The 251,468-nt window shown below is 42.2% G+C and overlaps 2 protein-coding genes and 1 long non-coding RNA gene across 3 annotated transcripts; 1 reads left to right on the plus strand and 2 right to left on the minus strand.

Moving 5' to 3' along the window:
* The first annotated feature begins 25,561 nt into the window (after nucleotides 1–25,561).
* On the plus strand, nucleotides 25,562–27,267 carry LOC110534944. The gene is made up of 3 exons (XR_002475196.2): nucleotides 25,562–25,680; nucleotides 25,842–25,907; nucleotides 26,027–27,267. It is a non-coding gene; the product is annotated as an uncharacterized LOC110534944 (long non-coding RNA).
* A 27,719-nt stretch (nucleotides 27,268–54,986) lies between these two features.
* On the minus strand, nucleotides 54,987–57,818 carry LOC118943877. The gene is made up of 4 exons (XM_036960401.1): nucleotides 57,377–57,818; nucleotides 55,968–56,194; nucleotides 55,679–55,838; nucleotides 54,987–55,526 (listed from the first exon to the last, which is right to left on the minus strand). The coding sequence occupies exons 1-4, from the start codon at nucleotides 57,669–57,671 to the stop codon at nucleotides 55,333–55,335; spliced, it is 876 nt and encodes a 291-aa protein (XP_036816296.1). The 5' UTR covers nucleotides 57,672–57,818; the 3' UTR covers nucleotides 54,987–55,332.
* Nucleotides 57,819–72,728: 14,910 nt separating this feature from the next.
* LOC110502452 (sodium/potassium/calcium exchanger 3) lies at nucleotides 72,729–216,840 on the minus strand. The gene is made up of 17 exons (XM_021580477.2): nucleotides 216,291–216,840; nucleotides 158,232–158,360; nucleotides 93,875–93,951; nucleotides 93,440–93,514; nucleotides 93,241–93,325; nucleotides 82,946–83,049; nucleotides 82,734–82,808; nucleotides 82,510–82,535; nucleotides 82,344–82,397; nucleotides 82,086–82,213; nucleotides 81,822–81,982; nucleotides 81,413–81,680; nucleotides 81,052–81,218; nucleotides 80,426–80,540; nucleotides 78,966–79,078; nucleotides 76,284–76,349; nucleotides 72,729–76,144 (listed from the first exon to the last, which is right to left on the minus strand). Exons 1-17 carry the CDS (start codon nucleotides 216,481–216,483, stop codon nucleotides 75,995–75,997), a joined length of 1,986 nt encoding a protein of 661 aa, XP_021436152.1. The 5' UTR covers nucleotides 216,484–216,840; the 3' UTR covers nucleotides 72,729–75,994.
* Between the last annotated feature and the right edge of the window lie 34,628 nt (nucleotides 216,841–251,468).

Below are 251,468 nucleotides of genomic sequence, written 5' to 3' on the forward strand. Positions count from 1 at the left end.
CAATAAAGGAGTGGTTTTGCAGGTGGGGACCACAGACCACTTCTCAGTTTCTATGCTTCCTGGCTGATGTTTTGGTCACTTTTGAATGCTGGCGGTGCTTTCACTCTAGTGGTAGCATGAGACGGAGTCTACAACCCACACAAGTGGCTCAGGTAGTGCAGCTCATCCAGGATGGCAAATCAATGCGAACTGTGGCAAGAAGGTTTGCTATGTCTGTCAGCGTAGTGTCTAGAGCATGGAGGCGCTACCAAGAGACAGGCCAGTACATCAGGAGACGTAGAGGAGGCCGTAGAAGGGCAACAACCCAGCAGCAGGACTGCTACCTCCGCCTTTGTGCAAGGAGGAGCAGGAGGAGCACTGCCAGAGCCCTGCAAAATGACCTCCAGCAGGCCACAAATGTGCATGTGTCAGAAACAGACTCCATGAGGGTGGTATGAGGGCCCGACGTCCACAGGTGGGGGTTGTGCTTACAGCCCAACACCGTGCAGGATGTTTTTCATTTGCCAGAGAACACCAAGATTGGCAAATTCGCCACTGGCGCCCTGTGCTCTTCACAGATGAAAGCAGGTTCACACTGAGCACATGTGACAGACGTGACAGTCTGGAGACGCTGTGGAGAATGTTCTGCTGCCTGCAACATCCTCCAGCATGACCAGTTTGGCGGTGGGTCAGTCATGGTGTGGGGTGGCATTTCTTTGGGGGGCCGCATAGCCCTCCATGTGCTCGCCAGAGGTAACCTGACTGCCATTAGGTACCGAGATGAGATCCTCAGACCCCTTGTGAGACCATATACTGGTGTGGTTGGCCCTGGGTTCCTCCTAATGCAAGACAATGCTAGACCTCATGTGGCTGGAGTGTGTCAGCAGTTCCTGCAAGAGGAAGGCATTGATGCTATGGACTGGCCCGCCCGTTCCCCAGACCTGAATCCAATTGAGCACTTCTGGGACATCATGTCTCGCTCCATCCACCAACGCCACGTTGCACCACAGACTGTCCAGGAGTTGGCGGATGCTTTAGTCCAGGTCTGGGAGGAGATCCCTCAGGAGACCATCCGCCCCCTCATCAGGAGCATGCCCAGGCGTTGTAGGGAGGTCATACAGGCACGTGGAGGCCACACACACTACTGAGCCTCATTTAGACTTGTTTTAAGGACATTACATCAAAGTTGGATCAGCCTGTAGTGTGGTTTTCCACTTTAATTGTGAGTGTGACTCCAAATCCAGACCTCCATGGGTTGATAAATTTGATTTCCATTGATAATTTGTGTGATTTTGTTGTCAGCACATTCAACTATGGAAAGAAAAAAGTATTTAATAAGAATATTTCATTCATTCAGATCTAGGATGTGTTATTTTAGTGTTCCCTTTATTTTTTGAGCAGTGTATATCTCCTCCCAGGACCAAATCCCCATCATTGACATGAAGAGGAGACACGATACAGGGGACACAGATCCGGGTGCTTGGTGAGAATTTGTCGGCGAGTGGATAATCCACCTTTACCATCTGTCCTACTGGGAAACGTGCAATTATTGGATGAGCTCCATCGGAGTCTATCCTACCAATGGGACATTAAACTGTAATATCTTACGTTTCACTGAGTCGTGGCTGAACGAGGAAATGGATAATACACAGTTTGCTGGTTTTTGCATGCATTGGAAAGATAGAACAGCAACCTCCGGTAAGACGAGGGGTGGTGGTCTGTGTCTATTTGTCAACAACAGCTGGTGCGCAATCTAATATTAAGGAAGTCTTGAGGTTTTGCATGCCTGAGGTAGAGTACCTCATGAAAAGCTGTAGACCACACAATTTACCTGGAGTTTATCTATATTTTTCATAGCTGCCCATTTACCACCACATATCGATGCAGGCTCTCAGACCGCCATAAGCAAACAAGACTGTTTTTCTAGCACCGAATGGAATACGTTCTGGGATTCATCCGATGAATTTGAGGAGTATACCACATCAGTCACCAGCTTCATCAGTAAGTGCATTGACGACACGGTCCCCACAGTGACCGTACGTACATATCCCAACCAGAAGCCTTGGATTACAGGCAACATCTGCACTGAGCTAAAGCGTAGAGCTGCCACTTTCAAGGAGCGGACACTCATCCGGACGCTTATAAGAAATCCCATTATGCCCTCAAAAAAACCATCAAACAGGCAAAGTGTCAATAGAGGACTAAGACTGAATCCTACTACACCGACTCTGACGCTCGTCGGATGTGGCAGGTTTGGAAACTATAACGGATTACAAAGGGAAACCCAGCCGCAAGCTACACACTGACTTGAGCCTACCAGACGAGCTAACTGCCTTCTCCACTCACGTCGAGGCAAGCAAACTTTAACCATGCATGAGAGCACCAGCTGTTCCGGATGAGTGTGTGATCACACTCTCCGTAGCCAATGTGAGTAAGACCTTTAAACACGTCAACATTGAGATGGATGTGATGCATTACCAGGATGTGTACTCCGAGCATGCACTGACCAACTGGCAAGTGTCTTCACTAACATTTTCAACCTCTCCCTGACCAAGTCTAATACCTACATGTTTCAAGCAGACCACCATAGTCCCTGTGCCCAAGAACACCAAAGTAACCTGCTTTCAATATACTTTGTATCCCTCATTTACTCAAGTGTTTCCATTATTTTGGCAGTTACCTGTATATGATGTCCTCTACAAATAAAACTTGAAATAAAGCAACAATAGGTGAATTCCGGATAACTATTGTGTGTTGGAGTGTCAATGCTTGGGGCCAAATGTGGCTCCCTCAAAAAGACACATTCAACCTGTTTCCACTTGGATTAGGTGTGTGTCCCTGCTTGCATAGGAGGTCACAGCCACTAAGACTCACATGAATCACACATACACACAGATTGACAAGAGGGAGTTATCCTAAAACAGTGGTTGCCCGTTCTAAATTTCTAAAGACAGTACCAGCTATCAAAGCATCCCACGTAACACCCTACAATCGCAACTCCACATCCAACTCCCTGCACTTCTCTCAACACTGCAAACTGCTGAGCTCTGCATCTCCAGCTGTATTTCAGTAGGGTTGGATAAAATAACGCAGTGAAGGGCATCTAAAAGCAGGCTTTAACGCAAAAGCTGCTCATCTGTCCCCACCAAATTATGAACTGACTTGTTTTCTTGCTCTGACAGTAACATATTTCCTACACTGCATCTACAGTAGTAGTTAGTTGGGGCTAGCAGACAGATGGGTGAGGTGAATGGCTATAGGTTTATTGGCTGTACTGTTGTCATGGCTTGTTATGATAGGCTTTATGCCAAACTCTATACGACAGCATTTATGGCTACTATTCTCAGAGGTCGAAGTGTTCTCCCTCTCAATCAGAGCCGAATCCTAACTTTATATTCGAGTGTGAAACTCCAACTTCTGACCAAGTCTACCATAAAGAGCTTTTTTTTGCAGTAGTATATCTCCTAGGCTTTCTGTGGTTAGAGTCTGAAGTGATGACAAACATTTCCCTATTGGTGATCTGCACGCAACCACAGCAGACTTCTGGGGGAAGAAACGGACAGGTAAAAGAAAACTACAGTCAATTACAATATGGTAATGGAGAGAAATCCTGCCTTGGACAGTAATTTTCAGCAGAGTGTGCATGGAAGCTTTGAACACAGGGAACCTGCTCGTCTGTAAAGGAGAGAAGGGGAAAACAAACTATTGGCTAAGTAATGAACTGCCAGTCTTGGCACAGTTCTTCAAATTCTAACCTGTGACTGAAGTTCTACGAAACACCAATCTGCTTTTTCCCCAAAGCTAATCTTAAACATATTTCAGAGCATACTAGAAAACTGGCACCTTAGTATGTATATGTAATTAAGAAAAAAGGTAACTTTTGCTGGAAAAGTTTGAAATGATTGTGGTAACATAACGAAAACAGGTTTTGAATGTAGTTTGGAAATCTACAGGGTGACAGCTACCAACTCAATACAATTTTAAAATCAGAAACTGAAATGGTTGAACACTAGAACAGAAGAAATGCAGAAATTGAACCGCTTGTTAGATCAAACACTCAACTGAAGGCTTATCAGTGAGTTCCTCTTATGACTCAACCTGCTGAACAGAAAGCAAACCTCCCAGTACTGAGTCACAATGAGCTTGCACCTGTATAACTCCTTGTATTCTCCATGCTTACTCTGAGTTCACTTTGTGAAATAAAACACAGATAATCACTTGGAGGCGATTTAGAGGGTAAATTGTGATAAGTACACACTATCTATATTCTATTTCTATAATAAGTAAAAGTTGGTTAGAGCTTTCTTAGGACTATGTCTTCATACATCTTATCATAAAAGGCCCACTACAGTAGGCCTACTTCAATATTCCAATGTACAGTAGGCTATAGACAATCCAGCCATGGTTCATAGCAACATACAGAGTCCCCACTCCCTAGAGTGAATTGCACAGAATACAAGTGAGCACATGGAGTAGGCTACTGTTTCAACTTACGTTTACAATATCACCATATATCACCATCCCTGACCGAAGAGTCTCGTCGCACACTACATTGTATTTCTCAAATCGAAGGTGAGACACCGGGCAACAGGTGTTGAATAAGCTATAGCCAGGGTTGGCTTGGTTAGGCCTACTCTCTAAATGTAATACAGTTGCTAGTTATCTGTCCAAAATTGTAAATCAGTGATGTCACTTTTCAACCTGTTCTCAGAGCATTTTGTATTATTCTGTATGTAAATCTGAGATGCTCCATTTAGTATGACGTTACATTTCGTATGGTATGCTGTCAGTGAATCAGCATTCAGGGCTAACCCTAACCCTAACCCAAACCACCCAGTTATCATTTGGAATATATCATAAGTTTAGCAAATTCATAACATATAATACCAATTGTAATCCATAACACATACGAATTGGGTGACGGACATCCACAAATGAATGCTGTGGTATATCAGACCATATAACACGGGTATGACAAAACATGTATTTTTACACTGGTAACCAGTTTATAATAGCAATAAGGAACCTCGGTGTGTGGTATATGGCCAATATACCACGACTAAGAGCTGTATCCAGGCACTCCATGTTGCGTTGCACATAAGCATAGCCCTTAGCCATGGAATATAGGCCATATACCTTACCCCCTCATGGCTTATTGCTCAATTATAGCTAGGTGGCAAGCATTAGCTAGCTGGATAATGTTAGCTTTAGGGGTTAGGTAAAAGGGTTAAGGTTAGGGGAAGGGTGAGCTAACATGCTAAGTAGTTGCAAAGTAGCAGGTAGTTGAAAAGTTGCTAATTAGCTCAAATTGTCCATGATAAAATTCAAACTCGCAACCTTTGTGTTGCTAGACGTTCCCATTACACACCCAACTTTAGTTGCCTTTAAGTAACCATACCAAACATTACATATCATACTAACTTGACTGTTCCAGATTTGCTTTACTATGTTACATTAAATCTGAGACCAGGCTGCAGTTTAGGATTACCCAAACTAAGTAAATATCTGACTACTTTTGGATGACTTTCCCCTTAGAGGCATTAGAAGAAGACATAAATTATCGATCAAACGCATTTGGTGTCCTCATAGGTCTGTAACTTGTGGTCATTCTCGATTAGGTGAACACATTTAAATGTGCTACTTTTTCAGATGTTTTTATTATTGCTGCCAACTGTTTACTTGCTGTTTCTTTGTAACGTTAATTAGATTACATGTAACTGAAAGCGAGACAATGTTTGAGATTTTTAACTGAATGCGAGACAATGTTTGAGATTTTTAGTTTCCATCCAAACAGGAGGATAAGTATTTTCGGGGACAATAGTTCTTTAGACTAAAATAACAGGCGACATGAATACATAGGGCCTATTATCATACTTTCTAAATATGCCGTTTATGATTTACGGACAAGCTTACTGGAATGGAAATTGAGAAATAAATTGAGAAAAGTTCTATAAACGGGTGGGTATAATTTGTGGAACGTTCCAACAGGAATCCGTTCCAAAAACTTCGTAAATAACAAGGTTGCCAACAAGCAACGCATACAGAGTCGTATAACAGTAGAATGAGATACCGGGTAGGGAGTGAGCTATGTAACTACGTTTTTCACTCACCACGTTTATTCGGAAAAAATGTCTCTTCGTTCTAGTAGCCTCCACCATTTCTCATTCGTTGGTTTAGTTATTATTTCCGGTGTTCCTGCATTTGCGGGTGAACTCTGATGCGCCTCAATTGGGGAATCGCTGTGGTTGAAATGTAACTAATGACCGCAAGCCCCAGTATTTTATTAGCTAGGTGGCTTGTACACAATTGTTACCGATGATACTGTATATACCTACTCGTACTACAGAAGCATGCATTGTATTTTGCCAAGTTCTCTGTGTTAAATCCTTTTCCCCAAATATAGCAGGTAACTTGTGTCTATGTCGATGTTGTTGAGTTCATCTTGCCTAGTTAAATAAAGATTAAATAAATTAGAACATGTCAAATATATACTTTGACCTATTTCAGGTAACCCCACGATGCTTGATTCACCTGCTTTTGAATAACTTTCCAGTTGTTTGTGTTTTACATTCCGACTTTTGAACGTCTGTTTATTGGACATATATGTTAGTGTCTAATAAACAAAAGAGCAATGTATGTAAAGCATCCCATCTGTGTTAAGGTTATTGTGTGTGTGTGTGTGTGTGTGTGTGTGTGTGTATGGTGTTGTTTCTCTTGATGTCCACTAGGTGTCAGCACAGTTTCAATAATGTCACACCTGGTTCACAACATGTTTTCATGTGTAACAAATCAAATAGTATTTGTCACATGCGCATAATACTACATATGTAGACCTTACAGTGGAATTCAGACTTACAAGTCCTAAACCAACTATTTAGTTGTAAGAAAAATGTGTCAAGTAAAACAAATATATATTTTTAAAATGAACAAATAAATAAAGAGCAGCAGTAAAAAAAATAAAATTGCGAGGCAATATACATGGGATACCTGTGTTCCTTTCAAGTCCAGCGGTGTATATTACTTAACAAAAAATGTATTTAAAGTACTCCACTACATTATGTTTATATCTGGGGGGGGGTTGTATCTGTACTTTTACTCTTTCTGTTTCTTTACAACTTTTAATTTTACTTCACTAAATTTCTAAAGAAACAGTTTCCCTGGCATCAAAAAGTGCTTGTTTCATTTCGAATGCTTATCCGAACAGGAAAATGGTCCAAATCACACACTTATCAAGAGAACATCCCTGGTCATCCCTACTGCATCTGATCTAGCAGACTTACTAAACATGCTTCATTTGTAAATCATGTAAATCATGTCTGAGTGCTCCCATGGCTATTTCTTAAATAAAAAAACAAGAAAGTTGTGCTGTCTGGGAAGGTCAAATCATTTATAGATTTACTACTGATACGTTTTCACAACTCTATTAAAGAACATTCTACACAAGGTGTCAATTCATTTCTTGATATTTGATGGGAACAATCCCCTACCCCTCTACACACCTCAAGTTAGCTCTTTCAAGCCCACAAAAGGCAACATCAAAAATGGCTTTCTAAGAAACTCACTTTTCGAATTTGAACTCTCAAACTCTGGTTTGGTATGCTGTCACCATAACCACTACTCTACCAGACAGACAGAGAAAGAATGTTAAGGGGTACATCAAAATGCACACATCAAGGACAACATTTCAGAGGTTAGAGAATGGTTTGGGGGCTTGTACTTCTTGGGTCCCCCAACCGTTCCTCAATCTTCTTTTGATGACTACAAACATAGATTTGGAATCTTCAAAACCTACACTATAGAATGGATGTGTTTAGGAACGGGGGACGAAATTCGAAAGAGGCGTGTTTCCAATTACTAACAAATAGACCCTAGAAATGTTATTACAAAATCTTAATATTGGAACTTTGTCCCTTCATTTGCCTACTACTGTCTATAAGCTATCATAACATGTGGGTTTTTTCTTGGGGACAAGGTACCTTCCTGTTTGGCCCTGTCCGGGGGTGTCCTCGGAGTGGGCCACAGTGTCTCCTGACCCCTCCTGTCTCAGCCTCCAGTATTTATGCTGCAGTAGTTTATGTGTCGGGGGGCTAGGGTCAGTTTGTTATATCTGGAGTACTTCTCCTGTCCTATTCGGTGTCCTGTGTGAATCTAAGTGTGCGTTCTCTAATTCTCTCCTTCTCTCTTTCTCTCTCTCGGAGGACCTGAGCCCTAGGACCATGCCCCAGGACTACCTGACATGATGACTCCTTGCTGTCCCCAGTCCACCTGGCTGTGCTGCTGCTCCAGTTTCAACTGTTCTGCCTTATTATTATTCGACCATGCTGATCATTTATGAACATTTGAACATCTTGGCCATGTTCTGTTATAATCTCCACCCGGCACAGCCAGAAGAGGACTGGCCATCCCACATATGCTCTCTCTAATTCTCTCTTTCTTTCTCTCTCTCGGAGGACCTGAGCCCTAGGACCATGCCCCAGGAATACCTGACATGATGACTCCTTGCTGTCCCCAGTCCACCTGACTGTGCTGCTGCTCCAGTTTCAACTATTCTGCCTTATTATTATTCGACCATGCTGGTCATTTATGAACATTTGAACATCTTGACCATGTTTTGTTATAATCTCCACCCGGCACAGCCAGAAGAGGACTGGCCACCCCACATAGCCTGGTTCCTCTCTAGGTTTCTTCCTAGGTTTTGGCCTTTCTAGGGAGTTTTTCCTAGCCACCGTGCTTCTTCACCTGCATTGCTTGCTGTTTGGGGTTTTAGGCTGGGTTTCTGTACAGCACTTTGAGATATCAGCTGATGTACGAAGGGCTATATAAAATAAATTTGATTGATTGATTGATTGATCGGAACGCTTTTGAATGGTCTACAAAGCATGCCCCCAGGTCAAAGTTGCCTTTTGCAGACAAGGATAATATATTGTTACTCCACGACATAGTACGTTACCACAACTCTATTAAAAGGACATTCTATACAAGGTGTCACTTCAGTCCTTCTAATTGATGGGAACTACCCCCATCCCCCCAACAAACCTCAAGTTAGTTCTTTCATGCCAACAAAAGGCAACATCAAAAATGTCTCTCTAAAAAATCCTCTCTCCAGATTTGAACTCTCAAACTCTGGTTTGGGATGCTGTCACCATAACCACTACTCTACCAGACAGACAGAGACAAGATGTTAAGGGGGACTTAACAATGCACACATCAAGGACAACATTTCAGAGGTTAGAGAATGGTGTGGGGGCTTGTACTTCTTGGGTCCACCAACCGTTCCTCAATCTTCTTTTGATGACTACAAACATAGATTATGAATCTTCAAAACCTACACTATAGGATGGATGTGTTTAGGAACGGGGGACGAAATTCGAAAGAGGCGTGTTTCCAATTACTAACAAATAGACCCTAGAAATGTTATTCCAAAATCTTAATATTGGAACTTTGGCCCTTCATTTGCCTACTACTGTCTATAAGCTATCATAACACGTGGGTTTTTTCTTGGGGACAAGGTATCGGAACGCTTTTGAATGGTCTACAAAGCATGCCCCCAGGTCAAAGTTGCCTTTTGCAGACAAGGATAATATATTGTTACTCCACGAGATAGTACGTTACCACAACTCTATTAAAAGGACATTCTATACAAGGTGTCACTTCAGTCCTTGTAATTGATGGGAACTACCCCCATCCCCCCAACAAACCTCAAGTTAGTTCTTTCATGCCAACAAAAGGCAACATCGAAAATGGCTCTCTAAAAAATCCTCTCTCCAGATTTGAACTCTCAAATTCTGGTTTGGGATGCTGTCACCATAAACACTACTCTACCTGACAGACAGAGACAAGATGTCAAGGGGGACTTAACAATGCACACATCAAGGACAACATTTCAGAGGTTAGAGAATGGTGTGGGGGCTTGTACTTCTTGGGTCCACCAACCGTTCCTCAATCTTCTTTTGATGACTACAAACAGAGATTATGAATCTTCAAAACCTACACTATAGGATGGATGTGTTTAGGAACGGGGGACGAAATTCGAAAGAGGCGTGTTTCCAATTACTAACAAATAGACCCTAGAAATGTTATTCCAAAATCTTAATATTGGAACTTTGGCCCTTCATTTGCCTACTACTGTCTATAAGCTATCATAACACGTGGGTTTTTTCTTGGGGACAAGGTATCGGAACGCTTTTGAATGGTCTACAAAGCATGCCCCCAGGTCAAAGTTGCCTTTTGCAGACAAGGATAATATATTGTTACTCCACGACATAGTACGTTACCACAACTCTATTAAAGAACATTCTACACAAGGTGTCAATTCATTTCTTGATATTTGATGGGAACAATCCCCTACTCTTCTACACTCCTCAAGTTAGCTCTTTCAAGCCCACAAAAGGCAACATCAAAAATGTCTCTCTAAAAAATCCTCTCTTCAGATTTGAACTCTCAAACTCTGGTTTGGGATGCTGTCACCATAACCACTACTCTACCAGACAGACAGAGACAAGATGTTAAGGGGGACTTAACAATGCACACATCAAGGACAACATTTCAGAGGTTAGAGAATGGTGTGGGGGCTTGTACTTCTTGGGTCCACCAACCGTTCCTCAATCTTCTTTTGATGACTACAAACATAGATTAGGAATCTTCAAAACCTACACTATAGAATGGATGTGTTTAGGAACGGGGGACGAAATTCGAAAGAGGCGTGTTTCCAATTACTAACAAATAGACCCTAGAAATGTTATTCCAAAATCTTAATATTGGAACTTTGGCCCTTCATTTGCCTACTACTGTCTATAAGCTATCATAACACGTGGGTTTTTTCTTGGGGACAAGGTATCGGAACGCTTTTGAATGGTCTACAAAGCATGCCCCCAGGTCAAAGTTGCCTTTTGCAGACAAGGATAATATATTGTTACTCCACGACATAGTACGTTACCACAACTCTATTAAAAGGACATTCTATACAAGGTGTCACTTCAGTCCTTCTAATTGATGGGAACTACCCCCATCCCCCCAACAAACCTCAAGTTAGTTATTTCATGCCAACAAAAGGCAACATGAAAAATGGCTCTCTAAAAAATCCTCTCTCCAGATTTGAACTCTCAAACTCTGGTTTGGGATGTGTCACCATAACCACTACTCTACCAGACAGACAGAGACAAGATGTCAAGGGGGACTTAACAATGCACACATCAAGGACAACATTTCAGAGGTTAGAGAATGGTGTGGGGGCTTGTACTTCTTGGGTCCACCAACCGTTCCTCAATCTTCTTTTGATGACTACAAACATAGATTTGGAATCTTCAAAACCTACACTATAGAATGGATGTGTTTAGGAACGGGGGACGAAATTCGAAAGAGGCGTGTTTCCAATTACTAACAAATAGACCCTAGAAATGTTATTCCAAAATCTTAATATTGGAACTTTGGCCCTTCATTTGCCTACTACTGTCTATAAGCTATCATAACACGTGGGTTTTTTCTTGGGGACAAGGTATCGGAACGCTTTTGAATGGTCTACAAAGCATGCCCCCAGGTCAAAGTTGCCTTTTGCAGACAAGGATAATATATTGTTACTCCACGACATAGTACGTTACCACAACTCTATTAAAGAACATTCTACACAAGGTGTCAATTCATTTCTTGATATTTGATGGGAACAATCCCCTACTCTTCTACACTCCTCAAGTTAGCTCTTTCAAGCCCACAAAAGGCAACATCAAAAATGTCTCTCTAAAAAATCCTCTCTTCAGATTTGAACTCTCAAACTCTGGTTTGGGATGCTGTCACCATAACCACTACTCTACCAGACAGACAGAGACAAGATGTTAAGGGGGACTTAACAATGCACACATCAAGGACAACATTTCAGAGGTTAGAGAATGGTGTGGGGGCTTGTACTTCTTGGGTCCACCAACCGTTCCTCAATCTTCTTTTGATGACTACAAACATAGATTAGGAATCTTCAAAACCTACACTATAGGATGGATGTGTTTAGGAACAGGGGACGAAATTCGAAAGAGGCGTGTTTCCAATTACTAACAAATAGACCCTAGAAATGTTATTCCAAAATCTTAATATTGGAACTTTGGCCCTTCATTTGCCTACTACTGTCTATAAGCTATCATAACACGTGGGTTTTTTCTTGGGGACAAGGTATCAGAACGCTTTTGAATGGTCTACAAAGCATGCCCCCAGGTCAAAGTTGCCTTTTGCAGACAAGGATAATATATTGTTACTCCACGACATAGTACGTTACCACAACTCTATTAAAAGGACATTCTATACAAGGTGTCACTTCAGTCCTTCTAATTGATGGGAACTACCCCCATCCCCCCAACAAACCTCAAGTTAGTTCTTTCATGCCAACAAAAGGCAACATCAAAAATGGCTCTCTAAAAAATCCTCTCTACAGATTTGAACTCTCAAACTCTGGTTTGGGATGCTGTCACCATAACCACTACTCTACCAGACAGACAGAGACAAGATGTTAAGGGGGACTTAACAATGCACACATCAAGGACAACATTTCAGAGGTTAGAGAATGGTGTGGGGGCTTGTACTTCTTGGGTTCACCAACCGTTCCTCAATCTTCTTTTGATGACTACAAACATAGATTAGGAATCTTCAAAACCTACACTATAGGATGGATGTGTTTAGGAACAGGGGACGAAATTCGAAAGAGGCGTGTTTCCAATTACTAACAAATAGACCCTAGAAATGTTATTCCAAAATCTTAATATTGGAACTTTGGCCCTTCATTTGCCTACTACTGTCTATAAGCTATCATAACACGTGGGTTTTTTCTTGGGGACAAGGTATCGGAACGCTTTTGAATGGTCTACAAAGCATGCCCCCAGGTCAAAGTTGGCTTTTGCAGACAAGGATAATATATTGTTACTCCACGACATAGTACGTTACCACAACTCTATTAAAAGGACATTCTATACAAGGTGTCACTTCAGTCCTTCTAATTGATGGGAACTACCCCCATCCCCCCAACAAACCTCAAGTTAGTTCTTTCATGCCAACAAAAGGCAACATCAAAAATGGCTCTCTAAAAAATCCTCTCTCCAGATTTCAACTCTCAAACTCTGGTTTGGGATGCTGTCACCATAACCACTACTCTACCAGACAGACAGAGACAAGATGTCAAGGGGGACTTAACAATGCACACATCAAGGACAACATTTCAGAGGTTAGAGAATGGTGTGGGGGCTTGTACTTCTTGGGTCCACCAACCGTTCCTCGTTCTTTGCTTCACGGAAACGTGGCTTACTGGAGAGACGCAATCCGAAGCGGTGCAGCCAACAGGTTTCTCCACGCATCGCGCAGACAGGAAAAAACATCTTTCTGGTAAAAAGAGGGGCGGGGGCGTATGCCTTATGACTAACGTGACATGGTGCGATGAAAGAAACATACAGGAACTCAAATCCTTCTGTTCACCTGATTTAGAATTCCTCACAATCAAATGTAGACCGCATTATCTACCAAGAGAATTCTCTTCGATTATAATCACAGCCGTATATATCCCCCCCCAAGCAGACACATCGATGGCTCTGAACGAACTTTATTTAACTCTCTGCAAACTGGAAACAATTTATCCGGAGGCTGCATTCATTGTAGCTGGGGATTTTAACAAGGCTAATCTGAAAACAAGACTCCCCAAATTTTATCAGCATATCGATTGCGCAACCAGGGGAGGAAAGACCTTGGACCATTGTTACTCTAACTTCCGCGACGCATATAAGGCCCTGCCCCGCCCCCCTTTCGGAAAAGCTGACCACGACTCCATTTTGTTGATCCCTGCCTACAGACAGAAACTAAAACAAGAGGCTCCCACGCTGAGGTCTGTCCAACGCTGGTCCGACCAAGCTGACTCCACACTCCAAGACTGCTTCCATCACGTGGACTGGGAGATGTTTCGTATTGCGTCAGATAACAACATTGACGAATACGCTGATTCGGTGTGCGAGTTCATTAGAACGTGCGTTGAAGATGTCGTTCCCATAGCAACGATTAAAACATTCCCTAACCAGAAACCGTGGATTGATGGCAGCATTCGTGTGAAACTGAAAGCGCGAACCACTGCTTTTAATCAGGGCAAGGTGTCTGGTAACATGACCGAATACAAACAGTGCAGCTATTCCCTCCGCAAGGCTATCAAACAAGCTAAGCGCCAGTACAGAGACAAAGTAGAATCTCAATTCAACGGCTCAGACACAAGAGGCATGTGGCAGGGTCTACAGTCAATCACGGACTACAGGAAGAAACCCAGCCCAGTCACGGACCAGGACGTCTTGCTCCCAGGCAGACTAAATAACTTTTTTGCCCGCTTTGAGGACAATACAGTGCCACTGACACGGCCTGCAACGAAAACATGCGGTCTCTCCTTCACTGCAGCCGAGGTGAGTAAGACATTTAAACGTGTTAACCCTCGCAAGGCTGCAGGCCCAGATGGCATCCCCAGCCGCGCCCTCAGAGCATGCGCAGACCAGCTGGCCGGTGTGTTTACGGACATATTCAATCAATCCCTATACCAGTCTGCTGTTCCCACATGCTTCAAGAGGGCCACCATTGTTCCTGTTCCCAAGAAAGCTAAGGTAACTGAGCTAAATGACTACCGCCCCGTAGCACTCACATCCGTCATCATGAAGTGCTTTGAGAGACTAGTCAAGGACCATATCACCTCCACCCTACCTGACACCCTAGACCCACTCCAATTTGCTTACCGCCCAAATAGGTCCACAGACGATGCAATCTCAACCACACTGCACACTGCCCTAACCCATCTGGACAAGAGGAATACCTATGTGAGAATGCTGTTCATCGACTACAGCTCGGCATTCAACACCATAGTACCCTCCAAGCTCGTCATCAAGCTCGAGACCCTGGGTCTCGACCCCGCCCTGTGCAACTGGGTACTGGACTTCCTGACGGGCCGCCCCCAGGTGGTGAGGGTAGGCAACAACATCTCCTCCCCGCTGATCCTCAACACTGGGGCCCCACAAGGTTGCGTTCTGAGCCCTCTCCTGTACTCCCTGTTCACCCACGACTGCGTGGCCACGCACGCCTCCAACTCAATCATCAAGTTTGCGGACGACACAACAGTGGTAGGCTTGATTACCAACAACGATGAGACGGCCTACAGGGAGGAGGTGAGGGCCCTCGGAGTGTGGTGTCAGGAAAACAACCTCACACTCAACGTCAACAAAACTAAGGAGATGATTGTGGACTTCAGGAAACAGCAGAGGGAACACCCCCCTATCCACATCGATGGAACAGTAGTGGAGAGGGTAGCAAGTTTTAAGTTCCTCGGCATACACATCACAGACAAACTGAATTGGTCCACTCACACAGACAGCATCGTGAAGAAGGCGCAGCAGCGCCTCTTCAACCTCAGGAGGCTGAAGAAATTTGGCTTGTCACCAAAAGCACTCACAAACTTCTACAGATGCACAATCGAGAGCATCCTGGCGGGCTGTATCACCGCCTGGTATGGCAACTGCACCGCCCTCAACCGTAAGGCTCTCCAGAGGGTAGTGAGGTCTGCACAACGCATCACCGGGGGCAAACTACCTGCCCTCCAGGACACCTACACCACCCGATGTCACAGGAAGGCCATAAAGATCATCAAGGACATCAACCACCCGAGCCACTGCCTGTTCACCCCGCTATCATCCAGAAGGCGAGGTCAGTACAGGTGCATCAAAGCTGGGACCGAGAGACTGAAAAACAGCTTCTATCTCAAGGCCATCAGACTGTTAAACAGCCACCACTAACACTGAGTGGCTGCTGCCAACACACTGACACTGACTCAACTCCAGCCACTTTAATAATGGGAATTGATGGGAAATGATGTAAATATATCACTAGCCACTTTAAACAATGCTACCTTATATAAATGTTACTTACCCTACATTATTCATCTCATACGCATACGTATATACTGTACTCTATATCATCGACGGTATCCTTATGTAATACATGTATCACTAGCCACTTTATACTATACTATGCCACTTTGTTTACATACTCATCTCATTGTACATACTGTACCCGATACCATCTACTGTATCTTGCCTATGCTGCTCTGTACCATCACTCATTCATATATCCTTATGTACATATTCTTTATCCCCTTACACTGTGTACAAGACAGTAGTTTTGGAATTGTTAGTTAGATTACTTGTTATTACTGCATTGTCGGAACTAGAAGCACAAGCATTTCGCTACACTCGCATTAACATCTGCTAACCATGTGTATGTGACAAATAAAATTTGATTTGATTTGATTTGATTTGAATCTTCTTTTGATGACTACAAACATAGATTTGGAATCTTCAAAACCTACACTATAGAATGGATGTGTTTAGGAACGGGGGACGAAATTCGAAAGAGGCGTGTTTCCAATTACTAACAAATAGACCCTAGAAATGTTATTCCAAAATCTTAATATTGGAACTTTGGCCCTTCATTTGCCTACTACTGTCTATAAGCTATCATAACACGTGGGTTTTTTCTTGGGGACAAGGTATCGGAACGCTTTTGAATGGTCTACAAAGCATGCCCCCAGGTCAAAGTTGCCTTTTGCAGACAAGGATAATATATTGTTACTCCACGACATAGTACGTTACCACAACTCTATTAAAGAACATTCTACACAAGGTGTCAATTCATTTCTTGATATTTGATGGGAACAATCCCCTACTCTTCTACACTCCTCAAGTTAGCTCTTTCAAGCCCACAAAAGGCAACATCAAAAATGTCTCTCTAAAAAATCCTCTCTTCAGATTTGAACTCTCAAACTCTGGTTTGGGATGCTGTCACCATAACCACTACTCTACCAGACAGACAGAGACAAGATGTTAAGGGGGACTTAACAATGCACACATCAAGGACAACATTTCAGAGGTTAGAGAATGGTGTGGGGGCTTGTACTTCTTGGGTCCACCAACCGTTCCTCAATCTTCTTTTGATGACTACAAACATAGATTAGGAATCTTCAAAACCTACACTATAGAATGGATGTGTTTAGGAACGGGGGACGAAATTCGAAAGAGGCGTGTTTCCAATTACTAACAAATAGACCCTAGAAATGTTATTCCAAAATCTTAATATTGGAACTTTGGCCCTTCATTTGCCTACTACTGTCTATAAGCTATCATAACACGTGGGTTTTTTCTTGGGGACAAGGTATCGGAACGCTTTTGAATGGTCTACAAAGCATGCCCCCAGGTCAAAGTTGCCTTTTGCAGACAAGGATAATATATTGTTACTCCACGACATAGTACGTTACCACAACTCTATTAAAGAACATTCTACACAAGGTGTCAATTCATTTCTTGATATTTGATGGGAACAATCCCCTACTCTTCTACACTCCTCAAGTTAGCTCTTTCAAGCCCACAAAAGGCAACATCAAAAATGTCTCTCTAAAAAATCCTCTCTTCAGATTTGAACTCTCAAACTCTGGTTTGGGATGCTGTCACCATAACCACTACTCTACCAGACAGACAGAGACAAGATGTTAAGGGGGACTTAACAATGCACACATCAAGGACAACATTTCAGAGGTTAGAGAATGGTGTGGGGGCTTGTACTTCTTGGGTTCACCAACCGTTCCTCAATCTTCTTTTGATGACTACAAACATAGATTAGGAATCTTCAAAACCTACACTATAGGATGGATGTGTTTAGGAACAGGGGACGAAATTCGAAAGAGGCGTGTTTCCAATTACTAACAAATAGACCCTAGAAATGTTATTCCAAAATCTTAATATTGGAACTTTGGCCCTTCATTTGCCTACTACTGTCTATAAGCTATCATAACACGTGGGTTTTTTCTTGGGGACAAGGTATCGGAACGCTTTTGAATGGTCTACAAAGCATGCCCCCAGGTCAAAGTTGCCTTTTGCAGACAAGGATAATATATTGTTACTCCACGACATAGTACGTTACCACAACTCTATTAAAAGGACATTCTATACAAGGTGTCACTTCAGTCCTTCTAATTGATGGGAACTACCCCCATCCCCCCAACAAACCTCAAGTTAGTTCTTTCATGCCAACAAAAGGCAACATCAAAAATGGCTCTCTAAAAAATCCTCTCTCCAGATTTCAACTCTCAAACTCTGGTTTGGGATGCTGTCACCATAACCACTACTCTACCAGACAGACAGAGACAAGATGTCAAGGGGGACTTAACAATGCACACATCAAGGACAACATTTCAGAGGTTAGAGAATGGTGTGGGGGCTTGTACTTCTTGGGTCCACCAACCGTTCCTCAATCTTCTTTTGATGACTACAAACATAGATTTGGAATCTTCAAAACCTACACTATAGAATGGATGTGTTTAGGAACGGGGGACGAAATTCGAAAGAGGCGTGTTTCCAATTACTAGCAAATAGACCCTAGAAATGTTATTCCAAAATCTTAATATTGGAACTTTGGCCCTTCATTTGCCTACTACTGTCTATAAGCTATCATAACACGTGGGTTTTTTCTTGGGGACAAGGTATCGGAACGCTTTTGAATGGTCTACAAAGCATGCCCCCAGGTCAAAGTTGCCTTTTGCAGACAAGGATAATATATTGTTACTCCACGACATAGTACGTTACCACAACTCTATTAAAGAACATTCTACACAAGGTGTCAATTCATTTCTTGATATTTGATGGGAACAATCCCCTACTCTTCTACACTCCTCAAGTTAGCTCTTTCAAGCCCACAAAAGGCAACATCAAAAATGTCTCTCTAAAAAATCCTCTCTTCAGATTTGAACTCTCAAACTCTGGTTTGGGATGCTGTCACCATAACCACTACTCTACCAGACAGACAGAGACAAGATGTTAAGGGGGACTTAACAATGCACACATCAAGGACAACATTTCAGAGGTTAGAGAATGGTGTGGGGGCTTGTACTTCTTGGGTCCACCAACCGTTCCTCAATCTTCTTTTGATGACTACAAACATAGATTAGGAATCTTCAAAACCTACACTATAGAATGGATGTGTTTAGGAACGGGGGACGAAATTCGAAAGAGGCGTGTTTCCAATTACTAACAAATAGACCCTAGAAATGTTATTCCAAAATCTTAATATTGGAACTTTGGCCCTTCATTTGCCTACTACTGTCTATAAGCTATCATAACACGTGGGTTTTTTCTTGGGGACAAGGTATCGGAACGCTTTTGAATGGTCTACAAAGCATGCCCCCAGGTCAAAGTTGCCTTTTGCAGACAAGGATAATATATTGTTACTCCACGACATAGTACGTTACCACAACTCTATTAAAGAACATTCTACACAAGGTGTCAATTCATTTCTTGATATTTGATGGGAACAATCCCCTACTCTTCTACACTCCTCAAGTTAGCTCTTTCAAGCCCACAAAAGGCAACATCAAAAATGTCTCTCTAAAAAATCCTCTCTTCAGATTTGAACTCTCAAACTCTGGTTTGGGATGCTGTCACCATAACCACTACTCTACCAGACAGACAGAGACAAGATGTTAAGGGGGACTTAACAATGCACACATCAAGGACAACATTTCAGAGGTTAGAGAATGGTGTGGGGGCTTGTACTTCTTGGGTCCACCAACCGTTCCTCAATCTTCTTTTGATGACTACAAACATAGATTAGGAATCTTCAAAACCTACACTATAGGATGGATGTGTTTAGGAACGGGGGACGAAATTCGAAAGAGGTGTGTTTCCAATTACTAACAAATAGACCCTAGAAATGTTATTCCAAAATCTTAATATTGGAACTTTGGCCCTTCATTTGCCTACTACTGTCTATAAGCTATCATAACACGTGGGTTTTTTCTTGGGGACAAGGTATCGGAACGCTTTTGAATGGTCTACAAAGCATGCCCCCAGGTCAAAGTTGGCTTTTGCAGACAAGGGTTATATTGTTACTCCACGACATAGTACGTTACCACAACTCTGTTAAAGAACATTCTACACAAGGTTTATACACCTTGCAGGTGAGGACAATGGTTAAAAAAATGGGAGAAATGTATAGAAGACTTCCTCATTGTACTGTATATCAGAATATATCACAACTTATTCCAAAAAGCTCAAGACTGTTATTGTTCCCTTCAATAAAAATATTTTTAAACTACTTTCTGCACATTTCTGCTACCGTCTTAGGCTATACAAGTGCTATCTCTTGAAAAACAACATGTTGATACCTTTGCAATACCTTTAGCAGTAATAATAATAATAAACCTCTGCTTTAGTAAAGAAAACAATAATGACAGGTGTGTTGTAATAAAAACGAGTGGTGTCCACTGATTAAATTCAGTATTTCTGGAAAACCCAGACATTCACAAAGTTTGTGATGAATGACAGGTTGTTTATTCATTCAAAATAGATTTGGCCTTTAAAATTCAATTAAGCTGCTTATTTTCAGGGTTCAGTGAAAGCGGGTCATTTTTGACCCTTGGGACAAGGGGGGTAAACAGAATGTTAAGACTACACAAGGATTAAGTAAAGTATTTACAAGGTTTCTAGTCATTTCTTGTCATTAATGTCTAATTGACCACACATTAGTGCAAGTAGAAGTGCAGTCAATGCTACACAGGTGTCTGTCATCTAGGTGCTGATTATAAGTGCTTGAAATCATAGACTGACTCCTTTGCTGAGTTCTAGAGCATCAAGACTGTGATCGATCAAGGGTGAATTGTGACTGAATTACTGAGCTTCAAATAATATTAAGTAGTTTTTTATAAATGAAAAGTCATCTGCAAGCTGGAACGTGACTCCAACAATTCATTGACACAGTTGTGACTGGTAAGGTTTATTTGTTATAGCACCACATTTTACACATGACATGGCAAAATTCATATAAATATATTATTAACATACAGATACCATGTAATTGAAGTGATGTGACCCTACAATCTAAAATGTAAGACTTCACATTTCAAAAGTAGTGTATTGAAAACATTTCACCAAATTATTTTTCAGTTTGTCATTTCCCTTAAATTTCCATGCTATATATCCATGCTATATGAAATAGGGTGATGAACACTGTATGGGTGGAGGTCATCCGGAATTTAGAAGGATCAATGGGTCAACGGTCCAATATCTTATCTTTAGGGCCAGAATGGCACTAGTAACACATGCAGGTGAAATACCCTTTAATTTACCAAAATGACTGAATGCATTATCAGACAAACATGCATGCATTACCCTAATAATCTTTAGCCTTTACAGTTATGGAAATATACTGAAATGTTTAAATTGGGTTTTCTGTTACTTTGGTGGTCTGCAGCACCACTAAGGACCATTCTCCTATGCTGTAGGATACCCTATCAGAAAACGTTTAGTAACTTTTTGCTTTTATACAAAAAACTAGCCTTTAGTGGCCCATTAGCTAACCACAAGTTTCCTGTACAAAGACTTTAATGAACTACTAAAACTATCTGACAATTTGGGGTAGAAAAAATCAATATAATGCGTGAAAAATGAACCGGGTCTCTTCTGTGCCGGTCTTTAAGCATAACTGTATACAAATATACTAATTATGCATCCAGTCTCTGATTATTGATGATATTTCCCATTCTGCCCAATTGTGACCTTTGACCCCTTGCATACGCCCTTTAATTTCCACATTCTGGATGACATCCTGCCAAACTTTGGTATGTCACTGTTTGATCTAGCATGTGGCTGTTTTTTCACCAGCACTTGTCCAATGTTGGCTGGCCTACTGTGCAGTTAAATGGAAAGGTTCTACACGATGTAGACATTACACGTGTATTGGGATGAGGGGAAATGCCAATCAATGACAACTGAAATAACAAATATCTGTATATCAGTACTTGTTCTTGTAGACATACTTTGAATCTGTTTAATATGTGGGTGAAGCATTTAATTTGTAGTCTTTATTAATTTCTCGTTTTGAGTGGCCTGTAAATATTTTTACATAATCTGGTCTGATGCCTGTGTAACAAATAACTAATGATCATGATTTCAATTCAGTTTAATGATATCAAACACTCACTTCTCCTGAAGGGCGCACATAATATTATTCGCCATATGTGTAAAAGCATTTAGATTTGCACATGCATGGTCTAAAATGGCTTTGCACCATATTTCCTCTACATACTGAGACTTGAATGGGTGCACTTTGGGAGAACTGAGATGTTTGGTACTAATTACTTGCAAACTCCTTCCTCCCTCAATTAAGTTATCACTGCTTAGACAGGATTGGGCAGGTCAAACCAAGTGCTCCACTACATGGGTTTAACCCTTCTAGTTATTTATAATCAGTGATTACTTTTAGGGAGGAACAAAGGAGGGATATATGTAAAGATTGAGCAAGCCACTATTGTCAGCTCGACATCCCAATCGTGTTATTTGCATATAATAGACTTTTTACCTCTGACCTGTATACTGTCTGTACCATTCCAGATATCTCGTACAGTGGAAACACTTGAGCGTCTGCGTCATCCGCATCAGCAATAACTCATCACTCCTACTCCAGGTAAATTCATTAGCATTAAGTTTGATACCCAAATAACCCCACTCAACCCCAGGGACCAAGTGTCAACATTCAATCTAACCTGGGGTCTTGCGTATCAAGTGTCTCAGAGTAGAAGTGTTCCTCTCGGATCAGTTTTGCAGTTTACAACAAGAATAAGATTAGACACATCCTAGATCAGCACTGACTCTGAGATGATTTGTGGATTAAGTCCCAGGTCCCCCTCTGTCCATGTTCTGATGTTCATTTGGATCTTAACATGCCTTTTTGGGGCCCTAACTGAGATTTTGTTGGGGTGCCCCCCACGCCCCAACAAAATCCAAATTGGGCCATTATTACTAGAAGTTTAACTGGTGCGACTAACTTACCAATCTAAATGTTTGTAGCTGACATGTGACTTACACAACTTGTTCTGATATTTATTACATACTTTAAAAAAAGTGTTTTCTATTGTTAGGTATTGCTGCATTGTGGGAGCTTCAAACAAACTTTTTGTTAGGTATTACTGTGTATGTTACCATTTGATAACGAACTGCTGATTCATAACCAAATCTCAATTTCGCCTTGTGTATTTTACTATTCTAATACAATAGTAAGTGACTGAATTCTTTAAAAAATAAATCCTAATAATGGTAGGTGGCCCCCTAGCTACTGCTTATGTCCCTTATACCTGCAGCCCACTGGTAATGAATGATAGCGTAATTCCATCCTGCCTGGAAGTAATCATTGCTTAGACATGATTTGGCAAGTCATGTATTTAGAAATTATTACAGGGGGGATATGGTTAATTTTTATCAAAGGTTAGAATTCACTTTAAATCCTTTACCTTTAATGTCAAATTCTGCATGCTGATTTGAAATCAAAATTATTTAATTTATGTAGAATGTAAGTGGTCTCAATTTCTTTCTGAATGTACCCCAGTCTGGCTTAGTAAACGATTTGAAGCACTAGAGAGATTTTTCCATATAACATTCCATATAGTTAGTTAACTGTCTTAATATCAATACTTATACCAATGTAATTTTCCTTGTCAGAATGCCAAAGAGAAAGAGGGCCCCAACTTTTGATGACATTGCCTCAGTTGTTGAAAGGCTAGGCCTCTCACCAGAGGAAGTTACAGCAGCTAGCTACCATCAGGAAAATGGATTATTTTCTTTGATAGTCATTGAACTGGAAAGGTCTAATACCTTCAGCTATCGCCGTCAACTCTATGATGTATGGAGTAAGGGAAGGATGGCCAATGCACAACCCCACTCCGTCTCCCAGATTGCCCCATCACCACCCCAGGTCCTCCAATCACTACCACAACAAGTATACACCACACGCCTGCTGCCTTTAACACCAGCACAAGCAGCTGAAATGATTGAAACGGTTGATCCCACTAAGGTATCCCACCTTCCACCACTCCACCCCAAGCCTGGAGACATTTTTCTGTTTGCAGGTAGTTCCTTGTCATGTGAGGACTGGAAAGCGGACCAAAAAAGATGGATTCAGAAGGGATCCCACAGCCTTCCTCGCCGTTCACCAAAACTAAGGGTGCGGTACTATGCAGGAAAGGAAGAACCAGGGTTCCAAAAAAGGGAGTATGAGTTGCTTCACCAGCCTGATACTCCTGTGCTAATTCACTACTTTGGTGAGGAGGCACACTCCAATGTCCCCCACCCCCACGGCAACAGCCAACAGCAGCAAGCAAGGGATTTCATCCGATCGGCTACCTCAATCATAGATGAAATGTCCCGGCGAAAGGCTGAAACACCTGGCAAAGTATACTCAGACATGACCAATAACCCACCACCACCCCCAAATGCATCATTCATGCCAGTTTACCAACCTCGCAACTTGGCACAAGTAAAGAACACTATTCGTCGAGCAAGGGACGTCACTGTTTTGGACCGGGACGAGTTGGTGGCAACACATATGATGGGTGACATTCTCCCCGGATTTGTCACCCATATGGAGACTCGACCCGCAACCCTTCTGGTAGTGGCAGCACCAGAAATGGTTGAAGAGGCCAAGGCAGTTATTAAAAGCAAACACCAAGGTGCGCACATTTTTCACTATGACACTACGTTTGACCTCGGCAATTTTTATGTTTCACCCCTTGTTTTCCGTCATGTTGCATTTCAAGAGGCACCTGTCCTTCCCGTGGCATTCCTCATTCACACCACCAGGCACATGGAAAATCACAAACAGTTCTTTCGCACCATCCTTTCATTCCTTCCCCAACTATCAACAGCAATCTTCTGCATAGACCGTGAGGCGGCTATTGAGGGAGCAATCCAGTCTGTGCTGCCACAAGCCAGGATTGTCAATTGCTGGAACCACATCTCCAACAATGTGAAGCACAAAATGGGGTCAGAGGGTGCCGAAGCTGTGGCCGATTACCAGCAGGCCATCAAAGAGCTCTTGGCAACGAAATCAAGGAGTGACTACGAATGCACCCTGGCGAGGGTGTGTCTTCACTGGAGCCCTGATTTCAAGGCTTATTTCCATCAGTCGCTCTCTGATGCCATGGACAAGAGTGCACAATACGTGCTCAACAGCTTGGGCATCCAGTCAGATGGAATAACCAACAACTGCTCAGAGAGCTTCAATGCTGTCCTCAAGGCATTAGTTGGATGGAAGAAGGTCAGAGTAGATAAATTGGTTTATCTACTCTACCAACTCCAAACCAATGCCTTGAGGGAGGTGCTGCGGGGCTACTGTAATCTAGGGAATTTCCACCTGACCCCTGAGTGCCATGAGCAATTTTCCAGGCGAATGCCCACCACCAGTTTCCCCTACCACATGTCAGAGGAAGACATGGTGTCTTTTGCTGAAGGCATTCAGTCCTGTGTGGCACAAGAAGAGGTTGTCATGGCAGAAACTGGAGCGGAGGCCTTAGCCAGGATGATTGTGGCAAAAGGACGGATTCTCCTGGTGCCAAGCACCAAATCGTTCCTCTACCAGGGCTTCTCAGACAAGCAGCATGTGGTTACTCTGTTGCCAACGGAGACGTGTTCCTGCTCTGCATCTGACAGTGCCCAGAGGTGTGTCCACCGACTGGCAGCTGTACTGGCCATTGGCGGAAGTGTGGACAGTCCTATGCCAATAAAGCTGGGGACAAGGCATCTGGCCGCAAAACGCTCTGGCCATAAGTGTGCCACCAAGGAGCATGTCCAGACGGGCACCAAACAACAGGAAGAGCAATCGACCGTTCATCAACAGGTCGGTCTTATGTGTTGCTATTTAGTTACATTTCTTATTTGGGTATGTTAAAATGGTAAGCATTTTTACGAAGCCATGTGATCCTCATGGGTTTAATGTATATACGTGAAGACAAAATGCAGAATGCTGTCCCAAACTGAACTGTAACCATTATTCAATAGGGTGACCAATTCCAACAGTCTCTGTCTGAGAAACACCCCAGCAGGGATGATGAATTGGAGAATAGAGTAAGTGGAATGTGTCTGTTTTTGTTATATTCTGCATGTTTTCCTACTGCATGTTGATCGCATCTGTACACTCAGGCAGTTTGGACCCCATTTTTGATGGCCAAAATTTGTTTGTGTAGGTGAAGCAACTGTGGGCAATGTCTTCGGATGGAGTGGACAGGGCAACCGCACGATTTTTGTTGGAGGGATCCGTTGCCATCCTGCACCTCCATGACTTCCTTACATTGAAGCCCAATGAGTGGCTTAGTGGGGAGGTATGTTAAGCTCCCCCACATGTTATGGTTGAATTGTATGAAATTTCCATGCGTGCAGTTGGTATAAAGTACAATTAGAGTTGTTGACTGAGGTGACTATTGCCTGAGCATCATGTGAACTTTGACCAACCATATGCCATTCTGCTTTAGGTAATTGACTTCTACCTCCAACTGAAGAGGGTTGACATTCAAGTGGAGAAGGATGTTTTTATTGTGGATCACTTTGTGGCAGGGATTATCCTGCATGGGGATAAGGTGGCGATGCGCAAGAACACCTTGTCAAAGGTAAAGGCATGTCCGCAGAGTTATTTTTGTGTCATGTTTCTAAATAAGAGGCTAGACGGGTCAATGTAGGGAGAGCTGCCACCTGCCTGACAAAAGATTGCCTGGCACACCGTATAGATGCATCTTCACTCCTATTCCTGTAGACCAATCTGGAGCAGCACAGTTGCTTGATTGGCGTTTGCAACGTGGGAAACTACCACTGGATACTCTTGGTAAGCTCTACAAGATTTACCATTTTAGTGAGAGATTAGACAGTATTATTCTTGAATATGTTATGTTTGAGGCCATTTTGATATACTGACTTGGAATTACCACTTGTGTTTGTTTAGTATGTCAATCGCAGGACCCACTCTGCCATTGTTCTGGACCCTACTGGTTCCCCTAACACAGAGAGCCATATGAGCGAGAACCTGGTTAAGCACATCAGGTATGGTCAATCCAGGGGTGTAAAAATAGTTTTTAGGGGTATCTGTACCTTACATTGGTATATACATTTTTTTTACCACTATTACTTTACTACATTCCTAAAGATATGTCGTTTTTACTCCATATACATTTTCCCTGACACCAAAACCGTTACATTTTGAATGCTGAGCAGGACAGAAATTGTCCCATTCAAACTACTGCCTCTGATCTGGCGGACTCACTACACACGTTTTGTTTGTAAATTATGTCTGAGTGTTGGCGTGTGCTTCTTGCACTGTAAATTCTAAAAAAACTAGAATCTTGCCTTCTGGTTTGCTGACATAAGTTATACATAAGTTATACTTAAACTATACTACCGTTCCAAAGTTTGGGATCACTATAAAATGTCATTGTTTTTGAAAGAAAATATTTTGACATAAAATAACATCAAATTTATCAAACACATTGTTAATGTTGGAAATAACTTTTGTTGCTGGAGACAGCAGATTTTGTATGGAATATCTACACAGGCGTACAGAGGCTCTTTATCAGCAACCTTCACTACTGTGTTCCAATGTCAAGTCGTGTTAGCTCATCCAAGTTTATCATTTTAAAAGGCTAATTGATAATTAGAAAACCCTTTTGGAATTATGTTAGCACAACTGAAAACTGTTCTGATTAAAGAAGCAATAAAACTGTCCTCCTTTAGACTAGTTGAGTATCTGGAGCATCAGCCTTTGTGGGTTCGATTACAGGTACAAAAAGGCCAGAAAAAAAGCACTTTCTATTAAAAGTCATCAGTCTATTCTTGTTCTGAGAAATGAAGGCTATTCCATCGAACAAATTGACAAACTTAAGATCTCGTCCAACGCTGTGTACTACTCCCTTCACAAAACAGCGCAAACGGTCTCTAACCAGAATAGAAGAGGAGTGGGAGGCCCCGGTGCACAACTGAGTAAGAGGACAAGTACATTGTTTGTCAAACTAGACGCCTCAAGTCCTCAACTGGCAACTACATTAAATAATAGCCGCAAAACACCAGTCTCAAGGTCAACAGTGAAGAGGCGACTCCGGGATGCTGGCCTTCTAGGCAGAGTTGCAAAGAAAAAGACATATCTCAGACTGGCCAATAAAAATAAAATATTAAGATGGGGAAAAGAACAGACACTGGACAGAGATGGCTTTTTTTTTAACTCTGCCTAGAAGGTCAGCATCCTGGAGACAAGTGATTGGTTTCCCATGACTTAGGCCATCCCTTTACATGGTTAGCAAATTATTATTATTATTTTTTTCACCTTTTATTAACCGGGTATGCTAGCTGAGAAGTTCTCATTTGCAACTGCGACCTGACCAAGAAATCAAAGCAGTTCCACACATACAACAACAGAGTTACACATGGAATAAACAAACATACAGTAGAAAAAGTCCAAAGTATATATACAGTGTGTGCAAATGAGATAAGATAAGGGAGGTAAGGCAATAAATAGGCCATGGTGGCGAAGTAATTACAATATAGCAATTAAACACTGGAATGGTAGATGTGCAGAAGATGAATGTGCAAGTAGAGATACTGGTGCTTAAAGTTAGAGGGATAGAGGGAGATATGAGTCTCCAGCTTCAGTGATTTATTTTTTGCAGTTCGTTCCAGTCATTGGCAGCAGATAACTGGAAGGAAATGCGGCCAAAGGAATAATTGGCTTTGGGAGTCACTAGTAAGATTTACCTGCTGGAGTGCGTGCTGTGGGTGCTGCTATGGTTACCAGTGAGCTGAGATGAGGCGGGGCTTTACCTAGCAGAGACTTTTAGATGACCTGGAGCCAGTGGGTTTGGCAACGAGTATGAAGCGAGGGCCAGCCAACAAGGGTATACAGGTCACAGTGGTGGGTAGTATATGGGGCTTTGGTGACAAAACAGATGGCACAGTGATAGACTGCATCCAATTTGTGGAGTAGAGGGATGGAGACTATTTTGTAAATGACATCGCTGAAGTCGAGGATCGGTAGGATGGTCAGTTTTACGAGGGTATGTTGGCAGCATGAGGGAAGGATGCAATGTTCACATATGGAAGCAATGTTTCCTTACCTCCTTTTTGCCATATTCCTTGCTGATATTCTGCATTGCAACGGGGACATGTGAAAGACAAGCCTGACTTCTCCCCTCTCTGGGCCAAAGGTGACTGAGGAGCTGCAGTGCAGCTGCCAACACCAGATTCGGAAAGGAGATATTCTAATGATGAGTTCAACAGTTCAATTATATAAGCATGTTCTGCAGATAAGGCATCTTAATGATCTATGTTACTTAGCTAATTCTGATTTCTCCACCCCAGTACTATTCCACAATCAAAAAACAAACAAACAAACAAACAAACAAACAAACAAACAAACAAACAAACAAACAAACAAACAACTGAGTACTTCTATTGTATGGTCAGGCAAAAATTGTTGGACCATTTATCCAATATCCGGCATACAAGTTAAGTTGAGTTGTCAATGTTGAGGCTACTTTTACATTTATGGTCCGGTTGCATATTGACTTAATTAGCCTATGTGTTCATGTTATGAATGTTGTATGCTATGAAGAGAATTATAAAGCATTATTGATTTCAGTTAAGCCATCCCATTTTCATTCATGAGCAGCCATGCAGGTGTATGAATGTTTTCCTCCCCAAACAGATACTGGTTTGATGAACGAACCCGCAGAACTGGGACAGAATCTGTTTTCAGCAATGTTCCCTGGCAGGCGTCGACAATACCGCACACCAAGCAAAGCGACAGCTACAATTGTGGAGTTTATGTGTTGCTGGTGAGTTCATATGCTAAATAGGTCCGAGGATAAATCAGTAGGGAAATTTGTTATGTTAGAAATCTGTGCGCAACCCTTAATGGTAGGCCACCCAAAAGTGAGTCAAAAGCAAATGCACCCACATTAAGAGATCTTTGAGGGTTTAGCCAAAGTCATTCCATTGAAAGGATTAGATTAGCATAACAAATTAGTATACATTGCACACCTGTCATGTGCACGCCTAAGAAAATGGTCTGAAATGGGAAGGGACCCATGTGCATGTGTTCAAGGAGAAACAATTTTCTTCTGTTGCTAACCGATGTGCTATGGTGTCCACTAATGAATATGACCCAGGTCAATAGAGAACTTGGTTGCTATGTGACAAACTCTAAATTAAATGTTGGTGTAATATCATCAAATCAGTGGAGCTTCAACATCACCAGTGTGCTGCCTTGTTTTCATGATTGCAGCCAAGCAACAAAGGTTTTCCAAAGTAAGATTATCACAATGAATAAGATGATTATTGTTAGGATGACAAGGCAGTTGGAGACCTGCTTTCACACGATCTTATATTTCTCAATGGCCCTATAGATGGTAGACATATTTATCCCATTGTCTGTCCTTTATGTACTACCTAGATGGCCAGAGAGTTAATGCAGAGGGAGAAGGCACTAAGTGACCCAACTGTCCCAATGCATGTTAACATCGGTGGTGCCAGAATGGAGGTGGCCAAAGAGATCCTGGACAAAGGTGAGATTGTCTATCACTTTTTTTCAATCTGACAATGTAACGCTGAAGACTTGTAGCCTCGTCTACATCATACACTACTCTTTGTGTCATTACCGTGTGAAATAAGGTGATACAGGCCAGCAGCCCAAGCCCAAGTCAATGCTGCATTATCTCATTTACTGTTGCTACATTGTCCTGGCCCCACTTTAAGAGACTATTAATAATGTTCGATAGCACTATTGTTTTACCTTACATGTTTGAACTTGGCAACATTTAGTTGTAGTTTCAGCCTACATGGATGTCAAAGTAGCTGACCGAGCACATTATAATTCCTCAGTAGCCTATAACCTAACAACCTCCCCATGTTTGATTGTAGGGAGGTTGTTATTTTCTTCTAATTAATTTGGTTGTTGGTAAACAAAGACCCCACTGCTGAAAGACGCAAAGCCCGACAACTTCTCAAATCCACCTAAACATTTTTGTATTTTGTAGAAGAAATTACAAATTTATTTAAGAAAATTGTGAAGGTGACCATATATTTGCCAATAACTGTATATAGTTTTTCATCCTAAGGCATTATGTGATATAGCTGACATGCTTCCTTTATTCTTTCAGAACTTAACAGGAAACTCTACTGCAGTTTCTGTGCAACAGATGAGGGGGGAGACTGGGTGAGTTTGCATTGCAACTCCTCACACAGTTGACATGACAATTCTCTAAGAACTTTTACCTTTCAATGTTTGAAGGGCCCAAAACATTTCCATTGCACTATGAACAATGGCCATAGGCAATTGCTGTGCTTTCTATTACTGTGGTCTAAGGGGGTGTTGAGTTTGGTAGTTAATATATGTTCATAACCTTAAAGGGATGGATAAGTCATTTTAATCATTTAAATGTTTTCTTACATTTAAAGCAGGTAGTGACTTCAATCTTCAGTTTTTTTTAACAAGCCACTGCCAACAAAGGCTAATTGTAATTTCCCCTCTTCGCCACATTCATGGCTGCATCATCTCTTGAATGGATTGTGGGTCAATAATTTAATCTAAAATGAAATGGCAGTGGCTAGTTAAACAAACCAAATTGTGGATTGCTGAGCTATCCTTTCAGCTGTGACATCATATAATGGAATCAATGGCCTGATTGACATGTACTTTCACAGATGGAGTGCTCCACATGCTCCAGTTGGTACCACACCACCTGTGCTGGGGTATCCATCAGCATTTACCATCAACACATGGAGAATCCTGCCTTACAATGGATGTGCCCACCCTGCCACAATTGAAAATCTGCACACCAAGGCTACTATTGGGTTGATACTGTGTCAAATCTATAATGTCCAGAGGTGTAAAAGATTTACAACTACAGCAGATTTTAGGGATGTCCCCGACGGGAAATAAAATCTGGGTTGACTTAGTCTTCCTGCTCTTTCCACCAATCGATTGGTCTAAATGTTAAAATGTATTTTTCCATATATAGACAGACACGCCAGACACGCTTTATAGATGTATAAAGCCAGGTCGAGCAGTTGCCATACAGGGCAGTGATGCAACCCGTCAGGATGCTGACGATGGTAAGGCTGTAAATCCTTTTGAGGATCTGAGTACCCATGCTAAATCTTTTCAGTCTCCTGAGTGGGAATATGTTTTGTCGCACTCTCCACGACTGTCTTGGTGTGTTTGGACCATTCTAGTTTGTTGGTGATGTGGACACCAAAGAACTTGAAGCTCTCAACCTGCTCCACTACAGCCCCATCGATGAGAATGGGTGCATGCTCGGTCATCCTTTTCCTGTAGACAACAATCATGTCCTTTGTCTTGCTCATGTTGAGGGAGACGTTGTCTTCGCCCCACACGGTCAGGTCTCTGACCTCTTCCCTATAGGCTGTCTCATCATTGTCGGTGATCAGGCCTACCACTGTTGTCATCAGCAAACTTGATGGTGTTGGAGTCGTGCCTGGCTGTGCAGTCATGAGTGAACAGAGTACAGGGGACTGAACATGCACCCTTGAGGGGACCCAGTGTTAAAGATCAGTGTGGCGGATGTGTTGTTGCCTACCGTCACCACCTGGGGGCTGCCCGTCAGGAAGTCCAGGATCCAGTTACAGAGGGAGGTTTAGTCCCAGGATCCCTAGCTTAGTGATGAGCTTTGAGGGCACTATGGTGTTGAATGCTGAGCTGTAGTCAATGAGTAGCATTCTCACATGGGTGACCCTTTTGTCCAGGTGGGAAAGGGCAGTGTGGAGTGCAATAGAGATTGCATCATCTGTGGATCTGTTGGGGCGGTATGTAAATTGGAGTGGGTGTAGGGTTTCTGGGATAATGGTGTTAATAATGTGAGCCATGACAAGCCTTTCAAAGCATTCCATGGCTACAGACGTGAGCGCTACGGGTGGGTAGTCATTTAGGCAGGTTACCTTAGTGTTTTTGGGCACAGGGACTATGGTTGTCTGCTTGAAACATGTTGATATTATAGACAGGAAGAGGTTGACAGGAAGAGGTTGTAAATGTCAGTGAAGACACTTGCCATTTGGTAAGCGCATGCTCAGAGTAAACGTCCTGGTAATCCGTCTGGACCTGCGGACTTGTGAATGTTGACCTGTTTAAAGGTCTTACTAACATCAGCTGCAGAGAGCGTGATCACACAGTCGTCCGGAACAGCTGATCCCCTCATGAATGTTTCAGTGTTACTTGCTTCGATGCGAGCACAAGTTATTTAGCTTGTCTGGTAGGCTTGTGTCACTGGGCAGCTCTCGGGGGTGCTTCCTTTTTGTAGTCTAATAGTTTGCAAGCCCTGCCACATCCGAAGAGCGTCAGAACTGGTGTAGTATGACTCAAAAAAAATTATAGACGAGTCACTGGTGCTTCATTTTTGCTTGTAAATAGAAAAAAAGGTTGATAGTAGTATCATCACACCCTGATCTATTTCACCTGTCTTTGTGATTTGTCTCCACACCCCTCCAGGTGTCACCCATCTTCCCCATTAGCCCCTGTGTATTTATACCTGTGTTCTCTGTTTCTGCCAGTTTGTCTTGTTTGTCAGGTTAATCAGCGTTTTGTGTCTCAGCCCCAGGCTTTTTCAAAGTCTCTTTTTCTCGACCCACTGGTGTTGACCCTTAGCATGCCCACCTGACCACTCTGCCCACCTGACCACTCTGCCTACCTGACCACTCTGCCTGACCCTGTGCCTGACCACTCTGCCTGACCCTGTGCCTGCCTACCTGAACACTCTGTCTGACCCTTTGCCTGACCACTCTGCCTACCTGACCACTCTGCCTGACCCTGTGCCTGACCACTCTGCCTGACCCTGTGCCTGCCTACCTGAACACTCTGTCTGACCCTTTGCCTGACCACTCTGCCTGACCCTGTGCCTGACCACTCTGCCTGCCTCTGTGCCTGACCACTCTGCCTGCCTATGTGCCTGAACACTCTGCCTGCCTCTGTGCCTGACCACTCTGCCTGACCCTGTGCCTGACCACTCTGCCTACCTGAACACTCTGCCTGACCCTGTGCCTGAACACTCTGCCTGACCCTGTGCCTGAACACTCTGCCTGACCCTGTGCCTGACCACTCTGCCTGACCCTGCGCCTGACCACTCTGCATACCTGAACACTGCCTGACCCTGTGCCTGAACACTGCCTGACCCTGTGCCTGAACACTGCCTGACCCTGTGCCTGAACACTCTGCCTGACCCTGTGCCTGACCACTCTGCCTGACCCTGTGCCTGCCTACCTGAACACTCTGTCTGACCCTTTGCCTGACCACTCTGCCTGACCCTGTGCCTGACCACTCTGCCTGCCTCTGTGCCTGACCACTCTGCCTGCCTATGTGCCTGAACACTCTGCCTGCCTCTGTGCCTGACCACTCTGCCTGACCCTGTGCCTGACCACTCTGCCTACCTGAACACTCTGCCTGACCCTGTGCCTGAACACTCTGCCTGACCCTGTGCCTGACCACTCTGCCTGACCCTGCGCCTGACCACTCTGCATACCTGAACACTGCCTGACCCTGTGCCTGAACACTGCCTGACCCTGTGCCTGAACACTGCCTGACCCTGTGCCTGAACACTCTGCCTGACCCTGTGCCTGACCACTCTGCCTGACCCTGTGCCTGCCTACCTGACCACTCTGCCTGCCTCTGTGCCTGAACACTCTGCCTGCCTCTGTGCCTGACCACTCTGCCTACCTGAACACTCTGCCTGCCTCTGTGCCTGACCACTCTGCCTACCTGACCACTCTGCCTGACCCTGTGCCTGAACACTCTGCCTGACCCTGTGCCTGAACACTCTGCCTGACCCTGTGCCTGACCACTCTGCCTGACCCTGCGCCTGACCACTCTGCATACCTGAACACTGCCTGACCCTGTGCCTGAACACTCTGCCTGACCCTGTGCCTGACCCTGTGCCTGCCTACCTGACCACTCTGCCTGCCTCTGTGCCTGAACACTCTGCCTACCTGAACACTCTGCCTGCCTCTGTGCCTGACCACTCTGCCTACCTGACCACTCTGCCTGACCCTGTGCCTGAACACTCTGCCTGACCCTGTGCCTGAACACTCTGCCTACCTGAACACTCTGCCTGCCTCTTGCTACCATTTTGATTTCTGATCTCTGCCTACCCTTACCCTGAACCTGCCTGCCATCTGGTACCGTTGACCCACCTATGGTTGCTGACCAGCCATACCCGGGTGTTGGACATGCTGCTAGAGCAAATCTGCGGGTTCTCTGGAGGGCAGCCTGCCACGGGGGTAACCCCACCGCTCCTCAGTAACTCGACGTTTAGCAGCACCGGCCACTCTACCTTCCTGGGAACCCCAGGTTACCTACTCCAGAACGCTTTAATGGAGAGCCGAGCACCTGTCGGACATTTTTAGCCTAGTGTGCCCTCATTTTCGAGCTTCAGCCCTCCTTCCCCCCGGCTCGCTCCAAAATAGCCTACCTCATTACGTTGATGTCTGGAAGGGCTCTCACCTGGGCTACCGCTGTATGGGAACAGCAGCCAGCCATATGCGTGAGCCTGGAGTGGTTTGTGGGAGAGGTGAGGAAGGTTTTTGATGCCCCGTTCTCCAGGAGAGAAGCTGCCTGTAAGCTAATTCAGCTCCGGTAGAATGCCCACAGGGTGGCTGAATATGCAGTGGATTTCTGCATGTTGGCAGCGAAGAGTGCATGGAACCCAGAAGCACTGTTTGACATGTTCCTGCATGGCGTCTCGGAGGAGGTAAAGGACGAGCTTGCTGCTGGGGAGTTACCCACTTGACACTTGATCTTGACTCTCTCTCATCACTTTGACAATGCGCATCGATGGGGGATTGCGGAACGTCAGATGGAGAGGAAGTTTGATTTCATTCACACATTCAGGGATTCGACCTCGCCTCCGAGTCATCCTGGAAGTCCCTGAATATCCCGTGGCCAGCACCCGAGAGTTCCCGAACTTCCTCGAGAGTCATCGAGGGCAAAAACCCTGTTTCCCGAGTCCATACAACTAGGCAGGGCTGGGCTGTTGCCAGTGAAACGTCAACACAGGATCCGCACAAAGAGTTGTCTATATAGAGGGCCTTTTGGTAATTTTGTGTCCTCGTATCCGGTAAAAGACCAGGCTCAGACCAGGAGCGAGTACTCTGGTTGGCCATATGAAGACCTTTTCTGCTCACCTTCCTCGCATCATTTCACTCTGCTGTGGGGAAACCAGTCCAAATTTTTTGGGGTCTGTTAAGTGGAGCGACACAGGGGAACCCAAGAGCAGACTCAGATGGGGAAACGGGGATGAATAAACCAAAATATTTATTGTTACACAGAAGGATATGGAGTGCAGATTCGGGGAAGCTCGGATGAGTTGCAGAAAAAAATAGATGTGGAGACTGAGGTTGAAGTTGGCTGAGAAAAACAGGGTAACCGGTCCTGAGGGGAATCAAAGGTAGTAGTGGTGAGTAAAATCCAGAACAAGGTAGTTGGGTGGTGAGATGGAAAAGGAGACAGGAGGCAGAGTGCAATGAGAGGATAAACGGTGTCAGGCAGGGAAACAAGCACAGCAGGGTATCTTGAGTAATCATAAATGGCTAGAATCATGCACTGACTGAGCAGAGATCTCGATCTGGCAGAGTGGAAGTGGCAGGACTGAGTATTTGTAGAGGTCTTGATTATGAAACAAGTTGTCGCTGGTAGGGATCTGACTCAGCACACCTCTCTCCAACCACACAATCATACACAGAGAGAGAGAGCGAATGGGAGAGTAACTGCAGTTCAAGAAGAAACCAGATGAACACCAGAGGGCATAGCAGGAGCAGATGTGACAGGGTCCTCATTGTCTCTGGGGTCGATGAGAGCTTTTTGAAGCCCACACTAGCTTCCGAGTTGAACATCCCTACTCAGCCACTATTTATTCCCATTGATGTTTGACCGTTGAACAGGTGCTCTGTAGGTTGGGTCATGATAACACCACTCATCAACCTACGGGTGTCAGGGAATCACAGCGATACCATTCAGTTCCTGCTTTGGGATTCTCCTGGGCCAAACGGCACAATCCACTCATCAACTGGTCTACCGGTGCTATCATGGCCTGGAGTCCGTTCTGCCATGACCATTGTCTGAATTCTGCACAACTTCCCACGGGAAGGCTTCCTGGGTCCTTGTAGGTGGTTACGGACCTCTCCGCCATTCACGCGGAGTACCAGGATCTCTGGGAGCTTTTGAACAAGTCCCGGCCCACTTCCCTTCCGCAGCACTGCTCCTATGACTACGGGATTGACCTTCTTCCTAGCACCGCACCGGGAACGTCTGTACTCATTGTCGGGACCATAGACGAAGGCTATGAACTACATTAGGGACTCTCTAGCTACAGGATTTATCCATCCCTCTCCCACTGGCGCAGGCTTGTTCTTCGTGGAGAAGAAGGACAAGACCCTGCCCCCGTGCATTGACTACAGGGGACTCAATGACATTACTGTTAAGAACCGATATCTGCCACCACTCATTTCCTCGGACTTCGAGCCTTTCCAGGTGGCAACTGTAAGCTGGATCTACGAAACGCCTACCACCTGGTGGGGATACGAGAGGGGGACGAGAGGGGGACAAGTGGAAGACTGCTTTCAACACGGCCAGCGCCCACTAACAATATCTGTTCATGCACTTTAGCATCACCAACTCCCCTGCTGTGGTCCACATTCTGGTGAATGATGTTATCCGTGACATGCTGAATCGGTTTGTCTTCGTCTACCTTGATAACATCCTTGTCTTCTCCCGCTCCCTCCAAGAACACATGCTCCATGTCCAGCAGGATCTCCAGCGCATTCTGGAGCGATTTCCATCGCTCCACCAACACCTCCTGGGGTTAGCCAACTTTTATCGCCACTTTATCTGGGATTACAGCACCCTTGCCTTCCCCTGTCTGCCCTCACCTCTACCAAGGCTCAGTTCACGTGGTCCACGGCAGCTGACCGGCTATTCCGGGACCTGAAATATCGCTTCACCACAGTTCTGATGTTGGTTGATCCGGACCCTTCCTGTTAGTTTGTGGTGAAGGAAGATGTTTCTGATGTTGGAGTGGGGACTGTTCTGTCGCAATGTTCTGCCCTGGATTGGAAGTTGCATCCCTGCGCCGCCTTCTCCCACCACCTCAACGCCACAGAGGAATTATGATGTGGGGAATCTGGAGCTTCTAGCAGAGAAGATGGCAATGGAGGCACTGGCTTAAAGAGGAGGAGCATCTGTTCATTGTGTGTACAGACAACAAAAAAATCTGTAGTAGCTCCGCTCCGCTAATCGCTTGACCTCCAGGCAAGCGAAATGGGGGCTGTTTACCCAGTTCAACTTTTCCCCCTCCTACCGGCCGGGGTCCAAGAACATCAAGCCGGATGTTTTGTCTCTCCGCTATAACCCCAAGGCTACCACCCCAGAGCCCGAGACAATCCTTCCTTCCTCTTGCCTGGTGACGGCACTCAGCTGGGGTATAGGGGAACAGGTCCGGGAGGCGCAGCAGTCCTAGCCGAAACCTGGGAGGGGGTGTCAAGAACCAGATGTTTGTGTCTAACGCTGTCCAATCCGCGGTCCTGGAGTGGGCCAAATCCTCCAGTTTAGCCTGTCACCCTCACAACCCCTGGTCCAACATATCCCTGGATTTTGTCACGGGTCTCTGACCCCCCCACCCTCCCGTCTGAGGGAAACACTGATCGACCGGTTTTCCAAAGCCGCACACTTCATTCCTCTCCCCAAACTCCCCTTGGCCAAGGAGACGGCCCAGCCCATGGTGTAGCATGTCTTCCGGATTCATGGACTGCCGCTGGACCTGGTCTCCAACCGGAGGCCTCAGTTGTCATCCCAGGTCTGGAAGGCATTCTGCGCCCTCATTGTGTCGTTGGCCAGCCTGTCCTCTGGGTTCCACCCCCAGTCCAATGGCAAGTCGGAGCGAGCAAACCAGGATCAGGAGAGCCCGATTGGCCCTTACAGTAAAATGCTTACTTACGTCCCCTAACCAACTGTGCAGTTAAAACAAATACAGATAAGAATAATAGATACAAGTAATTAAAGAGCAGCATTAAAAAAATTACAATATATATACAGGGGGGTGCTGGTACAGAGTGAATGTGCGGGGTCACCAATTGAGGTAGTATGTTCATGTAGGTAGAGTTAACTAAAGTTACTATTGCTTGCCCCTGTTTGAGTATTAAACTATTGTTTATTCGACGTGGTCTGCATCTGGGTCTTACCTTCATACCTGATAATCATGGTAAGATTTGCCAAGTGTAGGGCTTTGTACGCGTCTGTGTGTGGAGTAAAGGTGGTCTCGAATTTGTTTAACTCTGGTTGTGCATTTAACATGCTGATAGAAATTAGGTTAAAAAAAATGCCCACACAGATGTGCCTTTGTTGCAACCAATTAAATTACTTCCTACAGCACATTTGCTACTTCTCCCTTATATTCAAAGAAAAGGTAATGTGTAAAAACATTAAGGTAACAGAAAATTTTACAAAATATCAAAGGCATATTGGATTTTTCAAACAATTTTTACTCAGTACTTTGTCAATTATATACTTTTACTTGTAGGGTATTTTTTTTATATAGTCAAATCTAATTAAAGTAACAGTACCCCGATAATTTCATACTATTGCAATACTGAACTGTGTAGTATGATCTAGAAATAAAGACGCGCGACCACGAGGTTCTAGCTCCAGCCTGTTTATTGCATGTCCTACATAGGTACGGATGCCCCCAAGGGACATCCTACTACAGCTGTATGGATGGGTTATGGTTAAGCTGGCATAAGCGAATGATAGTGGATTTCAGGTCACTTTTTTTTTTTTTTTTTTTTTTTTTCCAGTTTTGACTGAAATGTACCTCCTAGGTTCTTAGAGAAATGCACATGCTCGTTTAATTTTTAATTTAAAAAACAACCTATTGTGTGTTTTTTTTTTGTGTGTGTGAAAATTGGTAGCCTGCAGGAAGCCTACATAGCTACAGTACGTATTTTCCTTTCTGCAACTTCTACAAAGAACGTTAACCATTATCTTGATGAAAAGGAATTTGGACACAGTTGGTGTTTACCATCAGTGGCAGTAAAAAGCCTTCACTACCATAATGGTATACAGGCATTGACTCTTGATTAATGTATTGGAAGACTGTACTAAATATCTTGGGTATGATGGGATAAGTTACACTATCCTGACTGTATTAGTCTCAACCTACCATTTCTGATTTTAACTATATGGTTAAAAAGTATATGGTTACTGTGCTTCGGAAAGTATTCAGACCCCTTGACTTGTTTGACATTTTGTTACGTTACAGCCTTCTACAATTGATTACATTGGTTTTCTCTTATCAATCTACACACAATAGCGGACAATGTCAAAGCAAAAGCAGGTTAAGTATAAGAGCAGAAGGTGAGACCCAGATGAAGACATGGGAGGCAGATGGTTTGAGTCTTGATATTTATTCAACAATCCAAAAGGGCAAGAAAATGGTCGTGGACAGGCAAAATGTCAACCAGTTCAGAGTCCAGGAGGTACAGAGTGGCAGCCAGGCTCGAGGTCAGGGCAGGCAGAATGGTCAGGCAGGTGGGTACAGAGTCCAGAAAACAGGCAAGGCAAAAAAAAAGTGAGGACTAGCAAAAGAGAATAGAAGCAGGAGCAAGAGAAAATGCTGGTTGCCTTGAAAAGCATACAAGACAAACTGGCACAGAGACAGGGATATATACACTAGGGATAATAAGTGACACCTGGATGGGGTGGAGACAATCACGAGAAAGGTGAAACCGATCAGGGTGTGACATTTAGAAAGAAACTCCAATTTATTAAATCAAAATGTGATTTCATTTACATAACTATTCAGACCCTTTACTCAATACTTTGCTGAAACAGCTTTGGCAGCTATTACAGCCTTGGGTCTGAGGCTACAAGCTTGCCACAGCTGTATTTGGGGAGTTTCTCCCATTCTTCTCTGTAGATCCTCTCAAGATCTGTGAAGTTCGATGGAGAGTTTTGCTGCACACCTATTTACAGGTCTCTCCAGAAATGTTAGATTGGATTCAAGTCAGGGTTCTGGCTGGCCCACTCAAGGAAATTCAGAGACTTGTCCTGAAGCGTTAATACAGGACTAAGATTGAATCCTACTACACCTGCTCTGATGCTTGTTGGATGTGGAAGGGCTTGGAAAATATTCATGACTACAAAGGGACACCCAGCCACAAGCTGCTCAGTGACGAAAGCCTACTAGAATTGCTAAAAAAATGCTAAAAGCATTTTATGCTCGCTTCGAGCAAAGCAACACTGAAGCATGCACAAGAGCACCAGCTGTTCCAGAAGAATGTGTGATCAGGCTCTCCATAGGCGATGTGCGCAAGACCTTTAAACAGAAACATTCCTAAAGCCGCGGGGCCAGACTGATTATCAGGCAAGTGTCTTCACTGACATTTTCAACCTCTCCCTGACCGAGATTGTAATACCTACATATTTCAAACAGACCAACATATTCCCTGTGCCGAAGAAAGCAAAGGTAACCTGCCTAAATGATTAGCGCCCCGTAGCACTCACATTGATAGCCATGAAGTCCTTTGAAAGGCTGGTAATGGCTCACATCAAGCAATCATGCCGGAAACCCTAGACCCACTCCAATTGGCATACTGCCCCAACAGATCCACAAATGATGCAATCTCTATTGCACTCCACACTACCTATTCACACCTGGAGAAAAGGATAACCTCTGTGAGAATGCTGTTTTTAAAATATATATATATATATATGCTTATTTTACCCCTTTTTCTCCCCAATTTCGTAGTAGCTACTGTCTTGTCTCATCGCAACTCCCGTACGGGCTCGGGAGAGAAAAGGTTGAAAGTCATGCGTCCTCCGATACACAACCCAACCTAGCCCGCACTGCTTCTTAACACAGCGCGCAGCAACCCGGAAGCCAGCCGCACCAATGTGTCAGAGGAAACACAGTGCACCTGGCAACCTTGGTCAGTGCGCACTGCGCCCAGCCCGCCACAGGAGTCGCTGGTGTGCGATGAGACAAGGACATCCCTACCAACCAAGCCCTCCCTAACCCAGACGATTATGCGTCGCCCAACAGACGTCCCGGTCGAGGCCAGTTACGACAAAGCCTGGGCACAAACCCAGGGTCTCTGATGGCACAGCTGGCGCTGCAGTACAGCACCCTTAACCACTGCGCCACCTGGGAGGCCCAGAATGCTGTTAATTGACTATAGCGTTCAACACCATAGTGCCAACAATGCTGATCACTAAGCAAAGGATCCTGGTACTAAACACCTGTCTCTGCAACTGGATCCTGGACTTCCTGACGGGCAGCCCCCAGTTGGTAAGGGTAGCCAACAACACATCTGCCACGCTGATGCTTAACACTAAGGCCAATCAGAGGTGGGTGCTTAGTCCCCTCCTGTACTCCCTGTTCACCCATGACTGCATGGCAAAGCACAACTCCAACACCATTACGGTTGCTGATGACAACAGTGTTAGGCATGATCACCGACAACGATGAGACGGCCTATAGGGAGGAGGTAAGAGACCTGGCAGTGTGGTGCAAAGAGAACCTTGCCCTCAACGTGAGCAAGACAAAAGGAGCTGATTGTTGACTATAGGAGAAGGAGGGCAGAATAGAACCCCATTAACATGGACAGGTCTGAAGTGGAGAAGTTGAAAGTTTCAAGTTCCTTGATATCCATATCCCCAACGAACTATCATAGTCAAACACACCAACAGAGTTGTGAAAGAGGGCATGATAACACCTTTTACCCCTCAGGAAACTGAAAACATGGGTCCCCAGATCCTCAGTTATACCGCTGCACCATCAAGAGCATCCTGACCGGTTGCATCCCCTCCTGGTATGGAAACTGCTCGACATCTGACCGTAAGGCGCTACTAAGGGTGTATCGTCGGACGGGGCCACAGTATTTAGGTTGCAATAGTTTGTGTAGGGGGGTTAGGGTCAGTCAGTTAAACCTGGAGTATTTATCCTGTCTTATCTGGTGTCCCGTGTGAATTTAAGTATGCTCCCTGTAATTCACTCTCTCCCTCTCCCTTCTATCCCGGAGGACCTGAGCCCTGGGACCATGCCTCAGGACTATCTGGCATGATCACTCTTTGCTGGCCCCAGTCCACCTGATCGTGCTGCTGCTCCAGTTTGAACTGTTCTGCCTGCAGCTATGGAACCATGACGTATTCACCGGACGTGCTACCTTGTCCCGGACCTGACATTTACTCTTGAGGTGCTGACCTGTTGCACTCTACAACCACTGTGATTATTATTTGAGCCTGCTGGTGATATGAACGTTTGGCCACGTACTGTTATCTCCAACCGGCACAGCCAGAAGAGGACTGGCCACGCCTCATAGCCTGGTTCCTCTCTAGGTTTCTTCCTAGGTTCCTGCCTTTCTAGGGAGTTTTTCCTAGCCACTGCATCTGCATTGCTTGCTGTTTTGGGGTTTTAGGCTGGGTTTCAACATCGGCTGATGTTGTAAGGGATTTATGAATAAAATTTGATTGCTGACGGGCGAGTACATCACTGGGTAGAAGCTTCCTACCGTCGAGGACCTACTGTATATACTAGGCAGTGTCAGAGGAAGGGCCAAAAAATAGTCCAACACTCCAGTCACATTGTAAAGAAAGTAATTTCAATAGTATTGTGATATTATGTCATGGAGTAACAAACTTTAATTTGGAGAAATTACTAACCTTGTGTGCAGATGGCAACTTTGACCTGGGGGCATGCTTTGTAGACCATTCAAAAGCGTTCCGATACCTTGTCCCCAAGAAAAAACCCACGTGTTATGATAGCTTATAGGCAGTAGTAGGCAAATGAAGGGCCAAAGTTCCAATATTAAGATTTTGGAATAACATTTCTAGGGTCTATTTGTTGGTAATTGGAAATACGCCTCTTTCGAATTTCGTCCCCTGTTCCTAAACACATCCATCCTATAGTGTAGGTTTTGAAGATTCATAATCTCTGTTTGTAGTCATCAAAAGAAGATTGAGGAACGGTTGGGGGACCCAAGAAGTACAAGCCCCCACACCATTCTCTAACCTCTGAAATGTTGTCTTTGATGTGTGCATTTCAAAGTACCCCTTAACATCTATTCCCTGTCTCTCTGGTAGAGTAGTGGTGATGGTATTCGCTCCCCAAACCAGAGTTTGAGAGTTCAAATCTGAGGAGAGCATTTTTTAGAGAGCCATTTTTGATTCTGCCTTTTGTTGGCATGAAAGAACTAACTTGAGGTTTGTTGGGGGGTAGGGGTAGTTCCCATCAAATAGAAAGACTGAAGTGACACCTTGTACAGAATGTCCTTTTAATAGAGTTGTGATAACATACTATGTCGTGGAGTAACAATATATTATCCTTGTCTGCAAAAGCCAACTTTGACCTGGGGGCATGCTTTGTAGACCATTCAAAAGCGTTCCGATACCTTGTCCCCAAGAAAAAACCCACGTGTTATGATAGCTTATAGGCAGTAGTAGGCAAATGAAGGGCCAAAGTTCCAATATTAAGATTTTGGAATAACATTTCTAGGGTCTATTTGTTGGTAATTGGAAATACGCCTCTTTCGAATTTCGTCCCCTGTTCCTAAACACATCCATCCTATAGTGTAGGTTTTGAAGATTCATAATCTCTGTTTGTAGTCATCAAAAGAAGATTGAGGAACGGTTGGGGGACCCAAGAAGTACAAGCCCCCACACCATTCTCTAACCTCTGAAATGTTGTCTTTGATGTGTGCATTTCAAAGTACCCCTTAACATCTATTCCCTGTCTCTCTGGTAGAGTAGTGGTGATGGTATTCGCTCCCCAAACCAGAGTTTGAGAGTTCAAATCTGAGGAGAGCATTTTTTAGAGAGCCATTTTTGATTCTGCCTTTTGTTGGCATGAAAGAACTAACTTGAGGTTTGTTGGGGGGTAGGGGTAGTTCCCATCAAATAGAAAGACTGAAGTGACACCTTGTACAGAATGTCCTTTTAATAGAGTTGTGATAACATACTATGTCGTGGAGTAACAATATATTATCCTTGTCTGCAAAAGCCAACTTTGACCTGGGGGCATGCTTTGTAGACCATTCAAAAGCGTTCCGATACCTTGTCCCCAAGAAAAAACCCACGTGTTATGATAGCTTATAGGCAGTAGTAGGCAAATGAAGGGCCAAAGTTCCAATATTAAGATTTTGGAATAACATTTCTAGGGTCTATTTGTTGGTAATTGGAAATACGCCTCTTTCGAATTTCGTCCCCTGTTCCTAAACACATCCATCCTATAGTGTAGGTTTTGAAGATTCATAATCTCTGTTTGTAGTCATCAAAAGAAGATTGAGGAACGGTTGGGGGACCCAAGAAGTACAAGCCCCCACACCATTCTCTAACCTCTGAAATGTTGTCTTTGATGTGTGCATTTCAAAGTACCCCTTAACATCTATTCCCTGTCTCTCTGGTAGAGTAGTGGTGATGGTATTCGCTCCCCAAACCAGAGTTTGAGAGTTCAAATCTGAGGAGAGCATTTTTTAGAGAGCCATTTTTGATTCTGCCTTTTGTTGGCATGAAAGAACTAACTTGAGGTTTGTTGGGGGGTAGGGGTAGTTCCCATCAAATAGAAAGACTGAAGTGACACCTTGTACAGAATGTCCTTTTAATAGAGTTGTGATAACATACTATGTCGTGGAGTAACAATATATTATCCTTGTCTGCAAAAGCCAACTTTGACCTGGGGGCATGCTTTGTAGACCATTCAAAAGCGTTCCGATACCTTGTCCCCAAGAAAAAACCCACGTGTTATGATAGCTTATAGGCAGTAGTAGGCAAATGAAGGGCCAAAGTTCCAATATTAAGATTTTGGAATAACATTTCTAGGGTCTATTTGTTGGTAATTGGAAATACGCCTCTTTCGAATTTCGTCCCCTGTTCCTAAACACATCCATCCTATAGTGTAGGTTTTGAAGATTCATAATCTCTGTTTGTAGTCATCAAAAGAAGATTGAGGAACGGTTGGGGGACCCAAGAAGTACAAGCCCCCACACCATTCTCTAACCTCTGAAATGTTGTCTTTGATGTGTGCATTTTGAAGTACCCCTTAACATCGAGTGTCTGTCTCTCTGGTAGAGTAGTGGTTATGGCGTTTGCTTCCCAAACCAGACTTTGAGAGTTCAAATCTGAGGAGAGCATTTTTTAGAGAGCCATTTTTGATGTTGCCTTTTGTTGTCATGAAAGAGCTAACTTGAGGTATGTACCCCCTAGTTCAAATCCCAGAGAAACAGTTAATGTAGCAACTTCTTTCTTGTTGCCTTTGTGGGTCTGAAAGAGCAAACCAGAGGTATGTAGGGGAAAAGGGGCTAGGTTCCCATCAAAAAGCAAGAATGAAGTGACACCTTGTTTCAAATGTCATTTCAGTAGAGTTGTGATAACATACTATGCTGTGGAGTAACAATACAAACATACTCTGTAAAAGCCAACTTTTACCTGGGGCCATTCTTTGTAGACCATTCAAAAGTGTTCCTAGTCTTGGTCCGCCTGAAGAAAGCCACATGTTAAGATAGTTTAAAAATAGTTGTAGATATGGTGGTGAATTCCCAAAGGAGAGGTTGTGAGTTAAATTCATTTCAAGAGCATGCCAACTTGCTTTTGTTGCCTTGACAGAACAATGTTGAGGTGGGTTTCCGGAAGGACATAGACATTAAGGGAAATTGGATAATAAAATGTTAGGGTACAGCAACTGGTGTTGAGAAGGAGTGCTGATCTACAAACAAACCCACCGCTGTCCATATAAAGTTATTCCAGAGACAACTGATTCAGAATGATCTAGGCAAAGCTGATCGTAGAAAAGTGCTCCTCTGTACGCATTTATGAAATGTCTCAGGCTAAGAATGCTGAACTGGAATCAGTACCCCCCACACCCCCGTCAAAGTAATGTTATTCATTCTACTCACAAATGCTAAACAGATCCTAGTTCAGCACTCCTACTTCAAGCCACCAAGTGAATGTTGGGTATTGGGTGCTAAACTTCTTGAACAGTGGTTGAAAAAGTACCCAATTGTCATTCTTGAGTAAAAGTAAAGATATGTTAATAGAAAATGTCTCAAGTAAAAGTGAACCAGTAAAATACTAAGGAAACCTCATTGCTAAAAGATACTTAAGTGTCAGTGGTAAAAGTATAAATTATTTGACCTTCCATATATTAAGCAAACCAGACAGCACAATTCTCTTGTATTTTTAATTATGAAATAGCCATGGGAACACTCAGACATAATTTACAAACGAAGCATGTGTTTAGTGAGTCCGCTAGATCAGAGGCAGTAGGGATGTTCTCTTGATAAGTGTGTGAATTGGACCATTTTCCTGTCCGGTTTAGCATTCAAATGCATAAAGTACTTTTGGGTGCCAGGGAAACTGTATGGAGTAAAAAATATATGAATTTGTTTAAAAATGTGGCAAAGTAAAATTGAATGTTGTAAAGAAACAGAGTGTAAAAGTACAGATACAAAAAAAACAGATATTAACAAAATGTAGTGGAGTAGTTTAAATACATTTTTGTTAAGTAATTTACACCACTGGACTTGAAAGGAACACCGGTACCCCATGTATATAGCCTTGCTATTTTTTATTTTACTGCTGATCTTTAATTATTTGTTACTTTTATTTCTTATTTAACACATTTTTATTACAACTACATTGTTGGTTAAGGGCTTCATTTCAGCATTTCACTGTAAGGTAGTCAGTCACATGTAGTATTCGGCGCATGTGACAAATACAATTTGATTTGTTACACATGAAAAACATGTTGTGAACCAGGTGTGACATTATTGAAGCTGTGCTGACACCTAGTGGACATCAAGAAGACCTACACTACACACACACATATATATATATATATATATATATATATATATATATATATATATATATATATATATATATATATATATATATATATACACTTTAACCTTAACACAGATGGGATGCTTTACATAAGTTGCTATTTTTTATTAGACACTAATATATATGTCCAATAAACAGACGTTCAAAAGTCGGAATGTAAAGCAAAAACGACTGGAAAGTTATTCAAAAGCAAGTGTAGTGAATCAAGCATCTTGGGATTACCTGAAATAGGTCAAAGTATATATTTGACATGTTCTAATTTATTTTATCTATATTTAACTAGGCAAGATGAACTCAAAAACATCGACATAGACACAAGTTACCTGCTATATTTGGGGGAAAGGATTAACACAGAACTTGGCAAAATACAATGCATGCTTCTGTAGTACGAGTAGGTATATACAGTATCATCGGTAACAATTGTGTACAAGCCACCTAGCTAATAAAATACTGGGGCTTGCGGTCATTAGTTACATTTCAACCACAGCGATTCCCCAATTGAGGCGCATCAGAGTTCACCCGCAAATGCAGGAACACCGGAAATAATAACTAAACCAACGAATGAGAAATGGTGGAGGCTACTAGAACGAAGAGACATTTTTTCCGAATAAACGTGGTGAGTGAAAAACGTAGTTACATAGCTCACTCCCTACCCGGTATCTCATTCTACTGTTATACGACTCTGTATGCGTTGCTTGTTGGCAACCTTGTTATTTACGAAGTTTTTGGAACGGATTCCTGTTGGAACGTTCCACAAATTATACCCACCCAGCTCCTAAACCGACAACTCTGATGTATGTTTATAATTGCCTCCAGTTGTGAAGTAATAAGTCACGTTTGTGTCATTCAAATGATGGAGTTTTCATAGTTCGTCGTAGAAAGTTGGGCTCCGGTCCTTTAACGAGTCGGCTGGGTCTATGATTTACTCTAGTTCCTCTCTTTCCTTCCTCCACAGTTCAATGCGTGCATTCGACATCCCTAGCAACAGCTGGAGAACTAAAGTAAAATCAGTGCTTTCACGTCACGTGTCTTTGCAAGGGATGACCTTGGCATGGGTACACCCCGCTTTATTGGTGTGGATGTTCTGTTTTCCTGCAAAAATTACAACTTTTTTTCTCTCTTTTTGTATGTGTGCGCAGGCGCGTAACTTGCGGGGAATCGGGTGGTATTGACCCCCTCCAATATTAGAGACAGGACAATTTGACCCCCTCAATAATATACCAAGATAAACATATCCCACTTTAAAGCGCCTGGCAGCTACTGGGTTTCTGTGTCTTCTTACACCACACAGTTCTACTAAATTCATAATTGTATGACTGGATCCGCCCCCTGCCAATTATTCTTTTGGTTTGTGAAGGGAAAAAGTTAAGCAGGGCTATGGAGAAACTCACAATATCTCCTCTCTTTCTCTCTTCTTAACAAACCCTCTAATCTGTGAGCAAACATGGAACAAATAAAATAGTAGTCAAAATGAACATAGAATATGTATAGGCACGAATAAGAATGATAGAGAAAATTTTAAAAAATTCAAATGGAGAAAGTTTCTATTGCAAAGTGAAGAAATGTGCATCTCGTGAGTGAACGCTATTTCTCAAAATACAACTTTGGTAGTATTATGAACCCTAAAATATATTATTTCTAGTAGGCTACAGAATTAGAGAAGGGTTGTTTCTATTAAGGTCAGGCAGTCCGCTCAAGCAAGCCTGTTTCTCTCCCCAGTCAGAAGCAGTGGCTGTCTCCCCAACCTGGACTTGGGGGTAGACGTAACATAGTAAAAGTAAATCCAGGGAACTCCAATTTGTAAGATATGTTATATTTTGTATGGTATTCATTTGTGGATGTCCATCATCCTTTTCTGATGAAAAGTTACAAATTATAATTCGTACAATATGTTATCAATTTGTAAAACGCATAATTTGTTACGAATTCCAATTTGTTGTAACACAAGTTAGCTAGCTATGTGGCTAATGCTAATGTTAGCGAGGTAACAAACGTTAGCTAGGCTAGGGGTTAGGGTCAAGGTTATGATTTAGGTTAAAGGTTTTAAGGTTAGGGCTAAGTAGTTGCAAAGTAGCTGAAAAGTAATAAGTAGTTGCAAAGTTACTAAATATACAAACAAAAATATAAATGCAGCATGTAAAGTGTTGTTCCTATCTTTCATGAGCTGAAATAAAAGATTCCAGAAATGTTCCATAAGCACTTGAAGTGTTTTCCTCATTTTATCGATGGGAATTTGAATGCAAAGAGAAACCGTGACGAGATCCTGAGGCCCATTGTCGTGCCATTCATCCGCCACCATCACCTCATGTTTCAGCATGATAATGCAAAGCCCCATGTTGCAAGGATCTGTACACAATTCCTGGAAGCTGAAAATGTCTCAGTTCTTCCATGGCCTGCATATTCACCATACATGTCACCCATTGAGCATGTTTGGGATGCTCTGGATCGACGTGAACGACAGCGTGTCGTAAAAAAGTACATCCTAAGCATAGTGAAGGATACACAAATAGGAATAATGGGTTATAACATGTAAATTGAGTTAAAACAGTGGTTTGGTTGTGACTTTCTGAACTTAAAGCGTTAGACCGATCTTTTAAAGTAATACAGAACTTATTTGTATTTCAGTTGTGGTTGGGATATACACTACCTGTCAAAAGTTTTAGAACACCTACTCATTCAAGGGTTTTTCTTTATGTTTACTATTTTCTACATTGTAGAATCATAGTGAAGACATCACAACTATAAAATAACAAATATGGAGTCATGTAGTAACCAAAAAAAGTGTTAAACAAATCAGAATATATTTAATATTTGAGATTCTTCAAAGTAGCCTTGATGACAGCGTTGAACACTCTCAAACAGCTTCATGAGGTGGTCACCTGGAATACATTTAAATTAACAGGTGTGCCTTAAAAGTTAATTTGTGGAATTTATTTCCTTCTTAATGCGTTTGAGCCAATCATTTATGTTGTGACAATGTGGGGGGTATGCAGAAGATGGTCTATTACCAAACACGGCTAAGTCTATATTATGGCAAGAACAGCTCAAATAAGCAAACATAAATGACAGTCCATCATTACTTTAAGACATGGTCAGTCATTACAGAACATTTTAAGAACGTAAGTGTAGTCGCAAAAACTATCAAGTGCTATGATGAAACTGGCTCTCATGAGGACCACCACAGGAATGGAAGACCCAGAGATATCTCTGCTGCAGTGGATAAGTTCATTAGAGTTAACAGCCCCAGAAATTGCAGCCTAAACAAATGCTTCCCAGAGTTCAAGTAACAGACACATCTCAACATCAACTGTTCAGAGGAGAACGTGTGAATCAGGCCTTCATGGTCGAAATTCTGAAAGGAAACTACTACTAAAGGACACCAATAATAATAAGAGGCTTGCTTGGGCAAAGAAACACAAGCAATGGACATTAGACAGGTGGAAATTTGTCCTTTGGTCTGGAGTCCAAATGTGAGATTTTTGGTTCCAACCGCCGTGTCTTTGTGAGACGCAGTGTGGGTGAACAGATGATCTCTGCATGTGTGGTTCCCACCGTGAAGCATGGAGGAGGAGGTGTTATGGTGCTTTGGTGACACAGATTTATTTAGAATTCAAGGCACCCTTAACCAGCATGGCTACCACAGCATTCTGCAGCAATACGCTATCGCATATGGTTTGGGCTTAGTGGGACTTTCATTTGTTTTTCAACAGGGCAATGACTCAACACACCTCCAGGCTGTGTAAGGGCTACTTGACCAAAAAGGAGAGTGATAGAGTGCTGCATCAGATTACCACAATCACCCGACCTCAACCAAATTGAGATGGTTTGGGATGAGTCGGATCGCAGAGTGAAGGAAAAGCAGCCAACAAGTGCTCAGCATACAGTTGAAATCGGAAGTTTACATACACCTTAGCCAAATACATTTAAACTCAGTTTTTCACAATTCCTGACATTTAATCAGAGTAAAAATTCCCTTTTTTTTAGGTCAGTTAGGATCACCACTTTATTTTAAGCATGTGAAATTCCAGAATAATAGTAGAGAGAATGTTTTATTTCAGCCTTTATTTCTTTCATCACAATCCCAGTGGGTCAGAAGTTTACATATACTTAATGAGTGTTTGGTAGCATTGCCTTTAAATTGTTTAACTTGGGTCAAACGTTGCAGGTAGCCTTCAACAAGCCACCCACAATAAGGTGGGTGAATTTTGGCCCATTCCTCCTGACAAAGCTGGTGCAACTGAGTCAGGTTTGTAGGCCTCCTGCAGGTCCGTGATGTTGTCATGGAGGAGTGGAAGAGGACTCCAGTGGCAACCTGTGAAGCTCTGGTGAACTCCATGCCCAAGAGGGTTAAGGCAGTGCTTGAAAATGATGGTGGCCACACAAAATATGGACACTTTGGGCCCAATTTGGACATTTTCACTTAGTGGTGTACTCACTTTTGTTGCCAGCGGTTTAGACATTAATGGCTGTGTGTTGTCTTATTGAGGGGACAGAAAATGTACACTGTTACACAAGCTGTACACTCACTACTTTACATTTTAGCAAATTGTCATTTCTTCAGTGTTGTCACATGAAAAGATATACTCATATTTACAAAAATGTGAGGGGTGTACTCACTTTTGTGATATACTGTAGATACTTTTGTACCCGTTTCCTCCAGCATCTTCACAAGGTCCTTTGCTGTTGTTCTGGGATTGATTTGCACTTTTCGCACCAAAGTACGTTCATCTCTAGGAAACTGAATGCGTCTCCTTCCTGAGCGGTATGATGGCTGCATGGTCCCATGGTGTTTATAGTTGCGTACTATTGTTTGTTCAGATTAGCGTGGTAACTTCAGGCGTTTGGAAATTGCTCCCAAGGATGATCCAGATTTGTGGAGATCTACAACAAAAAGATAATCTGTGGTCTTGGCTGATTTCTTTTGATTTTCCCAGGATGTCAAGCAAAGAAGCACTGAGTTTGAAGGTAGGCCTTGAAATACATCCAGAGGTACACCTCCAATTGACTCAAATGATGTCAAATGATGTCAATTAGCCTATCAGAAGTTCTAAAGCCAAGACATCCTTTTCTGGAATTTTCCAAGCTGTTTAAAGGCAGTCAACTTGGTGTATGTGAACTTCTGACCCACTGAAATTGTGATACAGTGAATAAGTGAAATAATCTGTCTGTAAACAAGTGTTGGAAAAATTATTTGTGTCATGCACAAAGTAGATGTCCTAACCGACTTGCCAAAACCATAGTTTGTTAACAAGAAATTTGTGGAGTGTTTGAAAAACGAGTTTTAATGACTCCAACCTAAGTGTATGTAAACTTCCGACTTCAACTGTATGTTGGAACTCCTTAAAGACTGTTGGAATAGCCTTCCAGGTGAAGCTAGTTGAGAGAATGCCAAGAGTGTCATCAAGGCAAAGGGTGGCTATTTGAAGAATCTCAAATATAAAATAGATTTTGATTTGTTTAACACTTTTTTGGTTGCTACATGATTACAAATGTATTATTTCATAGTTTTATGTCTTCACTATTATTATACAATGTAGAAAATAGTACAAATAAAGAAAAACCTTTGCTTGGGTACTGTAGGTGTTCTAAAACTTTTGAACGATAGTGTATTGACCAAATTATCAGGCATGTTTTGGATGTATTCTCCCTTCAAAATTCACCAGAAACACAGCTATTTCTTTAAAAATGCCTTTGTGTGTGTTTCTCAGTGCCCAGCACAAACCATACCTGAATCAACGTCAGTGAGCTATAACAGTTTGGGCTGGTACTCCAATTACACATTTTTTCATTACAAAACAAGGAAACAGAAATTAATGAGAAATATGTATTTACAAATATCAATTTATGGATATTTACAATGTATGTTGGTTGTTACAAGAAATAAGCTTATATGGACATTACTTTTTAACATATAGTAAATTGCTTTCGTGTCTCTAACATTCACTCACTCACAGTTATATAGAAAAAATAATGTGCAGAAAGAGGTCATCTTGACCCGGAAGCCTGCGTCTTCGTAAGGATGAAAACGTCATAGACCTACTACAAACTGCAATGTTCATGGCCTATATTAACAGCCAAATTGATCAGAAATACAGTGTAGACATAGTTAATGTTGTAAATTACTATTCTAGCTGGAAACTGCAGATTTTTAATAGAATATCTACTTTTTCTTTACAACTCTGTCTAGAAGGCCAGCGTCCTGGAGTTGCCTCTTCACTGTTGACGTTGAGACGGGGGTTTTGTGGGTCCTATTTAATGAAGCTGCCAGTTGAGGACTTGTGAGGCATCCGTTTCTCAAACTAGACACTAATGTACTTGTCCTCTTGCTCAGTTGTGCACCGGGGCCTCCCACTCCTCTTCTGGTTAGAGCCAGTTTGCGCTGTTCTGTGAAGGGAGTTGTACACAGCGTTGTACGAGATCTTCAGTTTCTTGCCAATTTCTCACATGGAATAGCCTTCATTTCTCAGAACATGAATAGACTGATGAGTTTCAGAAGAAAATAATTTGTTTCTGGCCATTTCGAGCCTGTAAGCGAACCCACAAATGCGGATGCTCCAGATACTCAACTAGTCTAAAGAAGGCCAGTTTTATTGCTTCTTTAAATCAACACAACAGTTTTCAGCTGTGCTAACATAATTGCAAAATTATTTTCTAATGATTAATTAGCCTTTTAAAATGATAAACTTGGATTAACTAACATAACGTGCCATTGGAACACAGGAGTGCTGATAATGGGCCTGCTGAAGTGCTGATAATGGGCCTCTGTACGCCTATGTTGATATTCCATTAAAAATCTGCCGTTTCCAGCTACAATAGTCATTTACAACATTAACAATGTCTACACTGTATTTCTGATCAATTTTATGTTATTTTAAATGGACAAAAAATTTGCTTTTTCAAAAACAAGGACATTTCTATGTAACCCCAAACTTTTGAATGGTAGTGTATATTTGCACATACTCTCATTAGTGGGGTAAAAAATATGCCGGAAAGCTTTCTAATCAGTACCTTCAAAGCATTAACTGCAATACACAACTTTTATCAACAGGTTTTGCAGCAGTATTTGGTTTGAATTACTCAGGGACAAACATCCAACCACACCTGACAGATCTGTGATGTGAGGAGCGTCATGGGATGTGACTCTATTGGAGACTATACGAGATTATATACATTGTGGGCATCATTTTGAGAACTGTGTGAGAAATTGGACTTTGAGAATACATCTTCAATTTACATCAGGGGTGTCAAACTCATTCCATGTTGTGCCTAGTGTCTGCAGGTTTTTATGATTTATTTTCAATTAATACCTAGAAAACCAGGTGACTGAAGTTATTTACTAATTAGTGACCTTAATTCATCAATCAAGTACAAGGGAGGAGTGAAAACACGCAGACACTCTACCCTCCGTGGAATGAGTTTGGCACGTGATTTACATCGTTGCATGATTTATGCAGGGGTCCAAGTTACTTGAGCAGATCACAGGTTTGGCCCTGTATGAAGTAACATGGGCCAAACCACATGTATTCACATTCAAATAGCATTTATTTTTTGCAATGTAACAAACTTAGGAAAAAAATACTAAAATGTTAAACAATATAATATATGTAATAAGCTGATTGTGAGTTACTGTGGATGTGTAGGCTGATGTGTAGGCAGATCTACACATTCCTTTGGACACAGGAAGTCAACAGGTGGTTTATAATGCCGTCGACCACTCCCTCCCTGTCTGAATGGGGCGAACCGCAGCCACTTCTTCACCACGTCTGCAAACTGGTGATGTGTGGCCTCTTTGCCCACTGGGGTTCTTTTCAGAGCACCTACGGTGATAGAGAAGTAGTGAGGTCAGTGCTGCATCCCAATTCACTTCAGTGGTTTACATTCCAAATGTCTATGGAGACTGATCTTTCTGCATCATGCATCCTTCTCCCCAACCCTAACAGTATGTGTAAGATATGATACTGGTACTTACAGAAGAGAACCCCTTGGAGGCGGGTGTTTCTGAAGCTCCTTTTCTGGCCTCGGCCCACCCAGTTGAGCTCAGAGCCCACAGCAAAAGATAGCACTGCCTGCATGAGCCTTCGCACCGCATCATCAAACGTGGCCCCACCCATTCGTGACAGGTGAGACACCTGTCATAGATAGACACATACACCATTTATAACACAATTACTTCCCATTATTTAGCAGTATTATACTACAACATTAGGTAGTGTGCTTGTCACTGGTTCAAGCCTTTGCGGGTCACTCGGTCCACCTACCATTCTCTTCTGTGCTCCTGCATCCTCCAGGTGCCTCTCTGTGTCATCTAGCTGCTCCATGGTCCTCAGTGGGATGTCAATGTCTAGAGCCTCCACCTCTTCCTCTACCACCGGAAAGCTCTGGCCCTGAACCCTGGCCTGCATCTGCCTCAAAACGCCCCACTGTCTCTGCTGCTCCTCCTTAATCTCCACCAGCAGGGAGATGATTTTACGCTGGGCAGCCGTCTCTGAGGAACAGTGGATAGAAACTGATTTAGGATGACACAGGGTCAAGGTAGGGGCCAATGGAGGAAACCTATTCCCCCTCAGGAGACTGAAAAGATTTGGCATGGGTCCTCAGATCCTCAAAAGGTTCTACAGCTGCACCATCGAGAGCATCCTGATTGGTTGCATCACTGCCTGGTATGGCAACTGCTCGGCCTCCGACTGCAAGGCACTACAGCGGGCAGTGCGTACAGCCCAGTACATCACTGTGGCAAGCTTCCTGACATCCAGGACCTCTATACCAGGCAGTGTCAGAGGAAGGCCAAAAAAAAGTTAAACTCCAGCCACCCTAGTCATAGACTTCTACCCCAAGCCAAAAGACTCCTACCCCCAAGCCATAAGACCCCTGAACATTAAATCAAATGGCTACCCAGACTATTTGCATTGCCCCCCCACCCCCTCTTTTACGCCGCTACTCTGTTATTATCTATGCATAGTCACTTTAATAACTCTACCTACATGAACATATTACCACAACGAACCGGTGCCCTCGCACATTGACTCTGTACCGGTACTTCCTGTATATAGTCTCGCTATTGTTATTTCACTGCTGCTCTTTAATTACTTGTTCCTTTATTTCTTATTCATATTTTTTCAACTGCATTATTGGTTAGGGGCTTGTAAGTAAGCATTTCACTGTAAGGTTGTACCTGTTGTATTCGGCGTATGTGACTAATATAATTTAATTTGATTACAGCATAGGGATTATTAATTTCAGCTGGAGACTACAAAACATGTTTTTTTCTATGAATATGTTTCTTATTCTCAAGGAAGTGTTCTTTTCTTAAGAATTGGAAGAAAAAAATAGAATTTCAAGAATTTATTGAATTGACATGTCAGTTTGTTGATTTGTCGTATTTTGTGTCACATTTTGGAACAGTGACAGGCCTAGCTGTAGTCATTTTCCCCATCAATCTAAAACAGCGAGTGAGTCTCATTGGCTACTGTACCTCTTCAGCCAATTAGAAATGTAGCCTGGGGTACTATGTTTCTCCTGAGAATCTGATTGGTCACACAACTGAATCAATCCTGGGATTCTTTGTTTTTTCCCCCGATACTTGTTACTTCCAAGAAAATACAAAACAAAGTAGGAAATTCACTTTAAAAACACAACTATAGTTAATCAAGCAAGGGTAAAACGTTACCTGCTGATGATGAGGTGCCGGGGATCGCCAACTTTTCCCCAACACCACCCGTGCTAAATGTTGCACTCAGTGACTCAACGTCAAAGTTTACATCTGTGCGTCTTGGAATATCATACTTGGGAACATCCTCCGAGCGTCTCGAGACATGTTCCGCAAGATGGTTCATTTCGTCGGACACAGCTGATAGTCTCTGTTGGAGCGTTTCTAGTGCTATGTCTGCCATGTGTTTGTTGACCAAACCTTCCATTCGTCGCTGCATCGACCAGCTAGAAGTATCTCCATTATTATGCTCCATAAATATCTCAACCTGTCGATCTCCTAAACGTGAGTTTTAACCAACAAAAACCTTTCTACAATGTCTTTACTGTCTTTCTAGGTAAACGCAAATGTTGACCTGCGTGGAAAAAAAGCGGAAGTGGTTATCGAGCAGTCCACAGCCAGCGCATGATATCACGTTGCAACAACGTCACGGTAATGTTGCGAGAACATTGGGAAGGCCAGAAGAACTACAATTCCCACCGCAACAATCAACATATTTCTTTCCCACGGGTTGACTGCATATTATTCTTGAACGTTTTTAGTTCATGGAAAGATGCCAATTAGCATGTATGCCGAATGTAACCATAACAGTAACATTGTAGCCCGCTGATAGAAATTGTTACATTGTAGGCTACATTTGATGTAACTTTAACTAACACAATGTAGTGATCCAACATTTAAAGTATATATTTTTTGTGCCTGCTGTGAGTGATTGGGAAACTTCAATGGAATGGTCTCCGCCTTTCAAAGTGTGTTGCACTATGCTGTTAAACATGACTGATTTGCGCCAACATCGAAGGTCATGAAGTTTTGGCTGTCTGAGATGCACCTCCCCTGACTTCTACTTGTTTACATTCAGTTGCTTTCGCCTTACCACTCAAACACGCCCAATATTTGGTAAACAGTTGTGTTCCCCTGCCAAAGATGATCTATTACAGGACCCTGTTCTTAGAGAGCTACTGTCCTGTAGGTTTTCACTCCAACCCTAATCTAGCTCACCTGATTCTAATAATTAGATGCTTAAGGTTAATAAATTGAATCAGGTTAGTTACAACTCGGGTTGGAGCGAAAACCTACAGGAGGGTAGCTCTCCAGGAACAGGGTTGGAGAGCCCGATCTATTATATTGACAAGATAGTCGAGTGCCCACTATAACGAGAAATATATGATCTCAAAGATGGGAGGAGGAGAGAGCAGGTGGGACCATAGAGATAGAGGACTCATCTTTGTATCTGTGCCATTATTTTTATTAGATATTTTTTTCTCACCTTTATTTAACCAGGTAGGCTAGTTGAGAACAAGTTCTCATTTACATCTGCGACCTGGCCAAGAATAAAGCAAAGCAGTTCGACACATACAACAACACAGAGTTACACATGGAGTAAACAAACATACGGTCAATAATACAGTATAAAAAGTCTATGTACAGTGTGTGCAAATGAGGTAAGATAAGGGAGGTAAAGCAATAAATAGGCCATGGTGGCGAAGTAATTACAATATACTAATTAAACACTGGAGTTATTGATGTGCAGAAGATGAATGTGCAAGTAGAGATACTGGGGTGCAAAGGAGCGAGATAAATAAACACAGTATGGGGATGAGGTAGTTGGTAGTTGGATGGGCTATGTACATGTGCTGTGAGCTGCTCTGACAGCTGGTGCTTAAAGCTAGTGAGGGAGATATGAGTCTCCAGCTTCAGTGATTTTTGCAGTTTCTTCCAGTCATTAGCAGCAGAGAACTGGAAGGAAAGCCGGCCAAAGGAGGAATTGGCTTTGGGGATGACTAGTGAGATATACCTGCTGGAACGGGTACTACGGGTGGGTGATGCTATGGTGACCAGTGAGCTGAGATAAGCCGGGGCTTTACATAGCAGAGACTTGTAGATGACCTGGTGCCAGTGGGTTGTGCGACGAGTATGAAGTGAGGGCCAGCCAACGAGAGCATACAGGTCACAATGGTCTGGAGTATATGGGGCTGTGTATATGGGGCCGACAAAACGGATGGCACTGTGATAGACTGCATCCAATTTGTTGAGTAGTGTTGGAGGCTATTTTGTAAATGACATCGCCGAGGATCGGTAGGATGGTCAGTTTTACAAGGGAATGTTTGGCAGCATGATTGAAGGATGCTTTGTTGTGGAACACCTAGGTATTTGTAGTTGTCCACATATTCAAAGTCAGAACCATCCAGAGTAGTGATGCTGGATGGGCGGGCAAGTGCGAGGCAGCGATCGGTTGAAAAGCATGCATTTAGCTTTACTTGCATTTAAGAGCAGTTGGAGGCAACGGAAGGAGAGTTGTATGACATTAAAGCTTGTCTGGAGGTTAGTTAACACAGTGTCCAAAAGAAGGGCCAGAAGTATACAAAATGGTGTCGTCTGCGTAGAGGTGGATCAGAGAATCACCAGCAGCAAGAGCGACATCATTGATGTATACAGAGAAGAGAGTCGGCCTGAGAATTGAACCCTGTGGCACCCCCATATCGACTGCCAGAGGTCCAGACAACAGGCCCTCCGATTTGACACACTGAACTCTATCAGAGAAGTAGTTGGTGAACCAGGCGAGGCAGTCATTTGAGAAACCAAGGCTGTTTAGTCTGCCGATAAGAATGTGGTGATTGACAGAGTCGAAAGTCTTGGCCAGGTCGATGAATACGGCTACACAGTAATGTCTCTTATCGATGGCGGTTATGATATCGTTTAGGACCTTGAGCGTGGCTGAGGTGCACCCATGACCAGCTCTGAAACCAGATTGAGGCTACAACCCATAGGAATACCCACCGAGTTGACTACTTTTGACTACTTTAAAATGGCGGAAGCATGGTGGAAGCCCTCTGGCGCTACCAATACTAAAACTGCCTTTTTGCCACTAGTAGCCTCTTGTTCTCTATGGCTATGAACCCAGCGTGAATTGTCAGGAATTCACCCTTGTTGCCTCGCCTCGTACAAAGAGGAAGAAGCTAAGCGAGTGGAATAACTGAGCCCAAAATCAGTTTTCTCCAGAATGTGGCATCTTTTTTTCGCTCACCAACCGAGGAGTTTTTATACTGAGGTCAATGAGATAGTGTCGAATTTAGTTAACAAAAAAATGAATGGCTAATTTTCTACGTGTGGTTTATTTGATTGAATATAAGTTTCATAATGCTCAGGTTGTTACGAGTGTACTGATATACGTAGGACATGTGACATCCCGGCAATTTTGAGAAAAAACACCATTGGCTAGAATGGTCCCACCTGATCTTGCCTCCTCCCGACTTTGAATACATTTCTTTCCATTGTTAGAGCGGCCACTTGAGTATCTGGTCAATATAATGGATCATCTGTGCCCTGCCTGAGCAGGGGAAGAGGCGAAGCGAGGAAAATTATTCTGCGTGAGATGAGCAAACCAACTAGTGATTTTTATTGTATGGAGGTCAATGAGAGCATGTCAAAGTATCTGAGGCTTATTTGATCAAATTAATGTTTAGGCTGTTTAATCGTTTTCGGATGTACAGCACCAGTCAACAGTTTGGACCTACCTACTCCTTCAAGGTTCTTATTTTATTTTAAACTATTTTCTACATTGTAGAATGATAGTGAGGACATCAAAACTATGAAATAACACACATGGAATCGTGTAGTAACCAAAAAAGTATTAAACAAATCAAAATATATTTTATATTCTTCAAAGTAGCCACCCTTTGCCTTGATGACAGCGGTGCAACCTGGAATGCTTTTCCAAGAGTCTTGAAGGAGTTTCCATATTTGCTGAGCACTTTTTGGGTGCTTTTCTTTCACTCTGCGGTCCAACTCATCCAAACCATCTCAATTGGGTTGAGGTTGGGTGCAGCACTCCATCTGGGTTGAGGTCGGGTGCAGCACTCCATCACTCTCCTTCTTGGTCAAATAGCCCTTACACAGCCTGGAGGTGTGTTGGGTCATTGTCCTCTTGAAAAACATATGATAGTCCCACTAAGCTGGTGTATCACTGCAGAATGCTGTGGTAGCCATGCTAGTTAAGTGTGCATTGAACTGATCATCCGTTCACCAACTCTGCGTCTTTCAAAGACATGGCGGTCTTTGAAATTTGAGATTTGGACTCATCAGACCAAAGGACAGATTTCCACCGATCTAATGTCCATTGCTCATGTCTCTTCTTATTATTGTTGTCTTTTAGTAGTGGTTTCTTTGCATCAATTCGACCTGATTCACACCGTCTCCTCTGAACAGTTGATGTTGAGATGTGTCTGTTACTTGAACTCTGTGAAGCATTTATTTGGGCTGCAATTTCTGAAGCTGGTAAATCTAATGAACTTATCCTCTGCAGCAGAGGTAACTCTCATTTCCTGTGGTAGTCATCATGAGAGCCAGTTTCATCATAGAGCTTGATGGTTTTTGCGACTACACTTGAAAAAACTTTCAAAGTTATTTACATTTTCTGGATTGACTGACCTTCATGTCTTGATGGACTGTTGTTTCTCTTTGCTTATTTGAGATGTTCTTGCCATAATATGGACTTAGCCATATTTGGTAAAATACCATCTTCTGTATACCTCCCCTACCTTGTCACAACTGATTGTCTCAAAGGCATTAAGAAGGAAAGAAATTCCACAAATTACACCTGTTAATTGAAATGCATTCCCGGTGACTACCTCATGAAGCTGGTTGAGAGAATGCCAAGAGTGTGCAAAGCTGTCATCAAGGCAAAGGGTGGGTATTTAAAAAAATCTCCTAAAATATTTTTTTATTTCTTTAACACTTTGTTTTGGTTACTACATGATTCCATATGTGTTAATTCATAGTTTTCATGTCTTCACTATTATTATACAATGTAAAAATAAATAAAAACACTTGAATGAATAGGTTTGTCCAAACTTTTGACTGGTACTGTAACGGGATGCACGTTGCATTCAGGCAACTTTGCGAAAAACAACTCAGTTGTGCCTATTGTTCGCACAGCGTACCTGCCCTCTCATTGTTCACCGATAGAGAATGATAGAGGCCTATAGTGGCCAAAAGGCTGTTTTAGTATGGACAGTGCCATTGAGGGCTTCCACCATTTTAATGTCGTCAACTGGGTGGGACTTCCAACTTCTTCATTGGCTGACCCCTCCTGATGAACCTGTTGGAGTTATGCCCAACTGGGTCATCAGAAGGGGTCAGCCAATTGTGATTTTTTTTAGGACTATTTCAAAATGGAGATTGCCTCAATGGTGCTGCCCGTGTGCTCACAGATGCTATAATGGGAACTATATTTTGGGATGCTTTCTCTATCATTCCCTATGGGACTGCTTAGTTTATTTTCTAACATTGAACCAGAAAAAAATAGGGAGTGGGATGGTCCCAGGGGTTCTGAATATTAAGAATGAGGATGGGAGGTTGATAGGCATCAAGTACAAAAATGGAAAACAGTATTTCAGTAGCTCGGAAGAAAACAAAATGAGAAAGAAAGCGTAAAAGACATTCAAAAAAACTGTGACAAAAGACTATGTTGAGAGATCAGTCAAAAAATGGGAAACCATGCCACAGCAGTTTGGAAGGTGAAACCGACAAGAAAAAGATGTCGGCAGGTTCGAAAGAACAAGGAAAAACACTGATAAGATGTTAGGTGTCAAGTAGAGGTCTTCACAGGTCTTGGACCTGGGGCTTCACAGGTCTTGATAAAGCGCAAGAGGCGAGAGAGAGGTGTAGCTCTTGCAGGCGGGGGAAGGGCCATACTGTGAGGGAGTGACACAGTGAGCAGGGAGGAGGGACTGAGAACAGAGAGACAGAAGCCGACTTGTGCTATAGTAGACTAATAGCTGCCATAGCTAGGTTATTTATCATCAAATTTGATTACGTAGTACCTGTCTTGACTGCATCAAACCGAGAGAAGCTAGTTAGCTAAGTTAACTGAGGCTGCAATGCATGCGCTTTCTCACCCTGCAGTTACAAATAACAACAACTCCATTCAGAATATTAAGTTGACTGTTGGTTGTTGTAGCCTATCCTTCTCCTTCAACTTTTAATACTTTTAATACCATCTTCCATTGATTAGATATCTCCTAACTTTTGCCACACATGGAGCGATACTCAATGGCTGTAGCCTATTGCTTTGAAAACGTATCATTGGCCAACAGCAAGCTACAGTTGAAGTCGGAAGTTTACATACACTTAGTCATTAAAACTTGTTTTTCAACCACTCCACTAATTTCTTGTTAACAAACTATAGTTTTGGCAAGTTGGTTTGGACATCTACTTTGTGCATGACACAAGTAATTTTTCCAACAATTGTTAACAGATTATATCACTTATAATTCACTGTATCACAATTCCAGTGGGTCATACGTTTACATACACTAAATTGACTGTGCCTTTAAACAGCTTGGAAAATTCCAGAAAATGATGTCATGGCTTTAGAACTTCTGATAGGCTAATTGACATCATTTGAGTCAATTGGAGGTGTACCTGTGGATGTATTTAAAGACCTACCTTCAAACACAGTGCCTCTTTGCTTGACATCATGGGAAAATCAAAAGAAATCAGCCAAAACCTCAAATTTTTTTGTAGACTTCCACAAGTCTAGTTCATCCTTGGGAGCAATTTCCAAACGCCTGAAGGTACCACTTTCATCTGTACAAACAATAGTATGCAACTATAAACACCATAGAACCACACAGCTGTCATACCGCTCAGGAAGGAGACGCATTCTGTCTCATAGAGATGAACGTACTTTGGTGCGAAAAGTGCTAATCAATCCCAGAACAACAGCAAAGGACCTTGTGAAGATGCTGGAGAAAACGGGTACCACAGTAATCTATATCCACAGTAAAACGAGTCCTATATCGACATAACCTGAAAGGCCGCTCGGCAAAGAAGAAACCACTGCTGCAAAACTGCCATAAAAAAAGCCAGACTACAGTTTGCAACTGCACATGGGTTGAAGATCGTACGTTTTGGAGAAATGTCCTCTGGTCTGATGAAACAAAAATAGAACTGTTTGGCCATAATGACCATCAATATGTTTGGAGGAAAAAGGGGGAGGCTTACAAGCCGAAGAACACCATCCCAACCGTGAAGCACAGGGGTGGCAGCATCATGTTGTGGGGGTGCTTTGCTGCAGGAGGGACTGTTGCACTTCACAAAATAGATGGCATCATGAGGCAAGGAAAATTACGTGGATATATTGAAGAAACATCTCAAGATGTCAAAGCTTGGTTGCAAATGGGTCTTCCAAATGGACAATTACCTTAAGGACAACAAAGTGAAGGTATTGGAGTGGCCATCACAAAGTCCTGCCCTCAATCCTATAGAACATTTGTGGGCAGAACTGAAAAAGCATGTGTGAGCAAGGAGGCCTACAAACTTGACTCAGTTACACCAGCTTTGTCAGGAGGAATGGGCCAAAATTCACCCACCTTATTGTGGGAAGGTTGTGGAAGGCTACCCAAAACATGTGACCCAAGTTAAACAATTTAAAGGCAATGCTACCAAATACTAATTGAGTGTATGTAAACGTCTGACCCACTGGGAATGTGATGAAAGCAATAAAAGCTGAAAGAAATCATTATCTCAACTATTATTCTGACATTTCACATTCTTAAAATAAAGTGGTGATCCTAACTGACCTAAGACAGGGAATTTTTACTCGGATTAAATGTCAGGAATTGTGAAAAACTGAGTTAAAATGTCTTTGGCTAAGGTGTATGTAAACTTCCGACTTCAACTGTACATGCTCAACTCTTGTGAAAATTTAAGCTGCTGCTCTTGCTTATCAAATTTCTCTCGCTGCTGCAACATCACGTTCAGATCTGTACGGGTCCTTCCAGACAAGTCAGTTAGAATTTCACATACCTGAGACCCGTAACAATCAGATCCAACCCAGACCTGTGACATTTTTTAGAAATCTGATCTCGACCAGATGGGAATTTGGATAGAGGTAAATAGATCTCTGAAGATCTCTAGTATCAATTATAAAATTGGAAAACTGTACTTCAGTAGCTCAGAACGAGAGAGAGAGAGAGAGAGAGAGAGAGAGAGAGGAGATTCGGAGCAGCATGGTGTAGAGGTTGATGTGTCTGTGAAGAGCGGGAAGAAGGAAATTATGACAAAGATGATTCTGGCCCAGTGGGAGTGTGATTTTTTTGTTGTCGTTGGAGAGAATGGATTGCCTTCTGGCTGATTCATATTTGGTGTCAGGTTGGATGGAGAAGAGTTTGGGGACTGTTGAGTTGGTGAAAGTAACTTGAAGTGAACTCGTGATGAGCAGCCACTCCACACCTTGTGCCTTGGGACATGAACTGTGACTTGCTTTACTGTTCGGATTAGGGCGCTGTTGAAAGGAGTGATAACTGGGGTTGCATTGTGTTGAGGAGGATCAACTGAAATGAAAGATTCCCATGTCTGTGACGCCCACCGTTTGGTATGACGCAGACCTGGTGGAGGAGAATGTGGTGAAACAGATGAGACAGACACTGTCTGTCCTGCTGAGTTTTGATGCAGAGGCTTATGGTCATGTTGCAGCCGTGTGTTGAAGGAAGATTCCTAGATGTGAGAGATATGCGTAAGACTGGGTAGTATCGGTGGAAAAAAGTTGTGAGTGTTAACTGTAGGAGTACCCATGGTGCTGGAGATCAGAAGTGTCCGGTGAGAGAAAGGCAGGTTGAGGTTGCCAGGGTTATAGTAGTACAGAAGGTGTACGCTGAGGGACTGAAGACAGTAGTAGAAGAACATGGGCCAGGGTGAGGGATCCTAAGAGGCTCCCGGTGAGTAGGCATAGGCATATAGAGAGTGACAGGAATAACATGCTTCAGTAAGGTTGGTTTCTTAGCGTTCATAGCCATGGCTATCAACTGTACCGCAGAACTGGAACGTAAAATCACAGAAAATAGATGTGGTGGCAGCAGCAGACAAGTACTTGAGTGTATAAGATTGAGTTTACAAGGTGTGTTGAATGAAAGTGTCCCGTCCTCCCAGGCTGCCGGCCTGGTGTAGGATCAGATAGGGTAGTGGAATAGTAGTGATGTTTTAATGGGGGTAGGATTAGTTGGTAGGGTAATTTTTCTTCCCTGTTTACCTGTCCTTTTTACCTTCCCTTTTTTTTTTGTCACAACGTGTGATGAATTAACACTCCAGGACAACAGGCGGAAGGAAGCACAGGGCTAGATTAGAGAAATTGATGAATAGGGAGGCCGTGACTGACCTCACACTCCAACAAGTAGGTGGCGGTGTATGCACCGTTCAGTTGGTTGCGATCCAGCAATACATATATATTTTTTTCAAGATGGAGTGGGATGTCTCGCTTCCTTTTCTGTCTCTGGCTCAAGCAGCTCAAAGAACAAATGAATGTTTGGCGGCAAAGAGGGTTTGAGCCATAGAGATCCTATTAAATTACTTGAGTTCCAGAATGGGGTCAAAATGCCAGCCCTACTTCCCCTCGAACACGCCCACAAATTGGTGAAAACAAACATTCTTTCCCATTGACCCCCAGTGTAAAAGAGCCAACTTGGACGTAAATAACAAAACATGCCGAAAAGCTGCTGTGTTTGTTCAAAAATACCGACCTGCGGTTCGCAATGCTCCGACTTAGGGAAATATAGCCTGAAAGAAGAGCCCTATGGCTTCAGACTATTCAGCGTGGGAGAGTGGGAAATTGTGGAGACCCGATTACCAAGTAGGCTACACGTAGCTATGTGTGTGGAAAATATTTCACCACAGGTAAGACATTTAACTTGTTTAGTATAGTCTGTTTTTAACTGCATTTACTACTGTTAGTAGCATCTGTTTAGTCTGTTTATTTTGTGTTGTTGGTCTTGGCTAGCTTATGTAGCTAGCTAGCATTCACACTCACGTGGCTGCTATCACCATCATGAAAACAGGCAAGCCCTACAATATTACGTTTTTCTAAGTAGTGAGAATGTTTGGGAATAGGCAATGTTGAAAGGTAATCTTTAGAAATGTTCATAAATGTAGTTTTGTAATTGACTTTAACAAGCAGACAACAAGAACATTGTGTTTGAAAAGGGTCAAATTTTTGCTGTGAGCCAATGGGGTGAGCATGGGTTGTTTTCCCCCAAGGCAGGTGGGACCGCAACGTTCTATTTAATATTGACTGTGCAATGTTCCCTCTAAAAGCCTATTTATTCTTGATCCGAAAATGTGGTCGAAGGCACCATATGGATGGTGTGATGTAATTTCGGAGCCTCCGGAGGCATGCAGAGGACAAATTGAGCCTGCACCGCATCGCTTTGCACTAGAGGTCGACCGATTAAGCTTGGGACCCCAGGTCTGAACCCCGCCCTGTGCACGGCCCGCGTATGTGTATAGATCGATGAGGAAAAACATTAATTTAATACATTTTAGAATAAGGCTGTAACGTAACAAAGTGGAAAAAGTCAAGGGGTCTGAATACTGTGAATTCCCACTGTGCCCGCTATAAAATGCAATGTGAATTGTTGTTGTACTGAATAAAACTGAGATGCACTCAGACCAGCCTTTGATTGAACTTACATTACTTTAGTTTGCTGCTTTGAGCAAAACTTGTATGTACTATAACCTATTCTGGGAGGTGTGTGTGTGTGTGTGGGGGGGGGGGGGGGGGGGGGGGGGTGGACCATTTGGACCATTTGGCTTCACTGACAGGAGGAGCAATAGGAGTCTGAGGTCGTCACGTTGATGGAGATGTTGATGGAGGCTTTGGTGGTCCACACAACGAAGATGCAGGTGTCCCTTCTAGGGATGTGGAGCTGACCTGGTGCCAGTAAGGATGGTCTTTATGGAGGCTGTAAGACCCTCCCTCCTTGATATAGAAATCCTTCAACTTTGCTTCCTCTTTAATGGTAAGGTTCCTTGCACCATAGGGACACTTGACCACCACCACTGCTGCTATGATGCCCACCAGACCATCCGATGAGGCACCCAGGATCCCAGACCTTGTGACCCAAAACCCTGACTCCTGCACATCCATCCCTGTACCCATTTGAATGCCTTGATGCCCGGATCTTCTACCAGTGCCCCACTTTACAAACAACACTTTATCCAATGACTGATCTGAGGACCCTTTTTAGCAGCGATGGAGTAACGCGCTTGGCCCTAACCACTGCTCCGTAATTGCTGGCAGTCAACTTCTCTCTCCTCATGATGTGCCATTTGGGGTTGGTGCGCTGTCCTGTTAGCGTATAGCTTACTGCTCCTCCACCAACAGCAACATGCCAGCCAGGATGCCTGCATGTCCCAGGGGCCCTTGTTTTTTTAACAATATCCGGTACAGACAGGGAGGGTTGCGGTTGTTCTGGCTCAGGTTCAAAGAGAACCTGCCCCGGAGTCAGTTCCTCAGCCAAGATCCTCCTCTGTGGGCTCTCGGGACAGAGGGTTGTAGTCTTCAGGCAGGAACAGGTCTTCCACTGACTGCACCTGGTTGGGCACGGCTGGCTTCCTCCACTTGCATTCCACATCCGTACAGCCGTTATTGTGAACTGCCAAAATCGGCTGCATGGCTACACTCATGAGCTCCACGGAGGCATTCGCATGTAGTAGAGAGAACCTCCTGGTCACCTATAGGAAGGATTTTGCTACATTCGCATTAACATCTGCTAACCATGTGTATGCGACCAATAACATTTGATTTTATTTTTTAAAGGAACAATCCACCCAAAACCACTCATTCCTTTAATTTACAGTGTTAAATAACACTAATATGTAAAAACAATATATTTTGTGACCATATGTTTTATTTTCTTCATAATAAGGTTGGTAGCAACATGGAAAATCATTGTGGAAATCTGTAGCTCAAGTCGACTACGAAATTCACAATGCAATGCTCTCTCAATGGGCTTGCTGGCTGGCTAGATTTGTAGCTAGCTGCAGTTTGTTTTGGACATTTTCGGGCTATCAATTTAGGAGTCTACAATCTCACCATGTTCAACCTGCAGATCGATGTGTGTCACAGAATGGAGTCTAGTATTTGCAACGGCAGACATACTTTTGAGGAGATGGGAATCGTTGCCCATGCTACGTTAATGGACCGCGCGGTGCATTCTGGGCGATGGAATCGTAACATTATACTTTTGTGGAAAATAGGCACGTTCCTCGACATACTTTGGGAAGGGATTGCATGACGATTAGCTTAGCAACCGCGTGATACAGCATGAAAATGGGAACGTGATTGGTCGACAGTCTGCTGGATGGGACGTCATACGTTCCTTCATTCACGTTCCTTCATTCATCTCCTTTCTATAATATCTCTGGAAACGGCACCATGCAATGCACCCTGGACTAAACCAGGCAGACAAATATGAAAAATGTGTTAGACACGGTTAAATTGAACATTTCTCGAGTTAGGAATATCAAAAAAATATGATCAGTGGCTCATTTGAGAGAAGACATCCTCCCGAATAATATCGGCCAGTATTGAAATATGACATGTATGATAGACATTTTTGCGAACTGAAAGTTGTATTCCTATTAACTTCCAGTGCAGTGAGAGCGACTTTATCACGGTACTACGTCATACCGGACGGATTTCTGCCTGCTTGAACTCCAATAACTCAGATACACATGACAACATGAAATGACCCAGGGAATCGATAAAACATCACTCAGAGATCCACAAAAACAATATAATATGAAAAATGGGTGAACCTTTCCTTTAAGTGCCACATGCCTTTCAGTGCAACACCTTGAAATGTATTAGTTGTAAGAAATGTGCTATTTAAAATCGTTTGATTTGATTGACATTATAGCTGTAGAATATTTAATAAACTGTCATTTTCACGAGGACAAGTGCAGCTTTTCCATGAACTTTTAATTGATAACTTGATGACATATCAGTCATATAGTAGGAAGGAGGCTATAAATCAAATCAATCAAAACTATGAATGCATGTACCACTCCGAATCAATAAATACTGTGCCTTTGAAGATTTGTCTCTGGTCATGAAACTACAATACAGGCTGGATGTTTAAACAAAGTCAATTCTGAATGTCAATAGATTTTTAGATTCGTTCTCATCAATGACAACATTCTAAAACTGAGTTATCACTCATCGAAGTCTGGTTTCCGGGGTAATCTGGTTAATGATTATATAATTAAGTTGGTCTTTCCTTGTAGAATGTTGATAGCTGTATAGAACACATTGTATCGCTAAGATGCTCTAACTTAATAGCTATACTTACCGACACAGGATAAACTTTATCCTTCATGCTGGCCCTGACCAAGCCGGTAAATTGCCCTATAGCTGCACTACTGTCCAGACTTATCGTGGTCTTCTCCCCTTTTAAGGCTCTTATGCTCATCCTTGAAAAATGCCATGAGGTCTGAAATAGTTGAAATACTGTACAAACAGTTATCTAGGCTATTTTTTGATCTACTGCTCTGCTAACCAGTTAGCTTGTGTAGTAAGTGGCTAGCTAAAACAGTGAAAGGGGACGTAAGAAGATCATGGATTGGACACAGTAGGTCTCTGATTGCGCTGGTAGCTGTGAGTGTCAGCTAAAGATGACCTGCAGGAGCTTCCTGCAGGAATTTGTAGTCTTGCTGAGGTTTTCTCTGTTGCTAATGTGCCTTTTGCGTTAAATTTGGGAGTAAATTGAGTCCAGTATATTGATAAAACTCACATTGTCCAAGTGAGAATTACACTGTTATCAAAACGTCATGACAGGGTAAGCCTACACGAAACACAGACCTTATAATGTAATTATGATGTAGTTCTAAAATCCCAGATGCAAAAATTAATTGTGAAAAAATGATTTGAACCATCACCAGGTTTAACTGCTAGGTTTTGTGGGTATTATGCTGCGTCCACTGTGCCGGACTATAGGCAGGGAGTAGCATAATTTGTTTGATTCTCTGTAATAATGGTATGGGAATAAAAATGCATTTTATTTTGTAAAGTCGTTTCTTGCATCAATCAACACTACTTGATCACTGTCTGAAACTTTATCTTAGTGGGTACAGCCTCAGTGTTTACAGTAAACATGCGCTGGAAGTTGCAAATAATTTGTACTAAGTTCAAATTTGCGGTCAGCGGACTTGAAATGTGCTCAGTGCTGAAATATATATATTTTTTAGGGAACATTGCATGGGAGGTGTGAATGGCAGACAATTACCATGTGCTCAGGTAGAAGCCATTGCCATGAGCCCAATCAAAGAGAACCATGTTTCAAAGTTGGGTGAGAACTTATTTGAGTGAAAATGTTTCTTATGATTCAATACATGTTATTAACAAAGTGTGCTACATTTTTTAAAGTGGAAATCGAAAATAAACTTTGTTACATGAAATTAAACGTTTCATCGTTTTGAGTCTAAAGTAAATAGGTTGACTTATGTTAACCAGAGGAAGAGGCGAAGCTAGAGGGATAACTGGGCCCAACATCTATCTTCTCCAGCAGGTGGCGTCTTTTCTTAATTTTTTAGCTCACATGAATTTTTGTATGGAGGTAAATGATAGTGCTGTATTTGGTTGACGTTTTTTTTAAATAGTTTATTTGAAATGTTATTTGATCGAATAGAAGTTTCGTAGTGATTATTACGAGCGTACTTCTAAAAGTACTGTAGGATGTGACATCCCTGCAACTTTGAGAAAAAAACATGTGATTGGTCATCACTAGTTACCACAGCGACAAAGTCATAAACCCTGCCCATTTCTACAAGTTATCTTCTTAAAATGTGATTTTAAATCTAACCTTAACCACACTGCTAACCTCATGCCTAACCTTGAATGAAAGGCAAAAAGCAACAACAAAAAAATAATTAATTCTTATGATGGCCATTTTTTTACTTTGCCTGTGGTAACTAGTCAAAACCGTTATGCTTATGAACAACATGCACATCTGCCCTCTCACTGGCTAGAATGGTCCCACCTGATCTTTCCTCCTCGATACTATAGGCCTACAGTTTGTCAAAATTGATTTTGGAGAATGAAGGTAGCAGGATAGAAGAATTAGGTTAAATTTAGGAAAAGGGTTAGCTAAAATAATCTTTATCCTATCAAGACATGACCTTGTGGGGGTAGCCTGCAAAATATTTTTTTCAGCATTATGAGAGTCTGATAGCATTTTTGTAGAATAATGTCAAGAGCAGGCCAGAGTGAGCTGCATGGTCACGTTCTCTGCTAATTTGCCAAGTGCATGTGCTCCAACAATTGTGAATGCCCAATATAATGCCACAACACTTACACAATAAAGGGGCAGTATGTGTTGTGAAATTAGACAGATAATTGACTCGTGAAAATACCAGTTTATTGAGTATCTCTCTTTCACATTCTCCTCTCTTTTTAATTTCACATCTAAAGTTATGTTGTATACTTTATGATAAAAGCTTTTCTGGTGGTAGTGTGGAAAGCAACACAAGGATACATGCATTACCTTAAGCAAATATACTTTATTTATGCGGAAGTACCAAAAGTATTCTAAATTACGTCTGAAACATCGGCACACAAAGTAAACCATTCTGTTTTGATCTCCCTGTTCCGGAGGCATACTTCAGGTTATTTGATTAACATTACATCATCAAACTTAGCAATCCTATCAGAAACAACATGCAGTCATCTAGGAGGTCCAGTTCAACAGCCAAGTTTAGTGCCATCTTTAATATGTATCATTCTGATTCAAATTACATTAGAATTACCATTAAATAATGTATTATATTAAAATATATCCATGCAAGTTAACAAAGGACAAGGTGATATCAAAATCTCAAACACAACAAAACAAAGGACTAAGGAGGGTACCAAGGGGGACCTAAGATCATATCTATGAAAATATATGGAACAAATATACAGATTAAGACAAAATATATAAATACATTTACATGTATGTATATATGTACATCAGCAATATATCACCATGTGAACTTCACAAAATATTAAAATATTCCTTTCTTCAAGACCGCTCACCTGCAGATATGAGTCTTGGTGATAGTTTGGTGAATTTCAAGCACATGGTGGTATAGAAGTTGGGGGGGGGGGGGGGGGGGAGAAACAGCTCATAATAATGGTCGGAATGGCTCAAATGGAATGGCATCAAACACATGGAAACCATGTTTGATATGTGATATCATTCCACCAATTCTGCTCCAGCCATTAAAACGAACCCTGCCTCCCCAATGAAGGTGCCACCAACCTCCTGTGTTGTATAGTACCTGTTTTCAGATTATAATCCTCATCAAAACCAGGGATAAATGAACAGCAGCACAACATGACATCTGACCATATTTGTCAATGGTATTATGGCTAAGGATGAATATGTCACTGGTTAACATTTCAGTTAGATGTGCCACTGAAGATATCTTTTCAACTTAATGTATTGAATGCTGCATGGGGATATTTGTATGATATTGGCCAATTAGAACTAGTTAGGAGTCTTTGACTTATAGGCTTGGTAGATATGTAGATAAGTAACTTTTCATATCAAGCTTCCAGTGCAGACTTCTGTAAACCACTTAGCTTTAGTCTGCCCTACAAGATACATTTTACTCTCTTGACAGAGGGATGTGCAACTGTACATACCATCTAGAAATGTGCCTTCAATCAAATGAAAAGAAACAACATATTTACATTGTAAAGCTCATCATTATTGCATTATAAATGATTTTACATTTTAAAAACCCTGTTTTCCTTTGACATTAGAGTTGTGCTCCGTCTCTACACATTTCCCAAGACAAATAAATATATGAACAAAAAAACAAACGATAAACATTCTTCAAAATAAATGCAACCCTAATACTTTGTACATTGAGACTTTTTTTTTAATCATCATTTACGTATTTGAGATATTGTGTTATTGGTCCATAAAATGAGTGTTCACAAGATGTCATTCAGAGCAGTTTGTAAAGCAATTTTTTTTTTTTCATCCAATAAATGTGTGTTATTTGCATTTATGAAGAAAAAAAACTACCAGATGAAAAATCTTAGTTTTTACAGATGGTTTTAGGGCTCTATTCAATCTGTAAAACTGGAGCGTTACAGATTCGCAACAGAAATGTAAAAGTAATTCCCGATTGAGTCGACTATACGCAGCGTTTACCGTTAATGTAAACTCTGCTAAAGCGGGACCATTGCCTTTAAATTTCAATCCCGCTTTAAAACTGAACTTCTGCGATGCGGATTGAATGGAGCCCTTAGTCTGCTGTGTGTTTACAGTGGTGTGATAAATATATTTTGTAAAGGTGAAATAAAGGTGCGATGGTGTTACTAACATAGCAAACATTCAATCAACGCACGACTGGTTGGCTTGCCTTGAACAAGTGTCCTAGAATCCCCTGCATGTCTACAGATTACGTCTGATATAATCCCCAAAACTAAAGGCGTAAAGGACATAAGAACTGATTTAAATGTAGCACAATCTACCATCTGGACAAATCTAAACATTGTGCATTACAAAAAATGAATTACCGCAGCTCAACCAACATCAGGTCAGCCAAAGTTCAGATGCTTTATTTAAAGTGCATCTCTACCTTTATGAATCATAACACTGGGAGTACTCATTAGTACAGAAATGCCTAATTTCCTCTGTGTGTCGGTGGAACAGGAAATCCATCCTTTATACAGGAAGTCCATCTAGGCAATGTACATTTGGTAAAAAGTTACTTGGAACAAGAAAATGTCTGTAAGAATCCAATACTGTGCTGTAGTTCATGGTTGTGCCCCTATGTGGCAGCACATATCATTCTCTTGAGCTCCATTTGTGGAAAAAAGGAGTTTACAGTTTCACAAAGTTTGCTTCATTTGACCAGATTGCCATAATAATCAGCAAGTAGGGACACTCATTGTCATTGAAACAGAGACCGTCTCCCACCTTGGACAGACACCACATATGATATACTTCAGTGCAGTCTCACTGAATAGGTTTGACTTTGCTAAGGATGCATTTTCTTCGTGTGACGATCTAAATCATGTCCGTCATAGAGTAAATGCTCAGAATACTTTTAGTAGAGATTCCTCTTTTGCAAGAGTCAAAGGAATGTTGAAAGGTTGTTTCCCCTAAAAGTGACTTTAGACTGGAGTCTCATAACATGCCAAGGGGTTGTTGGTGTCACTACTCTCTACAGACAGTATCTCCAAAATTAGCTCATCTTCAAGACCAACCGGGTTGGTTTGGATTTAAAATAAATAACATTCAATAAATTAATAAATAGAATATCTGCCTGCATGTACTTACAAAGCGGGAAACATTAACATTGTTCAAACAACACTATTCCAGTACACATTATAGACTCGTATAAGACCGGCTTTCATCAAAGCCAGTTAGCAGCTAATAAACATTACATTAGAAATTGTCAGCAAAATCACACGGTAGACTATAATGCAGTTTCAGACACCTTTACAAAAGTCCTAAACAAATAAAAATCTTCACATCAAAGTAGGCAATAGTCGACAAAAAAAGCTTTGTTCACACGTCCTGTGTGAAAGCTTTTTACAAGTCAGTTTGTGCTCCTGCATGTGTGCCCAGTTTATCTCATCTTTAAACCACACACACACACACACTACTCCCTATTGCACTGACCATAAAGAAAATAATAATAATACAAATATCTGAGGTGCAGACAGATCCCTCCCAAGCCGGACCATTTCCTGGAGAGTGGAGGAGGATGGGGAGGAGAAAGAGAAGGGAGAGTGACAACTGGGTCTCAGCGGTCTCTGCAGGTGGGCAGGTTGACAAAGGTGAAGACGTTGTACTCAATGAGGATGGAGAAGCAGAGAAAGATGCAGTACATGAGCAGACACACCAGGCCCAAACGACGGTCCAGTTTCCACCCATTCAGATGTACCCCCAGGACCTAAGAGAGCGAGGGAAGAGATTAAGGAATTACATTTATGGTTGCTCTACTCAAATGTAATTCTGCATAGACTGTAAAATACAATACACAAGTATATTTTATTATTTAAAATCTTAGACATATACATGGAATGACTCACTGTGAGGAACACAGACCCCAACAGAAGTCCCACAGAGAAGATGAGCCCTTTGCTGTTCAGTTTAATCTAAGAGAAGAAAGGTTTAAACAGGCACAGAAGAAGTTAAACCATGGGGTTGGGAACTGATTTACAACACTTTTGCACCGGTATGAAGTGTACACCTGCTATTTCCAGAAAATAATAATAGTTTCAAAAACACAAGTTACACCACCAAATGATTATATGGTCTTATGCCAGCTCTTTTTTTGGGGGCCCTTTTGAAATGTTTACAGTATCCATTAGCTGTTCTCTGTACAGTGCATTCGGAAAGTATTCAGACCCCTTTACCTTTTCCACATTTTGTTACGTTACAGCCTACAGCTGCTCCATCGAGAGCATCCTGACTGGTTGTAGCACTGCCTGGTATTGCAACTGCTCGGCCTCAAGGCAAAAAAAGAGCGTAGTGCGTATGGCCCAGTACATCACAGCTTCCTGCCATCCAGGACCTCTATACCAGGCGGTGTAGAGGTAAATGGTCAAAGACTCCAGCCACCCTAGTCATACACTGTTCTCTCTGCTACCGTACGGCAAGCAGTACCAGAGTGCCAAGTCTAGGTCCAAAAGGCTTCTTAACAGATCTACCCCCAATTCATAAGACTCATGAACAGCTAATCAAATGGCTACCCAGACTATTTGCATTCGCCCCCCCCCCCCCCTCTCTTTTATGCTGCTGTTTATCACTTTGACTCTACCTACATGTACATATTATCTCAATTACTCTGTACCGGTACTCCCTGTATATAGCCTCGCTACTGTTATTTTACTGCTGCCCTCATTTTTTAAAATTTTTATTTAAGAAAAATTAGTGTTAACTGCATTGCTGGTTAAGAGCTTGTAAGTAAGCATTTCACTGTAAGGTCACCTGTTGTGTTTGGTGCATGTGACAAATAATATTTGATTTATTCTAAAATGGGTTAAATTATATATTTTTCTCATCAATCTACACACAGTACCCCATAATGACAAAAGCAAAAATGTATAAATGTATTAAATATAAAATAGTATTCAGACCCTTTGCTATGAGACTCGAAATTGAGCTCAGGTGCATCCGGTTTCCATTGATCATCCTTGATGTTTCTACAACTTGATGGGAAGTCCACCTGTGGTAAATTCAATTGATTGGACGTGATTTGGAAAGGCACACACCTGTCTATATAAGGTCCCACAGTTAACAGCACTTGTCAGAGCTAAAACCTAGCCATGAGGTCGAAGGAATTGTCCGTAGAGCTCCGAGACAGGATTGTGTTGAGGCACGATCTGGGGAAGGGTACCAAAACATTTCTGCAGCATTGCAGGTCCCCAAGAACACAGTAGACTCCATAATTCTTAAATGAAAGAAGTTGGAACCACCAAGACTCTTCCTAGAGCTGGCCATATGGCCATACTGCGCAATCGGGGGAGAAGTGCCTGGTCAGGGAGGTGATCAAGGACCCAATGGTCAATCTGTGGACATGGGAAAAACTTCCAGAAGCACAGCCATCTCTGCAGCACTCCACCAATCAGGCCTTTATGGTAGAGTGGCCAGACGGAAGCCACTCCTCAGTAAAAGGCACATGACAGCACAATTGGAGTTTGCCAAAAGGCATCTAAAGACTCTCAGACCATGAGAAACAAGATTCTCTGGTCTGATGAAACCAAGATTGAACTCTTTTTTTTTTGGCTTCAGGACAAGTCTCCGAATGTCCTTGACCGGCCCAGCCAGGGCCCGGACTAGAACCTGATCGGACTTCTCTGGAGAGACCTGTTCAGCGACGCTCCCCATCCAACCTGACAGAGCTTGAGAGGATCTGCAGAGAAGATGTGTAGATTGATGGAAAAAAATGATGTAATCAATTTTAGAATAAGGCTGTAACATAACAAAATGTGGAAAAAGTCAACTGCTTCTACACCTGCATTGCTTGCTGTTTGGGGTTTTAGGCTGGGTTTCTGTACAGCACTCTGTGACATCAGCTGATGTAATAAGGGCTTTATAAATACATTTGATTGAAGGGGTCTGAATACGTTTCCGAATGCACTGTATCTCACTCCTACATTAGCCCCCAATACTCAGCTCAATTCCCTAACACACAGTCAAAGCCTTCATTGGGAATAATCATGTAACATGCCACACTCCAAAAGCAGCAAGGCAGCAAAAGCTTGTCTGTCTGCTCCAGGGAACAGATGAATGTAGGCATTCCTTCACTGCCACAGCACCCCCACGTGTGTTTTATCTAGTGTGATTCTGGCACAGTGGGCTACAGGTGCACTCAACACTGTATTTCTCTTGGACTGCTGACAGCTACTTTTCTCCCATCTCTTTCAGGTGTTAGGACCCAGTCACATGTCAAACTGGAATATATATGTTTATCTACAGTGATCACAAATAGCAGATGCTCCAATGGCTACGTAAACATGTCATGACACTGACTAATACTGTACATAAACATACATAACATTGGTGCCATTTGACAGGAGCTGAGAGGGCTCTGGACAGAATATCAATTGTGTCATCTCTCACAATAAAAAGCAACATCAATATTACCGTCACAGAATAGACCTATCACGTATAAGTTTCAGATGTCCGTTTTTATTGTGCATTTCTGATAGTGGTTTACTAAAGACCTTACACAGCCAGGGTTAGGATAAACAGTGTTTGTTACTCACGTAGGAGCCGTAGTTGATGGCAAGAGTCTGCAGGGCCCAGGGAAGGCCCAGTCCAATAAGGATATCAAACACATTGCTGCCTATAGAGTTAGACACAGCCATGTCCCCAAAACCTGAGAGACACAGCAAGAGGGAGCGAGAGAGAGAAAGGGATGGAAACCGGGAGGGAGAAAAAAAGAGAGGCAAAGAAAGAGAGGGAGAGAGAGAGAAAGAAAGAAATCAATAGACAGAGACGTTGGTCAACATCGGTAACATAAATAAAGAATTCTGACTTACTGAGATAATCAGGTTGCCACAAACAACAAATATAACAACAACAAACAGACTGTCATGGAATGTGTTTCCATTTCCCTCTCTCAGACTCTGATAAATTTTTGAAAGGGGAGCGATAATTAACACATAACAGAAATCAAGGATGGAGGAAGGCGCCACACTGGGTTCTCTTCAGTCCACCCGTCCCCATAATTTCCACACGACTTGGTCACAGAGGCAGATGACAACCTCTCCCCTCTTCGTATTTTGCTCATTGTTTTGCATTGCTTGTAACTTATTTTTTAACTTATTGCTGCTACCGTCTCTTATGCCAGAAAATAACTTCTGGATATTAGAACAGCGATTACTCACCTCGAAAAGGAAGAAACTTTTTCCTTTAACCAGTTCGACGAGAAGGACATACTGCTTTCCCGTGAACAGGCCCAAATCCCCATCATTTGCATGAAGAAAAGACGGAGAAAGGGGGTCGGAGGTCGGACTGCCTTCTGAGAATTCGTAGGCAAGCGAGTAAACTTCCACTGCCAACGTGCAATCATTGGAAAATAAAATCGATGACCTACGATCAAGATTATTCTACCAACGGGACATTAAAAACGGTAGTATCTTATGTTTCACCGAGTCGTGGATGAACGACGACATGGATAATGTAGAGCTTGTGGGATTTTCCAGAACAGAGAAGCTACGTCTGGTAAGACTAGGGGTGGGGGTATGTGTCTATTTGTCAATAACAGCTGGTGCGTGTTGTCTAATATTAAAGATGTTTCGAGGTATTGCTCGCCTGAGGTAGAGTACCTTATGATAAGTTGTAGACCACACTATCTACCAAGAGCATTCTCATCTATATTATTCGTAGCTGTCTATTTACCACCACAAACCAATGCTGTGACTAAGACTGCACTCAACCAACTCTATATGGCCATCAGCCAACAAGCCATCAGCCAGAAGCGGCGCTCCTAGTGGCCGCGAACTTTAATGCAGGCAAACTTTTACCTCGCTGTTTATTATCAGCGAGTAGCAGCAGTGTACAAAACAAATGGGGGGGGTCAATGTAAATAGTCCGGTGGCCATTTGATTAATTGTTCAGCAGTCTTATGGCTTGGGGTAGAAACTGTTAAGGACACTTATTGTATTCGGCGCATGTGACAAATAAAGTTTGATTTGGTAGAGAAAGTACTCTGTGTTCTCACCTTGCCGTGCCACTATAAGACTGGCCATGCAATCAGGGACACTGGTGCCAGCTGCCAGGAAGGTGATGCCCATGATGACGTCGGGGATACCGAGAGTAAATCCGATCACTGTCACCTGAAGGGAAGAGACAGTTTATTTTTAAATAATTTTCCCCAATTTCGTGGTATCCAATTGGTAGTCGCAATCTAGTCCCATCGCTGCAACTCATGTACGGATTTGGCAGAGGCAAAGGTCGAGAGCCGTGCGTCCTCCGAAACACAAACCAACCAAGCCACGCTGCTATTTGACACAATGCCCACTTAACCCGGAAGCCAGCTGCACCAATGGGTCTGAGGAAACACCGTACCTGGCGACCGTGTCAGCGTGCATTGCGCCCGGCCCGCCACAGGAATCGCTAGAGCCCGATGGGACAAGAACATCCCGGCTGGCCAAACCCTCCCCTGACCCGGTCGTCACTGGGCCAATTGTGCGCTGCCCCACGGGTTTTTTTGGTCGTGGCCGGTTGCGTCAGAGCCTGGACTTGAACCAGGATCTCTAGGTAGCACTTGGGAGGCATCAGTGTTGTATGCACGTGTGTGTGTGTGTGTGCGTGTGTGCGTGCGTGTGTGTGTGTGCGTGCCCTCACCATCCAGACCATGACATAGGAAAAACCAGCAATCCAGAGGGTGGAAGTGACGAAGGAGACCATGAACCATCTCTCCCAGCGAGTGTTGGCACAGTTAGGCACCGTGAAGAACAACAGCAGGCACAGAGGCCAGGCCAACAGCCACTTGATCTTATTACAGCACCCAGCTAGAGAAAGAGATGGAGGGAGAGGGAAAGAAGAGATGCAGTTTCAATTTGTGTTCTTTGCTGGATTTACATTAATTTATGTTTTTATTGAGGAAATCTAAAAATACCTTTAGGCGAGTGTTGACCAACACAATAAAGAGAGCTCAGAGAGACTGAACGTTTTTGAAACCCTGTAACGTTATATTGGTTTTTACCTGGGACGTGAAAGGGCACAAAAGGTCCCTCCCCTACGTCCTCCTCCTCTTCATCGTTCTCATTATTCTCATTGTCTTCGTTCTCGTTTTCAGTCTCGTTGCCGGCCTCCACATCTCCCCTGTCGTCCTCTCCATGGTGACCACGGCGACCTTTGACTCCCCTTTCAGGCCCGCCCAGTCCGTTCTCCAGGCCCCGTCTACTGCCGACCTTCACTGTGACCTCTGAGTCTCCGTTAGTGAACGGCCGGGTACTAATCAGACGCTGTCTCTTCACAAATACATGCATATGCACATGTCATATGCTGTACAAACATTTTCAAAATAAGTATGCTGTAAGAATACAGTTTATTCACACCCACAAAGCAAACAGAAACACGGCCACGTTTGCAGAAGGCATGTGTGGTCATACCTCAGTGATGAGCATGCGTGAGGCCATGGAGAGGCGTGTGCGAGGGGAGAAGTGGCTGGTGATCATGATCCTCATGCCGGCTTCAGAGAAGGACAGCTGGTGGGGGTAGGCTGACAGCAACTCATCTACCATCAACACTGACTGCTTTCTGTGGAAGTTAGCTACAGGAGACATACACACAGAGAGAGAGAGACGTGAGCGATGTGAGAGAGAGAGATGAGACAAACACACAGACACATGTATGGCAGAACGGTCAGACTGTACTTTTCTTCAGCAGGACAGCGCTGGCATCACAGTTGTCATCCAGGTCAGCGTTACTGGCTGTGCCGTTCCCCAGGCTGGACGAGTTCTTCTTCCGCCTCTCCAGGAAATGCACAATGTTCGAGTTAAACCTATACACATAAAAGAAACAAGAGTTAAACCTAGACAAAGAGGGACAGTACAAGGCTGTGGATACAACTTCATACCTGAAATGGTTTTGAAGTGTGTTTCTGTGTGGTATTGATGGTTTGACAGACTTACTTCATTATCAAAATATAGCCGAAATACATCAGAACCAGTGTCAGAGACTCCCACCTGAAACACACATCAAGCAGGATTCAATTGAAGCTGATTTTTTAACAGCTATACAACACATAACATATAGGAGTATGTGCTGTATACATAAGAAAGTGAAAGCCATACTTACCATGAAACCTTTTCATCATATATGAACTGTAAGGAGACAAAGAAGAATGATACATGGAACACTTGGAAGAATGATTGGACAGTACAGTATTAGCTTTTGGGGTTCACTTTTCTCTGATGTAAACATGAGTATATGGATCCACTCTGTAGATACACCATCTGATCAGCAGGAGGCAACACACTAAGGCCCACTTCAATGGTTTGCAATGGTCAGGCTCCACTCACCACGATAAGAGCAGTGATGGATAGGGTGTAGTACATAGAGTCTCTCATAAGAGACCAACGAGACAGATGCACTGCCTGAGAGAGAGAGAGAGAGAAGGGGAGGGAGAGGAACGGTCCGTAAGAGTGGAAGAGCCAACATTTCACCCCCACGTTTTCATCCCTTCCTGTGTGTCTGTGTCTGTTGCTGTGCAAGCCAAGGTACAGAAACCTACCTGGCCAGCAAATATTCCACACACTCCAATGATGCAGAGGATATTGAAGACCGCTGAGCCCACGATCGTGCCCACCCCCACATCACCTTTAGTGATGAACACACCTGCACAGAGACAGTGAAAAGACAGAACACCCATGGGTTATACAATGGTTAGGAATAGAGGGTTACACACATACATGTAAACTATTGACATGGTTAACATATACAGTATGCATTCAGTTTAAAATATTTTTTATTTATTTCACCTTTATTTAACCAGGTAGACCAGTTGAGAATAAGTTCTCATTTACAACTGCGACCTGGCCAAGATAAAGCAAAGCAGTGTGACAAAGACAACAGAGTTACACATGGGAAAAACAAACGTACAGTCAATAACACAATAGAAAAATCTATGTACAGCGTGTGCAAATGTAGTAAGATTAAGGAGGTAAGGCAATAAATAGGCCACAGTGGCGAAATAATTATAATTTAGCATTAACACTGGAGTGATAGATGTGCAGATGATGATGTGCAAGTAGACATACTGGGGTGCAAAAGAGCAACAAAAAAATAATATGGGGATGAGGTAGTTGGGTGGGCTATTTACAGATGGGCTGTGCACAGGTGCAGTGATCGGTAAACTAGTTATATTGAATATCACTGTCACTCATTAAAAATCAAGTGTTTTTGTCACATACACCGGATAGGTGCAGTACAAGTGACCATTTTCAAATCAAATTTTATTTGTCACATTCGCCGAATACAACAAGTGTAGACCTTACCGTGAAATGCTTACTTACAAGCCCTTAACCAACAGTGCAGTTCAAGAAGAGTTAAGAAAATATTTAGCAAATAAACTAAAGTATAAAAAGCAACACAATAACATAACAATAACAAGACTATATACAGGGGGTACCGGGACTGAGTCAGTGTGCGGGGGTACAGGTTAGAGGTAATTTGTACATGTAGGTAGGGGTGACGTGACTATGTATAGATAACAAACAGTGAGTAGCAACACTGTACAAAACAAATGGAGGGGAGGGGGGGTCAATGTAAATAGTCCGGTGGCCATTTGATTAATTGTTCAGCAGTCTTATGGCTTGGGGTAGAAGCTGTTAAGGAGCCTTTTGGTCCTAGACTTGGTGCTCCGGTACCACATGCCGTGCGGTAGCATAGAAAACAGTCTATAACTTGGGTGACTGCAGTCTGACAATTTTATGGGCTTTCCTCTGATACCGCCTATTACAGTGCCTTGCGAAAGTATTCGGCCCCCTTGAACTTTGCGACCTTTTGCCACATTTCAGGCTTCAAACATAAAGATATAAAACTGTATTTTTTTGTGAAGAATCAACAACAAGTGGGACACAATCATGAAGTGGAACGACATTTATTGGATATTTCAAACTTTTTTAACAAATCAAAAACTGAAAAATTGGGCGTGCAAAATTATTCAGCCCCTTTACTTTCAGTGCAGCAAACTCTCTCCAGAAGTTCAGTGAGGATCTCTGAATGATCCAATGTTGACCTAAATGACTAATGATGATAAATACAATCCACCTGTGTGTAATCAAGTCTCCGTATAAATGCACCTGCACTGTGATAGTCTCAGATGTCCGTAAAAAGCGCAGAGAGCATCATGAAGAACAAGGAACACACCAGGCAGGTACGAGATACTGTTGTGAAGAAGTTTAAAGCCGGATTTGGATACAAAAAGATTTCCCAAGCTTTAAACATCCCAAGGAACACTGTGCAAGCGATAATATTGAAATGGAAGGAGTATCAGACCACTGCAAATCTACCAAGACCTGGCCGTCCCTCTAAACTTTCAGCTCATACAAGGAGAAGACTGATCAGAGATGCAGCCAAGAGGCCCATGATCACTCTGGATGAACTGCAGAGATCTACAGCTGAGGTGGGAGACTCTGTCCATAGGACAACAATCAATCGTATATTGCACAAATCTGGCCTTTATGGAAGAGTGGCAAGAAGAAAGCCATTTCTTAAAGATATCCATAAAAAGTGTCGTTTAAAGTTTGCCACAAGCCACCTGGGAGACACACCAAACATGTGGAAGAAGGTGCTCTGGTCAGATTAAACCAAAATTGAAATTTTTGGCAACAATGCAAAACGTTATGTTTGGCGTAAAAGCAACACAGCTGAACACACCATCCCCACTGTCAAACATGGTGGTGGCAGCATCATGGTTTGGGCCTGCTTTTCTTCAGCAGGGACAGGGAAGATGGTTAAAATTGATGGGAAGATGGATGGAGCCAAATACAGGACCATTCTGGAAGAAAACCTGATGGAGTCTGCAAAAGACCTGAGACTGGGACGGAGATTTGTCTTCCAACAAGACAATGATCCAAAACATAAAGCAAAATCTACAATGGAATGGTTCAAAAATAAACATATCCAGGTGTTAGAATGGCCAAGTCAAAGTCCAGACCTGAATCCAATCGAGAATCTGTGGAAAGAACTGAAAACTGCTGTTCACAAATGCTCTCCATCCAACCTCACTGAGCACGAGCTGTTTTGCAAGGAGGAATGGGAAAAAATGTCAGTCTCTCGATGTGCAAAACTGATGGAGACATACCCCAAGCGAATTACAGCTGTAATCGTAGCAAAAGGCGGCGCTACAAAGTATTAACTTAAGGGGGCTGAATAATTTTGCACGCCCAATTTTTCAGTTTTTGATTTGTTAAAAAAGTTTGAAATATCCAATAAATGTCGTTCCACTTCATGATTGTGTCCCACTTGTTGTTGATTCTTCACAAAAAAATACAGTTTTATATCTTTATGTTTGAAGCCTGAAATGTGGCAAAAGGTCGCAAAGTTCAAGGGGGCCGAATACTTTCGCAAGGCACTGTATATAGGTCATGGATTGCAGGAAGCTTGGCCCCAGTGATGCACTATCCTCTGTAGTGCCTTACGAACAGATGCTGAGCAGTTGCCATACCAGGGGGTGATGCAACCGGTCAGGATGCTCTCGATAGTGCAGCTGTAGAACTTTGAGGATCTGGGGACCCATGCCAAATCTCCTGAAGGGGAAAAGGTGTTGTCATGCCCTCTTCAAGACTATCTTGGTGTGTTTGGACCATGATAGCTCATTGGTGATGTGGACACCAAGGAACTTGAAACTCTCGAACCCACTCCACTACAGCCTTATTGATGTTAATGGGGGCCTGTTCGGCCACCTTTTCCTGTAGTCCACGATCAGCTCCTTTGTCTTGCTCACATTGAGGGAGAGGTTGTTGTCCTGGCAGTGACCTCCTCCTTATATGCTGTCTCATCGGTCAGTGATCAGGCCTACCACTGTTGTGTCATCAGCAAACTTAATGGAGTCGTGTTTGGCCACGCAGTTATAGGTGAACAGAGAGTATAGGATTAAGTACACACCAGGATCCAGTTGCAGAGGGAGGTGTTTAGTCCCAGGGTCCTTAGCTTAGTGATGAGCTTTGTGGGCCCTATGGAGTTGAACGCTGAGCTGTAGTCAATGAATAGCATTCTCCTTTAAGTGTTCCTTTTGTCCTGGTGGGAAAGGGCAGTGTGGAGTACGATTGAGATTGCATCATCTGTGGATCTATTGGGGCGGTATGTGAATTGAAGTACATACGGTCACTGTGGGGATGATGTCGTCAATGCACTTATTGATGAAGCCGATGACTGAGGTGGTATACTCCTCAATGCCATTGGATGAATCCCGGAACATATTCCAGTTTGTGCTAGCAAAACAGTCCTGTAGCATAGTATCCTCGTCATCTGACCACTTCCATATTGAGCGAGTCACTGGTACTTCCTGCTTTAGTTTTTGCTTGTAAGCAGGAATCAGGAGGATAGAATTATGGTCAGATTTGCCAAATGGAAGGCAGGGGAGAGCTTTGTATGCATCTCCGTGTGTGGAGTAAAGGTGGTCTGAAGTTTTTTTCCTCTGGTTGCATACGTGACATAATGGTAAAAAAATTGTAAAACGGATTTACTAAAGTCCCCGGCCAGTACGAGCGCCGCTTCTGGGTGAGCATTTTCTTGTTTGATTATGGCCTTATAGAGTTGTTTGAGTGAGGTCTTAGTGGCAGCATCGGTTTGTAAATAGACAGCTACGAATAATATAGATGAGAACTCTTGGAAGATAGTGTTGTCTACAGCTTATCATAAGGTACTCTACCTCAGGCGAGCAATACCTCGAGACTTCTTTAATATTACACATCGCGCACCAGCTGTTTTGACAAAAAGACACATACCCCCACTCCTCGCTTTACCAGACGTAGCTTCTCTGTTCTGCCGGTACATTGAAAATCCCTCCAGCTCTATATTATCTGTGTCGTTGTTCAGCCACTACTCAGTGACACATAAGATATTACAGTTCTCGATGTCCCTTTCGTAGGATAATCGTAATCGTAAGTCATCAATTTTATGTTCCAATGATTGCATGTTAGCAAGTAGAATTGATGGCAGTGGGAGTTTACTCGCTCGCCTATGGATTCTCAAAAGACAGCCTGATCTGCGTCCTCTTTTCTTCCGTCATTTCTTCATGCAAATGACGGGGATCGGAGCAGTATATATTTCTCGTCGGACTCGTTAAATAAAGGAAAAAGCTCATTCCAGTTTGCGATGAGTAATCCCAGTTCTGATGTCAAGAAGTTATTTTCGGTCATAAGAGACGGTAGCAGCAACATTACGTACAAAATAAGTAAAAAAATAAGTTACAAACAACGCAAAAAAAATGAACAAAATAGCACAATTGGTTACAACATGTAAAACGTCAGCCATCCTCTTTGGCACCATCCTCTTCGGCGCCATCTTAATTCATTTGAACTGGGTATTGGCCCAACCTTCTAACCACTATGCTACTTGCCGCCCTAAGACATAAAACATAGTGGGCCTGCTAATAAAGTAATGAAAAAGGTATCCAGCTGGGCACACCATGTCATTTCAACGTGGACATTTGGATGATATTTGGTTGATCAATAAGATTTCAACCTGTATTCACCCACTCAAAAAGACAGCCAGAACTTTGTTGAATTACGAATGTGTTATCACTATACTTTCAACCATCTAAATGCAAAACAAAGTTCAAATGGGAATACAATGTCAGATATTTTGTATTTATACCTGTAACGACTTTCGTGGGTTGAAGGAGACCAAGGTGCAGCGTGGTAGGCGTTCATGATTTTTAATAAAACCGAACACCGCAACAAAATAATAAAGTAGAAAAAACGAAAGCTCACAGTTCTGTCAGGCAACAAAAACAGCTAAATAGAAAATAACTCCCCACAAAACCCAAACGGAAAAATCACAACTTATATATGATCCCCAATCAGAGACAACGATAGACAGCTGCCTCTGATTGGGAACCACACTAGGCAAAAACAACAAAGAAATAGAAAACATAGATTATCCCACCCAAGTCACACCCTGACCTGACCAAACATAGAGAATAAATAAGGATCTCTAAGGTCAGGGCGCGACAATATCACAGCATTGTTGAATACTCATTTTTGATTGGTTAGAATGGCATTCTAGAATGGACAATAAAAACAGATAATGTGACAGTTGAAATAGATATCGGGACACCTTGCAGTCATGACGCAATATACGCCTACACACCTAGACCCTACTTAATACAAAGTTACAGAAAGCTAAACCAACAACCACACAAACCAAAATTGGATACATTGTAAACACAGGTCCAATGAGGAAAAAAATTACGAGCAGCTAGCTAGCTAGCATTGATTCGTTTTTGCACTGTCCAATTTACAGTAGCTATTACAGTGAAAGAATACCATGCTATTGTTTGAGGGCCATGCACAATTTTGAACATGAAAAGTTATTAATAAACAAATTGGGCACATTTGGGCAGTCTTGATACAACATTTTGAACAGAAATGGAATGGATCAGAATTGGATCAGTCTAAAACTTTGCACATACACTGATGTCATCTAGTGGCCAACATCTAAATTGCAGCTGGGCTGGAATAATACATTATGACCTTGCTCTTGCATTTCAAAGATGGTACAAAAAAAATACAAAAGAACGGTTGTTTTTTTCTTTGTATTATCTTTTACCAGATCTGTTGTGTTATATTATCCTACATTCCTTTCACATTTCCACAAACTTCAAAGTGTTTCCTTTTAAATGGTACAGGGAATATGCATATCCTTGATTCAGGACCTGAGTTACAGGAAGTTACATTTGGGTATGTCCTTTTAGGCAGAAATTGAAAAAAAGGAGCGTATCCTTAAGAGGTTTTAAGAATGATAGAGGCTACTGTGTTCTTGGGGACCTCCAATGCTGCAGACATTTTAAGTTTGAATAAATACTGTTACATTAGTTTGTAAAATAGGCCTAACTTTAGTCTATGTACTGTATTACAAAAGTAGAATGATAAAGGCCACTGTGTTCTTGGGGACCTCCAATGCTGTATTTGTAATACATTTGTAAAAATGTCTAAAAAACTGTTTTTGCTTTATTGTGTGTAGATTGATGAGGAAAATAATGCATTTGGGCAATTTTAGAATAAGGCTGTAACGTAACAAAATGTGTAAAAAGTCTGAATACTTTCTGAATGCACTGTGGAACGAACAACTGGTTCTCGTCCATAAATATTGAAGTTATCGAACGAACGACTGGGTCGCGTCTCTAGCAACCAAAAGATGTGAAAGCATGACATCTCTTATAAAAATATCCCCCAAATTGTATTGGTTTGTAAATGTGTACATTAGTATTGTTGTTCTTTGGCAACGTTGGTATAAGTGGAATAAACACCTCCGTTCTGTACTGTACATTAGCTTGGAAAAAATGCCCGCAAAGGGGCTCGGCTCAGCCTCGTCCATTATTTCCAAAGAATGTACAGAATGTCAGTGTTTACCCCTTACTTATACAACACTTTAATGTGTTATCACTGTGCTTCTTTAATGTGTTATCACTGTGCTTCTTTAATGTGTTATCACTGTGCATCTAACAGCACAACCCCCAAATATTAAAAAAATGCCACATACACCCCAGCTACAATGACATATGTTGCTTTACAGGGTCAGCCATAGTAGTATGGCATCCCTGGAGCAAATTAGAGCTTAGTGCCTTCCTCAAGGGCACATTGACAGATTATTCACCTTGTCGGCTCAGATATTCAAACCAGAGACCTTTCGGTTACTGGCAAACACTAACCGCTAGGCTACCTACCACCTTACATGCCTTACACCCTAAATTACCTGGATTGCAGTTGAGATTACATTTAAAGTACATAGTGCACATTATCAATGCTGTTCCAAGATTCTGCACATGCAATTGTGAATATCTCCACAGACCTGCAACCTTTACATGTTATCTTGAACATGCACTCTTTCTGTGAATACATAAGTCTCATAGCAAAGGGTCTGAATTCTTATGTAAATAAGGTATTTCCTTTTTAAAAATTTGCTGGGCTATTATGTTATACATTATATTGAACTGTGTTTGGTTGACAACGCTACCAAATATCAACATTTAAAGTACATTTAATGCTTGGATAATTTCATCTGAGCCACTGGCTTAATCCTATTCTGGTTTTGTTGGAGACGTGAATCCAACATGTTATTTCTTAACTTGTCAACAAGATATTAGGCTATTTACCATATTGAAGATGTTATATTGAATTGGTTTTGGTTGTCAACGAAACCAAATATCCACATTTGAAGAAGATGTATCTTTTGTGAATTTATTAGTAATTAGCCGTCTGAGGCACTGCATCACTACTAGAGGTCGACCGATTAATCGGAATGGACGATTAATTAGTGCCGATTTCAAGTTTTCATAACAATCGGAAATCAGTATTTTTGGGCGCTGATTTTGCCGATTATTATTATTTTATTTTTTACACCTTTATTTAAGCTTTATTTAACTAGGCAAGTCAGTTAAGAACACATTCTTATTTTCAATGACGGCCTAGGAACAAGGCAGAACGACAGATTTTTACCTTGTCAGCTCGGGGATTCCAATCTTGCAACCTTACAGTTAACTCGTCCAACGCTCTAACCACCTGCCTCACGAGGAGCCTGCCTGTTACGTGAATGCAGTAAGCCAAGGTAAGTAGCAAACTAGCATTACATTTATCTTATAAAAAACAATCAATCAACGACTGTCGTTGCTCCAATGTGTACTTAACCATAAACATCAATGCCTTTCCTAAAATCAATACACAGAAGTATATATTTTTAAACCTGCATATTTAACTAAAAGAAATCCAGGTTAGCAGGCAATATTAACCAGGTGAAATTGTGTCACTTCTCTTGCGTTCATTGCACGCAGAGTCAGGGTATATGCAACAGTTTGGGCAGCCTGGCTCATTGCGAACTAATTTGCCAACATTTTACGTAATTATGACATAACATTGAAGGTTGTGCAATGTAACAGGAATATTTAGACTCATGGATGCCACCTGTTAGATAAAATACGGAACGGAATAAACGTTTTGTTTTCGAGGTGATAGTTAGTTTCCGGATTTGACCTAAGGCTCGTATTTCTGTGTGTTTATTATAGTTAAGTCTATGATTTGATATTTGATAGAGCAGTCTGACTGAGGGGTGGTAGGCAGCAGCAGGCTTGTAATAGTCAAAGGTATATGGTTTAGAGAGAAATAGTCAACGCGTTATAATTCCTCGAATAACTTGCGGCTGAACTTGAAAGGGGTTCCTTGGTTATTTTACCGTTCATGTCTTCCATAGAGAATGTCTTGATGTACTTCAAATAAGGTCTGTGTTTCGTGCAGGTTAGGGTTCAGGCTGAAACCGCCTTGGCGTTTTGATACCCATGTAAATCTTAGGATAAGGTAACATTTGTCAAAATATTTTCATAAATCCACTCTTCGCTTATATTTAGCCAATATTGATCAGAGTTACCTTGTCCTATGGATATCTACACATTTATAAAATTGGCAAGGTGGTGTAAGCCTACACGAAACACAGACCTTATTTTAAGTGAATCTAAAAATATCCTATGGAATAAATGAATGAAGGAACCGCTTTTCAGATTTTGCTAGTGAATTCTTACCATGTCCATTATTAAAATAGGATTTCCTGCATGTAGAAATTACAGTTTTTGTTTTCAACATTCACCACAGGCAACTTGAACTCTATTTTTATTCAAACAGTTGAGAGTGTTTGTCTCCTAAGCAGACTCTTCAGTATCATTGTCACTTCAGAGCTGTGTGTGTTTTACAGATGGCAGAGAAAAGCAGAGCACCAGTGTGGGACTATTACATGGAATTGGCACCAGGGAAAACAAGGTGTCTTATTTGTGATAAAGATGTAAGCATGGGGTCAGCAACGTCTAAATCAAAAAATACCACCAACCTGTGGAATCACCTTAAGAACACCCATCCAAAAGCCCATAATATGTATTAAAATAAAAGTATTAATTGTTCATTCAGTATTGTTGCAATTGTCATTATTACAAAAATGTGTGTATAAATATATATACATTTTTAAAAAATTGGCCGATTAATCGGTATCGGCTTTTTTGTCCTCCAATAACCTGCATCGGTATCGGCGTTGAAAAATCATAATCGGTCGACCTCTAATCACTACAGACCCTGGTTCGATTCCAGGCTGTATCACAACCGGCCGTGATCGGGAGTCCCATAGGGCGGCGCATAATTGGCCTAGCATCGCCCGGGTTTGGGTTTGGCCAGGGTAGACCGTCATTGTAAATAGGCCTAGTTAAATAAAAATAAATAAGATGTTTAATTCCAGTTGGTATACAAATTAATAATATATACAGTATGTTGGATTTAAGTCTCCATCTCAACCAAAAATCGAAGTTAAAGAATTTGACTAAATCTAATCAAACTTTAAATACACTTTACATAAAATGTGATTTAGTGCTATTCTTGAACTTAGATTTTTTGGTTGAGATGGAGACCAAAGATGGATATCTAACATATTAATGATTAACTTGAAGAATTCATTTGAAATCAACCAAAGCTTGAAATCCAAGGACAATACAATAAGTATTGTCTATTTTCAGTTTTTGATCATGTACAGTATATAGCGTTGAAGATATGATGTTGTTCCAAAGGTAAAAATTCAACATAGACAAACCCTGTCTAAATATGTTGAAAATTGGTTACAATGATGACATAATCCTGTGGTTGAAATGTCACCCTCAAAACAACAGTTGATGACTTTTTTCCAAACCAATGAATTTTCCATGTAGATTCCACGTCACAATATGTTGACAAATTCCGTTGAAAAAACATTGAATCAATCAGTTTGTGCCAAGTGGAATGTGTCTAATAAATGACAAAGATGTGTCCATCCGTGTGTCTGTACATGTCTCACCGATAACAGAGGTGAAGAGTTCAGGAGCTGAACTGCCGGCTGCCATGAAGGTTGCACCTGCCACATCCTCACTAAGATGTAGACGCTGAAAGAGAGAGACAGAGAGTAAAAAGCACATCTTGAAAAGAAGACCTGTATCCTTGAAATTCCAAATGAATTGACCCCGACCCTGTTACAGAATAGTGCATAACCTTCTTACCTCGCATATCTTCTCCAGAGAGGGAACAAAGTAGTCGTCACACACCAGAGCCAGTGCATAGAACATGTACATGGCCTACAGAGGAGTATAGCACAAAACAAAAACACATACCCATGCATGAACAAACTTGGAGATCTCTGTAGTGTCCTGGAACCTTGAGTTTCTTCATGTGATGCATAAATAGTGTCCCTTAGTTCAATGTGTCTGTCTTTTGCGCAAAAGTATCCTAAGCCAAGACACTCTCTGTGCCAGTGGCCTCGTATGTCAGCTAAGCCTCTGTCCAACATGTCGCACCCCAGCCAGCCAGAGATAAAAATGATCCTGCTTTTAAATGTATGGTCAGTGCATCACACAGTCAGTGGAAGGTAGCGTGGCAAAAGTGTATGTATAGTAGAGTGTGTGTTGAGTGTGTGTGTTGAGGGGTTGGACACTCACAAACAGGACGTGTAGGGCCACCGCTCCCTCTGTGCGCTCCTGGTTGGTGAACAGGTCTGTGGGGAACTCATGTAACGCTGGAGAGAAAACACACACACATATATTACTAAACAGGGAGAAACACAGTCTCATTTAGTGCAGCAGAGACACGTGCACTGGCACAACCATACACAGTCTATTTGAGTGACAGGACCTAAAAATAGCCTTGCCATGATTGCGTGTTTGTTTGTGTGTATTTGTGAGTGGAGCAGTGTGTGTGCATGCGTGTTGATGGCTGCTCAATGCGCGGTGACATTCTCACTCTGAACACCCAAGAGGTTGTGTGAGTCAGCTATCTTCAGTCTGCCCTCAGTGCCCAAACACAACACAGCCATCTCAACTCATAGGAATTGACAAGGCCCCAGAGAGAGAGAGAGAGAGAGAGAGAGAGAGAGAGAGGGGGGATGAGAAGAGAGAGAGAGAGAGGGGGGATGAGAAGAGAGAGAGCGAGATAGAGCGGGATGAGTGACAGAGAGAGCCAAGCCATGTGTGGGAGACAAAAACAAGGGAAATATGACCACATTTGAGAAAAGACGAAGGAGCACAGATGTACACTACTGTTCAAAAGTTTGGGGTCACTTAGAAAGGTTCTTGTTTTTGAAAGGAAAAGCTATTTTTATTTTCCATGAAAATAACATCAAATTGATCAGAAATACAGTGTAGACATTGTTAATGTTGTAAATGACAGTTGTAGCTGGAAATTGATGTTTTTTTAATGGAATATCTACATAGGCGTACAGAGGCCCATTATCAGCAACCATCACTCCTGTGTTCCAATGGGGCACATCGTGTTAGCTAATCCGAGTTTATCATTTTAAAAGGCTAATTGATCATTAGAAAAACCTTTTGCAATTGGGTTAGCACAGCTGAAAACTGTAGTCCTGATTAAAGAATCAATAAAACTGGCCTTCTTTAGACTAGTTGAGTATCTGGAACATCAGCATTTAGGGGTTCGATTACAGGCTCAAAACGGCCAGAAACAAAGAACTTTCTTCTGAAACTCGTCAGTATATTCTTGCTCTGAGAAATGAAGGCTATTCCATGCGAGAAATTGCCAAGAAACTGAAGAGCTCATACAACTTTGTACTACTCGATTCACAGAACAGGGCAAACTGGCCCTAACCACAATAGAAAGAATGGGAGGCCCCAGTGCACAACTGAGCAAGAGGACAAGTACATTAGATTGTCTAGTTTGAAAAACAGACACCTCACAAGTTCTCAACTGGCAGTTTCATTAAATAGTACTCGCAAAACACCAATCTCAATGTCAACAGTGAAGAGGCGACTCCGGGATGCTGGCCTTCTAGACAGAGTTGCAAATAAAAACCCATCTCATAATGACCAATAAAAAGAAAAGATAGGCAAAAGAACACAGACACTGGACAGAGGAACTGGCTCTAACCAGTGTTAGTTTTTGGTTATTTTTTTCTATGTTTTTATATTTCTTTGTTTTGGCTGGGTATGGTTCTCATTCAGGGACAGCTGTCTATCGTTGTCTCTGATTGGGAACCACACTTAGGTACCTTTTTCCCATATGGTTTTTGTGGGTAGTTAATTTCTGTTTAGTGTTTTGCACCTTACAGGATTGTTTCGGTTTCGGTTATTCTCTTTGTTATTTTTGTTAGGGTTCAGTTCCAATAAAAGGCATGAACACTTACCACGCTGCGCTTTGGTCTGATGATTCCTCTTCCTCTTCTTCAGAAGACGAATTACAGAACTACCCACCACAAGCGGACCAAGCAGCGTGGTATGGAGGAGCAGAGGTTTCAGGACTCCTGGACATGGGAGGAGATATTGGACGGACAGGGACCCTGGAGACAGGCTGAGAAATATTGCCGCCCGAAAGAAGAACTGGAGGCAGCTAAAGCTGAGAGGCGGAGATATGAGGCAAGGCAGTGCAGCAGGCAGGAGAGGCAGCCCCAAAAACTTTTTTGGGGGTAGGGCACACAGGGAGATTGGCGGAGTCAGGTGATAGACCTGAGCCAACTCCCCGTGCTTACCGGAAGCAGCGTGGTACTGGTCAAGCACTGTGTTATGCGGTAAAGCGCACGGTGGCTCCAGTGCGCGCTCATAGCCTGGAGCACAATATGCCAGCCCCCCACAAGTGCTATGCGAGAGTGGGCATCCATCCAGGGCGGATTGTGCCAGCTCAGTGCGTTTGGTCTCCGGTGTGCCGTTTCAGCCCAGGGTATCCTGCGCCGGCTCTGCGTACTGTGTCTCCAGGGCGCTGGGACGGTTCAGTTCGTCCTATGCCTAATGAATAGGTGCAAGTCGTAAGCACCAGATCTCCAGTGCTCCCCCACAGCCCGGTTCGACCTGTGCCTGCAATCTGGAGGGGCCGGGCTAAAGTGGGCATTCAGCCTGGAGGAGTGGTGCCAAGGCTGCGCACCAGAGCTCCAGTGCTCCCCACAGCCCGGTTCATCCGGTGCCTCCTCTATGCACCAGGCCTCCTGTAGGTCTCACCAGGCTGTCTCTGCGTCTCCCCCCTCCAAAGTTGCCCTCTAGTCCGGACCCTCCAGCGATGCCCCAGTCAGAAGCTTCCTGCGACGCCCTCCAGTCCGTAGCTCTCAACGAGGGTGCCCAGTCCGGGGCCCACAACGAGGGTGCCCAGTCCGGGGCCCACAACGAGGGTGCCCAGTCCGGGCCCCGCAACGAGGGTGCCCAGTCCCGGGGCCCGCTACGAGGGTGCCCAGTCAAAGGGTCGGCGGCGATGGTCCCCAGTCCGGGGTCGGCGGCGAGGGGGGGTATTGTCATGCCCTGACCTTAGAGCTTTTTATGTCTCTATTTTGGTTTGGTCAGGGTGTGATTTGGGTGGGCCTTCTATGTTATTTTTTCTATATTTTTGCATTTCTTTGTTTTGGCCGGGTATGGTTCTCAATCAGGGACAGCTGTCTATCGTTGTCTCTGATTGGGAACCACACTTAGGTACCTTTTTCCCATATGGTTTTTGTGGGTAGTTAATTTCTGTTTAGTGTTTTGCACCTTACAGGATTGTTTCGGTTTCGGTTATTCTCTTTGTTATTTTTGTTTTAGTGTTCAGTTCCAATAAAAGGCATGAACACTTACCACGCTGCACTTTGGTCTGATGATTCCTCTTCCTCTTCTTCAGACAACGAATACCGTTACACAGGGTCAATGCCCTGCTCAAGGGCATGTTGACCGCTATACCACCAGGCCAAAAAAACGTGAACCCGAACCCTCCAAGATCCCCCCACAGTTCCCCAATAGCTGTCCCTCAACCATTCGAGACACCTCCCACAGTTCCCCAGGAAGAAAAAATAAAATGAATTCCATTCATCCAATGCACCAAAAACCAAGAGAAGGAACTAAAGAGAAAAAAGGAAAAGACAGAAGAAAACATCAGCTTCTTGATATGCCACACCTGTCAGGTGGATGGATTATCTTGGCAAAGGATAAATGCTCGCTAACAGGGATGTAAACAGATTTGTGCACATCATTTGAGAAAAAAGCTTTTTGTGCATATGGAAGATTTCTGGGATATTTCAGCTCATGAAACATGGGACCAACTCATTACATGTTAAGTTTATATTTGTGTTCAGTATAGCTTCATTCTTGTGTATTTTATTCTTCTTGTGTTACTATTTTTAACTCTGCACTTTTGGGAAGGCCTCATAAGTAAACATTTCACGGTAAAGTCTACACCTGTTGTATTCGGACCATGTGACAAATAAAATTAGGTTGATCCCTCCCTTCCTACCACCATCCCTTAAGTGCAGTACAGACACATTCTCCCAGTAGGCAACACACCGGAATGCATTTTACACAGTGGCTCTGCAGCCAAAGCAAGCAGGCCCAGGGCTATTGTCCACTCTGTACCCAGTGGTGGACTAGTGCTGCCTACTCTTATACAGGGTAACCACTCAGGGACCCACTCACCCCACCAACCCTGCTGCCAACAGCACAACTAACAAGTATGGCTTCACTACTAAGAGCTCCACACACAAACACACAGACATATACAAAGGCACACACACATGGTGCGAGTCATTACAAATACTTCAACCACATGCCAACCAGCAAAAACCAACCAACAAATAACTACATCAACAACAACAAAACAAGAGCTGGCAAGATGATTAGATAAACAAAATAGCTCTCTCCATCAATAAAGAGAGGGCTTTTGTGTTGGAGTTCACATCAGCTTATTTCAGTTCAGTGATTCTTGGTAGTGGTAGTGGTATTTTGTTTAATTATGAATCAACTGAATAAAGCCCTTTTGGGGCATCTTTTACCATGTCATTCTTCCTAGTCTTAAAACACATAACAGAAGATCAAGCTCTATCCAGTATGATCTTTTGCTCTTTGTATTGAAGCAGAATGAAAGCATACAGGGCATTCAGAAAGTATTCAGACCCCTTCCCCTTTTCCACATTTTGTTACGTTACAGCCAAAGTGGATTAAATAAAATGACGCTCATCAATCTACACACAATACCTGATAATGGCTAAGCAAAAACAGGTTTTTAAAAATGTTTGCAATTAAATAAAAATAAAAAAACAGAAATACTTCATTTACATAAGTATTCAGACCCTTTTCTATGAGACTCGAAATTGAGCTCAGGTGCATCCTGTTTCCATTAATTTTTTATTTAACCTTTATTTAACTAGGCAAGTCAGTTTAGAACACATTCTTATTTTCAATGACGGCCTAGGAACGGTGGGTTAACTGCCTTGTTCAGGGGCAGAACGACATATTTTTACCTTGTCAGCTCCGGGATTCAATCCTGCAACCTTTCAGTTAAACTAGTCCAACGCTCTAACCACCTGCCTCTTATTGGACTCCACGAGGAGCCTGCCTGTTACGCGAATACAGTAAGAAGCCAAGGTAAGTTGCTAGCTAGCATTAAACTTACCTTATAAAAAACAATCAATCAATCAATCATAATCAATAGTTAAACTAGTAATATCATCAACCATGTGTAGTTAACAAGCGTGTCCTGCGTTGCATATAATCGATGCAAAGCAGGGGGATGATTTAACAAAAGCGCATTTGCAAAAAAAGCACAATCGTTGCACGACGGTACCTAACCATAAACACCAATGCCTTTCTTAAAATCAATACACAGAAGTATATATTTTTAAACCTGCATATTTAGCTAAAATAAATCCAGGTTAGCAGGCAATATTAACCAGATGAAATTGTGTCACTCCTCTTGCGTTCATTGCACGCAGAGTCAGGGTATATGCAACAGTTTGGGCAGCCTGGCTCGTTGCGAACTAATTTTCCAGAATTTTACGTAATTATGACATGATATTGAAGGTTGTGCAATGTAACAGCAATATTTAGACTTTGGGATGCCACCCGTTAGATGAAATACAGAACGGTTCCTTATTTCACTGAAAGAATAAATGTTTTGTTTTTCGAAATTATAGTTTCCGGATTCGACCATATTAATGACCAAAGGCTCGTATTTCTGTGTGTTATTATGTTATAATTAAGTCTATGATTTGATATTTGATAGAGCAGTCTGACTGAGCGATGGTAGGCAGCATCAGGCTCGTAAGCATTCATTCTAACAGCACTCTCGTGCGTTTTGCCAGCACCTCTTCGCTGTACTTCAAGCATTGAGCTGTTTATGACTTCTGTTATAATTACCGGTAGTTCCAAAACTTGACATCATATTTCCTTGTTGTCAACTCCAACCACACCACGGGTATTCAGCCAATCAGCAGCAGCCACTGGTTTCCCAGTTATGATTAAGCCTTAAGAGGTGTGAGTGTGAAGGGTTAGAGAGGAGAGGGGTGTGTGGAGGGCTGGAGAGGAGGAGGCCAGACTGACAGTTCATGCCTACAGAGACACTCCTCAGCCTGGCATTGGGAGAAAACACCCCTGCAGGAAGGACAAAGCTACACGTCCACATACATTACAGCAGTGTTTTCCAACTCCAGTTCTCAAGTTTTCCCAACAGTACACATTTTTAGTTACGAATTGAACTTTAATTAAATGAGTTGACTCTTCACTTGGGATGATTTCACTGAACAACAAAAGTAAGGGAATATTGAATGATCCCCAATGATCCATCACATCTCCCCCAAACGTTTTCAACATACATCAAATAAAGTAAAATCAAGTAAAATGATAGTCTAGAAACTAAAGCTTTTGTTGTCTTCCTCTCAGGCTTCCATGTCTTCTTCCTGGATCTCCTCAATGTTCACCTCTTGAACATCAGACTCTGAGGCCTCATCTTTACTGTCACTTTCCAACCCTGTTGAGGAAGGCTCGTTGTCAGGCTCAAAAAGCCTCAAATTTGCCCGGATGGCCAATAATTTTGAAACCCTTGTATTGGTCAGCCTGTTGCGTGCTTTGGTGTGTGTGTACCCAAAGAAGGACCAGTTGCGCTCTGTGGCGGCTGATGTTGGTGGGATTTGGAGGACGATGGATGCAACAGGGGAAAGATCCTCAGATCCACAAAGTCCCTTCCACCAGGTGGCTGATGAGATATGTTGGCATGACGGCCATATTGCATCTCCATCCCAAAGCCCTTGCTTGGAAGTGTACTTTGCCAGACTGCCAAGAACCTTGCCTTCATCCAGGCGAAGGTGGCGAGACACGGTAGTGATGACACCATAGGCCTTGTTCATCTCTGCACCAGACAGGATGCGCTTTCCAGCATACTCGGGGTCCAACATGTACACTGTGGTGTGATTGGGCTTCAGGCAGAAGTCTTCATGCTTTTTGATGTATTTCAGAACTGCAGTTTCCTTTGCTTGGAGCGACAGTGAAGTGGGTAGGGCAGTACGGATATCTTCTCTTACATCTGCAAACAGAATCTGAACATCAGACAGGATGGCATTGTCTTCCTCAATCTGTGCAATGGCCACTGCTATAGGTTTCAGGCTGCTTACCACTCTCTCCCAAAATACATCATCCAGGAGGATCCTCTTGATGGGGCTGTCCATATCGGCAGACTGTGATCTGGCCATTCTTAGAGAGACTCCTTCCCCTCCAGGAGACTGTCAAACATGATGAAAACACCACACCAACGGGTGTTGCTGGGCAGCTTCAATGTGGTGCTCTTATTCTTCTCACTTTGCTTGGTGAGGTAGATTGCTGCTATAACTTGATAACCCTTCAAATACCTAACCATTTCCTTGGCTCTTGTAGAGTGTATCCATTGTTTCAGTGCCATGATGTCCTTGAGGAGCAGAATCAATGCATGAGCAGCACAGCCAATGGGTTTAATCTGAGTGTAGGATTCCTCCACTTTAGACCAAGCAGCCTTCATGTTCGCAGCATTGTCTGTCACCAGTGCATATACCTTCTGTGGTCCAAGGTCATTGATGACTGCCTTCTGCAATGTAGAGACCGGTGTGTCTGTTGTCACTTGTGTCTGTGCTCTTGTAGAATACTGGTTGAGGGGCGGAAATCATGTAGTTAATTATTCCTTGCCCACGAACATTCGATCACCCATCAGAGATGATTGCAATACAGTCTGCTTTCTTTATGATTTGCTTGACCTTTACTTGAACTCTGCACCTAGCAAATTAGTAGATAAAGCATGTCTGGTTGGAGGGGTGTATGCTGGGCGAAGAACATTCAGAAATCTCTTCCAATACATATTGCCTGTGAGCATCAGAGGTGAACCAGTTGCATACACAGCTTGAGCAAGACATTCATCAGCATTTCTCTGACTACGTTCCTCCATTGAGTAAAAAAAACATGAGGACCATGAGCTGTTGCCATCGATAAGGTGTCTGTTCATCATTTTCACCTCGAATAGAAGTAGAGGGACTTTTGTCAGAGGTTGCTTGTTGTGAGCGCTGAGGGAACTTTGTGCACTTGGCCAGATGATTCTGCATTTTTGTTGCATTCTTCACATATGATTTGGCACAATAATATACCCAGCTCTTCCTTCTACATTAGCTGCAGTGAAATGTATCCACACATGAGATAGTGCCCGTGGCATTTTCCTGTAAAGATTAGAAAAAAAAATGTTAAAAAAATCAAAATCCGGGGGGCCTCCCGGGTGGCGCAGTGGTTAAGGGCGCTGTACTGCAGCGCCAGCTGTGCCATCAGAGTCCCTGGGTTCGCGCCCAGGCTCTGTCGTAACCGGCCGCAACTGGGAGGTCCGTGGGGCGACGCACAATTGGCCTAGCGTCGCCCGGGTTAGGGAGGGCTTGGTCGGTAGGGGTGTCCTTGTCTCATCGCGCACCAGCGACTCCTGTGGCGGGCTGGGCGCAGTGTGCGCTAACCAAGGTGGCCAGGTGCACGGTGTTTCCTCCGGCGCATTGGTGCGGCTGGCTTCCGGGTTGGATGCGTACTGTGTTAAGAAGCAGTGCGGCTTGGTTGGGTTGTGTATCGGAGGACGCATGACTTTCAACCTTCGTCTCTCCCGAGCCCGTACGGGAGTTGTAGCAATGAGACAAGATAGTAGCTACTACAACAATTGGATACCACGAAATTGGGGAGAAAAAGGGGTAAAATTAAAAAAATAAAAAAATAATTACATTACATTAGCTGCAGTGAACATGTACAGATAAATAGTTAAGCAGTTAGATTATCCTTTGTAAGATAAATTATGGAAACAGGTGAATTAACCAGTTTGCTGGATCAAGCAAGCTAAAACCCACATGTTAGCAAAAACTAACTTCAAAAATTGTTAACAAGTTACTTCCCATGGAAAATGTCCAACCCTTTGCAACCCTAGTTGGGGGTACTCAAGGACTGCGGTTGGTAAACATTGCATTACAGTAAGTACTGCCAGTTAGAGACCATCGACCCATGCCCCCTATGTGAAAAAGTGATATTGCTACCATGGGGATGAGGTCATTCATAGTGTAAGGTCCTGGGTGTCGTGAGGGTGAAATCAGGCGCAGGAAAGCAGAGTTCAATAAAGTGCTACTTTAATGCACACACGGTGAACTACGGTCACCCCACTTACGGGTGCTCAAACCAAGACACAGGGAAACGAAAACAGTCTAGCACTAAATACACAAACATGTACATCTAATGCAAACACCAGGGTTACAATAATCAATCCCGCACAAAGAACCAGGCGGGCCGGCTGACTAATATAGCCTCACTTATTATAACCAACTCAAAACAGGTGTACTCAATAAACACATGAGGAGGGGGAGAAAATAATCAGTGGCAGCTAGTAGGCCAGCGACGACGACCACCGAGCTCCACCCGAACCGGGAAGGGGAGCCACCTTTGGTCAGAGTCGTGACACATAGAGTAATCTCAGCATAGATTCTGTAAATATTCTGATGCCACAGTAATAGCTTTGAGTGCTCTGTCCCTTATTTAGCCCTACACTAAAGTCTACTCCATGTTCTTTCTGATGGCTCAAAACAATATGCTTTTGTCTGCATAAGCCAATGCTGGATATACAGAATCTACTACTGAACATAATGCAGAAGTCTGGTTAAGTGCATATTGCCATACTGACAAAAAAGTGAGAATGACACAGTATTAGGACATCATAAGTGCTGTAAGGGGTGTTAGAGGAGCTACGGTTGTTGTAACTACTGTTAAAAAAAACATTAAGCGGGGTAGAATACAATCTGGTTTTACTCAAAAGAACATTACACAACATATAAGTACATTCTTGTGAAATTTGGTCAGCTTCCTTATTTACTTCTGGGTCCAAACGTGTTAACAATCGGGATTTCTGTATGTGTGTGGTGCTAATTTTGCTCCATGTGACACTGACAGTATGTGACCTTAAGATGACCTATCACCGTTGTGTATGACATCAAAGTGTGACCTAAGTGGATGGCGTGTTACCCATGAGACCTTCACACTCTGGCCACATCTGTCCCTTTAGGGCTTTGGTTGTTGTCATGACTTTGGTGGATGGTTATATCTCTGATGTACTCTATACATAACTTAGATACACAAAACAGGATGCTCTTTATTGTTTTTCTAATCTATTCAGTCTTAAGCCAAACCTGACACACACATAAGCACCCACCCATGCTTGTGCGTACACACACACACACACACACACACACACACACACACAAATACACGCACGCGCATGTGCGTGCACACGCACACACCTAAAATCACTGACTTTTAAATCTAGACTGGATCAGGCAGGATTGACCTGGGCGCTCCGGGAGCTGTGATGGCTTGCAGGGGGCAGAGAGCTGCTGAGGAACAACAAAGACTTGACTACTCTCTCTCTCTGCTTACATAAGCATCACAATCATTACATAAGGCTGTGTGCTGGAGAGAGAGAGAGAGTAGGACGAGGCCTCCAAATCCTCTACATCATTAAAGAGATCTCAGATCTCAGGAGGGGCATCCTTTTGAGAGCAGTAAAAAAAAAAACACACTGAGTGCAGACAGACACCACACAACAGATGGTTTTCACCTGGCGGTGTAGTTTGTTTTTCTTTGTGAAGGGAATATGGGAGTGTATGTTGTTAGAGAGACAGCACTGAGCTAGCTGTCTACATCCCAGAAGGCACATACACACACGGTTCACCTATTCATAGTTTCCTCCTTTCGTGTGAAGCACATTGGATTGCACTCGCTTTGTTTGACATGTGCTATATGAGTACAGATGAACTTGATTGAGGCTTGCAGTTATACACGCACGCACATATCATAGTGGCATTGTAGCGCCAGTCTTGGGTCACACAGCTGCTTTCACCACAGCTGATGTTGTTGGTGGGGCAGCTGGGAAATATAGTCTTCAACATCTATAAACGCAACATTCTAATGCAGTGGTCACTCACCTTTTCTGAGTCAAGATCACTTTCTGAGTCAAAATGCAATTCAAAATCTACCGATCAGATTTTTTATTTTAAATCATGACTTCAAAAATGTAAAGCATCCTTAAACAATTAAAAACAGTTCTGTAGCAATGAGGTTTTAGCAGTAGGCTATAGGCCCAATACACTATCACTGCATATTAGCTATGCTTGAATTTCCCTGCCAATGTTGTTCTTCTCAGACCATTTTGAAATTATATTTCAAAATTCAAGGTATATGATCACACTGGCAATAGATAATTTGTTGTATTACTTGTGAAGCACAGCTGAGTGAGCAAAATAATTAGCTTTTTTTTTACTGGACTATTGGCCTGCACATCTGATGGTCAGTCTGAGTGAAGTGAGGGAGGGAGCAGCAGTGAGGCTGCCTCTCACCCGGCTCACCGTCTCTCCTCTCCCTCCCTCCCCTGAGAAAAGGGGACACAGTCTTCCACAGTCATGCAGCCTCATGCACCAATTCATGTTGTTACGCCTATGACCAGAGAAAGTGAAATATTCCTGCAAATTAACCCTTTGAGGTGTACGGTCATATATTTGTGATCATTGTTGACTCGTGCCTGCAGTGACCCATCACAAATATGTGATTGGAACAGTAGCAACAGGACGTATGATGCAACAAATGTGTCTCAACAGCATTGTCTGAAAAGCATCTAAACAATGTTTTGTACTGCTGGGAAATAAAGGTATTCGTAAATTTATGCCTCAATTTCACCTTTTATTGTAAAAGATAAATGCAAAACTTTATCATCCAAACATCACACGGAACACATCCACAGTCAAACTCATCCCATAAACCAATCTAAATAAAAGGTTGCGCTGACAAAAAAACAAAACATAAGTTAGCCACCTAACAGCGAGAGTTGTTTACAATGTATCACAGCTCTGGTGAGTACAAGGGAGAAATGAAATATTGTTTAGAAAAGAGATGTGTGTCAGCTAAGCTAACAAACAGCAGGTACTTTCTTTATGATGGCAGCCATCTTTGTTTATGTTAGACAAGAGAAAACTCCCTAAACCCAGAATGCCATTAACCATAAGACGAAAACAAACAAAGTCAAATTCAAAGATAGCAGTGCCCATTGTCTGAAAAATATAAAATTAGTTTGGCCCCTTTTCAGCATATTACAAATCTTTGATGTACTTATTACAGTGTATACAAGAACCGGAGCACATGACTTAACAATTCGTTTACCATTTTTGAGAAATCACAAAGCAAATAAAATGTTATCACCTCACAGATCATCACCCCAGATGTGGGGGAGGGTTCGTTTCATTTGTGGGGGGTTTTCAAGTCTATGGGGGGCAGAAATGGGGGAAGGTATCGTGGGGGGATATGATGCGGGAAATATTACTATGATGGGGGATTTATCTATAAATGGGGGGCAAATACAGGATAAGTTTCTACGCTAAATTAAAAGAAAACCCCTGGAAAGTGAGGTCTGAGCTGGCAACCCTGTGGTACCATACTTACAATCTGATGCCGCGTTCAAAACAACTGGGAACTCGATAAAAAAACAAGCTCCGTCTGGGAAAAATAGTTTTGAACGGTCTTCCAACTCAGAATTCCAACTCAGGAACTCGGGCCTCTTTCTAGAGCTTAGACCTTTCGACCTGAAGATCGCTGACGTCATGATTTGACCTCATATTTTTCACAGTTCCCAGTTGTCTTGACAGCACCATAAGTCAGTCGAGTGAACTACCCCTTGTTATAACATCTTTTATCTGACAGATGCTTACGTGACAAACAGAATGCATTGTATGTTGTCAACAAATATGGCGCCACACATAGCTGGCAAATAGCTTAGCATTAGCTCATCATAAATAGTACAACCTTCAAAAAAGTATTTTACACCTTTATAATCTATGCAGGAATCGGAACGCATGATTTGTCACCAGTACATGAAAACGTGAATAAACAGTAAATAAATTACGATCCATATGAATCGAATGAACAGAATGCTACTCTAGAAACAACAACACAATATACAGAAAATTAGGCACTGACTTTGATAGGAACGCACAAATTGACAAAGTTATTATTTGTCTTAAGTCCAATTTGAAAGGAAAACAACAATGAAGGCAATGCGGGCGCTAGCCTTAAAATGTGCTGGGGGAAAAAGTTTTAACAATTCTGACTCGAGATGTGCAATGTCTTCATACTTGATCTGGGGAAACACTGGGGAAGTGCTTGGGAGAAGAGAGAAGTTTCTCCGGCTCAGTAAAGCCTCAAACATAAAAATGTCCGCAACAGTGAAATGGGCTACTTCTTATGTGAATTAATGAGGAGGCGGAACACACCTCAATTCAAACTGTTGTTTATTTATTTTTAATACAAAAACTTGTTAGAAAATAATTTGAAATTGACAAGTTGAAACAACCTATAGATAATTAGCAGGTAGCGTGCTTTGGTTTGAGGGCAGCGCAGGTTAACTGTCCTGTTGCGTAACAAGTATGTTACAGTCCCTGATGTCTCTCTGGAAGGAGATTTTCGCCCTGAGCTCATCTACTCACCCTGAGCTCTTCAGAGTGTGCAGCTTAACATTGTAAGCTGGAAAACACTCGGTTTGTTATTTTTTGATTGAAACACAACTAATATTCATTAAATACGAATACAGGAGGAAGTGGGGGACTTCCAACAATGGCGATGCTCTAACAAGACGCATCCGCGTAGCATCCTCAAACTTTCGAACAATTTTAAGGCATTTTGACATGGTTTACCTGTTCGTTAACAGTGAGTAGGAAGTTAAAACATATATTGTATCGCCAAAGCAAAAGATGCCCAATATGTCAAAACCTCAGATGAGGCATGGAAAAATGCCCCTGTCTGACAGCCCTCCTTCGGCCTTGGCGGATGCTAGCTCGGAAGAAGCACTAGCATGGTTCAGAATGGAGATGGACAAGGGTATAACAAAAATCCAAATGACAATTTCTGAACAACTCAGCAAAATTGATGTACTGGTCGATAAACTCTATGAAGACCAGAAAGTCACAAAGGGACGAGTGACAAAGTTAGAAAAAGACCATGCTGACCACCAGGCTGCCATCCTGGATGTGGCGCTCAAATTTGAGACTTCAAGGTTTCCCGGAGGCCGTGGAGGGAAGAGATGCAATCTCCTTTCTACAGGAATGGATGCCCGAAATTCCCGCTGGAGATCGAGCGGGCCCAATCGCACCCTACAGAGGTGCTGCTTGGCCTGGTTGCACCCAGAGCATTTGTCATTACATTTCTACGGTACCAGGACAATGTACGCATCCTCTCTGCTGCCTGAGCAAAGGGAGAGCTCAAGTACGGAGATGCCAGAATCATGATCTTTCCGGATCTTTCTCCCACACTACACAATAGGAGGATGGCTTTCTCCCCACTGAAGAGACTTCTGCTTCAGGCTGGCTTGGCATACGGCCTGTGCTACCCAGCGACTTTGTGGATCGAAACCAAGAATGGTGAGCGTACATTTGACTATGTGAAGATGGCTGAAACATACATGAGGAAAGAACTTCCTGACTTGTTCACATCTACTACACCCCGAGGAACTGTCTTTTGAACTTGGATACAGTGGATAGTGAACTGTTAGCACATGAGGAAACAACGAAATTACTCATATGATCGACTGGCTGGCTGGCCTGCTAGATGGCTAGCGTAATAATGACTGGCGAGGTAAAGTTGGATCATAGCTAATGTTGGCTGTGCTATTTACCAAGCTCGCTAAGTTTATAAGGCTGTAGCTATAGCTACTATACATCCACACTATGCCAGGTAGCTAAAGTTTTGCTGTATACTTATACTTTTATTTTACGCAGAGGTCCAGTCGGGTTTGGTTAAATAGTTATGTGACTTTTGACTGGGTTTCAAGCCTAACTATGTTGTTTACATTACTTCAGGGAATTTGAGCTTCTTTTACGTTTGCTGGCTTGTTTATTGTTCGAGATGTTTGCAATCGTTAGTGATACCGAGACAGGGATAAGCTACTCACTGGCGGGCCGCCTAATTGCCATTTAGCTGATAGCTTTACACTTGTGTATGTGCGTACATGTGTGTATTTATAATATTTCTGGGCGGGAGGGTGAACTCAGGAGGATGGTGATTGTTTAAATACTTGTCCCTATTTTATATTTGAGAGATGATAGTTATCGTCTGGTAAAGGTTTTCATTTATACATCATAGCTTGAGGTCTTTTTTCCTGACCCGCTGGGGTGCGTTTGTGGTCATCGCTTTTGTCGCCGCGCGGCACAGGGTTTGTGGTAGGGTCAGGGTATTAGCTCACGAGATGTTTACTACTTTATGCTTTCATCATTTCCTTTTATACATGTTGTATACAATTTTGTTTCTTTCCCTATTTCTTATTTTCTTTAAAGATGTCGGCACCTAATAACTACACATTTATGACACTATTACCATTGTGAATGACTGTACTAAATGCCCAGTCAAGCGCAAACAGAGTCTGAATTATCTAAAGCAGCATAAGGTTGATATAGCTCTTCTTCCAGAGACACACCTGACTGACTCTGAGCATGATAAACTGAAGAGAGAGTGGGTGGGTCAAGTGTACTATTCATCTTTCACCTCTCGGGCAAGAAGGGTGGCCATACTCATTAATAAGCATTGCCCCTTTCAGATACAATCTCAGATTAAAGACAAAGGAGGTAGGTATGTGATCATTCAAGGTTTCATTAACATGGAGCCCATTACAATTGTGAATGTGTATGGGGCCTAACCATAATGATCCTACATTTTACCAAGACATCTTTTAGAAGTTAACGTGCCCATCATCAGAGATAATAATGGCAGAGGATTTTAACTTGGTACTGGACCCTTCCAGTGATAGATCTTCCTCTAATAATATCAACCTCACACAGGGAGCTAAAATGTTAAAAGCAGAAATGAAACATTTTGGACTTGTAGACGTATGGAGATTTCACAACCAAAAGGTTAAAGAATACTCATTTTACTCCCCAGTTGTTCACAGTCCTGAGGAAATGAATCTAGTCTTCAGGGAGTTTTATGAAACATTGTACAAGTCTGAAGGTGATGCCCCTGCCACAATTCATGAGTTTTTGAACAAACTCAATTTACAAACGTTAACTGATGAGGATAGAGAGCACTTGGAGAAAGAGATTACATCAGAGGAAATTAGGGAATCCATTTTCAACACTGCTGGGGGAAAAATCACCAGGGTTAGACGGATTCCTTATTGAATTCTAGCGATCCTTTTTACCCAAACTAATTCAGCCTCTTTGCAGTATGTTTAATTATGCCATAGAGACAGAAAAGCTCCCAGACACACTTGAACAGGCACTGATCACAGTTTTGTTATAACCTGGGAAAGATCCTCTGCTTTGTGGGTCGTATAGACCAATATCTCTATTGAACACTTCGTATAAGATTCTTGCAAAACTCATAGCTCTTAGACTGGATAAGGTACTTCCGGACTTGGTTGATATGGACCAAACAGGCTTTGTAAGAAACTGCTCGTCTCCTGATAATATCAGAAGATTATATAATATATGAATTTGTCACGGCTGGCTGAAGGACTGGACCAAGGTGCAGCATGGTAAGCGTACATTTTCTTAATTTAAAAATGAAGCCGACAAAACAAAGAACAAAACCAAACCGTATGTGCCCTGAACAAAGTCTAAATTAACTTCCCACAAAACAGGTGGGGAAAAGGGTACCTAAGTATGGTTCTCAATCAGAGACAACGATAGACAGCTGTCCCTGATTGAGAACCATACCAGGCCAAGACATAGAAATACAAAACATAGAAAAAAGGACAGAATGCCCACCCTAGTCACACCTAACGAAAATAGAGAATATAAAGCCTCTCTATGGCCAGGGCGTGACAGAATTATGTAGAGAATGACCAAGAATCTGTAGTGGCGGCTTCATTAGATGCGGAAAAGCTTTTGACTACACTGAATGGAACTACCTGTTTGAAGTTTTACAGAGGATGAATATTGTACCTAAGTACAGTATGTAGATCTGATTAGATTACTGTACAAATGTCAGGTAGCTCAGATTCTGACTAATGGGAACATTTCCTCACAGTTCTCTCTATCACGTGGCACAAGACAGGGTTGTCCCGCTAGTCCTCTCTTTGGCTATAGAGCCACTGGCAGAAACTTTTAGATCTCATCCATCCATCCATGGTGTTCGTATAGGTGGGAGTGAAAATCTGGTCTCGCTATATGCCAATGACATTTTGCTTTACCTCACTAAACCAGAAATGTCACTCCGAACATTAGTTGACATCCTAAAAGAATATGGGACGTTTTCAGGATGTAAAATAAACCTATTATGCCTTTTAACAGGGCATCTATGCAGCACCCAATCTTAGACCAGCCGTTTTCTTGGAAACCACAGAAAATGACATATCTTGGATTGAAAGTTCCTTCTGAAATTCCTTCTGAACTATACTCCACTTCTCAAAAAGGTTGGGTAAGAATTGGATAGATGGCGGGATTTACCAATTTCTCTTATTGGGCGGGTCAATTGTGTAAAGATTAATATATTACCAAAATTCTTGTACATTTTTCAAACCTTGCCCTTTCCTATTCCCCAAGTTTTTTTCAAACAACTTAATAGGAAGGTTTCTTCATTTCTGTGGAAAGTGAAACCCCCCCAGAGTGAAACTCACAACTTTATGCAAACCATTCTCAGAAGGAGGACTTACTCAACTGACTTCCAGTTGTATTACTGGGCATCTCAGTTAAAGGCTGTGTGGGTATGGCAAAATACAACAACAAGTTCACCCTCTTGGAGACAGAAGAGGAGTGTCTGACCCCTGCTACATTGGCATCTATTCCTTATATTAGCCCACCTAAAGCTTTGCTAGATCTCATAAACAACCCTTTCATTAAAAACACTTTAAATATATGGATTGAAGTCTGTAAACTAACAGAAGGGCTTAGATCTATATGCAAACAAACACCTTTCTATAATAACCCCATCCTACCCAAAGCCCTGAGAGATGGTATTACATTTTCTTGGTTCAACAAAGAAATTAAAACATTTGGTAATCTCTATAGAGAAGGTGAACTACTATCCTTTCAACAACTGGCATCTCATTTTCAGTTACCTCAAACTAATTTATTCAAGTACCTACAGGTTAGGCATTATATTGCCACTCAGCAGGGAGGTAGGGTTCAGCCCATGGGTAAACCTAAAACAGATAAACTGTGGCTGGAAGGGAAAGGGGTAAAAGGTGTAATTTCCTACATGTACTCTGATCTTCAAGCTCTGTTGGGGAATGATGACCTCTGAAAGCTTGCATGAAGTGGCATGATGACCTTGGTCTCATTTTTGAGGATGAGAAATGGGGAAAGCTCTTTTTAGATGCTCACGTCTTTCATTTAACACAAAGCACAAGTTGATGCAATTCAACATTTTACATAGGGTCTACTTCACACCAGAGGGACAGTATAAGATCAATTCTAAATATTCAACATTTTGCCCAAGCTGTAAAATGGGAGTGGGCACACGCATGCATGTTTTTGTCCTGCCCTGAACTAAGCAATTATTGGAAAGACATCATTGTCACGTTCGGACCTTAGTTCTTTTGTTATGTCTTTGTTTTAGTATGGTCAGGGCGTGAGTTGGGTGGGTTGTCTATGTTCCTTTTTCTATGTTTTGAGATTTCTGTGTTTGGCCTGGTATGGTTCTCAATCAGAGGCAGCTGTCAATCGTTGTCCCTGATTGAGAACCATACTTAGGTAGCCTGGTTTCACTTTTGAGTTGTGGGTGATTGTTTCCTGTGTCTGTACCTGCACCATACGGGACTGTTTCGATTTTCGTTTATTCTTTCACTTTGTTATTTTGTATTTTGTAGTGTTCCGTTTTACATGTTAAAATGGACACTTACCACGCTGCAAATTGGTCCGATATCTCTTACTCCTCGTCAGAAGAAGAAGACGATCGTTACAATTATTCACATCTTATCACAGGTCACTAATATGACGGTACCACTAGATCCTTCCCTTATTCTTCTTGGAGATTATTCTGTTCTACCAGTTAATATTTGTAGCAAAACCAGATTCATTAAATTAGCAGTCATTGCAGCCAATAAATGCACACCTATTATATGGAAGAGTGACACTCCGCCAAGCAAGCAGATGTGGCTAAAATAACTATCTTCCTATATTTCACCTGAAAAAATAACATTCAATTATGTAATAAACCCTTTGAATTTACTGATGTCTGGGGGGACTTTCAGCAGTTTCTAGAGACGTCACCTTAGCTGCCTCATTACTACTTTCCTCATGAATGTATTATTATTATTAGTTTTTGTGTTGAATAATTTATTTTCTCGCATGGAATGTGAAGGTCATTCTGTTTCTTTTTTTGTTGTCAATCAGTGAAGCTAATACCGGTAGAGGGGGGAGGGGGGGAGGGGGGGGGGTGTTCCTATGTGGGGAGGGAAGGGTTTCACACGATGTGCCCCCATATAGCATGGTGTTTTGTGTAGGTGGAAGGAATAATGGGGCATTATCTGTGTTATATTTTGATGATTGTTCAATTGTAAAAAAAAGAAATGCCAATAAATATATTGTACAAAAAAAAATACAAATACAGAACTTGTTTTTGGTGGATTCCATGATGCAGTCAGCTTTTAACAGCAAGGACCACTATTTCTAGTCCCGGAATCCCGCTTAACAGACAGGTTTAAACGCTCTTGACAGAGACGCTAAGCTGCTAGCCATCTAAGCTAACGTAGTTGGTACCAGATTAGTTTTGCAATGGAGCCCTCTTTGTCTGGAGATATAAATTAATGGTTCCAGCACTGGATAAATAAATTAACGGTTCCAGGACTGTAGGAGCTGTATCTATTACACACTGTTTTGGGACAAACCGAGCCACTTGGAGTTCCAATGCGGCAACTGTTTACTTGCCGAGGATTATAGGCTTGAGGTGTCTTCATTGATCACACAGGTTGCCTGCCTATGTAAGAAAAGCAAGCGTGGAAAGTTGACATTTTCTACACCGGTGGCTGGACGGCGTTCACACTTGTTGGATGCATCTCCACCTTGTCGTTTGTCATTATCCGACTGGCCTGTGTTGCCCGGAGCTTCCCCATCTGATAAAGGAGTCGAAGGAGCACAGCAAGAGAAGCAAGACAATCAACGATGGTCGCATGTCATGAGCCCGGAGAGGATACAAACAACAAATAGTTTGGCCATCCTGGAGCCTGATCTTCCTGCACCTTTGTCGCTGGGGGTACCTGTGTCTGCGGCCGCAGTGCCTACAACCTTCCGTCTCTGTTCTGGATCAAGCAGGGCTTCCCCATCTGTCGGAGGCCTGCCACAGGCGCCGGGAGCAACAGGCTCAAGTTATCCTGCCTCTCGCCCATCCATAAAGGGTTCTCCGAATCATGAGAAGAGTGGGAGTGGGCAGATTTCCTCGTCCTTCTCGCCAGCGGTGATTCTGGGCAGCTCCATGGTAAGAAATGTGACCGTTCCTGGTGCAAAAACAATGTCTTATCCTGGAGTTCGAATAAATTACATTACTAAGCTGCTCCCGAATGTACTACGCCAGGACATGGAAATTGATTCTATCGTAGTCCATGTGGGTTTTAATGACATTATGAAGGGCAATTCTGTGAAGTTGAACCCGGATTTAGAAAGAGTTGATTGGCTCTCTGCTAAACACTAACAAAAGACCCATCATATCTGGCCCGCTGCCATCTCTGAATCGCGGCATTGAACACTTTAGCAGGATTCTTTCACTTCTGAACTGGCTATGTGATTATTGCAGCTAAATGGGTGTAACTTTTGTTGAAAATGTTGATACCTTTTGAAACAAAACACGTTTTATAAGGAGGATGGGATCCACCCAAATCATTTGGGATCCTGGATGCTTTCCCAGCACTATAAGGCTGCGTTGAGACAATGACTTATCAATGACTCAAGCCCAGCTCAGCTAATCCCTACCATTGTGACAAAGAGTTGTCATAATGGTTCAGCAATTGTACATTACACCAGGGGCATCAGTAGACACAATATAAGTAACTTAAAACCTCTTTGAACCACCCCTCCCGGATCCGTGATAATTGTCATCAGCAACGCTGAATAGCATAGCGCAACAGTCAAATAATATTACTAGAAAATATTCATATTCATGAAATCACAAGTGCAATATAGGAAAACACAGCTTAGCCTTTTGTTAATCACCCTGTCGTCTCAGATTTTGAAATTATGCTTTACAGCGAAAGCAATCCAAGTGTTTGTAAGTTTATCCATAGCCTAGCATAGCATTATGTACACTTAGCATCAGGAAGCTTGGTCACACAAATCAGAAAAGCAATCAAATGAACCGTTTACCTTTGATCTTCGGATGTTTTCACTCACAAGACTCCCAGTTACACAACAAATGTTCCTTTTGTTCCATAAAGATTATTTTTATACCCAAAATACCGACGTTTGTTTGTCGCGTTATGTTCAGAAATCCACAGGAAAGAGCGGTCACGACAACGCAGACGGAAGTTCCAAATAGTCTTCATAATGTCCACATAAACATGTCAAACGTTTTTTTATAATCATTCCTCAGGTAGTTTTTAAAATATATATTCGATAATATCAACCGAGTGTGTAGCTTTTTCCATAACAGCGGGAGGAACAATGGCCGTCTTACTTACCAACTCACTCTGAGAGCCCCCACCTGTCCACTTACGCAATGTGATCCTTCATGCTAATTTTTCAAAATAAACGCCTGAAACTATGTCTAAAGACTGTTGACACCTTAGGGAACCACAGAAAAAGGAATCTGTTTGATATCCCTTTAAATGCGCAATAGGGATGCATAAGAACAGAGAGATTTCAAAAACAGGGGCAATTCCTGATTGGATTTTACTCAGGTTTTAGCCTGCAATATCAGTTCTGTTTAACTCACAGAAAACATTTTGACCGTTTTGGAAACTTTAGAGTGTTTTCTATCATAATCTGTCAATTATATGCATATTCTAGCATCTGGTCCTGAGAAATAGGCCGTTTACTTTGGGAACATTATTTTTCCAAACATAAAAATAGTTCCCCCTAGCTTCAAGAGGTTCATTTATGTCCCTTTATCTGCCCTGAATGCCTCTACTGATCCCATAGCTATTGTGTGCAGTAATCATGTGCCTATGAACCAGATTTATACTGTTAGCACTAAGCCGGTGTGCCCTAGGAGGAAGTACACTGTGAGCAGCTCACCCTGTGTCACGACTTCTGCCAAAGTCGTTGCCTCTCCTTGTTCGGGCGGTGCTCGGCGGTTGACGTCACCGGTCTTCTAGCCATCATTGATCCATTTTTCATTTTCCATTGGTTTTGTCTTGTCTTCCCACACACCTGTTTTCAATCCCATTCCTTAGCTGTTGTGTATTTAACCCTCTGTTTCCCCTCATGTCTTTGTCAGAGATTGTTAATTGTCAGTGTTGTGTTTGTTGTATAGGTGCGCGACGGGTCCTCGTACCCATGTTTGTTTATATTCTATTCTTATTAGTGTTATGGAGCATGTTACGTGGACATTCATTAGAAGACTCCATTTTACACTCCGTTTGACTCTCCTGCGCCTGACTTCCCTGACACCTATACACACGACTCTGACACCCTGCACTAACATAAAGAACATGAGCACATCTACTGCTGCTAAGCTTCCCAGTAAAGAAATGAAAGCATCTCAGAAGAAAATTACTTAAAATAGCCCACGTTAAAATATGTAAGAAACAAGGTTCATGAAATCAGTAATTTGCTAGTAACATTTGACATTCATATTCTGATCTCTGAAACTCACTCAGATAATACCTTTCACGATAAAGTGGTAGCAATACAAGGTTATAACATGTATAGAAAATATAGAAATGCCATTGGTGGAGGTGTTGCTGTTTATATTCAGAACCACATTCCTGTAAAGATTAGAGAGGATCTCATGTTAAATACTGTTGAAGTAATATGGCTACATGTTCATCTGCCACATTAAAGCCCATTCTGGTGGGAAGCTGCTATAGACCACTAAGTGCTAACAGTCAGTATCTGGATAACATGTGTTAAATGCTTGAAAATGTATGTGATATCAACAGAGGTATTTTTTCTGGGTGATTTAAATATTGACTGGCTTTCATCAAGCTGCCCACTCATCAAGCTGCCCACTATCAACAATGACAAGCCACTGACAGTTTGGATCGAAAATGATTGAGCATAATAGTGGAGGATATTGCCACTCCTATTTTCCCACATCTTCAATTTAAGTCTATGAGAAAGTGTGTGCCCTCAGGCTTGGAGGGAAGCAAAAGTCATTCTGCTACCTAAGAATAGTAAAGCCCCCTTTACTGGCTCAAATAGCAGACCAATCAGCCCTTAGTAAACTTTTGAAAAAAATGGTGTTTGACCAGATACAATGCTATTATACAGTAAACAAATTGACAACAAACTTTCAGTATGCTTATAGAGAAGGACATTCAACAAGCACATCACTTATGACTGATGATTGGCTGAGAGAAATTGATGATAAAAAGATTGTGGGGGCTGTTTTGTTAGACTTCAGTGTGGCCTTTGACATTATCGACCAGAGTCTGCTGCTGGCAAAACTTATGTGTTATGACTTTACACCCCCTGCTATATTGTGGATAAAGAGTTACCTGTCTAACAGAACACAGAGGGTCTTCTTTAATGGAAGCCTCTCCAACATAATCCATGTAGAATCAGGAATTTCCCAAGGCAGCTGTCTAGGCCCTTTACTTTTTTGAATTGCCACTGTGAGAGTGTCTATGTATGCGGATGACTCAACACCATACATGTCAGCTACTACAGCAACTGAAATGACTGGAACACTTAACAAAGAGTTGCAGTTAGTTCAAGAGTGGGTGGCAAGGAATAAGTTAGTCCTAGATATTTCTAAAACTAAAAGCATTATATCTGGGACAAATAATTCACTAAACCCTAAACCTCAACTAAATCTTGTAATAAATAATGTGGTAATTGAGCAAGTTGAGGTGACTGTCATGGTCAAAACAAATTGATAGAATAGTAGCTAAGATAGGGAGTAGTTTGTCCATGATGAAGCGCTGCTCTACCTTTTCACCTTTATTTAACTAGGCAAGACAGTTAAGAACAAATTCTTATTTTCAATGACAGCATAGTGGGTTAACTGCCTTGTTCAGGGTAGGAACAACAGATTTTTACCTTGTCAGCTCAGGGATTTGATCTTGCAACCTTTCAGTTACCAGTCCTATGCTCTAACCACTAGGCTAACTGCCGCTACCCCCTTGACAGCACTGTCAACAAGGCAGGTCCTACAGGCCCTAGTTTTGTCGCACCTGTACTACTGTTCTGTCGTGTGGTCAGGTGCCACAAAAAAGGCAATTGGTTCAGAACAGGGCAGCACGGCTGGCCCTTGGATGTACACAGAGAGCTAATATTAATAATATGCATGTCAATCTCTCCTGGCTCAAAGTGGAGGAGAGTTTGACTTCATCACTGCTTGTATTTATGAGAGGTGTTGACATGTTGAATGGACACACATGCATTCCCCACAAGACAAGCCACAAGAGGTCTTTTCACAGAATCCTAAGTCCAGAACAGACTATGGAAGGCGCACAGTACTAAATAGAGCCATGACTACATGGAACTCTATTCCACATCAAGTAACTAATGCAAGCAGTAAAATTAGATTTAATAAACACCTTATGGAACAGCGGGGACTGTGAAGTAACACAAACATAGGCACAGACACATGCACACACACACACACACACACGTATCTGCATACGCACTTATACATACAGTGCCTTGCGAAAGTATTCGGCCCCCTTGAACTTCGCAACCTTTTGCCACATTTCAGGCTTCAAACATAAAGATATAAAACTGTATTTTTTTGTGAAGAATCAACAACAAGTGGGACACAATCATGAAGTGGAACGACATTTATTGAATATTTCAAACTTTTTTAACAAATCAAAAACTGAAAAATTGGGCGTGCAAAATTATTCAGCCCCTTTACTTTCAGTGCAGCAAACTCTCTCCAGAAGTTCAGTGAGGATCTCTGAATGATCCAATGTTGACCTAAATGACTAATGATGATAAATACAATCCACCTGTGTGTAATCAAGTCTCCGTATAAATGCACCTGCACTGTGATAGTCTCAGAGGTCCGTTAAAAGCGCAGAGAGCATCATGAAGAACAAGGAACACACCAGGCAGGTCCGAGATACTGTTGTGAAGAAGTTTAAAGCCAGATTTGGATACAAAAAGATTTCCCAAGCTTTAAACATCCCAAGGAGCACTGTGCAAGCGATAATATTGAAATGGAAGGAGTATCAGACCACTGCAAATCTACCAAGACCTGGCCGTACCTCTAAAATTTCAGCTCATACAAGGAGAAGACTGATCAGAGATGCAGCCAAGAGGCCCATGATCACTCTGGATGAACTGCAGAGATCTACAGCTGAGGTGGGAGACTCTGTCCATAGGACAACAATCAGTCTTATATTGCACAAATCTGGCCTTTATGGAAGAGTGGCAAGAAGAAAGCCATTTCTTAAAGATATCCATAAAAAGTGTCATTTAAAGTTTGCCACAAGCCACCTGGGAGACACACCAAACATGTGGAAGAAGGTGCTCTGGTCAGATGAAACCAAAATTGAACTTTTTGGCAACAATGCAAAATGTTATGTTTGGCGTAAAAGCAACACAGCTGAACACACCATCCCCACTGTCAAACATGGTGGTGGCAGCATCATGGTTTGGGCCTGCTTTTCTTCAGCAGGGACAGGGAAGATGGTTAAAATTGATGGGACGATGGATGGAGCCAAATACAGGACCATTCTGGAAGAAAACCTGATGGAGTCTGCAAAAGACCTGAGACTGAGACGGAGATTTGTCTTCCAACAAGACAATGATCCAAAACATAAAGCAAAATCTACAATGGAATGGTTCAAAAATAAACATATCCAGGTGTTAGAATGGCCAAGTCAAAGTCCAGACCTGAATCCAATCGAGAATCTGTGGAAGGAACTGAAAACTGCTGTTCACAAATGCTCTCCATCCAACCTCACTGAGCTCGAGCTGTTTTGCAAGGAGGAATGGGAAAAAATGTCAGTCTCTCGATGTGCAAAACTGATAGAGACATACCCCAAGCGACTTACAGCTGTAATCGTAGCAAAAGGCGGCGCTACAAAGTATTAACTTAAGGGGGCTGAATCATTTTGCAAGCCCAATTTTTCAGTTTTTGATTTGTTAATTTTTTTTAAAATATCCAATAAATGCCGTTCCACTTCATGATTGTGTCCCACTTGTTGTTGATTCTTCACAAAAAAATACAGTTTTATATCTTTATATTTGAAACCTGAAATGTGGCAAAAGGTCGCAAAGTTCAAGGGGGCCGAATACTTTCGCAAGGCACTGTACATACACATGGATTTTGTACTGTTTATATGTGCTAGTGGTGGAGTAGGGGCCAGAGGGCACACCGTCTGTGAATGTATTGTAATGTTTCTAAAATTATATAAACTGCCTTAATTTTGCTGGACCCCAGTAGCCAAGGAAGCAGCTAATGGGGATCCATAATAAATACAAATACAAATCACATTTTGGAACAGTGAGTGCATTCTGACATCACGTGCATAAAGAAAACTGACGCTGAGGCGACCGTTAGAGATATTTGGAACTCACACTTGAAAAGGTTGAAAAAGACACAAGCCAGGCCCTCCCGAGTGGCGCAGCGGTCTAAGGCACTACATCGCGGTGCTTGAGGTGTCACTGCAGACCCAGGCTCGATCCCAGGTTGCGTTGCAGCTGACCGTGACTGGGAGACCCATGAGGCGGCGCACAATTGGCCCAGCGTTGGCAGGGATTGGCCGGCCGGGATGTCCTTGTCCCATTATGCTCCAGTGACTCCTTGTGGCGAGCTTGGCGCATGCTCGCTGACTTTGGCCGCCAGCTGTATGGTGTTTCTTCCGACACATTGGTGTAGCTTTACTTATGTAAATAAGGTAGTTCTGTTTTTTAACCTATATGTCTCGGAGCTCTACGGACAATTCCTTCGATCTCATGGCTTGGTTTTTGTTTTGACATGTACGGTCAACTGTGGGACCTTACATAGACAGCTGTGTGCCTTTCCAAATCATGTCCAATCAATTGAATTTACCACAGCTGGACGCCAAGGATAATCAAGGATAATCAATGGAAATAGAATGCACCTGAGCTCAATTTCGAGTCTCATAGCAAAGGGTCTTAATACTTATGTAAATATAATTTTTATTTGTCTCGGAGCTCTATCAACTAAAATTTCTAAAAACCTGTTTTCGCTTGTGATTATGGGGTATTGTGTGTAGATTGATGAGGAAATTGTTTTATTTAATCCATTTTAGAATAAGGCTGTAACGTAACAAAATGTGGAAAAAGTCAATGGGTCTAAACACTGTCTGAATTATAAACTTTGCTGTGCATTCGAGGCTTCTACTTACAGTCTATGTTGCTAGGAAACTGTGCAGACACGGTGATCTTAGCTATCTGATTGACCAGCAGTATGCCTATAAGTGCACTTGATTTGCTCTCTGGGCCTGTCGGGTATGGGGAGTTCTGCCTTCAGACATGTTAAATGGTTAAAAATGGGAACAGTTTGCCTTCCCAGTGCTAGGGCTGCTGAATCAAGTGCACCTTGAAACAAATAAAAAAATATGAACACAATGCTTTATCATAGGATTTTGACAGAAATGATCGACTAGAATGCCTTGGAGATCGAACGTTGGTGGCCACTGTTCTAATGCATGAGTTCAAGTATTTATTCAATGTGCGTTTAAAGTCTATGTATACATGTGCATGTTGCATTAACAGTGTCATCCAGGGTTCCATGTGGCTTTTGAAGTACATCATTAATATGAACTATATTTAAATTTCCCATGAATAAAACATATGGAGAGTTGCTTTAACTCTTTTTAAAAATATTTTTTTGTGGTAGTGGAAGAAGTAAAACATGTTTTACTTAAGCGAAGAAGTTAAATATAGTCAACATTTTATTTGACTAAATATAAGTTCAATTTAGTAAAATAGTTGGTCTGATTACTTTGACTACCTTTTCAACCTTATTACCTTGGATTGTGGGGCAGTTATAGCACCCAATTCATCAGAAATAACCACACTCAGACTACTACATTTTTATACACCCTCCTAGTAGAATTCCACAGTATATAAAAACTGTAATAGGGTAGTTGACGTGACACCCCTTTTTTTGTCCATGATGCCAAACACAAATATAACTTAACTTAAATTGGCAGAAATTGTGATAAGAATAAAAGCTTTGTTACTTAACTGAGATAATTCATGCAGTGTATAATTTTGAAACAAACGTGACAGTTGTCCAAGGGTGCGACTGTCCCAGGTAAGGTTGTAGAACATTGAAAAAATACAATTCCTAATACCTACTCTTGTAGTTATAACACATACGTTTATTTCAAGAAACAATAGTCCCCAAGTCTATTTATTATAGTTCTGATTGAGTACATTTTGTACCTAAAAGCAATGTCCACTTGGTGTGACACAATTCTGTGATTAGAAAACGAGCCAGCATTTGGGTACCATTGCACTGGGGAGGGTTCTCTAGAATGAGGAAGTACAGAAGACATGGCTGGAACACATTGCCTAAACAGATTGTAAGCTGTATCAGGAATATTTATCAAAATATTGCACTTCTCTGCCATTGCCAGAGGTCTTCACGAATCCACCTGTACCCGAACATCTGAGACCCGATCCGGGACCCGGGCGGGTCCGGATCCAGAATTGTAAATAATGTCACGGGTCTGGGTCAAATGTGATATAATTGTCACGGATCTTGGGTACGTGTAATTTTAACAGACTTGTCCAGAAAGGCCTGTACATATCAGAACACGACTGCTGCACTAAAGAGAGAGACATTTTATAATTAATGTTGCTGCTCTTGCTTTTCACGAGAGTTGAGTGTAGAGCTTGTTTTTGTTAGCCAATCATAAGTCATCAACGAGGCAATAGGAGACGGTCAATAACTTCAAATTCCTCGGATTTCACATCTCAGAGAAGCGGAAATGGTCTAATCACACGGACACCATGCTGAAGAAGGCACGACTGTGACTCTTCAACCTCAGGATGCTGAAGAAATTTAGCCCTTACAGTGATCTACAGGAGCAACATCGAGAGAGCATACTGTCGGGCTGCATCACAGCCTGGTATGGCAACTCCACCACCATGGACCACAAGGCGCTTCAGAGGGTGATAAGTGCAGCTGAAAGCACCAACTTTTTGGAACCGTGAAGTCCTCTAATGCACAGTGAGACCAAATGTTGCTATGGTAACCAGGTAAGTGTCACCAACGAATGTACATGACAGTGGGCGGTTAGCTTAAAGGTTGAGTAAGTAAGAATGTTGTAATAACCAAACAAAACATTTTCTGATAGTGATTTATTAATACAAATGGTGCGTGCAGGCAGTCAATCACGTAACCTCTCACTGCCACTCTGAGTCATTCAGTGTTGTTGTTTATGTACAGTATGTAGCTAGTGAGCTAAGCTGTAGCATTAGCAATGTCTTTCAAAAGGAGACAACTCACAAATTAAATTCTGACAATGAGTCTGAAAGTCAGGAATCAGATTCTGACAGTGAGGAGCTGCCCCCCCAAACTTGTAGCCATTGAGAACCCTGAATCTGAGGACCCCTTGACCACTGACAAAGTTCCCTTTGAAGATACTGGTGGTGATGGAGGCAGACTGACAATGGATGAAGTACAGGAGTTCTGTGGTAGCTGGAAGGCTGCTAGCAATTTCACCCCTCCTGGCCCTGCAGGTTGCTTTGATGAGTCCCAGTCTGGAGTGCAACGCCCCTTGCCATTTCCATCTGAGGCAGAGTGCTTCAAGTTGTTTCTGACAGAGGAGCTGGTGGGAGACATAGCAGAGACCAATCGCTATGCCTTGGAGCTACTGGAGAAGAGAGAGCCAGGAGTGGGGGGGACAACCACAATTATTGAAATGTATACTGTCATGACGTTGGCCTACCGGTTTATGACGCCCATAAATACCTCCCCCCACCCCGTTTCTCTCTCTCTACTCTATAGAGTTGACTCTTGAAAAGCCCTTTGTTAACATAGAGAGTCTGGGAACATCAAAACATGGGGGAAAGGAACCATATTTCGGTAATCCAAACAGCTGAAAATATGCGTTGGTACTTAGAGAATATGATGTCAGAACAGTTGGCTTCTGAGACATTATTACTGATGATAGGACGACATAAACTGTATCTTGGAAAGTCTACACATTCTAGTTATCAGATTCACATGGAATTGTTGTGCAATTTAAATGCTTAAACATGAAACTATTTGTGAAAAGGTGAAATGTAATTTTAGCTTCTAAAGGAGGGAATTGGTTGTCATAGAGTAAACTCTGCTCACTCAGAGGCCCCGCCCAACTATGAAACACGCTCTGCTCTTCATCACTATATGAACCCGTCAACAAAAATTCAAGGACGAGAGGACGGCAGTCCCCACGTTGAAAGGGCTAAGACAAGAACCTAATGAAATTAGCATCGAATTTCAAAGTGAAGATGACAATCAACACGCCAGAAAGGATACATTTTGACTATACCAGCCAGAATATAACATGACCTTAAAGTATGGCAACTTGGTGTGAACTTTGAACTCTTATTCACTAAAGAAGTTATACCTCCTAGCCGATTGAGTTAGCCGCAGCAACGGTAAACGTGGTCTAGGAGAGGACGGACAGAATATCTACCATGCTCCAGTTCACCACTAGACATTCTTCAGAGGACAAGAGATCCATGCTGGACAACCCGGCTTTCTATCTACGACCAATCTACCGAAGCGCAGCTCAGAGTAAATATTTATTGGATTTTCCTTTTTCAAATGGGCGGTTATTTAGAATGCATAAGATACTGTATTTATGATAGCATAGCTTCTCCCTTCGTTACTTAGTCTTCCCGCTCTTTCACTCAAACCCAACCCCCTTTATTTGTGTAACCAGCCGTCATTCTTGTTCCGTCCGCTAGGGACGTTTTCCTTTATGACAATTAGTATTCAATGTATGATCTATTCTGTGTACATGTAATTCTGTGTGATTATTTAGGTATTTAGTAAATAAATAATTAAACCAAATGTTGTATTGCTGGTTCAACTTCTTAGCCAGGGTTCGTGAAGATATTTCAGATGAGGTGAGGATTAAATATGGACTGCTACTGATGTAAAAGATTACTAGGTCTTTAAGAGTTTATTCAGAAGATAACAGCTCTATAAACATTATTTTGTGACCCCGACTTTCTAGTTAATTACATTTACCTGATTAGCTTAATCAGGTAATATTAATTACAGAGAAATTATTTTATAGAATAGCATGTCATATCACTTAATCCAGCATAGCCAAAGACACGACAATACCTTCCTGCTGACAGTCCTTCTCATGGGGATAGTAAAGAAGAACTCCCTATGTTTGCAACTCCCTTCTTTGCCACCCTCTTTTCCCAAGACTGCATTTCATCAACAATGCTACTGCCATCCTAAATGACCCGTTATACAAAATAAGAAATGTCAACAGCTGGCAGTAAAGTGGCATGACAAATGAGACATCTATGTCCTCTCCACTGTCCATACAGCAAGCATGTCGGCCACATGGAAGGTGGACCACCTGACGGGAGAGAGAAAAACATCAAACCAGACAGCGTGCTTTACTATAACCTCAAGATGGGGGCAGTGGATAAGGTGGACATGATAAACAGCTTTGTGGAATGCACTCGGAAAACGACCAAGTGGTATAAGAAGATATTTTTTTTTATTATTCCAGGGTGGCTTAAAAATACAACAAGCCAATACTTCTCTGACGCAATTAGCATTTTTTTACAGAGCTAATAGAAGAATGTAACTAGCTACATAAGCATGATTGAGTATAACACCATAAAGGTTATGAAATTAGTAACGTTACCTTGCGTGTCCGCGGTTATAAGGAATATACACAAATATATTATGCTCCATACACACAGTGAGCTACAGTAGAAATGGGATAACACGACATACAGAAACTATTACAATGTAATAAGGTGCTTATTTTGATAGAAACACAGTCTGGATTTGAACATCGGTGTCTGTAGTGACGCCTCTAGCACTGAGACGCTGTTCCTTACAGCTGCACCATTTGGAAGTCATAAGGCCAGGGTAGCTTCAAAATACAACACATGCTAATTCTTCTCTGACGCATTTAGCATTGTTTTCCAGAGGCTAATAGAAGAATATACGTAGCTAGCTACCTATGCATTGAGTATAACACCATAAAGGTTATGAAATGAGTAACGTTACCTCGTGTGTCAGTGGTAAATGAGGAATATACACAAAAATATTATGCTACAGTAGAAACGACATAACAGACATGCAGAAACTATTATGACGTAATAAGGCACTTACTTTGATAGAAAAGCACACATCTCCAAACTCATTACTGGTAACGAAAACAACTGTGACTGCGATGCAGGCAACAGACGGAAAATGTGAACACGTGTGTGCAGGATGGGAGATGAGCAAATGTCTGCAGACTGGAACTGCACTAACAATTGGGAAGAAATGTCCAGAAAATAATTGGTCCACAAAAGTAAAAAATACTACTTTTATGTGAATGAATGAGGTGGAACACACCTCAATTCAAACTGTTCGTAGAAAATAAAACTTGTTAGAAAATAATTTGAAACAGCCTATAAATATGGCATGTGTTACTAGGCAACCCCACTACACTTGCCTTGGCAGGCCCTCCATAGCTAAAGGCAGTATGAAAAACATGCTAACAAGATTTTTGCTATGAAACAAACTAAATACTGCACACTGACCCACAAAACATATTTGCTAGATTCACAATAGAGTTCTTATACAAAACAAGGAAAGTGAACTTCAGAATGTGATGCAGTTTTATTAGAATTTACAGCTGTTTTTAGTAAGTAATGAATCTGCTAGTTTCTGACAGGTCTTACATTGCTTTAAAGAAGCAGTTAATGCAGTTACTAAAACAGCTCTATTTCTTCATTGATTGATTTCAGAATTGAAAAGCAGAGAAGTACAGGAAAGTATCATACGCTCTAAATTGTTGTCGATTTCCTTGGGAAAGTGGTCAAAAGGGCAGTTGTTTCAAAACGTTAGGAAGAAAAGCAGTTCATGCGGTTCCTAACACAGCTGTACCCTTTGATTGGTAGAAGATATTTCTGTCATTTATTTGAATAGCAGGGAAATAGACAAAGATGTCATACTATCTAAGGTTTTGTCTACCCTTTTATGAAAGTCGAAATTTCAGCTGTTTATAAAAAGTTTAGAGGAAATGTCATTGATGTGGTTACTAAAACAGCTGTATTGTTTGAACAGTGGAATATATTTTTGTTCTGATTTCAGATTTGAACAGCAGAGAAGTTGTCACGCCCTGGTCTTAGTATTTTGTGTTTTCTTTATTATTTTGGTCAGGCCAGGGTGTGACATGGGTTATTTATGTGGTGTGTTTTGTCTTGGGGTTTTTGTAGGTTATGGGATTGGGATATAGTAGAGTAGTCTAGGAAAGTCTATGGTTGCCTGGAGTGGTTCTCAATCAGGCAGGTGTTTATCGTTGTCTCTGATTGGGAACCATATTTAGGCAGCCATGTTCTTTGAGTGTTTCGTGGGTGATTGTTCTTGTCTCTGTTTGCACCAGATAAGGCTGTTTAGGTTTTTCACTGTATGTTTATTGTATTGTATCGTCATTATCTTTATTAAAGATGTATGAAGATAACCACGCTGCATTTTGTTCCTCCTCTCCTTCACCGGAAGAAAACCTTAACAGAAGTAGAGGAAGATTCCAGATGCTCTAATTGTTGTTGGAAAAGAAGTCAAAGTAGTTGATTTGTGTCAAAAGTTACATTGTTTACAGGAAATAGAATAGAATGTTGGGAGTCATGGTGTCACAATGGGCCTGTTAAAATGCTGAGGAAATCCTGTGAATGTGGATGGAGGACAAAAAGGACAAAAAGCTTAATAGTTTCAAAAGTATGTGGACACCTGCTCAAATTTGTGTATTCGGCTATGTGTACAATCGAGCACACAGCCATGCAATCTCCATAGACAAACATTGAATGGCCTTACTGAAGAGCTCACTGAATTTCAACGTGGATGCCACATTTCCAACAAGTCAGTTTGTCAAATTTCTGCCCTGCTAGAGCTGTATGTTCTGTTATTGTGAAGTGGAAAGGTCTCGGATCAACAACGGCTCAGCCGTGAAGTGGTATGCCACAGAAGATCACAGAACGGGACCGCCGAGTGCTGAAGGGCGTAGCACATAAAGATAGTTTATTCTCTATCCTGCAACACTCACTACCGAGTTCTAAACTGCCTCTGGAAGCAACGTCAGCACAAGAACTGTTAGTCGGGAGCTTCATGAAATAGGTATCCCTGGCCTAGCAGCCGCACACAAGCCAAAGATCCCCATGCGCAAAGTCAAGCGGCGGCTGCAGTGGTGTAAAAACCGCCACCATTGGACTCTGGAGCAGTGGAAACGCATTCTCAGGAGTGGTGAATCACGCTTCACCATCTGGCAGTCCGAAGGACGAGTCTGGGTTTTGCGGATGCCAGAAGAATGCTACCTGCCCCAATGCATAGTGGCAACTGTAAAGTTTGGTGGAGAAGGAATAATTGTCTAGGGCTGTTTTTCATGGTTCGGGTTAGGCCCATTATGGGAAATCAACGCTACAGCATACAATGACAATCAAGACGATTCTGTGCTTCCAACAGTTTGCGGAAGGCCCTTTCCCATTTCAGCATGACAATACCGCCGTGAACAAATCAAGGTCCATACAGAAATGGTTTGTTGAGATCTGTGTGGAAGAACTTGACCGGCCTGCACAGAGCCTGACCTCAACCCCATCAAACACATTTGGGATGATTTGGAACGCCGACTGCAAGCCAGGCTTAATCGCCCAACATCAGTGTCCAACCTCACTAATGCTCTTGTGGCTGAATGAAAGCAAGTCCCCACAGCAATGTTCCAACATCTAGTGGAAAGCCTTCCCAGAAGAATGGAGGCTCCATATTAATGCCCATGATTTTGGAATAAGATGTTTGATGCGCATGTGTCCACATACTTTTGGCCATGTGGTTCTTATGCTCCCAGATGGGACAAGAGCAACCGCCAACAAAGAAATAACCAAGGTAATTGAACCAAGGCAGTGATGCCACGCACACGTACACACACACGCACATGCACACAGTCACCCTCGAAAAGGGATCAAAGTCTCCCATCCTTTAAATTTCCCACCTCTCTCCATAGCGCTCCTGAAAACATGTGTAAATGGAAACATGTGGTTACACTTCACAAGTGCTTAAAAACAACTGGGTGGCATTACCAAATGTGTTGGACATTTATCTAATTGTGTAGAAAAGTGAAGAGGGGAAGAAAAAAAAAATAGGAAAGAGTGACTGAGTGAGTTTAGTGATGTTGTGGTCTAGTTGTGACAGGACATGAGCTTGATCATCCCCCTGGAAATGAATTACATGAGAGTAAAGGGAAAAGGAGAGGAGAGGGGCAGCCACACAAGTCGAGTAGCTTCAGGCTCCACCACTCTGTAAAGTGCTCCTACAGTTTGAGTGTCTCCAACTATGAGCTGCAATTAGCACCAGGGGTGGTACTAAGAGGGGGTGAGATGGTTAATCTTAGCCCACCTCAGAGCTCCTCTGGCTGGGTTACTGACCTCTAGTGCTGAGCGATTATTGTTTTTTTGAGGTCAGTTCGGTTTTGGTTAGACTGTAAAAAAAATAATCATGGTTTTCGATTTCAGTTTTGCCAATTTTTAAACATTAAATGCACTATGCATTATGGCGGTTGAATGCTGTAACAACACAGAATAAAACAATTAATGAAAGTCCCATGATGATAGTGACTGACCATGCAATTTGGACTATCTTGTGTATGTCCAAATAAAAATATTTTTAAATTACAGGTTGAAATGCAACAAAATAGGAAAAACACCAAGGGGGATGAATACTTTTGCAAGGCACTGTACCTCGCACATTCTTCTATTTTCTCTCGCTCTCAGTTTCTGCCCCACACAGACTGGACAAGTAGACTTGCAATGGATTATGGTCATTGTAGTTAATTACAACATTTTCTAAACTATGTCTTATATTGGCCTGTTGGAAACTTCAACTACCAGACTACTATATCGCACAGTTAGGGCTTGATCTGATTTCTCTCTAGAAAAACTGCACAATAGAGCTCACAGCAAACACAATAATTATAAAAATAAAGGAATTTAACCCATGTAGGTCAATTAGTTGTTTAAAAAACTAAAGAATAACCAACATTTCAGTTAATCGCTCAGCACTATAACCAACATTTCGGTTAATCCCTCAGCACTACTGACCTCACACAACCCTGCTCATTAACTCAGCCATCCACACCGCAGACCATACTAAAACCAACACTCCTCAATTAGCTCCTGTCAATCATTTAGTCAGTCATTCAATGCAGTGGGCAGTGGTGTAAAGTAATTAATTTGTTTTTTGGGGTATCTGTACTTTACTTTACTATTCATATTTTTGACAACTTATACTTTTACTTTACTACATTCCTAAAGAAAATGCATGTACTTTTTACTGCATACATTTTCCCTGACACCCAAAAGTACTCGTTACATTTTGAATGCTTAGCAGGATAAGAAAAGGGTCAAATTAATGCACTTATCAAGAGAATATCCCTGGTCTTCCCTACTGCCTCTGATCTGGTGGACTCACTAAACACACATGATTAGTTTGTAATTATGTCTAAGTGTTGGAGTGTGGCCCTGGCTTTCCTCAAATAAATAAAAACAACAAAATGGCGCCATCTGGTTTGCTTAAAATAAGGAATTTGAAATGATTTGTACTTTGACTTTTGATACTTAAGAATATTTTAGCAATTACATTTACTTTTGATACTTAAGTATATTTAAAATCAAATACTTTTAGACTTTTACCCAAGTAGTATTTTACTGGGTGACTTTCACTTTTACTTGAGTCCTTTTCTATTAAGGTATCTTTACTTTTACCCAAGTATGACAATTGGATTCCTTTTCAAACACTGCTGAGAAACAATTAATGGCCTCCCGGGTGGCGCAGTGGTTAAGGGCGCTGTACTACCAGAGACTCTGGGTTCGCTCTACCAGAGACTCTGGGTTCTGTCGTAACCGGCTGCGACTGGGAGGTCCAATTGTCATAGCGTTGTCCAGGTTAGGGAGGGTTTGGCCGGTAGCGATATCCTTGTCTCCTCGCGATATCCTTGTCTCATCGCGCACCAGCGACTCCTGTGGCGGGCCGGGCGCAGTGCACGCTAACCAAGGTTGCCAGGTGCACGGTGTTTCCTCGAACACATTGGTGCGGCTGGCTTACGGGTTGGATGCGCGCTGTGTTAAGAAGCAGTGCGGCTTGGTTGGGTTGTGTATCGGAGGACGCGTGACTTTCAACCTTCATCTCTCCCGAGCCTGTATGGGAGTTGTTGCATGAGACAAGATAGTAACTACTAACAATTGGATACCATGAAATTGGGGAAAAAGAGAAACAATTCATGTTAATCTCTCGTGAGATTTTCAAATAATATAATACCCATTTTCCTGAACTAATTAAAGCAAGTGAGTTATTCAGTACTTTAATTTTGATATTGTTTTGTTTGCATAATTCATTTCCTCATTGAGGATAACAACATTTGTGACCTAATCTAATGTACAATATCACAGGCTCAGCAACATACTTATCTAATGTTCCACACTTATTATGATTCACCTTTCCACATTGTCCTCAATGGAACAGCTAACATCTAAATTAGAGTAGTGCGTCATATGATTTTTAACACAACCTCTCAGTCAATTATCAGCGTCTCCTTAGCGACAGGTTTACAGCTCCAGACCGCTCCTGCGCCACAGCCTGAAATAGGCACTACTCCTCGTCGGAAGTTACAGCGTTCTGGTCTCCAAGGAGGCTTGTTCCCTATAGACGTCATATTCATGGTAACATGGCTATTTCTGACTCAGAGAAGGGAGAGAGCATAAATCATGCAACACAGGGATCAGGTCAGCAGCAGCGCACCAGGAGGGATGTGTGTGTGTGTGTGTGTGTGTGTGTGTGTGTGTGTTTTAGAGAGAGAAAAAGAGAGAGAGGGGGATTGAGTCTGTATCTGTGTGCACATGCTTGTGAAGAAACAAACCAAGCAGGAGGGAGAGGGACAGGAGAAGGCGCTGGGTTTGGTGGGACCATCAACGAGCGAAAGGTTACATGGTAATGCTGGCATTTTAATCAGAACGCCAGCCAACGTGGGCAGAAAGAAATCAGGGTGCCAAGGTCGCTCTACTGGCCCAGGCCAAAGGAACACAGTCGAAGAGTGTAGTCTCACAAAGTGAGTCCCTGCTAAATTCTGTTGCTCAGTGGTGGGATGACAGGTATCTTCAGCAGTATTTCCCAAAGTTAGTCCTAGGCAGGGCACACATGCCCCTGACAAAACATTATAGGATGCAAACCTTTATGTTTCAATGGGCAATATTGATTTTGTCTTGATTGCATGATTTCTCTGTCCTTATTAGCATACATAGGTTTGGGGTTTCCTGCAGGTGAGTGACATCACTAGCACACCGGTGGTCTCTCTCCACGGAAGTCCCAACAGTAATGATAGAGGAAATACTGCTCTTTGATCTCAATCTACCTAAATTCAGAATACTATTTGCATAGATGTTTAATTGATACAACAGAATAATATGACAGAGATCGAAGTCAGAAGTGCAAGCCAATTCCAATTACTTTGTTTCAACGTAAGTTGTCAATGTATTGTGAGGTGGAATCTATGGGGAAATATGTTGGATTCGAAAAAAGTAAAGGGTGAAATTTCAAACCACATGATCATGTCATCATGGTAACCAAACTTCAACATAGACAAACCTTGTATAAAACATGTTGAATTTGTACCTTTAAAACAACGTCAGATTTTCAACGTTATATCCAATATCAGAAAAAAAATAGACTGGGCAGCACATCCTACTGGAGAATTGATCTATCTACAGCTACCCTTTGGTTTCCCATCTAAAGGTTTTAACCAGGCCCTGTTTAGCTATGATGTCACTAACTTTGACCAATGTGCTCTCATGAGAATGATTATTGCGAGATCTCCACTTAAAAAAACTAAATAGATTCACTATTGCTGTTGAAGTCATTCCAAAAGATGCAAATGAAATGTGACTATACTTTATCACTCATATATCATCAATATTTCGGCCTCTGGCATTTGCCAAGTCATCAACAGCATTTGTTTCAATTCAATCCAGAATTCAACTAAAAAAGACAATACAATAGGCTCTGTTTTTTTTCTGCAAATGTAATGATATTTAGTGATATTTAATTTTGTTTGATTGTCAAAGCAACCAATGAGGTATAATGGCCAGGAGGGGATGGCTGCCGTTTTACGGGCTCCTAACCAACTGTGCTATTTTGTTAGTTTTTTTGCATTGTTTGTTATTTTGTACATACAGTTGCTGCTACCATCTCTTATGACCGAAAATACTTTCTGGGCATCAGAACAGTGATTACTCACCTCGAACTAGACAAAGATTTTTTCTTTAATGAGTCTGACGCAAAGGATATACTGATCTCCGGAGACAAGGCCCAAATCCCTGTCATTCGCACGAAGAAAAGACGGAGATACAGGGGTGAAGGTAGGGTTTCCTTGTGAGGATTCTAGGCGAGTGAGTAAATCGCCACTACCATCGGTTCTATTGGGCAACTTGCAATCATTGGAAAACAAACTGGATGATCTACGGTCGAGACTATCCTACCAACGGGACATTAAAAACTGTAATATCATATATTTTTACGAGTCGTGGCTGAACGATGACATGGATAATATAGAGCTGGATGGGTTTTCCATGCATCGGCAGGACAGAGCATCTGCATCTTGTAAGACAAGGGGTGGGGGTGTGTGTCTCTTTGTCAATAAGAGCTGGTGCGCAATGTCTAGTATTAAAGATGTCTTGAGGTATTGCTCGCCTGAGATAGAGTACCTCATGATAAACCGTCGAACACACTATCTACAAAGAGAGTTCTCATCTATATTATTCGTAGCCGTCTATTTACCACCACAAACCGATGCTGACACGAGCTGTATAAGGACATAAGCAAACAAGAAAATGCTCATCCAGAAGTGGCACTCCTAGAATCCTCCTGATTCCTGCTTACAAGCAAAACCTAAAGCAGGAAGTACCAGTGAATCGCTCAATACAGAAGTAGTCAGATGATGCGGATGCTACGCTACAGGACTGTTTTGCTAGCACAGACAGCGATATGTTCCATGATTCATCCAATGGCATTGAGGGGTATTCCACCTCAGTCACTGGCTTCATCAATAAGTGCTTCAAAGACGTTGTCCCCACAGTGACCGTACGAACATATCCCAACTAGAAGCTATGGACTATAGGCAACATCCGCACCAAGCTAAAGGCTAGAGCTGCCGCTTTCAAGGAGTGCAAACTGTTTCCTGAAGTCCACAATCAGCTCCTTTGTTTTGTTGACATTGGGCGAGAGGTTATTTTCCTGGCACCACACTCCCAGGACCCTCACCTCCTCCCTGTAGGCTGTCTCGTCATAATTGTTAATCAGAACTACAACTGTTGTGTCATCTGCAAATGTGATGATTGAGTTGGAGGTGTGCGTGGCCTCATAGTCATGGGTGAACAGGGAGTACTGGAGGGGGTTGAGCACGCATCCTTGTGAGCTCCCAATGTATTGGATCAGCGAAGTGGAGGTGTTGTTTCCTTCACCACCTGGGAGCGGCCCGTCAGGAAGTCCAGGACCCAGTTGCACAGGGTGAGGATCAGACCCAGCTATAGTCAATGAACAGCATTCTTACATAGGTATTCCTCTTGTCCAAATGGGATAAGGCAGTATGCGCTGCGATGGTGATTGCATCGTCTGTGGATCTATTGGGCCGGTAAGCGAATTGAAGTGGGTCTAGGGTGTCAGGTAAGGTAGAGGTGATATGATCCTTGACTAGTCTCTCAAAGCACTTCATGATGACAGAAGTGAGTGCTACGGGCGATAGTCATTTAGTTCAGTTACCTTTGCTTTCTTGTGTACAGGAACAATGGGGGACAGCAGACTGGGATAGGGAGAGATTGAATACATTTGTAAACACTCCAGCCAGCTGGTCTGGGCCGGCAGCCTTGCGAGGGTTAACACGCTTAAATGTCTTACTCACGTCGGCCACAGAGAAGTAGTCCTCACAGTCCTTGGCAGCGGGCTGTGTCGGTGGCACTGTGTTATCCTCAAAGCAGGCGAAGAAGGTGTTTGGCTTGTCCGGAAGCAAGTCGTCGGTATCCGCGACATGGCTGGTTTTCCCTTTGTAGTCTGTGATTGTCTGTAGACCCTGCCACATACGTCTTGTGTCTGAGCTGTTGAATTGTGACTCCACTTTGTCTCTATTCTACCGTTTTGCCTGTTTGATTGCCATACGAAGGGAATAACTACACCATTTGTATTCGTCCATATTCCCAGTCACTTTGCCATGGTTAAATGCGATGGTTCGCGCTTTCAGTTTTATGTGAATGCTGCCATCTATCCACGGTTTCTGGTTAGGGTAGGTTTTCATAACCACAGTGGGTAAATCTCCTACACACTTCCCGATGAACTCAGTCACCGTATCAGTGTATTCATCAATGTTATTCACGGAGGCTACCCGGAACATGTCCCAGTCAGCATGATCAACACAATCTTGAAGCATGGATTCCGATTGGTCAGACCAGCTTTGAATAGTGCTTAGCACAGGTACTTCCTGTTTGAGTTTCTGCCTATAGGAAGGGAGGAGCAAAATGGAGTCGTGATCATATTGGCTAAAAGGAGGCCCTTGTAGACATACCGGAAATTGGAGTAGCAGTGGTCGAGTGTTTTAGCAGCGCGAGTACTACAGTCAATATGTTGATAGAACTTTGGTAGCGTTTTCTCAAATTTGCTTTGTTAAAATCCCCAGCTACAATAAATGTAGCCTCAGGATATGTGGTTTCCAGTTTGCATAAAGTCCAGTGAAGTCCTTTGAGGGTTGTCATGGTATCGGCTTGAGGGGGAATATACACGGCTGTGACTATAACATAATTATCTTGGGAGGTAATGCGGTCGACATTTGATTGTGAGGTATTCTAGGTTGGGTGAACAAAATAACTTGAGTTCCTGTATGTTATCACAATTACACCATGAGTAGTTAATCCTGAAACATACACAACCCCACCCCTTCTTCTTCCCAGAGGGATATTTATTCCTGTCTGTGTGATGAACTGAGAACCCAACTGGCTGTACAGACTCAGACAGTATAGCCAGAGAGAGCCATGTTTCTTGGAAACAGAGCATGTTACAATCCCTGACATCTCTCTGGAAGGAAATCCTTGCCCTGAGCTCGTCATACTTTATTATCCAGAGACTGAACATTAGCGAGTCAGACTAGAAGTCCACCCTGAGAGCCTCTCCTCTGCTGCGGGAGTTTTGGGTCAGCCTCTGGAATGAGTTCAATTGCCCTGGTGGGTGCGAACAAAGGATCCGATTCGGGAAAGTCGTATTCCTGGTCGTAATACTGGTAATTCTGGTGACTTACCGCCGTTCTTCCCGGCTGTATGTAATAAAACAAAAAATGTTCTGGGCTAATAATGACTAGGACTCCCCTTTCCCTTTCCCTTTCAATTGCACTCCACACTGCCCTTTCACAACTGGACAAAAGGAACACATATGAGAGAATGCTGTTCATTGACTACAGCTCAGCGTTCAACACCATAGTGCCCACAAAGATCATCACAAAGGACCCTCAGACTGAACACCTCCCTCTGCAACTGGACTTTGACTTCCTGACGGGCCGCCCCCAGGTGGTAAGGGTAAGCAACAACACATCTGCCACGCTGCTCCTCAACACCAGGGCTCCTCAGGGGTGCGTGCTTGGTCCACTACTGTACTCCCTGTTCACCCACGATTGCGTGACCAAGCACGACTCCAACACCATCATTAAGTTTGCTGACGACACAACAGCGCTAGGCCTGATCACCGACAATGATGACACTGGAAAGGAGGGAGGAGGTCAGAGACCTGGCAGTGTGGTGCCAGGACAACAACATCTTCCTCAATGTGAGCAAGACAAAGGAGATGATCGTGGACTACAGGAAAAGGAGGGTTGAACAGGCCCCCATTAACATTGACTGGGCTGCAGTGGAGCGGGTCGAGAGTTTCAAGTTCCTTGGTGTCTACATAGCCAACAAACTATCATGGTCCAAACACAACAAGTCAGTTGTGAAGAGGGCACGACAACACTTTTTCCAACCTCAGGAGACTGAAAAGGTTAGGAATGAGTCCCCAGATCTTCAAAAAGTTCTACAGCTGCCCAATCAAGAGCATCCTGACATTTACATCACCACCAAGGTATGTCAACTGCTCGGCATCCGACGACAAAGCGCTAACGGAGGTTAGTGCCCACGACCGAATACATCACTGGGGCCAAGCTTCCTGCTAACCAGGACCTATATACTAGGCGGTATCAGAGGAAGGCCTCCAGTCCCCAACGTCATAGACTGTTCCCTCTGCTACTGCATGGCAAGCAGTACTGGAGAGCCAGGTCTAGGACCAAAAGGCTCAGCTTCTACCCCCAAGCCATAAGACTGCCGAACAATTCATCAAATGGCCCAGCGGACTATTTACATTGACCCCCCCCCTCCCCCCTATTATCTATGCATAGTCACTTTACCTCTGCCTACATGTACAAACTACCTTGACTAAACTGTACCCCTGCACATTGACTCGAAACTGGTATATACAGTACCAGTCAATATTTGAAATGGCACATATGGAATCATATAGTAACCAAAAATGTGTTAAACAAATCCAAATAATATTTTAGATTTTAGATTCTTCAAAGTAGCCACCTTTTGCCTTGATGAATGCCAAGATTGTGCAAAGCTGCCATCAAGGCAAAGGGTGGCTACTTTGAAGAATCTAAAATCTAAAATATATTTGGATTTGTTTAACACATTTTTGGTTACTAAATGATTCCTTGTATGTTTTTTCATAGTTTTGATATCTTCACTATTATTCTACAATGTAGAAAATAGTAAAAATAAAGAAAAACAATTGAATGACTGGTAATTTTGAAAGTACAACGATAGGACATTGTGTGTGGTTGAAAATACTGTAGGTTGTAAACTCATTGATCAACTAAACCAAATATCACCCAATTTTCCATGTCGAAAATACATAGTGTGCCCGGTGGGCTACTCCGTACAAAGGGGTCCCTGTGGAGTGTTGGGACTGTGAAGGGGACACATATATTTTGGACGGGGACATGCTACTTTACCATATTGTGTCTGAGTTGTTTTAGGGGATTGGAGAAATCACGTGACAGTCCTAGTGCTAAATTGCAAACACATTTAAGGAAGTAGAATGCTTGTAAAGAAAAGTTTGTGCAAGAGAGATCTATGGAAAATAAGTCGAAAGAGAGTATCTTCCTTGTACAACGTAAAACACCAAATAATGCATGCAGAGCAGAATTAGGCTGATACCCGCTAATGATAAATATCCAGAAAAGAGCCGTTAAATTCTACAACCATTAAAAGGAAACGATTTCCAAACCTTTCACAACAAAGCCATCACCAACAGAGAGATGAACCTGGAGAATAGTCCCCTAAGCAAGCTGGTCCTGGAGCTCTGTTCACAAACACAAACAGACCCCAAAGAGCCCCAGGACAGCAACACAATTAGACTCAACCAAATCATGAGAAAACAAAATGATAATTACTTGACACATTGTAAAGAATTAACAAAAAAACGGAGCAAACAAGAATGCTAATTGCCCTAAACAGAGAGTACACAGTGGCAGAATTCGTGACCACAGTAACTCACCCAAACTTAAGGAAAGCTTTGACTATGTACAGACCTAGCGAGCATAGCCTTGCTATTGAGAAAAGCTGCCGTAGGCAGACCTGGCTCTCAAGAGAAGACAGACTATATGCACACTGCCCACAAAATGAGGTGGAAACTGAACTTCACTTCCTAACCTCCTGCCAAGTGTATGACCATATTAGAGACACATATTTCCTTCAGGTTATACAGATCCACAAAGAATTCAAAAACAAACCCAATTTTGTTAAACTCCCATATCTACTTGGTGAAATACCAGTGTGCCATCACAGCAGCAAGATTTGTGACCTGTTGCCACAAGAAAAGGAATGTATTTTCCCTTTTGTACTTCAACTATTTGCACATCATTGCAACACTGTATATAGACATAACATGACATTTGAAATATATTTATTATTTTGGAACTTTTGTGAGTGTAATGTTTACTGTTCATTTTTATTGTTTAGTTCACTTTTGTTTATTAACTACTTCACTTGCTTTGGCAATGTTAACATATGTTTCCCATGCTAATAAAGCCATTGAATTGAGAGAGAGAGAGAGAGAGAGAGAGAGAGAGAGAGAGAGAAATATGTACTGTATCTGTGTCTGTGGCAGAGGAGTTATTCTGACGAGACTTTGTGTGTTGTGCTAACTTCTAGAAATAAGCATCCAGAAAACATCCTAAACAGAAACATCTTATATTTATTTCCCTGTTATAGAGTAACTAACATAAATCTCTCACTGTCTCCTGACCTATCCCCTCTCTACCGTGTAACCCACTCACTAATTCATTGGAGAGAAGTGGGAGCATCAATAAACACGGTCTTGAGGAAACCACAAGCACCCCAATCAATCCCTGCAGTTTAAATATAGCACGCATAGCTCTTAGTGAATTAGCAACACACATGCACGCACACTCATGACATGATTTAATCAGCTCAAAATGGGCCTGGCTCGTTTGAAAGCCTCTTAGGAGCATTACATATCATTGATTATTAAGAGGCTACAGTTCTCTCCTGGACAGAGGGTACAAGGCTTGAAGAGCTATGTATGTTCACGCGGACATTTACAATGGAAATGAATGAATCCTAAGGGACTAAGAGTACATGTGATAGAGAGGAGGATGGAAGTGTGTGTACTAACGTGGGTAGACATAGACACATACATACGTAACGCATGCGTAGCACATAATGCTAGCACACACACACACACACACACACACACACACACACACACACACACACACACACACACACACACACACACACACACACACACACACACACACACACACACACACACACACACACACACACACACACACACACACACACACACACACGGTGGGAGCAGGAAGAACAGTGTCCCCATAAGACTCAGTTCATAATTCAGAAGAGTTAATAATGAAGCATTGTTTTCATTTCAAATCATGTAGATACAGTCCAATACTCCAATACAGCTGAGCCCTTGCAGCTCTGACCATATTGGTTAGAGAGATCACGATGTGCTGTGCAGTCAGCCCATGCAGTGTGTGTGTGTGTGTGTGTGTGTGTGTGTGACGGCTCATATACTCGGTTTTACTCGAAGAGGGCCTACAATAATTGAACACGGTAAATCCATTTAAATTCAATCACATTTTGACAGCACCCCTTTCGACTTGAACACAACCTTCCATACATATTTGACCATTGCAGAAGTGCTCAGAAAATGACTATTTGGAGCTGAATGCCAAAATATTGAAGAGATAAATGTACTTGCTTCAGGAAACTAGGCGTATGTCACACGTCACTTCGATGGGCTGGTAATGCAGAGAGATGAGTTCGGATTGGTCTGCCATGTATCCCGCTTCTGTCTATAACATGAGCTGATCAGTATATGTAGGTTATCCTTTCTAATGCTGCTTTTTTGAAAGATATCACATAGTAGTTCTTTAAGTGTTGCTCTCCACTTTCTGGAGGACATAGTTTTGAAGTCAGTGGAATGCCCGATGGATTTAGAGTATGATGGCTAAGGAAATTGAGAAAATTCTGGAGTTTGATTGCAAATGTGCAGAGAGTCGAAAAGAGAACACACAGAAGGCTGTTGTATAAAACACCTGTCTAACCGGGTTACATCTTCAAACTATGGGCAACCATGGCATCTGTGACAGAGAGGCAGAAGCGTCCATCCACTTATACGGGTAAGATAGTCTAGCTAGCTACATATTCAGATATTATATTTTTAACATTTTGTCAGAAAGTTGTTTTCATTTCAAGTTAAAGCATACTGTTAGCTACCTAGCTAACGTTAGCTGGCTGGCTCGCTAGCTAACATTATGTGTATGATCTGTGTAGTAATATTATTCATATCTCAGATCCATTTGCATTGCTAGCTATAGCCTAATGTTACCTAGCTGCAGATTCATGCAGGGTAGTAACGTTATGAGTTGGGATTATGGTTAATTGTTTAGCTAGCTAGCCACATGTCTAAACAAAAGACTCCACTATGGAACAAACCATTTCACTACACCTTCTGTGTCCTGTGCATGTGACAAATAAACTTAGATTTTATTTGATATAGTATATGTTTACCAGAGACGGTAATGTGAAGAACATGACCTACACCAAAGTCAAATTAGGATATAATTTTAGGCCAACGAAACAGTGTCCAAGTTCTAAAATTCTTCAGTAGAATGCCCTACTTTTATTTTGTCAAACTTACAACCGGCATAAGCTATTTTCTGTAATTGGCTCGCCATCTACTTGTAAATAAGGATCTTGTTGTGAGTTTATTTTCCTGTAATAATGAAGACAAATTAGCTAAAGTGAAGACATTTTCAGCTATATGATATGGTCATTATTTGAACTGGCTAGAAAGCTAACTTAACATTCGCTAGCTAGCTAACAAGCTAGAAACAAACCAAAACATTGTTTAGAAAGTTTTTCATTGCCTGGTCTGCTAGATTGACATATACTAAATTAATTTTTAAACGTGTGGATTTATTGGTGTTAAAATACACTAGTTATGCTATTTTGGACCAGCAGGCTGCTGACGTCATGCAGCCTGTAGTTTTTGTGTTTATACTTTTTCATAACGACAATGACAAGTTTAATGACGGACAACATCTGTCTTGAAATCTTTGCTTGTTTATTCTTGAAATCTTTGGGTGGGGCTAAGGCTGAAGAGAATGTGAACGATGCTGAATCAGTGTAGACAAAGAGGAGCTCTCACGTAGGTTTACCTAAACATTCAAGGGCCTATTTTACATTATCTAAAGTTTTTGTGTTGTGCCCGCTATCGGTTGAGACACAACATGCTCTTGAATACAGGGTGGGTGTCATGTTTTGGCTGGGTGTCATGTACTAAAATGGGAATAAAATCGAAACTTCAACTTTCAAATGGTACCACAAAGATGATACACACATCAGATAAGTTTTACTTATATGGGAATATATGTTTTTTAAATTATACCATCAATCCTCCATAGGAAACCTATTTAAATCATAGAAATATAGATACTAGAATAGACATGACAATTTAAGTTGACATTATTTTTCGTTGTAGTAATTAGAAGATACAAGCTAAATTGCAATAGTCTGAAGGGATAGGTCCATTCTATTAATTATATTTCTATGATTGAAATCATAGATTTCTGTACTCTGTATTCTGTATTCAACCGATGGTGGGCATAACACAAAAACCACAAAAAATAGGGTCAACGTTACAACATACAACTATGATTTGTTTTTACACGTTTTTAAATTGACGTTAAAGGTTTAAAAATAATATAAATAATATACATGGATGTCTCGTGGAATGGTGTGGTATGCAAAATAGGTCAACTTGGAGCACCTTTATCTCCTGAATGTTTTGACCTTCAGGTCCAAAAAGTCACTTTCTGACTACTTCTTCCATTGGCAAACATGTATGGAAAGCTCTGTTAACATCAAAAGGGACACTGTCAAAATCCTGTTTAGAAAACACGGTCAAACCAATAGATTTTTACTGACAACGAATGACATCACTAAGTAGGCCCTCCCTATACTATACCATTTGCCCTACTGTACTATACCATTTGCCCTACTGTACTATACCATTTGCCCTACTGTACTATACCATTTGCCCTACTGTACTATACCATTTGCCCTACTGTACTATACCATTTGCCCTATTGTACTATACCATTTGCCCTACTGTACTATACCATTTGCCCTACTGTACTATACCATTTGCCCTACTGTACTATACCATTTGCCCTATTGTACTATACCATTTGCCCTACTGTGCTATACCATTTGCCCTACTGTACTATACCATTTGCCCTACTGTACTATACCATTTGCCCTACTGTACTATACCATTTGCCCTACTGTACTATACCATTTGCCCTATTGTACTATACCATTTGCCCTACTGTACTATACCATTTGCCCTATTGTACTATACCATTTGCACAACTGTACTATACCATTTGCACAACTGTACTATACCATTTGCCCTATTGTACTATACCATTTGCCCTACTGTACTATACCATTTGCCCTACTGTACTATACCATTTGCCCTATTGTACTATACCATTTGCCCTACTGTACTATACCATTTGCGCTATTGTACTATACCATTTGCCCTACTGTACTATACCATTTGCCCTACTGTACTATACCATTTGCCCTATTGTACTATACCATTTGCCCTATTGTACTATACCATTTGCACAACTGTACTATACCATTTGCACAACTGTACTATACCATTTGCCCTACTGTACTATACCATTTGCCCTATTGTACTATACCATTTGCCCTACTGTACTATACCATTTGCCCTATTGTACTATACCATTTGCCCTACTGTACTATACCATTTGCACAACTGTACTATACCATTTGCCCTACTGTACTATACCATTTGCCCTATTGTACTATACCATTTGCCCTACTGTACTATACCATTTGCACAACTGTACTATACCATTTGCACAACTGTACTATACCATTTGCACAACTGTACTATACCATTTGCCCTATTGTACTATACCATTTGCCCTACTGTACTATACCATTTGCACAACTGTACTATACCATTTGCCCTACTGTACTATACCATTTGCCCTATTGTACTATACCATTTGCCCTACTGTACTATACCATTTGCACAACTGTACTATACCATTTGCCCTACTGTACTATACCATTTGCCCTATTGTACTATACCATTTGCCCTTCTGTACTATACCATTTCCCCTATTTTACTATAGCATTTGCCCTATTTTACTATAGCATTTGCACTCATATATTTCACATGATCATTAGGATAATCACTAATCCCATGCAAGCGCATAGTTATATTAGATCAATATTGACAGATAATATTACATGTGACATTTTATTCATTTTAGCAGATACTCTTATCCAGAGCGAATTACAGTAGTGAGCGCATACATTTGTGTATTTTTTTTGTATTATTACGTAATAATAATCATATCTAATGTGCCTTTTAATCCATCCATCCAGTCCCTCCCTACTCCCGACCTCGGCTCTCTTAATGATGACATCATTCTAGCGTTGAAATTTGGTGTGTTGCGTAATCACAGTTGTCTGATTTGGCTACTTGGCACAGACGGTTTAAACAGAGCTGCGATGGTGATGACATTTTACTAGAACTGGTTGTCTTGGTAACGCACACGCAATGAACAAACGCATGGGCGATTTGAAGGACAGGATCTTATAAGGGATATTGAAAATAACCTAAAATAGAAGAGGGGGAGATGCACAGGGAGAGAGAGAGAAAGAAAAATAGAAGATAACAAGAGGGATGGACAGGTAGAGACTAATAAAGAGAGACAGCTTCACAAGTACAGTACACCATGTCTTCAAATGCACAGATACCTTTTCCTTTTTTTCTTGGGTCCTCTACCCTTTACAGTTCTACCTCCCTTCTGCAGTTGTGAGTTGCTGAAATGAAACCATCTGCCGCAGGAGAGACACATGTTCACATGTACATGTACAGTACAGCATGTCTTAAAATGCACAGATCCCTAAGTGGAAGGTTAAGACAACCTAATATCTAACCACATCACACACAACTGAGACAAGCAAAGGGTCAAGCTGCAGTGCAGCGCCCCTGGATGAAGAGCATGTTGTGGGGATAAGGGTCTTGCTCAAGGGCTCAACTGTAGTGGAATGTCTTTTAGGATTTGAACCCAGCTGCCCTCCTGTTGCCAGAGCAATTCCCCCCTTTTTCCATTGCCTGGCCCGGGATTCGGCCACCCTTCAGATCCAGCTCCTTAGCCACTGGGCTACCTACCTATTAGAATGCTCTAGTCTTAAACTTCGTTATAGGGAGATCCCTTTTTCTTTTGTCTTGGGTCCTCTACCTTCTCCAGTTCCACCTCCCTTCTGCAGTTGTGAGTTGCTAAAATGAAAAGGCCAGCATGGAGGTGGAATGTAAAAAGGAGAGGCCCGGCGAGAGGGAGAGATAGTGAATGCCAGGGTGCGTGAGTAACACACACACAGCTGGGCACGTGCGCAATTGGCACTCTGCAGTGGCGTGAGGGTCGTGTCCAGTAACTGCTGTGCCAACACACACAAACACACACACACACAAACACTGGATGGATACTAGGGTCATGGCAGGTTGCCATGGTAACTGGAGGGGAATGAGGGGGTTGTTCAGTGCATCGGCCAAGCTGCCTGTGTGCATACCTGATAGAGACGCTGACTCGTCTGAGCAAGGGAATAGAATATACTGTAGAGTCCTTAGATCAGTCACATACACACGCAAGCAGCACATGGCAATTTGAAGAAAAAAACATCAGAAGTCCTCTAAAGAGAGGGAGAGTGAGAGAGAAGGAGAGAAAGAAAGAGAGTGTATAGGCCATTCTGACAAGAACATGTGTTAAAGATCAACAGACATAGAAATCCTGACTGAGTGTGGACAGATGCAGGAGAATAGATTGTGAGGGGGCCACAATGTTCGACAGTGCTGGAACAGGTGTGTGTGTGTGTGTGTGTGTGTGTGAGGGCAGATGTATTGCTCTAGTTTAATAGCAGATCATGATCCTAATTAAGATCAAGATCCTAATTAGACACTCCGGTGGCCGAGATTTTTTTCTCCAGATAACCTTGGTGTGTTGCTGGTATATAGGCCGAGGTCACATGATGCAATACACCTACCAGAGTGATGGATGTTTAATCATTAATACATGCATGAAACGGATAAATAACTACATTCAACAGCAGAGGCCTGAGCTGGTGAAAAGCGTTATAGTAGAACTCTGCTGACCTCTACTTGATATGTTAAAGGTGTCAACTGTTGAAGTATAGCAGCAGTTCCATTTGCCAAGACAAGACCTACCCCCACTGTTTACAAACAAGTGCAGGGGCAAAACTTTGAACTGGATATGTAAATTGCAGATTGTTCCTTTAATGTGGCGAGGTGTGCTGTGGGCAATGGTTTTGGCTGCTCATTCTTCAAATTTGATCTGTCTTATAAGCTCAAGGCTAGAGAAAACCAATATGTATGTCCTCTCTGGCTGTATTTGTGATGATTGTATATATATTTTGTTTTGTTTATTTGTTGCAATAAAACTACACATGCACGCACACACACACACACACACACACACACACACAGACCTCACAGTGTCACATCTCATAATAGTTTGCTTTGCTTTCTGTCACTGTGCTGAGTAATATGACATTTAAGCCTGATACACGCACGCGTGCATACGCACACACATTCCTTAAGGGTTCTATCCCTCTACCCCAGAGTGTAATGTGTTTTTTAGCCAACGACAGCTAATAAAAGCTAACATAGTCATGTCAAACTCTGAAATGACACCGAACTAGGTGCCTTTTCCTTTGTTAGAGCTGTTTCGCATGACATTGACAGGCTTTCCATATTAATAATGCTACTGTATGATCCCGCCTGGTCAGAAAAATGGCTAGCTGTCTCACCCGACACAGTGCAAATCATATCAAATCACATTTTATTGGTCACATACACATGGTTAGCAGGTGTTATTGCGAGTGTTGCGAAATGCTTGTGCTTCTAGTTCTGACAGTGCAGCAATATCTAACAAGTAATCTAACAATTCCACAACAACTACCTAATACACACAAATCTAAGTAAAGGGATGGAATAAGAATACAGTGCCTTGCGAAAGTATTCGGCCCCCTTGAACTTTGCGACCTTTTGCCACATTTCAGGCTTCAAACATAAAGATATAAAACTGTATTTTTTTGTGAAGAATCAACAACAAGTGGGACACAATCATGAAGTGGAACGACATTTATTGGATATTTCAAACTTTTTTAACAAATCAAAAACTGAAAAATTGGGCGCGCAAAATTATTCAGCCCCTTTACTTTCAGTGCAGCAAACTCTCTCCAGAAGTTCAGTGAGGATCTCTGAATGATCCAATGTTGACCTAAATGACTAATGATGATAAATACAATCCACCTGTGTGTAATCAAGTCTCCGTATAAATGCACCTGCACTGTGATAGTCTCAGAGGTCCGTTAAAAGCGCAGAGAGCATCATGAAGAACAAGGAACACACCAGGCAGGTCCAAGATACTGTTGTGAAGAAGTTTAAAGCTGGATTTGGATACAAAAAGATTTCCCAAGCTTTAAACATCCTAAGGAGCACTGTGCAAGCGATAATATTGAAATGGAAGGAGTATCAGACCACTGCAAATCTACCAAGACCTGGCCGTCCCTCTAAACTTTCAGCTCATACAAGGAGAAGACTGATCAGAGATGCAGCCAAGAGGCCCATGATCACTCTGGATGAACTGCAGAGATCTACAGCTGAGGTGGGAGACTCTGTCCATAGGACAACAATCAGTCGTATATTGCACAAATCTGGCCTTTATGGAAGAGTGGCAAAAATAAAGCCATTTCTTAAAGATATCCATAAAAAGTGTTGTTTAAAGTTTGCCACAAGCCACCTGGGAGACACACCAAACATGTGGAAGAAGGTGCTCTGGTCAGATGAAACCAAAATTGAACTTTTTGGCAACAATGCAAAACGTTATGTTTGGCGTAAAAGCAACACAGCTCATCACCCTGAACACAGCTCATCACCCTGAACACACCATCCCCACTGTCAAACATGGTGGTGGCAGCATCATGGTTTGGGCCTGCTTTTCTTCAGCAGGGACAGGGAAGATGGTTAAAATTGATGGGAAGATGGATGGAGCCAAATACAGGACCATTCTGGAAGAAAACCTGATGGAGTCTGCAAAAGACCTGAGACTGGGACGGAGATTTGTCTTCCAACAAGATAATGATCCAAAACATAAAGCAAAATCTACAATGGAATGGTTCAAAAATAAACATATCCAGGTGTTAGAATGGCCAAGTCAAAGTCCAGACCTGAATCCAATCGAGAATCTGTGGAAAGAACTGAAAACTGCTGTTCACAAATGCTCTCCATCCAACCTCACTGAGCTCGAGCTGTTTTGCAAGGAGGAATGGGAAAACATTTCAGTCTCTCGATGTGCAAAACTGATAGAGACATACCCCAAGCGACTTAGAGCTGTAATCGCAGCAAAAGGTGGCGCTACAAAGTATTAACTTAAGGGGGCTGAATAATTTTGCACGCCCAATTTTGCAGTTTTTGATTTGTTAAAAAAGTTTGAAATATCCAATAAATGTCGTTCCACTTCATGATTGTGTCCCACTTGTTGTTGATTCTTCACAAAAAAAATACAGTTTTATATATTTATGTTTGAAGCCTGAAATGTGGCAAAAGGTCGCAAAGTTCAAGGGGGCCGAATACTTTTGCAAGGCACTGTATATACATATAAATATATGGATGAGCAATGACAGAGCAGCATAGGCAAGATGCAAGGTGGTATAAAATACAGCATATACATATGAGATGAATAATGCAAGATATGTAAACATTATTAAAGTGTCATTATTATTAAAGTGGTATTCACTTAAAGTGGCAGGGGGAGATCAAATTCTTATTTTGCAACATTGTTGCAGAGGTTAGAGAGGCAAACAGAAAGGTTAATACAAACCGGTGCTGTTGCAAACTAAACTGACACTGGCAATTAGCCAATTGTTACTTTTGTTTCAGTATTTCAGTGTGGAGTCAAGTGAGGGCGTTATGTTTCATGAAGCCATTTACAAAACTGTTGCTGACCTATGTTGGATGCATGTGATGGGCAGTGGGCTGACTAAGAGGAGGTACTGTATCTAAATAAGTCTTGGTTAATCATTACATGACTTTTACCACACTGCCTATGTTTTGCTCAGAGTCTGGCAGTGACCCAACTATCAGAGGCAGAGGATGTGCTCTTTCGGGCTGCTGCTGCTGCTGATGACAACAAGTTGTTCTTCTATGTCATCATAATTATACGTCTGCATTTTGTCTTCATTTTCACTCATGTTTTAGCTCATTTTTTTCTTCTTCTCAGGAACCAGCCAGGCAGCAACTGTAGCCTTCTGTTCCATAAAGAAGTCAGTCAGAGTTGGTAACAATGACTGGATACACGAATGGACAAAACCCTCGATTATTTGACACCATTCATTCCTATGTGAAGACTCAATAGCGCATTGAAGTCAAATGAATTCGGTTAAGATGGCATCTTATTGAGACATAAAATGTGCAGTTTGAGCTACTCCAGAAAGTGACTTTGCAGGCTAGCTCAGTGCTGCCCCCTCTCATTGAGTAAGTCCAGTTGTAGGCTGCCCGGGGTATGCAGGCTGCCATTAGCAACTAAATGATCCTTATCATTTCTCCATGTGATTATAAACAAATCAGTTCAAGGACATATATCTGATGTATTAGAAGCAATTATTGGTACTATGATTGACTTCAAATACACTTTTCTTGTACATGAAGATTGACCACGAAGATTGCCATTTTCCATTCACTATAATGTGGGATCCTGTATTCTGCTAACAATGCCTGCAGTGACATGGTTGGTCTTGAACTTCCAATGGCTCCAGTTGTTCTCCCCTGGTTGGTACCAAGATTGTGGGCCATCATTCAAACAAAGATAGGCCTCCCTGGCCACCAGTGCATATTTCCAAACTATGTTTTCATTTACATAACGGCAATAAAATAAAAAATTATGCTGGTATTCTTTTGTCCATTATTTAATTGTTTATTAAATTATATTCTTAGTTGGAAATATATTTACAAAAATGTATAGTAGTCATAATTCATAAATGGCACCATACAGGGTTCTTCTATATGGAACCAATTTTGGTTCAGTGAAGAAGAGTCCTTGGGGTTCTATATTTTGGTTCAGTGAAGAACCCATAGGGTTCTGATCAAAGAACCCCATAAAAGGGTTCCACTATATATATAACTTTTAGGGGTTACATATATGAAACAAGCAGTAGAACCCTGTCTTTCTAGTCAAGTGGTTAGAGCGTTGGGCTAGTAACAGATGGGTTGCTGGATCGAATCCCTAAGCTGCTGGCTGAGGTAAAAATCTGTTGTTCTTCTCCTAGGTAGTTAACCCACTGTTCCCCAGGTGCTGAAGACATGGATGTTGATTATGACAGCCCCCTGCACTGCTCTGATTCAGAGGGGTTGGGTTAAACGAGGAAGACACATTTCATTTGAAGGTATTCAGTTGTATGACTGAATTAGTATCCCTTTATCCTTTCTAAAAAGAAGCCACCTAGCACTGTTAACATGCCCTGGCTATTCCAGTCAACACAGAGAGGACAGACACACAACATGCAATGGTAATGCACAATCAGATCATCCAGTTTGTACTTTCTGCATGCTCTCTGTTTGTCTTTCCTGTCTCTTTTTATTTCCTGCTGGCGTGATTTCTTGCAGGATGTGATGTGATGGGAAGTGACATTGTATCCCCCCCCTTCCAGTCTGTGAAGTTTACCGGAGTAACAGGTTTGCCCAGGGCTAGGAGGGGACTGAGCAGACACACACACACACACACACACACACACACACACACACACACACACACACACACACACACACACACACACACACACACACACACACACACACACACACACACACACACACACACACACACACACACACACGTTCATGCTGGTACACACATAGCACAAGTACCTCCATCACGCCATTCTCTCACAGGGCCCTTCTTCCTCAGAATCTCCTTTTCAGGGAGACGGAATTTCTCACAGGGAATGGAAAGCCTAACTGGTGGGGGAAACACATTGTTATGGGGGGATGCTGTGAGTAGAACATGACTTGTGTGCCTTTAAAACCATGTTTGTTCTCTGTCAGATGCACCATGGGGAAGAAAGCAAATACCTTTGTCCCACAGTCCCATGAATCATTAATAAAACACACTGAAAAAGAGAACATTTGTGGAGAATTGTATCTCTGGCATTCATCTTTTTGTGAAAGTACACTACATGATCAAAAGTATGTGGTCACCTCCTCATTCTCATTCCAAAATTATGGCTATTAATATGGAGTTGGTCCTCCCTGTTGCTGCAGGGACTTGCTTCCATTCAGCCACAAGAGCATTAGTGAGGTTGTGTTGGGCGATTAGGCCTGGCTCGCAGTCGGCATTCCAATTCTTCCCAAAGGTGTAAGATAGAGTTGAGGTCAGGGCTCTGTGCAGGCCAGTAAAGTTCTTCCACACCGATCTCGATAAATCATTACTGTATGGACCTCGCTTTGTGCACAAGGGCATTGTCATGCTGAATGCTAAAACAGGAAAGGGCCTTCTCCAAACTGTTGCCACATAGTTGGAAGCACGTCTAGAATGCCATTGTATGCTGTAGCATTAAGATTTCCCTTCACTGGAACTAAGGGGCCTAGACCGAACTATGAAAAACAGCCCCAGACCATTTTTCCTCCTCCACCAAACTTTACAGTTGGCACTATGCATTCGGACAGGTAGCGTTCTCCTGGCATCCGCCAAACCCAGATTTGTTCGTCGGACTGCCAGATGGTGAAGCGTGATTCATGACAACAGAGAACGCATTTCCACTGCTCCAATGGTGGCGGGCTTTACTCCACTGCAGCCGACGCTTGGCATTGCGCAAGGTGATCTTTGGCTTGTGCTCGGCCATGGAAACCCATTTCATGAAGATCCCGACGAACAGTTATTGTGCTGACGTTGCTTCCAGAAGCAGTTTAGAACTCAGAAGTGCAACCAAGGACAGACGATTTTTACGCGCTAGATGCTTCGGCAACTTGGCGGGCCTGTTCTGTGAGCTTGTGTGGCCTACCTGAGCTCTTCAGTAAGGCCATTCTACTGCTAATGTTTGTCTACAGATATTGCATGACTGTGTGCTCGATTTTATATACCGATTAGCAACGGGTGAGGCTGAAAAAGCCGAATCCACTAATTGGAAGGGGTGTTCACATACTTTTGTATATATAGTGTAGCTATTATACAGATACAGTTGAAGTCGGAAGTTTACATACACCTTAGCCAAGTACATTTAAACTCAGTTTTTCACAATTCCTGAAATTTAATCTGAGTAGAAATTCCCTGTCTTAGGTCAGTTAGGATCACCACCTTATTTAAAGAATGTGAAATGGCAGAATAATAGTAGACAGAATGATTTATTTCAGCCTTTATTTCTTTCATCACATTCCCAGTGGGTCAGTTTACATACACGCATTAAGTATTAGGTAGCATTGCCTTTAAATTGTTTAACTTGGGTCAAACGTTTCGGGTAGCCTTCCACAAGCATCCCACAGTAAGTTGGGTGAAATTTGGCCCATTCCTCCTGACAGAGCTGGTATAACTGAGTCAGGTTTGTAGGCCTCCTTGCTCACACACACTTTTTCAGTTCAGCCCACACATTTTCTACAGCATTGAGGCCAGGGCTTTGTGATGGCTACTCCAATGCCTTGACTTTGTTGTCCTCAAGTCATTTTGCCACAACTTTGGAAGTATGTTTGGGGTCATTGTCCATTTGAAAGACCCGTTTGCGACCAAGCTTTAACTTCCTGACTGATGTCTTGAGAGATTCACTCAATATATCCACGTAATTTTCCTTGCCTCATGATGCCATCCTTTTTGTGAAGTGCACCAGTCCCTCCTGCAGCAAAGCACCCCCACAACATGATGCTGCCACCCCCGTGCTTCATGGTTTGGATGGTGTTCTTCGACATGCAAGCATCCCGATTTTTCCTCCAAACAATGGTCATTATGGCCAAACAGTTCTATTGTTGTTTCATCAGACCAGAGGACATTTCTCCAAAAAGTACAATCTTTGTCCCCATGTGCAGTTGCAAACCGTAGTCTGGCTTTTTTATGGCGGTTTTGGAGCAGTGGCTTCTTCCTTAATGAGTGGCCTTTTAGGTTATGTCGATATAGGACTTGTTTTACTGTAGATATAGATACTTTTGTATCTGTTTCCTTCAGCATCTTCACAAGGTCCTTTGCTGTTGTTCTGGGATTGATTTGCACTTTCTGCACCAAAGTACGTTGATCTCTAGGAGGCAGAACGCGTCTCCTTCCAGAGCAGTATGACAGCTGCATGGTCCCATGGTGTTAATACTTGCGTACTATTGTTGGTACAGATGAACGTAGTACCTTCAGGTGTTTGGAAATTGCTCCCAAGAATGAACCAGACTTGTGGAGGTCTACAATTTTTGTCCTGAGGTCTTGGCTGATTTCTTTTGATTTTCCCATGATGTCAAGCAAAGAGTCACTGACTTTGAAGGTAGGCCTTGGAATACATCCACAGGTACACCTCCAACTGACTCAATCGATGTCAATTAGCCTATCAGAATCTTCTAAAGTCATGACATCATTTTCTTGAATTTTCCAAGCTGTTTAAAGCACAGTCAATTTAATGTATGTAAACTTCTCACCCACTGGAATTATGAATTATAAGTGAAATAATCTGTAAACAATTGTTAAAAAAATTACTTGTGTCATGCACAAAGTAGATGTCCTAACCGACATGCCAAAACTATAGTTTGTTAACAAGAAATTTGTGGAGTGGTTGAAAAACTAGTTTTAATGACTCCATCCTAAATGTATGTAAACAACCGACTTCAACTGTATATACTGCTATAGGGAGATGTGAGAAGAAAGGAATCTTTACTATACTATGAAAGTGAATGCGTCATTTTGATACTGAATATACCTTGGAGACACTTACCGTTTATGGTAATTTGAGAAGAAATTACAGTTAATTTTGTTTTGTCTCAAGCATGTATTCTTGTAATGTACATTGCCAGAGAAGGTTAAGTGCCTTTTACTACAGTTTATGTTAATTCCATTGTAACAAGTATTATAACAAGTTAATGTGTGCTGACTTCCTGTCTTTTCTTTAGTTTGGGGGAAATTATGTTAGCAGCTGTTAATGTGAAACTTGCAGCAAGGAAAGGACAAGTACAGACACATACACACACATTCAAACCCGCACACACGCACACACGCCGCACGCACACACACACACACACACACACACACACACACACACACACACACACACACACACACACACACACACTCAGAGAGGCATTCTAATGAGGTGTCTGCCTCTTTTTTGTTTGCAGTAAGTGAGGAGAGGAGAATCTAGGTGACGTAAACATGTTTATCTCTAATCTGAAAGACCACACTGAGATCCTGCATAATGAAGGAATGGTGTTTGGGGGCTCTGTATGTTGTAGATGTCTGTGAGAGAAAATGGTGTCATTGATCAAGTCACTGTGAGGCCAATTACAGGGATACACAGCACAGAGCAGAGTCCCTGCACAACTCTGAGAGTCTAACATAGAGCCTCTTCACACTTACTACACGTTTTGTAAAAATACAGTCGGCTAAACATAATACTCAAATGTATACTTGGTACGTCTCGACTACTACCTAGAGCGCGACATTCACCCAACAGTTGCATACCTTGAAGCAGGAGCCAATCAGCTGTAAGGGAAGGAACTATGGCCCTATGAGGAAGAGTCTGAGTAGCAGGATGGCAAAATAGTATACTTCATTTCAATTCCCATTACCACCTGCCAGCCCTAGTTAAATAAAGGTTAAATAAAGGTTTTAAATATATATATATAATACTTACATACAATGGGTATCATAAGTATTGGATTTTGAAAAAATGTTTTGTTGCTTTAAAAAGCCGGATTGAAATAGATTCAGTTTTTTTTTAATCATTGATCTACACAAAATATTGCATAAGAATTACAAATGAATTCAAATTAAATAAACAAAATATGGTCTTTACATAAGTATTCACCCCCTTTGTTTAGGCAAGCCTAATTAGTTTAGTCGTAAAATTTGGTTAAACAAATCACATAATATGTTGGACTCACTCTGTGAAATAAGAGGGGTTGACGTGGTTTATTAAAGACGACGCCTTCCTCTGTCCCCAATCATACAACATCTGTAAGATCCCTCATCTAAGTATTGAATTTCAATCACAGATTCAGCAACAAAGACCTGGGAAGGGCAGTGATTGTTAGATGGATAACAATAACAAATCAGACATTGAATATCTCTCTAAGCATCATCAAGTTAATAATTATGCTGTGGATGATGTATTAAACCACCCAGACACATCAAAGTTGTATTTATTAATTCTCCTGAACTGAGCTGCAGCTCAGGGATGTCTGTGTGTGTGTGTGTGTGTGTGTGTGTGTGTGTGTGTGTGTGTGTGTGTGTGTGTGTGTGTGTGTGTGTGACAGAGTTGGGCTCAATTCGAATTGAATGCAGTCAATTCAGGAAGTGATATGATTTTTAATTTGTAATTTTATAAATAAACTTTTTAGAATTTTTATAAATAGCTTCTACTTTTCAGTTTATGGAGAAGTCATTGAAAATAAATGCCCTTTTTTCGATGTTTGTAATTTCATTTTTTTTACTTCCTGAATTGACTGCCTTCAATTTGAATTGAGCCCAACCTTGGTGGGTGTTGTGAAGATATGCAGATATGTAAGCTGTATTCTAACTCCGATAACGGCACTCTGTGTGTTTGCATTGCCCGTGGGCGTGTGTTTGTCTTTCCGTGGGCGTGTGTGTTTTTCTGGGTCCTTGTATTTGTGAGGGTTTTCCATGTGGAATCCTGGGGCTTTATGAGACTGCATTCTGCCAAGCAATCTCTTGATCTCACTGTTAACACACCGCCTCCCAAAATTCGCCCCTGTCCTAGATACAACGTGCACACACACAAACCAAACCCACACCTAAGCCGAATGCACACTCACTCACACACACACACACACACACACACACACACACACACACACACACACACACACACACACACACACACACACACACACACACACACACACACACACACACACACACACACTCTCATATGCTCTAGACAGCTCTTTATCCTATTGCCTGCTTCCAACCCCTGCTCTCTCCGAGTAAGTTATATGGGAGTTATATTTAGACAGAAATACTTAATAGCCTGTTTTCCGCTTAATCACGCTTTGCATCCTGAAACGCTGGAATTATTTTAATAGGGATTCTTCCTGCTTTTCTGCACAAAAGAGCCGGTCTCATCTATCTCTCATTCTCTCACCCCCTCTTGATCATTGTCTCTGTCTCTCTTCCTCTCTCAATCTCTCACTCCCTCTTAATCATTCTCCCCCCTTCTCTCTCTATCTCTCGCTCTCCTTTCCACTATTCCTCCAATCCAACATCCTTAAACATCGCTCAACTTGGGCCAGTAGACCAGGCTATGTATGCATAGAAAGCGAGAGATCAGAGTTTCATCATCACAGATTAATGTGGATGTCCATTCGCTTCATTAGTAATGATTACACATTAACGATGATCTCACAATCTATCAGATCTCATTCTACTCACTGGATCCAGTCAAATGTCAATTCTCCTTGAGTCTTTTATAGCTTGAGGCCTTATTCCTTCCAGAACATTCCCATTGTAGGACACAGAAGGACACAAAATCACATAATGTACAGTAAAACATATTCACGCACACACGCACACACACATACTCCGCCTGACTGCTTGACTGCCAGTGTGTGAGCGTTTTCCTGTGTGTCAGCTGTAGCCATGCTGACAGGGGGAATTGAAAGTGCTAATTGTTCAGATCTTGTTTCCATTGACCCGTGTGGACATGGAGCATTCAAGGGAGATTTGTGTTACTCTGGACCTGATTCAGAATTTATTTATTTTCAGTGTTATAATCAGGGTTTTTGTCTATATTTTTGCTATATTTGCTACATGAAACTATCACTCAACAAACTAACAGTTGAAAAAAATGTGTCATATGCATTCCTGTTGACTTGTAAGCATCAGCAATAAATTAATTCCATAGAGACTCATCTGATTGCAGGGCTCCCGAGTGGCGCTGCGGTCGAAGGCACTGCATCTCAGTGCTAGAGGCATCACTACAGACCCTGGTTTGTTTCCAGGCTGTATCACAACCGGCTGTGATTGGGAGTCCCATAGGGCAGTGCCCAGTGTCGTCCTGGTTAGGGTTTGGCTGGGGTAGGCCATCATTGTAAATAAGAATTTGTTTTTAACTGCCTTGCCTAGTTAAATACAGGTAATAAAAAAACAACAGACGGACAGGACTTCTTGCATTGCTTGGGGCAAGGGAAGGTACTACGGCCCTATGAAGAAGAGTCTGAGGAGCAGGATGGAGAAAGAGTATTCATCTTTCAATTCACAATACAACCAGACAGTTACGCAATTATACACACACAACTGACATCCCTGAGCAGTTTCCTTCTTGTCCTGCAGCTCAGTTCAGAAGAACGTCAAAATAAATATTTGATGTGTCTGGGTGGTTTAATACATCATCCACAGCATAATTATTAATTTGATGATGCTTAAAGAGATATTCAATGTCTGATTTGTTATTGTTATCCATCTACCAATCACTGCCCTTCTTTATGAGGCTCTCGAATAGTTCCTTCGTCTTTATTGTTGACTCTGTGCTTGAAATTCAATACTTAGATGAGGGATCTTACATATGTTGTATGAATGGGGACAAAGGAAGGCGTAGTCATTAAAAAATAATGTCAACCCACTCTTATTTCACAGAGTGAGTCCAACATATTATGTGATTTGTTAATCCACATTTTATTCCTGAAGTAATTAGGCTTGCCTAAGCAAAGGGGTTGAATACTTATATAAAGACCATATTTTAGTTATTTAATATGTATTAATTTGTCATTCTTATGCAGTACGTTGTGTAGCTCAATGAAAAAAATTACAATTGAATCTATTTCATTCCGACTTTGTAAAGCAACAAAATGTTTAAAAAATCCAAGGGGGGTGAATACTTATAATACCCACTGTATTGTCTATAAGTATTGTAGAATTGTGAAACGGTCAATTATGGACAATAACCGTGAACTTAAAATAATAATTGTCATAATAATCTTAATACATTCATTTTATGATAAGGGGGCGATTCAAACAGCTTAATTTCCAAATGTTCAGAGCATTTGAGATAGGGGTGTGTTGTATTCATTAGGTATGTTGAGGCTAATTTTTGAAGATGCATGATGATGCATTACAAGCTCCAAACATTAAAAAAATGACAGTGATGACAATAACCGTGGTAATTTGCATCCCTACCTGTCTGAATTTTCAATCCCCCTTAATTTATTTGATTTCATCTCTACTCCAGTCTTCCCTATATCCTGCAGGAATCCCACATGGGACTCCCATGTATACTAATTCCAAAGATTCAACTCCACTACAGAATTTCTCGCTTGGCCAATAGTTTCACCAACCTGGCAACCAAAAGTTGAATCACAACTTCTAAAGCGGGGCCTGCCCTACCTGGCTCAGTGCAGTTTTTGGACGGGGGGTCCAACAGAAGGTCTGTCTCGTTGTCCCAGGACTCCTGTAGTAGCCTCCGACTCTCCCATCTGGCACCCTCCTCAGTAGTAAGGCTGGAGATGTCATAACCTGGGATGGAAAGATAGAGCATTGCTAAGAGTTAAAATTACACTGTAAGTTTTGCATACCATAAAAGAGTGGGCCACCTCAAAAATGTTAACAATAGAGCTAATGCTTTCCATGATAAACAACTGGATATATCTGTTGTGTGAGGCTAGATTGGAGCTAGCAAGGCACACAGTTCATGGAATGTGTCACATAGGACACATAGCTCAGAGCTCACGCAGAGCTCAGCCCAATTCTACTTATCAGATACCAGAACTCAGAAATTCAAATTCCAACCAAACCTAGCTTGGCATGTCAGAATAAAATGAAACACTGTAGTTATGAAATCATTAGGAGCGTTCCTACGACAACACAGTCAGCAGTGGAATGCTCCAGAGGCCCTGGGGTGATCATTTCGGCAGCTCATTCATCTGGGTCACCATGTCCTCAAGCCACCGCCTCCAATTCAATGCAGCTCCCAAGATGCAACAGGGCACGACATTACGATTTGGCAATGCCTGATAATAATAGCCCTTACCATATTGATCAAAACTGTGAATAAAAACAATCACAGCTTTGCTCGCCTGTCTACTGTAAATGTTGAGGAGCAGGCGGATAGGACGAAGACACATGAACACTGAGCGGGGAACCTAGGAAGGGTCCATGTTGTGTGACTAATCATAGATTATGAATACAGATCCTAGAAATAAATATAATGGAATATGTCTGTCCTTGTGTGTTTGTAAGACTGCAGAGCATTTCCTCTTTGTAGGACAATATTCTATTTTATGATCTGAAGTGTTTATTTCAACCTTGGCTATATCAGAAAGGCCCACTGTGTCTCTCTCCTTCCCTCTTTCTCTCTCTCTCTCTCTCTCTCTGGCCACTCTACCATAAAGGCCTGATTGGCGGAGTGCTGCAGAGATGGTTGTCCTTCTGGAAGGTTTTACTATCTACACAGAGGAATCGTGTTTTTAGTCACCTCCCTGACCAAGGCCCTTCTCCCACGATTGCTCAGTTTGGCCGGGCGCCCAGCTCTAGAAGGAGTCTTGGTGGTTCCAAACTTCTTCCGTTTAAGAATGATTGAGGCCACTGTGATCTTGGGGACCTTCAATGCTGCAGAAATATTTTGGTACCCTTCCCCAGATCTGTGCCTCTACACAATCCTGTCTCAGCACTCTACAGACAATTCCTTCAACCTCATGGCTTGGTTTTTGCTCTGACATGCACTGTCAACTGTGGGACCTTAAATAGACAGGTGTGTGCCTTTCCAAATCATGTACAATCAATTGAATTTAACACAGGTGGACTCCAATAAAGTTGTAGAAACATCTCAAGTATGATAAATGGAGTCTCATAGCAAAGGGTCTGAAAACTGGGTCTGAAAAAGTAGATAAGGTATTTCTGCTTTTTATTTTTATAAATGTGAAAAAATGTATAAAAACCTGTCTTCACTTTGACATTGTCTGTAGATTGGTGAGGAAAATGTTCAATTGAATCCATTTTAGAATCAGGCTGTAACGTAACAACATGTGGAACAAAGGGGTCTGAATACTTTTTGAATGCACCTTACACGTACACACACGTATGCACGCAGAATGATTTTCTGTTGTGGAGTAGAGGCAGTAGAGGCCTGTTCAATGAGCCAGAATGGACCCAGGAGCTGGAGTTACTACCGAGATGTGTATAGGCTGATTGGTCATGAGTCATGACTGCAGTAAAATTCCACGTGACCATTTAGGTAATCTCCTTTTATGCACTCTGGACACGTGTTAGTAGTATCCATCTTGCTAACGATCATCAGGTCCTAATGGCTTGGTACTCAGGACTCTATTGTCCCTCTAACCACTCTGACATCAAGTCAAATGCAATCGAAAATCACATCAAACATTTACCGGAAAGACAGTAGGCCTATCGTACTTTTAAAACACCTCACTATGATGATAATTTGAATAAAGAAGTTTAACTGAGTTTAACTTGAAACTGAGTGTAAAACAGAGTGTAAAACATGGTTGTTGTGGATGTTGTTTCAAAGCCTGACAACAAAATGGACAGCGCTTTCCAAGGTGATGATTAATTCAAAACACCCATACGCATATTAAATCTTATGCGTATAGGCTTAGGAGCACAAGACCGAACACACAAATAACGGAGTAAAAATTATGATTGTTCCTAGGGTTGCACATTTTGGGGAATATTCAGAGATGGAAACTTTCCGTGCGACTTAAAGGGAATATATGGGAATGAATGGAAATATATGCAAATTAATATTAATACCATTTAAATGTAGATGGTTTTTGCATTGGATATATTTACCATATCATATGTTGACAGAAACATAAACCTTTTACCTTATCATAAGTAGACATAATTGCAAATTATTAAATTCTTCCAATATATATATATATTTGAATTATTTAGCTACGAATTGAACTTTAATTAAATGAGTTGACTCTTCACATGGGATGATTTCACTGAACAACAAAATAAAGGGAATATTGAATGACCCCCAAAGATCCATCGCATCTCCCAAAAAAGTTTTCTACATGATAGTCGAGAAACTAAAGCTTTGGTTGTCTTCCTCTCAGGCTTCCATGTCTTCTCCCTGGATCTCCTCAATGTTCACCTCTTGAACATCAGACTCTGAGGCCTCATGTTTACTGTCACTTTCCAACCCTGTTGAGGATGGCTCATTGTCAGGCTCAAAAAGCCTCAAATTTGCCCGGATGGCCACCAATTTTTAAACCCTTGTATTGGTCAGCCTGTTGAATGCTTTGGTGTGTGTGTAGCCAAAGAAAGGCCAGTTGCGCTCCGAGGCGGCTGATGTTGATGGGATTTGGAGGATGATGGAGGCAACAGGGGAAAGAGCCTGTAATCCACAAAGTCCCTTCCACCAGGTGGCTGATGAGATATGTTAGCACGACGGCCATATTGCATCTCCATTCCAAAGCCCTTGTTTGGATGTGTACCTTGCCAGACTGCCAATAGCATTGCCCTCATCCAGGCCAAGGTGGCGAGACACGATAGTGATGAAACCATAGGCCTTGTTGATCTATGCACCAGACAGGATGCCCTTGCCAGCATACTTGGGGTCCAACATGTACGCTGCGGCATGTATGGGCTTCAGGCAGAAGTCTTCACACTTTTTGATGTATTTCAGAACTGCAGTTTCCTCTGCTTGGAACAACAGTGAAGTGGGCAGGACAGTACAGATATCTTCTCTTACATCTGCAAGTAGAGTCTGAACATCAGACAGGATGGCATTGTCTCTCTCAATCCGTGCAATGGCCACTGCTATAGGTTTCAGGAGTTTCAGGCTACTTACCACTCTCTCCCAAAATACATAATCTAGGAGGATCCTCTTGATGGGGCTGTCCATGCCGGCAGACTGAGATATGGCCATTCTTGGAGAGACTCCTTCCCATCCAGGAGGCTGTCAAACATGATGACAACACCACCCCAATGGGTGTTGCTGGGCAGCTTCAATGTGGTGCCCTTATTCTTCTCACTTTGCTTGGTGAGGTAGATTGCTGTTGTAACTTGATGACCCTTCAAATACGTAACCATTTCCTTGGCTCTCTTGTAGTGTATCCATTGTTTCAGTGCCAAGATGTCCTTGAGGAGCAGATTCAATGCATGAGCAGCACAGCCAATGGGTGTGATGTGTGGGTAGGACTCCACTTTAGACCAAGCAGCCTTCATGTTCACAGCATTGTCTGTCATCAGTGCAAATAACTTCTGTGGTCCAAGGTCATTGATGACTGCCTTCAGCTCATCTGCAATGTAGAGACCGGTGAGTCTGTTACCCCTCTTGTCTGTGCTTTTGTAGAATACTGGTTGAGGGGTGGATATGATGTAGTTAATTATTCCTTGCCCACGAACATTCGAACACCCATCAGAGATGATTGCAATACAGTCTGCTTTCTCTATGATTTGCCTGACCTCTGTTGAACTCTGTATCTGGCAAATGTGTAGATAAAGCATGTCTGGTTGGTGGGGTGTATGCTGGGCGAAGAACATTTATAAATCTCTCCCAATACACATTGCCTGTGTATGGGTCATTTCATCAGCATTTCTCTGACTGCGTTCCTCCATTGAGTCCAAAAAATTCTGATTCCTGGAGGACCCTGAGCTGTTGCTATCGATAAGGTGTCTGATTCATTATTTTCACCTCGAATAGAAGTAGAGGGACTTTTGTCAGAGATGGCTTGTTTTAAGCACTGAGGGAACTTTATGCACTTGGCCAAATGATTCTGCATCTTTGTTGCATTCTTCCCATATAATTTGGCACAGTATTTGCAAATGTACACAACTTTTCCTTCTACGTTAGTTGCAGTGAAATGTCTCCACACATCACATAGTGCCCGTGGCATTTTCCTGTAAAGATTATAAAAAAATAGTAAAAAAACAAATACAATTCCATGTACAGATAAATAGTTAAGCAGTTAGAATTAACAACTCCTTTGTAAGATAACTGTTTTAAAATGAAACATGTATGGAAACAGGTGAAATAACACTCCTCAGTTAGCAGGCTCAAGCAAGCTAAAATCCACATGGTAGCAAAAACTAACTAGCAGAAATTGTTAAAAACTTAGAAATGATTTAAACAGACTTTGCTGTTGGCTACTATTTACTAATTAGCAAAAAAATCATGTATGTCATATAAAATATATTCACCCCATGCAGTATTGTAATCATAACCAGAAAGCATGTAGTCCTTGGCTCAGACAGTGTAGTAGTGTGGGCTCAATAGCATCTCATTAGTACATTCTGTACATGTGATGGAAGAATGCACTGTGCATGCAGAGGGTTGCAATTCCATTGAATTGGGGATAGTTTAATCAAAATATGCCACAAGCCCTAGAATTGCCTTATGTGTATCCCACAAAAAAAAGGTTCACTGTTATAAGCTAACTTTTTTGATGAATTTAAGCAAAATTCCCAATATTGCCGGGCTTAACTTGACATGAAAGATTTCCGGAAATAAACATTTACTGGAAAGTTTCCGAGCCTTTGCAACCCTAATTGTGCCGTAACACAATACATAGCATAACAGCATATTACGCATTGCAGGAACACATAAAACACAACTGATTTAAGATGTCTTTGGTACATAATTGGTCTAGCCTATGCTCCAAAATTAGTGTGGGCTGTATTATAATGCATTCTGGATGGACTGGTTATGGACTGGTTATAATTGCCAATCCTGGGACCAGGGAGAGTAGTGATGACATCGCGCACACACACACACACACACACACACAATTACTCACTTACTTACTTACTTACTTACTTACTTACTTATAGGCCGCATCTTGGCAGAGAACAATAAAGCCTCACTCATCGTATCAGTTACATGGAAGTTTCGCTTTTAAACTAGACAGAGATGTTTGCTATCATTAGATATGTGCTTGATAGTGACCTTTTAGTGTCTATGGACAACATCAGCATACAGAGGAGTTTACATAAGGCCCATTCACACCTTAGCCCAGGGCTATGGGAGATTTTAGCCTGGGGCTAAGCGAGTGTTCACACCTGCACATTCTAAAGTGGGCTAGCACCAAACTTAGCCAAGGGCTAGCTGGCCCTGCTTCTGACTTTTAGGGTCTAGCCCCAGAAACATGGTGCCAAAATAGCCTAGAATGCTCACTGTCCAATTACAAAAGCTGGATTTAGGACAGCATTAACACCACAGAGCCTGCTGCTTTTTCTCCAAATTGTAAAAGCGAGCAGAGCATAAACTGAATACTCTTTAGTTGACTGATATAGAGGACAAGGTAACTGCTGTTTGACAGAAAAAGGTATGTATTCCATGTGCTGAGCTAGTAATGTAGCTGACATTTTATGTTAGCTAATGTTTTATCCCCTTTTGACTGAAGTGAATGAACTCCTAGCAGCTAGTTGGCTAGCTAGTACCTACCACAGCCACTTCAGCTCTACCTCGCCTCTAGCTATCTGTCAGGTAGCAGTATCTAACGGCTGTACTGTATATGGGAATTTTTTGTAGCCTTTGTTTTGTTCCGTTTCAATAGAAGTAAATTTGATGATGTACCATTAGCTAGAGCTAGCCAAAAGACCAATATGCTGATGTTTTTTCAGCGCAATATACGTTTTTATTGTTCAGTATAGCAATGTAACATTATTGATTTGTCAGTTTCCCTAGCTAATTACTTACTTTTCACACTGACATGGCATAAACAGGTTACAGGCTTCACTGTCATGGTGCACAGTCAGTACACACCACTATACTCATCATGTCTTATCAGGATCAGATAGTGACAGGTGTCCCTGCAGGGTCAGACAGCCAGAGAAAACCAGTATACGGAGCTCAAGTGAATTTTGCAGTATATTATAACAATCAGTGAATGGATATAAAGTTCCATCTTGAGTTCATGGCTAGGCACAGTCAGGGATCTGGGAATAATGGTCATTTCAATTATTGAACCATTGATTCTATTCATGGATAATATAATGTATAAATGTACACCAAGGTAATTCTTTGTCATGCCTCATCTGAGCAGGATCAGATAGTGACAGGGGTCTCATCAGGGTCTGGCAGCAATGAAGACCAGTCTGTGACAGCGCAGAGTGGGATTTTTGCCAACATAATACTTCATTTTCTCTGTGCAGCAAACACTGGACAAGCAAGAAGCTTCAAATATTGAAACTCTTTTAAGGCAATCTGACAACCTCTAAAGTTGATTTCCAAACGGATAGGCTTTTCCTGATGACACAAAACACGTCAAACAAAACTGTGAGGAAGACCTGGGAGACATTATTCATGATGACAAATGGATACAGATATTTTAGAATGACCAGTCGTGTTCATATCATCTTAGACATAAAGTACTGCAGTTTAAGACCATCTATATGCCAATATAGTAGAAATATCATGCACTCAGAAATTGTATTCTTCTGCTGCATAAGTCATGGTCTTGTGAAGGCATGCAGAATTCTGGCAAAGAGTATGTTATTTTATGTCAGCATGTCTACAGATTCTCCCATTTTTGTTTGCTTGGAAAGGTTGATACTGGAGACTGTTAACAGAAGAAACTGTGTAACCTAGCAGTTATAACGGCTAAGAAATCCATTTCATTAATTGGAAGGTTGGTTATCTTAAAACAATGGATGGAAGAAATGTCAAGTTATGTACGGTGCATTCGGAAAGTATTCAGAGCCCTTGACTTATTTTCACATTTTGTCAGGTTTTTCCCCCTCGTCAATCTGCACACAATACCTCATAATGACAAATCGAAAACAGGTTTTTAGACATTTTAGCAAATGTCTAAAAAAAACTGAAATACCTTATTTACCAAAGTATTGATACTTTGCTATGAGACTCGAAATTGAGCTCAAGTGCATCCTGTTTCCATTGATCATCCTTAAGATGTTTCAACATCTTGATTGGAGCCCACCTGTGGTAAATTCAATTGAATGTACATGATTTGGAAAGGCACACACCTGTCTATTTAAGGTCCCACAGTTGACGGTGCATGTCAGAGCAAAAACCAAGCCATAAGGTCGAACGGATTTGTCCGTAGAGTGCCGAGACAGGGCTGTGCGGAGGCACTCCTCAGTAAAAGGCACATGACAGCCCACTCTTAAGACCATGAGAAACAATATTCTCTGGTCTGATGAAACCAATATTGAACTCTTTGGCCTGAATGCCAAGCAACACATCTGGAGGAAACCTGGCACCATCCCTAAGGTGAATCATGGTGGTAGCAGCATCATGCAGTGTGGATGTTTTTCAGTGGCAGGGACTGGCAGACTAGTCAGGACCGAGGGAAAGATGAACGGCGCCAAGTACAGAGAGAACCTTGATGTAAACCTGCTCCAGAGTGCTCAGGACCTCAGACTGGGGCGAAGGTTCACCTTCCAACAGGACAACGACCCTAAGCACACAGCCAATACAACGCAGGAGTGGCTTGGGGACAAGTCTCTGAATGTTGTTGAGTGGCCCAGCCAGAACCCGGACTTGAACCCGATCAAACATCTCTGAAGAGACCTGGAAATAGGTGTGTACCGACGCTCTCTGTCCAACATGACAGAGCATGATAGGATCTGCAGAGAAGAATGGGAGAAACTCCCCAAATACAGATGTGCCAAGCTTAAAGTATCATACGCAAGAAGTCTTGCGGCTGTAATTGCTGCCAAAGGTGATTCAACAAAGTACTGAGTAAAGGGTTTGAGTACTAATATTTTTGTTTTTAATTTTTCATACATGTGCAAAAATGTCTAAAAAAAACCTGCTTCGTCATTATGGGGTATTGTGTGCAGATTGATGAGGAGAAAAAAAACTATTAAATCCATTTTAGAATAAGGCTGTAACATAAAAAAATGTGGAAAAAGTCAAGGGGTCTGAATACTTTATGAAGGCACTGTATCACTAGAATTGTTTTATTACAATATTAAGGGTACTCTGCACATATTAAGGGTACTCGTACATACTGTACGACAAAAGGAGTCAGTATTGAAAAAATGCCATAATCAGGGGATACACTATATATACAAAGATATGTGGACACCCCTTCAAATGTGTGTATTTGGCTATTTAAGCCACACCTGTTGCTGTCAGGTGTATAAAATCGAGCACAAAGCCATGCACTCTCCATAGACAAACATTGGCAGTAGAACAGCCTTACTGAAGAGCTCAGTGACTTTGAACGTGGCACTGTCAGAGGATGCCACCTTTCCTACAAGTCAGTTCATCACAGCTAGAGCTGCCCTGGTCAACTGTAAGTGATGTTATTGTGAAGTGGAAACGTCTAGCAGCAACAACAGATCAGCCATGAAGTGGTAGGCCACAACTGGTTTTCCGAGTGCTGAAGCGAGTAGCAGCCGCACACAAGTCTAAGATCACCATGAGCAATGCCGGACGTCTGCTGGAGTGGTGTAAAGTTCGCCGCCATTGGACTCTGGAGCAAGGGAAATGTGTTCTCAGGAGTGATCAATCACGCTTCACCATCTAGCAGTCCGAGGGACAAATCTGGGTTTGGGGTTCTTTTTTATGATTCGATGCTAGGCCCCTTCGCTCCAGTGAAGGGAAACCTTAACGCTACAGCATACAAGGACATTCTAGATGATTCTGTGCTTCCAACTTTGTCGCAACAGTTTGGGGAAAGCACTTTCCTGTTTCAGCAAGACAATGCCCCCATGCACAACGCGAGGACCATACAGAAATGGTTTGTCGAGATTGGTGTGGACAAACTTGAAAGTGTCTGCACAGAGCCCTGACCTCAACCCCATCAAACACCTTTGAGATGAATAGGAACGGCGATTGTAAAGCCAGGCCTAATCGCCCAACATCAGTGACGACCTCACTAATACTCTTGTGGCTGAATGGAAGCAAGTCCCCACAGCAATGTTCCAACATCTAGTGGAAAGCCTTCCAGAAGAGTAGAGGCTGTTAAATCAGCAAAGGGGGGACCAACTCCATATTAATGTCCATGATTTAGGAATGAGATGTTTGATGAGCAGGTGTCCACATACGTACAGTATGCATATGCATAAGCCCTAATATGCTTATGGGTGTTTTGAATAAATTATCACCTTAGAAAGCGCTGTCCATTTCGGTGTGTTAGGCATTGAAACAACATCCACAACAACTATGTTTTACACTGTTTCAACCTGCTGTTGAACGTTCTTGAAATTGGTCATCACAGTGATGCGAGTTTTAAAAGTATGATATGCCGACTGTTTTGATGATAAGAGTTTGATGTGATTTTCGATTGCATTTGCATTGATGTCAGAGTGTTTAGAGGGACAATAGAGCCCTGAATAGACAATAGAGCCCAGGTGAATAGGCCCTGATGGTAGTTAGTAAATTGGGTACTACCAAAGCATATCCAGAGTACATAAAAGGAGATTACCGTGACTTAACGGTCATGTGGAATTTTACTGCGGTCATGACTCAGGAATGCCGGTGTGGTGGCAATATGGTCACTGCAACAGCCCTAGTATGAGAAAGAACGTTGTGTGGAGTAAGTGGAGTTACAAACAGACTGTACTAAACAAGTTAAATGCCTTACCTGTGATTCAATGTTTAACACACCCAGCGATACATACATTTTGACTACCTGGACACCGTGTCCACACATTTCCCACAACGAATAGCCTGACGCCACAGGGCTCTTCTCGTAGACCCTATCTCCCTATGTGGGAGTATTTTTAAAATGTATTTTATTTCACCTTTATTTAACCATGTAGGCTAGTTGAGAACAAGTTCTCATTTACAACTGTGATCTGGCCAAGATAAAGCAAAGCAGTTCGACACATACAACAACACAGAGTTACACACGGAATAAACAAACATACAATCAAAAATACAGTAGAAAAATCTAGATACAGCATGTGCAAATGAGGTAGGATAAGAGAGGTGAGGCAATAAATAGGCCATGGTGGCGAAGTAATTACAATATAGCAATTAAACACTGGAATGGTAGGATGTACAGAAGATGAATGCGCAAGTAGAGATGCTGGGGTGCAAAGGAGCAAGATAAATAAATAAATATAGAATGGGGATGAGGTAGATTGGATGGGCTAATTACAGATGAGCTATGTACAGGTGCAGTGATCTGTGAGCTGCTCTGATAGCTGGTGCTTAAAGCTAGTGAGGGAGGTATGTGTACGTGTTTGCATTGCGAAACATAGGTCGGGATTGTTTACCTGGCTACATGTACACTACCATTCAAAAGTTTGAGGTCCTTGTTTTTGAAAAACAAATGTGTCCATTAAAATATCATCCAATTGTTCAGAAATACATCGTAGACATTGTTAATGATGTAAATGACTATTGTAGCTGGAAACGGCTGATATTTAATGGAATATCTACATAGGCGTACAGAGGCCCATTATCACCAACCATCACTACTGTGTTCCAATGGCACGTCATGTTAGCTAATCCAAGTTTATAATTTTAAAAGGATAATTGATAATTTTTGAAATTATGATAGCACAGCTGAAAACTGTTCTTCTGATTAAATAAGCAATAAAACTGGCCTCCTTTAGAGTTGGGTATCTGGAGCATCAGCACTTGGGAGTTCGATTACAGGCTCAAAATGGCCAAAAACAAAGAACTTTCTTCTGAAACTCGTCAGTCTATTCTCATTCTGAGAAATGAAGGCTATTCCATGTGAGAAATTGCCAAGAAACTGAAGATCTCGCACAACGCTGTGTACAACTCGATTCACAGAACAGGGTAAACTGGCTCTAACCACAATAGAAAGAATGGGAGGCCACGGTGCACAACTGAGCAAGAGGACAAGTACATTAGATTGTATAGTTTGAGAAACAGACGCTTCACAAGTCCTCAACTGGCAGCTTCTTTAAATAGTACCCACAAAACACCAATCTCAACATCAACAGTGAAGAGGCAACTCCAGGATGCTGGCCTTCTAGGCAGAGGTCCTCTGTCCAGTGTCTATGTTCTTACGCCCATCTTAAATGTTTATTTTTATTGGCCAGTCTGAAACAAGGCTTTTTCTTTGCAACTCTGCCTAGAAGGCCAGCATCTTGGATTCACCTCTTTACTCTTTGTCACGTTGGTATGGAGAGATTCGGAAGATAGAAGCAGGGATGCGTAATAGTTTTTTTTATTCAGCCCAAATTACAGCGTGCCGTGTAATGACATGGGGATGAAGACCATACAAACACATAAACAAAACACAGGGTTGAAAACCAAACAAAAGAACGAGGAGTACCTAGAATAAATACACACGCGTACAATGATTAACACACGGGATGAGACCTGTAATCATTTGCACAATCCACAAGGGCACGAAAGCCCAAAACACACAGCACAAGTACTCACAGGCACCAACAGACATTGGGACAATAATCGACAAGACCTTGGAAACCAAAGGGCACATATATACAGTGCCTTGCGAAAGTATTCGGCCCCCTTGAACTTTGCGACCTTTTGCCACATTTCAGGCTTCAAACATAAAGATATAAAACTGTATTTTTTTGTGAAGAATCAACAACAAGTGGGACACAATCATGAAGTGGAACGACATTTATTGGATATTTCAATTTTTTTTAACAAATCAAAAACTGAAAAATTGGGCGTGCAAAATTATTCAGCCCCTTTACTTTCAGTGCAGCAAACTCTCTCCAGAAGTTCAGTGAGGATCTCTGAATGATCCAATGTTGACCTAAATGACTAATGATGATAAATACAATCCACCTGTGTGTAATCAAGTCTCCGTATAAATCCACCTGCACTGTGATAGTCTCAGAGGTCCGTTAAAAGCGCAGAGAGCATCATGAAGAACAAGGAACACACCAGGCAGGTCCGAGATACTGTTGTGAAGAAGTTTAAAGCCGGATTTGGATACAAAAAGATTTCCCAAGCTTTAAACATCCCAAGGAGCACTGTGCAAGCGATAATATTGAAATGGAAGGAGTATCAGACCACTGCAAATCTACCAAGACCTGGCCGTCCCTCTAAACTTTCAGCTCATACAAGGAGAAGACTGATCAGAGATGCAGCCAAGAGGCCCATGATCACTCTGGATGAACTGCAGAGATCTACAGCTGAGGTGGGAGACTCTGTCCATAGGACAACAATCAGTCGTATATTGCACAAATCTGGCCTTTATGGAAGAGTGGCAAGAAGAAAGCCATTTCTTTAAGATATCCATAAAAAGTGTTGTTTAAAGTTTGCCACAAGCCACCTGGTTAAAATTGATGGGAAGATGGATGGAGCCAAATACAGGACCATTCTGGAAGAAAACCTGATGGAGTCTGCAAAAGACCTGAGACTGGGACGGAGATTTGTCTTCCAACAAGACAATGATCCAAAACATAAAGCAAAATCTACAATGGAATGGTTCAAAAATAAACATATCCAGGTGTTAGAATGGCCAAGTCAAAGTCCAGACCTGAATCCAATCGAGAATCTGTGGAAAGAACTGAAAACTGCTGTTCACAAATGCTCTCCATCCAACCTCACTGAGCTCGAGCTGTTTTGCAAGGAGGAATGGGAAAAAATTTCAGTCTCTCGATGTGCAAAACTGATAGAGACATACCCCAAGCGACTTACAGCTGTAATCGCAGCAAAAGGTGGCGCTACAAAGTATTAACTTAAGGGGGCTGAATAATTTTGCACACCCAATTTTTCAGTTTTTGATTTGTTAAAAAAGTTTGAAATATCCAATAAATGTCGTTCCACTTCATGATTGTGTCCCACTTGTTGTTGATTCTTCACAAAAAAATACAGTTTTATATCTTTATGTTTGAAGCCTGAAATGTGGCAAAAGGTCGCAAAGTTCAAGGGGGCCGAATACTTTCGCAAGGCACTGTATATATATATACAAAAAATAATATAAGTGGGTACAAAACCCGTCGCACACCGACACATGACTTACAAATGCACATAAACATACAATAAAACAATCTCTGACAAGGACATGAGGGGAAACAGAGGGTTAAATACACAACATGTGATTGATGGGATTGGAACCAGGTGTGAAAGAAGACAAGACAAAACCAATGGAAAATGAAAAATGGATCAGTGATGGCTAGAAGGTCGGTGACTTCGACCACCGAACACTGCCCGAACAAGGAGAGGGACCGACTTCGGCGGAAGTCGTGACGGTTTGTGAAGAAAGTCTTTGTTTCTGGCCATTTTGAGCCCATAATCGAACCCACAAATGCTGATGCTCCAGATACTCAACTAGTCTAAGGAAGGCCGATTCTATTACTTCTTTAATCAGAAGAACAGTTTTCTGCTGTGCTAACATAATTGCAAAAGGGTTTTCTCATGGTCAATTATCCTTTTAAAATGATAAACTTGGATTAGTTAACACAACGTGCCATTGGAACTCAGGAGTGATGGTTGCTGATAATCGGCCATTGTACGCCTACGTAGGGATTTTACAAAAAATCAGCCGTTTCCATTTACAATATTAACAATGTCTAAACTGTATTTCTGATCAATTTTATGTTATTTTAATGGACAAAACATTTGCTTTTCTTCCAAAAACAAGGACATTTCCAAGTGACCCCAAACTTTTGAATGGTAGTGTATATTGAATAGCAGTTTTTCATCATGTTTTGTTATTTCTGTATAACAAAAAAATTGACGATGACGTTGCCTCTTTTACAATGGAGGTCAATAGGAAAGAATGTTGGTTTTGCCCAAATTGTGGGCGTGTTTGAGGGGAATACTGACTGGGACTATACGAGCACGGCAGGAAGTAAAAGCTGGAAGTCTACCCATCAACATGTGCTGTGATTCGTTGATTCAACTCAACTGACATAACAAACATGTGTGACGATGCAGCATTTTCCCCAGTACTTTTCAATTTGGTGTTGCGTCGCCACACCACTTTCAAAGCAGCTTATTGGACAAGTTGACATAGTACCTCCACCAATTTCAGCCCGTATGTCTTTGTTTTGTCTAGTGAAAACAACCCTGTCCCTGTGATTTCACTCGGGAACCCACACGATCTCTGCGACAGGTGGATTCACCTGTCAGTCACAGTGGTTTCCTAACTACAGCCGGCTACAGAGAAAAAAAAGCTTTTTAAAAGCTTTTTAAAAGCTTTGCGGCTGTGGTAACTAGCGACAACCATCTCCTGCCTTCATGAATGCCTTCCTCATGAGAGAGTGAACACACATTTTAATGGAAAACAAGGTAGCTATGTATTAATAAAGGCAGTTAATACAATCAGTTTAGTCATCCTCTAAAACGATCTAGAACAGTGGTTCCCAATCTTTTATAGTCCCGTACCCCTTCAAACATTCAACCTCCAGCTGCGTACCACCTCTAGCACCAGGGTCAGCGCACTCTCAAATGTTGTTTTTTGCCATCATTGTAAGCCTGCAACACACACACTATACAATACATTTATTAAACATAAGGATGAGTGTGAATTTTGTCACAACTCGGCTCGTGGGAAGTGACAAAGAGCTCTTATATGACCAGGACACTAATAATAATAATCAATCATTTAGCTCTTTATTTAACCATCTTACATATAAAATCTTATTTGTTCATCAAATATTGTGAATAACTTACCACAGGTTAATGAGAAGGGTGTGCTTGAAAGGACGCACATAACTCTGCAATGTTGGTTTTATTGGAGAGAGTCTCGGTCTTAAATTATTTTCCACACAGTCTGTGACTGTATTTAGTTTTCTTACTAGTGAGGCCCAAGAATCCACTCTCACATAGGTACGTGGTTGCAAAGGCCATCAGTGTCTTAACAGCGTGATTTGCCAAGGCAGGATACTCTGAGCGCAGCCCAATCCAGAAATCTAGCAGTGGCTTCTGATTACATTCAATGTTCACAGTACCGCTTGTTGCAATTTCGATGAGGCTTTCTTGTTCAGATATCAGTTAGTGGACTGGAGGCAGGGCACGAAAGGGATAACGAATCCAGTTGTTTGTGTCATCCGTTTCGGGACAGTACCTGTGTGCTACCATCCTGTTAGAAGGTAACAGATAATTTTATTACAGTGGTTGAGATGGATTTTCATCTGTTCCATGGTGTTTATCGCCCCCTAGTGGAGCTTTCTGGTACTTAGAAAGACTGTAAGGAAACAGGAAAAGACATGCAGAGAAGCAGCTAAAAACAACGCTACGGTGCAGATCTTTCGGTGCAGTTATTTCTTAACTCAGAAAACATTTGTTTGCAAGTTCGATTCAAGCATATTGCTAGTGATGTTAATCTTGTTATTGATAGAATTGCTTACTTATCAATGTTAGTTGGTTGCATTTACTCACACAAATTGCTTTGCCTTTCATGTATGCCGTCAGCTGTATTAGTTTGTAAATGAATTGTAAAACATACAATATGGTCGTTTTGTGACTGTTGCTAGTGTAATATGCTTTGTCATTGTACGGAGGTGTTTGCACATTACTAGAGTAACGAAAGGACTTAGCTAATTACCTTATGAGTAACAATTAGCTATATGGTTTGGCACCATGCCAGATACATGGCACGTGCTTTGTATTTATGCAACTTCAACTTGAAATGTATAATGTACAGCTATAGTATGTCGGTGTGAATTGAATACTAAAGTATATTATTTCTGTATTTTGCAGTTTCACAACATAAACGTTTTCAATATATTCATTCAAGAAAAGTCACGCCTTGGGAGTTTTATTGAAGACTTAGTTTTTAGCTATCTGTCTAGTTTTGCATGAGAAAGCAATTCCAGGACAGAATAACCTGCTTAATTGCGCACCCAACTCACTCAGGTTGTTCGCTATATCACATTTGACATTGTCTGTAAGCTTGAGTTAATTTGCACACAGAAAATCACATAATGATGGAAATACCTGTGTGTTGTCCTTGTTAATGCAGTCAAAGAAGAGCTCCAACTTTTTAATTATAGCCTCAGTACTGTCCCGCACATTGAATATAGTCCCTGTAATCCTAGATTCAGATCATTCAGGCGGAAAAAAACATCACCCAGAGAGGCCAGTCATGTCCGAAACTCGTCATCATGCAAGCGGTCAGACAAGTAAAAATGATGGTCAATAAAGAAAGCTTTAAGCTCATCTCTCAATTAAAAAAACGTGTCAATACTTTGCCCCTTGATAACCAGCGCCCCTTGTTGTAAAAGCGTTACATGGTCGCTGCCCATATCATTGCATAGTGCAGAAAATACACAAGAGTTCAGGGGCCTTGCTTTAACAAAGTTAACCATTTTCACAGTAGTGTCCAAAATGTCGATCAAGCTCTCAGGCATTCCCTTGGCAGCAAGAGCCTCTCGGTGGATGCTGCAGTGTACCCAAGTGGTGTCGGGAGCAACTGCTTGCATGAGCGTTACCACTCCACTATGTCTCCCTGTCATAGCTTTTGCACCATCAGTACAGATACCAACATGAGCAGCAGCTACGTTTGGCAAGAGAGTAACGGTTAATGTGATTGGATGTTAATTATTTGACTTGGCTACCAGTATTTCACATTGTGTTGTTATTTCGCTGAACACTAGATGGTTTAATTCAATTTTTGGCAGTGAAACGAGGCTACTCAGGCGAGAAAAAAACTCACCCAAATGTATAGCCCTGTTGGAACATTTAAATGGACTGTTTGAAAATGTGAAAAAAATAAAAATAAATGTGAATCACATTTTTATTTGGCGTAACCCCGACAGCATTGTGCGTTCCCCTTGGGGTAGTTTGGGAATACCTGGTGTAGATGAAGATGAGATTTTTAACCTTTTCATACGTGAGTTCCAAATATCTCTAACGGTTGCCCCAGTGTGAGTTCTGTGTTGCACGTGATGTCAGAATGCACTTACGGTTCCAAAATGTGATTATTACGCGAGAGGACAGTTAAGATGCGCTGCCTGCTAATTATCTATAGGCTATGTTTAAACTTGTCAATTTCAAATTATTTTCTAAGAAGTTGTATTTTCTAACAACAGTTTAAATTGAGGTGTGTTCCGCCTCCTTATTAATTCACATAGAAGTAGCCCATTTCAGCGTTGAGGACAATTTATGTTTGAGGCTTTACTGAGCCGGACAAACTTCTCTCTTTGAGAGCCGACTCACTTCACCAATGTTTGCGCAGATCAAGTCTACAGACATTTGCACAGTCTTGGACGAAATGGAACATTTTCTGACTGGGGACATGTGTGCATTCCTATCAAAATAAGTTCCTTATTTTCTGTATATCATTTTGTCATCTCTATTCTAGGCGCATACAGTACAGTATGTATGTATGTATGTATGTATGTATGTATGTATGTATGTATGTATGTATGTATGTATGTATGGAGCATAATGTATTTACAGTTTTATTCACATGTTTTCAGGTACGGCTGACAAATAATGCATTCCGATTATTACAATATAGATTGTAATGTACACTTGTGGTGTGTATAAAATACTTTTATGAAGGTTGTACTGATTATAATGAGCTAATGCTAAGCTATTTGCCAGCTATGTGTAGCGCCATGTTTGTTGACATTATACAATTCATTCTGGGTGTCACGTAAATGTCTGTCAGACCAAAGTTGTTATAATGAGGTGAAGGAATGATTCACTCATCTTTAAGGGTAAACTTCCGGAAGTGAATGATCATAGAAGACACACCCTCTTCAACATGCATACTATAAACAGACCAAACTCATATGGTCTCCTCTTAATATCTTTGGTTTACATTAGAGAGGCTGCCATTAAAGAACACCTGTTAGATAGGTATCTCTCTGTTAGTAATATCACATACAGCATGAAGCATTTTTACAGATATTATCCAGTTACTGACTGTTAGCACTTTGTGATCTATAGCAACTTCCCACAAGAATGGGCTTTAGGTGAGGCAAGTGAACCTGTTGACATATTACTTCATATTACTTCAACAGTATTTGACATGATATCCTCTCTAAGCTTTACAGGAATATGTCTCTGAATATATACAGCAACACCTCCTACTGATGTTATAACCTTGTATTGCTACCACGGTATCATCAAATGAATAATCTAGGTGAGTTTCAGATAGGGTTTATGAATCTTATCTGATGTTACCAAGTAATCGATTTCATGAACCTTGTTTCTAAGGAAATATACTGTATGTGGATGTGGGCTATTGTTAGCCCTTTTCTGGGTTGCTTGTTTGTTTTTAGTGCTTTACTGGGAAGCTTATCAAAGCTAAACATGACAGTGATATTTACATTTAAGATGAAAGTTCGGGGTGAACTGCTCACAGTGGGCTTCCTACTAGGGTGAACCGTCTCAGTGCTAACAGTTTAACTTGTGTTTTTAGGCACATGATTACTGCTGACAATAGCTGTCGGATTGATAGAGGCATACACGAGCGTTAGAGGAAATCAGGTTGCTTACATTGAACATACTACCATTTCCACGGGAGTTTATACGCTTTTTATGTTGCTGGTTATGACCGAAGCACTAATAGACCCAGAAACGAGCATCAAGTCTCTGGTTGCCTAAGCAACACCCCCCACAATGCAGCAGCAGCACACATAGAAATAGAATGAATATAAAGGGTTTGGAACCTCTAACCCTGGCAATATGACTGATAGATACTTGCACCATGTCATTGCTCTCTCTCACTCTGCTGTGTGTATTTTGCTGAAGCTCATTGCTTAGAATTGAAATTACAGCACAGATTCCAGAAAAACTGTTGCTTTCAAACTAGGGTTTTTGTGGTTAATTGAGGTAAAACAGTAATTCTGCTCATAGATTATGCATGTATGAACTACACATTGATAGTCTGAGTACCAGTCTCTTTAACTAACATTCCACCCCTTATCACTCCTTGTCATTGTCAAAGAGACTGGCGAACTCAGTGTTCAATATGCACTGGATAGAGGGCGGAATTGCTCATTGGTTGTGGGAAATAACATACATATTTTCCATGACAACATCTGGAGCCTCGAAAACAGAATTAGAATTTATTTAAAAAAAAGTCAAAAACAAACATTTAGCTGTTAGCGAGGCAAGTTGTTGTATTTTGAGACTTTTTGTGGTTGGAATTGCAGTATGTATTTAGCTTGGAGAATGTAGACATGCGCTAGCAACTTTTGACAGATGGTCAAAAGTTTGGACAAACAAAAAACGGTTGCTTAGCAACTGGATACCAATGTGTTCTGTGGAGTTCCAATATTTGCATAATCGTTGTGATTAGATGTCGACCAATTAATTGGAATGGTCGATTAATTAGGGCCGATTTCCAGTTTTCATAACAATCGGAAATACAGTGCCTTGCGAAAGTATTCGGCCCCCTTGAACTTTGCGACCTTTTGCCACATTTCAGGTTTCAAACATAAAGATATAAAACTGTATGTTTTTGTGAAGAATCAACAACAAGTGGGACACAATCATGAAGTGGAACGACATTTAATGGATAATTCAAACTTTTTTAACAAATCAAAAACTGAAAAATTGGGCATGCAAAATTATTCAGCCCCCTTAAGTTAATACTTTGTAGCGCCACCTTTTGCTGCGATTACAGCTGTAAGTCGCTTGGGGTATGTCTCTATCAGTTTTGCACGTCGAGAGACTGAAATTTTTTCCCATTCCTCCTTGCAAAACAGCTCGAGCTCAGTGAGGTTGGATGGAGAGCATTTGTGAACAGCAGTTTTCAGTTCTTTCCACAGATTCTCGATTGGATTCAGGTCTGGACTTTGACTTGGCCATTCTAACACCTGGATATGTTTATTTTTGAACCATTCCATTGTAGATTTTGCTTTATGTTTTGGATCATTGTCTTGTTGGAAGACAAATCTCCGTCCCAGTCTCAGGTCTTTTGCAGACTCCATCAGGTTTTCTTCCAGAATGGTCCTGTATTTGGCTCCATCCATCTTCCCATCAATTTTAACCATCTTCCCTGTCCCTGCTGAAAAAAAGCAGGCCCAACCATGATGCTGCCACCACCATGTTTGACAGTGGGGATGGTGTGTTCAGCTGTGTTGCTTTTACGCCAAACATAACGTTTTGCATTGTTGCCAAAAAGTTCAATTTTGGTTTCATCTGACCAGAGCACCTTCTTCCACATGTTTGGTGTGTCTCCCAGGTGGCTTGTGGCAAACTTTAAACAACACTTTTTATGGATATCTTTAAGAAATGGCTTTCTTCTTGCCACTCTTCCATAAAGGCCAGATTTGTGCAATATACGACTGATTGTTGTCCTATGGACAGAGTCTCCCACCTCAGCTGTAGATCTCTGCAGTTCATCCAGAGTGATCATGGGCCTCTTGGCTGCATCTCTGATCAGTCTTCTCCTTGTATGAGCTGAAAGTTTAGAGGGACGGCCAGGTCTTGGTAGATTTGCAGTGGTCTGATACTCCTTCCATTTCAATATTATTGCTTGCACAGTGCTCCTTGGGATGTTTAAAGCTTGGGAAATATTTTTGTATCCAAATCCGGCTTTAAACTTCTTCACAACAGTATCTCGGACCTGCCTGGTGTGTTCCTTGTTCTTCATGATGCTCTCTGCGCTTTTAACGGACCTCTGAGACTATCACAGTGCAGGTGCATTTATACGGAGACTTGATTACACACAGGTGGATTGTATTTATCATCATTAGTCATTTAGGTCAACATTGGATCATTCAGAGATCCTCACTGAACTTCTGGAGAGAGTTTGCTGCACTGAAAGTAAAGGGGCTGAATAATTTTGCACGCCCAATTTTTCAGTTTTTGATTTGTTAAAAAAGTTTGAAATATCCAATAAATGTCGTTCCACTTCATGATTGTGTCCCACTTGTTTTTGATTCTTCACAAAAAAATACAGTTTTATATCTTTATGTTTGAAGCCTGAAATGTGGCAAAAGGTCGCAAAGTTCAAGGGGGCCGAATACTTTCGCAAGGCACTGTAGGTATTTTTGGACACCGATTTGGCCATTGTTTCCCCCCACACCTTTATTTAACTGGGCAAGTCAGTTAAGAACACATTCTTATTTTTAATGACGGCCTAGGAACGGTGGGTTAACTGCCTTCTTCAGGGGCAGTACGACAGATTTTTACCTTGTCAGCTCGGGGATTTAATCTTGCAACCTTACGGTTAACTAGTCCAACGCTCTAACCACCTGCCTTACATTGCACTCAACGAGGAGCCTGCCTATTATGCGAATGCAGTAAGAAGCCAAGGTAAGTTGCTAGCTAGCATTAAACTTATCTTATAAAAAACAATCAATCAATCATAATCACTAGTTAACTACACATGGTTGATGGTATTACTAGCTTATCTAGCGCGTCCTGCGTTGCATATAATCGATGCGGTGCGCATTCTCAAAAAAGGACTGTCGTTGCTCCAACGTGTATTTAACCCACCGTTCCTAGGCCGTCATTGTAAATAAGAATGTTTTCTTAACTGACTTTCCTAGTTAAATAAAGGTGTAAAAAATAAATAGTCATTAAAAATAAATACAAAATCGGCCAAATAGGTGTCCAAAAATACAGATTTCTGATTGTTATGAAAACATAAAATGTTTTAAATTGTTTTATTGTCATGACGGTATTCATCTATAACTGTCGATTACACGGTTATTGAGGCCAGCCCCAGGTCTATATCTGCTTTAGGCTACTAGCCTATTATACAATGTATTTAAGTTTTTTCTGAATATTCTTTTTGCATTGTTTACCACCAGTTATTTGTCATTGGTATGTGCCGGGGAGGGTCTAACTTAATATAAGCACCTGTTTTGGGGCTTCTTGGGCAGATTCGTTTTGGTAATGTGGGGGGAGGGCAGGTGAGCTGAACCTGGTACCTTTGTGACCCATTTCAAGAAGCTAGGCATTTGAATGTAATATATATATATTTTTTTTATAAAAAATAGTTGTTTTGGCAGAAATGCCTTCTGGAACATGTGAACTTTCATATGACTTAATAACAAACGTGTATGCCATCTGTAAATACAGCAACTTCCAGCATGCGTTTACTGTAAACACTGAGGCTGTACCCGCTTTAAGTTACAGTTTCAGACAGTAGTCAAGTAGGCTACTGTGGCTATTTAATCATAGTCGGCCAACCGGGGTGGCCTACCATCAAAACAAAATGCATCCCATAACATTTTAACATGGGAATAGCCATTCTATCATTCAGCCTACGGTAGCAGCCAAAGTGTGGTGTTCAATCTACGCCTACAGTACATTCCATGAGACTTCTGAAAAAAATATGCAGGGCCTGACATTAACATGCTTATCCACTTGTCCTTCAGACAAGAAGGTGACTGAAAGTGTTGTGTTGTTTGACGCAAGAAACCACTTTACAAAATAAAATGCATTATTATTTCCATACCATTATTACAGAGAATCAGAGAGATTAGGCTACCCTCTGCCTATTGGCTACTTAGTTTATTCAAGCCTGTCTCAAAATACAACACTGTCCCTTTAAGACAAAAAAAACGATTTAACCGACTTGCTTTTCAAAGATGTCTAGAAATGTACACGTTTTGTGCTCTTGTAGGAAGCAATCACTCCCCCATTGCTGACTACAAATGATCTATAACTGGGCTAATAACTCACTAACTAGCAAAGGATATGAACAAATGTGTACACGTGGCTACATGCAGCCTTCATTTTGATCTCAAAACAAGCGCATCTACTCATGACTGCTAATGCTGTAAACACAGTCCAGTTCAAAATGAATGACACAGATCCATATACAGTATGGCAATGTTCTATTTGCAAATAGGCCTACTGCAGCTCTGATTGGTTATGTTGCACCGGTTTGTGTAGAGTAAGGCCTGAGTTGTGCATGTCAATAAAATATAGAATCCTACTCCCATGCGTTCTGCCTACAACATAATCCCTTGCATAGTTTTGCATGCTTCATTTTGTTTCAGTATGTTGCATTGAAAGTGACTAATATTGCGGTGATTCGATCACAATTCCCACAGTAAAGGGAAACGTTGATAGTGTTAAGGTGGAAAACTCTAAGTTGAGTGAAGTTCAATCTCATGTTTCTCTACGCGGGCTGATCATAGAGGGAACATTGTTAGGGAGTGTATATATTTCTTTTTACTTTTTCATACTGTTACCACTTGAGAGTCAACCTCACAACCCTGGTGTTGCAAGACCCATGCTTTACCAACTGAGCCACAGGAATAACCACAACCTAGCCTGGGTGGTAAACCACATCCTAGCCTCACCGAGAAACAGACTTCCCTATTATGGTAACCTGATGAAGTCTATGGCCAAAAGTAGCTATAGGGGTGGAGACCCGGGATAAATCAGTGACTCCTCACAACACATCAACTCAATCAAAGGTCTTGCATGGGCAGAGTTTAACACGCAGGAGGGTTCTTGAAATGTAACATCCAATAACAATGTAGTCGCTGGAAGTCAGCAGGCCAACGAGCGAGTTCGTTTTGCATGACCCGGTGCCCCAAGTAAGCAGTTTGTACATTTAGACCATTCCATTGGTTGTTAAGTGAAATCTCCACCCACGTGGGGCACCGGGCCATGCAAAACGAATTAAGCCATTTAAACCGTTTCGGATAATCCAAAATTCTCTGGACCTCCAAAGGAGGCGTGACAACAATGTTTTTGGAGGTATGGCAACGCGAGACTAACAACAACCTGAGTCTCAATGGAATGGACAGGTTTGCCTGCTTCTTTTTCATTGTGAAGTTATAATTTTGTTAATATTGCCAGTTGCACCTATAGACCACCACCTTCAAAAGTAAATAAAAGCACAACTTCTGCACCGGATCCTGCCTTTCTCCTGCAACACTTCTGTTCTTACAACTGTTACAAGGTCCCCATATCACAGTGCGAATAAAGGTAAGGAGGTGACCAAATGAATACAGGTGGTGCTACATTTTCCTATTTGCTGATTTTATAATGTAAGCATGTGCTGAACCTACAGGTCTTTCCCAGTAGGAATCTGGGGCAGCTTTGTGTGTACTATTTGTGTCAGCAGGCAAGCTGTATGTGTCCTCCCTCTGTGCTTTGTGACCATTGTCTGACTGATCGTCTCACTTTACCTTCGCACACACAAACTCACACTCACACACACACACACACACACACACACACTAGAGGTCGACCCATTATGATTTTTCAACGCCGATACCGATCATTGGAAGACAACAACAAAAAGCCGATACCGATTAATCAGCCGATTTTTATATATACCTGTGTATATATTTGTAATAATGACAATTACAACAATACTGAATGAACACTTATTTTAACTTAATATAATACATAAATAAAATCAATTTAGTCTCAAATAAATAATGAAACATGTTCAATTTGGTTTAAATAATATAAAAACAAAGTGTTGGAGAAGAAAGTAAAAGTGCAATATGTGCTAAGTTCCTTGCTCAGAACATGAGAACATATGAAAGCTGGTGGTTCCTTTTAACAATATTCCCAGGTAAGATGTTTTAGGTTATAGATATTATAGGACTATTTCTCTTTACCGCTCAGTCAGACTGCTCTATCAAATCATAGACTTAATTATAATATAATAACACACAGAAATACGAGCCTTACGTCATTAATATGGTCATATCCGGAAACTATCATCTCGAAAACAAGACGTTTTATTATTCTTTCAGTGAAATACGGAACCGTTCCGTATTTTATCTAACGGGTGGCATCCATTAGTCTAAATAGTGCTGTTACATTGCACTACCTTCAATGTTACGTCATAATTATATAACTTTCTGGTAAATTAATTACGGTCTTTGTTAGGAAGAAATGGTCTTCACACGGTTCGCAACGATCCAGGTGGCCCAAACTGCTGCATATACCCTGCTTGCACAGAACGCAAGAAAAGTGACACAATTTCCCTAGTTCAAAGAAATTCATGTTTGCAGGCAATATTAACTAAATATGCAGGTTTAAAAATATATACTTGTGTATTGATTTTAAGAAAGGCATTGATGTTTATGGTTAGGCACACATTGGTGCAACGACAGTGCTTTTTTCACAAATGCGCTTGTCAAATCACCCGTTTGGCGAAGTAGGCTGTGATTCAATGACAAATTAACAGGTTTTTTATAAGATAAGTTTAATGCTAGCTAGCACCTACCTTGGCTCCTTGCTGCACTCGCATAACAGGTAGTCAGCCTGCCACGCAGTCTCCTCGTGGAGTGCAATGTAATAGGCCATAATCGGTGTCCAAAAATGCAGATTACCGATTGTTAGGAAAACTTGAAATTGGCCCTAATTAATCGGCCATTAAGATTAATCGATCGACCTCTAACACACACGCACAAACACACACACATACATACAAACATGTCCCAGATCTCTATGGTGTCCCCACCCAGCCCTATAGGTTCAGACTGACCCCATAGCGTCAGTGTTGGGGTATATTTGTTGCCCCCCCCCATACAGTGTATACAGTGTATTGAGCCATCACATTTGACATACTTTAACACAGATGACCACATTGTGCATGTTCATTTATAAAGTCATTATTATTCATCATGTCCTCACATGGGATTTGAACTCACAACCTCTCAGTTCATGGTACTCGTCTTCCTGCTACGCCCCCAAATCTGTGTCATGTGTCGGTTACTCTGAAACCGTCTCAGGGATGCTCATCTGCGTGCTCGTCGTCCTCACCAGGGTCTTGACCTGACTCCAGTTTGGTGTCGTAAACGAATTCAGTAGGTAGGTGCTCACCTTCGATAGCCACTGGCACGCTGGAGAAGTGTGCTCTTCATGGATGAATTCCGGTTTCAACTGTACCGGGCCGATGGCAGACAACGTGTATAGTGTCGTGTGGGCGAGCAGTTTGATGTCAAAATTGTGAACAGAGTGGTCCATGGTGGCGGTGGGGTTATGGTATGGGCAGGCATAAGCCACGGACAACTAACATCATTGCATTTAGTAATGGCAATTTGAATGCACAGAGAAACCATGACGAGATCCTAAGGCCCATTGTCATGGCATTCACCTCATGTTTCAGCATGATAATGCATGGCCCCATGTAGCAAGGATTTGTACACAATTCCTGGTAACTGAAAATGTCCCAGTTCAGTTGATATTGAAACTCAACAAAAAAATAAATTTTCAGCAAACTTATCATGTGTAAATATTTCTATGAACATAACAAGATTTAACAACTGAGACATGAACTGAGTTCCACAGACATGTGACTAACAGAAATGGAATAATGTGTCCCTGAACAAAGGGGGGTCAAAATCAAAAGTAACAGTCAGTATCTGGTGTGGACACCAGCTGCATTAAGTCCTGCAGTGCATCTCCTCCTCATGGACTGCACCAGATTTGACAGATCTTGCTGTGAGATGTTACCCCACTCTTCCACCAAGGTCCTGTTCCCGGACATTTCTGGGGGGAATGGCCCAAGCCCTCACCCTCCGATCCAACAGATCCCAGATGTTCTCAATGGGATTGAGATCCGGGCTCTTCGCTGTCCATGGCAGAACACTGACATTCCTGTCTTGTAGGAAATCACGCACAGAACGAGCAGTATGGCTGGTGGCATTGTCATGCTGGAGGGTCATGTCAAGATGAGCCTGCAGGAAGGGTACCACATGAGGGGGAATGATGTCTTTCCTGTAACGCATAGTGTTGAGATTGCCTGCAATGACAACAAGCTCAGTCCGAAGATGCAGTGACACACCGTCCCAGACCCTCCACCTCCAAATCGATCCCGCTCCAGAGTACAGGACTCGGTGTAACGCTCATTCCTTCGACGATAAACGTGAATCCGACCATCACCCGCGGTGAGACAACACCGCAACTCGTCAGTGAAGAACACTTTTTGCCAGTCCTTTCTGGTCGGTGGGTTTTTGCTGAGTTTAGCTTCTTACTTTCCCGTGTTCTTCTTATTTCTTTTTTACATTTCTGTTTTTGTTTTTGTTCTATGTTATTTTTATTGCTACATTAATACTGATTACTGCATTGTTGGGTTTGGAGCTTGCAAGAAAGGCATTTCACTGTGCTTGTGCACGTGACACAAAAAAACATGAAACTAAACTTGAACTTGAATTTGAAAAAAAAAGGCATAGCTTCTTAACAGGCTACACGGCTCACTGTATGTCTCCAGGAATCGTTGGCAGCCGATGCTCACAATTTCTCCATCAATAAACAATGTTGTGCTTAATGGGATAATCCACCCCCAGAAATAAAAATCATGAAACTCCTGTCAATTTGGTGAAAGCCAGTGAGTAAAATACAACTTTTCACCATGATTTAACTTCTAAGTGGTCCATCTGTGAAAATCAGGAAATCGTGTAGGAACACGTCCTAGCTACATCATTGTAGTCACTGGAGATAGGGGATAACACCCCATCACATTTCATAAGGCTTTTATAACAATTACCTGCAATCCAGATCACCTAATCAGCAAATAGATGGTATGGGCATACTTGTCTAGAACACATCCATCAGTTTATTTGAGATTTGCTCAATCTAAACAGTGTACCAAATTATTCCAACTCCATTTTACCTTTAAGTACCATGTTTCAATACACCCTGTCTCTGTGGGAAACAGATATATTACAGAAAGGAGGAGAATGGATAAATGCCCCACCCAACTGACTTTCGACCCATTGGATTCAGATTGTCATGCTGCGTCACATGGTTGCTAAGCTAATCGTCACATAATTCCTTCTCAAAGTCAGGGTATGAGTGAAGAAATCTGCCTATTTTCCTCAAAAGTACGTAATGTCACGGTTCCAAAGGTATACGATATTACAGAGAACAAGTTAATTTTCTCACAATCTTGGAAAATATGTCCAATGTTGTTCTTCTTGTTCACAAAATTGATGCTCAGTTCAGTTTCTGAGCTAGTGCCCAACTGACTCCCATTCACTCCTTGAAGGAGAGCTCTCCTCATCTCAGAATCACCCAGAATGCACCGCATGACTCATTAAAGACTTATGGGCAACGTACACAATAGGCGTTAATACGATTCTAATGGAGTTTCACTCCTCAAAACCATCTCTGTGAGAAAGAAACGTTTCTCTGCTCTCGCTCTGGGCAGAGACGCAGTTTATAGCTCAGTGGCAGAGAAGGAGCTGCAAGTTGAACTTGGTGAGTAAGACTCCTAAATTGATAGTGCAGTTTGTTTATGAGATTTTAGCTAGCTGTAGGCTAGCTACTTCACATGCTGATATTGACTTTAGTATTATTGTGTGTATTGTGTATGTTTTCTAGCTAGCTAACCAGCCATCCCAGAGAGAGAGCATTGCATTGTGGGTTTTGTAGTACACTCGAGCTGCAACAGATTTCCAAAAAACGAGTTTCTACCAACCTTGTTATAATGACGAAATGTTCACAAAAAATGTTGTTTTCACATATTAGTGTTATTTACCAATATTTACCACTATTTAATCATAAGAATTAGTGGTTTGGCCTAGATTATCCCTTTAAATGGGATGAACGACATTGGGGAAAAAATCTGCAAGCGTCCTTCTAGCCCACCTCAGCCTTAATAGATGTCCCTACAGGTGCCCGAGGATGAGCCTGAACACACACAAAAAAACAACATATCACATCAACAGTGGGTAAAAAAATAAGGCCCACCTGAGGGCTTCGATAATTGGCAGATTACGAGTATGACAGTTCATTAATGGGTACGTTAATAGGCTCGTTAGCTGAAGGTGTCAGGAGCCCTCCCACTGTGTGTGAGAGTGTGTTGTCAGTTTGAAGGTATTCCAACGGTCAGCTATCTCTCCATCAGAAGCTCTAGGACAGGCAGGCTTTGAAGAGCTGCTTCCCACAGAGAGAGAGAGAGAAAGAGGAGTTTCATAGGCTATACGGGCTCTGTGAAGTCCCCAATCTCTCTCTCCTGTGGAGCTCATGGAAGGCAAGGTACATTGCCTTCAGAAAGTATTCACACCCCATTACTTTTTTCACATTTTGTTGTTTTACAAAATTTGATTAAAATGGATCTACACAAGAATAATGCTAATATTGATTTTAAATTAATGGAAGAAAACTCTAATATAGCGTGAATAGATAAATATTCAACTCTCTGAGTCAATATATATGTTAGAATCACCTTTGGCAGCGATTACAGCTGTGAGTCTTTATGGGTAAGTCTCTCAGAGCTTTTCACACCTGGAATGTAAAATATTTGCCCATTATTCTTTTCAAAATTCTTCAAGCTCTGTCAAATTGGTTGATGATCATTGCAAGACAAAAATGTTCAAGTCTTGCCATAGATTTTTTTTTAAGCCGAAAACTCTAACTCGGCCACTCAAGACAGTCGTGAAGAGGGCATGACAAAACCTAAAACAAAACCATCTTCTTGGTAAGCAACTCCAGTGTACATTTGGCCTTGTGTTTTAGGTTATTGTCCTGCTGAAAGGTGAATTCATCTTCTAGTGTCTGGTGGAAAGCAGACTGATCCAGGTTTTCCTCTAGGATTTTGCCTGAGCTTATTAATACTTTTTTTATCCTGAAAAACTCCCCAGTCCTTAATGATTACAAGCATACCCATAACAAGATACAGCCATCGCAATGCTTGAACATATGAAGAGTGGTACTCAGTAATGTGTTGTATTGGATTTGCACCAAACATAACACTTTGTATTCAGGAAAAAAGGGAATAGCTTTGCCACACATATTACCTTAGTGCCTTGTTGCAAACAGAATGCATGTTTTGGAATATTTGTATTCTATACAGGGTTCCTTCTTATCACTCTGTCAATTAGGTTAGTATTGTGGAGTAACTACAATGTTGTTGATCCATCCTCAGTTTTGTCCCATCACAGCCATTAAACTCTGTAACTGTTTTAAAGTCACTATTGGCCTCATGGTGATATCCCTGAGTGGCTTCCTTCCTCTACGGAATTAATAACTTCACCATGCTCAAAGGGATATTCAATATCTGCTTTTTTTTACCCATCTACATATCGGTGCCCTTCCTTGTGAGACATTAGAAAACTTCCATGGTCTTTGTGGGTGAAGCTGTGTTTGAAATGCACTGCTCGACTGAAGGACCTTACAGATTATTGTATTTGTGGGGTACGGAGATGAGGTAGTCATTCAAAAAAAATGTTAAACACTATTAATGCAGATGGTCCACTTTAGCTTTGAATTTGTATTAATTTGTAAAACTTTGACATTATGGGGAATTGTGTGTAGGCCAGTGACAAAAAGAAAAATCTATATTCAGTCCATTTTAAATTCAAGCTGTAATACAACAACATCTGGAAAAAGTCACGGGGTGTGAAAACCTTTTGAAGGCATTGTAGCAGCATCTGACAATTGGAGGTATATACAGTGCCTTCAGAAAGTATTCACACCTTAGACTTTTTCCACATTTTGTTGTGTTACAGCTGAATTTCAAATAGATTAAATTCAGATTTTGTGTTACTGGCATTTTTGTGTGACATTCTTTAGAAATGTATAAAAATGTAAAAGCTGAAATGTCTTCAGTCAATAAGTATTCAGTCCCTTTGTTATGGCAAGCCTAAATAAGTTCAGGAGTAAAGCTTTGCTTAAAAACTAGTTAGGGATAGGCGGGATGCAAATGTCTCAACTGGCCAATTGCCAGGGAAAATGCAGAGCGCCAGAATAAAATAAAATACTATAAAATTCAAACTTTCATTAAATAACACATGTAAGATACTCAATTAAAGCTACACTCGTTGTGAATCCAGACAACATGTCAGATTTAAAAAATGCTTTTCGGCGAAAGCATAAGAAGCTATTATCTGATAGCCTGCACCATCTGCACCAGCAGTAAACAAAGGGGTTAGCATATTTCAACCCTGCAGGCGCTACACAAAACGCTGAAATAAAATATAAAACATGCATTACCTTTGACGAGCTTCTTTTATTGGCACTCCAATATGTCCCATAAACATCCCAACTGGTCCTTTTGTTCGATTAATTCCGTCCATATACAGTGGGGAAAAAAGGTATTTAGTCAGCCACCAAATGTGCAAGTTCTCCCACTTAAGAAGATGAGAGAGGCCTGTAATTTTCATCATAGGTACACTTCAACTATGGCAGACAAAATGAGAAAAAAAATCCAGAAAATCACATTGTAGGATTTTTAATGAATGAAAATTACAAGCCTCTCTCATCTTTTTAAGTGGGAGAACTTGCACAATTGGTGGCTGACTAAATACTTTTTTGCCCCACTGTATATCCAAAATGTTCATTTATAAAGCACGTTTGATCCAGAAAAAAACAGCTTACAAAAAACGCAACGTCACTACAAAATATTTCAAAAGTTGCCTATAAACTTTGCCAAAATATTTCAAACTACTTTTATAATACAACTTTATGTATTTTTAAACGTTAATAATCGATCAAATTGTAGACGGGGCAATCTGTGTTCAATACAGGAAAGAAAACAAACCAGCGCCACTTTTGACGTCTTGAACACTCACAAAAGTGTACCCAGTTCCGAGTTGGTCTACTTCTTCATTGCACAAAGGAATATCCTCAACCAAATTCCAAAGACTGGTGACATCCAGTGGAAGCGGTAGGAACTGAAAACAGGTTACTAAGAAATATCCCTTGGCAATAACAAGTCAGGGTACAGAGAGAGGCAAAAAAAATAATAATCTGAACAGTTAGTCCTCGGGGTTTTGCCTGGAAGTTGAAAGTTGAAATTGGGCACGCTATTTATCCAAAAGTGAAAATTCTGCCCCCTAGCCCCAAGAGGTTTAACAAGTCACATAATAAGTTGCATAAACTCACTCAATAATAGTGAGTGGAATAATAGTGTTTTAAATATGATTTTTGAATAACTACCTCATCTCTGTACGTCACACATACAATTATCTGTAAGGTCCCTCAGTCGATTAGTGAATTTCAAACACAAATCCAATACAGCACATTACTGAATACCAATCTCCATATTTAAAGCATTGTGGTGGTTGCATCATGTTATGGGTATGCTTGTTATCGGCATGGACCACAGCATATTTTTTAGGATGAAAACAAATGGAATAGAGCTAAGCACAGGCAAAATCCTAGAGGAAAAGCTGGTTCAATCTGCTTTCCAACTGACACTGGGAGACAAATTCACCTTTCAGCAGGACAATAACCAAAAACACATGGCCAAATATACACTGGAGTTGCTTACCAAGACGACATTGAATGTTCCTGAGTGGCCTAGCTACAGTTTTGACTTTCGGCTTGAAAATCTATGGCAAGACATGAAAATGGCTGTCTAGTAATGATCAATTTGAAGAATTGTAATAATAATAATGTGCACATATTGTACAATCCAGGTGTGCAAAGCTGTTAGAGACTCACAGCTGTAATTGCTGCCAAAGGTGATTTTTTTCTGTGAATACCTATGCAAATGATGTGGAAAATGTGGAATAAGTCAAGGGGTATGAATACTTTCTGAAGGCACTTTACAGGAGTCTGCTCAATCTCACACACAAACAAACATACACTCTTGCTGCCTCTTATCTCATTCTGTCTCTCAAACACACATACACAACACACTCACACAGGCATGCTCGCATACCCGCTGACACACACACACACAAGCACACACGTGCGCACGCACGCACACACACACACACAGGGAACATGCGAAAGCCCATGTTGTATCTGTCCTGCTGACTAGGAAATTTGGCTTCCCACCACAGATGAGATGAATCCTCTACAGCTCTAGAGACTAGCAGCCCTTTAACAGATCTTTTAAGGGATCAGCCAATTTACAGACAGTATCGTACTGTTCAAGCAGGTTGGTTTTCTCCTTGTTTTGTTTTCTGGCAATGGCACTAATCAAATTTGATGTCCACAAGCAATCAAGATGATGTCAGCTGATGTCAGATGTCAGTCACGGTGAGAGCAGACACCGGAGCAGAGGTGGTTGTTAGAGTTTAACACAGATGGGTTCGATGTGTTGCCTTGACAGCATTTAGTGACCACTCCATGGCCTAGGACTGTGGGTAGGCAGTTTTTTTACTGGCCCTGTACAGCCACATAGTGGGGGACTGTGTGTGTGTGTGTGTGTGTGTGTGTGTGTGTGTGTGTGTGTGTGTGAGTGAGAGAGAGAGAGAGAGGTGAGGTCCTTTCTCCTGCAATTCCAAAAATACTCCATTGTCAGATGTCACATCTGGGCTCAAAACAATCACACACTGTCGATTCAACAACCAATCATATAGATTCATGGGACGTGACATGTCCAGGTGACGACCATGATGAAGAATGTCACACCTCACTTCCCAGAGAGAGTTACATCTCCTTGACCTCACAGAATGACACCACACCCCAGCACAGCTAATTCTTCCAGCACAGATGCGGTTTAAACAACTCCCCATGCAAAAATGACTTCAGACAATAGATTAATGCAGTCAAGCAGGACATCCAAAAAGGGATTACCTGATTTCTACTTTTCCCGAAATGACACTACACCCTAGTACTGCTTTAGCTTATCTTGTAGGCTCACACACATCTTTAACCAATTATGACTTTTGGTGGATTGACAATAGATCGGTGCAATCTGCATATCTAAACGTGGATTTGAATAATAAGGAGCAGTCTGAAGACAAGTCTCTCCATTATAGAGATTGATATCATAAGCAAATTTGTCTTTTCATAGGGAGGAGATTGCTGATAGAGAACCGTTTTAATCCTTACAGTAAAGTAATGAACTATACACACACACACGAGCACACAGGTCAGGTACACACACTCTTTCTCTCTGTCTCTCTCTCTCTCTCACACACACACACACACTTAATTTTCCCTCCAAGACTCTGATCAGACGATTCATGTGCTCTGAGTAATTAAAAAGCTAATGGGTTCCTCTAGCCCTGGAAGTGCAAGTGAAGAGATCTCTGATTGTGTTTGCTTTGTTCAAGTGAAGAAAGGCTCCGGGCTAATCTCTATTGGAGAGCTCCGGCTATTTCACACACAGTGAGAGACTTCTGACTTTAGGAGGTGAGGAAGACAGAGCCGAGTGGTGATGATTGGGAAATAAGCATCTGTTGCCTCAGGCTGTATACAATATGGACACCCCTTCCCTCCCTACCTCACACACACAAACACAGGTCCTCAAACAATCCCTCTCTGTGAGTGTAGTACCTACTGTGTGCGTCATCCAGTCACAGATGGGACCTTGCTGGCAGTACAGTATACTTGCCATTCCACTGTTTTGTTGTCTGGGAAACTCTTTCCTCATCTTCCCTTCCAATATTTTTCCTAATCTTTACTTCCAATACAGTGCCTCTCCAATGGACGATGTTATAAATTCCAAAACATCATGGATTGTCTCAAAGCTCAATCTCCAAATGGTCAAATCTGACAGAAGTGAATTACGTAAAGTGCATGTATGCGAGTGTATAACAGTAAGTGTATCTCTGTGTTTGTGTCTGTGTTGAGTGTAGAAAAGAGCTTTGCACGTTTGAACCCAGGCATGTAGTCAAGGAGCTTGTTACATTACTCATGATACCGTGAGTGTGTGTCTACGCGCGCGCGTGCGTGTGTGTGTGTGTGTGTTTGTGTGTGTGTGAGTGTGAGAGAGAGGTGAGGTCGTGTCTGTGTTTCTGTGCGCGCGCCTGTGTTTACACTCAACACACCACATCTTTACACAATTACAGTTCCGTTCTGTTTCTCCTCCTGTAGCGTCAGAGCTATTCAAACCAGCTGCCTGCCATCCATCCCTACTCTGCCTCAGACTTAAAGAGTTCAGCACTCTTACCAAGGTTAAAGGTCCAGGTTTAAATCAACAGAGACCATAATAGAGTCGTGGCTGGTTCATTGGATGAGAATGGATGTAGAGGCCAATAGAGAGGCATAGCAGGACTCACCCAATCTCATCAATCACTTGCTTATTGAGGACATTTATGGGACTTCTATATATAACAGGCGGGGGATATGGGATGGATCTCACAGTCAACAAACCACCACCCCTCTCAGGAATTACTGGTGCGAGGTACAGGCCCACTCCTCTCCCCATCAAGGGTTGGTGTGAAAGGGGGGAAGAAGAGAGGAGATGAAGCAGAGAGGAGAGGATAAACCCTTTTCTCACCTCATCTACAGTACATTCGAAAAGTATTCAGACCCCTTGAATTTTCCACATTTTGTTACATTACAGCCTTATTCTAAAATGTATTAAATAATTTTTTTACCCGCATCAATCTACACACAATACCCCATAATGACAAAGCAAAAACAGGTTTTTAGAAATGTGTGCAATTTTTTTTTTTAAATACAAAAACTGAAATATAACATTTACATAACTATTCAGACCCTTTACTCAGGACTTTGTTGAATCACCGTTGGCAGCGATTACAGCCTTGAGTCTTGTTGGGTATGACACTACTAGCTTGGCACATCTGTATTCTGAGAGTTTCTCTCATTCTTCTCTGCAGATCCTCTCAAGCTCTGTCGTAGTATGATGGGAGCATCGTTGCACAGCTATTTTCCGGTCTCTCCAAAGATGTTCGATCGGGTTCAAGTCCAGTCTTTGGCTGGGCCACTCAAAGACATTCAGAGACTTGTCCCATAGCCCCTCCTGCGTTGTCTTGGCTGTGTGCTTAGGGTCGTTGTCCTGTTGGAAGGTAAATATTGGCCCACAGTCTGAGGTTCTGAACACTCTGGAGCAGGTTTTTTATCAAGGATCTCCCTGTACTTTCCGCTCAGCTTTCCCTCAATCCTAACTAGTCTACCAATCCCTGCCGCTGACAAACATCCCCACAGCATGATGCTGTCACCACCATATTTCACCGTAGGGATGGTGCCAGGTTTCCTCCAGAAGTGATGCTTGGCTTTTAGGCCAAAGAGTTCAATCTTGGTTTCACCAGACCAGATAATCTTGTTTCTCATGGTCTGAGAGTCTTTTAGGTGTCCTCAATTTTGCAAACTACAAGCGGGCTGTCATGTGCTTTTTACTGAGGAGTGGCTTCCGTCTGGCCACTCTACCATAAAGGCCTGATTGGTAGAGTGCTGAAGAGATGATTGTCCTTCTGGAAGGTTCTCCCATCTCCACAGAGGAACTCTAGAGCTCTGCCAGAGTGACCATCGGGTTCTTGGTCACCTCCCTGACCAAGGCCCTTCTCCCCCGATTGCTCTGTTTGGCTGGGCGGCCAGCTCTAGGAATAGTCTTGGAGGTTTCAAACTTCTTCCATTTAAGAATGATGAAGGCCACTGTGTTCTTGGGAACCTTCAATGCAGCAGAAATGTTTTCTCCAGATCTGAGCCTCGACACAATCCTGTCTCGGAGCTTTACGGACAATTCCTTTGACCTCATGGCTTGTTTTTTGCTCTGACATGCACTGTCAACAGGTGCGTTCCTTTCCAAATAATGTTCAATCAACTGAATTTATCACAGGTGGACTCCAATTAAGTTGTAGAAACATCTCCAGGATGATCAAAGGAAACAGGATTCCCTTGAACTCAATTTCAAGTCCCTTAGCAAAGGGTCCGAATACTTATGTAAATAAGGTATGTCTGTTTTTTATTTGTATAAAATATCTAAAAACGTGTTTTTGCTTTGTAATTTTGGGGAATTGTGTGTAGATTGATGAGCAAAAATATGTTTTATCAATTTTAGAATAAGGCTGTAATGTAACAAAATATCAAGTCAAGGGGTCTGAATACTTTACAAATGCACTGTAAGTCTTCAGCTACAGAACACTATCCCCCACCTCCTATCCATTTCTCCTCCTGTCCTCCTGTCCTCCCTCTATTCTTTTCCAGGTCCTATGGGTTCCCAGAATATGCAAAGTCTAAATCTGGGTGGGGGTGATGAATTAGGCACGGTGTATTTGGGGAGCTGGGAGCAGAATAGTTCAGTGTTTAATCACAGCCAGAGCTAATACTGTACTGCAGAACATGAATAGACTCAACAGACTGTGTGTGTCTGTGTCTGTGTCTGTGTCTGTGTGTGTGTGTGTGTGTGTGTGTGTGTGTGTGTGTGTGTGCTCGCACAGTGACAGAAATTAATGCTCTTCTCTATAGCTAATGTTATCTAATATTTACAAAAATGTTACTCCCACTTCAAATCAGTCCAATTCCCTGACTTCAACCAAACAGAGTCCATTGCTGTTTGCAAGCAAAGAAACCAACACAGTTTTCCCACACGCACTATTACAAACCAACTCCCATTAGTATTCATTATCCATATCAGGGACCAAATTAGTAATAATCTGGGACTTCCATAGAATCAACGGGTTTCTTATAATAATGACATTGGAGCTGACTGGACATAATCAGAGAGGGTGGACATGTATGCTTAAGAGATATATAAAAGAGCGTGGGTGCATGTGTGTGTGTGTGTGTGTGTGTGTGTGTGTGTGTGTGTGTGTGTGTGTGTGTGTGTGTGTGTGTGTGTGTGTGTGTGTGTAAATCTGTGTATGTGAGTGGGCGAAAATATTTTAGGTATCTCAGTTTGTTCTGGCAATTCTCACATAGAAACTTTATTGGGAGGAAGGATGTTTGACATGCCTTTTTTATCTTACAAATCATGATGAAAGTGGCCAATTTATGCCATTTTTAGACCTATACATGCCTGCTGTATAACAACACTGATTCCCTCCATTCAACTGGCTAATGTACAATCCCTTGATAAGAAAATGGATGACCTCCAATTGCGGATTAGCAACGGGATTCTCGGAACTGCAATATTCTTTGCTTTTCAGAAACATGGCTCTTGGACAATATACCTCCACGACTATCCAACTCGATGGATTCTTCATTCACCGGGCAGACAGGACAGTTGAGTCAGGGAAATGGATTGGGGGAGGTGTTTGCCTCATCGTCAACTCCAACTGGTGTGCTAATTCAAGCGTGGTGGAAGTGTCGACCTACTGTTCACCCGTCTTGGAATACCCGATGGTCAAATGCCTACCCTTCTACCTCCCGAGGGAGTTTTCAGCTATTATCGTGATTCGGCGTCACTAAGACACGTGATGCCCAGCTTCCATCAACACCTCCAACGCCACTTGGGGTGATAAAGTCCTAGACCACTGCTATTCTACCCACAAGCAAGCATACAAGGCCCTCCCTCGTCCGCCTTTCGGCAAATCAGATCATGACTCTTTACTCTTGCTCCCTGTTTACAAGCAGAAACTTAAACAGGAAGTACCCGCGATTCGCTCTGTTGACAAATGGTCACCATAATCAGAGGTTATGCTAAAGGACTGCTTTGCCCAGTGAGAATATGTTTAGAGACTCCGCCGACAACATTGCCGAGCTAACCACCTCCATCACCGGCTTCATTAGAAAATGCATCGGAGACGTTGGTGAGGGTTCGATGCTTCCCCAATCAAAAGCCCTGGATTAACACCAATGTTGGTGCTAAACTGAAGAACAGGGCTACCGCACACAGAGCTATCGTAGACAACCCTGATGCTACGGCCACAGACAGGAATAAGTACAAGAAGGCCCGCTATGCCTTCTGCAGTCATCAAACGAGAAAAAGGACAATATAGGAATAAGGTGGAATCTTATTACAGAAGCGCTGATGCCCGCCGCATGTGGCAGGGGATACAGTCCATTACGGATGACAAAGGAAGACCCAACCATGATTTGCCAACGATGCCTCTCTACCAAACGTATTCAATGCATTTTATGCACACTTTGACAACAACAACACCGAGCCGGGTGTGAGGCCCGTCACCGACCCAGAGGATTTGGTGATCTCGCTCAGACCAACACCTGCAAGGCTGTGGGCCCCGACAGTATTCCAGGACGCGTTCTCAGAGCATGCGCAGAACAGCTCACAATAATTTTCAATCTCTCCTTGTTTCATTCTGAATTTTTTTTCTCAGATGACCACAATCATTCCTGTTTCTAAGAAATCTAAGGCTTCATGCCACAATGACTACCACCCTGTCGCACTCACTTCTGTAATAATTCATTGCTTTGAGAGGCTGGTTATGGCAAACATTAACTCCACCATCCCAGCTACCCTAAACCCACTCCAATTTGCATACTGCTCCAACAGATTCAAAGACGACGCCATCTGAATTACTCTCCACACTGCCCTCCCCTACCTAGATAAGAGAAATACCTATGTAAGAATGTTTTTCATTGAGTGTTCAACACTATTGTCCCCTCCAAGCTCGTCACCAAGCATAGGACTATGGGTCTGAACACCTCCCTCTGTAACTGGATCCTGGACTTCCTGGCGGGCTGACCCCAAGTGGTGAGGGTAGGCAACATCACCTACGCTACGCTGACCCTTAACACATGAGTCCCACAGGGGTGTGTGCTTAGTCCTCTTCTGTACTCCCTGTTCACCCACAACTGTGTGGCCACGCACGACTCCAACACCATTCACTGACGACACAAAGGTGAGTCAGCCTACAAGCAGGATGTCAGTGACCTGGCAGTGTGGTGCCGGAGCAACAACCTCTCCCTCTCCCTCAACGTCAGCAAGGTCAAGGAGCTGACCAATGAGCTGATTGTGAACTACAGGAAACTTCAAGTTCCTCTGTCTCCAAATCATTAAAGACTTAAATGTTCCAAACACACATGCACAGCCATGAAGAAGTGTCTCTTCCCCTTCAGGAGGTTGAAAAAGTTTGGCATGGGCCCTCAAATCCTCAAAAGGTTCAACAGCTGTACCATTGAGAGCATATTGACTGGCTGTATCACTGCTTGGTATGGAAGTAGCACTGCCCTCGATCGCATGGTACTAGGGTTGTGTGGACAGCCCAGTACATTACTGGGGCCGAGTTCCCTGCCATCCAGGACCTCTATATCAGGCGGTGTGAAAAGAAGGCCCAGAAAATCGTCAAAGACTCCAACCACCCAAGCAATAGACTATTTTCACTGCTGCCGCACGGCAAGAGGTACCGGTGAATCAAATCTGACACCAACAGGCTCTTGAACAGCTTCTATCCTCAAGCAATATGACTGATAAATAGCTACACATTTCTTCATTGACCTTTTATTTCAATCTTTGCACTGTCTCTATGCACACTCCAACTGTCACTCCAACACACAAACACATCATATGTGAGATTCTTCAATGTAGCTACCCTTTGCCTTGATTACAGCTTTGCACACTCTTGGCATTCTCTCAACCGGCATGAGGTAGTCACTTGGAATGCATTTCAATTAACAATTAACAGAGTGCCTACCTTCTTAATGCATTTGAGCCAATCAGTTTTGTTGTGACAAGGTAGGGTTGGTATACAGAAGATAGCCCTATTTGGTAAAAGACCAAGTCCATATTACGGCAAGAACAGCTCAAATAAGCAAAGAAAAACAACAATCTATCATTACATTAAGACATGAAGGTCAGTCAATATGGAACATTTCAAGAACTTTCAAAGATTCTTCAAGTGCAGTCACAAAAACCATCAAGCGCTGTGATGAAACTGTGATGATCCATGGCACGAAGCCTTCAGTGATGATCCATGGCATGAAGCCTCCAGGGATGATCCATGGCACGAAGCCTCCAGTGATGATCCATGGCACGAAGCCTCCAGGGATGATCCATGGCCCGGAGCCTGCGGCGACGGTCCCCGGTCCGGAGCCTCCGGCGATGATCGGTGGTCTGGTTCCTCCGGCGATGATCTGTGGCCCGGTTCCACCGGCGATGATCTGCGGCCTGGTTCCACCAGTGAAGGTCCATGCACTAGGGTCGCCCCCAAAGCGGAGGGATGTGCAGGCGGAGGGGGGTCTACGTCCCTCACCGGAGCCGCCGCCGCCGATGCCCACCCGGACCCTCCCCTTTAGTCAGGTTTTGCGGCCAGAGTCCGCACCTTTGGGGAGGTGGGGGGGTACTGTCACGCCCTAGTCATAGAGAGGCTTTTATTCTCTATCTTGGTTAGGCCAGGGTGTGACTAGGGTGGGCATTCTAGTTTCTTAATTTCGATGTTGGTGTGGTTCCCAATCAGAGGCAGCTGTTTATCGTTGTCTCTGATTGGGGATCATATATAAGTTGTCTTTTTTCGTTTGGGTTATGTGGGTAGTTATTTTCTGTTTAGTGTCTGCACCTGACAGGACTGTTTCGGTTTTCACTCTTTGTTATTTTGTTAGAGTGTTTGGAGTAATACATTTATCATGAATACTTACCACGCTGCACCTTCGTCTCCTTCTTCATCCGACGACAGCCGTAACAGGGGATGAATACTTTTGCAAGCCATTGTAAATGTACAGTACCAGTAAAAGTTTAGCCACAACTGCTCATTGTTTTTTCTTTATTTTGACTATTTTCTACATTGTAGAATAATAGTTAAGACATCAAAACTTTGAAATAACACATGGAGGCCAGGTCATCTGATGCAGCACTCCATCACCCTCCTTCTTGGTTAAATAGCCCTTACACAGCCTGGAAGTATGTTTTAGGTCATTGTCCCATTGAAAAACAAATGATAGTCCCACTAAGTGCAAACCAGATGGGATAGCATATTGCTGCAGAAGGCTGTGGTTGCCATGCTGGTTAAGTGTGCCTTGAATTCTAAATAAATCAATCACTCTACACACCCACTCACATACTGTCATGACTCGGGTGGCGCTCGGCGGTCGTCGTCACCGACCTTTCCCCCCTTTCTGTTTATTGGTTTCACCTGTGTTCATTTTAGGCTGATTGGTCGGGCTTTATTTACCAGCAGGCCCGCCTGCTGGTTGTGCGGGATTGTTTGGTGTGTGTCTCGGTTTCCCCATGTTCTTGGGTTTTGCTGGACTGTTTAAGTCCCACCTGTTTGGGGCATTTGTTTTTGGTGTGCGCCCTGTGTTCCGTGGGGTTGGTGTATGTTCACCGTTTTTTGTGCATTAAACGATATAGCACTACCTTGAAATCTCTGCTTCCTGCGCCTGACTTCTCACCCACTACACCCCGGGCATTATACATACAAGCTGCTGCTACTCTGTTTATCTTATATTCTGTTGCCTAGTCCCCGTCCGCCTATACGTATCCACCTCCATCACTCCAGTATCCCTGCACATGTAAATATGGGATTGGAACTGACTTTTTAAAATATTTCCTGTATATAGCATTCTTACATTGTTGTGTATTTCATATTTCCTTTTCTTATTTCTTATGTTTTTTTCTAGTAATACATTGTTAATGATTATTGCATTTTGAATTTGCAAGAAGGGCATTTCACTGTACTTGTGCATGTGAAGTGGAAACTTTGGAAATCCATGTCAATGACGTGTAACTTTTTCTGACTTAGGTGTCAGTTATAGGGCTGTTTTCTATAAACATGTTAGAGAACACATGCGGGCTCATTACAATCTGTTGCTACTGTGGCTGCGATCTGCAATGCATTTAGACTGTTGGGAGATGTTGGAAGGGCTGATGCCAGTGAAACGGGGAGAAAGAAAATAGCTATATTATTCTGATGAGTGGGTTAAGTGAATACGTGAAATGCCAACACAACTGGAACACTTCATTGTTTCTGAAGAAACATTGTGCACGACGGCGCTACTGCAAGAGTGTAGCTAGCTAGCTATTAAGTAGCAGTTGCTCGCTAAGTATACACGTTTGGCTGGCTAGCTAGCTAAAGCTAGCATAGTTAACTGTGCAGTGAAGTAAATCCATATGAAGGAAGTTAATATATAGCTCAGTGTCTCCAAAACTTCAAGGTGTCTCTACAGTAATAAACCTAGCTGTCAAAGGGAATGTGCTTGCTGGCCAATGTGATACAAAATACTGCCAAGCAATGTCAAAACGAGCAAACAAAACAATGTGTAAAGATTTGGGCTATTGTAGTAGCTAGCTATATTGCTATAAAAGTATTGATCTATATTATATCTAGAGTCCATAACAAAAAGCTATATTGGTTGTCTAGTAGCTAGCTAGCGGGGATACTTGTAAACATTACAGATAGGTCGTTCCAGCTGTTGTTTAGTTAGCTAGCCGGGTAGCTAGCTGGCAAGCTAGCAAAATGTTTAGTACATTAGCTACAATAACTACCTAACCTTTACTCTTTAGATTATCAGAAAAACATCTGAATGGTAGCTAGCCTGCATAGTTACAGGTACTCTGATGCTTGAAACAACTTTGGAACCAATTATCCACAGTTGCTAATAGTTACCGGTCCAATGAGTAGGTTAGCTAGCCTCTAGCTTTTACCGGTAAAACTCCAGTATTACTGCCTAATGCTATATTCATCTTTGATCATTCAATTCTGTTGCAGAAGAGTGAGGAGGAGAGTGGATGTCGTAGCTACTGTTAGCTGTGCTGTGCTCCATAGCGATTAGCAAAGTTACCCTGACCCTGGCTTTTATAAATCGCAGAGTGTGGACTGTGCCAGAGACCATACACTGGGCAAAAGGGGTCCATATCAGGGGATATCTTTACATGACAGATTTTTGATATTCTAGAGAATACAGAGCATTTCCTTTGTAAATTTTGAGTTTTGTGGATATGCACCATATCCTGACAAATTCTGAATCCAGATGTGTCTTCTAGACATAATGTTAACTTTCACTGCTATGCGGATGACACACAGTTGTACATTTCAATGAAACATGGTGAAGCCCCAAAATTGTGTTTCAGACATAAGGAAGTGGATGGCTGCAAACGTTCTACTTTTAAACTCGGACAAAACAGAGATGCTTGTTCTAGGTCCCAAGAAACAAAGAGATCTTCTGTTGAATCTGACAATTAATCTTAATGGTTGTACAGTCGTCTCAAATAAAACTGTGAAGGACCTCGGCGTTATTCTGGACCCTGATCTCTATTTTGAAGAACATATCAAGACTGTTTCAAGGAGAGCTTTTTTCCATCTACGTAACATTGCAAAAATCAGAAACTTTCTGTCCAAAAATGATGCAGAAAAATGTATCCATGCTTTTTTGTCTTCTAGGTTAGACTACTGCAATGCTCTACTTTCCGGCTACCCGGATAAAGCACTAAATAAACTTCAGTTAATGCTAAATACAGCTGCTAGAATCCTGACTAGAACCCCAAAATTTGATCATATTACTCCAGTGCTAGCATCCCTACACTGGCTTCCTGTCAAGGCAAGGGCTGATTTCAAGGTTTTACTGCTAACCTACAAAGCATTACATGGGCTTGCTCCTACCTATCTCTCTGATTTGGTCCTGCCGTACATACCTACACGTACGCTACGGTCACAAGACGCAGGCCTCCTAATTGTCCCTAGAATTTCTAAGCAAACAGCTGGAGGCAGGGCTTTCTCCTATAGAGCTCCATTTTTATGGAATGGTCTGCCTACCCATGTGAGAGACGCAAACTCGGTCTCAACCTTTAAGTCTTTACTGAAGACTCATCTCTTCAGTGGGTCATATGATTGAGTGTAGTCTGGCCCAGGAGTGTGAAGGTGAATGGAAAGGCTCTGGAGCAACAAACCGCCCTTGCTGTCTCTGCCTGGCCGGTTCCCCTCTTTCCACTGGGATTCTCGGCCTCTAACCCTATTACAGGGGCTGAATCACTGGCTTACTAGGGCTCTTTCATACCGTCCCTAGGAGGGGTGCGTCACTTGAGTGGGTTGAGTCACTGATGTGATCTTCCTGTCTGGGTTGGCGCCCACCCTTGGGTTGTGCCGTGGCAGAGATCTTTGTGGGCTATACTCGGCCTTGTCTCAGGATGGTAAGTTGGTGGTTGAAGATATCCCTCTAGTGGTGTGGGGGCTGTGCTTTGGAAAAGTAGGTGGGGTTATATCCTTCCTGTTTGGCCCTGTCCGGGGGTGTCATCGGATGGGGCCACAGTGTCTCCTGACCCCTCCTGTCTCAGCCTCCAGTATTTATGCTGCAGTAGTTTATGTGTCGTGGGGCTAGGGTCAGTTTGTTATATCTGGAGTACTTCTCCTGTCCTATCCGGTGTCCTGTGTGAATTTAAGTATGCTCTCTCTAATTCTCTCTTTCTTTCTCTCTCTCTGAGGACCTGAGCCCTAGGACCATGCCTCAGGACTACCTGACATGATGACCCCTTGCTGTCCCCAGTCCACCTGGCCGTGCTGCTGCTCCAGTTTCAACTGTACTGCCTGTGATTATTATTATTTGACCATGCTGGTCATTTATGAACATTTTAACATATTGGCCATGTTCTGTTATAATCTCCACCCGGCACAGCCAGAAGAGGACTGGCCACCCCACATAGCCTGGTTCCTCTCTAGGTTTCTTCCTAGGTTTTGGCCTTTCTAGGGAGTTTTTCCTAGCCACTGTGCTTCTACACCTGCATTGCTTGCTGTTTGCGGTTTTAGGCTAGGTTTCTGTACAGCACTTTGAGATATCAGCTGATGTACGAAGGGCTATATAAATACATTTGATTTGATATTGGAATTACTCCGCATATCACACATGGATGGACATTTCCTATGGCCAGATATGGACTCATTAAATATCCTAAGATATGGGACATGTTGACAAAAATTGACTGTATACATCACATCTGTGTTTTCTCAGCCCATTCCAGATATGAAGCTTTATTCATATGCTTCTCTTGGCTGAGGTCCATATCCGGATCTTGATATGCTGAAAATAAGGACAGCACATGCTCAATAATTTGACAAATATGAAATCCATATTATTCTTTCATGCACAAATCATTTTTGGATTCCTTCCAGATATCATACATGGTATTGCCAGATATTGACTCATAAGCTATCCTGAGATCCCATGTGAACATATTTTTTTCTCTATATGATGACACTTACTGACAGTAGGCCTACACATTATATTTCCTCAGCACATACAATGACTGAAGTCCAAATCAGGATCTTGATATGTATTTTGATATTTAAATAAGGACAATTTCTGATGCTTATTTGAGTTTTGAGGACATGCTCAATAATTTGACAAATATTACATCTATATCACTCTTTCAGACAGAAGCTATAATTTTTGTATTCCATCTGGATAAAGGCCTGCGCAAACCGCAAGCTAAAAGCACTGTAACTGGTAGCCTAGCAACAATAATCAACTTTAATTCTTGAATTTGGGCACCAAAAATGAGTGTGTAAATGGTGGGTGGTCGACCTGACAACTGGGGAAACAAAGTTTCACAAAGAAGTGAAAAGCTGTTTAGAAAATACCTAAAAGAAGTTAACGCTAAAGTGAGTTGCTAATTTGAGAGGTTTCTACAGCTATTCTTGCTAGCCGCTGTCTTTGTTAGTGGGCGAGAGGCTATACTGTATCAGAGTGCCAGCTTTTGTCTGACAGAAAGGCAGATACAGCACACTAACAAGGTCTGTCCTTACCCAAGCCCACATCCTTCCCTCTACCATGTTTCAAAGAGAATAGCCAATTATTATATTTTGTTGTTTTGGGGATGGGGGTATGTGTATAATATCTATTTGATAGAAGAGAGATAGTGTGTGTGTGTGTGTATGTACAGTATGTGTGTGGGCATGCGTGGGCGTGCATGTGTGTGTATACTGCAAAGGCTGCTCTCTTCTTTGGTGGAGGAGATAAAGGTGTTGTTTTTATCACTGGTTGTTATATCAGTATATAAAGCATGGTGGTGGGAACCTCTAGCTGCACTGGGAGAGTTGATTCAAATGTGACAGTAGAGGGCTCTCTCTAAAATTAGCTTACATTCCCCAGTCCTAAACCTTAACCATTACGGAATGGAGAAAATTCAAAATTTTAGATCCGCGTCTCTAGGGGGCAACTTTACCCCAGTCTGTCATTCTCTCCCGTTCAACAAACCCCACCAGGTAGGCACAGTGCCGTGCAAAATTATTCATCCCCCTTGACGTTTTTCCCATTTTGTTGCATTACCTGTAATTTAAATGGATTTTTATTTGGATTTCATGTAATGGACATACACAAAATAGTCCAAATTGGTGAAGTGAAATGGAAAAAATAATGTGTTTCAACGAAAACAGAAAAGTTGTGCGTGCAAATATTTATATATTCACCCCCTTTGCTATGACGCCCCTAAATAAGATCTGGTGCAACCAATTACCTTCAGAAGTCACATAATTAGTTAATAAAGTCCACCTGTGTGCAATCTAAGTGTCACATGATCTGCGTATACATACATCTGTTCTGAAAGGGCCCAGAGTCTGCAACACCACTAAGCAAGGGGCACCAACAAGCAAGCGGCTCCATGAAGACCAATGAGCTCTCCTAACAGGTCAAGGACAAAATTGTGAAGTACAAATCAGGGTTGGGTTATAAAAAATATTCAAAACTTTGAACATCCCACAGAGCAACATTAAATCCATTATTAAAAAATGTAAAGAATATTGCACCATAAAATAGCATACTGCTAATGTAACACTCCAGTGGTTTTAGGAAGAAACATTTAAATGTCTTAGAATGGCCTAGTCAATGTCCAGACCTCAATCCATTCGAGAATCTGTCGTATGACTTACAGATGGCTGTACACCAGCGGAACCCATCCAACTTGAAGGAGCTAGAGCAGTTTTGCCTGGAAGAATGGGCAAAAATCCCAGTGGCTAGATGTGCCAAGCTTATAGAGACGTACCCCAAGAGACTTGAAGCTGTAATTGCTGCAAAAGGTGGCTCTACAAAATATTAACTATGGGGGGTGAATAGTTATGCACGCTCAAGTTTTCAGTTTTTTTTGTCTTATTTCTTGTTTGCTTCACAATAAAAAATATTTTGCATCTTCAAAGTGGGCATGTTGCGTAAATCAAATGATACAAACCCCTCAAAAATCTATTTTCATTCCAGGTTGTAAGGCAACAAAATAGGAAAAATGCCAAAGGGGGTGAATACTTTCGCAAGTCACTGTCATCAAAGAGATTTGATGTAAATAATCCCTGTTTACCTGTCCAGGGCCTTGTCAATCACATAACAGCCTCCACTTTACTGATTAGGTAGATTATACATTGTAGGTTGAAGAGTGTGAGACAGAGGTAGTGAGAGAGCATTAGAGAGGGATAGATAAAGAAAAGAAGAAGAAGAGATCATCTAAAAGGGAGAGGAAAGGAGAAAAAGCAAGAGAGTGACAGAAAGTGAATGCGAAGGACAGAGATAAAGTTTGAGAGAGATGGAGACAAAGTGAGTGATGGAGGAAAGAAGATGTTGTTTGCGACTGAGACTGGAGCAGAGCTCTGCTCTCTGTTCAAACCGGCTGACCCAGATGCAGCTGAATTAAAGACAGCCTCAGAGAGAGAGAGAGAGAGAGAGAGAGAGAGAGAGAGAGAGAGAGAGAGAGAGAGAGAACATTGTAAATACCACCAATACGTATCTGTTTATTTATCTTCCCATATTCGTACTACAAATATTTGCACATTGTTAAAACACTTTACATAGCTGATAATATAACACCTGAAATGTATCTTTTTAATCTTTAAAAATCAGTTTTAAACCTTTGAGTGCAATGTTTACTGTTAATTTCTAATACTTTTTTGTTAATGTTGTGAAATATGTTTCTTGTCAGTTTTGTTTTCTAGTTTATTTCATTTGCTTTGCCAATGTAAACATGTTTCCCATGCCAATAAATGAATTGAATTGAGAGTGTGTGTGTGTGTGTGTGTCTGTGTGTGTGTATGTAAAACAGGAAGTGAGAGATGAAGAAACTAGCTAAAGTGCAGGCTACCTGCCTCCCGGGTGGCGCAGGTGTCTAAGGCACTGCATCTCAGTGCTAGCTGTGCCACCAGAGACTGGGTTTGAGCCCAGGATCTGTTGCAGCAGGCTGCGACCAGGAGGTCCATGGGGCGACGCACAATTGGCCTAGCATCGTCCGGGTTAGGGAGGGTTTGGCCGGTAGGGATATCCTTGTCTCATCGTGTACTCCTGTGGAGGGCCGGGCGCAGTGCACGCTGACCAGGATGCTAGGTGCACGGTGTTTCCATCCGACACATTGGTGCGGCTGGCTTCCAAGTTGGATGCGCGCCCTGGTAAGAAGCAGTACGGCTTGAAGAAACTATCTAAAGTGCAGGCTACCTGCCTCCCGGCTGGTGCAGGGGTCTAAAGGCACTGCATCGCAGTGCTAGCTGTTGGGTTGTGTTTCGGAGGATGCATGGCTCTCAACCGTCATCTCTCCCGAGCCCGTATGGGAGCTGTAGCGATGAGACAAGATAGTAACTACTAACAATTGGATACCATGAAATTGGGGAAAAAAAGGGGGTAAAAACAAAAAAGGGGCAGGCTTGTTCCCACTCTACCTCCATACATATGTCACATTCTCTGTTTTTTCAGTGTTCTCAATCAAAGTACTCCTTTGTGCTGTTTGTAAGTGTTCTGCCATCATTCACCATCATTCACCACACACAACCATGTTACACGATGAGATGATCTACAGACCAGAAGAGTACATTTGTGCCAAGATGACACTCCATACATTGAGTGTGTCCATTTGTATCAGTGACATCTAGGCATAGAGAACCTAATAGATTACTCGAGGGGGTATGTCATTAGCCGTCAAAGATCCAGAATGGGATAAAAATGGCAGCCATATTGCTCAGGGAGAAATGCAAACCAGCCTGATTGGAAGGAATGGCTGAAGAGCACTGTTTTGCCAAACTCGGTCCTGGGGACCCTAAGGGGTGCACGTTTTGTTTTATATCCTAGCACTACACATCTGATTAAAATAATGAACTCATCATTGATTATTTTAATCATCTGTGAACTGCTAGGGCAAAAATCAAAACCCTTAGGGTCCCCAGGTGTAACGGTTTTCTTCGTGAGAAGGAGAGTCGGACCAAAATGCAGCGTGTGGTTTACGATCCATGTTTTAATGAACAAACGTAAAACACGAATCAATGCAAACACTACAAAAATAAAGAACGTGATGAACGTAACGAAAACCTAAAACAGCCTATCTAGTGAAAAACACATAGACAGGAACAATCACCCAACAAACACACAGTGAAACCCAGGCTACCTAAATATGGTTCCCAATCAGAGACAATGACGAACACCTGCCTCTGACTGAGAACCATATCAGGCTGAACATAGAAATAGACAAACAAGACATGAAACATAGAATGCCCACTCAGATCACACCCTGACCAATCAAAACATAGAAAATACAAAGTAAACTATGGTCAGGGCGTGACAGTACCCCCCCCCCAAGGTGCGGACTCCGGCCGCAAAACCTGAACCTATAGGGGAGGGTCTGGGTGGGCATCTGTCCGCGGTGGCGGCTCTGGCGCTGGACGTGGACCCCACTCCATGACAGTTTTAATCCCCCTCCTAAACGTCCCTAAATAGGTTACCCACCACAATGATAACATGGGACAGAGGGACAGCTCGGGACAGAGGTAACTCGGGACAGATGGGTAGCTCAGCCCTGAGAGGAAGCTCAGCACTGAGAAGAAGCTCAGCACTGAGAAGAAGCTCAGGCAGGTGGTTAGATCTGGCAGATCCTGGCTGGCTGGCGGTTCTGGAAGATCCTGGCTGACTGGCGGATCCGGAAGATCCTGGCTGACTGGCGGATCTGGGAGAATCTGGACGACTGGCAGATCTGGGAGAATCTGGCCGACTGGCAGATCTGGGAGAATCTGGCCGACTGGCAGATCTGGAAGAGTCTGGTCGACTGGCAGATCTGGAAGAGTCTGGTCGACTGGCAGATCTGGAAGAGTCTGGTCGACTGGCAGATCTGGAAGAGTCTGGTCGACTGGCAGATCTGGAAGAGTCTGGACGACTGGCAGATCTGGAAGAGTCTGGACGACTGGCAGATCTGGAAGAGTCTGGACGACTGGCAGATCTGGAAGAGTCTGGACGACGGGCAGATCTGGAAGAGTCTGGTCGACTGGCAGATCTGGAAGAGTCTGGTCGACTGGCAGATCTGGAAGAGTCTGGACGACTGGCAGATCTGGAAGAGTCTGGACGACTGGCAGATCTGGAAGAGACTGGTCGACACAGACTGGCTGCTCTGGCTGCTCCATGCTGACTGACAGCTCTGGCTGCTCCATGCTGGCAGACTGCTCTGGCTGCTCCATGATGACTGGTAGCTCTGGCTGCTCCATGCTGACTGGCTGCTCCATGCTGACTGGCAGCTCTGGCTGCTCCATGCTGACTGGCTGCTCCATGCTGACTGGCAGCTCTGGCTGCTCCATGCTGACTGGCTGCTCTGGCTGCTCCATGCTGACTGGCTGCTCCATGCTGACTGGCTGCTCCATGCTGACTGGCGGCCCTGGCTGCTCCATGCTGACTGGCGGACCTGGCTGCTCAATGCTGACTGGCGGCCCTGGCTGCTCCATGCTGACTGGCGGCCCTGGCTGCTCCATGCTAACTGGCAGCTCTGGCGGCTCCTTGCAGACTGGCAGCTCTGGCGGCTCCTTGCAGACTGGCAGCTTTGGCGGCATCCTGCAGACTGGCAGCTCTGGCGGCTCCTTGCAGACTGGCAGCTCCATGCAGACTGGCAGCTCTATGCAGACTGGCAGCTCCTTGCAGACTGGCAGCTCCTTGCAGACTGGCAGCTCCTTGCAGACTGGCAGCTCCTTGCTAACTGGCAGCTCTAAGCTAACTGGCAGCTCTAAGCTAACTGGCAGCTCTATGCTAACTGGCAGCTCTATGCTAACTGGCAGCTCTATGCTAACTGGCAGCTCTATGCTAACTGGCAGTTCTGAACAGGCGGGAGACTCCGGCAGCGCTGTAGAGAAGGCAGGCTCTAACAGCGCTAAACAGGCGGGAGACTCCGACAGCGCTGAAGAGAAGGGAGGCTCCGACAGCGCTGGACAGGCGAGGCGCACTATAGGCCTGATGCGTGGTGCTGGCACTGGTGGTACTGGGCCGAGGACACGCACAGGAAGCCTAGTGCGGGGAGCTGCTACCGGAGGGCTGGGGTGTGGAGGTGGTACTGGAAAAACCGGACCGTGCAGGCGCACTGGAGCTCTTGAGCACCGAGCCTGCCCAACCTTACCTGGTTGAATGCTCACGGTCGCCCTGCCAGTGCGGCGAGGTGGAATAGCCCGCACTGGACTATGCAGGCGAACCGGAGACACCGAGCGCAAGGCTGGTGCCATGTAAACCGGCCCAAGGAGACGCACTGGGGACCAGCTGCGTAGAGCCGGCTTCATGGCATTAGGCTCGACGCTCAATCTAGCCCGGCAGACACGCGGAGCTGGAATATACCGCACCGGGCTATGCACCCGCACTGGAGACACCGTGCGCACCACTGCATAACACGGTGCCTGTCCGGTCTCTCTAGCCCCCCGGTAAGCACAGGGAGTCTGCCCAGGTCTCCTACCTGGCGTAGCCATACTCCCTGTTAGCCCCCCCCCAAGAAATTTTTGGGGCTGCTTCTCAGGCTTCCATCCGCTACGTCGTGCTGCCTCCTCATATCTGCGCCTCTCCGCTTTCGCCGCCTCCAGTTCTTCTTTGGGGCGGCGATATTCTCCTGGCTGAGCCCAGGGTCCTCTTCCTTCTAATTCGTCCTCCCATGTCCATACCTCCTCTTTGGGCTGCTCCTGTTGTTGACACGCTGCTTGGTCCTTTTGTGGTGGGTGATTCTGTAACGGTTTTCTTCGTGAGAAGGAGAGTCGGACCAAAATGCAGCGTGTGGTTTACGATCCATGTTTTAATGAACAAACGTAAAACACGAATCAATGCAAACACTACAAAAATAAAGAACGTGATGAACGTAACGAAAACCTAAAACAGCCTATCTAGTGAAAAACACATAGACAGGAACAATCACCCAACAAACACACAGTGAAACCCAGGCTACCTAAATATGGTTCCCAATCAGAGACAATGACGAACACCTGCCTCTGACTGAGAACCATATCAGGCTGAACATAGAAATAGACAAACAAGACATGAAACATAGAATGCCCACTCAGATCACACCCTGACCAATCAAAACATAGAAAATACAAAGTAAACTATGGTCAGGGCGTGACACCAGGACTGAGTTTGGCAAAACGCTGCAGTAGAGATATAATCCTGATTTTACTTATTCATAAAAATTAAAGGAAGGCATGTGGTAAATTAGCAATTGTGTAATAGAAGTATTGTCAACCTAAAATATAGTAATATAATTATAAATACAGTTTCTACGTGTTTTATACAAACGTTCTGTATACAGTGGATTTGTAAAGGTTTCAGACCCCTTGACTTTTTCCACAATTAGATCTATTACAGCCTTATCTTGAAATGTTTTTTTTTTTTTATTCCCTCATCAATCTACACACAATACCCCATAATGACAAAGCAAAAACTCGTTTTTTGAAATGTATGCAAATTTATAAAAAAGAAACATCTGAAATATCACATTTACATCAGTATTCAGACCTTAATCAGTACTTTGTTGAAGCACGTTTGGCAGCGATTACTGCCTTGCGACTTCTTGGGTATGACGCTACAAGCTTGGCACACCTGTATTTGGGGAGTTTCTCCCATTCTTCTCTGCAGATCCTCTCAAGCTCTGTCAGGTTGGATAGGGAGCGTTGCTGTACAGCCATTTTCAGGTCTCTCCAGAGATGTTCGATCGGCTTCAAGTCCGGGCTCTGGCTGGGGCACACAAGGACATTCAGAGGCTTGTCTCGAAGCCACTCCTTCGTTGTCTTGGCGGTGTGCTTAGGCTTATTGTCTTGTTGGAAGGTGAAACTTCGCCAAAGAGTTCAATGTTGGTTTCATCTGACCAGATAATCTTGTTTCTAATAGTCTGAGAGTCCATTAGGTGCCTTTAGGCAAACTCAAAGCAGGCTGTCATGTGCCTTTTACTGAAGAGTGGCTTCCGTCTGGCCATTCTACCATAAAGGCCTGATTGGTGGAGTGTTGCAGAGATGGTTGTCCTTCTGGAAGCTTCTCCCATTTCCTGATTGCTCAGTTTGGCTGGGCGGCCAGCTCTAGTCTTGGTGGTTCCAAACTCCTTTCATTTAAGAATGATGGAGGCCACTGTGTTCTTGGGGACCTTTAATGCTGCAGACATTTTTTGGTACACTTCCCCAGATCTGTGCCTCCACACAATCCTGTCTCAGAGCTCTAAGGACAATTCCTTCGACCTCATGGCTTGTTTCTTGCTTTGACATGCACTGTCAACTGTGGGACCTTATATAGACCGGTGTGTACCTTTCCAAATCATGTCCAATCAATTGAATTTACCACAGGTGGATTTACAATCAAGTTGTAGAAACATTTCAAGGATGAACAATGGAAACAGGATGACCTGAACTCAATTTCGAGTCTCATAGCATAGGGTCTTGAATACTTATGTAAATAAGGTATTTCATATTAGTATTATTTTTTATATATTTACAAACATTTCTAAAAACCAATTTTTGCTTCGTCATTATGGGTTATTGTGTGTACATTAGATTGATTAGGAAAGTGTTTTATTTATTCCATTTTAGAATAACGCTGTAACGTCACAAAACAGGGGTCTGAATACTTTCAGAATCCACTGTAATAAAGTCCAAAAATAATATTGCAATATGCAACCGTATCGATTTTCTCCACCATCACTACCATCGTCATGTCAGTCATTGATTTTTTCTTTGACACATATAGTCACAACAAACATTCAGCTTCCCCATAAGATAAAAGTTAAATCTGTATTTGGTCAGTAGCATTATGTGAAAATGATTGATTGTTTTATGATATTTCTTGCTTTGACCGTGTGTAAGGGGAAAAATGAAGGAAGATGTCACCAGAATCCCACTTCCCTCTTGGAAAATCTTTTGACTTTGCAAGAACGTGCATTTTTTAAAAACTTTTCTTCAGTTTATGTTCAGGTGAAAATACTAAGGTCATCTTATGCTCAGTTCCTCTTTCAATAGACCCATATTGCACCAAGGGTTGAGTAATTTGGTGACAGAGCAACAGACGCGCGCGCAGCTACCAACTCCAGAGGATTATTAAATGCACATGTTTAGCTGCAGTTCTTGTGCCACACAAACCTAAAACTATATTCGTAACCAACTGGGAGTTGGGAATTTACCAGTTGGATGCATTTACGTGCTTTGAACTAGTTGACAAAGGCTAATTGGCTAATGGCCAACAAGCTGCGTAAACAGGATGTAAATACATGTAAATGTGGTTTAGTCACCTTATTATTTTTTAAATAGCATCTAGTCATCTTTTTATTTAGTTAATTATCATTCACCCACTTATTATTGCGTTCCTATCATTATTCCACTGCGAACAAGTGGAATCATGATTCAGGTATGCTCGTTTTGTTTGCCTACTCCCCCTGGATTTTCCTTGTTAGGAGCGCATTCATTCACCACTCTGTCCAATGGCAAACTCCGGCCAAGGCACAGGCCAAGACGCGAAATGAACTACCTCAGCCCAGACCAACGCTGACAGTGGCCTTGCATGATAACGGACATAAGGCCATTTTTTAAAACTTCCCTCGACTCCTGCTGTGTCAACAGACTCTCTGAGAATGAGTGTAGGCTACAACTGGTAAATAGTCGCTGATATTTCAGTCAGAAGCCAGCTAAAATCATAACAAAAGATAGGCTACTATAAGTTCTCATAACAAAATCATTTTGCTTTACAGAGAGTAGTGTGAGACAGACAATTGTGAGGCAGGCTGCAGTGCAAAGGAGACACAGAGAGAGGAAGCAAGCAGAGAGAGGTTTGTAGTACAGTGGTTCCCAAACTTGGGGTCGGGGACCCATGTGGGGTCCCCAGAATTTTAAATAGGGTCCCCTGAGAGAATATTTCAGCTTATCAAACAGATTAATAACTTGTTTCTCTTCAAATCGGCATAGAATACAACATTTTAGAGTAAACAAAGGGCCTTTTACACTGGTGCACTTTAGCGGCATACAATACAGAAAACTGAATTGCAGTGCAGCTCACATGAGATGCTGTAAACATGAACGTGATTAAAAAGATAACACTTTTCTAGTGTCCAGTCCAAATGAACTATTTTGAGAGGGCGACCTGATGTGCATTTTGTGTAATTTTTAACAACAGAAAATTACATTAGACCTTTTTTCATAGGTGTGGATTGTTTCAAATCACAAGTTTGTTTGGGAAGCCCGTAATTTGGGTAGTGTGCGTGGCAATAGGTCTAGCTGATTGAGCTGCGGCTGTCAGTGAAAAGCGTCTAAAATATTTGTGAAGATAACGTGTCATAAAATATTGCATCAAGAAGAAGGGGAGGGGTGTGTGTCTCTCTCCAGAACGCATGCATACAGTATGTAGGAAAGTGCCCATTTGGCAATGTCTTATTTCTGATTGTCTTTACTCACCACATACACCACATATATTTTTCCCGCCTCACACAGGTCAACAAAGCCTGTTTTTTAGCATCCATTGCGAATGATAGATCCTCAGTATTTGAACAATCTTTCCAACACTCCCGGCCTTGATAATAAAATATTATGAACTGATGATCCCATACAGTATACCAAGTGGAAAACATCATAAAAAACTGCTTTCTGTCCTGAGCAAACTAGAGCAGGAAACCTTGAGGGCCCAGAAAAGGCTAGTTGGTAGAATGTTGCAAGTTTATTAGCAATAGTTTCAGCCCAGACCCTGTGATGCTTCGATACAATATTGAACTTCACTAGCAATAGTTCAAGTCAAGACGGATAGAAAGGGAGGCAGACAGGCGGACAAGAGAGATGAATGTGATTGAAAGAACCAGAATTTTCATCAGGATATTTTCTACTGTTTTAATTTCTAGGCTTTAGGGCGGCCTATGTATTTTACTTAGTTGACGATTAAGTTATTGGCTTACTGATGCATTGGTTATAAGATATCTCTGAGTTCTATGCTCTCATTTCCTTAGCCGCCAATGGATCACAGTCTATCAATGTGTCCATATGGCAGAGGCTAGTGCTCTCACCATGGTTTAATTTTAAAGTTCCGATTTTAATGATTAACCACGTGACAATGATTTTGAGAAACTGAAACGTTATTATTTCAATGAAACTGTTCCACGAAAATGTGCATATAAAAGTAAGCTTCCCCAAACTTGAAACTCAGGAGAAGACTATGGTCTTTACTATTCCGGCCATTTAAAAAATATGCACAAACGCGTGCACACATAGGCGGTCCCGTGAAAAAAACAGGCCCGCCTATGGAAATCAAACGCCTCCCCAACTGATTTGTCCGGGCGCCAGGTCTGTGGAAACCATGTGTTTGATGTATTTGATACCATTCCACTCATTTTGCTCCAGCCATTACCACGAGCCAGTCCTCACCAATTAAAGTGCCTGGGACTAAACACCCCCCTCTGTAACTGGATCCTGGACCTCCTGTGTTCTGAATTGACCCCCCCCCCCCTCCCCTTTGCAGTATTTTGACTCATCACATGCGCTGCTGCAACTGCTTATTAGCCTATTTATCCTGTTGCCGAGTCACTTTACCTCTACCTACAGCATATGTATATCTACCTCAATTACCTCCTACCACTGCACATCAACTCGGTACTGGTACCCCGTGTATATAGCCAAGTTATCGTTACTCATTGTGTACTTATTCCTCGCGTTATTATCTTTCTATTATATTTATATTTTTCACTCTGTATTGTTGGGAAGGGCCGTAACTAGCATTTCACTGTTAGTCTAGACCTGTTGTTTACAAAGCATGTGACACATATGATTTGATTTGTTGCAACTCATTTATGGACAATCCTTGCTTTAGGCCTACATAACAACAATCATTTACACGAAAACGTAAAGATCAAACTCAGATAATGAAGCGCACTCAACAACATCATAGCCTATATGGATATTAGTGAACAACATAGTCTAGAATCGCTTTATGTCCCTTCTTAGGAGCCTCACAAAATAGTGAAACTGAAAAAAAACATACCCTTCGCAAATAGGCAACTGTTCAGCAAGACATTCTGACAACAAGCATCTCACCTGCTTTCTCGACCAAACATGAGAGCCCCTTTACAAGAGCGAGCAGCACCCCCATGAAGAACATCTGCCCACCGAACAACTCCTTTCGCTTTTTCCGCTGAGCTTTGGTCTTCCGCTGGTTCAGCATCCCTTGAAGCGGCTTACTCCGCACCCGGACGGTCCCGGGCATCATGCCAAAGGCTATCCCATTCATGGAGACGTTTTCACGGGGACAGAGTTTCTGGGAACCCGGACAGGGAACGCGGAGGAGTCGGAGGAAGCGGGGAGGAAGAGGGGTTCGGAAAGTTAGACAATGGAAGAGGTGGGTTGTCGGCGCGTGAAAGACGATGTTGGTATTCTATCTTGAGTCGGTTGCGATGTTGTCTTCTATATTACTTCGCACGGAAGTGTTGCTGTGCGTCGTGGATGTTGTGATAGGACGGAGCGCTCCATGGATGCGTCAGTTCTGTGCCAGTTTTCGCCGGACACAGTCTGCAACAAGGCTGGCGATGTACAAGAGAGAGCGCGGAAAGGAGGATGTAGAGGGGTGAGTGTGTTTGTGTATGAGAGAGAGAGAGAGAGAGAGAGAGAGAGAGAGAGAGAGAGAGAGAGAGTAATTGAACAATGTAGCGAGATGGGGAGAAAGGACAGAGCGAAGAGAGAAATCCCACTGTGCATAAACTGTATTTCAACAAATATTATATTTCACCCAAAAATGTAATGGGATGACGTTGAATCAACGTGGAAAGCGAATTGAATTCGCAAAGTCATCAATGTTAAGGAATTGTGGGAATTTGTGTGTCTTTTTTTTTCACCCAACGTTTAGCCTAAATCCAATAACATGCTTCAAATGTATGTTGGTTTCATGTTAAATTCAGATTGTTGAAAACTCAATCAAATGTAAATTAAAACTAGACCTTGAACTGGCATCAGTGTCCAGTGGCTACATTTTTCAAGCAGCAGGCTTCATTGTGAACGACAAACTACGCGCTCATCGTTGCCCTCTCCTGGATGTAAACTCAGCAAAAAAAGAAACGTCTCTTTTTCAGGACTCTGTCTTTCGAAGATAATTCGAAAAAATCCAAATAACTTCACAGATCTTTATTGTAAAGGGTTTAAACACTGTTTCCCATGCTTGTTCAATTAACCATAAACAATTAATGTGGAACGGTCCTTAAAACACTAACAGTTTACTAACAGTTTACAATTAAGGTCACAGTTTTAAAAACTTAGGACACTAAAGAGGCCTTTCTACTGACTCTGAAAAAGACCAAAAGAAAGATGCCAAGGGTCCCTGCTCATCTGCGTGAACTTGCCTTAGGCATGCTGCAAGGAGGCATGAGGACTGCAGATGTGGCCAGGACAATAAATTGCAATGTCCGTACTGTGAGACACCTAAGATAGAGTTACAGGGAGACAGAACGGACTCCATCAGTGCTCAGACTGTCCGCAATAGGCTGAGAAAGGCTGGACTGAGGGCTTGTAGGCCTGTTGTAAGGCAGGTCTTCACCAGACATCACAACAACATCGCCTATGGGCACAAACCCACCGTCGCTGGACCAGAAAGGACTGGCAAAAAGTGCTCTTCACTGACGAGTTGCGGTTTTGTCTCACCGGGGGTGATGGTCTAATTCGCTTTTATCGTCGAAGGAATGAGCGTTACACCGAGGCCTGTGCTCTGGAGCAGGATCGATTTGGAGGTGGAGGGTCCGTCATGGTCTGGGGCAATGTGTCACAGCATCATCGAACTGAGCTTGTTGTCATTGCAGGCAGTCTCAATGCTATGCATTACAGGGAAGACATCCTCTCCCCTCAAGTGGTACCCTTCCTGCAGGCTCATCTTGACATGAACCTCCAGCATAACAGTGCCACCAGCCATACTGCTCCTTCTGTGCGTGATTTCCTACAAGACAGGAATGTCAGTGTTCTGCCATGGCCAGCGAAGAGCCCGGATCTCAATCCCATTGAGCATGTCTGGGACCTGTTGGATCGGATGGAGAGGGCTAGGGCCATTCCCCCGAGAAATGTCCGGGAACTTGCAGGTGCCTTGGTGGAAGAGTGGGGTAACATCTCATAGCAAGAACTGGCAAATCTGGTGCAGTCCATGAGGAGGAGATGCACTGCAGTACTTAATGCAGCTTAATGCAGCAGTCACATGTCTGTGGAACTTGTTCAGTTTATGTCTCAGTTGTTGAATCTTGTTATACAAATATTTACAAATAATTTGTAAGTTTGTTGAAAATAAATGCAGTTGACAGTGAGAGGACATTTATTTCTTTGCTGAGTTTAGTACATTCCATAATTTTTTTCAGTAGCCTACTGAAGTAGATAGGCCTACCTATACAAACTACTCCGACTCTGCATAAACTAAAGTGAGCTATAGACAAATTATTGTGTTTTGCAGACATCCGTTTGGCAATGGGTGGCAAATTCAACATTGTAATTATCCTTTACATGAGAATGGTAGGCACATATAAGTGCACGTGTGCACATGCACGCACACACGCAAACGGGTCTTTCTATGAATAACGGAGTCAACGTGTGACATTGGGATAAACATTTCCAATTGGCTTGAAACAAAACTAAAAAAGGATTTTCATGCAGTTCCACATGTGTAATTAGAGGAATAAAACGTCATATATGCAAATGCACCCATTACTCCACCTGTACAACACCATAGGCCTAGGACTACACATCCTTTAACCCTCCTGTTGTGTTCGTTTCATGTTAATTAGTTCTGTCTTCCGGTCCAAAATGACCGTCCCATTATAGCTGATTAAAAATCCATAATAATACATATACTATCACCTAATGTTGTGTTCGATCTTTTTATCAACTTAAGTTATTGTGAACATTACAAGTTCTGAACTTCTATTTGCTATTTATGGCCTGTAGGCCTCATTGACCTGAGCTCATACAACTCATTTTGAGTAAAAAAAAAAGCATAATGTATGGATTATTTTGACTATAACAAATACTCAGATGAAACGTATTGTGCTATTTATCACAAACTACTTTGTGTCAAAGTTTTAAAAGGACTCTCTCCTCCTCACCAGTGTCATGGTCAAAGATATGTTCAAGAGCCTCACATACAGTATATCGTTTGTGTCACGTTCTGACCATAGTTCTGTTATTTTATTCTTTGTTTTAGTATGGTCAGGGCGTGAGTTGGGGTGGGCAGTCTATGTTTGCTTTTCTATGTGTGTTTTTGAGTTCGGCCTAGTATGGTTCTCAATCAGAGGCAGCTGTCAATTGTTGTCCCTGATTGAGAATCATACTTAGGTAGCCTGGGTTTCACTTTTGGTTTGTAGGTGTTTGTTTCCGTGTGAGTGTTTGGGCCACACGGTACTGTTTCGGTTTTCATTTTGTTCACATCGTTTATTGTTTTGTATTTTAGTGTTCAGTTCGTTTTGAATAAATCATCATGAACACTTTCCACGCTGCGCTTTGGTCCGATCCACCTTCCACCCAAGACAACCGTTACAGAAACACCCACCACAAAAGGACCAAGCAGCGTGGGAACGGGCAGCAACAGCAGCAGCAGAGATGTCAGGACTCCTGGACATGGAAGGACGTTTTGGACGGCAAGAGTTGCTACACATGGGAGGAAATCCTGGCTGGAAGGGATCGCCTCCCATGGGAACAGGTGGAGGCAGCCAGGAGAGCAGAGGCAGCCGGAGAGAGGAGCCAGCGATACGAGGGAACACGGCTGGCAAGGAAGCCCGAGAGGCAGCCCCAAAAATGTATTGGGAGGTGGCACACGGGTAGTATGGCTAAGGCAGGTAGGAGACCTGCGCCAACTCCCCGTGCTTACCGGAGAGCGATGGAGCGCACGGTGTCCCCGGTGCGAGTGCATAGCCCGGTGCGGTACATTCCAGCTCCTCGTATCGGCCGGGCTAGTGTGGGCATCGAGCCAGGTGCCATGAAACCGGCTCTACGCATCTGGAGTCCCCGGTTCGCCAGTGCGGGCTATTCCACCTCGCCGCACTGGCCTGGCTACGGGGAGCATTCAACCAGGTAAGTTGGGCAGGCTCGGTGCTCAAGAGCTCCAGTGCGCCTTCACGGTCCGGTCTATCCGGTGCCATCTCCATGTCTCCCGTCTGTCCTGAGCAGCCAGAGTCTCCCGTCTGTCCTGAGCCGCCAGAGTCTCTTTATATACCAGAGCTGTGAGAAAAGTTCTATATATTATTGAAACAATGTTGCGATTGTTTGTGAGAATGCAAACAGATGTGGTTCCCATGGGGGAAAGATTATATTGGGGAAAGGTACCCGTGGGGGTTGCCATGGAAACCAAGCAGGGGAGTGAGGTGTGTGTGCTCAAACAAATATGCATGTCAAATCAAATCAAATCAAATTGTATTTGTCACATACACATGGTTAGCAGATGTTAATGCGAGTGTAGCGAAATGCTTGTGCTTCTAGTTCCGACAATGCAGTAATAACCAACAAGTAATCTAACTAACAATTCCAAAACTACTGTCTTGTACACAGTGTAAGGGGATAAAGAATATGTACATAAGGATATATGAATGAGTGATGGTACAGAGCAGCATAGGCAAGATACAGTAGATGGTATCGAGTACAGTATATACATGTGAGATGAGTATGTAAACAAAGTGGCATAGTTAAAGTGGCTAGTGATACATGTATTACATAAGGATACAGTCGATGATATAGAGTACAGTATATACGTATGCATATGAGATGAATAATGTAGGGTAAGTAACATTATATAAGGTAGCATTGTTTAAAGTGGCTAGTGATATATTTACATAATTTCCCATCAATTCCCATTATTAAAGTGGCTGGAGTTGAGTCAGTGTCAGTGTGTTGGCAGCAGCCACTCAATGTTAGTGGTGGCTGTTTAACAGTCTGATGGCCTTGAGATAGAAGCTGTTTTTCAGTCTCTCGGTCCCAGCTTTGATGCACCTGTACTGACCTCGCCTTCTGGATGATAGCGGGGTGAACAGGCAGTGGCTCGGGTGGTTGATGTCCTTGATGATCTTTATGGCCTTCCTGTGACATCGGGTGGTGTAGGTGTCCTGGAGGGCAGGTAGTTTGCCCCCGGTGATGCGTTGTGCAGACCTCACCACCCTCTGGAGAGCCTTACGGTTGAGGGCGGAGCAGTTGCCGTACCAGGCGGTGATACAGCCCGCCAGGATGCTCTCGATTGTGCATCTGTAGAAGTTTGTGAGTGCTTTTGGTGACAAGCCGAATTTCTTCAGCCTCCTGAGGTTGAAGAGGCGCTGCTGCGCCTTCTTCACAATGCTGTCTGTGTGAGTGGACCAATTCAGTTTGTCTGTGATGTGTATGCCGAGGAACTTAAAACTTGCTACCCTCTCCACTACTGTTCCATCGATGTGGATAGGGGGGTGTTCACTCTGCTGTTTCCTGAAGTCCACAATCATCTCCTTAGTTTTGTTGACGTTGAGTGTGAGGTTATTTTCCTGACACCACACTCCGAGGGCCCTCACCTCCTCCCTGTAGGCCGTCTCGTCATTGTTGGTAATCAAGCCTACCACTGTTGTGTCGTCCGCAAACTTGATGATTGAGTTGGAGGCGTGCGTGGCCACGCAGTCGTGGGTGAACAGGGAGTACAGGAGAGGGCTCAGAACGCACCCTTGTGGGACCCCAGTGTTGAGGATCAGCGGGGAGGAGATGTTGTTGCCTACCCTCACCACCTGGGGGCGGCCCGTCAGGAAGTCCAGTACCCAGTTGCACAGGGCGGGGTCGAGACCCAGGGTCTCGAGCTTGATGACGAGCTTGGAGGGTACTATGGTGTTGAATGCCGAGCTGTAGTCAATGAACAGCATTCTCACATAGGTATTCCTCTTGTCCAGATGGGTTAGGGCGGTGTGCAGTGTGGTTGAGATTGCATCGTCTGTGGACCTATTTGGGCGGTAAGCAAATTGGAGTGGGTCTAGGGTGTCAGGTAGGGTGGAGGTGATATGGCCCTTGACTAGTCTCTCAAAGCACTTCATGATGACGGAAGTGAGTGCTACGGGGCGGTAGTCGTTTAGCTTAGTTACCTTAGCTTTCTTGGGAACAGGAACAATGGTGGCCCTCTTGAAGCATATGGGAACAGCAGACTGGTATAGGGATTGATTGAATATGTCCGTAAACACACCGGCCAGCTGGTCTGCGCATGCTCTGAGGGCGCGGCTGGGGATGCCGTCTGGTCCTGCAGCCTTGCGAGGGTTAACACGTTTAAATGTCTTACTCACCTCGGCTGCAGTGAAGGAGAGACCGCATGTTTTCGTTGCAGGCCGTGTCAGTGGCACTGTATTGTCTTCAAAGCGGGCAAAAAAGTTATTTAGTCTGCCTGGGAGCAGGACATCCTGGTCCGTGACTGGGCTGGATTTCTTCCTGTAGTCCGTGATTGACTGTAGACCCTGCCATGCCTCTTGTGTCTGAGCCGTTGAATTGAGATTCTACTTTGTCTCTGTACTGACGCTTAGCTTGTTTGATAGCCTTGCGGAGGGAATAGCTGCACTGTTTGTATTCGGTCATGTTACCAGACACCTTGCCCTGATTAAAAGCAGTGGTTCGCGCTTTCAGTTTCACGCGAATGCTGCAATCAATCCACGGTTTCTGGTTAGGGAATGTTTTAATCGTTGCTATGGGAACAACATCTTCAACGCACGTTCTAATGAACTCACACACCGAATCAGCGTATTCGTCAATGTTGTTGTCTGACGCAATACGAAACATGTCCCAGTCCACGTGGTGGAAGCAGTCTTGGAGTGTGGAGTCAGCTTGGTCGGACCAGCGTTGGACAGACCTCAGCGTGGGAGCCTCTTGTTTTAGTTTCTGTCTGTAGGCAGGGATCAACAAAATGGAGTCGTGGTCAGCTTTTCCGAAAGGGGGGCGGGGCAGGGCCTTATATGCGTCGCGGAAGTTAGAGTAACAATGATCCAAGGTCTTTCCACCCCTGGTTGCGCAATCGATATGCTGATAAAATTTTTATCAGCATGTGGGGGTCTAGGAGAGGAAGTGTGTCCATCTGATGAATGGGCATGTGCCTGAACTCAATTTTAAACACTAATTGTTGTCGCACCCATTCATTTCTGTGTGTTCCTAGGCTGTCATTGAAAATAAGAATTTGTTCTTAACTGACTTGCCTAGTTAAATAAAGGTCAAAAATACAATTTCTAATGACTGGTCATTTTTGACCGGGAACACCACAGGTGTACAAAAGTTAAATAAAATGAAAATGATCTAAATGTATTTTGTGTGTTCAGATGCCCTGTGTGGACAAAGTCATTGAACCTTTTGACAATCAGATTAAATTAACTACATTTTTCAGGGAGTAAACTTGTAAATGTGTCCAATTCGACCAGAAAAACAGCAGGAGGGTTAAGCAGGGTTCATACAGACATTAGCAAGTCAATGAAAGGACTTTCAGGGACTTTTTCGAGCACTTAATTGTAATTTTCAAGGACCTCAATGATATACAATTGTATAATATATCTATTTGTACATATAGGCCTAATATAGATCCCCCTCCCCCCAAAAGCATGTAAAAAGTATTTTATAAAGTAGGCCATTACCACAAAAATCATGAAGAATAAAGATTTTTGTATGCCTCGCCAATGCATTGATATTCAAATTATTATTACATTCTAAAATATGGAAGAATAATGTGGACATTGCCTGACTAAATAGATTGGACGCATGCAAGCGATTTTTCTGTAGGTTCCTTTTTTAATGAAAGGATTTGTATCCTTCCATGAAGCCAACATTAGATGTTGTTGTACTTCTAATAACAGCACGTGGTTTAACCGCAACAGTGTAGCTCAACACTCTTTTTAACTGATATGGATTTGACGGTTAAAAACATATAGATGAGCTGGTTAAGAAGCTAAGATTCAAAGTTGTCTTTTTCTACAGAAACAGATCGTGCCTTTCTCTAAGCAGTAGGAAGCAGATTATTCAGTCAACCTTTTTATCTGTTCTTGATTATGGTGATATTATTTATCAAAGTGCAGCTGCTACTATTCTTAAACATTTGGAGGCCATCTACCATTGTGGCCTTTGTTTTGTTACAGGTGATAGTTTTGATAATCATCAAGATCCTGTATCAAAAGGTTGTCTGGACTTCGCTAAAGACCGTAGATATCAGACACCCGAGTTGCCTAACCTGTTCACAGGATTGAGGTTCCTAGGGTCTCCGCCGAGCTAGGTAAATCTGCTTTTAGTTTTAATGCACCATATTGCTGGAACAAAATAAAAAATATGTTTCATCTTGATGTTCTGGTGCCTTTCTGCAATTTAAAGTATTGATTGTGTACCTATTTTAGAAGGAATGTAACAGTTTTTCTGGCTGATTTTTGACGTTATATTTGTGCCTCCCGTGACTTTTTTTGTATTTTAATATATATATATACAGTGCATTCGGGAAAGTATTTTAGACCCCTTGACTTTTTCCATATTTTGTTATGTTACAGCCTTATTCTAAAATGGATTAAATAGTTTTTTCTCCCCTCATCAATTTACACACAACACACAAGGCACTGCATCTCAGTGCTCGAGAGGGTCACTACAGACACCCTGGTTCGAATCCAGGCTGTATCACAACCAGCCGTGATTGGGAGTCCCATAGCACGGTACACAATTGGCCCAGCATCGTCTGGGTTTGTCCGGTGTAGGACGTCATTGTAAATAAGAATTTGTTCTTAACTGACTTGCATAGTTAAATAAAGGTTACATTTAAATAATGACAAAGCAGTTTTAGAATCCTCTTGGACCTAGACTTAGCGCTCCAGTACTGCTTGCCATGCGGTAGCAGAGAGAACAGTCTATGATTAGGGTGGCTGGAGTCTTTGACAATTTTAGGGCCTTCCTCTGACACAGCCTGGTATAGAGGTCCTGGATGGTAGGAAGCTGGCCCCGGTGATGTACTGGGCTGTACGCACTACCCTCTGTACTGCCTTGAGGTCGGAGGCCGAGCAGTTACCATACCAGGCAGTGATGCAAACCGTCAGGATGCTCTCGATGGTGAACCTGTAAAACCTTTTATGGATCTGAGGACCCATGCCAAGTCTTTTCAGTCTCCAGAGGTGGAATAGGTTTTGTTGTGCCCTCTTCACGACTGTCTTGGTGTGCTTGAACCATGTTACTTTGTTGGTGATGTGGATGCCAAGGAACTTGAAGCTCTCAACCTGCTCCACTACAGCCCAGTCGATGAGAATGGGGGCATGCTCGGTCCTCCTTTTCCTGTAGTCCACAATCATCTCCTTTGTCTTGATCACATTAAGGGAGAGGTTGTTGTCCTTGCACCACACGGTCAGGTCTCTGACCTCCTCCCTATAGGCTGTCTCATAGTTGTCGGTGATCAGGCTCGATTTGGCCCAAACGTAAATGTCTATGTTTCACATGTTTTGACAGCACAGTACAGTAGAGTAGAGCACAGCATAGTGCAGTACCTTAGAGCACAGCAGAGTACAGTACTGTACAGTATAGTGACAGTGTAGTAGAGTATAGTTCAGTACAGTACAGTAGAGCACAGTAGAGTAAAGTACAGTGTAATGCACTATATTGTATTGTACTGTAACCTACTGTATTGCTGTACATTACTCTACTGAACTATACTATACTTTACTATACTTTACATCCGTAAATGACATTTTTTCATTGTCTGGAAAATACGGATTTCAACATCCGGAAAATACACCTTTTTAACTTTTGCTCAGAACTGAAAATTAACCTGATTTAAGCGTCTGGAAAATACATATTATATGTCTTTTCAACATCATTTTGAAGTAGTTTTGATATTACTGAATTGGAGTACAGGCAACATTGATGTACCTTTTTCGGTGAGCCTGTTGCAGTATAATCTTGTATGATTGGCAGAAATACTTGATAATGACATCATAGGATGGAGGCATCCTCAGGCCCAGCTATCCCATAATTCCCTCTGATGGAGGGTGTGTTGTTAGCCAATGGGCTGCCAGATTAGAGCTATAGCTCCTTGGCCCATACTCACACAATCTCGCTCTCACACACTCATATGCTCACGCAAACACACACCACATACACACACTTCCTGTTTGTGGGATTGAGCATAATCCTAGTCCAGAGTGCATCATAGCAGTGATTCAGGACATTGAGTGTGTGATATCTCTCGCTCGCTCTCTCTCTCTCTCTCTCTCTCTGGCATGATTTATCTCCGTCCAGTCTTTGATGTGCTGTTAGCCTTGCATTGTCCTCTAACTCAGTGTGATTCTGTGTGAAGCTGGTTTCAGTTCAATACAGCTCAGTTTTTTCCTTCTTTTGATCAATAGAGACAGAGGTTTTGTTTGCCAAGTTAAAAGGCTTCATACTGTATCAGAGTGGCCAGCTGTGTAGGTGAATACATCACTCAGACGCATCCCTCAATGCATCACTCAGTGGCGGCCATGTAATTTCAGACAGCCTTAGGTAGATATTGTCATTAACCTGTCTGAACCAGGGATGGGCAACTTTGATGGGGGTGGGGGCCACAAAAAAACAGATCTCACCATGAGGGGCCACAGTGGCTCGTGGGTCTATGTACCCACATTCATAATTATTATTTTTTTTTTCTCCTGTAAGTTGTTCTGGATAAGAGTGTCTGTTAAATGACTATAATGCAAAACATTTAAATGCCAGTAAACAAGGAATATGCAGTATCACAGTGTTTTACCAGTAGCAGAGAAATCTTTCTTTTTCTAGCATGCGTTGTGGTAAATATCCATCCATATTCATGTGTTGTTAATGCCATCAACTCTCAATGGACCACACGTTCCTTCCCTCACTGTACTCTGGTGTGAGAGATAGATTACAACTAAATCCTACGAATTAATTAGATCCTATAAATTAAAATGGCCAATTCGGGTGCAATCAATTAGTTTAATTTCTCAGTGATCGAAGTATATTTAAACAAAATAATGTTGTAGGAATACTGATCTTATCGGTTTCTAAATGCGGAAACAATTTCAGAACAATCTGAGATGGTTGGTGTCATGGCTTGCTGAATTGAAATGGAACTACCCAAAGGTCAGACAGCTCTGTACAGTACGTCGACATTTATATAATTCTGTGAATCAGAATGATAAACCCATGAAATGACATCTGTGCTCTCCATTTCCACATGACAGTGCCACCTCTGGGATTAAATGAATAAGAGGTGTATAATGACTTGACGCCCATGTCATAATAATGCTACTGTCCTCGCTATCCTATTGCTGCCTCCCCTGAATCCAATGTCTCCTGGTTTTGCAGGACAGTCAGAGAAGTAACTGGAGTAACTGGAGTGACAAGCTAGCTTCTTGCTTTAGAATGTTGAGCGGTTGGCGTGAGTGTGTTATTTACTTGGGGATGCAGGGATGCGGGTTCGAATGCACATACACAGCGGTGCTCATTGGGGGACTAATTCAGAAATGATCTGCCACTGGCACTGAGTAAAACCTGTGTGTCTATGTATGCTGCTGACTCAACACTGTACACATTAGCTACCACAGCAAGTGAAATCACTGCAACACTTAACAAAGAGCTGCAGTCAGTTTCAGAATGAGTGGCAAGAAATAAGCTGGTCCTAAATATTTCAAAAACAAAAAGCATTGTATTTGAGCAAGTTGAGGAGATTAAACTGCTTAGTGTTACCCTAGATTGTAAACTGTCATGGTCAAAACAAATTGATGCAACGGTAGCTAAAATCTGGAAGAGGTCTGTCTGTAATAAAATGCTGCTCTGCTTTCTTGACATCACTATCAACAAAACAAGTCCTACTGGCCCTAGTTTTATCACACCTGGACTACCGCTCAGTTATATGGTCAAGTGCCAGGGTACATAGGCAAATTGCAATTGTCCCAGAACAGAGCAGCACGGCTGGTCCTTAGATGTACACGGAGAGCCAGCATTGATAATATGCATGTCAATCTCTCCTGGCTCAGGGCTTTTCTTTGTGAGAGGTATTGACATTTAGAAATTACAGAGCTGTCTGTTTAAGCAACTAGCGCACAGCTCAGACACCCATAAATACCCCACAAGACATGCCACCAAAGGTTTCTTCACAGTCCCCAGGTCCAGAACAGACTACGGGAAATGCACAGTACTGCATTGAGCCATGACTACATGGAACTCTATTCCACATCATGTAACTCACTCAAGCAGTAAAATCCGATTTAAAAAACAGCTAAAACTAAAGCTTATGGAACAGCGCGGACTGTGAAGAGACACACACATAGAGGCACACACACACACACACACACACACACACACACACACACACACACACACACACACACACACACACACACACACACACACACACACACACACACACAGCATTTGCAAACACATGCTAACACACACACTCTACACACATACATTTGAATATTGTTATTTAGCTGTATTAATGATTTTGTATTGTATATATGTTATGGTAGAGTAGTGTGTTGTGTTGTGTTATGTATTATGTAATTGTGATTGGACCCCAGGAAGAGTAGCTGCGGCCTTGGCCTCAGCTAATGGGGATCCAGAATAAAATCTGTTGAGCTACAACAGATTATTAATGTTTTTATAGGTTCCTGCTATTATTCACATGTGCACGCACTCTCACTCGCACTCGAGCACGCCCGCGTGCACACACACACACACACACACACACACACAGACACACAGACACACACACACTTACACACACACACATACATACACACACACACACACAAACACACACACACACACACACACACACACACACACACACACACACGCACACACGCGCAAGCTAGCAGCAACATGCTTAGCTAATCAGAGCAAGCTAGATACCTAAGCATTTAGCAACGTCTTAGCTACTCATGTTGAATTACTAAATGCCTAGCTAGCTACAGAGCCTTCAGAAAATATTCAAACCCCTTGACGTATTCCACATTTTGTTGTGTTAAAGCCTGCGTTCAAATGTATTAAATAGTTTTTTTTCTCATCCATCTACACACATTACCCCATAATGACAAAGTGAAAACATGTTTACATTTCTTTTTATATGTATTGAAAATTAATTGTAGAAATATATAATTTACATAACTATTCACACCCCTTCGCTATGACACTCCAAATTGAGCTCGGGCGCATCCAATTTCCTTTGGTCATCAAGTTGTCACGACAACTTGATTGGATTCCACGTCACCCGTGGCCAATTAAAATGTTTGGACCTGATTTAGAAAGAAAAACACCTGTCTATATAAGGTCCCACAGTTGAAAGTGCATGTCAGAGCAAAAACTATACTATGAACTGTCTGTAGATCTCCGAGATAGAATTGTGTTGAGGCATATAGCGTGCCTTAAGAAATTATTCACACTCCATGACTCCTTCCACATTTTGTTGTGTTACAGCCTGAATTTAAATATTTTTTCGTCAGTGGCCTACACACAATAGCCCATAATGTCAAAATAGATTTTTTTATATATATATATTTCTTTTTACAAATAAATTAGAAATTAAACGCTGAAATATCTTGAGTAAATAGGTATTAATCCCCTTTGTTATGGCAAGCCTTAATAAGTTCAGGTGTAAACATTTGCTTAACAAGTCACATTATAACAGCAAGCAATGCAGGTGTAGAAACATTAGTATGACGTAGCTCTCTGCATTTAGCTTAGCATTTTACATTTCTGCCCCCAGGGAAGCATAATAGTCCTTTCCAATTTGTAAGTGTATATAGCTTATTCTACTAAATATTTTGCTAAAGTAAGTGGGATCTGATTTAATGGTATATTTGAGACCTATCTAGCTAGCTAGTTCTATCATGACTCAACATTAGAAAGAGTTTGCTATCTGTTAGCCAACTAGCTCTGTTTAGCTTAGCATTTTATGTTGCTGTCCCTGGGGCAGCGAAACTGTCCATGCTCATTTTTTAAAGTTCATATAGCTTATTCAACTTAACTTTTCAATAAAGCAAATGTTACCTGACTTACTTGTATATTTGACACCTAGCTCTATTATTTTATTCAACATGAGTAGATACGTGGTTGCTAAATGCTTAGCTAGCTAGCTTGCTCTGATTAGCTTAGAGTTTTTCTGCTAGCTTGCTACATTTTACTCCTTGCTTCAAGTCATGGGACCGGTTGTATCTTAGAGATATTGTCACATTTGTCTAACTACTGTAATCTCTGCTGAGTCCCCAACAACCGGATGTCCTGGTTTTCAGGACAAATGGAAAAAGAGCCTATGAGGAGACTTCTGATTTTGGACTTTAACAAGGTGAGACTCCATCTTAACTCATCCTATTGGAGTTTTACTGGATTGTTTGAACAGTACTTACAAATGGAATTTAGAATGGTCATACCCACAGAAAAAGTCTCATTTATCAAAAAATCCTATGAGTGTCATACACACACTGGTAGGAGATAACCATTGATAAATACCAATTGCTCTCAGCCTCTGTCCTTGTGCATGACCTTGGCTGTTTGCATTTCGAAACGCTCAGGTCCGGGGTTATGGATGTGCCTTAGGGGCTTGGCCCGCCCTACCGTACCTTCTTGCCCGTCAAAATAACATTTAGAAATATTGATCATTTATATGACCGAGACATGCGCCAACAGAAAGAAGCATCAATCTCATTTAAAGCATCCTAGCAAGTGAAACAGTGCCCCTATGTCTCAGTATGTGTAGACCATTTATCTGATGCTGTCTGGACCAAAATAGTATGGCATGTCATACTATTTCTGTCCAGACAGCATCAGATAGACAGGCTACATACAGAGCGGCACTGTTTCGCTCACTCAGATGCTTTCTCAGGTGACATAGTTTCAGCAGAGAGGAAGAGGCGAAGCAAGAGCGTTAACTTGCCAAAATCTGTCCAGAATATGCCCAATGGGTTTTCATGGTCATAATATGCAGACTTAAGCTTGTTGCTTGCCTTCCCACCTTTGGGACAAAGAGTCCCATTATTAGGGCGGAGTCATGAGCATCTAATCATTATATACTGATCTCTAGTTTCAGCCTCTTGCGAACTGGAAAGGAAAGTTGGCGGGTGCACAGTGCATTGTTAGGATTCTGAATTCCCCCAAAGTAAATTGATATTTCACCAAAATTATATACAGTAATTACTCCTGTATAAATAAAGTCATTTATTATACTTCATCAGGGCGCATGACTTGAGCCACGTTAGCTTTTAAAAAAAATAGCTGTGGATTTGTTTCAAATCACAATTGTGTAGGCCTATGCCTATTTGGGAAGACCGCAATTTGTGAGTGTGTGTGGCAATAGGTCTAGCTGATTGAGTTGCAGCTGTGTTAAGCATCTAAAATATGTGGGAAGATAATATGTCTTCAGTAAAATATAAATGTTGCAACAAGAAGAAGGGGAGGGGTGTGTGGTAAAGATATGGCTCGTCTCTCTCCAGAATGCATGCACTCAGCTCTCCAGAATGCGCTCACCTGTCTCCCACCAATTTTTGCACATTCTTTGTTTCCTTGTGGGAATTGTTTGCCCTTTGATTGTTTACTTTCGATCAATTCCCCATTACAAATGTCACCAGTAGGCCAAGTAAATGTACTGTTAATCCCTCGTCATTTGGTTACATTCATTTCTGTTAATGCATGTATTAATTACAGTCATTTACCATTGTCATTCTCGGACTGTAATCAATGTTGGGGCGGCAGGGTAGCCTAGTTGTTAGAGCGTTGGATTAGTAACCTGGAAGGTTGAAAGTTCAAACCCCTGAGCCGACAAGGTACAAATCTGTCATTCTGCCCCTGAACAGGCAGTTAACCCACTGTTCCTAAAATAAGAATTTGTTCTTAACTGACTTGCCTGGTTAAATAAAGGTAAAATAAAAATTGTTTTGGGAGTTCACAACCTGCTACACTTGTGAGAAACACGTTTTTTATTTCATAACCATTACGAGTTTTGTAAATTTTTTCCATTGTCTTTTGTTTGGACTGCTCCATGTGAGCAATGAGAACGTGTCAAGTTTTTAATGAGACAACTACAGAATTATTTACATGAGCCAAGTGATAACCTAGCAATACATTAACCAATGGAAGATAGTTAATTAAAACAACAAACACTGAATTTAAACCCAGTTCAGAACTATTGCCTTTCTGAGTACATTTTGGAGATGGCGGCCCTGCGGAAGTCATTCGTCCAAAGCTGATTGAATGCATGCACTGAAATAATCAGAAAACAAAACTAAATTAGCATACTGAAAACAATTACTTATTGGTTTAATTCAAACCAGCGAGCTTCTAACCCAGCACCTTGGGTTGAGCGCTTGACCCAACTGCTGGGTAAATTAGACTATATTGCTGCGCTACCCCAGTGTGTTTGGTTCTGACATAAACCCAGCAAATTGTGTTGGGGGATTAACCCAGCAGCTGGGTAATTTATGTAATCCGTGGGTTATTTTCAGTGTCATCTTAATTTCTATTTTGTTCTATTTTGTTTGCATATTCTTGCCTTCTCTACTCTTCTCTACCACCAATATAAAATATATTTTTATTGTTTACCACTTTTTTGGTTACTACATGATTCCATATGTGTTATTTCATAGTTTTGATGTCTTCACTATTATTCTAAAATGTAGAAAATAGTAAAAATAAAGAAAACACTTTTGACCGGTAGTGTATTTATATTCTGGACTCTGACATTGATCGTTCTATTATTTCTAAATTCCTTTCTTTACATTTTTTTAGATTTGAGTGTATGGTTTTGTATTGTTAGGTATTACTGCACTGTTGGAGCTAGGAACATTGTCACACTCTGATCTGTTTCACCTGTCTTTGTGCATGTCTCCACCCCCCTTCTGCCTGCCCTGACCCTGAGCCTGCCTGCCGTCATGTACCTGCATGACTCTGACCTAATTACAAAGTCTGCCTGTCCTGACCCTGAGCCTGCCTGCCGTCCTGTACCTGCATGACTCTGACCTGATCACGATCCCCTGCCTGTCCTCAACCTGCCCTTTGCCTGCCCCTGTGTTTACAATAAATCATCTGAGAACTGTACTATCCGCCTCCTGTGTCTGCATCTGGATCAAATCCTGAGTCGTGATAGTACGAACTGGCCATGACTGACCCGGCAGACTCAGACCAGCTCCACACAATGCTGTCTCCCAGCAAGGTGCCACCATTGGAAGACACAAGGAGTTACTGCATTGCCTTATGGAGGGTCTTTTTACCCTGGCAGTCTCCCAAGAACCCCGCTTACCTCCTCCGGAGCGCTACGCTGGAGATTCTGGAAACTACCGGGCCTTTCTCTCCCAGTGCTCCCTCATCTTCGAGCTGCAGTCTTCTTCTTTCCCCTCTGACCGCTCAAAGATAGCGTATCTCATAATGCTGATGTCTGGGAGGGCACTCACCTGGGCTATGGTTGTGTGGGAGCAACTGTCTGCCGTCTGCCTCAGTCTGGAGGAGTTTGTGGCAGAAGTATAGAAGGTGTTTGATTCTTCGTTGTCCGTGAGAGAGGCTGCTCGTAAGCTGCTCCAGCTATGTCAAGACTCCTGTAGTGTGGCAGACTGTGATCCTCAGTTCATCTTTCAATCACCCACGTGGGTATATGCTCCTAAAAACCAATGAGGAGATTTGAGAGACTTGCAGCAACCAAGTTCTATTTTACGCGTACGCTTGCTGTATGAGTACATTTATTTTGCAACGCTTGTGCACGCGCACATTTGACGCTAGCAGTGTGGTCAGCATTTAAGTCTGAATCAGGCCATTTGTGTTTAGAGAGAAAACGTCTAGGAATGAGTACAATCCCTAAATACTTTGCTGATCTTTCCAGCACTAATCGGTTAGTTTGGAAATGTTGTGAAACTAGATTCCTAGGTTAACTGATCTTAAACAGACACTGAGATCTCACACGCTCTTACAAGCATGTACACAACCACACACACACAAATATATACAAGCATTCACACACGACACATGCAAGCACAAAGACAAACATGAGAGAGAGAGAGAGAGAGAAAGAGAGACAGACAGACATACAGACAGACAGACAGACAGACAGACAGACAGACAGACAGACAGACAGACAGACATACCTTATGCTGCATGGAGCTCTAGTCCAGCACAGGGGGGGGTAAGTCCCTAGAGCAACCTGTTGAGGTCACAGATGGGTCAGTGATAATATAATTGTTTTCTGGGAAATCAGGAAAATGGCAGAATTCTTTCCCTCATCACATCCGTTGCCATGTACAGAAAACTGCCAAAATATAGGAAACACTTGAGTAAATGAGAGATGACCAATTACATTTTTTGCCTAAAGAGATTCAGTATATCCGCTTCACTATCAGAGAAAAAAAGTAGCACTGGATGCTTTTACACAGTCAAATGTTATAAATAATTACATCAATATGTAATTTTAATTACATCAATATATAAAGAAAAATGTAGCAATACAATAATGTGAGATCTGGGCTCTGGTCAAAAGTAGTGCACTACAGGGAATAGGGTGCCATTTGGGATGAGGCTTAACTAACCACACACTATAGCGTGAGACTAGATTCTTGATGTGTTGAATTTATGTTAAATATACAGGATTCGAACATTCCATTCCGGCTGAACAATGGATATGTAGCATTTTGCAACAAAATCAGTTCTAATGCACATCTAAAATCTGTTAATAAAAAAGTCTAAGGACAGTAATATTTTACACACACATAAAGGTACCCATAAGTATTCATTTCTGATGAAAAAACACAAATGTGAAAAATTTGTGGATCTAGCATTTTGGAAATAAACTCTGCATATCTTCTCACAGGATGTAAATACAACAAGACATTTCACATAGCGACCATCTGTAGTTTTTCGTTTAAAGACACAACAACAACATTCTGCCTTTGAATATACTAAGTGTGCACAGTCTCAAAATAATAGTGTCTCACAAGTAAATCACTGTGGGGCCTGGGGAGCATATCAAGTTCGGACATTGTGCTTTTTTTCATATGTGATTTCCTTCCACCAGCTGTAACAATGGGAGGTTCTACTTTTATTTTCCATTCCAAATAAGGGTTGACTGTCACTAGTTGTTCAGCGGCTCTGCTGGACCGGAATAAGGCAAAGTGGTGCCTGGGAGCAGTGTTTGTGTTTGTATGGACAGTACCAGTGAAAAGTTTGGATACACCTACTCATTCAAGGGTTTTTCTTTATTTGTACTATTTTCTACATTGTAGAACAATAGTGAAGACATCAAAACTATGAAATAACACATATGGAATCATGTAGTAACCAAAAAAGTGTTAAACAAATCAAAATATATTTTATATTTCAGATACTTCAAAGTAGCCACCCTTTGACCTGATGACAGCTGAGCACAGCATTTCAATTAAAACCCTACAGGATCAGTGGATCCCCCGCGGGACGGTTGAGCTAACGTAGGCTAATGTGATTAGCATGAAGTTGTAAGCAACAAGAACATTTCCCAGGACATAGACATGTCTGATATTGGCAGAAAGCTTAAATTCTTGTTATCTAATAGCACTGTACAATTTACAGTAGCTATTGCAGTGAAAGAATACCATGCTGTTGTTTGAGGAGAGTGCACAGTTATGAACTTATTTATTAATAAACCAATTAGGCATATTTGGGCAGTATTGATACAAGGCAAAGGGAGGCTACTTTGAAGAATCTGAAATATAAAATATATTTGGATTTGTTTAACACTTTTTTGGATACTTCATGACTCCATATGTGTTATTTCATAGTTTTGATGTCTTCACTATTTTTCTACAATAATAGATACACACACGCACACGCTCACACACACGCACACACACACTAACTTACACAACATGCTTTTATACAATTATTTAAAATACTTTTTTCGGTATGGATAAAGGGAAACGTATTACATTTCCTGGACGTCTGAATGTTATTCCAGTCACCCAAGTCACAGACTGTTCTCTTTGCTACCGCATGGCAAGCGGTACCAGAGCGCCAAGTCTGGGTCCAAAAGGTTCCTTAACAGCTTCTACCCCTAAGCCATGAGACTGCTGAACAATTAATCAAATCGCCCCCCGGGCTATTTACATTGGAACCCCCCTTTGTTTTTACACTGCTGCTTCTCACTGTTTATTATCTATGCATAGTCACTTTACCCCTACCTACATGTACAAATTACCTCGACTAACCTGTACGCGCACACATTATTGTTATTTTATTGTATGACTTTTTATTTTTTACTTTGTTTTATTTAGTAAATATTTTCTTAACTCTATTTCTTGAACTGCATTGTTGGTTAAGGGCTACACCTGTTGTATTTGTCGGACGTGACAAATAAAATAACATTTTATTTGAAATTGCTCTGCCTGTGTCATTGGATGATGAGAGGAGAGAGAGGAATGGATGATGAGAGGAGAGAGACACTGAAGGATAGGTTTGAGGTATGCCAAACCCCCACATACAAACATCCGCCAAGTTTGCAGGAAATTGAGATTCCTTTCACGCACTGATGCAGCATAGACATATAATGGAACATAATTTCCCATTCTAATAAATTCCCTGTGTGTGTATGTCTCTGATGAACTGAATAGCTGTGGTTTGGGGCCTGTATTTCGAGAAAGGCCAGTGTGATGGATCATTATGTGTCTCGCTCTCTCACACATCATCCCCCCAACACACACAGGCATGCAGACACACACACACACACACACACACACACAGTAAATACCTCAACATTGTGCTCCCATAGCTCTCCGTCACAGACCAAACTTTGCATGCATCTGCTTTCCTCGGGCTGACTGTGACTTATCATTTCTGAATGACGCTTCCTAAACACACAAGCATACACACATGCACACGCACACACAACATCTCTCTCTCTCTTTATCTATCTCTCTCACTCTGTCTCTCCCTTTCTCTGTTAAACACAAACATTGAAAAACACAAGGACAGCAGTGGGAGAGTAGGTGAGCCATTTACTAACAGGTCTGATTTAGCTAGTCATTACCTAGTATTCACATAGATAATACTTGCAAACTGGGTGTTGACATTGGGAAACCCAAACAAAGATACAATCCTGAAGATAAAAATACAGGCCCGGATTCAATCAGATTGCGGGTTTTGAGCATTGCTGCTTTTAAAGATGGAAGCAGCATTAGGGGAAACATCGCCACTGTTCGCCCCGGCCCCTTTGTTATTGTTTTTGTTTTGTTGCCTAATTGGAGGGGAGGAGCGCAATTTTTTTTTTTGCTTTTCTATCACACATGCAACGGTGTCTGAGGGCGGGGGGGGGGGACAGTTTTTGTTGTTTGCAGTAGCTTCTTTGTGGCTGTAATGTCCCAAGCAGACGTGGCAGTTTCACCGTTAAGTATTCCAGCTTTAAAAGCAATTTCCGATTGACCTACATATGCAGCATTTACCGTGATTAAGATCTTTGTGAACACAGGAACATCACCTTTAAAAGCCACAATGCCTGTAACCCGTGATCAGATTGAATCCCTTAGACCTGGCATTCAGACAATGGAAAGATGAGTTGAGTTGGCTTTCAGAACGTATACTGTGTTCTAAGCACACTCCTTATGATAGGTCCCGATTGGTCGATCCACTGCCACATCCAATGGGTTCAGTGAAAACGTTGTCCATGACTGCACAGCATAACAATCCCAGGTGTGTGTGCCAGAGCACTCTCTCTTTCTCTTATTTACAGTGACGGCCTAATGATGGCACAGATTCTGTAGATAATAACAGGAAAAATAATAATACTCAATGAGTAGTAACAATTAACAGTACACACTAATAAATAAAAAAGACACAGGTAGCAATGTTAATCTCTGGTTGGTCATTCCTCTGGTTGGTCATTCAACTGGCTGTCCCTACGGGTGTGGCAGGACCTACATATTTTGTAGCTAATGTGGCACAAATGGGTTTTTCTCCCTGTACTGTAGATATTGGATTTTCTAATTTTCTGTTTTGGTTTCAAATGTTACATTTATTTTGGATTTTCTGTGGTGTCTTTCCAATAGGTGATATATTTTTGGTTGGGACAGATTTTCTGAATGCTCCCCTGAAGCTTTGTTGGGTTGGTAGGGGTTAGTGAACTGAGCCTCAGAACCAGCTGGCCGAGGGAACTCTTTTCTATGGTCAACTCTTGGAATTTAAGGGCTTTGTAATGGTAGGATTGGGGTTGACTTGTTTGTAAATGATTCTAGCATTTGGTGGCTCTTTTTTGAATATTAATCAGAAGAGAGAATTCTCTCTCTCACTCTCTCACTCTCTCTCTCTCTCTCTCTCTCTCTCACTCTCACTCTCTCTCTCTCTCTCTCTCTCTCTCTCTCTCTCTCTCTCTCTCTCTCTCTCTCTCTCTCTCTCTCTCTCTCTCACCCACACATCAAAATGAAAAAATAATCACCAGTACATTGTTTTCCCCTTTGTGTTTGTAGGTCAATATTTAATGTGAAAGTAGAGCCAGAGACATTGTGTACAGGGGTTCCTCTGTTCCCTCTCCAGGACCAGCCATTCAACAGGAACACACACACACATCAATTTACAGCTGATTATCAAGTTACCATACAGACCGAACACAGGAGGACTCTAATGATAAAGACACAGGGAAGCCTGTTTGAAGCAGAAGCGTGTACAATGAATTGGTGGATAAAGTCAAGGATGGATGGTTGCGTCATCCAGCAAGTTAGAGTAGATTTTTACTCCTGGTGTGTCAGTTTCCTCTTAGATCTCAGTCAGAAAGGTAGTGTGTGTGTGTGTGTGTGTGTGTGTGTGTGTGTGTGTGTGTGTGTGTGTGTGTGTGTGTGTGTGTGTGTGTGTGTGTGTGCCATTCCTTGTCTTAGATACATGTACAAGTACTAAAATATTTCTCTCCGTTTCTGTCCTGTTAAATACAGAGCCACTGATCCAGTGTGTGTCATCTGTAGAGTGCCTTCACAGAAAATATCCACACCCCTCGACTTTTTCCACATTTCGTTCCACTTTTTGCCGACACAAAATACCCCATAATCTCAAAATGGAATTATGTTTTTCAAAATATTTACAGATTAATTAACAGTCATCTGTAAGGTCCCTCCGTCGACCAGGGAATTTCTAACACCGATTCAACCACAAAGACCAGGGAGGTTTTCCAATACCTCGCAAAGGGCACCTATTGGTAGGTGGGTAAAAAAACGCAGACATTGAATATTCCTTTGGTCATGGTGAAGTTATTAATTACACTTTGGATAGTGTATCAATACACCCAGTCACTACAAAGACACAGGTGTCCTTCCAAGCTCATTTGCTGGAGTGGAAGGAAACTACTCAGGGATTTCCCCTTGAGGCCAATGGTGACTTTAAAACAGTTACATGATTGAATGGCTGTGATGGGACAAAACTGAGGATGGATCAACAACATTGTAGTTACTCCAAAAGACTAACCTAAATGACAAAGTGAAAAGAAGGAAGCATTTACAGAATAAACATATTACAAAACATGCATCCTGTTTGCAACAAGGCACTAAAGTTATACTGCAAAAAATGTGGCAAAGCAATTCACTTTTTGTCCTGAATACAAAGTGTTATGTTTGGGGCAAATCCAATACAACACATTACTGAGTACCACTCTCCATATTTTCAAGCATAGTGGTGGCTGCATCCTGTTATGGGTATGCTTGTAATAGTTAAGGACTGGGGTTTTTCAAGATAAAAAAAGAAACGGAAATCAAATCAAATGTTATTGGTCACACACATGGTTGGCAGATGTTATTGCAAGTGTAGCGAAATGCTTGTACTTCTAGTTCCGACAGTGCAGCAATATCTAACAAGTAATCTAATAATTCCACAACAACTACCTAATACACACACATCTAAGTAAAGGGATGGAATAAGAATATATACATATAAATATATGGATGAGCAATGACCGAGCGCCGTAGGTAAGATGCAATAGATGGTATAAAATACAGTAAAAACATATGGGATGAGTAATACAAGATATGTAAACTTCATTATTAAATTGGCATTAATAAAGTGACTAGTGATCCATTTATTAGAGTGGCCAATGATTTCAAGTCTGTACAGTATGTAGGCAGCAGCCTATCTGTGTTAGTGATGGCTGTTTAACAGTCTGATGGCCTTGAGATAGAAGTATTTTGTCAGTCTCTCGGTCCCAGCTTGATGCAGCTGAAATGACCTCACCTTCTGGATGGTAGCGGGGTGAACAGGCAGTGGCTCGGGTGGTTGTTGTCCTTGATGATCTTTTTGGCCTTCCTGTGACATCGGGTGCCTTAGGTGTCCTGGAGGGCAGGTAGTTTGCCCCCGGTGATGCGTTGTGCAGACCGCACCAGGAGTGGAGCTAAGCACAGGCAAAATCCTTAAGGAAAACCTAGTTCAGTCTGCTTTCCACCAGACACCTTTCAGCAGGACAATAACCTACAACACACGGCCAAATCTACACTAGAGTTGCTTACCAAGAAGACAGTGAATGTTCCTGAGTGGCCGAGTTATAGTTTTGACTTAAATCTACTGGAGAAAATGGTTGTCTAGCAATGATCAACAACAATTGTTGCCAGAGGTGCTTCTACAAAGTATTGACTCAAAGGTGTGATATTTCTGTATTTCATTTTCAGTACATTTGGAAAAAAATCTATAACATGTTTTCACTTTGTCATTATGGGGGTATTATGTGTAGATGGGTGAGAACAATCTTTTTAATTTTTTTTATAAAAGAACACAATGTGGAATAAGTCAAGGGGTATGACTACTTTCTGAAAGCACTGTATATGCAGGCATACAACAACACACAAACACACAATCCCTCTGTGTGGTAACATTGCAGCATTCCACAGAGTACCAGTGAAGCATAACATTGCTAACCTCAATCCAAACCAAATGCTTGGAGAAATGATACTTAAACTTTCATGAGAGCAGCAGAAATATTTATAACTGAAGTGTCATGTTGAACATCCCTTTGTAGAAACACATATTTATTATTAATTACCCTAAATTCTGAGATTTAATATGGGAAATCTTTTTCAAATATGGAATCAGATTAAGGGAAATTGAGAGAAAATGACAGTGGAGAGGACAGATCCATGTAAAAGAGCATTAGCTAAAGCTAGATTAACACCTAGCTGTTGTTATGAGCCTCTGCTGTCACACTCTGATCTGTTTCACCTGTCTTGCGTTTGTCTCCACCTGCCACCAGGTTTCTCCTATTCCTCCCCATTATCCGCAGTGCATTTATACCTGTGTTTTTTGTTTATCTGTTGCCAATTTGTCTTGTTTGGTCAGGTCTTACCAGAGTGTTTCCTGTTTCTCCAGTTCTTGTTTTCTAGTCTTCCCGTTTCCGACCTTTCTGCCTGAACCTGAGCCTACCTGCTGTTCTGTCCCGGATTGACTCTGACTTAGATTACGAACCTCTACCTGCCCTCGACCTGCCCTTTGCCTGTCCCTTTGTAATAATAAATATACTAAGAACTGAACTATCTGCCTCCTGTGTCTGCATCTGGGTCATATCCTGAGTCGTGATAGTACAATCTGGCCATGACTGACCCAGCAGACTCGGACACTGGCTCCCTCCAAGGAGCCACTATTGGAAGACACGAGGAGTTACTGCATAACCTTGTGTAGGGACTCCATACCATGGCAGAATCGCATGACCAAGTCTTTCATGCATTGTTTGAACAATTCCGTTGACTATCTACTAGACCGCAAGCCACAACGGTAACACCCAGTAAAAAATATATATATATTAATTTGGTGCATTTTTCCCTATATTACATCCAGATCTCCCATTACTCACACTCCTCTCCATGCTATCCTGCTGTGGGGTAACAGTCTAAATCTCTCCGGGGAGATTCTGGGGCCGACGAGAGCTTTAAGGACGCCCACCTGATCTATTAGGCTATGGGTTCTATCCTGGGTTGGAGCCTGTTCTGTCAGGCACATTGCCTCAAGGCTGCATAGCCTGCCCCTGGGCGTTCTCCTTCAGGCTTGGGAAAAGCCTCAGACCTCTCATCCGTTCTCACGGAGTACCAGGACCTCTAGGAGGTTTTCAACAAGGCATCTCTTCCTCCACATCGACTGCACCATTGGCACTACACTGCCTCAGGGGCTGTTTTATTCCCTGTCTGGTCCGGGGACCAAGACCATGGAAGTGTGAATTGAGGACTTTCTGGCTGCAGGGATTATTCGTCCTTCCGCCTCCCCGGCCGGCTCAGGGTTATTTTTTGTGGAGAAGAAGGACAAAACCCTGTGCCCATGTATCGACTACCGGTGCCTTAATGACATCCAGGTAAAAAAAACGTTACCCTCTACCAGTCCTCTCCTCCGGGTGGTGACCATTTTCTCGAAGTTAGACCTTCGGAACGCCTACCATCTGGTTCGGATATGTGAAGAAGACCAGGGCTAACTTAACACGGCTAGCGGGCACTATGAGTACCTGGTTCTGCCATTCGGACTGACCAATGTTCCCGCAGTGTTCCAGGCCCTGGTCAATGACGTCCTCCAGCGCCTCCTGTCATCGCTGCAGGGAACATTCAGATGTTGATCCTAAGATCAACATCTAAGATCCTAAGATGATCCTAAGAAGCTGAAAACGGTGGAGGACTGGCCCCAACCCACCTCCAGAGTGGAGCTTCAACGCTTCCTGGGGTTTGCTCATTTCTACCGCTGCTTCATCCGGGGCTACAGCACCCTGGCTTCCCCCCCTCTCTGCACTCACCTCACCAAAGGTTCCGTTTACATGGTCCCGGGCAGAGGGTATGGGGGGGATGTAATGTCACACCCTGATCTGTTTCACCTGTCTTTTTCTGTTTGTCTTTTGCCAGTTTGTCTTGTTTTGTCAGCGTATTTCCCGTTTCTCCAGTTATCTAGTTCTTGTTTTGGATTACGAACCTCTGTCTGCCCTCGACTTATCCTTTGCCTGACCCTTTGTAATAATACATTTTCTAAGTACCAAACTATCCGGCTCCTGTATTTGCATCTGGGTCATATCCTGAGTCGTGATATCAGATAAACAACCAAGCATCGATAATGCATACAGTACATGGAGTAGAAATGGGGCACAGTACCAACTGTTAGGGATTGGCACTATAAAGGCCAGGCCACACTTCAACTCTTCATGTTCTGTGTCTGGAGCCAGGTAGGGTTCTGTTCAAGTGTATGTGTCCACTGAATCTGAAGCCTGGGATGCATAGTGAGGGACCCAGACTATAGTCAGACAAGGACAGAATAAGCAGCAGAAGATAAGCCAAACTCAGGGTCTGTGTTTTGAGATGAGTGTAGTTGTATTAAAGAGCCAGATAGCATTTCCAATATCATAATACTCTTCTGGTGAAAGCAGGCTTGCCTCATTTTACTTCATTTTTTATGTTTTAGTGGTATTACTTCTGGTTTTGCTGGGAACAAATACAAGGAATTCATAAATAATAAGCAGGAAGTGGTACTCAGGAGAGGCTGCTTTTAGTTTTGGACATGGAACCCTATTATATGTTTAGCTGCAGCATTACATGTGCAGGAAGTTGGAGCTCTGTTCAGTGTTGACCTACTTTCATATGGTGGTTTTTGCAAGTCATTCTGGGTTCGAGGTAGAACCATATTACCAAGTCCAGAGTGACAGGAGTGGAGAGAGGGTAGATGGGAGGAGGAGCTGACAGGGAGGAAGTGCCTGGGGGAATAGAGATGCTTGAGAGATTGAAATGGACACAGAGATACAGATAAACACACAGAAATCCAGAGGAAAAGAGAAATACAGGGATAATGAGGTAGACAGAAAGAAATCCACTCAACACTTACAACACCAGCGCGAAAAACAATGATAGACACTTAAAGTGAACGAAGAGAGACAACTTCTCATACAGTTAAAACAAAACATCCTTACCCAGGTCTCAATGGTCTTGCATGGCTTCGTCCTCAGTTATATCTGGTCTGGAGGAGACTTTGCCTTTATACACGACTGTCTGAGCCTGTCTAAATATAGCTTTTGGTCTTAAACTTCCTGCTTTCTGGATCGTTTAGGATTACATGGCAGAGTTGAGATAGGGCGGTCGAGCATCGACAGCGTGCAATAGCTGCTCCTCTCACCAGCTGTTATCACTGGGAAAAGGATGCTCGGGCCATTTCTCAGTAAACCTGCCCCTGATACAGCAAATCCCTCATGAGCCTCAGCCAACAAGCTCCCTGTGCTGACAGATTAACCCTCTAGAGTCAAAGCCCTGTTTAAAATGGGGGGGTTCTAAGCTAACAATACCAAGGAGAATTTGGATATTTGATTTTGAATATTAAGACCCCTTAAGATGTAAAAAGAAATACCCCAAAATTATTGGATGAAACATTGAATTTGGCCTTACTGCTATTAGACAATAGAAAAGTGTTGAATGACATATTCAATACATGTACAAACAGATAGTCCCAAAAACAAATCTAAAGGAAGTTTGTTCTGAAGTGACTGTCCTATATCTGACAGATATAAGAAAGTTCAGGACTATTTAAAAAAAATATGAATATATTTGTACATGTATGTATCCCCTTAATGTTGGCACTAAACTATCTCCATATGTACTACATTCATTATTTCAACTGTTACCGTTGGACCCTCAGATGAGTTTTGTGGGGCTTGTGGGCGTCCTAGGGCCAAACGAAGAACCCCAACGTGTTCGTGAGAGTCTCAGCTTTCCGCAGAGGAACATATAAGATATCCTAAGCCTGTGTTTACCACAAACCGTATTTCCGGCATTTATCCAAAAACACTATTCTTATCCCCATAGGCTTTGGCCAACGAGCCATGGCGGAGTCAGTGCGAGTTAGTGCCTATAAAAAGACGCCATAACTATTGCTCTCTATAAAGGACAAACATTTCTGTATAATCAGAATTGATGAGCAGGTACTGCACATGAGTCATTTGTTATCAACCTCACTACAGATACAATAGGCCATTAATGAATTCCGTTTCAGGGGTAAGTCAGATGGATTGTGTACAGGCAGGGTGCTATTTCTGGGTTCCTGTCCATATAAGATAATTTAATATGCAGATGATATACAGTTTCAGTGAAAGTTAGATTAGGTTTGTACATGGCAGTGTGAATCTCAAGTTAGCGTTCAGCTCTTAGTACAAGACAGTCAATAATATTGAAAGGGGTCAGTAAAAGTATTTAGCACAGCCTAAAAGGAATGTCCAAATACAAAATATAAACATAACACATTCAAATAAAATTTTACTGTACTGCATAAGAAAATGCTAATTATCCAGACAGGCTATTTTGAGGGTGGGGATTGGATGGTGAGAACAGAAGTAGAAAATCTGGTATGATGGGGTACTTCAGGGTAAATGTCAATCACTTTGGTGAAAAATGCAAAACAGCACAACATAAATGGTCATGTCTGATATGAATCCATCCACTTCCTTGTTCCTTGTCAACACAACAAAAGATTCTGAAAGCAAAGCTGAGTATATTGATATTTTTTTATTGATTTACTTGAATATATACGTAAAGTAATTTGCAGGTACGAAAGTACATCTGTCTGTAAGTGTCATTACTTTGAGTTGATATAATATGGAACATTCTCATCAATATGGGACAACTTTTTGCTGAAGTTGAGAATGGTATTCTGAGAAGGTGGCTGGATACATTTGAGGTTGCTGTACTGCATTCCTAAAACTAGTTGCCTTCTAATCACTCTGGCAGAGGATTAACCAGAGACTGTGGACTGACTTGACTTCCAAATACAGCATTATGTTATCCTTCTTATTCTCATCTGTACTTTATTTACAGAGGAGAAGGACATTGAGATTGAAAATATTATATATATATTTTACAAGAGAGACTATGCATTAAAGTGGCAGCAGAAAGAACAAATCATTTGCTATCTGATCAGCTAACCGATCGCTACAGCTGTACATAGTCTATCGGTAAATAGCCCACCCAATTTTACCTACCTCATCCCCATACTGTTTTTTTTATTTACTTTTCTGCTCTTTTGCACACCAATATCTCTGTACATGACCATCCGATAATTTATCACTCCAGTGTTAATCTGCAAAATGATAATTATTCGCCTACCTCCTCATGCCTTTTGCACACAATGTATATAGACTCTCTTTTTTTTCTACTGTGTTATTGACTTGTTAATTGTTTACTCCATGTGTAACTCTGTGTTGTCTGTTCACACTGCTATGCTTTATCTTGGCCAGGTCGCAGTTGCAAATGAGAACTTGTTCTCAACTGGTCTACCTGGTTAAATAAAGTTGAAATAAAAAATACAATAAAAAAATGTATAGTGCAAAAAGAACACTGCTGATATAATGCTACAGATGGACCTTCATGGACCTAAGATCCATAGGTAATGTAATATAAATGTCCAATACGCACAATAGACTGACTGGGGAGGTGATTCCCCACAGTCAAAGTCCTGCAACATGAGCTACAATGCTAATATTTGTGTACACTCTTCACAGTTGTGTTCTGTGGGTGTCATTGAATAGGCTGATACCCCATAACATGAACGCAAGATCCATAGTTAAGGCTGTACATTGCAATATGAATGTGCAATATGCACAATAAGTTCTGCAATAAGAGCTACAATGCTTATATGTGTGTAAACACATGCTGTGTTTACACACACCACCATGCTGTGAAGCACGGTGGTGGCAGCATCATGCTGTGGGGATGTTTTTTAGGAGCAGGGACTTGGAGACGAGCCAGGATTGAAAGAAAGATGAATGGAGCAAAGCACAGAGATCCTTGATGAAAACCTCTCTCAGGCCCAGCTCTCAGGCCCAGACTTGAACCTGATTGTTCATCTCTGTAGAGACCTGCAAATAGCTGTGCAGCGACACTCTCCCATCCAACATGACATAGCTTGAGGATCTGCAGAGAAGAATGGGAGAAAGCCCCCAAATACAGGTGTGCTTAGCTTGTAGCGTCATACCTAAGAAGACTTGAGGCTGTAATTGTTGCCAAATGTGATTTAACAAATTACTTTCCAAATGCACTGTAAATTCATTTTTTATACATTTTTGCTTTGATTGAACTTATTTTTTGTCAATAAAACTGATGAATGCAACTGTTTATGTCAAATTGTTTTGTGTTGTACTTGTAGCCCTGGTTGTCCTGAAAAGAAAATGGTAAAACACCTAATTGTGAGCCTAAATATTTTATTTAATCTTTGTTTAAATAGGTGAGCCAGTTAAGAACACATTCTTATTTATAATGACAGCCTACCCCGTGCAAACCTTAACGGCACTGGGCCAATTGTGCGCCGCACTATGTGACTCCCAATCACAGCTGGTTGTGATACTGTAACGTCTCTCGTGAGAATGAGGATCGGACCAAAGCTCAGCGTCGTAAGTGTTCATGATTTTTATTTATCATAACACTTAACAAAGTGAAAAAATGATCAACTATACAGAAAACAACTACCCACAAAACACAGGTGGGAAAAAGGCTGCCTAAGTATGATTCCCAATCAGAGACAACGATAGACAGCTGCCTCTGATTGAGAACCACACTCGGCCAAAAACAAAGAAATACAAAACATAGAAATAAAGATATTAGAATGCCCACCCTAGACACACCCTGGCCTAACCAAAATAGAGAATAAAAGCCTCTCTGTAGCCAGGGCGTGACAGATAAAGCCTAGAATTGAACCAGAGTCTGTCGTAACACCTAGCACTGAGATGCAGTGCCTTTGACCACTGCGCCACTCGGGAGCCACAAACAAATTTGCATTTGAAATACTCTGTGTAAATACTGGAGTGATGTATGATTGTTAATACATGTTAATACATGTCATATATACAATTTTTTATACTGTGTATAGGCTGCAAGTACATTGGAATTAAGTTGTTTTCAAGCCGTTAAAACAACGACCTGAAAAATAAGTATTTTCAACTTTCAACCAAAACCTAACTTGGCTTGGACTTCGAGCATAGTCTTTTCAACATATTTTTAACACAATTTTACTAGGTGGACTGTTATGTCTACTGGTATGACTGACTGGGGTGACTTATTCTCAACAGACAAGCAATGCTACGGGCTGGCTGAATTAATGGTGAGACAAGGTATTAAGTCCAGGGTTGCTAATCAGAAGAGAATTGAAACTAATTTTTTGGTCTTGGTGTCTGTGGATGTACATGAGTTTGTTTGGGCCATTATTGCCCCTGGCTTGCCCTTGATGGATGGAGCATGGGGGGCCCAACACAAAACCACCAGACATGTCAGACTGCATTCAGCAGTGATTTGAGGCTCCATCTTTGATGTAATTACCAGTTTAAATATCATGACGGAGATGACCACATGACAAACTGTCTAATACCATGTAGAATGTAAAATGGTAAATACCTAAATGTGGTATGTAAAAGATGGTGTTGAAAAATAATACATTACATTAAAACAGAGGTAGATTATATTTTATTCAAACTACTAATATATTTTGATAAAACTCACTATGCAGAGACAAAATCCAAGACACTGCACATATTCCACTGTGATGCTCAATTTCTCACTCAGCTCCTGACCTATAGTATATACACTGAACACAAAAATAAATGCAACATGTACAAAGCTGGTTGCATGTTTCATGGGCTGAAATAAAAGATTCCATAAAATTTAAATTTGCACAAAAAAAGCTAATTTCTCTCAAATGTTGTGCACAAATTAGTTTACATCCCTGTTATTGAGCATTTTATCTGTTGTCAAGATAATCGATCAACCTCACAGGTGTGGCAATAAAAGGCCACTCTAAATTTGGCAGTTTTGTCACGCAACACAATCCCACTGTCTCAAGTTTTGAGGAAGCGTGCAACTGGCATGCTGACTGCAGGAATGTCCACCAGAGCTGTTTCTTTTCACAACCATAAGCCGCCTCCAACGTCTTTAAGAAAATTTGGCAGAAGACCAACATGCATCACAACTGCAGACCACGTGCATCCATTGCCAGCCCAGGACCTCCACATCCGGCTTCTTCACCTGCGGGATCAGCAGAGGGGGTGGGGAGTTGAGGAGTATTTCTGCCTGTAATAAAGCCCTTTTGTGGGGAACAACTCACTCTGATTCGCTGGCCTTCAACAATAGCTATTCATTCTATAGTTTACCTTTTCATTCTCTATTTCATTGTTAGTTCATTTGAACTGTAGCCTATGCCTGTTAGACGGATGACTCGGTAAGTGTTGGTAGTAGGCCTGTAGTAAGCCTACTTATAGTAGGCCGTTGTATACATTTGTTCATCTACCTGTTCCTTTTGTTTGTTTACATTTTGCACCTGCACTTTTGAACCACTGACAACAGCAGTAAATGAAATAATCCACTCCTCAACACACCTTACTCCCTGCTTTGTCTTGCCATGAAGACCACCTCTCTGGCCCCCAACACTTTGTTGTAGCATTCATTAGTGAATTACTTAGGGCCCACATAGTCATCGTGATGAGTGGTAGAATTCTGCCCAACCATGGTAAGAGAGCTCCCCTCAGTGGTCAATAGAGCAACTAAGTATCTTCTTCACAGGGGTTCCCAAATGTTTAATATCAAGGCACCATGAATACAATAAGCCTCCAAATTATGGAAGCTCATTGCCGCCACAAATGTCTTTTTTTAATGTCGATACTATCTAGGTGCAATATAAAAAAGTTGAGATTGTAGATCATACGTATAGCATATGTTTCTTCTTTTGTAACATTGTGTGGCGATTTCCATCTACAGTATACATGTTACAGAGATCAGCACAGCATGGCTGCCGGCAAAAGTATGGCGAGCTGGCATTTGCCCAGGTACTTTTGATTTGGTTTAATAAAAAATATTGACATAAAAGCATTGGAAATTGGTACAAAGTACTGTTGCTAAGACTGATTTGCCTCATGATTTGTAAACTTGTGCACAATCTGTGCTTCAGTCTGAACTGTAGCCTACAGACAACCACAGATGCAGGTAGCCTAGAAAAGCCTATGCGCTCTGATCTCCTCTGGCCAGGGGAAATCAAGAGGTAATGCCTAAGCCTGGGACATCATGCACCCCAAAAATCTAAGGGGTGCATGGCTAGGGGTTGGTCTGGATTTCATTTTTCAGACACCTAAAACCTTTTACCAGCAATCTAGAGCTACAATCATTTTGCTTAATTCTATATAAAAAATACATGTATTTTTCTTCATGTCTAAGTATATCTATTGAGCTGTTTGTATCCTCCTGACTGGTGTATATTTTTTTAAAGAAACAAAAATGTTTCTCTGCATCTCTGTTAAAATCTGGGTAAAAGATTGAAAGTAATGTGTGTCTTATTCAGTACATTTAGTAATTGCTACCAATCTGGATATGAGGTTTGTCCCCCCTTTGCTGCTAGAACAGCCTTCACTCTTCTGGAAAGGCTTTCCACTAGACGTTGGAACATTGCTGCGGGGACTTGCTTCCATTCAGTCACAAGAGCATTAGTGAGGTCGGGCACCAATATGGGGAGATTATGCCTGGCTCGCAGTCAGTGTTCCAATTCATCCCAAAGGTGTTCGATGAGGTTGAGGTCAGGGCTATGTGCAGGCCAGTCGAGCTCTTCCACACCGATCTCAACAAACCATTTCTGTATTGACCTTGCTTTGTGCATGGGGTCATTGGGTGGCAGCGTAGCCTAGTGGTTAGAGCCTTGGACTAGTAACCGAAAGCTTGCAAGATCGAATCCCCTGAACAAGGCAGTTAACCCACTGTTTCTAGGCCATCATTGAAAATAAGAATTTGTTGACTGACTTGCCTGGTAAAATAAAAAATTGTCATGAAACAGGAAAGGGCCTTCCCCAAACTGTTGCCACAAAGTTGGAAGCACAGAATTGTCTAATATGTCATTGTATACTGTAGATTTCCCTTCACTGGAACTAAGGGGCCTAGCCCAAACCACAAAAAACAGCCCCAGACCATTATTCCTCCTCCACAAAATGTTACAGTTGGCACTATGCATTCAGGCAGGTACCATTCTCCTGGCATCTGCCAAACCCAGATTTGTCTGTCGGACTGCCAGTCCAATGGTGGTGAGCTTAACATCACTCCAGCTAATGCTTGGCATTATGCATGGTGATAGCTTGTGTGCGGCTGCTCGGCCTTGGAAACCCATTTCATGAAGCTCCCGACAAACAGTTATTGTGCCGACTGTGAGCCCGTTCTGTGAGCTTGTGTGGCCTACCACTTTGCCGTTGTTGCACCTAGATGTTTCCACTTTACAATACAGTTGACCGGGACAGCTCTAGCAGGGCAGAAATTTGACGAACTGACTTGTTGGAAAGATGGTTCCACGTTAAAAGTCACTGAACTTTTCAGTGAGGTCATTCTACTGCCA

Source organism: Oncorhynchus mykiss, chromosome 23 (assembly GCF_013265735.2).
Source record: "Oncorhynchus mykiss isolate Arlee chromosome 23, USDA_OmykA_1.1, whole genome shotgun sequence".
Classification (NCBI taxonomy): domain Eukaryota; kingdom Metazoa; phylum Chordata; class Actinopteri; order Salmoniformes; family Salmonidae; genus Oncorhynchus; species Oncorhynchus mykiss.

Coding starts and splice junctions, on each gene's coding strand:
- LOC110502452 (XM_021580477.2), bottom strand. CDS start 216,483: ATGAATGGGATAGCCTTTGGCATGATGCCCGGGACCGTCCGGGTGCGG. Junction 79,079..80,425: donor TCTTATAGTGGCACGGCAAG/GTGAGAACACAG, acceptor TGTGTCTCTCAG/GTTTTGGGGACATGGCTGTG. Junction 76,145..76,283: donor TGGGGTCTGTGTTCCTCACA/GTGAGTCATTCC, acceptor TCGCTCTCTTAG/GTCCTGGGGGTACATCTGAA.
- LOC118943877 (XM_036960401.1), bottom strand. CDS start 57,671: ATGGAGCATAATAATGGAGATACTTCTAGCTGGTCGATGCAGCGACGA. Junction 55,839..55,967: donor CAGGAGCACAGAAGAGAATG/GTAGGTGGACCG, acceptor TATCTATGACAG/GTGTCTCACCTGTCACGAAT. Junction 55,527..55,678: donor CCTCCAAGGGGTTCTCTTCT/GTAAGTACCAGT, acceptor CTATCACCGTAG/GTGCTCTGAAAAGAACCCCA.